Source organism: Poecile atricapillus, chromosome Z, assembly GCF_030490865.1.
Source record: "Poecile atricapillus isolate bPoeAtr1 chromosome Z, bPoeAtr1.hap1, whole genome shotgun sequence".
NCBI lineage: Eukaryota > Metazoa > Chordata > Aves > Passeriformes > Paridae > Poecile > Poecile atricapillus.
The window spans coordinates 145095454-145381733 of record NC_081289.1 but is presented as its reverse complement, the minus strand read 5'-3'; the positions used below and the strand labels follow the sequence as shown (position 1 = coordinate 145381733).

Genomic DNA, 286280 nt, shown 5'->3' with positions numbered 1-286280 from the left:
GGAGCCAGCACACCCTTATATTTAGCTGCAGGCAAAGTCTTAAAGTTGTAGTGCATTTATTTTCCATCAAGCACATCCATGTACAAGATAAAAAACTCCCCAAACTCCTGCTATTTTCTCCATTATGTCTTTCATGGGGCACACTGGGATTGTTATCACTGTTTTATTTTTATTTTCTGAACTCAGGAGCCTTGGGATGGATCAGAGATTTCAACAAGCTCAGCTGAAGTTACCTCAAGCTCAAGTAAGTGCAGTTTCCCACAACCCTGGGAAAATAAATTACCAATTTTTTTTTTTTTCCTTTCAGTGGAAAAAGGTAGTTACCAGGCATAAATCAGACCTCATATTTAGAAAAGGCTCCACGGGCTGAGTGCTGGTCTCAAGGGCTATGAATCCATCCCACCTCTACCTGCCCCAGCAGAGCAAGCCTGGGTGGCAGCCAAGGTCAAAGCCCATCTGCAGAGGGCAAAATTTGCCGGGACATCCAACACAAACAGACACAGGAGAAGAAGGGAAAAAAACCGGGATCTGCTCTCAAGCCCTCCCGAGGCCGCATCCAGCCCGAGCCACCCCAGCGCCTCCCGCTTGGCCTCGCAGCTCCCTTTCATGCCCTGCCAGCCCCCCGGGCGCTCCGGCAGATGCCGTGCGTGGAGCTGCAGCCTCCCCTGCCAAAGCTGGGGGACGGCAGAAGGCTCGGCCAGCTCGTAGAAAAATGAGCATCTGCACTTTGCCACTCGCACAGCTGTACCGTGACAGCAGGGCCTGGAGACGGGGCTGTGGTGGGGGAAAGGGAGATGAGTCCATCACGCTACTGCAGGAGCTGCCGCTGACCTTCCAGGGAGCCTTCCTCGAGCTCCGGGGAATGAACGGAGAGGACTGAATAGGAAACTTCATCCTTCTCAGCATTTTCCTTTAAACTGTCCAGCAAAGCTAAACACAGGAGCATCTGAAAGCCCTCATGAGGAGGGCTTTCCAAGACAAGGACTTTCCAAGCAAGTGCCTACAGAGCTGCTCTGGAGAGTCTTCTGCTCATTTTCTCTTTGCTCCGTCAGAAGGGTTGTTCCCCCAGCAGTCCCCACCTCTGAGAGGAGGGCAACCCACAGCCCCTCCATGAGGATCCACAGGCTCCAAATGAGAGCCACCACCAGGTCTACCCTACCTCAGACTAAAACATGAAAGCATCCACCAGGCTCTCCCATGAAATCCTGCCTCCACTTCCAGCAGTGCTCCCTGTCACTGATGCTTCAATAGTATTGACCCCAAAGACTGTTTTTTATCATGTATTTTAAGAAAATTTGGAAAATATTCCTCCTCAGGCGCTCTGTGAGCAGGAACTACCATCCTACCCACCCTTCTCACCAGGGGACAGGAAGGTGCCCTGAATAAAGGCAAGAGGCTGTTGTGGCTTTTCCCCCAGCTGCATCAATCCCTACATGAGATGAGTAGGTAGGAGTGAAAAGCTGTTTTTCCTATCCGTCTGAAATTTCAAACTGAGAGGCCATCTGGGATCTCTTCTTCTCCTGCACTCTGTAACAGGAGCTGACATTTATCCAGTGGCAAAGAAGGAGCATCATCATGGACTTAAGGGCATCAGATCAGCCTTTGGAATTCTGCCATCCACCCCATCCTCAGGGACAAGCTGCCCAGAGAAATGGTTCACGTCCCACCCTGTAAACTCTCAAAGACAGTTTGGATGGGCATCTGAGCAACCTGATGTTGCTGAAGATGTCTCTGCCCATGACAGGGAGATTGACACTAGATGGTCTTGAAGATTCCTTCCAACCCAAACTGTTCCATGACTCTCCTCCACTCCAGAACTGTTTGCAGGTGTTCCTTAATAGAAGATCATGAAACGGTTTGGGTTGGGAGGAACCTTAAGGACGATCCAGTCCAACCCCTTGACATGGGCAGAACACTTTCCACTATCCCAAGTCACTCCAAGCCCTGTCCAAGCTGACTCTGAACACTTGCAGGGATCCAGGGGCAGCCACAGCTGCTCTGGAAAACCCCGAAAAATGAGCAGGTTCAGCTATTTCACCAAGTCACCACGTCACAGTGGCAGACAGGACATGGCCTGTTAGACAGTCACACCAGATGCAATTAGAAGTTGGTAATTAACTCATGGTGCACACAGCAGAGCAGCTTTTCTTGCTGCACAGCCCAGCTCTGGATGGACACCCTGAGGAAAAAACCTTACTCTGTCAATGTACAGGCATTTGGAGACAACCCAACAGCAGAGCTCTTGACTGAAAGGGACATTTTTTGTTTGTTTGTTGCGAACCACTGGTTGCCAGTGCAGGACCTCACACTGGGCATCTGTCCTACCATACAATTTGCATGACAGATGCTCTTTCGTCTTCCTAATTGTTTGAAACAAAGTGGGTACTGAATGAGGGCCTTTGAGGCCAGCAGGGGCTTCAAATATAGTCAGTGTCGAGCTAATTCTGCAGGGCAGTGTCTCCAGCTTCCTCCACCCCCTCAGTATTTATGTTACAGCCATCCAGATCCATTTTTGCTGACTGTGTCCTTGCCCTCCCTCTGCCCTTTGCAGAATTTCATTAATCCCGCTTTGCTGGCTCGGGGGGACAAACATTCTCTTATTTTTATTTAATTCCTCCCCTCTCTCCCCCCAGCTTCAAAACACCTTTAGGGATCTCCCCTGGGTATCCACACACAACATCCCTCAGTGTGACCAAGGAAGAGGCAACATTCTGGGGCCAAATGCTTCTGCTAGACCTTAAGGTACCAAAGGTACATTGAGCATTTGACACCTGATTGCTGAGGACCAGGAGCCCAGCCTGGGACCAGAATGGATCTCACTATCACCACCACAGTGCAAACCTCTTCTAGGGAAGACACAGCCCTTGAAGGCAGCCAGGGTTAGGAGCCAGAGCTGCCAAAACAGAGTTCAAGTCCTGCAGTCATTCTGGGGTGAGTCAGTTATCAAGGAAAGCTGGGGACAGCATCCTCCTCATCCAGCACCACCTTGCTCTGCACAGCACTGGCTTCTCCCAGCACATGAGCTTTGGGGTGATGCTGAAATGCTCCAAAGTACAAGCAAGAATGGCTGTGAGGAAGCCACCCAGGCTCCAGCTGCCTCCTCTCCCCACACAATCTACTATCAGCAGAGTTGTGCTCCACGGAGTTTGTCAAAAAGAGAACTGGAAAGAATAACATGCTCAACTCTTATTTACCTGGGTGGGAGTTCAGCACTTCATGCCATCAGTCCTCTCAGAAATTCCAGCTTAACTGCTACAATGAAAAGGAAATATTTTTCTACTCTGGGGTTATTAGATGTTGCCATAGTGGCAGGCGTGGGTGTGCACTTCGATATTAGCTAAAGGCCCAGATCTGCAAAGATGCACATAAATCACTTGGCTCCCAGGAAAACAGCAAGAACAGTCATAAAATGACCCAAGCACTGAGATCAGATCCACCCAGACAACTTCAGTGTGTGCTACCGAGGCGTAAAAGAGGAAGAAAGAAAAAGGAAAGATGTATAAAATTTTTATTTCACCTCATGATGTTCCTGCATCGAGTGTGTTTTTCTGTGCTAATGTAACACTGAATTCTCCTTGACTCCTCACAGCTGTGATGGAGGGATGTGGATTCTGGCTGGGGCTCAGCCTGGTGTCCCTGTCTCCCCTTGGGGCAACAGCAGGGTTCTGTCCACTGACTCCACCAACTGTGATGCCTTTCCCAACCCCTCCTCTCTTCTTTGCCTTTTCTCCCACCTTCCCAAATAGCTGCAAAACAAATCAGCAAGTGATGGGCAAGCAAAGAGGTGAGGCTGGCCATGGAGACCAGGGGTTTAAGCAATAGAAAGGTGGGAGGCACAAACACATCTTTTCATGGGATGGAGTGGTTGCAGAGGAGGGAAGAGGCTTTGTTGAGAGATTTGAAAGCTGCCCACCCTTCACCTTCTACCCTTGGGCTCTGTCACTGCAACCTGGTTTAGTGGAAAGTGTCCCTACCCATGGCAGGGGCATGGAACTAGGTGATCCTTAAGACCCCTTTCCAACATAAAACTATTGTAGGATTCCAGGATGGCTGGAGAAGACATTGGGAAACCACTTCAGGGAGGAAGTTCTTGACCTTCTCTGTGTCACTGCCCAACCTCCACGGCAGAGCTGTGGCTCAGTCCATGTGTCCAGCAGCACTCAGCTGACAGGGGTCTGCAGGCACACAGACAACCTCCCACCCTTCAATACTTACACACAGGCTCCATGCCAGCCACATGGCACACAGCAAGATTGTCACCAGCACACGGTATCTCATTTGGCACAAGATCCCCCCCATATAAAGCAAATGTGTTAAAAAAAAAATAAAAATTGAACCACAGCATCCCAGGCCAGCTCCCTGCTGCAGCTGCTCTGGCACCAACAGCCCTCACAATAAAAGCTTCTGAGTCTTCATTTTATATTTTTCCTAAAGTGATGCTGGCTTATCTACTCCCTCCCACCCTACAAGCACACAAGCGACACCTTACACACATCCCCTCTGATCGCCTCCATAGCTCCTCCATGTGCTTTTTATGCAGGAACAATTAAGCACTGCTCAGCTTTTCCATTAACCCAAGCAGCCCTTAGTCATGTCTAACGAACTCACAAGTTGCTGTGCTTTTTAATTTGACTCAAGACTCGCGTCTGCCCGGCTCAGACACATGCAAAAGGTCCAGTCCCTCAGTGCCTTGCAGTCAAACTCCAGTGAGGCTGCTCCCTGTCCCTGCTCTGCTGAAGCTGGATGACTACATGAGATGCCAGACAGCTCAGAATTAGGTCCAGGATTTATCCCACGAGTGTCTGGCTGCATAGAGAATGCAGGCACCCTCAGGATTAATTTGTTTAAAAGCATCCACCCATCTGCAGTTGGGTGGCAACCACGTGGCATGGCTCTGCCTTCACTGGTGTGTCTCATATCACTGCAGATGTTTCCTCACTCGGGTCATTAGCGTCTCTAGCAAGATATTTATTCTGAAGAATTCTAGGCACTTCAAATTATTCCTAGTCCTCCAACAAATATGACCCTTATGCACTTCATGGTTCAAAAATTACTGATGGGACAGAGAAAGCACCAGGTCCCAGATTTGCTTCCTTGAGAAGCCAGATGAAAAATGTTACATGCAAACATGGCTTCAATCAATTAATTGATCATGCAATCAGTGCAAACATGGAAAAATATGGTGCTAGCAGGCTTTGGGAGATTTAGAACCATAGAATCAGAGAACTGTCTGGGTTGGAAGGAACCTTAAAGGTCATCTACTTACAACCCCCATGCCACTCCTCAGTCCATTCTCTTTGTCACTTAAGACAACAAAATAATCATCAGGGGAAAAGTCAGTCAAGATCAATCAAAGCAAAGTCACCAAGCTGAGCTCCCTGAAGCATCTGGTAAGAGGCAGAAGTGCTCACCCATTATTTTACTGTCTCAGGCTACCTGCAGACTCAGGGAGGTGCAGCTACGCTTGGATTCATGGAGATAATTTTGCAGTCACAGTCGTTAGGGATTCATTTAGAGCTTGCCTTTGTAAACCAGAAAGCTTAATAAAAAAAATACATTCAAGTGTCTGCACCTACAATTTTCAGTACATCACCTGCCCAGGGCATCATCTCCACTCTAGTTTCAAAGGGAGGCATGATGATAGGAATATATGAAGCTCATAAAAGTCTTCATGAACACAAGCGACCTCATCAAGTGAGAGCAACTAAGTGACACCACTGCAAGAAAAGCTGCAATAGGAGCCTGACACCTGGCAATATCAGGCAGGAACCCCCTCCTGAGAGCTACTACCAGCCCCAAGCCAGCTCCACCCCAGCACCCTGCCCAGTATATCCCACATGGTATGAATCACCAGGCCAGAGCTTCAAAGGAGTTGTTCGATCAAGCATTGAACCCCGTGTCCATGAGGATGCTGGAGATCCATGAGATTACCCCAGTCTCATCCTCAGCCAGCAGAGCACAATCCAAGCCTTCACTGATGACCTGAGGCTGTATGGGAAACATCAGGGTATGAACTAGAATAAACTCAGGAGGAGATGGCGAAAAAGGGGTGACCAGCAGGTGTTGCACCACACAACCTGCCCAAACACATCTGGAACAAACAGATTCAAAACCATGAATCTTCTCCCCACTTCCTCTGCCTTACCCCACTCTGATCCTCCCTCCCTTGGTCTCTCTCCAGTCTGCAGCATGTGGTGACTGTAATTATGGTTCACCTCACTGCTGCACAGCCACACCACCTCCAGGTACTTAACTTCTTTTAATCTTGCTTCATGTTTGAGTCCCTACAGCCCACTCGTGATGTCTGCTACTCTTCTTCCAACACCCTCAATTCATCAATAGCCATGTCAGGCTTTGACCTCCAATTTTCTAACTGCTCAGTTAAACCACTCTGCCACTGGCCCCGCTCCTGCCTTTGTTAAAAACGAGGGGGGTGCCTCATTTGCTTTCTTATTTGATCATCACTTCACTTCTGTGGTTTGCACTCTGTTTCCCCACCTTGAAAACCCATCAACCAGCCTCATTCCAGACTGGTGCTGGGGCTGTTGTTACCTTTAATGAGAGGAAATTATGGTTAATGCCCAATTTTAATTTTTCCCCCTCCTTTAAATTTTTTTCAATAGCTTTCCCAGAAAAAGCAGCTTTGGCAGAGTGCTGCCACCTGAATGCTAATGAACACCGAAGGGATCCGACGTGTCTGCCTCCCTGCCAGACATCAAATTGATTTTCAAATTGCTTTGATGACATAAGGTGGTTTCACAGTTTGGACCTGTGTGATTACCTGAGCATTTATCTCAGTGGGCTGTTCCACTTACCTGCTTTAAAATAACCCAGGCTGCTGGATTGGACCTTTGTGATGGAGGTTATTGTCCCCCAGGCTGTGACCAGATCACGGGAACCCGGTCTGAATTTGGATAATTGGGATATGCCTGAGCCCCAGCAAATGAGTGTGGAGGCCAGTTTGCAGCTGAGTATCAAATGTTTAGCCTTCCAGTTTTGGAGGACAAAGAAGACCCCAAAGAAGGTGGCTGTCCCATCCCTGGAAGCATTCCTAAGTCCTGGTGGGATGGGGCTCTGAGCATCCTGGTTTAATGGAAGATGTCCCTGCCCATTACAAGCAGACTAAATGGACTTCACAAACCAAACCATTTTATGATTCCAAAATATAAATTTGGTTCAGTGCTAGGAAAGAATTTTGGATGGTTAATGAAATTTTAAAAATTAATTTCACTTGGGGAATTTAAACTGTTGTGCGTGGGCTGGGATAGCATCTGACCTACTGGCTGATGTTCTCTTCTGAGCCAAAAGCATGAGGATGAGGAAGGAAGGACAACCAGGGAGCTAGAGGATGTTCTGAGGAGCCAGGAGATCCCCATGGAGACATTGAAGAGCTCAGGCACACTCATCCCTCCTTCCAAAACACTCAACCTCTGAGTGGATGCAGGATGGGAAGGAGGTGCAGCTGACAGAAGGAAAACATGATATAGGGATGGCTGAGACTCTCCTCCATGAGCTAAGACCCAAGCCCAGGAGGAGAGGAACAGACCCTGCCAAAGGGAAACCTGAGCATCGCATCGCGCCAGGCGGCAGTTTTAAATCCATGGGAAAAGGCAGCAAAGCAAGGCCGTCAAAAACACAGCCCTGTCCCATTTCTAGGACAGGTGAACACCCAGGATTCCACTGAGCCTCAAACTACTGCCAGGTGAGCAGAGACCAGGTCACTGACTCTGCCCAGGCCAGAGGGATGTGAGACAAACACTGTGCCAGGTGGTATTAGGACTCAACTGAGATAAAGGCATAAACTGCTGCAGGCTGAACTCAGCCTCCAGATCAACATGGATCAGAGACTGGATTAAGGGGGAGTGAAGGGAAATACAAACCACTCACATTAACCTGTGGGTAACATCAGCAGTGACCCCAAAGGTAGTATTTCTTTTATTCCCACGCACGGCTGTGTCTCAGTGCGCACAACAGCTGGAATGCAAGAGGCTGGAGTGCAATTTATGGAGTGCTTTGTGACGACAAGGGATGAGGGGAACAGCAGGACAGTATTTATTATTACTATTTTACATTAAAAGGAGCACAGTTCATTGGTGGTTTACATTTCTGGGGCACCTTTCATCTCAAAAGATAACAGAAGCATCCTGCTAACAAGGGACGGGGGGTAGGTGAGCCAAAGCCTTACCACTTGGTCTATCCAGGCTAATAAATATATATATACATATAGATGTATGCAAAAATATATAAATATATATATATATATATGTTAGGGACTAGAGAAATTCAAATTACCACCTTTGAGTGCAGCCATTTACTGAATCACAAAAACACCACTCCCCCCAGACCTCTGAGTGAACCCTTGCTGTGCCCACATGAAGAAGTAATCAGCACTTAGCAGCATTTCTCTTCCTGCTTTGTATTGCCACACAGGCACTAACCATTTGCACTGTATAAAGAAAAAAATAAATCACAGGCACCCTAAATAGGCTCAAGGAGGGGTTTTTCTTTTTATTCAGCCAGACAAGCGTGTGCTCCTTTGGCACAGATCCTGCTGGGTTTGGAGAAGGGTAACCATGGCACAGGTTGCAAGAGCAAGCCGTGACCACCCTGAAGACACCAAGCCAGTGCACAAGCTGATGGATGGGAGATCCCAGTGTCCATGAGGGCTTCACACCTGCCTCTGTGTGTGTGTGTGTGTGTGTGTGTGTGTGTGTGTGTGTGTGTGTGTGCAAAATGCTCTTACCCAGACTTACTTGGTTTGCATGGCCAGGTTTTGATAGTTGTAGGGGTGGTTTCTGTGAGAAGCTGCCAGGAGCTTCCCCCATGTCCAGCAGAGCCAACGCCAGTCAGCTCCAGGACAGACCCCCAAGGCCAAGCCCATCAGGAAAGATGGTGATGCCTCTGTTAGAACAGATTTAACAAGAAAAAAGTTGCTGCCCAGTTTTAATTGTGGCCACAGAAGAGCAGGGTGAGAACATGTGAAGAAGGACAACTCTGCAGACACCAAGGGCAGTGGAGAAGGAGGGGCAGGAGCTGTTCCAGGTGCCAGAGCTGAGATTCCCCTGCAGCCCACAGGACAGCCCATGGAGAGGCAGCTGTGCCCTGCAGCCCATGGAGGAGCCCACACTGGAGCAGAGGGATGCCTGAGAGAGGCTGTGATCCCATGGGAAGCCTGTGGAGAGGAGAGCCCATGCTGGATCAGGGACGGACTCCAACTCCTCTGCCTGAGCAGTGGCAGGAACATGTGATGAACTGACCACAACCCTCATTCCCTGTCTCCTTGCGCCACTGGGGAAGGAGGGAGGGGTGGAGAGGAAGTGTTTTAAGGTCTGTTTTTACTTCTCATTATTGTGCTCTGATTTTGTTCTTAATCATTAGATTACTCCCAAGCTGAATCTGTTTTGCCCACAATAGTATTAGGTGGGGGATCTCTCACAGTTCTTAACTCATGGATTCTTCATTATATTTTCTCTCCACAGTCCAGCTGTGGAGGGGAGTGAGAGAGGTGCTTTGATGGGTGCCTGAAATCCAGCCAGGGTAAATCCACTACACCAGGGGATATCTGAAGAGATATTGCCAGCAGGTCAAGGGAGAGGAATCTATCCCTCTGCTCTGGTACAACCCCATCTGGGGTCCCACATGCAGCTCTGGGGTCCTCAGTCCTGGAAGATGTGGAGCTGCCTAAAGGGGCTCCAGGAGAGCTGCACAGGGACTGGGGACAAGGCCTGCAGGGACAGGACACAGGCAATGGCTTCCCACTGCCAGAGGGCAGGCCCAGCTGGGATATTGGGAAGGAATTCCTGGCTGGGAGGGTGTTGGAGCCACAGCAGAGGTTGCCCAGAGAAGCTGCGGCTGCCCCTGGATCCCTGGAAGTGTCCAAGTCCAAGCTGGATGGGGCTTGGAGAAAACAGAAAATGAATTTTGCCTTGCACCCTGTAGCTAAGAGAGCTGCAGGTTGCCTTTTCCACACACAGCTGCTTGCAGTATGAGTAACAGAAAATGTGTTTTCCCCACATATGGGCAACCATCTGAAAGCCCTGCTACACCAACCTGACGGCAGAACCAAGCAAATGTTTGGTGACATTTCCCTATTGCTGTCTCGCAGTTAAATAAGCTTTAAAAAAAAAAAAAAAAAAAAAACAACTTGCTTTGGTGCTGGTTAATTCTATTTTAACAGCATGAAAATCCTCCAGAGCTCAGCAGTGGAGACTGAAGCAAGCCAGGTAAAAGTAACAGGAGAAGACCAAATATAAACCTGAGCATCTCCCATCTCCTCCAGAGAACAGCAGTGCCTTGCTGTTAGCAATTAAAGAAACAAAAGCTATGAGGCTGCTTCCATCCCCCTGCACACAGCTCTTCCCAAACCTCGGATGTGGATGACAGCTACTGGATCCACACTGTGCAAAATATTGCTCCAGAGGTTTGCGACCTCCATCTCACCCGCCGCGGCGTTGACAGCTCCCAGTCGCCAGTGGGCACGGGAATTCTCCAGCAATTCCAGAGGGATCACTCACCCCTCCACGCATCCCAACTCTCTCTGCCTCCCCCACCACCACACACTTGCTTTTGGGCTGCATTTGGAAGCTTAGCCTGTTAATTAGGGTAAAGGAAGTCAACATGTCCAGCCCTGACCTCCTGTGTCCTCAGCTCCCCTGTTTAGTGGTGCTGCCCTTGCAAAAAGCCTGCCAGTGTTTTGGCAGGAGAGGGCTGCTCTCTGCCTCGTGGGAGCAAATGATAACAGCAAAGAATTACAGCCCCCAGACTGCCGAGGGATGGTTCAAATAGGGGAGCAAGGTGCAAAGGATTTCATGCTCCAGTCTGAAAAATCAGCAGCTTTTTCAGAGTAATTTCTGGACAATTCTGTGATTTCTTTTTTTTACCCCAATTTTATCTGTTTCCTGCCTATTGAATATCACACAGTTTCCTCCAGAACACAAAATAAAATTAGTTGAGACTCACTGCGATGGAAAACTCTTTTTTTCATACCAATTCTTCAGACCCAGGGGAACGACTACAGTGGAAAGGAGCTGAAGACAGAAACGAGCTGGGGGCTGATCCTCAAGGACCAATTAAGCCTCTGGCATCCCTCATTTTGATGATGCTCCTCCCCGGGCTCCAGCAGGCAGCATGATGCATCTCCTGCCCAAAATGCTAAGGAAAGAACACACATTACTGCCTGCAAAGAGGGTACATCAAGATCAATGGCTCACTGCAGACCCCAGCTTGAGAATGATGTCACTCCACTGCCAGACATGTGGTAACGGGCCCTACAAAGGAAAACATCTTGCTCCACCGAGATGACTGAAGAGCTTACCCTCCAAAATAAAAAGGGGCATCGACCTGAAAAAAATCACAGACTTTGCTTTTAGGAGGGTGGGAAGATGGCACAGAGAGAGAATGGGCAGTGCAGCAGCTCAGGGTTGTAAAGTCATAGAACACTTTGGGTTGGAAGGGGCCATGGGCAGGGACACCTTCCACTGTCCCAGGCTGCTCCAAGTCCTGTCCAACCTGGCCTTGGGCACTGCCAGGGATGGGGAATCCACCACCTCGCTGTGTGTGGTGGGCTCAGCTGTGGTGCCAACTCCCCAGGGTGTGTCATCACCTCCTCCAGCCTTGGAATGATGCCTCAGCAACTCCTGCCAGTGGATTCATCAGGGCCTCACCTGCTTTACTGTGGAGTCCAGGATGGCCAGTGAGGGTTGGGATGCTGCCCTGGGCATCATGGGTAGCCCTACAGCCCTGCCATGAAATGCTGAATTTGGGATCACCACATGAAATGGGCTGTTTTACATATTCCTGCACAAGTTTTCCATCAGTGGTTTTCACAAATTCCAAACCAGGGAGTTCTAGGAGCTGGAAGAGGTAAGTAATTTTTTATTATTTTTTTAATCTAATGACATGTCCTACTTGTATTAAAAGTAGGAGGTAAATGTCTTGAGTCCATGAGAAACAGATCTAGGGGGAAGTGAAAGAAGTTTGGCAACACAGGAAAAAAAAAGAAAAGCTTGACACCCCTCCACATTTTGTTTGAATCAAAACTAAATGTCTTAGTCCACTACTACCAAGTCTTGTTTAATCTTTCCTCCTTCTAACTGTTAACTGTAATTCTCAAACAAAAAAGTTGAAAAGCTTCATTGAGAAGCTGTCAAAAAGAAAATGTTTTGGCATTTCCAAAATGACACATTTCATTGTGACATTTCACTTGAAATGCCTGGACATTAAAAATAAATTAGCTCCCCCTGGGGATTTTCAACATACCCAGTTGCCAAATTCAATTTAAGCTTATGAATAGTCCAGGCTTTCTGAAATCCAACTTTTGAATTCACGGAATCCCAGAATGGTTTAGATTGGTATAAGTTTTAAAGCTCATCCGATCACATCCCCTGCTACAAGCAGGGACATCTTCTGCTGTCCCAGGTTGCTTCAAGCCCTGTCCAGCCAGGCCTTGGGGACTTCCAGGGATCCAGGGGCAGCCCCAGCTGCTCTGGGAAACCTGTGCCAGGGCCTCAGCACATTCACATTATAAAATTTCTTCCTAATATCCAATCTAAATCTACTTTAATTAACTTACACTGGAAGTTCAGTTCAGTTTTGGTCCAGACAGTGATGCTGATACCCAAAACTTGATCTCCAGCCAACATCTCAAGCCTAGAAATATTTACACCTTGTGAAAATATTGTACATTAAAAGAATGAGTTAGCCTATGACCCAACAACAGCCTCTCAAATTATTTTAACATGTGTTTTGCTCCTAATATACTGCTGTCATTCACGAGGATTAATGGTTGTTATTAATCACCTCATTTGAAGGCACGGGAGAAAACCATCTCCCCGTGCACAAGCCAGAGTGAACATTATTTATCTGCTATCACCAACACATAATAAAAACAATTTCTGAGTAGATCTCACCTCTCATACACAGATGACCATGTCACGCCTTGAGTGATTTGCAAGGCTTTGGAGGCATGACAAAAAGACAGCCAGCAATGACAACCAAGGGTATCACCTCACAGCCCCTCCTCAGGTGAGTAATACTCATGCAGATAAGCACATCCATCGGCCTGAGGCCTTGGTGAAGACGTCTGGAGACAGAGTGCTCACACCCCTTCTGGTTTTCCAAGAGGCTGCTGGTGGGACTCAGCAGAAGGCCCAGAGAAGCTGCAAAGTTCACCAGGAACCTGGGCTGTCCATCCTGGTGGCGTTGTCCTACAACTCTGTTTTTAGAAGATGTCACACAGTATCACAAAATGGTTTGGGTTGGAAATATCACTTTGTTCCAATCCCAACCACTGTGGGAATGATATCCAGTAGGTCAGGTTGCTCCAGGCCTCATCCAGCTGGCCTTGAACACCCCCAGGGATCCAGGAGCAGCCACAGCTTCTCTGGGAAACCTGTGCCAGGGCCTCCCCACCCTCACAGCCAGCAATTCCTTCCCAGTACCTATTCTAAATGTCTCTTCTTTTAGTTTAAAACTAAAACCATTCCTCCTGGTCACACTCAGTGATTCTAATCCAGCTTGGATAGACAATGGCTAAGGGAAACTTGCACCACTAGGCTTAAACCCATCACCATGCTGGTGTGACCTCACTGGGTGACTGAGGGACCAAAGCCAGACTAGGCCAGGAGAACCTGTCCCCAGCCACCACCAGCAAGGCACCAACTTTTTCCAACAGCAAGAAATCTGAACACAGGATCATCATCTTATCCCCACTTTGCTGTGGAGGCTCCGGGGGGGGGATGCCTTCCCTGTTCCTACTTTTCAACACTGCAGTTCACTCATACTGAAAGCACTCAGCACCAAAGACAGATCTGAGAACAGGACAGACAACAAACTTCCACTCCCCTGGATGCCTATAATATCAGGTCTAAACCAAAATATCCTTGCACTCTCCTGAGCAGGGCTACGGTGGGTCTGAAATGCCGACTGCTCCAGCACAAGCTTCACGTTGGACTGCACACTTAAGAAAAACTTAACATGTTTATACACCTTGCTTGCACAGCACGGTGCTTGTAGGCTAGAGGCTTGAGTTCCTTCTTCTGATTCACTCCTTGAGTGAGTCAAACTATTTATTTGAACTCAAATCCACATGAGGTACAGAACAGCTCAGGCTTCGGCTCAGTGCCAGCTTCACTCCCATTGTCCACCATATAAAAGCAGGTATCCTGGCATGGACACAGGAGGTATGAAATACAGAAGATGACAAAACATAGCTTTTGTAAGACACCTGCAGAAAAAAGAACTAATGCAATAGGGGGAAAAAAATAAAAAAAAGGAAAAAAGAAAATAAAGAGAAAGATCTATATTTTGCTTTTCTCTCCTGTTGTCCTTTCTCTGGATCCCTTTACCTCTTGCTTTTTTTGAGGTTATGGACAGAAGAACCAGCCTCTTTGCATTCAGTCTTTTCTCCATTCCCCACACACTGCTGTATTTAATCCATGCCCTGAAGCTCAGCCAATATCCCTTATTAAATGAAGTTGGCTCTTCATCTGCTGAACTACAAAAAAAATTAAAAAGCAATCTTATGAGAAATACAGGGCTTCTGGGAATCCTAAAATGATTTGTGTTGGAAAGGACATTAAAGCTCACCCAGTCCCACCCCCTGCCATGGGCAGGGACACCTTCCACTATCCCAGGCTGCTCCAAGCCCTGTCCAGCCTGGCCTTGGACACTGCAGGGATCCAGGGCCAGCCCCAGCTGCTCTGGGCACCCTGTGCCAGGGCCTGCCCACCCTCCCAGCCAGCAATTCCTTCCCAATGTCCCATCCAACCCTGCCCTCTGTTAGTTTAATATTCCTAAAGAGGCTGCTCCTTTTCTCTGGACTCCTAAACTAAAAACCTATTGGTATAAAGTCAGATCTGTGCTTTTCATCAGCTTGAATCCTCCAGCTGAAAACCAAGCACATGAAGGAAATCCTCTTGAGTACGCCAGGCATGTTAGTACTGCAATGCAGTGAGGTGGCATATCCAAGGCTTGATGCACAGGCACTCTTCCAGGCAAGATGCACTAAAGGTTCTTTGACTCTTTTCTGCAAGAAGCCCTGGCCTTGTTGACTGGCACAGCAGATAATTTCGGTAACTATTTTGCTCATGTAGAAGTTCTCTGTCATTCCAGGTGAGTGGAGTATCCCCTGCATCCTACTGCAGGAGGGGATTTCTCCCCCCAGTCCCACATCCAGAGAAACCCCATGCATGAGCAGCGGCTCACCTAAAGGAGTAAAGGCAAGAAGAGCTCCAAGCTCTGGGAAAGGGGGTCCTGGATACACCTGGATACTTAAGACACAACACAAACGCACTTTCTCACAAGCAGTATCTGATCAGCTCTGCTCAAGATCACATCCAAGGTGCAACAGCCCCCAGAGTCCAGTAGAGTATAAATGGTTTCTAACAGAATATTTGGCTGTTACATCAGTATGAATCCCCTCAGCAGCTAAATTGTGGGAGGCTCATGAAATCTCTCTCTTTTCCCCACTGTAGCAATGAAAGGTCTTCGGCAGTTTCCATCCAAACAACTGTCCTTTGTGAATAACAGGACCATTCATGGAGTATAATTTTATGACCTCATTCAAGCAATTTTAGCCAAATTGTGCTTCCTTTCTTGAAGAGCTGCCTTTGGTGAGGAGAGATTGTTTGCAACCACAGAAGCAACAAAAATACACATTCTTTACTTCCACAACCTGGTCATTTTTTATTTTTTTTTTTTGTCGTTTATTTCCAAAATACCTGCTGTCTGTCAGAATGATGGTTCTCCTCTGACAGAGCCTATAACCATCACTCAAAGATCATGGCATCTCACAAGAGTTCAGTGTAAAATGGGAGGAAAAACTCCCTGGGTGCATAACTGAAGTTTTCATTTGAGGATAGGGGGTGGATTAACTGAAAGAAAATTAAATCAGCTCTAAGGTCTCAGCTCTCTGCTGGTACGAGAAGGTGCAAATTCCATAACAGAGCCAAAGCCACCTCCACACGCATCTCTCTGAAAGCAGCAGGATTATCACCGCAGGAAATAACATCACAGAATGGTTTGGGTTGGAGAGGACCTAAAAGCTCGTCCAATACCACCCCCTGCCATGGGCAGGGACACCTTCCACTGTCCCAGGCTGGTCCAAACCCCGTCCAGCCTGGCCTTGGCCACTTCCAGGGATCCAGGAACAGCCACAGCTTCTCTGGGAAACCCATGTCAATGTCTAAGTGCACATTAGGATGTAGGGAAGAGTGCTTTAAAAACTAGGCTTACAAGGGACAAAATAGACTTTAAAATCAAGGTGGGACAAATCTAGGGTGATTTGATAGGAAAATGAAGAAATAGTTATCCTGGATCTATGCCCTGTTGCTTCCCCAGTGTTCTACCACATCTGCATCCCTCTGCCTGTGTCCTCTCACACGGTGAACTCTTCAGGGTGCTGACAGGATCCTGCATTCTCAGCCTGGAATCCCACCTACTGCCAGGACCTATCTACAGAGAAGAGGGTGCCCCCCCCCGTCTTCTATCTCCTTTCCATCCCCAAATTTATCACCAGGTTTTGCTTTACACCAAGCTCTGTATCCCAAATCATTCCATGCCATCTCACTCCACTAACCCCAAACACTATCACATAAAGCATAAAAAAGAAGGGAGAAATAGAGATGGGGAGATGGAGAAAGAGACCCCCTCCAGCACGTATCTGTGAATCTGTGAACCATTCATGTGCCTGTAGAGCAGCAGAAAGGAACCCACTAGCTGAAGAAGGGACAGCAAAATGACAGCCTGAGAGATTTTTAAGAACAAAAAAGAGGAAAACCATGGCCACGATACAAGCAACCACTTTCCAAGCTACTGAAGACAGAATAAAACACAAGAACAGCTTCTTGTCAGGCCTCTGCCTGCAGCAGGCCAGCAACAGACTTGAACAAAACCCTGGTTGCATTCCAGGTCTGATGCATTTAGGGAAGATGCATGCTGTCCCAAAAAGACCCTGCCACCCCAGGCACAGCACACACTGTCACAGACACCCTTTGGCTCTCACAGTTACTAAATTTACTAGAAAGACTAAGCAAAACTGCACTTCCCAGCAATAAAACCCTTCTCTGATGGCATCACTGGAGACCCCACTCATGCATTAATTCAGAGGCTGCCCATTACCTATTAATTAGAGGACACTATTATGCAATAATGACAATTAATTAAACCTTCACTTATTAATCTAATACAGTCTCTTCCTTGCTGTTCTCAAATACACCCCAGGCAAGCAGCTACAATTTTTTAACTATAGAAGTGACAGGCTATGGGCTGACACTTCTTTAAAGAATGTCTTTAATATCAAAATAAAGTAAAACTGCCTCGTCTCCTGAGTACAACTGCAATAATGAGAAGTTGAACTCAATCTCTCCCAGCCTGCTGGGTTGAGAGAGATCGGATGTTTCCTTCTCAAAAGCCTCATCCTTCTCCTAGAAGACTGCTTCTCCCCACTGAGCATATCTCGGCATACACAGTTCTAGCTTGATGTTTCTCTGGCTTTCACCCAAATCAACTTTATGGAAAACACAGAGCTCCTGGGAATCACAGAATCAGAATTTCAGATTGGACAAGATCTTTAAAGGTCATCTAGTCCAACATCCCTGCCATGGGCAGGGACATCTTCAACTACATCAGGCTCAGAGTCCTGTCTGAACTGGTCTTGATTTTCAGGGATGGGGCATCCACCACTTCTCTAGACAGTATCAGGAGGCACCACGGCATCCCTCTTCTTCCTCCTCCAACAGCCACATCTTTGCACTGCCTAACAGCAAGCTGTGTTGCAGGGAGAAGGTACCTCCTGAACCACAGCCTCCTCCTGAGATGCACCACCTGGGACTGCCACGCGTCTTGCCGTGCTTGTGTGTGTGCTCTGCACCACGGACCTGCAACGTGACCCGGAGACAACGCTCGAGAGCCACTCTTACTGTCACCCTGGCAAATCACCCTCTGGCTCGCATTTTACCCCTTGCATTTCCTTTTCCTACCAGGCAGGGCCCTCGTTTTTCCCTGGTTGTGTGTGCAGAGCCAGGGCACGGCAGGCAGGGCTGGGAGTGCTCTTCCTCATCGATGTCATCGTCCGCCAGCGCGAGGGACGGGGGTGCCTGGTTTTGCAGCTCCTGAAGTGACTCAGAACAGCCTAGGAATTACACTTGGAACAAATGATTAAAAACCCTCGCTTACTCCTCCATCACCATGCAGGATCAACGCACTCAGCAGCACCGATCAGAGCTGCGCCCTTCTAAATGAGAGCAAAATGAGGAGAACCAAGAACTGGTACTCCTTCAGACTGTTCCCTGGGTATGTGGAGGTGGGAATAAGGGCTTGGAAAACCCTTGGAAGGGAATCACCAGCACGCATTTCATCATTCTGTGAACCCCAGCACAGAGTCGCCTCCTTCAAAAAGCCCATCTCCAAGATGCCAGCCTCCTCCTAGCCAGTAACTACAGCCAGTAGCTCTTTGGAAAAACCATTTTGAAATGGAGGTGCCCAGACCCTCAATCATATGTTGTATCTATCTCAAACATTAAAATAAGCAGCTCGGATTTTCATGGTAGGGAGGGAATCCTGGTGGGAAGAAGGAAACAGGATTTCAGAGGAGGAAACACAGAGCAGAGGAAGGGTTTGAAGGGGAAGGGAGGAGGCCCCTTGACTAGAAGCAAAAAACTACAGCAAAATAAACTTGCTCAGATGGTCTCCTGAGGATTTATAGCCTGAAATTCCAGCCACCTCCACCCACAGACAAGCAAAGAGCTGGAGCAGCAGAGACCTGAAAGATCCACCCTCGGCAGTCTGTGATCATGGGCATCAGCTGGCTTTACAAATCACAATCACAAGGAGTATCTTGGCCAATTTCCCTCTATTTTTTCTGAAAAGCTCCATGCTGTCGCAGCCCCATATTTCCAAGTGCTTCATAAACCACCCAGAGCCTGGAAGAAAAGTATTGTCTCTGCCTTCCCCAGTTGGAAAAAAGAGCTCAGGATTTCAATTAGCATGTAAGGATGCTCAAGCCTATGTGCTCATGGGCTTCACAGCTGAGGACCAGGTAAACAAGAGATTCCAGCCCTTAATTAGGTACCCACCAAAATCTATTTCATGTAACTCAGCCTAGAGTGGCTTGGTCAAGGCTGTGCATGGAGCCTGAGCAGAAATTAATTGTGAAGAACCCAAAGAGGATTTAAAAGGGAGAATAAAAGTACTCTTCTTCCCAGATCTGAATTATTTTTCATTAACCCAAGCCTGTTTTGTCCTGAAGCACCAACCCACCCATGGAGCAGCTGGACCTCAAGCCTTGCCCTTTGCTCATCAGCAGAAATGAGCCCCAGCACAACATTCCACTCCAGCCTGGCAGAATGGGCAGAGCTGTGTGCTCCTGCCTTGGCTGCCAATTCCACTCCCCAAGTCCTCTCTTTCTGGAGCCATTCCCACATCCCACCAGCTACACTGCACACAGTGATGATACCACATCCCAGTGGGATCGCAGAATCCCAAAAGAACTCAGGTTGGCAAAGAGCTCACAGACCATCTAGTCCAACCTGTGCCTGACCCCCACCTTGTCACCCACCCAGAGCACAGTGCCACATCCAGCCCTTCCCTGGACACCTCCAGGGATGGGGACTCCAAACCTCCCTGCACAGCCCCTTCCAATGCCCGACCACTCTTTTCATGAAAATGGACACTCCTTGGCTATGTTTAGGTTAACTGGATGACCAGCAGTCTAAGGCTTCCCATCTCCTTTTCACTGCCCAAAAACTCCTTCATTTATATCTTTCCTTCCTGGTGATTGTCCTACCCATGCCAATCCATTGCAGCCCTCTATAAAGTTTTCTAAGATCAAAGTAACAAACTTTGGGGCTCCTCGTATTTGAAAAGGGAAAAATCCAAGACATTTGTTATTTTGAATTTGGCATTTTGTGCAAGTTTTATGAGGCAACCACCTAGAAATCTGTATAGTTGGTTACATCAGGATCATTTCACAGCAGACCTTAACATCCTCCACTCCTTAAGGACAGAGACATCAGAAGAACCACAGCAACTGGCTTTGGGCATTGCCTCAATGTTGTATCCTTACAATTCCCTCACCATATTACAGAGAGGTCCACAGACCTTGCCAGGAGGGCATATTATCATTCTAGGCCAGCTACTACTTCTTCACTTGCAACATCAAAAGCAATCCCTGCCCTGGAAAAGGAGAGAGATGCTCCACAAGCAAGGCAGTGAAAACACAAAACCTGGAGTGACCTGCTGCCAAAGGTAGTGGCCAAAGGAGGGAAACACCCCAGTGTCCCCCCAGGGAACCCTCACCTCCTGGGATTAATTACAGCCCTCAACATCAGCTTTTTGCCATTTGTCCTCACCTTACTTCCTCCCACAAGCTGACCTGCCTGTAGTTACCTGTTCTGCAGCAAGTATGGAGATCAGCAGCATTCCCAGCTGCAACTGAGAGCTGACTGATGCTCTGATGCCAGGATCCAGGATAAATCATTGACAGGTTAGAGTTGGAAGGGGCAGTTAAAGGTGATTTAATTCAACCCCCTGATAATGAACAGGGACATCTTCAACTAGACCTTGTTGCTCAGAGCCCCACTCAATCTAGCCTTGAATGCTTCCAGGGATGGAGCATGCATTACCTTTCTGGGCAACCTGTGCCAGTGCTTCACCGGCCTTATTGTAAAAACCTTCACCATTTTGTCTACTTTAAACAGATTCCCTTTTAGTTTAAAACTGTTATCTCTTGTCCTGTTGCAACAGGCCCTGCTAAGGATGCTGTCCCCATCTTTCACGTAGACCCTTCAGGCACTGGAAGGGGCTCTAAGGCCTTCCTGGAGAGGGGCTGAACACTCCCAGCTCTCCCAGCCTTTTCCCATGGCAGAGATGCTCCACCTTATCCCAGTCCCCTGCAAACCAAGGTGATCTCAGCAAGCTGCAGCATGTGTCAGAGGGACACATCACAGTCCCACACCACACGTGACTGTGGCAGTGTTGGCAGTGGCCCAACATGAATACAGGAGTGTGTGCAGTGGTGCTTGTGTGTGCCTTTGTGATTGTGAGAGCACAGACTGTGCAGCCATCTCCTCCCAGACTCACACCTCCCCATCTCCAACACCCAGCACAGCCCTGCCAGGATGTAAATCCACACCAACTCCTTCATTGCTCAGCCCCGTCCTTCTGCCTTCCCACTTGGGCACCCCAGAATGGGAAACAGCCTTGAAATAATGACTATAATTACAGTATGGTAGGTTTTAAAAGGAGCAGAGAAAGACAGCCCTCCTCTTCATGATATTCCCAGCATAACATGTCAAAACAAATCACCCAAGGGAAATCTGTGCAGCTGGAAGTAAATATTTTGATGTGCTCATGATAAAGCCTCTTGATACTTACTCGGTACTTACTTTGTCCTCTGCTAAAAAACTGGGCTGCTCCCCATGCTTGCACCTCTACCCAGGCATGCACCCTCATCTACTGCACACCAGAGACCCCACAAAATCCACCTGTGCCTAGGAGTGTTTATGACTGTCCACTGAAAGAGGGCTATGTTCCTTTTCTGTTTCATTTAAAATAAAATAAAAAATTAGAGAGTGGACAGGCAGCTAGGAATTTCTGAGGTTTGACAGCCCATAATCAGAGATGGACTTGCCTGAAATAGAAGGAAACAAGAAAGAAACAAGCCCCTGAACTGCTCCCCGTTCATTTTTAGCAAGCAAACCAGGTGAGCACAGCAACTGCTATTTACCCTCTGAGTCACGGGAAACAGCACCCAGAACAGATGCTTTGCCAAAGCTTTGCAACAACAACCAAAAAAAGAAAAAAAAAAAATTAAAAAAATATTAAAAAAAATTATACAAACTATTTGAGGCAAGTCTCAGGGCTTGCAAATTCCCTGTGAAGTCCAGGCTTGGGATAACGAAGAGCTCCAGGACTGAGGTCAGGCTGCTGCGGAGCACCTGCACTTAGCAATGCATCATTGACCAAATCCTGCTCGGGGCATCAAAGCCCCACAGACGTCACAGGCTGCACAGTCTGGCCCAGTAACCTGTAATTTCCCTGTAATCAGAAGCAACAGGGTGAGAGTTTTAGTGGCCATGCATAATGCATGTCCTCTGGCACGGCTAGGGGAGCGTGAGAGGAGCACGACAGCTGGCAGCACCAGCCACAGTGCTGGAGAACTGGACACCCCAAAACCCACAGAACAGCTCCAAGAGCCCTGTAACACCCCAAAGGCTCACCCCTCTCTCTGCTCCCAGCTTTTTCCCCATATTCCCCATGCAGCAGTCACACGCAGATGGTTTCATTGTGGCTGGTACCTACCTCCTTGTGGGCATCTGCTGCTTCTCAGCCTGGATGAGGGCTGAGCACATCAAACACATCACCCCCTCTCCCACAGAGTATGGAAAAAGCCAGTTGAATAGTTTATCAGCTGTAAGCAGGGCTCACTTTTCCAGGTATGACACGCCCTACACTCAAAAATCTGTGGTAGTTTCACAACACCCTATGGAACTGCTCCCTTGCAGCCTGCTGCTGGTTTCCTTCCCATTCCCCTTACCAATCCACCATCAACCTCATCATCATCAGCCCAGACACCTTCCTGCCATCCAGCCTCCAGTACACACCCCCAGATATCAAGATCCAGCCCTCACGCCAGCTGTGACCTCCCCATCCTTATCCCCACATGAAAGGAAGGTGCTTTTACTCTCCTTTTCCCTTTATTTTCCCTCATGTATTCTTCCCCAGCCCTCCAATCCCTCATTCCCTCTTGGTCCTTCCCTAAAACTCACAGTAAGTTTTAGACATCCCTGGAAAACCCTGAGAACACCTTACATGAAGTTTTACAAAATCCCAAAACACTCTTCTCCCTAAAACTCTAATAAACTCACTCCACCAAGGGCAGCCATGCCCTTTAGCTCATGTGGCTTTCCAGAAAGAGACTTCCCCACCTGGATACCCACAGGTGGGTTTCATTCCAGGGCCAAGGTTCTACCAGGTCCTTCCCCATGTGGAGTCACACTGGCACAGAAGCTGAACTGGGAGCACATACCAGGGACTCCCTTCTCTATTTTATATCAGAAAGGCACAGGACTGAGCCCAGAAATTGTCCAGGGCCACCTGTCTGGAACAGCTACAATGCCCCACTTGGCCACACCATGGTGAGGCAGAAGCTGCTTCAAAAGGTTCCTGTAAACCAAGGATGCTCGCTCTGGCAGCTGCAAGCAGCAGGAACCTTCTGCTGGAAAATGGCAGCCAATAAAACACTACAGAAATGGGGGTTAGGTCCTGCTGCAGCCAAAAGATCTGGGTTTGTCTGGCAGAAGGGTTCTCCCCAGTCACAGAATTATCAGCCCTTCATTTACCACCAGGATGTAACCTTTAAATACATCTCCTTTGAGTGATCAGTGCTGAGCACACCCCGTGCCATCACTGTTGGAAGAGGACCAAGTGAAATCACAACAGACTTACTAAAAAACCGTGTGAACAGAGCACCTGAAGATCACTGAATGCTTCCCAGCCTGACCTCAAGCCAAGAGCAGCGGTGGGAGCAAGGAAAGAATCAAGATTTGAGGTTGCTGAAGCAGAGCAGACCAGACAGTCAACATCAAGTGATGTTTGCTACTGCAAATCTGCCAGCAAAGAGAGGGGAAGCCCAACTGATAAACACCTCGGGCTGTGAGACTCAGCACATGTGGGGAAGGTCAGCACACAGCGAGTGGGGGAGGAGGGCAGATGATACAAACTGGGACCTACTGGAAAATGTCTGCAAGAACTGGTTTCCTATGGAAAACAGGGTCTCTAACAACCTCAAAGTCCTCTTTGAAAAACACAGCTCTAAGTGCTGCTCAGGAGATCTGTTTTCAAAAATTTCACTCAAAGTCGAGGTTTGCTGTTGGCAAGGAAGACTGATGTATCTCTGCCCTTGCTCAGGCTGCATCTCTCTGCTCAGATGGAACACAAGAGCCTTTACACACCACCAGCCATATCTTGCTCTTTGCCTTTCTCTGTTCTGAACTTGTGCTACCTGGCAGGTATCACACACTTCTTCAACCCCTCTCCCCCCTACCCAAGCTGCAGCAAGGGGTGCAAGACCCTGGAATGATCTTGGTCAGACTCTGTGACATTGCCTGTGTGGTTTGTATAAATAAACTGATGGGAACTCAAGGAGTAGAAGGGGATTCCAGAGGGGAAAAAGTCCAGTGACAGATCTACAGCTTGAGTAATCTTTACCAGGCTCTGCCACTGTCACCAGCCAAGGACATTCTCCTGGGATATGGGGCCACCACGAGCTCTTCCCTTGCATGTTCCTCCCCATTCCCAGGAGCAGAGAGTTTTACAGACATACCTCTGGCTCCCCAGAAAAGAAATGAGTTTTGGGAAGTGCAGCACACCTCCAAAAGACCCGTGTCCTTCACCCAACTCCATGTCTTGACATGCCAGCACCCAACATGCACAAAATACAACCTCAAGTTAAAAAAATGCACTATTACTTAAACCCTCCATCCCCTCCCCACACACTGAGCGGATCACAGGCATCACTCTCCAGGGCATATCTGGTACTGCGTTATAGGGGTTAAACTTTATGGCCTCAAAACCAACATTTTAAACCCAAAAGAGGAGGTGAAGGGACGTGACAATGTGCCATGCCCCAAGCTGTGTGCTCCTACACTCAGGGAAATCTCACCTGAATTCTTACATAAACCCACCCAACCCCACAGGTGCAACAAGGAAATCAAAACCAAGACTGAGAAAGTGAAAATAAAACCTCAGAAAACAAAAATTAAACCTAAGAAAATTAAAATGCAAACTACCTCCTGCAATATGACGGCTCCCTGGATCAGTTGCTGTACGTCCTCGGGAGTTTTTGGGGAGGACACCTCCACATCAGCAAACAACCAACAGTACCGAAACGACTGCACCCCATCTTCTGCCTGCAAAAGCTCCAGCTGGTGGGATTTATTTTTTTCCCTACAGCAGTTCGACTCAGAGGTCTGGCCAGACTCACAGCTCTCAAATTCATTTAATAAATCATCTCCTAACCCCGCCCAGAAGCAAAAGGCAAATCTCTGTCTCCCAGGCACCTCCTGATTGGACTAACGTGCCTCTTGCTAATGACCCTGAGAGGAATAGCACGGCTCGAGTGACGTGTTTATGAAGATAAATATTTTAACTTCACAGTTTAGCGCTGTAAACTCATTCCAGTCGGAGAGTCTCTTTAAGTTGGTTCCAGGAGAAAATGCCTCGATAATTAAATTTTTATATATTTTTTTTTTAATTCTTTTTTTGTTGTTGCTAGAGCTATGAAGTATTAATTGCAGTGAAATACGTGGTGTGTCTTTCAGGTGCAATTAGTAGCTGCTGGTGGATGGAAAAAAACCTGGCTGGTGAAGCCCAGGGAAAGGATGGGAGTGATTTCTCCCCTCAGCAGAGGGAATGCAGTGCTCTGCCCTATCTAATCTCACTATAGCAACGGGAAGACCTTGGCAACCCCGATCTTTACAGTTATTAAGATGGGAGCGGGAAGAGTCGGGAGCACAGTGCTGAGGGATGCTCGGCCAAGAGCCCGGCTGCCAAGGAAATAAAGCATCCTGTCTCGCTCGGGGGGATGCAGGGTCTGCCAAGCTCCCAGGGTGGGGCCGTAGCCCAAGGCTGGCTCCCCAAAACTTTTTTGCGGTGGCTTTTTATGCCAGAGAGGAGACACGCATCTCCTCATCACACCCTGGAGAAGGATCTCCAATTCCTGCTGCTTGGACCTGCTAGAGGAAGGCACAGAGATGCTCCAAGGTGGAGCCCCTCTGCTCTGAAGCCAGGCTGAGAGAGCTGGGGATGTTCACCTGGAGAAGAGAGCCCCTTTTGCTCTCTTAGAGCACCTGCCAGTAGCAGAAAGATGTTTCTAAGAGAGACAGGAGGGAACTTTTTAGCAGGGCCTATCGCAATGACGACTTTAAATCACCAGAGAAGGTAGGTTTCAACTAGGTTAGAAGGATGGAATTTTTACACTGAGGATGGTGAGATCCTGGCAGAGGTTGCCCAGAGAAGTTGTGGCTGTTCCATCCCTGGAAGTGTTCAAGGTCAGGCTGGGTGGGGCTCTCAGCAACTTGGTCTTTTTCAAGACACCTCTCCCCACTACAGGGGGTTGGAGAAGATGATCTTCCAACCCTAACTATTCAATTATTCCCTAATTTCCCCAAGGATCCAAGAAGATATTGCTCTTAGGACCAGCGGCCAAGTCTGCATGCAGCTGCTGTCCCTCAGCCCCACCAGGACATCCTAAACAGGATGGGGACAAGGAGGCTCCCCCATAAGTGCCACCAAGCCTGGGGCTGCCAGCAACCTGCCCCACTGCCATCTCCAGAGATTGCTCACTCTCGGCTCCCACCAGGATGATTCACACTCAAATGCAAAGGCACCAAGTGCTCAGATAAGTTTATTGCAAAATAGCACATCCTGGTGACTGCCTGGCCCAGAGCCACTTCAGTTCCAGGCTCCCAGACAGCGGGGACAGCCCCGGGGCTAACCTGGAGGCCACCAGCTCCTGCCCACAGCTTGGTCCCACCTGGACAGAGCAGAGAGCTGTGGGCTTCTCCCCTGTCAAAAAGGGATATTCCACTAAAACATTACTAATCTTGTGCCCCCCCTAAAAGGGAGGAACATCTAGCTAGATCTGAAATGCCAGACCCTACAGCTCAGTGAGCAGCCCTGAGGATCTCCCACCCATTCTGCTGCACCAACTCACTTGTGACAGACACTCACCAGAACAGGCGACTGACTCAGGGAGGGCTGCCTGGGGACCCTCCAAGGCTCAACTGCTTCTACTACCATTCACACTGCCAGTAAAATAACACTAATAGTCCATTACAAACTTCCAAGGCAGGGTGAGTCAGTCTTTTTGGTGGCAAAAGTTGTGTTTGTCTCCAGCACTGCTCTTCTTGGCACCTCAAAGTCCTGGGATCACGTTCCTCCCACAGCTTCCTCCACTGTCAATTTCCACACAGATTCCACTGTTTCCTTCCTTCCAGCAGCCTGATTAGCCCAAATTTTCTTCACCAGGCTCTAAAGAACTGTCCCACAACCCAACCCTAGCAAAGGTGCATGTCCCCAGCAGCTGGGACAGCCCTTGGTGCTCCATGCTACCTCTCCCCAGCCAGAGTACTGGAACTTTCCTAACCACCAAAGTCCCCAGCTGACTTCCAGACACATTCCTCATGATCCCAGTGTTAACTCCTCCAGGGTTTTACCAGCATTACAACATAAAGCAGGCAACTGGGCCAACTCCAGAGAGAACTACATGCTGCTGGTCATGTTTTCCAAGGAAAAGAAAGAGAGGGAGCCCCCAGTTCACTCTGTTGGCTGAAAAACATCAGGGCAGGCCATGTTAAAATATCATTATGAATGGAGAAACAGCAGGAAAGAAACCCACTAGATTAGAAAAAGCAATTTGCTCCCATTCAAGAAGGTGTAGAAAACCTTGATTTATGATTCCCACCCCTCAGCCAGCTCTTCAGATGGTGAATATTGACCAAATTCCATGGACCTCTGCTAAGACCCGTATGTCCAACCCCTTAGGGTTGGACATACTCCAACAGGACACTTCTGAGTGTACAAAGGAAGTTTTGCTTGCTTTTATTTTTTACTTTTGACTGGGCTGGAAAGAACCTCAGTCAAAACACACAGTATCCTTGGTGCGCATTAAAACCAAAAGCTCTCAGAGATAAATGTCAAGATTTTAATAATTTGACTTTATCTGGCCAAAACCAGCATGCTGCCACCCTCCCTGTGTCCCCTCCATCCAGGCAGGCCATGTCCCAGCAGTGGGAACACTGCTGGGTGGAGCAGTGGTGGTAAATCAAGAGACAGTGTGTCATCCCAGGGGCCCATTCCAGCCCCAGACACCCGCCAGCACCAGGGACCAGCAGGCTCTTTATCTTGTCACCGGTGACTAAGAGCATCCCTGGCATCCCAGAAAAATACAGGTGACGGGAAATGGCCCTTTTCCAAGGAAGGACGGATCCTTTATTACATCCTGTTTATCTCCCACATTACTGAAGGGAAAGCCATGAAGCATGCGATCCTTTCAGGTTCTCTGAATCCACTTAGATTTTATCTCTGGAGCTGGAGCTTTCCAGGAATGAAATAGCTGCAAGACACAATGTGGATGAAACGAAATCAAATAGAGAGTCTCCAACATGAAAGGCAAACTAAAAGGATGACGGCACTAGTTAGACGGAAGGAGAAATAAGGAGGAAAGGAAATTAAAAGCAATTAAAGGGAATTAATTAGAAGGTATGATGGAGCTATGGAAGAGGAAAAACAGCTATGCAGAGTTCACTAAATACCCCCAAACTTTTAATTGTCACACTTGGAACTGCAAGCCCTGCAGGTTCAAAACCCCCCTGGCAGTTTCCAAATGAAAAAAATTCCCATGGCTTAAACAAATTACTTCTTTGCCTCTAAGTCTGAATGGCAGACAAGATTCTGAGCTTCTACTCCAAACCATGAAGGCAGAAGTGCATCCTGCTCTCCCCTTCAGTCCACTGACCCAGGTGGACAGCCCACTCCATCACCTGATACCAGAAGTTGGGGCTTCAAGTAGAATGTTGATGTTGCAGTCCCCAGATTTGGGCTGAATCCTTTGCATCCACCCAGTGTTCCTGGTAGGATTTTCACAGGGCCCTGGGGGTTTTCAGGCCACTGTCTGTGCTTGAAGTCGCCAGGATGAGACTTGCTGCTGGGTTAGTCCTGGGGGAGACGGCTGGCACCTGGAGCATCTCATCTCATCAAAATGCACTGTCTGCATTTCCACTAAAACCTAACAGTCCTTTCCACAGGACCACAGCATGGTTTGGGTTGGAAGGCACCTTACACAACACCTCAACCATCAGCAGAGACACCTCCCACTATCCCAGGTAGCCCCAAGCCCTGTTCAACCTGGCCTGGAACCCTTCCAGGGATGGGGCAGCCACAGCATCTCTGGGCAACCTGTGCCAGGGCCTCACCACCAAAAGAAGAATTTCTTCTCAATATTTCATCTAACCCTGCCCTCTGGCAGTTAAAAACCTGATCATCCCCAGTTCTGAGCCAGAATGAGGTTCTAAATCAAAACACTACCATGCAAAGGCCTGCAGAGAGCAGGAGGCCCCTGTTTCTCCAGGCCTTCCCTTTGCCAGACACCTTGGTTTTAACCCTGAGAAGTGAGGAAGTTCCCTCCAGAGATCAAAAAGTCCCTTATTAAGGGAATAGTGGTGATGGCTGGGAGGAGCAACAAGAGGTCATAAAAAAAAGCAGGCAGACACTGTTTGTCTTGGCCTCCTGGACATGTGTTATTTTCCTGGGATACAAGCTCCAGCCCCATGCTGAAGGCAAGGATGCATGAAACAGAGACGGGGCTGCCTTGCCAACGTGGAGTTTGTTTCGGAAGAAACTCACCCGGCATTTCCGTGCAGGAAGGAGACAGCGGGGCTGCACAGCCAGGGCTGCTGGATGGTGCCTGGAAAGCACCAGCCAGATCCTTCAGGCTTGGGGTGCATGCACAGGGTCCAGGCAGCACCCCAAAAAAACCCACATGGGCTGAAAGTTGAAAGCTCCCTGTGGTCTTTCCATGCTCTCCATCCACCCATCCATGCTCGATTCCATCAGCTACAATGCAGATCATGAACAGGTCTATAGGGACTGTGCCAAAGGCTCTGTCCCCATCCCCTGCACCAGCCCTGACACCCCCTCTGCTTCAGCCACCCCTCCACTTCGGTCTTCAGAGACCCACAAAGCCCTGGCTGTGCTTAACTGAGTGACCTCACACTGATTTACACAACAATAACCCTGTTTCCTAACATACTAGCTTCAGGCAGCTCCCTCCAGTGACAGAACCACACTACTCCAAGGAAAGGGAGAACTCCATTATCAGTTACCCACTACAATTTAGAATTAAAAAAAAAAATCTTCTTTATATTAAAGGCACAGCTAATGTGACACAAAAATCAACTCATTTTTAACACAAGCCTAGGGAGGAATTTTTTTTCTTTTTTGTTTTTTCTTGAACTGTTTTTGCTTGGACTGCTTCATGCTTTGAAGTTAATTATAACTATCTAGCTTTATACATCACTTGCTCAGAAAGTTACAAGCCTCCCATATCTCCCTGATTTATTTGGGACCAGGGTTTGAAAGTCACAGCTGTCACCAGCCCAGCTTCCATTAGGGAGATTAATCTTCCCCAAGATGTGTCTTTGGGAAGGTCTGAATCACAGGGCTGGATCCTGCTCTTGGTTACTTGGCATTACAAGAATTGCAAGAAAGGGAGGAAAAACAAAGCTAGGCTGGACTGGCGAGCATCAAACCTCCTGCTGTGGGACTGGACAAGGACACTTGGGACTTTTGAGCAGAATATTTATGCCCTACACAGTAAAACAGAGCCCTGCCCCAGTGCTGGATCTGCCAGGCACTGGGGCAAGTTAGTAAAACTAATAGCAATAAGCAAATTGTGCTTGGGAAAGTCAACAGAGCATCAAACAGTGGCCCTGCCTACATGATGGATGGAAAAGTTTTAGCTGCTGGTCCCCAGTGATGCTCATGGAGACCCTCTGCTGCTCTGGGGTGTGCCACGGATGACAGTCCTCACTCCTAAATTAGGGAACCTCCTATTCCACAGTGCCAAATTAACTCAAATGAACTCAAAAGAAGCAGTGAGGGAACAGCCCATCCCACGGCAAACACCAGGCACTGCTGGGACAAACAGCGTGAGAACAACCCCCTGCAAACAGCCTGCACCTTCTTCCCCCCACCCCTCCCAGCTCATTATCCATCCACAGGCACAAAATAAAAGCTTTGGGCTTTTAGTTAGAAGAGCATCAAATCAGGGTCTTGCCATCCACATTGAGAATACAGGCAGCAACTACAAGGAAGAAATTAGTTTAAGCCACCAGATCTCAGGCCAATTCAAAGCAAACCCTGAAGAGTCACCAGATCATTCTTACATACTCCTACACACACACTAAAGGGACAAGAGGAACTGCCTGGCAGGGGAGGAACTGGAACAGCTTCAAGTGAAGAGCTGCACTCCCAGGGGAGTTGGTACGAAGAGGTAACAGTGTGCAATGCCTCCTTCCTGGCTCTGCTGCCTGCAACATGCAGGGAAACACAAATCCAGAGCAGGTTTTGTGCTGGAGCAAAATCTGCTGAAAGGTTTTCTCGGTGCATCTCAAAGGTAGAGGGCTTTCAGCAGTTGCTAAGCTGAAAATCCAGGAGGGAATCGTGTGTGGTGAGGTTCTGCTGCAGATTAGTGCAAGGGGAGCACTAATGGTTCCAGCACTGGCCTGGAACCAGTGGTGATGGGCTGGTGGTCTTCAACCAGATGCCTGCCACAGCAACAAGGTTTTGAGGAGCTTGACATTTAATTTGGGTTGGGTTTTCTGCCTGCCAAGTAAGGCTGCTTTGTGAATTAGCCCATTTCTTGCATGGACCCAGGACAGGAGCTCAAGAGATACAACTCAGCTGCACCTCCAGCAAACATCACTCTTCACCACAGAAGGCATAGGAAGATGCTCACCTTTAATTTGGGGAACCTGCAAAGGATCAACACCACTTTTTCCTTATGAAAGCAGCAGAATCCAGCTTACAAATTAAAAGGCTGCAGCCTGTAAGCAATTAGCATACACTCCCACTGCATAAGGCTATCATTGCCAAAATAACTGTAAACCTCTTCTTTAAAGCACAGTCTTACAGAATTTTTCTGCCCTGGGCTCCACTGAGCTTGCAGGGCCCTGTATTTGTTCCTCAGCCGAGACAGTTGCAAGTTGAGCGCTGAATGGCGGTGTTGCTGCTACAGGGATTGTGCAGCTAAATAATTCAGTAACCAATTACTGTTTAACAATATCCCTCCCCATCATCCCAGCGTCGATCCATCATCCCAGGCCAAGAGAGCCTAGCAGAAAGGAGGCAGCGAGAAGCCTCCTTGTGAGGTAAACACATTGACTCGTGTGTAATATACAACTTATTGATCAGAAGACAAGGTATACAGCACATTTTATTGCATGCTAAATGAGGGCTGTAATGAATTGCTGCTTGCCTCCAGGTCATTTGTTTGATTGCCACCTAAGCAAACTGGTGAGGGCAAAAGGTCCTGCCTCTGGATGGGTCCTCGGTGAAATGAGCTGCTGATCAAGAGAAACAAGAGAAAGCAGGACAGCCTAACACTGCTTCTGGGCATGAGGAACAGCAAAGCTGGTCTTGTCCCTCATCCCCAAAATGTACAAGACACGACTGTAGCTGATGCTTGCACCAAGAGCATCGGGGCCACTGCACCCAACCAGGCCTTCAGCAAGGGCACCCAGTGCTCCCAGCCCAGGGTCACCCTGCTCAGGACTGGTCCCCCCCAGCCTGTCGCTGTGCCTGGGCTGTGATCTGAAAACACAGCTGACTTCTCATTTAAAGAGTCAGGGATACAGAGCACACATGGCCAGCTGCCCCCCTGGCTGTAAGACAAGGGCTGAACCTGTTCTTCACGCTGGGCATCGCCAGAGCTCACCCAGCTTTTCTCCACCACCGCGGCTCTGCACAGAAACACGCCTGGTTTTTAAAGATATCCCTCCTGACTGCTTGGTTCCTCCTTTGTGTAGCTTTAAAGCTTTCTTCTGCGCAGCTATAAAAGGGTGTGAGAAAACTTGGAAAGGAAGCCCTGGGTGGTACAGACAACTGGAACAAGGAGCAATCTGTGCCCGGGGCAGGGGAGGGGGTGGCAGAGCCCACACGGTGCCAGGCTGAATGGCTGCCGGGGAGGAAATGACACACCACACTATCCTGCCTTTGTCCAGGGGCGAGACCAAAACGCTCCAGAGGAAAAAGAAAAACCAAAAAGGGATTATTCTGCCTTGTGTTCTCCCTCCCCTCGCCTCCCTGCCACCCCCAGGCAGGCTACAGGTGACTGCCTCCACATCCTCGCTCCAGTGGACCGTGGGGCATCGTGATCTGAGCAGCATCTGGTTTGCTTTAGCATCGGGCTTATACTTTCATGCTCCTCAGGTTTCTCCCTGCTTTTTAATTAGGAATCACGACCACGAGGCCACCCGTTGCTGGGTCTGGCTGGGCAGCAGAGCCCAGGTGCAGGAACATCCTGCTCTGCTGCTCCCACCACGAGCTGCCAGGGAAATGCCATGGGCAGGGGGGGACAGGCAGTGTTCCCCAGCCCTGCCTGTGTGCAAGGTGACGCCCAGCACACAGCAGCCAAGCTGCCCACACTGGTGGCCTCCCCAAACCCCGTCTCCCAAAGGGCTGTGACTCCAGCAGCATCCTGGCTGCATTCTCCGGAAAAATGAAGACTTAAAAAACCTTCTGGCCTCATTTTTCCAAGGTTAAGCTCAAAAATTGGGTGTTTTCCAACCCTTTCACTCTCACCTCTCCTGCATGAGTGGTCACTCCTTCACAACAGCTGTGGGATTTCCCCAGTGTCCATCACTGGGATAATCCTGTCCCCAGGGGCTTGTTTCCTCCTTACACACAAATGAGGCTTGTCCTAGGCTCAGATCCTTCACCTACAGCTCATGAACCATCTCCCAAATGCCCAAACAACTTCTGAAGCTTCACCCCACTGTATCACATGTTTTTTTTCAATTTCTTCTCTTTTTCTCAGTGTTCTGGTATCCCACCTATTGTGTCTTCCCTTGTAAGAGGACGAGAACTGACGCTTAATATTCAGCCAAAACTCTGTCTGTATCACCTCCCACTCCTCACTTCAAGCATAATGAAAACAAGCAAGGCACAAGTCCATCTTCATATAAATTAAGAAGTCCACCCTCAAAGGAACCAAAATCTCTATTGCACATACCCATACTGATGGTGCATCTCATTTAAAAACAAAAACCCCAGAGAAACCAAACTAAACAACTGTCCATGGACACAAGTTCTCCTGTATCATATGAGCACTTTAAAAGGTCAATACTGGGAAGAAATTCCTCCCTTTGAGGGTGGGGAGGCCCTGGAACAGGGTGCCCAGAGCAGCTGGGGCTGGCCCTGGATCCCTGCAGTGTCCAAGGCCAGGCTGGACAGGGCTTGGAGCAGCCTGGGACACTGGAAGGTGTCCCTGCCCATGGGGTTCCCTCTGCCTTCAGCTGGTACAAATCATCAGAGCAGCCCTTCAGCCCAGCTCTCACTCTTACAGACACCAGGACTTCTCTGTCTACATGAGCTATAAAATCTTCTGTCCATTCCACAGCTGGCTGGGGCCCTCAGTGCTAGAAGCTGTAAACAACAAAAAAACCTCAAAATTATCAATTGCAGCAGACATATCCAGGCCATATTTTTCTTCCTCTGCGTGCCAGAGCTTTTTCCCCTTTAAGGAAAACCCAGTGCTTCCCTTTTTATTCCTCTTTCAACTAACGATTTGCAAACTTTAAAGTCAAAACAAAAAACAACAAACCAGCTCTTCACCCCCATCATTAGCTTAGTATCAGGTGGAGGACAGTGGGCCTTGCAAAGCTGGACAGTGAGTTAAAACAGTCTGGCTTTTTTTCCTCTTGCATTCAGTTTTGTAGGGTTAACATGCAACCCCACCACAGCAAAGAGGAGGACGGGCAGGGAGCAAGCACATGGCTTGGGGATTTCGGTGCCTTGTCAGGTCTGAGTGAGCCTGGGTGAGCCTCAGTGAGCTACAGCCCATTTGCAAACAAAAACTAGAGGCAGAAGAGGGTCAGAAATGGTGCAGGCAACTCAGCTGGTATCACACCAGCCAGCACAAGGTCACCTTGCTGAGTACTCCTCGGTGAGGGACATCCTAAGACTGAAGATCTTCCACTTCTACATGGATCCAGTCTTGAACAAGAAAGGCTGCAAAGCTCCCTCTTGGGGCTCTGCAGTGCTCAGTCTGGGCTGAGGAGGATTCTCTTTTCCTCTTGCCCTCCATGAAGACTCATCTCGAGCACCTCCAGCTCTGAGGAGGAGCAAAACCTGACCACTGTCCCTCCAGAAAACAGCATCCAGTGGCAGCACCAGCACAGCCCCTTGCCAAGCCCAACCATGCAGCCACCACCTATAACAATCTCCTCATCAGCACCTGTCCCTCATCCATTGGGAAAAGCTGCCCCACGCAGATACATGACCTTGTTACATTCTTAATTAATAACTATTGATAACCTATAGGTGTGGCCGGCCAGCCTGCAACAGAGCCTCCCTTTGTTCATCTGATGAAGGACCTGACCTGGACAGGGTAGGTCAGTGAGCTCTGCCTCAGGGGAGGGAAGGAGGGAGGGGGAGAGCCCATGGGAAGATGGGAAGAGGATTAGTCTGAGGAAGACCCACAGCATAAGGTGAGAGTGATGGAGACACTTGAGATGGGGGAGCAGGAGAGGACAACCCCGAGCACGAAGCACCGCAAACAGAAGGAAGATTCACCCCTCTGGGTCATCTCAATCACCTGGGTGTCCCCAGGACATGAGACACCAGACACTCCTTAGTCAGCCCAGCCACCCCAGGCACCACCAGCCCCGGGGCCAGTGCGCTGTGGGGAGCCCTGGGGAAGCACTGAAAGGAGCCGCCAGCCTCAGGGTGCGCTGTCTGAATGTTTGCATATTGGAAACCACATAAAAACACCCCCTAATACCAATAAAAGTAGCGTAAGAGATGCAAACACACAACTGCAAATACACCAAGGGTGCACACCCCATGCTGAACCCACCAGGGTGGCTACCAAAGCCCCCAAAGATGTTCCCATCCCCAGGAGCTCGTGGTGGAGCATCGGATGAGGCAGAGGGTGAGAGGAAAAGGTGTTCAGCAGTATTCAGTGTGGCAGAAGAATGGTTTGTGGGTTGGGGTTTGGTTTTATTTTTTTTTTTTAAACCACACCTGCACATCATCCACCCATTTGTGCCCCTCCAGAATCATCCACACACTCACCACTTGCAAGCTGCTTCCCAACAAGGACCAACTTTGTTAAGAAAAAGTACAGGGCCTGAGGCAAAATTAGCTTTTTTGTCTCCCAAACGGGCAATTATCTCTTGCACAACTATGCAAGACTAAAACACAGGAGAGGCAATATTAAGCTTTACTAAAATGGTGCCTTTAAAGTACAAATTGTTGCAACATGTGAAAATAACATGGAGGAACTGCAGTTGTGGAAAATTTGGAGTACTTTTTATTTTATCATTTTCAGGCATACCAGCCTCCCAATTGAGGTGACCCAAAAAAAAAAACCCACTACTTTCAGCTGTGCTAGACACAGCACCCCATTTTTAGACTATTTTTTAGAGAAGGTAAAATGATCTGCTTCTCTGTTCCTCCTGAAGATCCACAGATACCTTCCTTTCAATATTTAAAGGGAGCTTATAAAAAAGATGGAAAGAGACTTTTTACATGGACATGTAGTGATAGGAGAAGGGAGAAGCATTTTAAACTCAGAGTTTTAAATTTAGATTAAATGTTACAAAGAAATCCTTCCCTGTGAGGGTGGAGAGGCCCTGGCACAGATTTCCCAGAGAAAACTGTGGCTGCCCATTCCCTGGAAGTGTCAAAGGCCAGGCTGGACAAGGCTTGGAGCAACCTGGGATAGTGGAAAGTGTCCTGGATGAGCTTTAAGAATCCTCCCAACCCAAACCATTCTATAAAAGACATTTAAAAAGTCATCAAAACATAACACAGACTGTGCTGCAGGAGTCTGTACATACATGTACAGACAAATCTGCTTAAATGGGATACTCGAGTTGCATCAGCATCACAAAAAGTTAACATTCTTTTTCATATTTTAAAGAGGAACCCTAAAATGGGTCATTTCTAACCTGGAACCATTAATTTACATGTCAATGTTTGTTTAGTGAAGCCTGTCCATCCTGGGTCACTTAAATCTTAAAACCTGAACACAGGAAATTAATGCATCGCAGTATTAATTACATGTTGTGAAAGGACTCATTTTACAACCTAATAGTTTGAAACAGTTAAAAGAAACCCTGCTGCTTGTGTTCTGCTTACAATTCACACCGCAACCCTGCGCTTCTGATTAGGCTGACCAGGAAGCGTTCATCTTCTTGTGGGGAAAACAAACAACTGCATATCAGACATTAATTCAATTAATCCAGGGCACCAGCCAGCACCAGCTTTGCACCAATCATACAAGAACAGAATAAATACCCTGACCTGGAAAGGCCCACAAGGACCATCAAAGCCCAACTCCTGGCCCTGCACAGGACAGCCCAAATAATCACAATGCCTGCTGCCTTTGGGCTGGGGAGAAGATCAAGGTCCTTAGTACGGAATTCCGGCCCCAAAAAGAAACCCTAAAGTGGAAACACCCAAGGAAGAGGACAATTCACAAAGAACAGGCTGACCAGTAACAGCACTGGCCACAAATCCCTGCTGAGCAGCCTCAGTGACTACCAGCAGTCATGCCTCTCCTCTCTCCTGTTTAATTCATAATCAAGATGCTCAAAAGCAACAGTGAATACCCCAGATACGTTCTCTCACATCTCCTGGACCTCAGCCTCGAGCTCCCTGCTGAGCTGGCAGAGGTCACCATGCTCCTGCCCACCCTTTTCTCAGCTTCACTTTGATCGCACGCTCACCACAGAGCAAGGCAACCTAAAAACAAAGGCCCCAGAGGGATCCATATTTCAAACTTGCCAGTGGCTTCTGACTCGTGCCCCTGTGCCAAGGCACAACAGGCTCTACAGAAGGACTCATCTCCGTGGCAGTCATGGAGTTCATCTCCTGCCAGTTAGCTTGAGGTCCCTACATTTGCTAATGCTGATTTGGTTACTGCCATCAGACTTGATCAAGCATGCAAATCTTCAGGTCTCAAGCTAGACAAAGCCTGGAGAAAGGAGAAGGCTGGAGCAAACAAATATGTAAAAACAGGATTTATTTATTGAAATGGAAAAAAGAAAGGGGGACAAGAAGTAAATTTTTCTCCTCCTTCCCTCCCAACCTCCTCCTCTGATATATGTTCTTAAACGTGATGCAATGAGAGGGCTCCCACAGCACTGGAAAGGTTCCTACCCCCAGGAACAGAGTCTAAGGGATCCCACAGGGCAAAGGCCACCTTGTAGACTGGTGTTGTCCTTGTAGACTGATGTTGTACACAGTGGACAGAAGGTCTGCAAAAAGGAGCAACAGCAGGTTGAGAGGCTCCACTTTTCTCAGCTTGTCATTAATTCATAAGACTACTTAGGGCTTGACTGGCAGGTCAAGGGAGAAAAACTCTGCCCTTTCTACTCTGCTCAGTAACACCCCACCTGCAGAGCTGTCCCCAGCCCTGGGCAACAACAGCACAAGGACGTGGAGCTGCTGGAGCCAGCCCAGAGGAGGCCACGCAGCTGCTGCCAGGGCTGGAGCCCCTCTGCTCTGGAGCCAGCCTGGGAGAGCTGGGGCTGCTCCCCTGCACAAGAGAAGGCTCCAGGGAGAGCTGAGAGCCCCTGGCAGGGCCTAAAGGGGCTCCAGGAGAGCTGCCCAGGGACTGGGGACAAGGCCTGCAGGGACAGCAGCCAGGCAATGGCTTCCCAGTGCCAGAGGGCAGGCCCAGCTGGGATATTGGGAAGGAATTGCTGGCTGGGAGGGTGGGCAGGCCCTGGCACAGGGTGCCCAGAGCAGCTGGGGCTGCCCCTGGAAGCGTCCAAGGCCAGGCTGGACAGGGTTTAGAACAACCTAGGATAGTGGAAGGTGTCCCTGCCCACAGCAAGGGGTGGAACTGGATGAGTTTTAAGGTCCCTTCCAGCCCAAACCATTCTATAACTTTGTAGAGCATCATGTACCCCACAACCCAAAGGAGCCCATGTCTCTTGGCTGGCAAAGGCAACACTTTTCAGATAAGCCATAGAGCTGCTGATTTTACCCGCTGAAAGACATAAATAAAAGATCCACATTATGTTCATAGGGGTGTCCGATAGTTTCCCGTAGGGTTCATGCAATTTGTGGACCCGAATTTTCCCTGCAGCTACAAGCTGAAGAAGTAATATTGCATTTAGGGTCCTGAACCATGGTGCAGCTTTGTTATTAAACAGCTGACACTACCCTGAAGCCTGGGAGCAGCGTTTTATGTGCATGTGAGAGTTTACAGAGCATTTGTGTGTCGTTTCTGATGAATGGCACTGCATAAATGTTAGATCTTCAACCCATTGCTCTCGCAAATACTATTTCTTCTCTTATTTATTTGTATTGCTGTAATTCATTCAGGTGCCAACCATGACTGAGGCCATGCCATCAATATGCAGCCTGACAACAGCAGCAAGAGACAACAGCTGCTCTACAGATCACACAGGAGAACAGGAAGCATCTTGACTGGTGTCGGTGGGGAATGGTTGTAATGCCAGGGAACATCCTCAAATCCCAAGGAAAACCCCAGCAAAGCAAACCGAACTCTGATGCACAGAGCACCCATGCAAGTGCTAAACTAGAAGAGGCACAGAAGCCCCACCTGTGGCATAACATGGGGTCTCAGACAGAGAGCAGAGGTCTCTTGCAGATGGAGGTGTGTGTGCCACAAAAACACCTAAACCACGAGGAACTACAGGCCAGCAGCTCAGCCCTATCCAAAGCTGGTCCCAGATCAAAGAACCACAGAATTGTTAAGGCTGGAAAAGCTCTCTAAAATTGAGTCTTACCATTCCCCCAGCACTGGCAAGCCCAACATTAACCCATTGTCTCCAGGTGCCATATCCACATGGCTTCTAAATCCCTCCAGGGACTGGGACTCCACCACCACCCTGGGCAGACTCTGTCAACATTTGCCAACACCTTCTGTGAAGAAATTTTCACCGACATCAAATCTAAACTTCCCTGGTGCAACTTGAGGCCATTTCATCTTGTCCCTGTGGTTTGTCTTAGCTGTGACAGCCTCCCTAGCTGCCCTGGAGACCTGCTTTCCTAAAGGAGCAATAAACATATGCCCCAGTGCTGGTTTGTATGGACCAGCAGGGTGAGATGCTATCAGCCCACAGCTCTCCTCTGCTGCAAAAGCACCCCGAGGCAGCATGCAAGCCCTGCTGCTGGGAAGCAGTGCAGTGGCTGGATTTGCAATACCCCAGCTCTGCTCTGGCAAGGTGTGGCCCTGCACTCTCCCTGGCGAAGTCAATACAATGTCCAGAAGCAGGCTGATGTGGTCAGCACCCCTGGGGATGTGGGCTAGTTCATGCCAGCCACTGTGCCACCTTCTGTGCCCATGCCAGATGTTCATCCCATGTAGCACCTGCACGTGGACATCCACCAAGCTGCTGCCACCCTGAGCCACATCCGACAGCGTCACCAGGGTGGGCAGGACCTCCAAGACATGAAGGTCTGCCAATATCCCAGTCGTGCTCCCTAGGAATTGTACTAGCCTGCAACAACAGCAGAGCTGTCTCCTAGCTGTTCTTGCCACCCAGACAGGCAGTGCCATGCCACCCTTTTAATTCTTTCTTCTGAGCCCTGCTCTTGGAGCAACTCCCTTTGGTCCTGGAGAACTGCTGGAGGGGGAGCCAGCAGCCTGACAAGGACCACCGCACCCCAAACACCTGCTCCTCAAAAAAAACCCCATGCAAAGCCATTTCAACCAACCAAGTTAGGTTAAATAAGCAAGGCACCTCTCAGTAACAGTAGTGGAGAACTACTGTCTCGCTAAATAAATGAAACAGATTAATGAGAAGAGTGACGGCTGTGTCTTTGAGCTGGTTATGGTGAGATAAAAGGCAAAGCAAGATCCAGATCCCTTTTCATAGGAGTGCTATAAAATGAGTAGCACAGACTCAGGAGAGCTGAAAATACAGGGCAGGACACACTCTTCCCTCCAAACACATCTGACACTTCCTTCTCTGCCCTTTTTTTTCTCTCCCATACCTCTCTGGAAAAGCCAAACTCCATTCATTACAGAACCAAACTATTTCCTTTTTTATTCTAGTATTTCCTTATTTTTTTAATAGGCGACCATCTGGGAGTGGGGGAGTAGAAAGGAAGCCCTGAAGCTTTTCAGACACAATAAATAAATTATATAAAAAAAAAAAAAGTATGATTAAAACCAAAAAGCATAAACAAACAAGCCATGTTACCCAGAATAATGACTTCAGGGAAAAGCGCCAAAAAAATTGTATAAGCTTCTGGAGCGTGGCAAGAGAAGAGAACAGAAAGTCCTCACTGCTGAGGAGAATGTGCCACTGCAATGGGACAGAGGCTGAGACTACAGGGATACCATGGGCAAGCCAGGAAGGAGAAAGGTTTCACATATTTATCTTCAGGCACCTGATTTTGGTAACTGCAAAGCCCCAGTCTAGGCACTCTCAGGCCTTTCCAATACACTGTAATTGCATCTGCTCCTCTCTGGTGAGACCCCCACCTGGAGTCAAGCTTGGGAATCCTCCACACATGAAGGACGTGGAGCTGCTGCCAGGGCTGGAGCCCCTCTGCTCTGGAGCCAGCCTGGGAGAGCTGGGGCTGCTCCCCTGCACAAGAGAAGGCTCCAGGGAGAGCTGAGAGCCCCTGGCAGGGCCTAAAGGGGCTCCAGGAGAGCTGCCCAGGGACTGGGGACAAGGCCTGCAGGGACAGCAGCCAGGCAATGGCTTCCCAGTGCCAGAGGGCAGGCCCAGCTGGGATATTGGGAAGGAATTGCTGGCTGGGAGGGTGGGCAGGCCCTGGCACAGGGTGCCCAGAGCAGCTGGGGCTGGCCCTGGATCCCTGCAGTGTCCAAGGCCAGGCTGGACAGGGCGTGGAGCAGCCCAGTCTAGTTAAAGATGACCGTGCTCATGAGGTTCCCTTGGGCCCACTTCTCGAGCTTGTCCAGGTCCCTCTGGATGGCATCCCATCACTCAGGCATGTCAACCACGCTCAGCTCAGTGTCATCTGCAAATACAAACCCCTCCGAGCTCTTCTTCTTCTTCATCATTTTCGGCAGCATGCCATATTCTGCAGGGATGACAAACTGGGGACGCACATGGTGGATGGCATCACCCGAAACAAATCTGATTTCTTTCTGAGAAATGGGCAGCACAGAGGGATATACCCATTGCTCCTGTCCTAGCAGGGAAGCATTTTGCGGGGAGGATACTTTGCACTTAGGGGTCTCCAGGCTGATGCAGTGCATTGAAAGTAACAGGGTGCCACATAAAAGCTGTGGTGAGAAGCAGAGGGACAGTGCGCAGCACTGAGACAGGGCTAGCAGAAAATGGGCCAGCACAGGCAGCCATGCTCCTGAGATACTGACACTGCAGCAGAGAAGATAAATGACTGGCCCAAGGCCACACAGCCAGGCTCTGTCCCCTCTACATGACTTTCAATCCCTGCTCCAGCACAGGATTGCTGAGGGATCCTTCAACAAAATGTTATATTGTCTTTGCAATAATGAGATTTATTTTACACCTGAACACACTCACACATATAAATGTACCTTTTTTCTGCCTCTTTCTCTTGCCTCTACTCAGATGCACCCAAGCACATCTCAAAATCTCTCTGAATAACCAGCAAAAGTAAAAACTTTGCATTTCCCTGCTAAAGGAGAACTCATAGGGGTTAACTTGACTCCAGGAGCTGGGGCTTCACAATGAAGCAGGATGCTGCCAGCAGTCCCACCTGGCAAATCAGTGCCTGTATTTACAATTGCATGCCCAGAGACTCTGCAAATATTTCCTAGAAGCTATAAACCCCATCCCAACAATTGCAATGGGAGCGAGGATAAATTAGCTGAAGCCTGTCACTTGGTGAAGTCACGCTGGAGGAGATCTATCCAGGTAATCCATCTTTCTGCTGTGTTATACAATGACACAGTAATGGCCAGCCCAGAGGGATTTCCTTCAGGAAAACTCAACTGTTACTAAAATGGTAAGTTAATACCAAGCAAGAACTCAGGCGTCATTAGACCGAAGGATAGACATGACAGGGAATAAAATATTACAATCCCCATTCTAATATTTTTATTTACAAGAGCATGCATAAATAGACCTATCTGTAGGCTGCAAAGAGAGGAGGCTGGGATTAAAGGAGAGAAGAAAAAAAGACCTGCACACATCGATTCCATCTTTGCCATTTTTCCTAATAAATAGCCTGGCACGGCTGTGCTGATGGGTAGCTGGGGTGGAGGAGGGCACGTTGCCCAGCTCTCACAGGGACACAGGACACAAATCTGAGCTCAGGCTCTGCCCTTTTGTGTTGATTAAAAAAAAAAAAAAAAAACCCTAAGAAGAAAGGAAGAAAGCAAGAAAAGTTATGTGGCTAATAAAGGGCTCTATTGTGCCATCAATTTTTTAAGCTTTAATGATTTCGGGAGGAAGTTCAGCTCAGCAATCAATAGCACAATATGGGCAGGAGGGCTCGGAGGAAATTCAGCGCCGGAGCTGCGGCGAGGGCTGGCAGAAAGGGGGGCTCAGAGGAAGGAGGTTCCCCTCCTTTGGGGGACAGGGGGGCTCCCAGGACCCCATAGAGGCTGGGGACCCTGTCCCTATCCTGTTCAGCCCGTTTGGTATGAGCTCCATGTCCTGCTGCACAGTGCCTGCAGCGAGGGGACAGCAGGGACATTTGGGGATACCAGGGCTGCTGCCACAGCAAGGGAGGTGGAAAAGCACCCACACCAGCTGGGATGCTCACCCCACACCTGAAGGGACTGAGCACATCCCAGGGATGCTCACAGCACAGCAGGGACAGCCCAGGGACCATCACCCCACACTGAGCATATCCCAGAAATTATCACCCCACACTCCCCACACCGGGACTGAGCACATCCCAAGGATGATCACCCCACACTGAGCACATACCAGAAATTCTCACCCCACACCATGCCCCACAATCCCCACACCCAGGCTGTGCCCATCCCAGGGACAGTCTCCTCCAGGCCCATCTGTCCCTAAGCCCGGGGCACACAAACATCCTTCCCCCACACCCCCCTGCTCCGGGCAGACCCGCTCCTGCCCGCAGCGCCAGACGTACCGCATCGCCGAGGCTCGGTGCTGCCGCCGGGATGCGGGGCTGTCCGGGGGATGATCCTGCACCAGGCAAACCTAAGAGACACGGTGACACAGCGTGAGGCTCTCGAGCATCAGCGGGGACAGCGCCTCGCCCCAGGTGCCACCCTGGACAGGAGCCACAGCCACCTCCCAGTTCTCACGGGTACGGGCAGCAGCTGGGTAAAAACCGGGCTAAAAACCCACAGAGGGCTTCCCAGCAATGTGGGGATCCCGAGCCGTCGGGTCCCTGTCCCGCTGAGAGGTGCACAGGAGAAAGGATGGGATGAGGTAGGACGGGACGGGACGGGACGGGACGGGACGGGACGGGACGGGATCACCCCGCACATCCTGCCTTTCACTGCAAGGAAAAGCCGATTCTGTAAGTTGATCCCAAACGTCAGGGAGCGCTTCGCGGAGCGGGACCGCATCGGCTGCACCGCGAGCCCCCGCAAGCAGCAGGAACTCTGGCTGGGCGAAAGCAGGAACTTTCGTGGGCGAAAGTTTTGCCACGATCCAGGGGATAACAATAAAAATTACAAGTAGTAATTAATCAGAAGAAAAAAAAAATTAATAACAATTAATCAATAAAAATGAACGACCGCTCGAGAAGAAGAACGCGGGAATATCCGACCTGGGAGCCAGGAGAGCCGGTGACAGCAGTGCTGCCTCTGCGTGATGCTGCCGCAGCTCGGGGACCCAGCAGGAGGACCGGGCACGGTCCTCGGGCACCGGGAGGGACGGAGGGAGGGACGGGAGGGGAGGGGAGATGAAGGAGGGGGGGCTGCCGCCGCCGCCTCCCCCCGCAGGAGGGTCCTGGCTGGGCTGGGGATGGAGGGACCCCTCGGTCCACCCCCGTCGGTGAAGGCAGCAGTTCTCACCCGGGAATTCCGGTAGGGAGGAAACAGAGCCTTATTTCAAAATAGCACACGAAACAGAAAAAAACTAAATAAATCACAACTTACCGTCTAAAGCGCATCAGCAGGGAGGGATCCGCGGGCAGCGCAGCGGGGGGAGCATCGCCCCCGCCGTGGGACGGGACGGGACGGGGCGGGGCGGGGCAGCTCCGCGCACCTCGGAGGGGCAGCGGCGGGGAATAGCCACGGACACAGCACCGCGACGGGGACCGCGGCACCGCCCGCGCCGTCCGGCGGCGCTGGCCCGCGGCTGCGGGCGGCTCGGCGGCGGTGGCGAGCGAAGGGCCCGGATGTCGCTGGCCCCGCGCCGGGGGGGCCCACACGGGACCGGGGGGGGGGGGGGGGCGCGGGGGGGGCCCTGCCCGCCCCGTCGGGGCGCCGGGCGCTGCCACGTGGGACCGCCGGGGGGGGGCGCCCCACCCTTCTCTCTCTCTCGTTCTCTCGCTCTCTCACCACCCCCCCCCCGCACCCCCCCCCGCCGGGCTTGACAGGTCCACGCGACCAAACAAACCGCGGCGGACGGGCGGGCGGCGCGGCCAATGGGAGCGCGCGGTTGAGAGGCTCGGCCAATGGGAGCGCGTGGGGGGCGGGACCGCCTGAGGGGAGCGCGGCGGAGGCACCGCCCCGGGGTCAGAGCGCCGCCCGCTGCCCCCGGGGTGCGGGGTTGGGGAGGTGTGTGGCGCGGGGGAATCGCAGACACGGGGAATGGCCTGGGTGGAAATGGGGCTGAGAGATCATCCAGTCCCACCTCCTGCCGTGGGCAGGGACGCCTTCCACTATAGACCAGTTTGCTCCAAGCTCAAACCGTTCTGGTCCTGGACACTTCAGGGATGGAGCAGCCACAGTTTCTTTGGGAAACCTGTGCCAGGGCCTCACCACCAGCGTCCTCAAGTCCTTCTCCCAGAGCTGCTCTTCATCCCACGCCTGGATTGATCCCGGGGGGGTGTCATCTTGCTTCAAGCGCAGCTTCTGCTCTTGGTCTTGTTAAACCTCAGAGGTTCCCATGGCCCCGCTTCTCATGCCCCACCCTGTTTGATGATCCCAGATGGATAAACCCTAGCATGGGGATAAAAAAAGCCAATACATGGAGCAGAGCGGTACTCCAGCATAGTCATCCTGCTGCGAGACCCCCAGCGCCTGCCGTGGGCAAGAGCTTAGTGAAGTGGAGCACAGCTGATGGTATTGCTCAGCAGCTCTGGATCCTCTGCATCCTCTTCCTAATTGCCTCCCCCTGCCTGCATTCTCCAGTGAGAAAAAAAAGCTTCTTGACAAGTTTGGTTTCCACGTTACTGTGGATCACAAGCTTGAGGTGCCACCAGGTGCCCTTGTGTGTTGTTAGACAGCCGTCCCTCTAGCCACCCTGACAAAACCTGTGGATGTTCCCTTATCACTCCTCAGCCTTTCAAGGATTGGGTGAGGGAAGAAAATATGATTTTCAGGGAAAATAGACAAAGAATGCACCTAAATCCAGGAAATCCACAAAATCTGGATATCAAGAAGCCTCCCTTATATGTCTAATGATCTTGGTCCCAAAACTGGTATTCTAAAAGACACCTTTTTTTTTTTTTTTTTTTTTTTTTAATGGTTTTCTTTGGCAGGGTGTTCTGGAAATTTGGGATTTTGACTTCCTTTTTCTTTTTTTTTCTTTTTTTTTTTTTAAGTCAGACCTAGCCAACAATCACAATTTGTTTTTATTTCATCTGCTATCCTACCCTGTCATCAGGCTCCTGTGCTTTCCCACTGGGTCCCTGAGTGCAGTCAGCACGATGCTGAGTCACGGAAGAACATTGTCAGCTTAAACTCTGAGCGGTTGAGGCTTCCCCCTCAATATCAGCTACTCAGGGAGAGCCTCCCTGTGTGCATTTAGAACATTTCCAGCATATTTGCACCCTATTTTTTAGTATTCTCATCAAATGTTTCCAGTGAAACACCATTTCAGGATTCCTTTAGGGTTTGTTGTTCTGCAATCCATCTGTTTCAGGTGGAGGAGCCTGGTGCAGCAATCCAGCCTGGGATCTCTGCTCTAATACCCAATAAAACCATTGCTAACAGCTGATCCAGCCTGGAATCTGATTCTGAGTGCCTTAATTAGTCAAAAGTCCCCAGTTTCAGTCAAAACCCGTCACTAGTAGTGTGTTTTAAGATTTAAAGGGAAGGTTTAAATTAGGAACAGTAGGAGCAGCTGCTGTGAGTTTGCTGGTACAGGAATGTGTGTTCCTAACAAAAAGCAGAGGCAGGATTTGGGATCTTTTTCATCCAGAGGAAGGATGACATCCAGCTACAAAGTTCTCCATAAGGGGAAAAGGGGATTTTCTGCCCCCTCTCTGCCTCCTAGGAAACACTCCTAAGCTTCATCTCATTCTCTAGTTCCAGACCTAGCACCTGATTATTTTTAAAACAACAAGCTTGTGTAAAACACACTGACAGGAACAACGTGATGCTGCTGCCTGATCTCCCCTCTACATCTCCTGCCTTCAAAAACACACCGAGGTAGAATCAAGCGTCCGAACCCACTGCAGCCAAAAGCACCTTGGAGAGAGTGAGTGACACAAGACTGACGCATACTAAGGATTCCCTCATGCCTTTGTCTGGCAAACACTCACCAGTACAGCAGGCAAGAGGCTGGGAGGGATGGGAGCTTTGGATGGAGGTGTCACAAGGCAGAAAGTGATGTTTGTGTCTGCTTGGGGTTGTTTTCTCCTCCTGCCCGGCCACAGGCAAACTTGAGATGGAATGAAACCAGGGAAGATCTCAGCATGAGATTGGAAATGGATGAAATGTAATTTTTCCTGCTCCAATTTGCATTTAGTGGTTTTTCAGGGTCCTGAGTGCATTAATTGGTATTAATTACTTTGACCAACTTCACCTCCACCCATGCACGCACCACTCATTATTCCAGATGCTCTGATTAGGCTCTGGGCACCCTCCTGAGCTGTGTTGTAGTTCTTCCTGGAGTTCTGTGTCTTGGGTGAGCATCATACCCATGTTAACAGCTTGTTTGCAGTCCTGCTCCCGCTGTTTCCAAGTGGATCCTGGATCCAGTACATGCCCTCGCTTTGCCTGGGGTGCTTAGTAGATCCTTTTTAGTAGAACCTGGCCTTGACATTCCTCTCCAGATCCAGTGGCACTGCATCCCTACCTGAGCTGCGGTCATCCTTGGCTCTTGACTCACCTTAGCATGGCAGGAAGGATCACTGAACCTGCATGTTCTGTAGCACCTGGGAACCAAAAGCACACTGTTCCAACACCACATTCCCTTCCTAGCTCTCCAAGGCATACCTGGCTGTCTTGTGTCTGTAGGACTGGGCTTGTAGGGTTAGGAAGATGTGGACACCTCTCTTTTACTGCCATGTTTGTTCCACTTGTACTTAAGGAGGTCTGTGGTCAAGTACTCTCAGGAATTTCCCAACAGATTTCTGATGTGTCAAGTTTTTCCCCTCCTGAGAGCAGTAACTCAGCTCTGTTAGAAATGGCTCAACTCCGGCACCCGCTTGTAATGTAATTGAGTGTGGAAATTGGCAGGAGAGGTAGGGAGCTACCTCATCTTCATGCACATAATCAATAGCAAATCATTACTTAAAAAGTAAAGTGGTTGATGGTGTTTCTGTAGGGCAAGACATGCCCTGCATTTTCAGTCTTTGATTCATACTGCTTAGCATGCCATGAGATGGGGCTCGGTGAGTGACTCACAATGTAAAAGCTCTCCAGTTAGCTCCTGGTGCTCCCTCTCAGCAAGTGCGTCATGGTTGCTTCAGCATGTCTGTGTCTGTTCTCCATCCCAGATCCCAAAGCCTTCAAGGCCCTTTTAGGGATTTCCCTAAGTCCAGACGCTGGAGGGGTGGCACCGAAGCACACATGGGGCTCTTGCCAGGATCAAGGCACTCTCACTCTGGACGAGGTCCAGCCTGCATGAAGCAGAGCATCCTACAGCTCACTCCACCTGCAGACACTTGTATGGCTGAGGGAGCTGGGAAAGGGGCTCAGCCTGGAGAAAAGGAGGCTCAGGGGGCCCTTGTGGCTCTGCACAAGTCCCTGGCAGGAGGGGACAGCCGGGGGGGTCGGGCTGTGCTGCCAGGGAACAGGGACAGGAGGAGAGGGAATGGCCTCAAGTTGCATCAGGGGAAGTTTAGATTGAATATTAGGGAAAATTTCTTCACTGAAAAGGCTGTCCAACGCTGGCACAGCTGCCCAGAGCAGTGATGGAGTCCCCGTCCCTGGAGGGATTTAAAAGCTGTGTGGATTTAGGGACATGGGCACTTGGGAACATGGGTCAGTGGTGACCTTGGATGTGCTGGGGGAATGGTTGGACTCAATGGTCTGAATGATTCTGTAATTCTCTGACAGGAAACCCATGGCTTGGGGAGCAGAAGCTGTGACAACCTACTCCATCTTGCAGGAGAAAGGAACCTTGCCCCTGACTTCCACCACAGATGTGTGAGGGTCAGGCCGTTCCTCTTTGAAGAAGGTGGCATGCTGGAAGTGTGTTCTCTGTATTAGTATTGTCACATCCACTGCAGATGCACCTTGGTGTTTCTGAATTATCAGCCTCCCTAAACACAAGCTTCCCATTTGGGTGCTCCTGCTCCAATGAGGATTCAGCCAAGGAATCCAATGATTTTTCTCTTACCATTGCAAGTTGTTTGCTGTACTTCAATAACCTGATTTTGGTCTGGAGCTGCCCCTTCAACAAGTGACAAACTTGGTAGTATTCTTTATTTATACACTGAGGATGCAGGGAGTGTTCCTTCACTGTTCCTTCCTGTTCTCCTCTTGCATTGACAGCAATCTGTCTCTGCTTTGGTTCCTTAGAGCTACACTGGGGTTTCTGTAAATTTAGATGGGTCCTTTGACAAGATGTGGGAGTTGGGAGACCCAGGAACTGGCTGCTTTGGCTGACTGGAAGACAACACAGAGGAAGCACAGCAACTTACATGGGGCTTGCAAGATCTCCAGCCAACAGTGGCCTAAGCTACCCTCTTTGGGTTTGCAGCGAGACAGAAGTGCTGGCACATTGACCATATTACAGAATCACAGGGTAGTTTGTGTTGGGAGAGACCTTAAAGCTCATGTCCCATGGGCAGGGCATCTTGCACTATCCCAGGCTGCTCCAAGCCCTGTCCAGCCTGGCCTTGGACACTTCCAGGGATCCAGGGGCAGTCACAGCTTCTCTGGGCACCCTGTGCCAGGGTCTCACCAGCCTCACAGTCAGGAATTCCTTCTGAATACCTAATTTAAACCTCTGGTCTTTAAGGCCATTAATCCTCCTGAGGACGCTGCTCGTTTTCTCTGGACCCCTTAAGCAAAAGCAGTGACAGAATTCCAGCTGAGCTGCAGAGGAGCTTGAAGGGTTACGGAGAGCTGTGCGGTGACAGGCGGTCCTGGGCAAGGCTGAGCACGTCCTGTGGAGGCCAGCCAGCAGGGCTGACCTGATGTAACTGGGAGCTGGCACTGGATGCTTAACTTCAAATGGCCCAGGGACTGAACAGATGGCTCCTCTTTATTTGCATGCTACTTGGATTTGTGAGTCAAACAGAAGAATAACTTAATTTTTGACATTTGCTTCTCCTCAGAGCCCGGCACAATTTATGTTATACTGGCATTTGCGTGAAGGATGTTGCTTTAGGCACTAAACCCATCCTGGCTTTAACCCTAAAAGGAGCCAAATAGGCAGGAATCGTATTCCTCCCCAGCTCTTTTGTAGGCTCTGCCAAGGGATATCACACTTACACAGTGACCAAAGAATCAGGAGAAAACAGTCATTTGGGGCTTGTGGAAGGAAGGGGCAGGGTTGGAGTTAAACTCGACTGGAAAATATCTCATTTGTAGGCCTGAAATGAGAGACTGTTTGTGGATGAGGTTTACCTCCTATTAAAAATACCCTTCAAGGCCTGTGCAGTTAGTCTTGAGCACACGGGATAAATTTAGTAGAGTCTTGTTCCTGCTGACATAAACTTAAGTGAAAATAATATATATAGCCAGGGCACAACATCTGCAAGCCAATTAAAAACCTGGCTGATCGCACCCTAGATGACAGTTGCCATGACTAGTGTGTCTGCGTGCCACCCCTTTGAGAGGGAAAAAACAGATCCTACTTGGCTGCACAGCATCTCTATACATTTTCCAATGCCCACGACAGCTAATGGTGATTATTTGATAGCTGGAGCCCCAGCAGTGTGTCCTCCTCGCCCTAACGCCTGTGCCTGCTGTCCCCAGTAATCCTGTGTGGTCACGTATGTGATATTCATGGGTTTGACTGTAGGTCAGTTATAAAAAAGTCACAGCATAAGAGAATAAAGCTCATTTTCTAGCTTGATTGTAAAGACACGAGAGCCTGTGAAAGGATATGTGTGCTTTGACCAATGAAAATACACATTTTTCAAAAGGTATATTTTAAATACTTAGTACAAAGAGATGGTCTTTGTTTTCCAGCAGGCAAAGTGCAGTTCTTCTTCACCTGTAATTTTAAGTGAAATATCAAGTGGTGTTTTTGTGGATGGGAGATAAAGCAGGCAGAGCAGGGAGACCCATGCCCTTGAATTCTGGGGCTACAATACATTTTCCAGACAGTTTTCAGCATCTCTTGCATTCACTGTGATCCCCCTCTTGTGGTTAGTCCAGTCCCTGCAAAATTTCCATGTCCATGCCTGTCCAGGGTCAGTGGCTTTGTGTCTCCCAGCCAGTGCAACTGAAATATGGTGGCTTCATGGTCAGCTTCCCCTAGCTGAGCTGCTGTGACCATCCTGCTGTGTTCTGGAAGACACCCTCAGTTGTGAAACAAAGAGCATAGTCCCAAACCTCTCCTGTAGACGGTTGCCCTAGCAGCCTCAGTTGCCAACCTGTTGAGAAGCTGCTGGCCTTGTGTAAGCTCTTGAGATGCTCCTGTTGGGAAGTGAAACATGTTTTAAAACATATACATGCAAGTCCAGCAGACACATTTTCCTCTGCCACAGGGGTAGGCCATGAGCACATACAGGAAGGATTTAATAGCCCAGCTCAAGAGCCTTAATGTGTTGTATTACAATAACGTGGTTCCATCTGATGGCATATTTCACATTCGGCCTGAGCGCTCAGTGCATAAAAGATGCCCAGAGCACACAGAGATTGCAGTGTTGCTTGGATGCAAATAAATATCCTGTATCATCTCCTCTACATCCCATGTGAAGCATGGATTGGATTTTAGATTGGATATTGGGGAAAATTTCTTCACTGGAAGGGTGGCAAGGCATTGTCACAGATTGTCCAGGGCAGTAGTGGAGTCCTCATCCCTGCAGGGATTTCAGAGCCCTGTAGATTTGGCACTTGACAGTGCTGGGGGAGCGGTTGGACTGGACAAAAGGTCTTTGCCTCTCTAAATGATTCTGTGATCCTGTGAAAAAACTCCATTTCAGTTCTGACCCTACTGAGTTGTTCAGCTTGAAAATGAGACTGACCCCAGCATTCATGCAGAAGTACTCGGGCTAAGGACCATGGCATGGAGTTCTGATTCCCCTGAGTTAGCCCATCATCTCTCTTGTGTCATCAGGGAGGCCAGGATCGATGTGCATTGAATTCTGCTTCTGGCTATGAAGTGGCTTTTCAAGACCTGTTCTTCCCCTGTCCTTTGGTGTTGCAAGGAGCTGGGACAGATTCTCTCTGCTGTGTGTCCGCTTTAGGCTCCATCCTTGTCTTCAGATCCAATCTACAGACATCCAACAAGACCTCTTCAAATCCCCTCGTAACTTTCCATCTCCTGGGTTGGTTTTTGTTTTTTGTTTTTTTTTTGTTTCAGAAGCAAGATGCCCCGTGTTGAAATAGCCTGACATTTCATGTGGGCCCTTTGTGAGACATGACACAAGTGTATCGTGATTCTTTGTCATTTTCTCCATCGCGGTCACCGTGTGAGACTCTCCACAGCCCCAGGCCTGCACCAGACCCACACACAGCTGAAAAACAGCTCATAGCCTGAGGGCTGCTGTGATTAGGAGCAGCGGGGCTGTGCTGCGTGGGGAGAATAAGGAACTGCACTCCCTCTCGTGGCTGTGCTCTCCCCTACCTTTTCCTGGAGCAGAAGACCCTAAAACTTAACTTACAGAGCCAGTGCAATATCCCCAGCATATCCAAAGGTATCAGCACAACACAGCCCAGCACTCAAGGCACTGGTAATTCAGCTAAAAGTTTTGTCAAACTATTAATTGTTGGGGAAAAAAAAAATCCATGCCAGATGTCTGCCTTAGGCTGAAGTTCTCTGGAAAGTCTCAGCCAAAGTATTATGTCCATTTCCAAGAATGAGGGGAAAGCACAGTGTTTTGCCCAGTTTTGAAAAGGATTAATTCTATGAAATTGTAATAACAGAGAAAAGCCTCCATCTATTGAAGAAAGAACATGAAATTTGGCCCCACTGTCAAAAAAGTGCCATTTGCTACTTCCAGGAAAGTTTGTTTAATTTTGAATTAGTTATAAGCTCTGAAAATCATGGTTTGCATGTGCTCAACAGATCCGGTCACAGATTAACAACTCTGTTCTCTGAGGACTGTCTGCAGCAGGAATGCTCCAACTCAGGCCTGAAAAGGCTGGAGTATGGAATGGCTGCTTCCAGCACTGGAAATAAGAACTGGGGAAGTCAGGAAAGCTAGGGAGAACAAAAGGTTCGGAAGTGAATGTTGTGATGGGGTCAGAAACAAGTAGGTGCTGTTGGAGGGCTCTTTATGAGAAGGGTAACACAAGCTGGCCTAGAAAAAAATAATAATGAAAAAGCTCCTGTGAGAGTTAGACCAGGCACCCTCTCCCTGCTCCTCCAGAAATGCTTCCCTTGGTGGCAGAGAAAGGAAGAACTGATTCCAGCAGGTCAAGGAAGGTGATTCTGCCCCTGTGCCCCTGTGCTCAGGTGAGACCCCACCTGCAGAGCTGCCCCAGCCCTGGGCAACAACAGCACAAGGACGTGGAGCTGCTGGAGCCAGCCCAGAGGAGGCCACGCAGCTGCTGCCAGGGCTGGAGCCCCTCTGCTCTGGAGCCAGCCTGGGAGAGCTGGGGCTGCTCCCCTGCACAAGAGAAGGCTCCAGGGAGAGCTGAGAGCCCCTGGCAGGGCCTAAAGGGGCTCCAGGAGAGCTGCCCAGGGACTGGGGACAAGGCCTGCAGGGACAGCAGCCAGGCAATGGCTTCCCAGTGCCAGAGGGCAGGCCCAGCTGGGATATTGGGAAGGAATTGCTGGCTGGGAGGGTGGGCAGGCCCTGGCACAGGGTGCCCAGAGCAGCTGGGGCTGGCCCTGGAAGCGTCCAAGGCCAGGCTGGACAGGGCTTGGAGAGCCATGGGATAATGGAAGGTGTCCCTGCCATGGCAGAGGGTCAAACAAGGTGAGCTTTAACCCTTCCCAGCCAAAGGATTTCATTACTCTAAGATCCTATTCCCCCAACATTGGATCACCTCCTGAGCTGAGCAACCTTCCCATGGAGGGAGATTCTCTTCTCAGGACTTGGTTGCCGCACCATCATCCCAAAGGCAATTTCTGAGGGAAAGCGGGAGTGCCTCAGGAGCATGTCTAGGGTACTTTCAGTTGATATGTGATGGAGATGTACTGAGTGATCCAGCGTGTCCATGGGAGCATTTTCCATAGAGCATCACAGCATTGCAGAGACTTGGGGCAAACTGACTGGAGCTCTGGGCTGCTCCTTCCGGCACCCTGCCTCTGACATCTAAAGCTTGCGCTGGGTGTCTGGACACAGCCCTGCAGCGTGCCCCGTGGACTGAAGATAGCATCTGACTCCCTTGTCCTGGCAAGAAGACTGTCTTGCTTTATAGCACTGCTATCCAGATGCCAAAAACACACTTTTGCCATCCAGTGGAGGGAAGGTTGCTAAGATTGAAGGCGTTGACACAACCTGCCTTTGGGGGAAATGGCAGAGAGCAGCATCCCTAGTTCAAGAGGCTGTCTGAGTTTAGCAATAGTCTCTTGTTCCCAGGCTCTGGGCCAGGATAAATGGGCTGCAGTGTACTTTGGGAAGGATGGTTTTGCCTCCAGGAAAAAAAGAGCTTAGCACAGCTCTGCTGGGAGTCCCTCTTAAGCTCATCCACACAAAGGGTTGGGTGCCAATTCCTCAGATGGGCTTGTTACTGGCCCTCCCTGACTGTAGCATAAGCTGCCATTAGCAGGTACAATGAGAAGAGGATTGAGAAGCCAGAGGGGCCATGGGTTTAATATGCTTTTATTAGTTAGCCTGAGTCGATGGAATGGCCTCTCCACAATGGGAAGGAGAGGAAGGCAGAGATTAGGATGACTCCTGTCTCTGTGCTCCGAGATTTGCGTACGCGAGCACATGTTCCCCACTGTGCCAAATATTTTAATGCCTCATGCGGTATCTGGGAACAATCAGAGAACAAAGAGCACCAGCCCTACTCCCTGCCCTGCCCCTGCTGCCCTGGATGCAGCCCTGCCCCTGGGTCTGGGAGGTGGATGAGGCAGGAGCTAGGCGAGGCCTGATCTAGTTGAGAGGTCCTGGGGGCTTCTCCATGGGCTCCATCCAACTGCTTTTCCCTGGAAACCTTCAGGTTTCAGGATTGTTTGCCCTATAAGGGAATTGGAAAAGGCACATCACCTGGAGTCTCATTGACCCACATGGTTACCATCCTCACTGGAGAGAAGCGTGACTGTAACTCAGATCTTTGTCTAAAGATCTCAGTAACTTTGCCTAAAAAAGGGTCTTTTCTGTTAACTGAGATGTTTGAGGCCTTCTCTGGCCTTGCCTTCAGCCATCACTCCATGACAAGTCTCCTCTGAGCCCTATGTCATGCTCACCAGTCTCTGTCTCAGTACCTAAAGCATCTCCTATGGCATTGGAGACCAACCTTTAGGTACCTGAAGCGAGCCCTTGGTGTTCATGCACCTCTTGGTGTTCATGCAAGTCTGGTTGTCCTGGGATGGGCCATTTCTGCTGCCCAGCTCAACAGTAACTTTCTCAGGTGTTCTGTTCAGCCAGGTTTGCTGGATGGATGGACCATAGGGGAGTGGAGGGGATGTTCAGTCACCCCTTCCCAGAGGGGCTCCACCAGTCTCCAGGAGAGATGTCTCCAAAATCTATGTCAGGGAGCAGAACAAGCTTTATTTCCCCACCCTGGACTTCAACCTTCCATGCACACAGAAACAAAATCCTCATTTCCTACTTGAGATACAGTAGGACGGAGACTAAAGATGATGTTTTTTAATGTTTTTTACCTAGAGCAGATTTTTTTATTTAAATTACATACACCTTTAAAAATAAAGGGTAACAGCTTCTTGAAAGTCCTAGGCTTATTACACTCTACTAAATTTCCTTAATTACTGAATTTGCAAATGTTACCGCAGCAGTGGAGTAGTCACAGTCAAGGTGAAGCCCTGGCTTATTGAGGAACTGCTGCACCTTTTGACTGAGGCCAGCTTTTCCACAGATGCAGGGAGGCTGTTTTATTTCATTTCCATTTGCTTGCCTAGCTCAGCTCAGTGGCTTCTTCACCCAAGGCTCTGATGAGAATTGGCCACTGAAACAAACAACAAAGTGGGCTTTAAATAAAAAACATAGTATGTATTAATCCTCCAGGGATAAAAAAATGAGGTGTGAAAATCCACTGGTCCTAAAAATCTTGTTCGTGGTCTCTTCATACATTTGTCAATTGGGTCATGGACAACAAGACTTTCTTCATTTAAGTTGGTTTTAAAACAAACTGGTGCTTCCTTTTCCATTTATCTGACACATTTAGGTTTCATCCCTGAAAGCTCTGGCTGGGAGCAGCCCACTTTTGTGCTGTTTGACTCTCTCATCCTCCAAAACAGGGTGGTCCCCTAAAAACTGCTTGCTGGGACATGGATCTCATGGGTCCATGAGAATAAGTTTGAATAAACTCATTAATTACCCATTTGTCCACTGTATTAAATTCCACTAAATTATGTAATTTGTGACAAATGGGTAAATACATGTGCAACTTCCATTGTTCCATAATGCAAAACATTTATGTTTTAAAATCCTGAAAAATGGGTATTCATTATTCATTATTATATGGTGACCTAAATATGTGTTTCTGTCCCAGAGTCATCACAAAACAGAGCTGGGGGGGACCTCAACTCATTCATTCCTTATACCCCAGACAAACTTTGATGTGATTTTTTGCCCATTCTTCTTATTTGTTGTTACTCATCTCTGGTGATGGATATTCCATGATCTCCACTTTGATGGCATACCACCTACTATTCAAAATGTACTAAAATATAAATAGATGGAAATCAGCACATTTTAATAGTTACTAGTAAATATCCTAGAAAAAAATTCTCATAGCAAAACAAGATTTAAAATAATGTTTTCTAACATGACTGCATTTGAAAATTTACTTAATTTGATTGAAACTGTTCTTGGCATCAGACTTCACTCCCCCCCTCCCCCCTCAAGCCCCTTCACTCTTTATTTTTCACCTGGATCAGTTCAGTGATCTGCCTAGGACAATTGAAAAGCACAGGGTGATGTAGTGAGCAGCCAGGGTAGGGAGAGAAGCAATTCTTTAAGCTGGCAGTGCTGAAAGGGAGATAGTTCTTGCTTTGAACCATCCTGCTGCAGGTTCAACGCGCCTGCTTTGCTCACCTTCCCCTTAACCCAGCAGGTTGCCTGTCTTCACCAGCAAGTTAAAGCAGACAAGAGCTGCCAGGGATGAGCTCAGGGTCTCCTGTTCTTGAAAAATCACAGCAAAGCATTTTGCTTTTCAAACACTTGTCTTACCCAACAGGAATAATTTGCGAAGGAATCTTGACTCTACTTGTCGTTCAGTTCATTATCTTCATGATCCCGTCCCTAAAAACACTTAATGGTTAATAAACCTTAAGGAAATACAATCTTACAGGCAAATATTTTGGCTGAGCATCTGCTTCAATACTGGGAAGGGCTGGTCTTTTGTATCTTTAATTACCTTTTTGACCTTTTCAGAATACAGAGTTTTGCATTAGCCATAGGACAGCTGCGCAGAATCGGTGACACTGAACCCCTGGCTACGTGTCCCCACAGATGCTCTTGCTCCACAGCTATTTTAATGCTAACCTTTCTGCAGGTTCTGTTATTCATCCCTGAAAGGCTCTTTAAAAACCCCAAGGAAGTGTCCTGGCATTTCCAATATGTCCATAGGGAGGCCCAGCGGCAGTTTGGAAGAAATCTGAGTTTTGTGATGCCAGCTCTCCAGCCTGTGTCAAGACATGAGTGCAGAGCCTCATTTGCATAGATGCAAGTGCTTGAGAGGAGAGCTCAGCTTTGTGCTCCATGTTTGTAGGAGACCCCCAGTCCCAAGTTAGGTGATCTTTGTGGTCAAAGCTGGACTGCACCACAGGGGGAACAGTTTTAGATATCAGCCTAATGCCATTTTCATCTGAGCTTGAGAATTCACAGCAAACACAGTGGGTAAATGTAATCCTGAGTGCAGGTCTGGATGTGTACTTAGCTGATCAAATCATCATGGCCTGAGTGGCCTGACCATCTTAGATGTCTGGGAGAAGATGAGGAGACCACGGGCATGATGAAACTATGGGGATGATGAGACCACGGGGAGCAAAGAGGTGCACTTGTCCTCCAAGGACTCTGTGCTGCACCATCTCCTGCAGATAAATGCACAAACTCACTCTTTCTTGCAAAACAGTTCCATGGGGAAGCTGCACTTTTTTACTCATGAACCCATGGGTCAGCACACCAATCTGGAAGTGCCTGAGGAGACCTTCAAGACCCCTTCCCAGCTTTGAGGAGATGAGCCACCTGGCAAGTTATTCTGGAGTGGGGCTTGCTCAGCTTCTTTCTCTGTTTTGTATAAAATAATTAACTGGCGGGGAGAAAGAGACAGAGAGAGCATGTGAGTTTGCAGCTCATTGCCTAGGCATTAATCTAGAAGGAGAAGACCAAGTCCCTGCTCTTAGGACTGTTTAAGTTAAAAGAGAAAACTGCCACAGCTCCACAGACTCTGCCCAAGGACCTTCTTTGTACACAAGGGAAACCAGAAGTTAAACCAAGACTAATGAGGAGCAATGACTGTGGAATTTCTGCATCAACAGTGGCCTCCTTCATGTCACTGCCCAGGGAGCAATGAAGCCTGAAGAACACGTATCTCAGGTGCAGACCTCCAGCCCATAAGTCTTTCCATGGACTGAATGTCATCAACACGGCCAAGCATTTTGAAAGTACTTGCTACCTCGACATCTAAGTACAAGCAATAAAGCTAAAAGGAAAATACTCGTTTCCATTAGTAAGTTCCCAGCAGATTATCCCCACAAGGCAGGAAAGCAAGGAAGCAGGGAGTTTCCTGGGACAGCACCTCCACAGCCACACGGGTTCAGGCAGGGAGTCTTCAGTGGTGGCTGCCTTTCCCTGTCACTCTTTGGCTGCACTGTCTCTGGCAGGCTTGGCATTGTCTCCATTCTCTTGAACAGCAGCCTCAGGTCCAGAGGTCTGGCTGGTGGTGATGAGGCAAAGTGTGGGTGCAGCTCTGTCCTGCAGGAAGCAGGAGCTCAGGGGTTCCTGCCATTTCTGAATGGCAAAGCCGATGTCCAGGGAGTAGAAGGCATTTCACCAGCCCAGCTTGGCTGCAACACTAAATTAATTTTCCTCCTAGTTATCAATATCTGTTAAAGGCAGATGGGAATGGAGAGGGGATACCCTTGTTCCTGCCCAGTCCCGAGCTTTTAGAGTGAAAGGCCCTGGAGGAAAGGTTTGCCCTTACTGTAGACATGATTTAGCTGGAGCTGCCTCCTGCCTTCCATCAATGATATGTCACTGCAATGCGAGCCCTTAGATAGTGGTGTGTTTATAGAGCCTTTGTTCTCGTGTTCAGTGAATTGATCTCCATCTGAGAAAGTATCACTCACTGTCAGAATTAAAAAACAGCCCATGAAAAAGAAAAGGAGCAGCCTGACTTCAAAGGGCTGTGGCTCTTTTCTTGTGGCCTCTCCTAACCTACACACAGCTGAAAAACTTGTTTGACCCAATTCATTTCAGGCCTCCTTCCTCCCCTCCAACAGACAAAGACGCGCAAACAATAAGCTCATTCAGGTGCAGAAGAGGGAGGGAAACCCAGAGACCCAGGCGAGGCTCCTGCTGCACACACCCTGTTCCCACAGATAAGCACAAAGCTGGAGGAGTGACAGGTTATCTTGGGCAGATCCAGCTACATGCAAGGTCTCCTTGAAGTCAGTGGTGTGTGTCTGTCGAGAGATGATATCTTTTATTAGGCCAACTAGTTGAGTCAGAAAAACTAGACAAGCTCTCAGGGGCCCAAAACCTTCTTCAGGCCAGAGAAACATCTGGGTCACCTGAAGCCAGGAGGTGCATGAGATGTTGTAGGATAGGAGGTGGGTAGAGGGTAAGTACCTTTAGTGGATTGGCTTGACATAAAGAGAGACCTCATAATGACCTCCCAGTGCCTAACGGGACTCAGGGAGAGCTGGAGAGGGACTTTGGACAAGGGCCTGGAGGGTCAGGACAAAGGGGAGTGGCTTCCCACTACAAGAGGGCAGTGCTAGATGGGATATTGGAAATTGAGATGCTGGGAAGGGATTCCTGGCTATGAGGGTGGAGAAGCCCTGGCACAGGGGCTGTCAGAGCACCTGTGGCTGTCCCTTCCCTGGAAGTGTTCCAGGTCAGTTGGACAGGGCTTGGAGCAACCCGGTCTAGTGGAGGGTGTCCCTGCCCATGGCAGGGGGTCAGAACTACACAGGTGATGTTTAAGACCCTTCCAACACAACCCATTCTGTGATTCTGTGACGTTTAAGTGATTTTTCTGGGGGGTTAGTTTTTTTTTAATGGGTACCAATTTAGCTTCTGACTCACTACATGACATCTCATCTCTGACTGGTGTGTGGCCAAGGGTGGGACTGCAGCAGCAAACCCTCCCATTAGTTTAGACTGCCATGAAAAGGTCCTTCAAGGGTAGTACCAGGCATTAACAGGGTGTCTGGCCTGGCAGCTGTGACCCTGGAGTTTCCAACACTTGATAACATGCTCAGGAGAGTTATCTCTGCAGCAGAGGTACCAAACCACTCCCAAGCAGGGCTGACTGCAGTGGACAGCCCTTTCTTCCAGCAGGAACACAACCTCATACAGAGAAGATCTCTGGATGGTTTTCCCCTCTTTCTATTTTTAAATGTGCTCCAAGCTAAAATCTTCATTTTTCTCTTCAGTGATGCATGTGCCTGCATTTCCTCGAGCTGATATTCATCCCTTTCTCCCTTGTCTTTTCCAGGAAAAATGTCTTAACATTTGCAAAAAGTAACTATTGTTTTTGCACTTCAGACATGTGAATGTGTCACTACAGCAATTATCTCTAAAACCTAACTAAACAGGCCTAATCCTGCTTAATAGGAACTTTGTCGCCTCTGAACACTTTCCTCTTCATTAATGAGTCACTGCAAAGCAAATTATCACCAGTGTCACTGTCTCAGTGCTGCTTCACTGCAGCTGGATATTGCATTGTCGCAGTGCAAACACAGCTAAGCCAGAGATCTGCCCTGCATGGGGCAGAAGCTCTGCAAGTTCTTTGTTAGATGTTGATGGTAAGATGAAAGAAGACCAAGTACAACCAGCCACTGGGTAGCAGCAACCTAGTGAGCATGGGTTTCCAATTGCCAGGTTCCTGAGAGGGCTTGGTGGCTGGTCCAAAACAGCCAGGAACAGGCTAATAGCCTGTGAAGGAGTCTGAGTTTGGAGATTATACTGCTGGGAAGAGGGACAAGGGACAAAAACAGCATGGACACTGAACACCTTGAACTTTGAGGTGCTTCCTCAAGGCTGTAAAATCTGCCTTGCCCCTGAATTCCATCACTTGGTGATCAACACCAAAGAGATGCTCCACATTACATGTTACACACAGCATGAGTGAACACAGCAGATACAGCTCCAACCAGCCTGGTCCAGCAATCCCCAGTAAATAACCATGCACAAAAAGCTATTTGTGGACCTACTTCCTACAGCCTAGAAATTAGTTTATCTCAGTCATGGGCCTTATTTATGGAGGAGTCCTCCAAGCTTTTCCATAAGCAATCATGCCTACAGGTAGAGTTCTTTGCAGGCATCAGTGAAGCTCTGCAAGGGGACAGCACCCTGAGTGATTTTAAGCTTGCACATTGAGACCAGGTTGGAGAGGTCTTGAAGCAACATGGTCTAATGGAAAACGTTGCTGTTTGTTGCAGGAGGGTTGGACTAGTTGGTACTTAAAGGTCTCCTCCTACCCAAAACATTTGATAATTACATGAGCCCTGAGAAGCAAAAGGATTGACCACTGAGTTCACAATCACCAGCAGAGCTGTGGTTTCCGTGTCTATGCTCTACACCTATATCCCTTTTGTTAGTGATCACTCATTAATAAGTTGAAATACTTGGCACTTCCTGTGGGCTTAGATCACATGTGAGGAGAGTTACTCAGCTGTGGTAGGATGTCATTAAGCTTCTCCAATTAGCTATGCTGGTGCTCTCAGCTTCCTTATTTTCATAGAGTCGTAGAATCCTGGAATGGTTGGGGTCAGAATGGACCTTTACAGGTCATCTAGTCCAACCCACCTGCCATGAGCAGGGACGCCTTCCACTGGACCAGGTTGCTAAGGGTATATCTGTCTGTCATTCCTGTGTGTTCCTGTTTACATGGCGATTGCACTAGAAAGGGTTGCAGAACTAGGTGAGAGGAGCTATTCTCTCTTCTGATGGCATTTCCCAGGACAAGGTTTAGGAAGGTGATACACAGATTTATCTGTCCTGCCTAGGAGGTGGTGACAGTCCTTGTGTCTGTCACCTGAAGGTTTCCCTTGAGCCCCTATAGTCTGAAGTGTTATAACTCGTAACTATTATCAGGCACTTCCAGAATAGCCAGGGTGGGAAGACTTTCCCCTGCAAGTTTCCTGCTTGCTGCTCCCAGCTCTCATGCTCCTGAAAGAGAAATAATCTCCTGCTAAGGTATTTCACTCTAGTGGCAAAAATATTTGGGAAGTGCAAAAAAGAGGCTCATCCTGCCATTCATCTCCACAAGGCTCCAAAACCTTGAGCCACATGGACATCTCTGAAAGGTGTCTTTGAGCCAGTCCCAGCAGTATGGTGCATTAGACTCCCTCAAAACCAGCACACACATTCCTGGGCAGCCTCTGGGATGGGCAGTTTATCATTTGTCCCTCTGTGAGCCTTTACCCAAGGTCCAGATGATGACTCCTGGATCCCCATGCCCAGCCCAATCCCATGCCTGCTGCTCTGCTGTAGCCTTGCAATTCCTAAGCTATCTATCACGGCACATTTATTCTGACACCCCGTGAGTGCACAGGTTAGTGCTGCTCTGCCAGGCTCAGCACAGGCTTCTAAATATATTAGTGAAGGGGAAAGATCTGGGATGGCTTCCAATTTTAACCAAGGTCACATTGGCGAGTGCTGGTGTGCAGTGTGAGGATATTATCCTCAGCATCTTTCATCGAGCTGTATTCCAGCTGCTTGCAGCATTCCTCTGCTGTGACAGAAGGAAATGGGAAAGCATAGCAAGAGTGAAAAAAGCCTGGGAGATAACTAAAATTTTGCTGCAGGTGTGTTGTGTTCTTCAGGATCTTTGCACCTCTGGTTATTTCTCTACCAAGAAACCCCAAACACAAACCGTGTTGCTTACCTGCCTCGAACGGTGGACTCAGGCATAATGTTTTTCAAAGAGCTCAGAGCTTTGGGCTCTTGGATTCATCCTAGCAGACAATTTTCCCATTAGGAGACAGCCAAATGCTCCAGGGAAACATACATTGCTGGAAATGGCACCTGCATTCCAGATTTACCCAAGTCTCTTGATGATGCATCCTATGAAGAACTCTCTTCCTAGCCACAAGAAAGGGCTGGGAAAGTTTAGGCAAGGCCAAGGACTGGAGGTGAGACACATCACAGAAAAAGGTTTGAAATCCCCCCTCTGGCAGCAGTGACTCTGCGACTCTCTCCATGGGAAACGGATGAGATCTGGACTTCTAATTGCAGCCCTGGACTGGAGGAGGAGACCCAGGAGGAGCAGAAAGAGTGAGGAATAAAGAAGAGGTGCATAATTTGAGAGAGCAAGGAATGAGGCTGGAGGCTCCAGCTGAGGACACTGCTCGGCAGAGGCCAGATTATGGGCCCGGCAAAAACAGCATGAGAAGGTTTTCTTGGTGGCTTTTGGTGAGACTCAGGAGCCCCTTAAGGCTGGGGCAGCTTCCCCATTCCTGCAGGTGGGCAGTGAAGAGCCCTGTGCTCCCCTGAAAGTGAAGGGCAAAGACTGGGGCAAAAAGAGACAGGTTGCCACAAATTACCTGTCCATCTTTTCTAGCTCAGTGACCAAGAGCTGTGCTGGGGTCTCACTTAACCCTGACAAATGTGGGGTTGGAAGGATGCTGGGAACATCCTGGTGGTGTGTTTTCCTATGATCATTCATCCATGGTGAGGTAGAAAATAGGGCAGGGGTTAAATTTATTTTCTTAAAGAAACTCAATCTGCCTAACTCCCCCTCTAAACCTATTAGATACATTTCAAGATGGTGAAGGGCTAGTAATCCCAAAGGTGCCCTTAGATGCCTTAGATGCAAATAAAGCACCAGGTAGAAATGAAAGACCTTTTCTGTGTCTCAGCAAGGAGAAGGCTGTCATGGGAGGTTCCTGAAACACGGATAAGGCAGAGCAGAGCCATGGCCGCAGGACGAGCATCGGGCAGGCTGTGGAGGATCCAGCTGTGCCACAGTAATCTGGTTCTCTGAGGCCACACTTAGCTACTAATGTGGTTTGTCAGGAGAGAGGGCGATGTTTTATCTACTTGCCTCTATTTTTAGCTGCCTTGGGTCAGCAAAACGACTCAGACAGCAGTGCTGGGGGACCTGCATCTCCCAATCCAATTGTCCAGCTCTGAGCCATACCCTACGCAGATAGCAACCTGAAATCAGTAATTCCTCCTTTCTGCCCAGCTCATCCTGCTCCCACCAACCAGTCTTTACCTCCTCCTGATGGTCCCAGCTGGAGGCTGTGCTACACTGCCCCAGCCTGACAGTGTAAAGATCTCCAGACCTGGTGCTCGAGGTCTGCTTGTGGCACAACGTGGCACAATCGTGGCACAATAATAGCCTTGTGTGTCAGCTGAGTGCCTGAGGGATGGAGGGGCACAGCCCTGATGGGCTCTGCATCTTGCTCCTGCCCCCTGCATTCAGAGACCCAGGCAGAGGAGCACACTGCTCTGTGAAACCCACAGGCTTTCCTCCATCACATGAATAACTGAATTGTTATTAACATGCCACATTAGCTGCTGGGAGGGGTTGCAGAAGCTTTCTGTGGATTTGTCCCCAAGTTAGATTGTACCTGAAATGACTGCATGGCCTTCGGAGCAGCAGAAGTTCAGGGTGAGTGCCTAAACACTGCTCCAGTAGTGCTCTGGGTTTCCAGTGCTGGCTGTAGGACAAGGGCAGTGGCAGGGATGTTGGTCTGCAGTTATCCTTCCATTCCATTCCTGAACAGAGGTTGAAAAATCAGTGTCACACAGTGCAGCCAGAGCAGGGTTGCTTGGACTCTCCGAACTGAAGCATAGTTTTGGTCTAGAAATCATCTAGCAGTGTCTTGCAAAACTTCCAGGATTTCATGAGCTGGACTGGAACAGAAATGCCACAGGCAATGCTGCCAACCCTGAGCATTCAAATACCATGAGTCAGCCCCCCCCCTCCTCCCTGACTCTTCCAAGTCTCTTTTCCTTTAAGGGTTGTTTTTTTTTTCAACAGTGAGGTTAAACTTGGTTCCTATTTTCCAGGTTTCTCTCTCCTTTTCTCCCCCGCCTTTTGGGGAGGCTAGAAACTTAACTGTTTTGGGAGTGAGGAGGCTGTTTCTATAATGAAGAGGAAATGCAATGCTCTAAGCCCCTGGAGCAGGGCCCTGAGTAACGTTGTTATGTGGCTTTATGATAAATTTGGGAGATTTGGCAGCGCTTCAGTCTGGCTCCTTGTTTAATTGCCTGCAGATCCTGCCTTGTCATTAACACAAGAGGTCAAGGTACTGGCAGGAGTTCTGTGATTTGTGGAGGCATACTTAGCTTATAAAAACACCTCTGTCTTTGCCTCCCAGCGAGCCTTCCTTGTTCATCCAGCTGTTACTGTTGTTCTCCCCCTCTCCTGAGCTCCTTCAGCAGACTCTTCCTTGCCTTTGTGAGGCGCCTGATGCAATGCCTGTGCTCAAGCAAACTTTTGGCCAGCTACACACCCGCTGCAGCAGCATCTGGGCATCCGAAATGCTCATTAAACTTGGTATATTTTAATAATTGTGGTCCAGGAAATGTCTTCTTCCTCTAAGGGAATGAAGCAGAGTGGTTGGCAAGAGAGCCGAGCCCAAGGAGCATCCAGCAAGATCTTTGAATAAAGAAGGAGCATCTACCAGGATGCAGCACACGTGCAGCAAGCAGCACACAAGTCTACTGAATGATAGAGATATTTAGGTTGGAAAAGACCTTTAAAAGCATTGAGTTCAGCCATTCCCCCACTGCCAAAACCACCACTAAACCATGTTCCTGAGTGCCACTTCTACATGTGTCTGGTCTTTCTCAGTTCTCCTGAAGATCAGGGTTTGAGGAGGCTGAGAATTCCCTCAAAACCAGGGGTTGCTCATTATGAATTTCTCTAAGCCCTGCATGACTCCTTGTGTCCACAAATACTTAACTACCTTCTGACACAAGGAGATGTTACTCCAAAGGGACAGGACTTGGCTAAGCAGCATCCAGCATTATTCTTTTTTTTATTACTAGATTATTGAAGGGCTGACTTGCATGGGCTTTGTAGGGTATCCTAGTACTTAAAGGGAGGTGATAAAAAATATGGAGAGAGATTTTTTTACATGGGAAGATAGTGATAGGCAAGTGGGAAAGGTTTTTAAATGAAGGATGTGATATTTAGATTAGCGATTAGGAGGCAATTCTTGTCTGTGAGGTTGGTGAGGCCCTGGCACAGATTTCCCAGAGCAGCTGTGGCTGCCCCTGGATCCCTGGCAGTGTCCAGGTTGGATGGGGCTTGGAGCAACCTGGGATAGTGGAAGGTGTCCCTGCCCATGGCAGGAGGTGGAGTGGGATGAGCTTTAAGGTCCTTTTCAACACAAACCATTCGGTGATTCTGTAAAACTCCATGTCCTGCTCTGCACTGAAAGCGGTCACTGAGTCTCTCAGCAGCCAGTCGCTCTGACATTTCCAGCAGCGCTGCAATCCCGGCTGTCACAGCTTGCCAGATCTCAAGGAGGTGCAGAGCCCAGGATGCTGGAGCACATTCCTGAAAGGATAGCTTGTTGGGCTGGGGCTGGGGTTTTTTGGTGCTGGGCAGAGGGATGGGTTGAGGGATGGATGGATGGATAAATGGATAAATGGATGGATGGATGGATGCTGTGCACAGTCTCTGGCACCCCTGTGTGGCCACCTGCACAACCACAGCCCAGGAAACCGCCTCAGCCTTCCCCGGGCAGCAGCTCCCTGGTGAGAAAAGACCAGGAACAATTTCTGAGTGGTCTAGAGGGGATTTTAAATCCTTGCTGTCAAGGCAGCAAGGCCCTGTGAAGAAGGGGAGCCCTGTTATCCTTCGTGGGGAGACAGGAGTTCCCTATGGACTCGGACAACAGAAGCCAAGAGAATAACAGAATTATTGAATCCCAGAATGGTTTGGGTTGGAAGAGACCTTTAAGCTCATCCAGTCCCACCTCCTGTCATGGCAGGGACACCTTCCAGTGTCCCAGGCTGCTCCAAGCCCTGTCCAGGCTTTGGACACTGCAGGGATCCAGGGCCAGCCCCAGCTGCTCTGGGCACCCTGTGCCAGGGCCTGCCCACCCTCCCAGGGAACAATTTCTCCCCAAAGAAGAAATGAGGAAGGGTTCTTAACCAGGCTTCAGGGTTTCAGTGTTCACCTGGGTGCTGTGTTCCTACAGCTGGGGCAGGGAGCAGGAAAATAAGCATTTTGTTACTTTGCTTAACTGCCATCAGTGGAGATATAAACTGTATCTGCACAGAGAACTTTACAGTGATAGCTGTAGCTGGACTAAAACAGCAGAAAGCTGCCGTGTACAGCTGTGGATGGCATAGCAGCAATGCTGTCAGCTGGGTTTAACCCTTCTGTCCATCCTCCCAAATTACTTCCTTGGTAAAATATCTGAGAAACCGAAATTAAGGAAAGATATAGCTGCAGTGCTGCAAGCTGGCTGTCCACAGCCAGGCCAGCACCAGGGAGCACAGCCAGGGTTTAGACCCCTCCGTTATCCAAAATCAGGAGATCCCTGAGGCCTCCCAATCCCTTTCCAGTTCTCCCCACCCCCAGACCCCAGCAGGAGCCTGCTCCCACTGTGCCTGGCTTGGAGGGAGTGTGCTCCAGCCTCCTTCCCCTCTCATTGTCTTGGTTCTAGAAGACAGGTGTCTGCTAGGGAGAGCAGGAGCCTCCCTTGGGATGAAAGAATGTAGACCCCCTCCCTCCGAATTATTATAATTTTGAAATCAAGGGGGCTTTCAGGCAGAGATCTGGGGATAGGAATAACAGTTCTTTACTAGTATAACCAGGTCAACAAACAAACAATAACTACAGCAATAACAAGAAAACAGAACCAGGGACCCCGGGACAGCTTTCTCGGCTGAGACGGGATGGAGGAGAGGCTTGGTTTTCACAAACCCCTCGGGCAGTCAGTCCCGGTGCTCCTGCAGGGCTCTGAGGAAAGTCAGCTGGAACAGCAGGGATGAGCTGAGATCCTGGGCTGGTGGATGAGGTGGATCAGCAGCTCCACGGCGATGCCTGGCAGGACAGCGGGTGCGAGGCCACCAACCAAGAGGGGAGAAGGAGAAGAAGCAGCTCCGCGACCCAGCGCACGAACGTCCTTCTTCCCCGAAGCCGAGGAAAAAGCCAGCTAAAAACTGTCCCCACCCTCCTTTTTCTGCCCCCTTCCCCCCCACCCTGGGCCCGGCCACTCTTTGTCCTTTGTGAGCACCCCTAAGTACCGGTAGTTAGGTTTCCCAGCACATAATGGGTAAAAATTCCCACCTAACCCTCAACACTCATTCATCTGGCCTCCACCTTACCCTGCTGCTTAACACAGTCCCCGTGTTACATTTGCTCACCAAGATACTTCCTATCGTAGTTTCCATTCCCAGAGAACTCATGAAAGGTGGATTTTCCCCAACCCCATTTCCTACCCCTCCTTGTGCCTCTTGGGGGTGGCAGAGAAGCACTTGGAGGGGTCGCAAAGGTGTCAGAGTTGGGAGCAGGAAGCTGATTTCTAGCCTCTTGACAAGTGCTGACCAGAGCCAAGGGCAAGCCCTGAAGACATTGGTCACACTCAGGGACACAGTGAGGGTGTGGCACGTCCAGCTGTGCCGTGTGTGGGCAGCAGGTGAAGGGCAGCCACGCTCAGGGAGGTGATGAGCAAGAGCTAGAAGAGCATGGACAGACTCTTCTCCAAATGGTGGAGAGCATAAATAAGAACTCCTGAACACAGAACAAGACAACACAGAACAGGGCCTTGGTGCATATGCATTTGGAGAAAAAGATGTCTCTGCAGACTCAGTGTCACTCCAGTGCCACCAAATGCCACGCTCTGCATGGCACCAGCGCCACTGAGAGGGTGCTATGGCCACTGAGAGGTTACTACAGCCACCAAGGGGCTGCCTTGGCCATCGAGGGGGAGCTGTGGCCATTAAGGGGGCATCTGGGCCAAGCAGAGCAGCCTGTGCACCACCCACTCCATCAGCACCCATCAGACCACCAGCTTTGTCAGCAGGGCCACGTGCAAGATCCTAGTTTAAAATCCAAGGTTCTCTGGCTTTGGGTTGCTGGGTGGATGCCCAGGAACACAGAAGAGAGCCCTGGCACAGAGCAGGGCTGGGACCTGGCCGGTAGCTCCACACAGACATAGCCCTGGAGTATTTCCTGTGTGTGGAAGAACCTCCTAGTGCCCCACCAGACCTTGGCTTTGTGTCAGGACTTGAAAGTTAGTTGTCATTGTTTGAAATAAGCTGCAGCCCCAATTACATCTCACAGCACTTTCCGCCAGTGCAAATGGTGTTCAGGGAAGTGGAACAGGTTTTGAGCTATTCCCACAAAGTCTGAGAGCAAAGAACACACAGTGACATACAGGTATGGAGACAGCCCCCGGAGAACAAAATACTCATTACTTCCAGGGGAAGAATAAGATAGGATGTTAAGGAGCAAGTTAAAACGAATTTTGAAGTATCTTCTTGTGAAGAAGCAGCTATGGAACTTGCTGCTCCAGAGTGTCTCTGCCTTCTCCTCTCCAACCTGGCTTCAGAAAGGCCCTAAGCTGCGTTCCTGGAGAAAGGGCTGGCCAGAGGAAAATGCAGTGGGAGCTGCATCCAATGCACATTCATGGCTGCTGGAAGCTTGGTCACTTCTTCATGTGCTGTTCCAGGCATTTTCCCAAGCAGTCCCCAGCCTCAAAGAATTAGGAGGTGACCCTGTCCTCATGGTGGAGGCAGAGGCTGCTGTTCCACCCTGAGCTCTGCAGCTTTTTGCAGCCAGGCTGACACCTGGTCTGCAATGGATCTGACCACAGTGAACTCTGGAGAGATCTTACAGGGATGCCTTCACCCTCAGGGTGCCTTGGGCAGGGGAAACAACCCCTAAACCGCTCTCAGGAGCTCAGGACTCTGGCTGGGTGCTGAAATCTCACTGGTGAACATCTGTGGACTGATGGGAGCTGCCTCAGCATCTGGAATGTCCAGATTCATCCAGCCTGCCAGTTGTGGCAGCTGGAAATGGAGCAGGTGCAGTGGGATTTTCTGGTGCATTTTGCCTGCTGCCCATTCCCTTTCCCAAACTTTTCCCCCAAAACAGGAGTGCTACCTGTTAAAGCTCCAAGCAAGAAATCTTATCCCCAGGGATGGCTGGAAACGCACAAACCGTGTTCCCATTCCCACCACCCTCAATGACATTTCCACTCTCCTCCCTTTATCAACAATCTGGATGAGGGGATGGAGGCCACCCTCAGTCAGTTTGTAGGTGACACAATTTGGGTGGGAGTCTTAATGTGCTGGAGGACAGGAGGGCTCTGCAGAAGGACCTGGACAGGCTGGATCCATGGGATGAGGCCAGTGGGATGAGGGCCAACAAGGCCAACGTGCTGGGTCCTGCCCTTCGGTCACCAATCCCAGGGAATGCTCCAGGCTGGAGCAGAGAGGCTGGAAAGCTGGGAAAGGCTGTGGGGTGCTGGTGACAGTGGAAATGAGCCCAGGGGTGGCCAGGTGGGCAAGAGGCCAGTGGCCCCTGGGCTGTGGCAGCCAGGTGTGACACAGCCCCAGGGCAGGGCCCGTCCCCTGTGCCAGCCTGGGACAGCTCTGGGCCCCTCAGCACAGGAGAGACACCGAGGGGCTGGAGCGTGTCCAGGGCAGGGAACGGAGCTGGGGAAGGGGCTGGAGCCCCAGGAGCGGCTGAGGGAGCTGGGAAAGGGGCTCAGCCTGGAGAAAAGGAGGCTCAGGGGGCCCTTGTGGCTCTGCACAAGTCCCTGGCAGGAGGGGACAGCCGGGGGGGTCGGGCTGTGCTGCCAGGGAACAGGGACAGGAGGAGAGGGAACGGCCTCAGGCTGGGCCAGGGCAGGGACTGACAAAATTCCTCCATGGAAAGGGCTGTCCAGGCCTGGCCCAGCTCCCAGGGCAGTGGTGGAGTCCCCACCCTTGGAGGGATTTGAAAGCCATGTGGATGTGGCACTTGGGGACATGGGTCAGTGGTGGCCTGGGCAGAGCTGGGAGAATGGTTGAACTCACTGGTCTTGGAAGGCTTTTCCAGCCTAAATGATTCCACGATTCTACAATCTTCCCATGGGATATTCCATAACGCTGTGAGGTCCCATAGGCATCATCCCTCTGCTGTAGGGAAGGTTTGGGAGATGTAGGCAGGGGTTTTGGGGTTCAGGAAGAGGTTTGGAGTTTCAGGCAGAGATTTGGGGGGCATGCAGGGGTTTGGCTATTCAGGCAGAGGTTTGGGGACAGGCTGAGGTTTGGGGGTTCAGGCAGGGGTTTGGAGGTTCAGGCGGGGATTTGGGGGTTCAGGCAGGGGTTTGGGGGTTCAGGCAGGGATTTGGAGGTTCAGGCCGGGGTTTGGGGGTTCAGGCAGGGATTTGGGGGTTCAGGCAGGGGTTTGGGGGTTCAGGCAGGGATTTGGGGGTTCAGGCAGGGGTTTGGGGGTTCAGGCAGGGATTTGGAGGTTCAGGCAGGGGTTTGGGGGTTCAGGCAGGGATTTGGGGGTTCAGGCAGGGGTTTGTGGGTTCAGGCAGGGATTTGGGGGTTCAGGCAGGGGTTTGTGGGTTCAGGCAGGGGTTTGGGGGTTCAGGCAGGGGTTTGGGGGTTCAGGCAGGGATTTGGGGGTTCAGGCAGGGGTTTGGGGGTTCAGGCAGGGATTTGGGGGTTCAGGCAGGGGTTTGGGGGTTCAGGCAGGGATTTGGGGGTTCAGGCAGGGATTTGGGGGCTCAGGCAGGGGTTGTGGGATCGGACGGAGGCGCTGCCTGCGGACTCCGGCAGCCGCCACCAGAGGGAGCCACAGCGTCACCGGCCTGCGCTACCGGGAGGGGCGGGACCGGGATGGGGGAACAGGGACGGGAATACCGGGATGGGAATATTGGGATGGGAATATTGGGATGGGAATATTGGGATGGGAATATTGGGATGGGAATGCTGGGATGGGAATATTGGGATGGGAATATTGGGATGGGAATATTGGGATGGGAATATTGGGATGGGAATATTGGGATGGGAATATTGGGATGGGAATATTGGGATGGGAATGCTGGGATGGGAATATTGGGATGGGAATATTGGGATGGGAATATTGGGATGGGAATATTGGGATGGGAATATTGGGATGGGAATGCTGGGATGGGAATATTGGGATGGGAATATTGGGATGGGAATATTGGGATGGGAATATTGGGATGGGAATATTGGGATGGGAATGCTGGGATGGGAATATTGGGATGGGAATACCGGGATGGGAATATTGGGATGGGAATATTGGGATGGGAATATTGGGATGGGAATGCTGGGATGGGAATATTGGGATGGGAATATTGGGATGGGAATATTGGGATGGGAATACAGGGATGGGAATGCTGGGATGGGAATACCGGGATGGGAATATTGGGATGGGAATATTGGGATGGGAATACCGGGATGGGAATATTGGGATGGGAATGCTGGGATGGGAATATTGGGATGGGAATATTGGGATGGGAATATTGGGATGGGAATGCTGGGATGGGAATATTGGGATGGGAATATTGGGATGGGAATATTGGGATGGGAATATTGGGATGGGAATGCTGGGATGGGAATATTGGGATGGGAATATTGGGATGGGAATGCTGGGATGGGAATATTGGGATGGGAATATTGGGATGGGAATATTTGGATGGGAATGCTGGGATGGGAATATTGGGATGGGAATATTGGGATGGGAATATTGGGATGGGAATACCGGGATGGGAATATTGGGATGGGAATATTGGGATGGGAATATTGGGATGGGAATACCGGGATGGGAATATTGGGATGGGAATATTGGGATGGGAATATTGGGATGGGAATGCTGGGATGGGAATATTGGGATGGGAATATTGGGATGGGAATATTGGGATGGGAATGCTGGGATGGGAATATTGGGATGGGAATATTGGGATGGGAATATTGGGATGGGAATGCTGGGATGGGAATATTGGGATGGGAATATTGGGATGGGAATATTGGGATGGGAATGCTGGGATGGGAATATTGGGATGGGAATATTGGGATGGGAATGCTGGGATGGGAATACAGGGATGGGAATATTGGGATGGGAATATTTGGATGGGAATATTGGGATGGGAATATTGGGATGGGAATACCGGGATGGGAATATTGGGATGGGAATACCGGGATGGGAATATTGGGATGGGAATACCGGGATGGGAATATTGGGATGGGAATATTTGGATGGGAATATTGGGATGGGAATGCTGGGATGGGAATATTGGGATGGGAATATTGGGATGGGAATGCTGGGATGGGAATGCTGGGATGGGAATATTGGGATGGGAATATTGGGATGGGAATATTGGGATGGGAATGCTGGGATGGGAATATTGGGATGGGAATATTGGGATGGGAATGCTGGGATGGGAATACAGGGATGGGAATATTGGGATGGGAATATTGGGATGGGAATATTGGGATGGGAATACCGGGATGGGAATATTGGGATGGGAATATTGGGATGGGAATGCTGGGATGGGAATACAGGGATGGGGGAACAGGGACAGGAATACCGGGATGGGAGTACAGGGATGGGAATATTGGGATGGGAATGCTGGGATGGGAATACAGGGATGGGGGAACAGGGATGTGAATATTGGGATGGCAAAACAGGGACAGGAATACCGGAATGGGAATACTGGGATGGGGGAACAGGGATGGGGGAACAGGGATGGGAATACTGGGATGGGAATATTGGGAAGGGGATGCAGGGACAGGAATACTGGGATGGGAGTACTGGGATAGGAATACTGGGATTGGGATACTGAGATGGATGTTTTGCAATGGGGGAACAGGGATGGAGTATAGGGATGGGAAAAAAGGATGGGGGTATTGGAATGGGGATACTGGGATGTGGGAAATGGGAAGGGGTACAAGGATGGGGGAACTGGGATGAAGGTACAGGGATGGGAGAACTTGGATGGGGGAACTGGGACAGGGGAACAGTTAATTAATTAATTAATGGGATTAGGAACTGCAGTGGGAGTACTGGAATGATGGTATTGGGATGAGGATACTGGGATAAAGGTACTGGGATGAGGGAACCAGGATGGGAATACTGGGATGGGGACACTGGAATAGTGGTATTGTGTTAGTGGGACTGGTATGAGGTGAGTGCCAGCACAAAGGAGAACCAGGATGGAGAAAAATACTGGGATGCAAGCACACCAGGATGCAGGAACACTGGGATGTGGTCTGGAATGGAGGTACTGGAATGGATGCACCAGGATGAGACTTCTGGGATGGGGTGAACACCAGGATGAAGGAGCACCAAGAGTGGGGAAGGTATCCTGGAATGCACTGGGCTGCAGGAACAGTAGGACAGGGGGGATTACAGAGCACCAGGATGTGGAGCATCAGGATGGGGAGGCTGCTGGGATGCAGGAAAATGTGGATGGGGAAGCACTAAGCTGGAAAAGCACCAGGCACAAGCCGACTTGCAATCCATCTGTTGCAGATGGAATAGCTGGTACAGGACAGGGATGGGCTGTGTGGGGTGTGCTGTGGTGTCAGAGACCCAGTGATGACCAATTGATGCCAAGCTGCCTCTGCCAGGTACCAAAGGTACCAAAGGCTCTGCTCAGAGGGCAGCAAATACCAAATACACTGATTTAACAGCTTTTTCCTGTCCCTCTTGTCCTGCCTCTCCACCCATGAGGGAGGCAGTTCTCCTCTGCCCACCCATGCACAGAGCACTTGCCACAGCTGGAGTAGGTTTGCCAGGAGAACCTGAGGATCAAGGCTGTCCTGGATGGGCTATTTGTAGGGGGTATGCTGAGAGTAAAGTCTAATTTTTAGGGAGCAATTATCTGTCTTGGCCCCTCCCAGGGAGTACAGCACCACAGGCCCTTGGGGAGGAAGTTGTTTGCTTCCAGCTCTGTTGTTTAATAGGTAATAGGTAAAATCCTCTCTTGGAGCTGTTGAGCTACAGTGAGAACAGGAACTCACAGAGTTGTTTGCGTTGGAAAAGAGCTTCAAAGATCACCTAGTTCAACCAACCCCCTGCCATGGGCAGGGACACCTTCCAGTGTCCCAGGCTGCTCCAAGCCCTGTCCAGCCTGGCCTTGGACACTGCAGGGATCCAGGGCCAGCCCCAGCTGCTCTGGGCACCCTGTGCCAGGGCCTGCCCACCCTCCCAGCCAGCAATTCCTTCCCAATATCCCAGCTGGGCCTGCCCTCTGGCACTGGGAAGCCATTGCCTGGCTGCTGTCCCTGCAGGCCTTGTCCCCAGTCCCTGGGCAGCTCTCCTGGAGCCCCTTTAGGCCCTGCCAGGGGCTCTCAGCTCTCCCTGGAGCCTTCTCTTGTGCAGGGGAGCAGCCCCAGCTCTCCCAGGCTGGCTCCAGAGCAGAGGGGCTCCAGCCTTGAGGCTGAGTGGTTTGTGCCTGGGATCTGCCTGTTCTGAATTCCTGAAGGACATACTCATTCAAGATCATTCAAAGACCATTCAGTTCAATGCTGTAGTTAATGGCAACCACTTCTGATGGCGTTGGTTTGCTTGCAGGTTTTTTCTCTTCTATCTAGAATGTGCGTCAAATGTGATCTCATAGATATGCCAATTCTACCTTTAATGGCATTTTTAATCCCATCTTCTCATGGGCAGACTCATGGAGAAACAGGATTTTTCACTTAAAATGAAACATGCTTTTTGCCACTCCATTCCCTACTCAGTTTTAACACTGACTCTTGTTTATTTCTATTTTTCTCCTTCCTATCTTTCTCCCACCTCGCTCATAGGCAGGGTAATCTTTAAACCTGGTGCTTTGGGCTTGATGTGACTGTAAAGCACTTGGAACCAACAGTGCAATAGTGCTTTTGTTAACACAGCCAGGGGGTCGGGGCTTTTGGGATGTGAAAGGATTCAGCTGACTGGGAGTATCTCAAATCCTAAAGCTTGATGAGGTCAAAGGGGCAGGGAGCTCCCTGGCAGGCAAACAACAGAGGCGGCTCACAGGCATCCGATCCCTTCCTGGCTCTCTGCAGGGAGAGGCTCCTTCCTGCCAAGGCAGAAGTTTGCTCCTCTCCACCAACCTCTGTGCTCAAAGCTGAGGTTGGGCAGCTCCCAAGGAGGGTTCCTGCCCCACCCAAGGCTGTGCTGGGCAGGTTGGAGTTGGGATGTTCAGCAGAGACCTCTTCCCTCCCTCCTTTCAGGGAGGCCACCTGGTAGAGATGGGGGGAAAAACAGGGGTGCTGCAAGAGGTGAGGTTGGAGAGGGAAAATGAACCTCAGTGTGGATTGAGTGTGCCTTTCCAAGGTTTCCTTGCTTTCTGCTGTGCCCAGACATCTGGTTTGGGCTTACAGATTTTGATTTTGGTTTAGAAACTGAGGTATTTTAGAGCTCTCTCTAAGATCTCCCCCTCCAGTGGAGGTGCTGGAGGTCCTGTGTCATCTATGTGCCCAGGCAGAGGCATTAGGGTGTCTCAGAGGGCGTAAAACATCGCTGTTTGGGCAACTAAGCAGAGCCCTTTCTATTTGTGATGTTGGTGCCATTTTGGGTACAAACCAGCATCCCCAGGACTCACATCAGAACAGCAAATGCTATTCTGAGGCACAGGAGTGTTTGGGTTTTTGCTTAACCAAAGAGCAAGTCAATAAAGGGGCGTTCCACCAGACTTAAGTCTGACTAGGAGGAAAAGGTTTGTACACAAGACAGACCAAAAAACACTTCTTTTTTTTTTAATTTGTTGGGGGGGTTTTTTTGGTTTTTTTTACAAAAGGAGATTTCTCCCCCATCTTCCCAAATCCATAGGAAAAATATCCTTCTGCATGAAAAATGTCCATTCTGCATGTAACTGCTGCCAGACAGAAGGTGGGATGGGAATAATGGCAACAACATCTGCAATGGAAAAGTGGTCCAGGAAGGAAAACCGTACTGGGATATGGCAGCAATATGGTTACTGAATGGCTGGAGATGCTGAGGGTTATGGTCTTTAAGAATTAGAGAATCCCAGAATGGTCTGTGTTGGAAGGGACCCTAAAGTTCACCTTGACCTACCCTTGCCAAGGACAGGGGCACCTTCCACTACACCAGGTTGTTCCAGGCCCCATCCAACCTGGCCTTGCAGGGGAACGGTCCAATGGTCAAAGAAAAGTTAATAAATTGTGTGTTTCAGCAGCATTTGTGGAGAAATGTGAAAACTCCAGGTTAGTTTTCTGAACACACAGGTGAACACACCAGGAGTTGTGTTCCTGCTGGGTGTCTCAGGTCTGGTGTTGAACAGCAATAAACTCTGTGAGCAGACACGTCCAAGGCTGGAACGTGCTGCAAGTGAGGGGAACAAGACCTGCTCCTCTGAATGCTTTTTAAGGACCTGGCTCAGGTGTCTCTGCCAGCAGAGGGTCAGATGTGGGAAAAGGACTGGCAGAGGGGGCTGCTGGTGTATCAGGGTCACTGTACTGAGAACCTATTCTCACCAAGATCACAAGAACTCCTGTAACTTACTCTCTGTGTGCCAAACTATGGCACAAATCCCTTGGAAAGCCAAGAAAATATCAGCTGCTACAGCTGATGGCTCAGAGGCAGAAATGCAGCTCTGTTTGACTATGCTTTATGTAAACTTTGCTGCCACATTTCACCTGCCGTGAACTGCAGCAGGAGCCCAGGGCAGTTTTGAAGGGTGATGCCTGCTTTGTTCAAAGCTGGAGCTGCCCTTGGATGGGGTGTGGGATGTGGTGCTGCTGGGGCAGGAGAGGCAGCCAGTTCCTTTCTCTTGTCTCAAACAGGTGTTAAGATGTTAAGGGCATAGGGAAGGATGGGACTGTGGGTCTCAAGGACACATGCTTGACACAAAGTCCAGTGGCAGCAGGGAAGAGCTCCTCAGTCTGGTGCTTGCTGGAAGTGTTGTTCTCCCAGTGACAAAAAGAGCTTCTGCTGCTCTGAGGCTTTTTGTATTCTCATTATTATAGGGAGTATAATAGATTCTCAGAGAATCAGAGAGTCTCAGAATGGGTTGGGTTGGAATGGACATCAAAGTCCATCCAGTCCCACCCCTGCCATGGGCAGGGACACCTTCCAGTGTCCCAGGCTGCTCCAAGCCCTGTCCAGCCTGGCCTTGGACACTGCAGGGATCCAGGGCCAGCCCCAGCTGCTCTGGGCACCCTGTGCCAGGGCCTGCCCACCCTCACAGCCAAGATTTCCTTCCTGTATATTTTCCCTTCTATTATGTGGATCCTTCCTATATTTCTTCCTCGTATATTCCCATATATTATGTGGATGTGGTGTACCAGCACCTCTGCCATGACCTCTGACCCCACAGGAATCAGGCAGCAAAAGGCAAAGACACAGAGAAATTATAATTTAATGCTGAAAATGGTAAACAGAAACCTCCTTATATATTTTGGAAGTATCTTAGCTGCTTGTGGCCATTATATGCTACCTGGTCTTTGGGCTTGCCAGCACTGTGAGGGGTCACAGAATTCATCTCTGCAGAGATCCCAAGGATCACATGGTCCAAACTCTCTTTGCAAAAGAGACATTCATTCATACAAATGGATTAAAATCTATTAAAACTCAAAACTCTTGTCTGTCCAGACAGAATCCCTGGGTTGGGCAGGGTTTGGAGCAACCTGGTCTAATGAAAGGTGTCCTGCCCATGGCAGGGGGTTGGACTAGAGGAACTTTAAGATCCTTTCTTAACCCTAACCATTCTGGGATTCTGTCTCTTTTTTTGATGGATTTTTTTTTTCTTTTTCATTTTTCATGTGTGTTTTCTCCCCAGTCCCTTCAGTGGGACAGTGCCCTCGCAGGGTGGTCACAGCCCTGCCACAGACTGGGCTGCCACGAGGTTTGGCGCTTCTCTTTGCATCCAAGCACACCCAAATAATTTATCCAGGGTTTCCGGGGTGATGTTTGCAGGTGGATCTTTCCCAAGATGAGCAGGAACAGGCTTGCTGAGCCAAGGCCAGGAGGGATGGTGTCCTCTGATGTCTTCTCTCCTGCTGCCCACAGAGCCCCACCCTGTAATCCCCAGACAATGCCCACCGATTCACTAAAGCCCCAGCACACGTTTTAGAAGCCTCTATTAAATGCACCCAAAATAAAGGGAGAAACAACTTGATTAAAGACTCCAGATGATGAGGAATCCACCACAGCCCCAGGTCCCACACCCTTAATTTCCTTTGCTCTTAAATGCTTGCAACTGAATTTGTCCATCTTTCATGTCCTGCCATGCATACCTGCATTTCTTGATAATTTCTTGTTAAATTAAAATTGCTGTGTCCTGGAAAGAACAAATAGAAGAAGATTTATTCAGGCTGGTTTTGTAACAAAGTTCATTCCTTTCTGAAACCTAATCCCTCTTAAGGGAACACACCTTACTTGGGAGAGGGGACCAGGCTTTTTTGCTCTTTAAAACTGTAGAAAATAATTTCCCATCACCACGCCTTGAAAACATCATGGATTTTCTCAGCTCCAGGCCCTGGATGAATGATGGAACGAAGAGCAACTACTATTGCTCTAACTGTCTGCACTTCAGCCCCTGTGAACAAAGCCCAGCTGGGGAATACGGGATTATTATACAGAAATTAAACATTATCTGCTGGAAACTATATTATCTGGAATCCAAAAGCAGGCCTTTCATGAAAAGCAGTTTCTCTCTACGGAGTGCACTTAATTGTGCTGCTAGTACTTTTTAATTAGTATAATTTGGAAATTGAGTTAAATTAGACATTTTATTTCAGCAGCAGAAGAAGGGGCACTGGAATATCTGCTGACTGAAGGGCTGTGCCTGTTCATTCTTGGTCTAGCTCCAAAGACCTGCTAATAATTATTCATAGGAGCCAAGTTAAGCAGAGATGAACTCAGCATCTTCCCAGGTTTTACTGTCACTTCTGAAAGAAGTGAAATTTCCCCACTCAGTGCAGGGAGGAAACCACCTCCCTGTGTCCTTTCCCTGGGGAAATCCAGGTTTTTTTTTTCCTCAAGTCCTGCTACACTGGAAAACCAGGGTGGTGTGGAGTCATCTCTTCCAGGGGGTCCCTAGCTGGGGTACAGCACAGTCATACTATAGTGACATATTAGAAAAGCAAGATTATTTGCCAGAGAAAGCTCTGGGGAAAAAAAGCCTGCCTCTTTTTTTCTTTTTTTTTTCCTTTTCTTTTTTTTTTTTTTAAATAGTATTTGAAAGAATTTTTAGGGAAAATAATGGAAAATCTGAGAGCCATTAGCAAACCTGGGTACAGTGCTGGGGACAAACATTTTAGCAGGGTCTGTTGCAACAGGATGAGGGGTAAAGGTTTTAAACTAAAGGAGGATGGATTTAGATTAGATACAGAGATGTTTTTTACTAAGAGGGTGGTCAGGCCCTGGCACAGGTTGCCCAGAGAGCTGGCAGATGTCCCATCTCTAGAAACCTCCAAGGCTAGCCCCCCCAGCCCCTGTGCCCTGGGCTCTGCACTCTAGCTCATGGGGGTGAAAAGTGTGAGTCAGAGTGAGGTGAAAAGACTGCTTGTTATTTCTGCCATTTCTGGTGTCATACACTGAGTATTTTGGAGCAAACAAATAGAAGTTTTGCTTTCAAGCAATGTCTGTGCTAAGGAGACATTGAGAGGATAACTTGTGTTGGGCAGGTCAGCTGGTACCTTCACATTGTTGGTTATTTGGGCAGCTGCAAATTTCCATCTGATATGTGCCTGTGTGTAGACACGAGGGTATCAGAATGTCTCTATTTTGTCCCAGCATGGTTAATATAAACCTGCCCTGCTCTGATTCCCAGAGGCCAGAGCATGATAAAATACCTGCCATGTGCCTGACGTGCCTGTGGTTTGATATTGTTATCTCTCTTTTTTTCTCCTATCAAAAACATGAGCATGTCAAACCCTTTTTTTAATAACAGCTTTTGCAGCAAATAGGGAATGAAAACATTTCCCTTTCCTCTCCAGTCACCTTACTGGGAAGGCAACAGGGTCAAAACTGGGGTGCCAGCCCTCAGCAGCTGCTGAGGAAAGGAGGGCAGGACTCCAGCAGGGTGTATTTTTACCAAAACTGTGTGATAAGAAGTAAAGCCTGCATGAAGATAAGCTCACTTATTTTATTGGCAGACAAAGGATAAGTCCTGGGCTCCTGTCATTGCTCAGCCTGAGCTGCTGGCATGTGGAAACCACAAGTTTATGTGGTTAAGGACTATCATTTCACAGTGTGGAGATGCCCAGTAGGGAAAAGAGGATGAGAGACTTGGGTGCTCTGAGGCATCACATCTCACTGGTGAAAGGAGGGGTGTGAATCCTTCCCCTTGGAGGAGCAGAGTCTGAGTAACTCTAATGGTTTCTCCATTGCACATAATATATAAACTACGGTTAGCTGACAAAAATGCACATTTTCCAAGCTCCCCCATGGCTGATGGGTGCTGGAGTGCTGTTTGCTGCCAATCCTCCTTCCTTTTTGGTGGCTCTGTTGGTAGGGGGAGAGAGGATGTGGCCGGACAGAGAGGATCTCCATATCAGCAGGTGAGTCAGGGCCAGGGAAGGCATCATTAGAAGGTGCATGAGAGATAACAGAGGGTGCAGGCAGGTGACCACAGAGGATGTGGGCTCCCAGGAGCAGGAGGAGCTGGAACCTGAGCTGCTGCCATCAGCAGGTGTGTGGTGAAGGCCTCCTCAATGGGCTCTTCCCCACCGGGTTCTGGATTAACCCAAGACCAGGCAAGGGAGCTGCCACAACCCTGAAGGAGATGAGACACAAGGCTGTAGTGTTACAGTGTGAGACACTTCTCATTTTCCCAAAGAAGATTCTCTCCCAGCACACATCCTAAGGACCAGAAGCAGATGTTCAAAGAGTCCTTGCTGACTTGGGGCTGCTGTTATCCCTACAAACACGGTGTTGATTTACACCGGGTGAAAGCTGATTCACAAGGCGCTTTACCAGCAGGGTAAGCAGAGCTGTACCCATTTCAGAGCAGGAAAACAAGCTGAAAACAGAAGGCTTTCATCTGCCATCACCAGTAGCCCAGGACATCCAAGCCCAAGACCATTGAGCCATCCTGCCTTCCCCCACTCTCCAGCCAAGGGTTGAGGGATCATCCCCACGCCAGTCCCAGCCCCACTGCTGTTGCAGTCCCAGCCCCACGGCAGTCCCAGCCCCGGCTCTGGCAGAGCCAGGTCAGACAGTGCAGCCATCCCAGCTCTCTGTGGTGCCCAGCCTGCCCTTCTCAGCCCTGTTCATGATGAAAAATGCACCCAGGACCAGAGTGTTTGCCCAAAGCTTGGCTTTCTTGCTACTACATCATTCCAGGTAGACTTTTGAGACTACAGTTTGCTTAAAACCAAACAAAACTGACTGTATAGAGTATGACACTGAGCGATGAAATGGCCAAAACAGAGACCAAAGAATTATGGGGTGGTTTGGGTTGGAAGTGAACTGTAAAGCTCATTCAGTGCCACCCCCTGCTATGGGCAGGGACAGCTTCCACCATCCCAGGCTGCTCCAAGCCCTGTCCAACCTGCCCTGGAACACCTCTAGGGATGGGGCAGCCACAGCTGCTCTGGAAAACCTGTGCCAGGGCATCCCCACCCTCACTATAAAAAACTTCTTTATATATAATCTAGATCCACACATTTTTAGTTTAAAGCCTACACCCCTTGTCCTGTCACTATAGGCCTTACTAAAAAAATCTGCCTTCACCTTTCTTCTAAGCCTCCTTTATTGAAAGATTGCAATAATTTCTCCCTGGAAAATCACATCAGAAAAATGTTTTGCTGTTGTCCTTCATTCAGTATTCTGGATTTTACACATCCCTCATCCAATGAAATTCCCCTGCTTCTTCTCCCACCCCAACTATTAGCAATTCCTTCCTGCTGCACCCCTCTAAGCAGCATCACAATCCTTTGATGCAATTAATATCCACAGTAAGGGATTATGGAAAAAAAATCCCATTTGCAGCCAGAGGAAGAGAGAGATTTCTGGGTTACTGTAATATTCCGTGGCCAGCCATGCCTCTGCAAAACATGCTTGTCAATCTTTAATTTGAACTCCAGCAAAACTGGAGTTATTAATGTCCCTGTCAGAGATGTTTTCTGTCACCCTGTGGAGTTATCTGACAGAATCCATCTTGCCTGGTGTGGAAGGACATCCTTCATCACCATCCCAAGCCACTGCACTGCTTCTGCCAGCTCTCTGCTCAGCCTCAGCAGCCTGACCTTCGCAAATCCTCGGGGCTAGAATCATGGTGATCCTTTAAATTGGTAATTTGTTCTTACCTGGATAATCATACTTTGTATTTCTAAGGCCTCTTTAATCCAAAGACGTAGCTGTGAATTAAATTGGTGGAGGAAAGTAATTAATTATGTCCAGGTAGTCTCATTATTCAACTGAATTATGTGAAATATGGGAAATTAAGGCTATTATTTTAAGCTACATGGGAGGTCAAGGAGAAAAATCCAGCTGTTCTGAGTTGCATCTTCTCACCTGTCGTATGGAAAGCAGCATCAGAGCAGGATTTCAATCCTTCTGGAGCAAATCAGTGCTCACAAACCCAGCTCTCCAGGAGCCCAGGCCATTCCCATTTCAGACCTCCTCCAAATACCAGTGAATTTAGCCTTGACTTGCAAACAGCCTTGGCACCCATGGCTGTGCTGAATAAAAATGCTCTTCTAAAAATAACTGGGAAGTGGGGGAAGGAGCCTGTCCCCACACTCAGCATTTCAACACCAGTTTCCCCTCCCACCACAACCAAGCATTGCTTTACCCGTGGGTACCCTGCTCTGAAACATGGTTTATATATATATATATGCACATATATATATATATATGTATATATATATATATGTACAAGAGAGAGTATTGACATCTTAGTGCTGTCTCTTTTGTCATGAACACCCTGTCTGGCCACATTCACACCCCATCCCCTCTGTTTCTCTCTAGGTTTTCAGCCAGGCTGTCTCACACCACGAGGGAGCAGGGACTGCTGGAACTCCTCATCTGATGCCCCTGGACCCCAGGCGTTGACTCATCTCCCTTGGGAAGAGGGGACAGATGCTTGGGAAGGAAGGCAGAGCCACTCACTCAGTCTCTGTCAGGATGGGAATAAAGACCTTGTCTGTCTCCAGTCCTTTGCTCCTACAGTGGGCCTATTATTTGTGTTTTTAAAGAACATCTATTTGCTTTCAATTCAACTGCAGCCTGACCATAATAAGGATCAGTCTAATTCTGGCAGGAAGACTGTTGACCAACTATTTTAAGTGTTTATTTTCCTGTAGAAGTCTCTGAGGGTGCATCTGAGCACTTAACAGCCACGGTCACTTCTTAGAAACCCACTGGAGTCATCACTGTGCCTCCATCCTGGCAGACACCTCCATCATCCCACCTATGCTGGAAGGACTTGGGGAAGAAAAAAGGAATTCTCATCTTTAGTTTAATTGTTCAGTACCTGTCTGTATGTAAAACTGAGAATTCCATGGAGGGAATGTATGATTTGAGCAGAACACAGCACACTGAATTTTGCCTTCAGCTACTCTCTCCAAGGCCAAGATTTGCTCTGAGCTAGAGAGGGAGCACCAAGCTACCAGCACACTCCAGCTACAAGCAAGAATATATTTGTAAATACTGTAAATATTTGTAAATATTCTGTATTCCCCCTCTGAATCAGCAGATTCCCACCATTGCTAAGGCATTTTAAAGGCTATTGCCAGGCCAAGACTAGAGTTTGGCACAGCATTTTTTGAGTTACAGCTTGTGCTCTCAAATATCTTCATGTCCCCGGCTGCTCTTTCCGCCTCTTGCTATTTTCCTGGGACAAAAGTCTTGAGGCTGGAGCGCTTCCCACTGGCAGAAACCCAACAGCTTCCACTGAATTAGGTAGGAGAGAGCTTAGGAAGAGCTCCTAAGATCTTCCCAGAGATGCTCAGTGCTTCCCCAGCAGCAGCCCTGGGAGGATGCTGAGGCCGGATATGTGTCCCAGCACCTTGTGAACTTTGTGCTCGGCAGCATAAGGAGCCAGACAGCCTGCCTGAATTCCCTCTGCTAAGGCAATGCAGGGACTCCCCTGACACCTCACTACCTCCCTAAATACATGCTTTTAATAAAGAGCCAATTTAATTTCCCAAACACTGAGTCATCTCGTGTTATTACCTGGCATATGGTACCCAGAACAGCAGCCACAGCATCTTTTCCTTGAAAGAAGGATGTTTCTGTTCCCTCCTCCATCCCCAGCTTTTACAACTCCTCTCCTCCTTTTCCTTTTAAGCAGAAATCCTCTCCTTTCCCCACTTCCCTCCTTTCTGAGCTGTGATGGGATTAAACCAGAAGCAGGGGCGAAAGGAGGAGGTTGGGATGTGCAGCTCAGAGGAGCTGAGGGGAGCAGGGTTGCTCTTGCATGGGGACAAGATCGGCAGCTCCACTTTGCTCTTTGGACCTGGAGCTGTGCCAGCTCCTGGAGAAAAGTCCCCAGTCACCGGAAAGCTGCCCTTTCTTCCTGCTGGGACACGTGGATAATGAACGCCATGAGCAGCGTGGCCAGGGAGCTCCAAACCCACGCGAGGGTGGGAGCGCTGCAGAGAGGCGGCAGACACGGCACCTTCTCCGGAGTCTGGCACCCACCCATCTGTGGGTTCACCTCCAGTCACCCTGCTGTCACCCTGCTGTCACCCTGTCCACCTCCCTCCCACAGCCCCTGGGAAAACGAGCCCAGCTCCCCCTCGCACTCCCACAGATACTGTGCTCTGCAGGATGGGTCATTTCCCAAAAATCTCAGGCTGGAAGTCATGTGCCCTGATCCAGGATCCATCTGAGTTCCTGATCCAGAGTCCTCAGTCCTGCCACCTTTCAGCTTTCAGCAAGGATTGAGGCGGGTGCTTGGTGGCATTTTGTGACATTTTGTGATGTCTCTAAGCTAAGGATGCCTTGAGCATTTTGGGGCAGGAGTGGGGTGCATGGAGACGTCCCAACACGTGCAGCCAGGATCTGCTGTTCCCACCCAGGAGCTGGATTGACACATGCCAGCGTGTTCACATGTTAATATTATGGGCTGGTGTTCTCCACAGAGAGCGATTTGCCTTAAATAACTATCTGAGATTAATTGTTTTCAGGTTAAAGCTGACACTGGAATTAAAAAAAATTATCATTAACACAAGAATGGGTCCCACCTTTTTTCTGCCCCCCAACTTGCTCCCATAAGGCAGAAGCATCCCTGTGAAATCCTGGGTCTGGGGATTCTTGGTTTAGGGGCTTGAAGGCTGGAGGGGATGTGGAGAGGCTGTGTGAGTAGATGATCTGGGAAAAAGGGATGTGGGCAGAGCCGTTGTCTGCCCTGGTGAGCTCCGCAGCTCAGCCGTCACTGGAGAGATGCTATTGGCACTTGGATTAATAATTAAACCATAGTATGATCATAGATAAAAATATTAAAATCTAGGCAGTCCACCTTTTCTTAAAATACAACAAAATAAAAGGAATCTGGAGCTAAATTAACAATGTGCTCTCCCAATTACAGCCACCCTCCGGTGAATATCAGGTTGTCATGACAACCTGCCCAGCAAACGATAAGGCCCAAAATAAAGCACAGCAGGGAGAGAGATCTTTGGAATCCGATTTTGCTGTCAAAGTAGAATTAAGGTTTCTTCAGAGGCCAGCAATTCTGGTGAATTTATGGCTGCAGTCCTTCTGTTGATGTTCATTAACGTGATCCATTTATCCGGATGAGTGTGACGGTAGAACCAGAGAGGGAGCAACAAAGAATCCATGGTTAGAAATAAAGTTAACCTCTTGAATACAACCCAAACCCCAAGAAAAAGGGGGATGATTGTTGGGTGGGTGTTTTTGTGAGCCTGGTGTGGTAAGTAGAAAGTGGTTTAAATTGCTTGTAGGAAATTCTCTGGTGCTTTGAGCACCGGAGCTGAAGGGATCCAGTAGGCTTGAGAGCGATTTAAAAGGTGCTTAAATTCTGGTTTTTATGTTTATTGTCTTAGAATTTTGTGTGTTTATATAGAAACACTTGATTTATCTGCCATGCACAGGGGCCTTGGTAAACTTGAGAACTGGGCCTATGCAAACCTCATGAAATTCAACATGGCCAAACGCAAGGTTCTTCATATGAGTGATAGTTATCCCAGGCACAAACACAGACTGGAGAATGGATTGAGAGCAGCCCTGGGAGAAAGGAAAAGGTGCTGGTGGGCAAGAGCTGGACCTGCCCCAGCCCTGAACCCCCCTTGCCCTGGGCTGATCCCCCAGCGTGGGCAGCAGGGGAGGGGGGATTCTGCCCCTGTGCCCCTGTGCTCAGGTGAGACCCCACCTGCAGAGCTGCCCCAGCCCTGGGCAACAACAGCACAAGGACGTGGAGCTGCTGGAGCCAGCCCAGAGGAGGCCACGCAGCTGCTGCCAGGGCTGGAGCCCCTCTGCTCTGGAGCCAGCCTGGGAGAGCTGGGGCTGCTCCCCTGCACAAGAGAAGGCTCCAGGGAGAGCTGAGAGCCCCTGGCAGGGCCTAAAGGGGCTCCAGGAGAGCTGCCCAGGGACTGGGGACAAGGCCTGCAGGGACAGCAGCCAGGCAATGGCTTCCCAGTGCCAGAGGGCAGGCCCAGCTGGGATATTGGGAAGGAATTGCTGGCTGGGAGGGTGGGCAGGCCCTGGCACAGGGTGCCCAGAGCAGCTGGGGCTGGCCCTGGATCCCTGCAGTGTCCAAGGCCAGGCTGGACAGGGCTTGGAGCAGCCTGGGACAGGGGAAGGTGTCCCTGCCATGGCAGGGGTGGCACTGGATGAGCTTAAGGTCCTTCCCGCCCAAAGTATTCTGTGATTCTGTGAAACACTTGCAGTCACCCTCTCTTCGGTTTAACGTCCCCTCCTTAAAGCCCAGCTGGGTGCTGCTTTGTCGTGAGGAGACGGTTGCGGCTCTTAACTGAATCTGAATGGATGCAGGTGAGGACATGCGAATCAGTGTTTGCCCCTGGCGCTGTGTGTTGGGTGGGTTAACACCACCCCAAAGGCTGCTCTGGGCCCCGGGTGGTCTCTCACCTGCCCTGGAGGGTTGGGTGGCTGGGGACCCCAGGGTTTGGGCGTCTGGGGCTCCCTGTCAGATTCCCGGACTGCAGGACCCGGGGGCCCCCTGTCACATCCCGGGACTCTGGGATCCGGAGGTCCCCGTGAGGCCCCCGAATGGGTGGGATGCGGGGGATCTCTGTGAGACCCCGGGGTGCGGGACCAGCAGATCCGCAGCAGATCCGCAGCAGATCCCCGCGGGGTGCGGGATGCGGGGGGTCCCTGTCAGATCCCGGGCTTGCGGGGTGCGGGAGGTTCCCGTCAGAGGCCCGGGGGTGCGGCACTCGGGCAGTCGCTGTGGGATCCCCGCCGTGCGGCCCCCCCGCAGCGGGCAGGCCGCAGCCCCGGACTACATCTCCCGTCAGGGCCGGCGCGGGCCGCGGGCGGGGCGCGGCGCGTCACTGCCCGCCGCCCCGGCCCGTCCCTCCGCCGAGCCGGAGCCGGAGCCGGAGCGTCCTCCCGGGCGGCGCCCCCGGAGCCCCCCGCGCCCCCAGCGCCCCGCGCCGCGCCCATGACCCCCTCAGCGGGGCACTGACCGCGCCCGGCCCCGCACGGTAAGCGCGGCCTGAGGGGGACGTGACACAGCACCGGCCGGGGGGGGGGGGAGCGGAGGGGGGCAGCGGGGGGAGCGCATCCCGGCTTTTGTCTCCCTTGGAAAGACGTGAACCCCGCGAAGGGGGTGGTGCCGCCGATGGAGACGGTTTCTGGGCAGGTCTCGGTGCTGGCGGTGTCGCGGCGGCCTCGCCCCGGGGGGGTCCCCCCCGCTCGGTGACAGCCCGTGCGTGGCCGTGGGGCCCCCCCCCCGGGATGCGGCGCTCCCCGCGGAGAGCTCCGCGGCTGGGTTCGGGTGTGCTCCCGGCCTCTGGAAGCTTCCCGGCCGCTCCGTTTGGCTGGAGAAGGGCAGGGCAGCCCCCCAGCCCCGCCCGCGGCGAGCCCCCCGTGGGCAGGAACACAGGGACCGCATCGCGTCCCCGCCGCAGGAGCCGCGGCCATCGCCGTCCCCGTCGCGGCAGAGCCGGCGGCGGAGCCCGCACAGCAGCACCGCCGGCACAAAGGTGCCAGCCGAGCATCCCCGGGGGCCGCGGCCCCGGAGGGATGCCCGCGGCGGGGTGGTCCCGGCCGGGAGCAGCGCCCACCCCGCGGGAGGTGCGGCCCCCGGGATGGATTCGGGTGTAGCCAGCCAGGGCTCGCCAGAAACCCGGTTTTGTTGTCGTTTTGTGGTTATCGTTTTCCTGCAGAGTCACTCTGGCTGCACGTGGTCTCGGGGGCCGTGGTGGGTGACAGTAGGGGACAACAGATGCTGTGGCAGCGGAGCAGCCGGCAGCCGTGGGATGTTTTTTGCCGCAGCTGCCCCCAGCAATGTTGAATGCTGGAGGCACAGTTGTTGGGTGCCATTGGCCTCCCCGTGCCTCGAAACTCAGTCCTTGGAGTTGTTTTTCCACAGAATGAGACTAAGGTTCACCTTCTGGGGCCATTCCCTGGGTCAGGCTTCTCTGGAAAGGGTGACGTTCCCATCAGTGAGATCCCACAGTGGATGAAGCAGCAATGCCATTTGTTTGGAAAGCAGCAGGTGCTGTTTCTCAGTGCCCCAGAGTCTGGGTGCTTCTCTCAAATGGGCCATTTCCATGTGCTCATGGGTGCCACAGTCATTCCTTCTCCAGTAATCTATGCTGCTCTTCCTCCACCGCTCAGGCAGGTATGGAATGAAGCTTGTTAATAGAAAAGAGACTTGTTAATAGAAATTGAAGAGATGGGGTAAGCAGAAGATAGACTCAGCTTCCAGGTTGTTTTTTTCAATGCAAAGATGCCAAAATAAGACCAGATCATTTAATAGTCTCCCTTCTCTACAAAACCTAGGAAGGCTTTTTTGATGGTGGACCATCCTCTGAGCATCCAGATTCTGGCAGGGGGTAGAGAAGGAAACCTCCCACTCTGCTTATGATTTATGTGACCCTGACAAGCAAATATTCACACTTTGTCTCCAGTGAGTGGTAAAAGCCATTTTGTCGTGTCCACCAACATTATTTTTCCCTGTGTGGATCATAAAGACTTTGCTCTGCCATCACAGAACCCAAGGTGCAAGAGTAAAACTGTGTGCTGCATTTTATCCCCTGAAGCCTTGGGTAAGATTTGTAGGCTGTGGTTGCCCTGCACTGAGTGTGTTATCTTTGGCACAGACAAGCAGTGGCTGTTTTGGGAAGCTCAGGCTGTGCATTTTTTTTCTTATCATTTATAAGATCTCGGGTTGCTTTTAAAGCAGAGGAGCAGCAGTTGGATGCTGCTGCAGGTGAAGGTGATGCAGGGAAGCGACCTGTCTCAGGTGAGCTGGGGGCTGAAGTCCAGCACCAAGCTGGATGGAAGACTGGAGACTATTTGTGGATATGAACTGAGCATCAGTTGTGCCTTTGTGATGTTGTTTGGGAGAGGACTGAGGTACCTGAGGGGCTTGTCTGGGTTTGGCACGTTTTTTCCCATAGCTGAGTCAGCCTGATCCACAAAAGGGATGGGAATGGTCTGTGGAGGCCTCCTGAGAGCCATGAAAAATAGAATGCAAAACATGGGAGCATACTTGATGGATGTTAGCCCTGGATCCAAACTGTGGAAGGGAAGATGGTGAGGTGCTGGGCTTTATCTCCAGAAGTCTCTTCGTCAGTACTTGATCTTAGGTGAGAATAATACTCTTTGTTGCTCTCTAGCGTATCCTCATGTGGGGGTGAATTGCATGGTTGAGTTCACTCTGCTCTGATCTCCTGGTGAGGACAAATTTTGTGGTTGACTCTCCCCTTCTTTCTCATTTTGTGTGTCTCTCTCCTGTTTCTCCTTGCAACCATCCTTGCTGCTGCTTGGTCTTTTCCCAGCAGCAAGAGTGTGAAATTGTGGTAGTTGTCACGGGTTGAGATTTTGCCCGCAGGTCTCTGCAAAGCAGCAAGAAAACCCTCCTGGACCTAATTTAATTTCATGTTCTTGCTGCTCAGTTGAGTCTTTGGGGTCCTGTCTGTTTGTGGGGAGTGTAGCTAAAAGTGGAGCAAGACCCTGTGTTTTCTATGAAGGCTGGGGGCAGCTTTTTCTGGAGCTCTTTGGAACACATTTAACATCCTTCCTTTCTGTTTTGAAGTAGTAATTAAATACCATTAATGATTTCTCTGTTCTTCAGTTTGGCTGAAGTGTTAAGACATTTGTGTTACACCAGTGTTAAATTTCAGAGTTTGCTGCTCTGTTTGGGGTAGCATCAGGTTGGGGAAAGGACAATAGAAGACTGGAAGCATTGAGGCTTCTGGTTTAGTAATCTTCATAAATGCCTTGGGATGTTGTTGTGAAACTCCTCAGAGAAGGGGCAGTTCTGCCACTTGAGGATAATTAGCAGATTACTGTGTCATCTGAAATGAAGGGCTACTGTAGCCAACCAATCATCTTCTGTTTGTTTGAGACCCTGGTTATTTTATTTTTTTTTAATTTATATACATTTTTGTGCATATACATACATACATATATACATATGTGTATATATATATATTCACTATATATATGTATATATATATATTCACTATAACATAGATGCCTTGCTGGTGATCCTAAGACAAGTGTGTTTCCTGCTCAGTTCAGACCGAAATAGGAACAGCATTGGGTGTTCTTAAAACTTTTGTAGATTGAGATTTCCCTGCTAAAATGAGTGGTTTTGTTCCTTTCACATCTGCCTTGATGTGAGTTGTGTCATGAGCTGTGCCATGGTCAGTCTTGGCTTGCTGGATTTTGCATTGTCATTGTCAGTCTTCTGCATTGTGGAGGTACCTCAACAGTGGCCAGGAATGGGTGGTGGTGTCTCTGTCATGAATGGATTGCAGAAAATTTTTAATGGAAAATTAGTAGATTTGAGATTTTGCTGCTTTGAGTTAGCTCTTGGAGAGTCCTCTCAGGCAGTCTATGGGCCACTGAGATTTTAGGCACCCCAGGTTGTCTGGGAGTAGTCTTGTGCTCACTCCAGAAAGGCCACGGCTCCTGTCCTGCAGAGACAACCCTCAACCTCCCTGTCCCCGAGGCATGTAGCAGTTGTGATCCAGGAGATGAAGAACTTGGTTTCTGAGGTGGTGGGAGAACCTGTGGTGACAGAACCAAACTTCTGCCTCTGCTGTCTGTGCAGGACCAAATCCTGCCACACCTGTCAGCCAGGAACCTGCTGCAGGTGTATTTCATAACGTGCAGACGCTTATCGAGGGCGTCTCCTCTGTGGCAGCTGGCTCAGCTTGATCTCCTTCCCCAGCATGGTTGCATCCATGCAGGGGATGGTGGTAGAAAACATCTGCATTTCCACCAGGACGGGAAAGGATTTTGGTGGGATAACATGGATGTGGTGGGGCTGTCCCTGGGATGGAGAGCAGGGATGTGTGGTGTCCCCCATCCCCTGGTGTCACATCATGCCTGGGCAACCTGAGGATGCACGTGGTTGCCCACAAGCTTCTTATTTCTCACCAGTTTGAATGCGTGTACTCGGTTTGTGTGGCCAGGTTTTAGTAATGGTGGAGCTGCTGGGTGGTTTCTGTGAGAAGCTGCCAGGAGCTTCCCTCATGTCCAGCAGAGCCAACGCCAGCCAGCTCCAGGACAGACCCCCCAAGGCCAAGCCCATCAGGAATGATGGTGATGGAATAACAGATTTAAGAAGAAAATAAAATGGTTGCCAGTCACCAGCAGTTGTAACTGAGTCCTGAGAACAGCAGGGTGAAAAGATGGGAGAGGAACAACTCTGCAGACACCAGGCTCAGGCCAGGAGGAGGGGCAGGAGCTGCTCCAGGTGCCAGAGCTGAGATTCCCCTGCAGCCCATGGAGGGCACAGGGATGCAGAGATGCACCTGCAGCCCCTGGAGGAGCCCACACTGGAGCAGAGGGATGCCCAAGGGAGGCTGTGATCCCGTGGGAAGCCCATGCTGGAATAGGGTCCCGGCAGGGTTATGCTGATCTGTGGAGACAGGACCCCATGCTGGAGCAGGTGTCCTGGCAGGACTTGTGACCCGGCGGAGGGACCCATGCTGGAGCGGCCTGTCTTTGAAGGACTGCACCCCATGGAGGAGTGATACACATTGTAGCAGTTAGTGGAGAATTGTTGCCGGTGTGATGGACTCTCACTGGAGAGGTTCATGGAGAATTGTCTCCTGTGGGAGGGACTCCACACTGGAGTGGGGGGACGACTCTGACTTCTCTCCCTGAGCAGTGGCAGGAACATCTTGTTCTGAGCTGAAACTCAAGTCTCTTTTGCCCACAATGGTATTTGGTGAGGGATCTCTCACAGTCCTTAACTCATGACCTTTTTGCTCTATTTTCTCTTCCCAGTCCAGCTGTGGAGGGGAGTGAGAGAGCTGCTTTAGTGATTGCCTGGATTCCAGCCAGGGTCAACCCACTGCAATTGGCCTTAATAGAAAAAAAAACCAAAAAGCAACCAACTTCTCCCTCCCTCTGGAGCAGGCTCAGCTCTCTGGGACTGGTTTGTACAGGCTCTTCCACCCTGGAGAGGCTTCACCACCCATGAAACCTGCCCTGCACCAGAGCAGAAGCAACTGGGAGACACACACAGCTGCCACCAGCTTGTTTGCGAAGGCACCTGCAATGGGGAGCCATTAGCAGGGTTCATGATTAATGCTGAAAAATGCTTTTGGACTCATGAAATATTGGAGGAGCTGTGTTGCTTGGACCTTGGCAGAAGCTGGTATTCACAATCAAGCTGTAGCCAGTTGTGTTGGGTGGCTGCTGGCTTGGGACATGAGTATTTGGGTTGGCATGGGAGGGGTGGCTTGGGAGGCTGTGGCACAGGAGGGTGTCACACTGCAGCAGCCAAGGTCCCTGACATCAGCTATGCCATGCCACATGTTGGGGACCACACCCCCAAATTAGTGTTGTGAGGGTCTGCTGCGAGGTCAAGCAGTGATAGGGCAAGGGGCTTTAAGATGAAAGATGGGCGGATTTGGGTTGAGTGTTAGGAGAAAATCGTTCCCTGTGAGGGTGGTGAGACTCTGACATGGGTTGCCCAGAGAAGCTATGGCTGCTCCTGGATCCAAGACCCAGCTGAATGGGACTTGGGTAGTGGAAGGTGTCCTTGCCCATGGCAGGTGGTGTAACCCTATGGTCTTTCAGCTTTCTTCCAACCCAAACCATTCTGGGGTTCTGTGTTTCTATGGAATAAGCAGTTGCAACCCCGAGTGTTTCACATAATGTGATTAAATTCACAGGCCTGTCTGTGCTACCGCAGCACTTCTGTTATAGCCCTTTCTGAACAACAGAAATGCACTGCAGATGTTTCAGAGGTCTTGGTTGTCACCAGCTTTGAGCACCCCTATTGCAAAGCCAAAGCTTTATGAGCAACGTGGAGCTGGTTTTGGGTGGAGCAGCCTTGGGTGAGATTGGGGCTGGAACAGCTTTGTAGAGCTGGGCTCACCTGTGGCTGTGAGCTGTTCTTTCTCACATGTGGTCCATGGGAATGTCATTTTGGGGCCACCGGCTTCTGCAGGTGGCTTGAAGGATATCTGAGTCTGGAGAAACACTCCTTAGTGTTTGTTAGTCAGGGATCTCGCAGGAGTTAACCTGGAGTGAATTTTGAAGGATTTTTTCGTCCTGCATAGAAGTGTATGCTCCAGTCACTGGCAGGAGTATGGTGTAGCCTAGGTCCAGCCAGCCAGCCCAAAGCAGTAGTCTGCAAATCATGGAATCAGAATCATAAAGGTTGGAAAGTCATTAAGAGCACCAAATCAAATCATCAATGCAGTACCACCACCATGTTCACTACTAAACCTTGTCCTCAAGTGCCACATCCACATGCTTTTTGAACACTCCCTGGGCAGCCTGTACCAGTGCCTGACAACCCTTTCAGTAGAGAACTTTTTCCCAATACCCAATCTCAACTTCCCCTGTTGCAACTTGATCCTGTTTCCTCTCATCATGTCACCTGTTACCCGGAAAAAGAGTCTGACCCCCACCTTGCTGTACCCCCCTGTCAGGGATTTGTAGAGAGTGAGAATGTCCCTTCTGAGCCTTCTTTTCTCCAGGCTAAAATGCTGGTTTGCTTTTGGGTGCTGCATTTCCCTGTATTACCTATCCAGAAGCAAATCCCCTGGGGTTGGAGGACTCCTGGGCGCCGTGTCCAGCTGCAGTGAAGACAGGGAGCATTTTAATAACATGTCATCAAAAATACCATGTTGTGTGTCTGGGCAAGAGAAGAAAAGGAAGCAGGAAGGGTTGTGGTTGTGCTGTGATTGTCAGCTGGAGGTTAATAACCATGTTTTATGTTTAAGAAGGTGTTTGCTTTGCACAGTGTGAGGAGGGAGGAGTGTATGCCTGAACCCACGGGAATTGTATTCCCTTAAATCAGGACATATCGTTGATCCAAGGAATGTCTCTTCCCAGCCAGACGATCACCTTGGAGGCATCTTTGATTGTATTTTTCCTTGGCCCAGGAGGCTGGGCTGGTGATCGTGAAACGTGCAGCAGTAATTTTTGCAGCAGGAGGTTTTACAGGAGGATGTGAAGGCTCAGGGGGTGCTTTGGGAAATGATTTCTGTATTTTTCTTGCCACGTGCATGTTTCATCCTTGGGAGTGAATAGGTGAGCCAGGTGAAGTTTCCAGGGTCCTGGCTGTGATGTCTGCAGAGGCCTCCAAAGGAAGAGGAGGTCAGGGGTGTGATGAAGGGCTGTGCTGAGGCAGTGGATGATTTTTTCTTCCAGCTTTTCCCACTTTTGAAATCGGCAGTTTCTCACACCCTGACAGCAACTCTGCAATGAAACACATACTTCTGGAAAGCTCTTGCGGTGGATGCTGAGTTTTCCATCTCTTCCCTTCACCCCTGCTCTGCCCATCCCCGTGACAGCCAGGCACAGGCAGATGAGTGTATTTCCTGCCTTTGCAGGTGCTTGGAGCACCATCAGTCATGGACAGGACATCACAGCTGTGATGGATCACAGCTCCACAACTGTGGAGTGCTTGGTTGTCAGCAGAGCTGCAGCATCCTTCCCTGCCAGGATGCTTTTAGTGCCAAGATTCACCTCAGGGCACTGGTCCTCCCCTGCTTCTGCATTTTGGAGCATCTGCAGAGCACACGTTGTTTTTCTCAAAATTGATTCTGAGAAAAAGCACTTGCTTCACTTTTTTTTTTGATAGATATATTTTTGTCACATAAGGTGAAAGATTCATTTATCGACTGCAGTCACTTTGAAGCTTCTCCCCTGTTTTTCTGCTTGCTTTTTTTTTTTTTTTTCTCCAATGAACAGAAATGAGGCTTATGCACTCAGACTGACTGTCACTTGCTATTCCTCCAGAACCCTTTTTAACCCAGGGACTAATACCAGCCAAATTTGACACAGGAGGGCACATCTTGAGGATAAGAACTTACAGGCTGTAAGAAAGAGGGTGGAAAAGGAAATGTAAATTCCTTCTTGTCTGCAAGGAGAGGCTGCATCAGTTGTGAGCTTAAATAATATCTGTCTGGGTGCAAGCAGGTCTGTTAATTCTGAAGTAAATTACCTTAGTAATTTGCTATAATTTATATAAGGAAATAGCCCAAATAGTTTTGAACACAGGGAAGGAGGAGCTGGCTGTAGGGATGCTGCCAGGGTGGGTGTGTTGGGATGATTCTAGATAAGTTTTAAAGATCCCTCTCCCTCTCCCTCTCCCTCTCCCTCTCCCTCTCCCTCTCCCTCTCCCTCTCCCTCTCCCTCTCCCTCTCCCTCTCCCTCTCCCTCTCCCTCTCCCTCTCCCTCTCCCTCTCCCTCTCCCTCTCCCTCTCCCTCTCCCTCTCCCTCTCCCTCTCCCTCTCCCTCTCCCTCTCCCTCTCCCTCTCCTCTCCTCCCCAGATTTTTTGCTTGTGCATGACCACTGAGCTTGCAGAAAATAGCTGGTGGCTGACTTCTCTCCAGTCTCCTGCCTGCACCAGTATCCTACAGTTCAGAAGGGTTTTCCAGCCTTGATCTTAGCCTTGCCACGTGTCTGCTGGGATGGATAATCAGGTATTATACTATGACTGCTCCTGACAGTGATGTTCCATGTGTTGTCACCTACAAGCTCAGAGAGTCCTTGCATGCTGAGGCGTGGGTAAATTCTGTCCCCAAATGCTTGCTTGGACACTTCCCAGGCTCAGCACAGTTTCCCATCAGGACTGAGGTCACGGCTGGCAGCATCACCTGGAGAAGATGAGGCAGCATTGCAGTGGCTTTTCAGCATCAGCCATGGTCCATGAACTTGCTGTGGAGCTGAAGCTGCTGTTAAAAGTGATTACGGAGCCTCCAGTTCCCAGAGGAGCCAGGGATGATGCTCTGCCTCTCTCCTGTTCCCGTTACAGCTGCAGCAGGACGCTGTCTTTTCTGTCCCTTTCCCTGCTGCTGTCACTATGTGCACTTTGATTTTTTTAATTTTTTTTTTTTTTACACAGGGATTCTCTTCCTTTTTGTCAGCTCGAAGAATGATTTTTCTTACGCTCTTCTCTATTTAGAGCTGTGGGGGAGGAAGTGACTCAGCCTTTCCCCCCACTCTGATTTGCACAGTCATCCCTTGAGCACCTCCAGTTACGCTCACTTCATTCAGCAGGAACATTCCCACCTTCTTGCTGCACGTTCTGGCAGGGAAGGGCACAGTGGGGGAGGAATGAACCCTCAGCAGGACCTTTCCCTGTGCCAGGAGGAGAGTGAAGCAGCGAGCAGGCCGTGCTGCCAGACCTTTGGCAGCTCCAGGTCTCCTGTCTGCTCCTTGTCCATATGGACATCTGTGGAGGAAGGGCTGGCCAAATGAAATTTCAAGGGCTGGCTTGGTCATACTGTAAAAAAAGATGGAATATGATGTCATGGGCTCCCCCAGGAGGGGAGGTGTCTCGGGTTGTGCTGCTGGCACTGCTGGAGGATGCGCTGCTCGCCTGGGTGATGGTGGAAGAGGTGGTTGTGGGTGATGGATAGTGACACCAGCTCCGTGCAGGACCGCTGCCAGCTTGCCTTTCATGGCAGGGCTGAAACGGCTGCTAAATTCCAGGGAGGACACACTGCCTGCTCTGCTCTCCACTGGGTTTTCAGGCAGTTCTGCTCAGCAAAGAAGCCAATAAATCATCTGCCACTCCAAGTGATACCAGGCATTTCGTGTCCCATATTCTGTATAAAAAACAAATGCATTAATTTTGGGTTAATTATTCTCCTACCCTGGAAGCCAGCATAGCTCTTCGTCTCTCTAAAAGGGAGATGGGTAGATAAAAAGAAGATGAAACTCCCAAGCCCCCTAGAATCTTTCCTTTCTGGTCCCAAATCAGATACTCAAACCCTAAAATCAATTTTGGTCTGCTGGAAGGAATTCCAACATGCATCCCTTATTGCTTTGCTTTATAACGCAAGGAAGCTTGGCAGACAAAATGAATATTTGCATGATGGTGAGGGGAGTGCTAGGAAGCACGAAGTTGGTCATCACCTAGAAATACTCCAGTAACCTCTTTTGGAGGTTTAGATTTAAATCTCTTTGATTTAGACTTGCTTGTGTTCATCTTTTTTCTTGTCTTTTAAGAAATCCAGCCATATAATGAACCTGTCCTTACAGCATCCTACACTCCGCTTAGGCCATGTTAGCTGCCTTCTGAACGTCTCTGTCTATTGATTAAAGCATTAGGAGGAATGTCAGCTTGGAAGAAGTGGGTTTGATTAGCTAATTATTTTAACAAAAAAAGAGGTGAACTTGGATTAAAAGTACAGAGGAGATTGTAGTCACTGTTTTTTAACATGCTGGAAGGGAGGTCAGAGCACATAACCAAATGAGAGCGTTGGTCAGGACGCTGATGAGGGGAGTTTGGAGGCTGAAGGTCAACATTGTGATGTCATCTTCTGCATGACCTAGGAGCATGGAAAATTATTTGTCTGTATTTAATGGGGGCTCCTGGTTTTTGGCTAGTGAACTGTAGTAAGTGTAGGAACTTCATGGTTTCATGAAGCAGACAGAAAAGAGTTGAGTCTGTAGGATGTTACTCTTGTGTGAAGGCTGGGTTTAACTTAGATCAATCAGTCAGTGGAGTAATTACATCCTGAAGTACTTCATGGATTCAGAGAACAGTACAATCCTGGAATGGTTTAGGTGGGAAGGACCTTAATATCATCCAGTTTGATATTCTGCCGTTTGTGGGGACACTTTCCCAGGTTGCTCCCAGCCCTGTCCAGCCTGGCCTTGGACACTGCAGGGATCCAGGGCCAGCCCCAGCTGCTCTGGGCACCCTGTGCCAGGGCCTGCCCACCCTCCCAGCCAGCAATTCCTTCCCAATATCCCAGCTGGGCCTGCCCTCTGGCACTGGGAAGCCATTGCCTGGCTGCTGTCCCTGCAGGCCTTGTCCCCAGTCCCTGGGCAGCTCTCCTGGAGCCCCTTTAGGCCCTGCCAGGGGCTCTCAGCTCTCCCTGGAGCCTTCTCTTGTGCAGGGGAGCAGCCCCAGCTCTCCCAGGCTGGCTCCAGAGCAGAGGGGCTCCAGCCCTGGCAGCAGCTGCGTGGCCTCCTCTGGGCTGGCTCCAGCAGCTCCACATCCTTGTGCTGTTGTTGCCCAGGGCTGGGGCAGCTCTGCAGGTGGGGTCTCACCTGAGCACAGGGGCAGAGGTTGGATATTCCTCAGCTGGCAGGTGGGAAAAGCTTGCTGTTATCAACACAGCTGTGTGGACTCCAAGCAAGAGGCTTCACAAAACCATCATGTTCTGTTTGTTGTTGTTTGGGTTGTTCCGAGGATCTGTTGCGGGTTATAGGGGCAGGTGGGAATATTGATTAGGTGTTCAGAAAGAAGCAGCTTAGTAAACAGTGTGGAGGCTCCAGTGAGGGAGTGTCTGCCTCCTCTGTTAAGAGAAGCAAATGTCCTTTGGAAGGTGGTGGTTTGATTCAAATCAGTGCTGGGAGGGAGACCCAAAAGCTCAAGCAATAGGTGACTGTTTTCTGTGTTCTGGGCTGGCGGTGATAGATGTGATAGATGGCCAAATCAGAGACAGGCAGATGATGACACAGGTGGGGAGGAAGAGCCAAGAGCAGGTCAGGGCAGTGAGCACATCCTCCTCTTTGGTCTGCCCTTCCTGTTTGCTTGATCTGGGGTCAAACATCTGGATGTGATCTGAGCCCAGCCCACACTCTGGGGCTGCAGCTGTGGCTCTTTCAAGTCCTTGAGCCCCGAGGCTGCCAGCATGGGCAGAGCTGGTGGCAAAGCATCCAGGAAGGAGGAGATGTGTAATAAAAAGCTTCTGTCTCCCTTTATACAGGAAAAAGTGCATGCATACCCTGTTCAGCACTCGCTGCATGGGACCATCCTCTGCCTCCCAGATCAGGAAGCTTTGCTCAATGGGATTGTCATGTACTTGAATTTCATGTCAGCCTGCTTCCTCTCCTAAAGTTCAGCCTGACCCCTTGCTGTGTTAAGAAGTTTCTTGTGGTTTTGATTAAGCTTGAAGTACGTCTTTCTTGCTGGAAGTCTGGGCTCAGGGAAGGTGTCCCTTGGTAAAATCCTGGAGTTATTCTGGATCGAAGTAAGCTCTGGAGGTCCTCTGGTCTAGCCCTCTGCTCAGTGCAAAGCCAGCTTCTACATCAGACGTGCTCAGGGCCTCCTCCAGCTGAGTCCTGCTGCTGTTTCCAAGCTGCACACCCAGATCTCACACTCAAGTTACATGCTGGCTGCTGAACCACGACTCAAAGCAAAGGAATTTTCCAGTATCCCATCGGAGTTTCCCCAGCTTCACCTACCAATCCCCAGACCTGGAGCTGAGCAGCTGCAGCTGTTTGCTGCTGGAGGAGGTTGTCTGCTCCTGGTGTTTCCCGTGCCCCTGGCGTTCTGCTGATGGGTTTCTCAGCTGCTGGGGGATGTCACCACTCCCCAGAAAAGTGGCAGCGCATGTGTGCCTGTGTTTGCTGGGGAGGCTTATCGCCAACTGACCTAATTATTGTAATCTTGCTCTTCCCCAGATAGGGCAGGTTTCCTTGGCTCTCAGGAGGCTTCATGGGTTTTTCCAAGCTGTTCTTTGATTTATTGTCTGTCTCTTAATAATATTACTCTTTTGCTCAGGCTAAGTGAAGCCCGAGAAGAAGGGCTGTAGCCAAGGAGAGTGTAATACTTGTGAACTGCCTTTCCTGCTCCAATGGCCATCCTGCTGGGTTTGGTGCCAGACTTTCCAGGCAGGCCCCCTGCAGGGATTTCTTCACAGCCCATGCTCTTCATCACAGCTCCCTCCTCTTCCCCCTGCCCTGATTGTACACGTGCATCCTCTTACCGCAGAAATCCTCTGGCTGCCAGAGTTAACAGGTGAAAACGGTGGAGTGCCACTTTCTGCCCAGCTCTTGCATGCAGAGTTGTCCTATTGTCTGTACCTTTTTTTCTTTAGTTTCCCATCCCATCCCATCCTATTTGTTACCTATCCCATTTTTTTGTTGCCTATCCCATTTTTTTTCTTTTCTATCACTTCTTTTATGTTGCCTATCCCATTTTTATGTCCTTATCCCCCATCTCATTTGTATTATTCTTCCTGATCCTTTTTGTTTGTTGTTTGGTTTTCATTTTGTTTTGGTTTTTTTATGCCTATAATGATGTTTTATTCTCTATCCTGTTTTTTACTTCCTTTTGCTCTCCCTGCTATGGTTTCTCCCTTCTTTACCTGCCCCTTTTCCTGTTCATAATATGTTTTTTTGGCTACAGGTATAGGCCAGGTGCATTTTAGAGGTGCCAAATTCTCTTTTTTTCCCAAGACAGGGATTTGCAGCATGTCAACAGGGTTTAACATGTACTTCAACATCAAAAAAACAAAGCCTAGGACAGAAAAAAAAAAATTAAATCCAGCCCAGCAACTAAACATTGCAACCTGGGTTGCAATTGCAACCATTCAAACACTTAATTTTCGTCCTGAAAGCCGTAGCTGGGATTTATGCCTGTGCTGCCTAAGAGCCCCACAGCCCTGGTCGGGCAGAATAACCCACGTAACACGGTGCCTCCTTAGAGGAGCAGGGCTTACTGCTAAGCTTCCCGGTTAAACCACCTGATGGGATCAGCAGAGGTTAGCAGCACCGCAGGGGCTCGGTGGCAGAGGGCTTGGAAAACAACAAGTCAGCAGCACTGCCCTGAAAACCTGTTTTGTTTGGGTTTTTTTGTCCCATGGCCCTGTGTGAGATCCTGTTGTACCTGAAAGGGAGTGGGAGAGGATGGATCGGGCATCACGCGAGGCTTTATCTGCATCGGGGTTTCTGCAGCCCTGGGTGTTATCTTGTGCAGTGCCTGATAGTCTCTGGAGAGTAAATATTTTCTCCTGCAGCAGAGCAGCCCGTGGAGGAGCTGGGAACAAGCCAAAGTGTAGGCATTTCTGGGAGGTTACAACCTGAAAGGGCTGGCACTGGGCTGGTGCCTGGTGTTCCACCTTGCCAGCAGCCAGTGCCCCTTTTTTGGGGTGGACTGTGGGTTCGCATTTTCCTTATTTCCCTCTTCTTTAGAAAAAAGGGTATACATGAACTTTCCCGAGGTTTTTAACTTTCTAACTTTCGAGTGAATTACAGTAACACTTTAAATTGCATCTTCTTTCCTGAAGCGCTGCTGCATCCTTTGGGTGGGTACCTCAAATTATCCTCAGATTCTCAGTGAATACTCTTCAACACCAGGCTGTAAAACAAACAGTTAATGCTAACTCCATTTTTTTCCTTAATTAGCCTGTTGAAAAATCATAGTGCGAAGGATAGTTGTGGGGGATAAGAGTGCTTTTAGCTGGATACAATGAGAATAGATATTTTTATTTTGTTGAAACAGGAAACAAAATAATGTCAAGTTCCATTTAAATCCAAAATGAAATCTGGCTTAAATCATTTTACACTATAATGGAGAGTTGTGGAAATTCAGTGTACATCACCACAAAATAAAAGAAAAAATCCTTTGTTTAAAAATACAAAACTCTAAAAAAATTTGAACCATTTTTTCAGTATTTTCTGCTCAGTGGTTTGGCTGCAATGACTTGACCAAAACTATTTAAAATTCATCAAGCCAAGTCTGGGCTGCTGGAAAACAAGTAATTTTAAAAATTATTATTGTTGCTATGTGATAGGTTCAGACTTTTGCTTCTTCAAGGGTGAATTCTGTTCTTCTGGAAACTGTGAGAGAGGAGAAATATGAACCCTGTCCCACACTGTTGGAGACGACACGTGTGGCTTGAGTGCCAGGTGTCACCTTCAGTTCCTGGTGCTGGAAAGCCTTTGGATTTTTATGTCCTAGGAATGCTCACCAGCAGCAGGGTGTTCCCATGGACCAGGGTCCTCAAGAAGCACTGGCACAAAGTTTCCCAGAGCAGCTGTGGCTGTTCCATCCCTGGCAGCGTCCAAGGCCAGGCCGGATGGGGCTTGGAGCAGCCTGGGACAGTGGGAGGTGTCCCTGCCCATGGCAGGGGGTGGCACTGGGTGGCTTTGAAAGTCGTACCCAGCCCCAACCACTCCATGGTTCTATGAAAGCTCTAAAAGGGATGGGAAGAACCTGCCCCAAGCCCTAGAGTTGTGTGTTTATCTTGGCATTCTTTGTATCATCCTCTGAAGCCTCCAAGTCCTGCACTACTTTAGCACTAGGAATGAGGTTTATTTTCTTTATCATTCATACTGTATAATTTATGGCAGAAGAGCCTTTTCCAGTCCAGTGTTAAATTCTACTGCTGAATTGGGGGGGTCATAAAGACCCCTCAGATGGACATCCCTACCCTGTGATGGCACCCAAGAGCTAGGAATTGTGGTGATCTACCTTCAAGACCCTTTGATGTGAGACACCATCTGGGTGAATATCTCTAAGCAGTCTCTTGATTTATCCAATTCTCCCTTATCTCTTTTATTTCTTTTTATTCCTTTTTTTTTTTTCTCTGCAAAGTAATATAGTTTGGGCTCTCTATTTATTCTCTGAAGTCAAAGGTACATGAATAGCAGGTGTCCTGCTGCGATGTTTCTGCTGAAGCTGCTGATGTTGCTCCCCTGTGCTGCACCTGCAGCCCTTCCCCCATGGTCCCATTGCACTGCTGCATCCTTTGGATGGATACCCCAAGTTATCCTCAGTTACTGTGAACTGCTCTCAACAAATAATTATTGCTAACTCTAGCTTTTTTTCTTAATTAGCCTGTAGCGAAATAATGGTGCCAAGGATAGTTGTGGGGTATAAGAGTATTTTTAGCTGGGTTCAGTGAGAACAGATATTTTGTTGATAAAGGAAACAAAATAATGTTAAGTCCCATTTCAATCCCAAATTAAATGTCTTGAATTATTTTGCATTATAATGGAGAGCTGTGGAAATTTAGTGTACCATGAAAGAAAAGAACAGGGTTTGTGTTTCACAAGAGAGGGAAGTGAGGCAGGATGGAGGAGCTGGTGACACCCCAGTCACACATGTAGTGCATGGCACATCTGGGTCCATGGTGGGTGCAACAGCTGGACACGAAGAGCAGCTCAAGGGTATTTTGGGACAAATTTTACATTCTTGTCCCCAGTAAACCAGCAGCAGCACTGAGACTCAACAAGGCATTATTACAGTGCATGAAGGGAGCCTACGGGAAAGATGGAGAGAGGCAGTTGGAGTGACAGGATGCAGAGGGATGGCTTCAAAGTGACAGAGAGTAGATTCAGATTAGATATTATGAAAAAGGTAGGTGGTGAGGTCCTGACACAGGTTGTGCAGGGAGTTTGTGTCTGGCCTGGAAGTGTCCAAGGCCAGGCTGGATGAGGTTTGGAGCAACTTGGGATAATGAAAGGTGTCCCTGCTCATGGGTGGGGGTGGGACTGGAAAATCCCTTCCAACCCAAAGCATTCTGTGATTCTGTGGTCCGAGACCTGGGGTTAGCAGAAGGGAGTCTAAGGGCACTGACAGCAGGATAGATTAGAACACAGAGTTGTGAATCCCAGCGCTGTCCTGATCAGGGCCAGTCCCAACTGTCCTTGCTGCTGGTGAGGGTAAATAGACACTCCCCAAGCTCATGCTCATTTCAAAACAGTTTACTTATCATGTCCTGAAAGTGCCTGTCTCTCTGTTTGCTTTGTAATAACAAACACCTCCCTGTCCTGCTCCTGCTTTCCAGGGCTCAGCCAGGTCCCCTGGGTGATGAATGTAGCTGTGCACATGCTTGCAGCATCTTTACACCCTCAGGGTCAGCTGGCTGCTCTTCTCAGCCCTGCTGCTGGCTTCTTGTCATCCCTCACTCACTGCATTTTAGGGGAGAATAACTATAGGTGGAGTGGGGCCACCTGGGAAGGGAATTTTTGGAGATCTGTGGCAGCATTGCTGGTGCAGAGCATACAACAGAGTGATAGTCTGGGAGTGATTGCAAAAAAATGCACTTCAAGCCTCAAAAAGGAGGCTGATGGCTGGCCAGTAGTTCCCAAAAAATTCCTGTCTGGGGAGGTGCTTGCTATTTTTGGACTGGTTCCCTAAGGCAGGCGTTTTCCTGGGGAATTGATTCAAGCTGCCTCATCAGCTGCTGGAAGGAGCTAAAAGCTGGGAATGGATTTGAGAGGAGGGTTAGGCTCATGGGCTTGGTTTATGCAGCTTGTACAAAGGAAAGCTTGGAGGATCTGTTTTCCTCCTGTCCTAGGCTGGGTGTTCCGGCTTCTGTGACTTTTGTCAGTGTGGTGGGTTCACAGGGAGCCCACCTCTGCCACACAGCAGCATCCCTGGGCTTGGTGAGACCTTTGGTGGTGGCTGTGGTGCCTGTGCTGTATGGTGTTCCTTCCTGGGACAGCTGCTGGGAGCTCAGTGCAAAACCTGGGTCCGTCTGGGTATCAAATTTGTTTTCCTAAATGCAGTGGGCAATCATGTGGGAGAACATGGCACAAGATCTTTGTAGGCTGAAAAGTGGATTTAGGGACTTCAAAGGCATCTAGGAAGAAACTCATTTATGGAGAAACGCTCTCCTGTGAGGGTGATGAGGCCCTGGCACAGGGTGCCCAGAGTAACTGTAGCTGCCCATCCTGGGAAGTGTCCACAGCCAGGTTGGATGGGGCTTGGAGCAACCTGGGATAGTGGAAGGTGTCCCTGCCCATGGCAGGGGGTGGAATGAGGTGAGGTTTAAGGTCCCTTCCAAGCCAAACCATTCCATGATCCTGTGATCTTCTCAAGTTGTGAGAACTACCTTAGATGAAGCTTTTTGCCCACAGCAGTCACAGGGATTTCAGTTGAGTTCAGATGGTCCCTCTGATTGAAGTGGGAGTCATTTTTCCATAATGCAATACTTTGCTGGATGAAAGCTGAGTGTCTTGAACACATCCAGTCCATGTCTCCAGGAGCAGTTGCTAAGGAGTGTGCTCTCTCCAACCCCAGGTGAAGGTAAAGCTTTGGTGACTGGCTCAGTCTGGGGTCAAAAATTAGAGAATCAAATGCCATTGCTGGGATGTTTGTCAGGCTGTCCCTTTCTCTGCCAAGCAGAGGTTTCCAAAAATTGGAAAGAGCATGTGGGATACTGGCCACCTGTGTCATGGTGAACCTCCTTCTGTGGTGTAGAACACTGACCCCACAGGATTCCCTTTCCCAATGTGCTTCTCCAGGCCTTTTGTTTGGTTTCCTGACTTCTTCTTCTTCTTCTTCTTCTTCTTCTTCTTCTTATTATTATTATTATTATTATTATTATTATTATTATTATTATTATTATTACTACTACTACAACAACCAGAAGCAGTGTAAGGAAGCATGTGCTTTTCCTTCTGCATTTACAGAATTGCAGAAGGAACTGTACTTTCACCAAGTCCTGTTCTTTTCCATTAGAATATTTAAAGTATCTCATCTCATGGCTGCTGTCTGTATGAGAACTGATAAAGTCAGTGACTGATGGTCCTGGGGTGTCTGTGATGTAGAACCCAATCTGCTGCTTATTTTATAATTTAAACATTAGTATGGAGTAGTGGGGGTCCAGAGGCAGGTTTGGAAAATTTTATTTGTTTGTGGGTGTAGTTGAGTAGGGTTTTTTTTTTGTTGTTTTTTTTTTTTTTTTAACTGAAGGTAATTAAAGATTCAGAAAATCTCTGAATATATTCATTTGTGCATGGAGTTCTTCAGTTGAGCTTAACTAGCTCAGAGAGGACTTGATAAGTTATTTTCCACTTTCCTCTGCAGTGTGGCACAGGTTTACTTGATGATTTCTCTTTCCAATTCCAGCTGAGCAACTGTGTTAGGCAGAATGCACAGAGATCCCTGTGAGCAAGCCAGCCCTGGGTCAGAGGGGATTGTCTCTCCTTCAGATCTTCCTCATGTAACCCCATCCCAAACAGCAGTATACCCAAGGCTGGGAAGGATTGTTTCCCCTTTTTTTAGCAGCAGGAACCCACAGAAGATTTGCTTTCGATGGTGCAGAAGGTGGCTGATGTAGCAAAAAGCATCTTACTTCCTCATTCTTATCTCATCTTCCAGAAATGTTGAATTTGAGATGCACCAGAGACTCTCCTGTCCCTATCCTTGTTGCACAGAAGAGCTTCATTTCCAAAACAGGGGAAAGCTGTGATGAAAGGAAGTTGTTGGTGGGGGTGGAGGTGAGAATCCTTGAGGATGGGATCCTCATGAGGTTTAACAAGGCCAAGTGCTGGAGCTGCAGCTGGGTCAGGGCAGCCCCCGGGATCAATCCAGGCTGGGGATGAGCAGAGGGAGCAGCCCTGGGAGAAGGACCTGGGGGTGCTGGGGGGGAGAGCTGGACCTGCCCCAGCCCTGAGCCCCCTGCCCTGGGCTGATCCCCCAGCGTGGGCAGCAGGGGAGGGGGGATTCTGCCCCTGTGTCCCTGTGCTCAGGTGAGACCCCACCTGCAGAGCTGCCCCAGCCCTGGGCAACAACAGCACAAGGACGTGGAGCTGCTGGAGCCAGCCCAGAGGAGGCCACGCAGCTGCTGCCAGGGCTGGAGCCCCTCTGCTCTGGAGCCAGCCTGGGAGAGCTGGGGCTGCTCCCCTGCACAAGAGAAGGCTCCAGGGAGAGCTGAGAGCCCCTGGCAGGGCCTAAAGGGGCTCCAGGAGAGCTGCCCAGGGACTGGGGACAAGGCCTGCAGGGACAGCAGCCAGGCAATGGCTTCCCAGTGCCAGAGGGCAGGCCCAGCTGGGATATTGGGAAGGAATTGCTGGCTGGGAGGGTGGGCAGGCCCTGGCACAGGGTGCCCAGAGCAGCTGGGGCTGGCCCTGGATCCCTGCAGTGTCCAAGGCCAGGTTGGATGGGGCTTGGAACAACCTCATTAAGTGGGAGGTGTCATTGTCCGTGGCAAGGGGCTGGACTGGATGACCTTTTAAGTTTTGTTCCAACCCAGACTGTTCTTTGATCCTATGATTCCCAGGAGAAGAGGACCAGCTGGCTCCTCCTAGCATAAAATCCATCCAGGAGTGGCAGCTCCAGCATTTTGGCTGGTGGCCAAGGTGTGTTCTCTGGATGCTGCTACAAGCTGGTGTACAGGCACAGAAATGTTTTTTGCCAGTGAACCACGGGCATGATTTAATAGGGATTAAGCAGCCTCCATGCCTGACCGGAGTGTGCTGCTCCTGCACAGTCCCTCCCATCGGCAGCCACCAGCAGGATGGATTACTTCAGCATGTTGATATCTCAACTTAGAGTTGCATGTGTCTTTCAGGATTACAGAGCTTTTCACAGCCCAAGTGCCCATTATAGTGTCTGGATGCCTGGAAAGAAAAGATTTTGTCACGATAATGGTTTCCCTTCGGTTATTTACAAAGGACAATGCGCAGCGGCTGGCACGGGTGTGCAAGCGACTGTGTATGGATGAGCTCGTGGTTGTGATGCTTTTATTTCGGATGTGGGCTGTGCTCTCTGCCTGCAGCCCACCCTGGCTGCTGCTTTGATGGGATCATGGCTCATCCCTTGGGGTGCCAGAAGAGCTGAGGAAAAAAACAGGTGTTGGTTGCCTGAGGATTGTAACCTGACAGGTGAATCACAGAGGGACACACGCAGGTGCATGGTGCAATGTGCAAGCTCATCTGGCAGGAGAACATCCTTGGTTCATGTCTTCCAGCACGATCCCTGCAGCCATCACTCCTGCCCAGCTGCCAGAGTGATGCTGTGTGCTCTACAGGGAGAAACAGAGCAGCTCTAAAGAGGAGAGCATTTGTGAAATGCTGTTTCTTCAGATATTCATAATAATTGTTCGATATCTTTACCTGGCAACATTTTCCTTGTGAAGGTGAAAAATAGCCAAGGGTAAGATGTAACGTGGGCTCTCATTCCATTAGCATATAGTAGGAGCAGGGGAATGTGGAAATCGATTATATCTGCCTTAAGTCACAGTTTGTAGCATGAACCAATGTAAAATAGATCATAAAACTCAGGCTGTTCACAGTTCAGGGATTGGTGGTTGAGGCCTTTTATGGCCTGTTTCAGATTTTATATCTATAAATGCTGGTGCATTTGCATGTATTGAATTTGTATCAAAATCTGTGAGCATTCCTTGCTGCTGCAGGCAGAGTGATTCTGCAGCATTCTCCTTGCCCTGACGTCCCCTGCAGTGGAGCATCCCACCACAGGGTGAGCCCAGAAACCCACCTCCATTCACCTGATGTTCAGACAGCAGTTTTCTTAGTTGTATGCTGTTTTTTCTTTTTCTTTTTTGATAATACCTATCACAAGCCAAAGGTAATGTCTTCCCCCAGGCAAGGAAGCCCATCTGGTGAAAAACCACTCCAAACTCATGCACAGATTTGACACACTAAAAGACTTTATGTTTCTAAAGATGATTTCGTGTTTAGAGAAGTTTCTTGTTTAAAGAGAAGAAAAGAAGACAAATTCACTTTCCAACCACAAGGAGTTTCTTACTACAGGGAAGCAAGCTACGTAGTAAATTATTGTCTGGGTAAGAATGAGGGATTCCTGGCTTTCTGGTTACTCCTCTCCCTTCCTTGTTGGATCAAGCTGGCTGGTTTGGGTTGGATTATGCAGCACTTGTCTGTCCCTCTCTTTTTTCCCCCATTTATTTCTGTGTTTGCTTTGATGGCTCTGTTCCAATGCACGGTGGTGTTTGCCTGCTGTGTTCTGTGCCAGGCTCATGAATGGCACTGCAGTGTGGCAGCTGGTGAGCTCCTGTCCTGTCACTGGGGCTTTTCTGCATCACCAGGTACCAGAAACCAGACCTGAGACTGGAGGGATGATGAAATACATTAAGTGCTCAGCCAGCTGTAGATGCATCAGTATCTGAAAAGCCCAAGGCTGGCTCCAGCAGTGAACACTCATGTGGTTTTCAAAGGTGTTTACATTTTAATTAGAAAGGAGTCAGATCCAGGGTGTAATAATTTACATTTCTATGCTTGATGTTTTGACGTCTGGGAAGGTAGTGGTTTTAGAGCAGCAAATCCAAGAAAGACATATGATGCTTTGTGGAGATGCAGCAGTACCTGGATACAGGGAGTCATGGTTCATCTCTGTTGCTTTTATTTTCCATAGTAACTGTTCCTGCAGGCGATTGGGTACGAGAGCTGCCTGCCAGCAATAAAGATAAACTGCTCATCTTGTTCTCTGAGATGCTCTCACCGCTTGAGAAAGACACATTGCTAATTACTTGTTGTTGGAAATTGGCTAGATGAGGAGAGGGAAAACATTGCTGCAGAAGGGGCTCATTAAAAGGAGATGCTGGGAATGGAGCCTCACTGATGGCCAGGAGTTCCAGCCCCAAACACAGACAGTCAAAGGTCCTTGTGGCTTTGCTGCTGTCAGAGCGTGAGCTGGTGGGTGGTTGTGTGCAGAGTCGAGACACACAGGGGGTTTCACCTGACCCAGAAGTGCTGATAAGAAGCAGATAAGAAGCAGGGAGGGCTGTCCTGCACTATCTGCTCTTCTCTGGTCTATGTGGTCAAAGAATCTCTTGTCTGGGGCTGCTGGGGCTTCCTCCTTCTGTATGAGCAGCTGCAGCAGCTTTGGAAGCCTGGCTTGGAATCTCAGTGAGCAGGAAATGTGAGGGAGGTGATGATGGAGGGTTTGACCATGAGCTGTTCCTCCCTGCCCAGGCCCAGAAGAGGGTGTCATCTCACCCTGGATTTCCATCTCCACCTGCACAAGGTGATGTCCAATATCGCTGTGGGGGGCAGAGATGGGAGAACAATGGGAGTGGGTTTTGGAGCCTGCACAAGAGACATGAAAGTTGTTGTTGGTTGCTCATGAGAGAGAATGTGATGTCTGGGACTAGGCTGGGACCTTTTCCTTCTGTCTCCCTGGGGGGATCAGTCTGGTTTGGTTTTACCACCATCCTGTTCAGGCACAGAAAAATCTGGGCTGCTGAGCTTTTCCTCAGTTCATGTCCCAGGTGTCTCAGAGCAGAAGGGACCTGCTGGATCACAGTTTGTTATAAACACCCAAGGGAGAACTAACACAAGAGGGATGCTGGATATCCTATCACAGAACATTCTGGAAGCAGCTGGCTGCATTGGTATGTGAAGAATTTGCGCTGCAGCTGCCTTTTATAGGAAGCATCTCTTGTTCCTAGAAAACTCTGGGATGATAAATCCCATGTGGCAAGACAAAGGCTTTCAGGGATCTGTCAGGATAGCTCTGTAGCCTGTCACAGCCTGTCTGCAGCAGCTGGCCTGTGATGGTATTTCTGAGAAATAAATATTCTATGCATAAAGGATGCTCTGCATTCCTCCTGACTTCACTTTGGAGTCATGGAGGAATGGAGGATTGGCCTAGGATTTTATCATTGTTTAACTGAAGGATAAGTAAGGAAGAGACATTAAGTGCTGTAAGTCAAGTCAGTCAAGCCCAAACCTGTGACCGTGTTGTTAGAAAGGTGGGCTGGGCGCTTGTCCTTTATTGGGCTTTGGTGGTGGTTACGCCTTTCAATAACTGAATTTCAGTTCAGGTGAGAAGAAGCCAAATGCATTAAGTAGTTCTGCCTGAACTCTGTATTTTAGAGATCTTTCCTTATCTAGGCATTGGCATTGGGTATTAGCTCCCAGCTGTGTAGTTGTCAGGAAAATCTGCTTCCAACTTTTCACCAACATGGTTGTGTGTGACAGTGTAGTGCTCCTGTTTCTCTTGCCTTTGGAAGCCACAGCCTTCAAAGAAACTCATCATGTGTGCAAACGCATTCTAAGCTCTTAGCATCCATCCAGCGGACGCAAATGAAAGAGAAAAGCAATCTCTTTGTTTTCTTTCCTTTGCTGGTGCTCAAATCACATTGGACCTTGCATAGGAGCAAGGTGTGCTGTTGTTGTCCTGATAGCAGGTCAGGATGTGGATTTGTCTGGATGAGTTGGGGCAAGAACTGGCTTGCTCTTGGGTTACCCCAGCCCCCTACAGCTCTAGTCTGGTGCAGAGGGGCTGGAAAGCTGGGAAGAGCCCTGGGCGTGCTGGTGCTGAGGCACCTCCAGTGCTGGGACAGCTCTGGGCCCCTCAGCACAGGAGAGACACCGAGGGGCTGGAGCGTGTCCAGGGCAGGGAACGGAGCTGGGGAAGGGGCTGGAGCCCCAGGAGCGGCTGAGGGAGCTGGGAAAGGGGCTCAGCCTGGAGAAAAGGAGGCTCAGGGGGCCCTTGTGGCTCTGCACAAGTCCCTGGCAGGAGGGGACAGCCGGGGGGGTCGGGCTGTGCTGCCAGGGAACAGGGACAGGAGGAGAGGGAACGACCTCAGGCGAAGTTGAGGTTGGATATTGGGAAAATTCCTCCATGGAGAGGACTGTCCAGCCCTGGCACAGCTGCCCAGGGCAGTGGTGGAGTCCCCATACACCTGGAGGGATTGAAAAGCCATGTGGATGTGGCACTGAGGGACATGGGTCAGTGGTGGCCTTGGCAGTGCTGGGGGAATGGTAGGACTTGATGGTCTTGGAGGACTTTCCAATCTAAACAATTCCATGATTCAATGATTCTGTAAGAATTGTTTTAAGAAGATCTCTTTATGGGTAGCAGTTTTGGTGTAATGTTGCTGTGCCAGAATATTTTTGCCCAGAAGCTTGTTTTGGGTGCTGGAGTCCCTTGGCATGGCTGTGACACAGGTGGGTCTCATCCCAGGGGATGATCTGTGTGAAGTTGCCCTGCTGTACTATCTTGGCACTGCCAGGCTGCTGCAGTCCAGATTTTGATGAGCTTTTGGTGTGGGAATGGCTGGAGCCTCCTCCCTGAGGGAGGACATGATGTGGGGTACTCTCACCCAGCCTCCAGTGAGCTGATGGAAGTGCATCACTGTCCTGCACGTCCCTGGTCTTCTCATCACGGACTCACTGCTTCTTAAATCATTTTGGTTGCAAATTCCACTCTGTTGCCTCTCAATCCAAAGTGAGTTCTTTCTCCATTACTGTTCTTCACCTATCAAACTCACCACTTGTTTCCTTCCACAAGTTCAACAAGCCTGGAGCACCTTTGGGAGAAAGGAAATGAGCCTACAAGTGTCATAAAATAATGCTTGTTCATATTATTTGCTGATGAAGGGTAAAACTGTATAATTGCCCGAAAAAATTGTATTATCTTGCTAGAGCAAGAACCCCATTTAGATCGCCCTTAATAACAGCTATTAATAATAATTATGCATTACAGTAATGCTGATAATTACTAAGTTATAATAAGCAGTCTGCACATCTATTGACTTTTTCTGCTTATGATTCCTTCTTTAGTGGTCACAGTAATGAGCACAACATGGCCTTTGTAAAATCATAGGATTCTACAGTGATTTAAGTTGGAAGGCACCTTCAAGGTCCTCAAGTTCTACCCCCTTGTCATGGGCAGGGACATCTTCCACTGCACCAGGTTGCTCCAAGTCTCATCCAACCTGGCCTTGAACACTTTCAGAGATAGGAAAGATTTGGAAGGTAATTTTCAGACCCCTCAAAACTTACAAACTTTGTGCTTTGACATAGTAGAGGGGAGGGAAGGGGGAAATGGAAAGAAAAAAGCAAATTTGAGATTGATCTCTGTTTGTAATGATTAAGTAATGTATCTGGGGTCTGGGTATCCTTTGTAGTAGGCGCTGAACCAACACAAAGCCAAGGGATCACTGCTTCATGAGGAGCTCTCACCAGCATTTGTTTGCTCAGTGTGGGAAGATAGTAAATGCTTTGATGCTCAAGTGTGGGTTTGGGTTTTTCTTTGAAACCTTTTTTTGTATGTGTTTTGAGGGCAAGGTGCGGTGAGAAACCAGCTCCAGGCTCAGATCACCAAGCAGAGCAGAGTTTTCTTCCTCTTGAGAGATGGTTTCCTTTAGAAAGAGGTGAAGGTACCACAAGATGAATTTGTTTTACAGTTTTCCACTAGAGATCCACAAATACCTCAGATATGTGGTTTGTATTTGTTTACTGGACCTGGTGACTTCTGACAAACATGTTTCCTATCAGTTTACCATCTCTCCTATTGCTACTTGACAAAATGCTGGTTGTGTACTTGGTGAGCACCCCAAAAGTGAGGCATGTGGTAGTTCTTCCTCTATTTTATGTTTTATCATGGATATTCGATGGGGAGCATCCCCAGGGCAGTGCCCTAGGCTTGATTTCCTCCAGTGCCAGCCTCAAAAAACCCTGAAATAGGCAAAAAGCACTTAGGGCTTGTGTCATGTGTGGCTCAGTGAGATGGAGGATCACCTCTGTCCCTGCTCACTCCTTCCTGAGTGATACCACCTGTATCATTTGTCCCGTGTCTCATGCCATCACACCCCTCCAGGACTCCTCAGAGCCTCCAATTCTCCCAACTCAAGTTTCTTTAACACTTCCTGTTTGATAATTTGTGCTTTCCATTTGGTAATTGGCACTAATTAGTGAAAAGGGGAGAAGCATGCCCTCCTCCAGGGCTCCACACTCTCTGGGGCTTCTTCTTTTTAATTTTTTTGACTTTCTTCTTTCTTCTTTGTCCTTTTTAATATGGAATATGATTTTTGTTCAGGAGCTAATGTGTGATATTGGTCTACGTAATGAACCTTTTTGACAGTCTGTGCACATTTGGGAATAATTCCTTGAGCAGATGAAATCCTTAGGCCAGAACTGCTCATTCTTGGCAGTTTCCAAATGAAGCCACAATTGTTCAGAAGTGACAGAGAAGAAAATAGTTCAGGGCTGGAAACTACATGAGCTGGGAACAGATATTTTTTCCCCCCCTTCCCTTCTGGATGGCATGTGACTCACTCCGAATTTGCTTAGCAATTATATACTTGTCTCAAAGCAGACTGTAAATACCCATTCCTGGTGAAGGAGAGGGTGAGGGATGAAGTTGTTGTGTCCTGCTGTGTGCTGGCAGCTCCCATGTCTTCTCCTTCCCAGCTGCAGGGAGGGAGGAGTAGAGATTTACCATAAGACACTGGTCCAAGTCCCAGTTCTTTTCAAACATAAAGTTATAAAATATCCTGAGCTGATCAGAGCCCAGCCCCAGGCTCTGCACAACAGTCCCAGCCTGGGCACCCCTGGCAGCGCTGTCCAAAGGCTCCTGGAGCTCTGGCAGCCTCGGGAATGTCACCATTCCCTGGGGAGCCTGGGCAGTGCCAGCACCCTCTGGGGAAGAACCTTGCCCTGAGATCCCACCTGAACCTCCCTGGCACAGCTCAAGAAGCTGGTGGTTTCCTTTCTTTACGGTGTTACTGGCATTGAGCCCTGGAGAAGTAGGAAGGAGAAGAGAATTATAAATCCCCTACGTCTTCTGTAGAGGCAATTTTCTGCAGCAAGAGGTTTTTTAAGTGAATTCTGTTGTGATCTCTGTTTCACCTCCTCACTGGACTGTGTATGGTCGCACCATTAGCTCAGCATTATTTACTGCCACTGCCCTAGAGAAACTTTTCAGTTATCATCCTTCTCTTCACCCTTGTCCATTACCCCCAGCTTCTCACCCATATCCAGCACAACTAGTGCTTTGCATTTATTAAATGAAGCATTTTAGTGTGAGATTTTTTTTTTCTTGTGCGTACGTCTGGAGGTTTTCAGTAGTTTGGGTTTTAAGCAGGAGGCCAGGAAATATGTCTGTTGTCCTTAAATGCAGGAATATTACAGAAATGGAAGATTTTTTGCATGCCTGGAAGCCCTAAATGCAACCACCTAGGATTCTTATAAATGGTATTGGAAATGCAGATGTACAGCAAAAAATATCCTGCCCATGGTAACAGATAGGCTTCGTCTGCTGGGTTTTTAAATCTTTTTTTATAATCACTGGGAAACAATTCCTTGATGTCTTTTTTGTCCCACTTCCTCAGGCCCCCTGTGTTCCTGGTGTGTCCCCTGAAGGGATGGAGAGCTCCTCAGTGGCATCAGCCTCCTCGGAGGCAGGGAGCAGCCGCTCCCAGGAGATCGAGGAGCTGGAGCGCTTCATCGACAGCTACGTCCTGGAGTACCAGGTCCAGGGGCTGCTCACAGACAAGACAGAAGGTGACGGCGAGAGCGAGAAGACTCAGTCCCACGTCTCACAGGTGGGTGAAAGGCTCACTGAAGGGTGGGAGAGGGACTGGGGGCACACTAGTGCCCTGTAGGCTGGGTTGGGGATGTATGTTCTCAGCTGAAGTAGCTTTTTCAGGGTTTGGGTGGTGAGGCAGGACGTGGTAAAATGCTGGGTTTGGGGCAGCTCGTTTGTTCGGGGATGTATTTGAGGTCTCCAGCCTGCTGGTAGCAATCTCCTGATGCTGGGTTTGGTTTTTTATGGTCTCAAGGTGTATCACTGAAAGTATTCCAGGCCAGGTTGGATGGGGCTTGGAGCAACCTGGGACAGTGGAAGGTGTCCCTGCCATGGCAGGGAGTGGGATGAGATGGGGTTTAAGGTCCCTTCCAACCCAAACCATTTCATGATTCTGTATATGAAGGATCTCACCATCTGGTATCAGCAGTGTTTGATCTGATCTGTCTGAGCTCTGCAAGTTTGCTGGAGCTGACGGTCTGACCCAGAGCTCTAGACCTGTTTTATATCACCTCCATGTAAAGAAATTACCAAAGGAACCTTTTTAAGAATGGATTTTGGTGAAGAGGTCTTTTACAATTTGAGTATCAAAGCCCTCAGAAGTGGGAGAAAATATATTTAAAAATCTAGTGATCCAAAGTGCAGTTTTTTAACCCAAGGCCAGAAGATGTCTGTGTTTAAAGTGACGCTTTAAAGCTTTAAAGCTGGAGGGGCTTCAGGTCAAACAGACAAGTCCTGATTATTAATGTGTCAAGTTCAAAAGTAGTATTGAATTAGAAATAAATTAGTAGACAAAGTTTTACAACCTCTTCTAGCCTGTCCACTGCTCTGCCAATAAGCCCAAGCTCCCTCTGCATTCTAAGGACGAAATTTCTAATTCTCATGGCAGCCCGTGTATGTTTTTTGCATTAATGTCCTCTATTGCAACAACCAAATCCATCTTCCAGTTGTGGAAATGGCATTTTAGCTTCCTGGCCTGCTCTGGAAAAAAGGAGCTGCTGGGTTTTTAATGCCAGTTCCGAGAGTGTTCTCTTTCAAGATGGCTGGGTTTTATTTTAAAAGAAAAATTTGTAATAATGAAAGATCTGAACATTAAACCTTTTAATTAAACCACTTTTAGAGGCACCTCAAGTGAAGCAGCTAAATTAAGTTGTACCCCAGACCATTGATGGAGAAATTTAATTCGGATTTATTGTGAAACTCCATCAAAATGCAGCATTTTGAATTCCTAGGGCTGTTTATTGGATAAAAAGCGAGGATGGGCTTTTACTCTGGGTCACTTGCCTTTATCAAGCCATATCTTAATGGATGTACTAAGAAGGAATTTGCTCTTGTCTCAAAAAGGCTTTTTTCATTTTTCCGCCTCTAAGAAAGAATCAGGAATTTTTATTTCTGATTTTCTCTTCCTGTTCAGTTCTTAGCAAAGCAAGGAATAAACAGGCACATATCCTGCAGCTGACTGGAGTAACCCCAGTGGAAGCCAGCCTGGTGGAAGGTGTCACGTTCCCTCTTAATGAGAGCTAGTGGGAGAAAGATGGATTTAGGGGAAGGACACTTGGCTGAGACCAAGGAAATTGTTTTTAACTGCAGGGCTCTGCCAGCAACTAAATCTTTAATGTTGGGCAAGTTCCTTAATCTCTCTGCAGCTTGTTTCCTTATGGCTGTGACATTTTCCCTGCCTGAGAGTGGATAAATCCATTCACCCGTGTATGTGAGTTGCTGGGATGACGCCACATCCCTGGACAGGTGCACTCCTTGCTGGGGGAAGGAAGCATCCTCCACACTACTCCCATGGAAGCTAAATCCATCACCACTTCAGAGAATCCCAAAATGTGGATGTTCTCATGATGAGGATGTCCCCAGCCTTGCTCCCACCAGGACAAAAGAGGAGAATCAGAGGGAAAAAGGCAATTTTATTTTGCTGTGGAGATAATGAGTGAGCTTGTACCATGAGAGAGCTTTCTAGGCTCTTGAGTGTGGTTGCACTCCAAATTGTTAAAGAAGATAGGCATATATCTGGTAGAAGTCTCTCAAGAGTGATGGCATCATGAACCTGTCCAGGGAGGTCAGCAGAAGTGGCAGGAGAGTGCTGAGCAGCTCTTTAAAGAGGGAGACTGAAATCCTCACATCTATGAGCTAGAACAGGCTTTCTGATGAGGGCAGGGATCGTGGACAGTTTCAGTGAAGACTTTTATTTTGTGGCCTCATCTGTACCTGTCACGGAACTCTCAGGTGGTTGTTTCTATGGAAATTATTTTTCATTTTCTTGGCACATCATCCTTGGTGATGGTACCAAGCACTGAGTATCTCTGGAGCAGCCAGGTGCTTCCAGCATGGAAAACCTCAGAAGTGGGGCTGGTCAGCCTCCTCCACTTTGTTGAAGGAGTTACAAAATGACTTTAGAATTGAGTAGCATCTTTCATATTTGTCTAGTGAAAATTTCTGCTACTTTTTTTTTTTCCACCAGTATGATGCAGCCCTACAATTCTTTAGGGGGAAAAAAACAAACCAACAAATGACACCAAATTCAATTATTTGGATGGAGGCACCTTGCTGCCCATGCCTGAGGCAAGCTGGCCTAAGAATCTGCTGATCCCCTATGGCCACGTATGGCAGTGACCAAACCTACAGCTTCCATGCTCATTTTCTGTTTTGTTTAGAATGGAAACACGGATTGCCCCTGCTCAGGGCATGTATCTGTCCCTGAAGCAAACAAGAGCTCAGAAATGAAGAAATTTTCCAACTTTGCATGGAAGAATTCTGCAGAAATGAGGGATAAACTCAAATCACCCCAGTGTGCATCACACACTTGGGATTCCAGACACTGTCTGAGTCAGCAAGGAGGTATTAGGGCTGGATTTTATTGCAAAGCACAATATCAAGTGCCTTCCTACAGTTGTTCCTGCATCTTCCCTCTACCCACTGTCAGCGGGTGGAGCATTTCCAAGCCAAAGCCTTTGGGATCATCCTCAAAAAGGAGGGAGTGCTGCACATGTACAGCGATGCCCGCGGCCGGACGATGTTTTCTGTGTGCTGTGGACTGACACAGCAGTTTTGCCCAGCCCAGCTATTATTTTACACAATCCCTTTTTTTATCCCTTTTGCAGTGGACGGCGGATTGTAGCGAGCAGCTTGATGGCAGCTGTTCCCCATCCCGAGGGAAGGGCTCGTCGTCTCACGAACATAACCAGGTAGGGTTTGTGTTTAGTTCCTCCTCCCCAGACCTTTGCCTTTATTTCTTGCACTGCCTCGCCTGGGAGGTGCTGCCAGCTTTCCCTCTCCCGTGGAAGGGGGCACATGTCCCTCTGCTTGGCATCTGAAAGCTCATTCCTGCCCAAACCATGGGAGGTGGGCAGCATTCTGATATGCAGATGGATGCTTTCACCAGGAGCTTAAAGGGGAAAAAACAAGAGGAGTCAGATTTATTCCGGAAGCCTTTCTTATTGCCACCTGTGGGGGGAAGCTGAGAGGAGCATCAGAGCTGACTTGGAAGCATGGGATGTAGCTGATAGGAGGGATCTTTGTGTAACTGGGCTTCTCTGTTGTGTGCTGCAGCACAAGGATGGTGTTGCAGGGAAAAGCATTAAACAGCCGAGAGGGTGAGCTGGCAGAAGAAGCAAAATTGCACGTGCTGAGAGTCTGTGTTGGTCATACAGTGACAGGAGCCAGGTGTGAGTCAGTTTTGGTGCTTGGATGTGGTGTCAACATGAGTGAGGAGTGTTTACCAAGCACTGCTGGAGGTGGCTGTCCCTCCTCATGTGAGTACCCCCATAGAAGAGGGTTGGGTAGGGTGGAGGCTTGTGTTTGATCCTTGTCATCTGGTTGATGAGCTGCTGTGTCACCATGAGATCAGCTCTGTGAGAGCAGCACTTTCCTGAGGAGATACGAAACTGAGGGAAGGGGAAACAGCATTTCTAGTTGCTGTGGCTGATGGATGTCCCACCCAGAGAAGTGGCTTCAAGTTGGTGACTTTCATGCTCTTGCTCTGCTTATATCCTCCAGACTCAGTCTTGTGTGTGGGGTCCATGAGGAGGAATTTGGGACCACCTTACAGGGGTGTACAAGAGGCTGTGCCAGGGCACAGCCCTGAGGAGGGCATATTGTAGCTCTCATTCTGAGCACATCTTCCTCCCACATAGAGCCATGCTGGAATTTTTTGGCTGAGGGATGGGGGCTCAGGAATCCCTTCCCTGCCATGGCCCTGGGGTGCTGGTACCAACACCTGCACCCAACAAAGGCAGGCTGTTGTTGTGTAGGAGGGTGTGTGCTGAACAGAGACACTGAAGGTGCCAGACGGAATTGTGGATTTAATTTATTATAGCTTTGATCCGCTTCAAAATATTCAGCAGCAAAACCTCATCCAGGCTTCCTCCCAGCACTGCAGACAGCTGCTGGATGTTCAGCTGGGAGGCTGGCCATTTCCATTGGGCTTCCTTGGGTGGATCAGGGGTTTTCCCTGCGGAAGAAGGTCCCTGGCTCTTCACCCAAGGGTTCTGCTGATGTGTCAGTGGCTGGTGGGGACCACAGGAGGATGCAGGAGCCACACATGGGTGTTACTTTCCTGATATCCCCCATCTGCCTGGTGCCATGCACTCTTTTGTTTCGGCTTACATGGGGTTTTTTTTTGTTTTCCTGCTGTTTTTTTGTTGGCTTTTTTTTCTGTGGGAGTTAAATGTATTTGATCTCCTCCTACACAGAGCTCGTTTCCTACACACAAACACCATTCGCTGATGCCCAAGCTGCTTACCCTGTGTTTGGGCTCTCTCCCAGCCTGCAGCAGAGCTAGTAATTATCTCTCTCCATGTTTGGCTTCCTTTAACTGTGAGTAACAAATTTTCCTTGGCACCAAAGAGGAGCTGCAAGCTATTGTTCCTCTGTCCAGGCAAGCATTTATCTCACTGTCACTGCTATATGAGTGAAATGCTGCTGCTGAGGATCAAGTGCAGTTTATTAACATTTCTGGCTGTTTTCACTATACTCTTTCAATATTAAAAAAACCGAAATCATTAGTAAGATGTTTTTCTTGAATTAAAATTATCAATCACTTTTCAGACCTGCTAAGGAAGAAGCCAGCTAATTATTTCCCAGTAGAAGAAAGGGGTTAGGTTTTGGGGGTGGTTTTTTTTTGTTCTGTTCAAGGTTTGTCTGGTTTCAATTTTTTGGTTTTGTTTTGGGGTTTTTTGGGGTTTTGTTGTTGTTGCTGTTTGGTTTTTTAATGGGTTTTTTTGTTGCAGTTTTTTATGTATTTGAAGGATTTGGGCAGAAAATGGAATTCCTAGTTTTCCTATTGTGTTTCCAGCTGAGATTTCTGCATTGCCAGTTTTAGTTGAAAAATACTTGGATGTGAGATTTCTGCTGGCTTCAGCTAATGTGGAAATGTGGGTTATGTATCAGTGACCGTGGTATGCCTCACGTGGTTCTAACCTGGCCATCAGAAAGGGCATTTATATGGAAATCTAGGTTAGTCCTGGAAATATATTCAGCATGTGGTTCATTTTCTGTGAAAACAGAGTAGTCCAGGCTTGATTTTTCAGAAGTAATTGGCTTCCTAAAGGTTATAGGGAAGCCTAGAGATGTGACTTTCCCATGCCTGAAAATCCCCCTATGCACCCCTAAGTACTTGATGCCGTTGAAATTCTGGGCTGTACAATCCAGCAAGGTTAAGAGTAATAAAATAATTTATTTTTTTCTTGTTTGTGTGTGTGTTATGCATTTATATATAATATGTCTGTATATAAGCATCTACTGATTGTTGTACAAGTATGTGGCTGAGAGCAGTTTCTGAATAAAATACAATATAAGGGTAAAAATGAAGTGTCTTGATGCAACCTGCAGTCCAGGATATTCCTAAATTGCTGGTTTCTGATGCTGTTGGGTGTCTCTGGAATAGAGCACCCCAGACTTGCCCTGCTCTTGCACTGCTTGGTGAGACATGTATTAGCAGCTGTGTGAGACTTAGATGGATGTCAGTTCCCATAGGCTGGCAGATGGGCATTCCATACAAAGCAGTGGCTTAAAAACAGAAAAAAAAATCCCCCTGAAATATCCTGGTCTGCCCAGTTCTGTGGGCAGGTGGCTGTGAGAAGGTGGTCTGCTCATGGGGGAATCTCCTGAGATACATTTTGTGAACTCACGTGCTGGGGAAATCCTGGTCTCACAATTGCATTCAGCTCATCTGTAATTCTTGTTTCCTACTGGGACCTCTCTGTTTGCTGCATGGTGTGGCCATGTTCCACTAAACCCCCAGGAAGTTTGCCAGGTCTCACCACGTGTGAGCCTCTGGGCCAAAGACCAGGTACTCAAAATATTATTTGAGCACCTCATTGCCTCTATAAATGAAGAAGTTTTAGATAATGGAATAATTTTTAATGCTTTTATGTTTGGATTTTTTTTCTTCCCCAAAAAGAGCCAGTGGGAAGTTTTTATATAATACTTTATTTGCATTCCCCTTGTGAGGCTGTGGCAAGTAGGAAGCTCTTTGATATATTTCTGAGAGCAATTCATTAAGTAAAAGAATTCTGGTATGGTGCATATTGAGGAAGCCAGCAGAGCTCTTGGTACATGAAAGACCTGGCAGGAACTACATCCCAGGCTCCCCTTATGTAAAGGGAATTAACAAAAACCAGAACAGCTCTGCGGGTTTGTGCCATTTCTTCAGGCAGTGGGAGAGGGAGAGCTGAAAATCTTCCCTGGCCAAGTCCCTCCCTTCCCCCATGGTGGCTGGCTGTCACCCATCATCACCAAGCATAAACCTGTGTTGTTGGCAGGAAACAGCACTTGCTTTCATTCCACTGCTTGTGTCCATGCCCAGCCAGGTGCAGCAGGAACTTGGTACAGGGTTTGGGTTCTCAGCGGCTTCTGCAGTTGATGGTCATGTTGCCAATCCACTGAGCTGTGAAGGAGCAGGCAGGGTGTGTAGATCACACCCGATGATCCCACACCTTGCTTGCAGCACTCTTGTCCTGTCCTCCCTGAGGAGCTGGTGGTGAAGGAGATGATTTTGTTTGCCGTCCTGTTAAACCAGCAGAAGCAGCAGCAGGTGGTGGCAGGGTGGGGTGGTGGGTCTGCACTCTTGGGCCTTGGCTGGAGATCATACTGCCTGGAGTAAAGAGCATCCCTAACTGTGCCAACATAAGAGCTCTGACAAGGGCCTGGAGGGACAAGGGGGAATGGCTTCCCATGGGAAGGACGGAGTTAGATGGGGTATTAGGGAGGAATTCTTGACTGTGAGGGTGGGCAGGCCCTGAAACAGGTTGCCCAAAGAAGCTGTGGCTACCCCATCCCTGGAAGTGTTCCAGGCCGGGTTGCTTGGAGCAACCTCATCTAGAGGAAGGTGTCCCTGCCCATGGCAGGAGATGGAATGAGATGAGCTTTAGGATCTTGTCATTCCATGTCCATGTCTTGTAGTCATGGCTGGAAAAGCTGCCATGTTGCCAGAGCAAGGGCAATAGGAGGTGTGGGGTGATGTGTGAAGGCTGTCTCTTGGGTAACAGCAGATTTCAATGCACAGAGGAACTCAGTTTTAATGGAGAGTGGAAAAATCAAATTATCTGTGCAGATTTCTTTTGCAGTTCCAGAGAATTTTTATTTTTTTTTGGCGGGTGTCAGTGCTGCTTGGCTTCCTGAGATCAACCACCAGGAGATCCTCCCAGGTGGATGCAGCAGAAGCAGGTGGGAAGGGATCGTGGTCTTGGAAAGGGGCCATGTCACTGGGTCCAGATAACTGAAGTTAGCAGTGAAATTGTCCTGCTGGTTTAAGTCCAGTGACATCAGCAGGCAGCGTGTAATGCCCCAAACTCTTGCCTAACCACATGGGGCTAGAGAGACAGTGGATTGGCAGGATCTCTTGATTAAATTTGTAATTAATTTTCCTTGTGCTGGTAGATAGCCTGTGCCTAACTTGAGTTGCCCATCCTTGGGTCCAGATCCGAAAGAAAACAAGAGAGATGACTCTGGAAGGACTTTTAGAAATTATAGAATGTAAAGGGTGTGGAATGGACATTAAAAATCACTCACTTGCCATAGGCAGGGACTCCTTCCACTAGAACAGGTTGCTCAAGGCCTTATGTGCTATGAGCACTGCCAAGGTTGGGGCATCCACAACATCCCTGGGCATCCCGGGCCAGTGTCTCACCACCCTCACAGGAAAAACATTCTTCCTAGTCTAGATTTCCAGTCTAGATTTCCCCTCTTTCAATTTGTACCCATTACTCCCTGTCCTGTCACTACAGTTCTTGATGCAGAGTACCTCTCCAGCTTCCCTTTAGGCTCCCTTCAGATTCTGGAAGGTGCTGTGATGTCTCCACACAACCTTCTCTTCCCCAGGCTGAACAACCTCAACTTTCTCAGCCTGTCTTCACAGGTGAGGTGCTCTAGTCCTTTTATCAACCTCATGGCCTCCTCTGGACTTGCTCCAACAGTTCCATGTTTGGGGAATATGTTTGGGGTTCTCCGTCTCATTGGCCTGCTCGCTCATGTCGTATCCCAGGGCCAGTTTCTACACTGGATTTGGCTGAGGTTATCCACCATGCTGAGGATCTGTTGGGGCAGGTGGGTACTGGCTGATGCTGCAGACACTGTTTTTGTGTTTCCAAAAGAGAAAGCAAAAGCAAGAGACAGACACTGGCTTGGCCAGTGAGTGCATGTTGGTGTGTGCCTGCTGATGGAGGAAGAAAGTAGAACTTCAGGTGGGGTGACCTGCTCATGACCAAGAGGCAGCTCTGAGAAAACCAATCACTTTTCTGCCTGTGATTGCTGGGTGACGCTCCCTCGTTTAAGTGGATGCAACCCTGCTTAATTATGGCTGGAGAGGACTGCTGAGAAAGAAACCAAGTCCTTTAGCTAATGTATAGGTGTAACTTTCTCTGGGACTTCTGTTTGGGCTTGGTCTTATGAAGCAGCAGTGCCTCTTGTGAAGCAGACACCTGACCATGATCCCTTCCCACCTGCTTGTGCTGCATCCACCAGGGAGGATCTCCTGCTGGTTGATCTCAGGAAGTCAAGCCTGTGTGTCAGGAGGTCTGGGAAGGGAGATGCTTCACTGCTCTGCTGCCTGCTTTGGAGAAGTGTTGCTGCTTACTGAGGGTGGGGGGAGATGTCTTCTGGGCCTGGTGTCACCAGTGACTCACATGAGAGGGCATTTTGTCACTCATTTTCCATTTGGGTAGAGAAGACCAGGTGGTGCCTGTCTGCCCATTGTAGAGCTTCCCACACTTTTATTTTTGTGAGACTTGATTTACCTTTGAAGTCTCCATCTTTCTAGGTTTGGATGAACAGGTCAGTCAGTGCCGAAGCTCTGGGCAGGGAAGGGATGACATGGGCCATTTCCTCTGAGGCAGGGACAGGACCTTGCTGATGGGTTTCCATAGCATGTCTGGAGTTCTTAGGGCCATTCTGGGAGCCTTCAGTATTCCCCTCCTCTTCATCCTTGTGTGTAAATGTGCTATCTATCCAGCACATCCTTGGCTAGCATGGCTCTTCCAGTATTGTCCAAAAAATGCAGCCACACAGGCTTGATCCTTTCCCACATAGTCCAGAAAGATCTTGTAAGCTCAACCTCCCACCTCCAAGTCCGTCAGGTCCTTCAGTCCTGTACTATCACACAAGTATAGATAAAACCTTACTTACCCTGGTGGAAGAGGAGCTCAGATTGATGTTTGGTGTCCCTTCTGCAGATTGGAAAGGGCTGGGGAAGGTGGACATAGACCTAGGAAGGGAAGAAACACCCAAAGGGGTTGGGGTTTCTGCATGACATTTTTATAGCAGTTTCTGATGTTTTTACAGCTTTATGTAATACTTTGAGAAGAAAGAGGCTAGTAAGTTTACCCCACTAAGATATTTAGAGTAATCTTATGGTTGGTTTCGTGTTGAATTTTTTTTAAAGGTGTATTTTGAGTTATTAAAATAATTAAACCTTTGGTTTTCCTTGTTAAAATTGGAGTGGGTTTTCTGGACTAGGTCTAGGGAGATACTTGGAGTGTAGTGGAAAAATTCTGCAGAGCGGGAAGATTAAGTAGCAGAACAAATTATGTGTGTAAAAATTTCCACAGCAGAAAAACCTCAAAAAGGACCTTTTACACAATAGCTGTTTTCTGTTCTGACGAGGAATAAGATCAAAGTTGAGGAACCATTTGAAGGACACCCCACAAGTTGATCTAGGGATCTCCTGGGTGCAGATGTGAGACTCTTGTTATGCTGGGAATATCTGAGAGATTTCTTGGGGCCTAAGAACTCAAGACAGCTTCCTGTTGTTTTTCCTCTTCCTCACCCATGAATGCTGTACATTGAATACTGAAATTTCTACATACGATTGAACATGAATCCTATCCAGAATCCACTGATATCTTCAGGACACTTAAAACTTGTGCTGCTGCCAGGGTTGATCTACGTCTCTACCAGCACATCCCACTTCACCCATACTTATCTTCACTGAGAGCAACCATGTAGGTGATCACTGTGTTTCCATTTATGGCTTCGCACTGGGGAAACTTATCTTCTTTTTCTGCAAATAGGATTTTCAAACTTGCATTGAAGAAGCAGAAAATATTAACTCTTGAGCTGGCGAAGGCAGCAGGATTAATTAGTTCATGCCTGAAAGAGCTCATTGCAAAGGTGAAAATTGCAATGTGAGTGAAACATATGATTACTGCTAATTAAAATGCAAATGTGAGATTTGACAGCTAGTTTCCGAAGGAGGGCTGCTGGCAATGGTAATGTGCATGAGCCTGGCTGTTCCTGAGAAGGTGCAGAGCTTGGCCAGAAGGATTGGCATGGGTTTCAGCAGCTTTTGGGAAGCAGTCTCTGAAGGGATGGCATTTCCCCTCCCAGCCCCAAAGTGTGGCTCAGAGGTCCCATCTCCTGCTGGTGAGTGTAGACCACAAATGGTAGGTGGAGGAGCCCAAATAAGATCTGTGAGCAAGAGTTGAAGGACTGTTTGGGGAACTGGGAGAGATCGGAAGAGCCTTGGTTTCTTGAGGGGACAGCAGAGTAACAGTGCCAGAAGGAGGCAAGGGGTAGAGAGCTTCATGCCATTAAAGCTGTTTCTTCAGTGTTTGTCAGCTTTGGCAGTCAATTCTGTTCCTGCAGCACGGTGGGTTTGTTTAGCAGGAGCTGTGTGTGGAGCATACACAGGTGGTGGTGCAGGATGGAGGAAGGGCAATGCCACATTTCACCAGTGCCAAGGCATGGCTTTCTGCTGGACTCCAGCTGCCTCTGGAGTCTGGGAATGGGGTTTTATGGGCTTTGCTATGATGCTGGTGAAGGGGTTTTGCTGCTTAGGTGGTCTTTTAAGGAGCAATCATTACCTGCAGACTCTCACCCACTCCTTGAGCATCACCCATGAGGCTGATGTGAACAGAAGGTCTGCAGAGAGTCCATTTTAGCATGAAGCAGCTTTATTGCAGGACACAAAGCCACCAGAAATGTCTGGGATTGTTTCTGGGGGTCATATTTTCATTCCAGAGATTTCAATCCTCCTCAGTAGGGTACCAGTAAAAAGTTGTTTATATATGGTGTTTAGTCAGAAGTTTGAGGAAAATACTGAGCTTGGCTGTGCTGGTGAGTTTGAATGTGAGTGTATTTAAGCCATACTCAGTTTGGACCATTTGCATCTTCAGCAGACATTTCAATAGTTTTTACTGTAGCAATTTTATTTTAAAAACTATTTGGTTTTCAGTGTTAGTATCAGTGCTTGATAAATGTAAGGAAGGTAAACAGGGAGAAAGCCCCAGGCCATGAGTTAGAGCCAGGAGACAAACTGGTTTATTAAAATCACCTGTGATTGTGATCTAACTGGTTTGTGCTGTATCCAGTGGCTTTTCTTGGTGGACATTGATGCATGGTGATACCTACAATAGTCTTGTTTCTTGGGACATTTTTATTGTGGCCAGCTGCATTTCTAGAGTTTGCAACATCTTGGATTGTCTGCAGCAAACCACAGCTAAAAGATGAGTCTACTGAATATAAGTGAACAGTTTTTATTTTCAGTGTGGCTTTCGAAATAAAGGGTGCATGTGCTAACCTGGTCCTACTGTAGCATTTGGCACAGAAGTTTTGTATGTGTGTGTGAACAAGATGTTCAGTGTGTAGGATACAATTAATCCTTGAAACATCAAGCAGTGGAGGTGCATTTCACAACCACCTTTTCAGTTGGTGCCCATGTCAAAGGAGGTATTTCTCACTCCTTGGGATGCCTACAAGGTTGGCTCTTCCCCAGCACTTCCTAAAGTGGCCAGCCTGACATCCACCATGATTTTTCTTCCCTTCATGCCAACTGAACAACTTCTTTTGTGCCATTTGGTATTTCTCAGCCATCGGGAGATTGAGTCAGGGTGTGATAAGAGGGGAAGAAGGTGCATTAACTGTCAGTGGAAATAAACACAACCTTTCCAATTTCATTTATTTATAACTTGAAAACCAGATAATCACCTCTTTTGAAGTCAATACCACTATGTATTTGAACTTGCTTAAAACTTACTAGGTTGTAGGGTGGAGAATGTCCAGCTAGAGCGATGCAGAAACCAGCACTGGAGTGTTTTACTTCCAGTTCCTTGTGTTGGGTGAATTCTTCCATATTTCATGTGCATCAAGGTCCATGCTGGACCACTGGGTAGCATCACCTTGGGCAGTTCAAGCTCTGCTGTGCAGTTGTGTTCCTGCCTCATCCAGGTCAGGTGGCAGTGGTGGAGCTGGGTCGTGCTCTGTGCCCTGAAATTAGTGACCAGTGCACTTGGCTGTTGTGTTCAAAAGCAGTTTGAGTGGTGGTTCGTTTTGGCTTTAAAGGCTGAGGTGGCCCTGCCCTTGCCTCAGCCCATGGGAGTGTCTGCAGTAGCCCCATGAGAACATGAGACATGGGAAACCCTCCTGAAGTTGTCAGCTCTCACACCAGTCCTAAAACATAGGCTTCCCTTTGTATTTTCCAGATTTTTAGCATACGTGGAAGAATTGAATAATCTGCACTTTGTGATGTCATGGGTTTTTAATCATTTTAGGTCACTTCAAAAGCCTTTCACAGGCCTCTGAGCAAAGCTTTTGGAGCAATTACCTTGACAATATCCACCTTTCTCCCCAAGGACCTTGTGGGGTGTTTGGGTAGAGCTGGTCAGGTGAGTTATTCTGGTTTTCAGATGAGTCATTATGCCTTGAAGGCTGAACAAGAAACCTGCAGTTTGCTTAACAGCACAACAAGTGAGAGAATAAAAGGGAACATCAGGCACAGCTCCTTAAGAGACAAAAATAGTTATTTGTGTAATGTGTCTTGTGGTGAACTACAAGAGTCCTCAGCCATGTGAATAACTGGACTCCAACAGTGGCCTCAGCAGTGGGAGAACCAACTGAGAAGTTTATTTGGGCCTGGGAGGAGAATTAAGGGAATGGATTGGAATGGAATGGAATGGAATAGAATGGAATGGAATGGAATGGAATGGAATGGAATGGAATGGAATGGAATGGAATGGAATGGAATGGAATGGAATGGAATGGAATGGAATGTTTCAGTTGGAAGGTACCAAGCATCATCCAGTCCAACTGCCTGCTCCATTCAGGGCTGACCAAAAGTTAAAGCATGTTATTAAGGACATTGTCCAAATACTTTCAGCAGCTTTAGAGGATGTGGGGTTGATGAATATGCATAATTAATCCTCATGAAGATAGAGAAGGGGTAAGTTTCCCCACACATGCACTAGAGAACTAGGGCCAAATCTTATCTTCCTCAGATCCTCCCACAGTGTCATCCCTTTGCAACATGTAAATGGAGCATGTTAAAGCACTCAGAGGAAGCCCCACAATCAGGATGCTGGTCATGGGCATGATTTTGTAGGTGCAGGCACAAGTGGCCTGAGAGCTGGAGCTCTCCTGTTTCACCAGGCCAGTGGTTATGGAGTGTGTGGGACAGAGTTGCCCTTGATTAAAGCAACATGTTTGTGGTTTTCAGGAAGAGTGGGATCACAGCAGCAGTGGGAGCACAGGATCCCAGCTGGGATTGGGCTCCAGGCAGGGCTCTGAATCCAGGTCTGGCAGCCAGAGGAGAAGCAGCCAGTTCAGGCAATCATCCAAGGTGTATCTGGTAGTGACATGCTGAAATTGTGTCCTGTGCTTGCTGTTACTTGGAGGTATCCCCCTCACGACATGTTTGTGGTGTGTGTCACACGTAGATGTGGGTGTGTGTCAGCTGTGAAGGACACTTCAAAGATCTGTTTAATTCACTCGTGATGGGTGACCCACTGGTGTGTGCTGAGTGCCTTAGCATTGGGAAAGAAGTCCCTAGTCAGCCGGTTAAGTGCAAAGGAAATCAGGGTTTTTTTCTTTATTCCAAGTCTTGGAGTATTTCAGTTTTGGGAAATCAAAAGATGTCTGTAATTATTTCCTGGCAGGTCTTCATTAGAAGTTGAAAGATGTGTGGACAGCACATAGATGGTGTCAGATGGTGACCTTGAGTCCAGCTGCTTTCTGTGTGAGCTGTCTGCAGGGCTAGATGGGGAGCTACCTTCCTACCCTGCTAAAGACTGTAAAAGAATCCACTTTTATATGGGTTTAGGTCCATGCTTGAACTCAGACTAGGGATCATTCCTGTTAGGTTCAGTGAGCCTCTGTCCTCCTGTCTTCTCTTGGAGTCGCTCTCCTTTATGCACACATGAGCACCAGTTGTGCCAGAAGTGGATGGCAGACTCTGAGGTTTGGAACCAGTGTCCAAAGTCCTGGTCCATTCATCCATTTCATCCTCCTGAAGATCTTGAGGAAATATCTTTTCCTTCTGAGCCACGCTGTGGTGGGAAAGGATCCACAGAATCAGGTTGTATCTAGAAAGTGATGGTCCTTTCTGGTGGGAATGAGACTCGACATATCCTTTCCTCTTTGAGCAGGGGTAGTACTGTCTTCCTCAAAAATTCTATATTTTTATCTGTATTTTTCATCCAAAAACTTGCAGTTTTCAACAAGGAAGCCCTGAATTGGAGCCTTTTCAGACAGTTCAGTATCTATCTCATCTTTTTTTATTTTCTACCAAAGTGCAGCCAAGGGTTGTAGGCAGCTGAGAAGGAGGAAATGTGGGGGAAGCTCCTCAAGATAAGAACTGAAAAATGCTTAAGTAATACATGGTGCAGGATAATCCCTGAATTTATACCAGGGACCCAGGTGGCTACTTGGTGTTGTTCTGTGTGCAGTGATGATTTAACCTAGTTGCAGTTGTGCAGCAAAGGGCATGATTTCATATTTGTTTTCTGGAGGATGGTAATGAGGAGCGGCAAGAGGTGGGACGCTGAGCTGGGTTTTGGAAAGCTGCTTGCATGCATGCAAATGCTGACTTTGTGGGGAATTTGCTGAAGCTGCATGTATGGTAAACAGCCAGAGTCCACGTGGGCCTGTCTCTGTTTGTGTGGACAGCTCCAGGGGCTGGGCAGCAATGGATGGAGGTCATTTGTGCTCACAGGGGCAGGAGGACAGAGGTTGTGGACATGCATTTAAACCACACTGTGTGCAGGATCTGCTTTACTGGATGTCTCGTCCCTCAGAGTACTGGTGTTACTCTTGAAAGCGTCTCTCTCAATTATCATTCTGAGTGAATTAATTAATTTTCAGCAGTACTAACTCCTTCTCAGTGAAAAAGAGTATCTAAAGATGAGGGTTGGGTCACTGTGAGTTTCATGTTAAAATTGCTGATGGTTCTAATTGCAGTCCTGGGGGGACTGACAGCAAGTCACTGCTTTTCTTAAATACATGCAAATTTTAATCTTCTTTTTTTTTTTTTTTTTTTTGTACCTGGATTTGAGAATTGGCTTTTTGAAGTCTTATTATTAAGTTTCGGCACTGTGCTGAGAGCATTTTAGTAAGCTCCCTGCAGTACAGGGCTGCAAGGCTGCAAGGCTGATCCCTGTCCTGTGAGCTGACACAGAGACTGGTTCTAAAGACAGGTCATAGAAGACCAAAACAGTGTCTTGAAATGGCCACAGTGACTCAACGACTTAATGACAAGGTGCGTTGTCACTGGGCCCTGGCGCCGCCTTTGTGGAGTCTGGCTGATGCTTGGAATGTCTCCAAGAGGTTATGGGCACATCTTCCAGGAGGACCAGGTTTGGGTGAGAGTGTCCAGCTGCTGCCTTGGACCTGCCTGACCTCCTCACCACCTGAAATAATTTGTCTGCAGGAAGAGGTTTCTCTTCCTTGTGTGACAGCTGTGATAACCTGTACATGTATACTTCCGTTATACTACTTCTGGATGCTTGTAAGGGTTTAAAAAACTAATTCCTCTCCTTGGTGGGAGAAAATCGTGCTTGCATTTGCCTAAAATAAAAGCTCCTCTTCTGTAACTTATTATGAGAGTTATTATGTATTTCTGGTAGTTTGTTTCTGAGCAGAGACATGTCAACTCTGCAGATCCCCAGGGGTTAAAATCATAATCCATAAACCCCTTGGAGAAGACTAAAAAGGGAGCAATGTGTCTGTGTTTGGAGTTTCTGGTGTCTAAATTGGTTGTGCTGGAAATGACTGCAAAGTGTAAACCATCTGTTCACTGAGGACGTGTGTCCCTGACATTGGTTAGGAAAGTGTTGCTCACTTTGTGAGCAGATTGAGCTCTGGGACTTCATTAAGAAATGGTCACATATTTTATGAGTTTCTAATGTCTTGGTTAATATTAATAATACTTGAAAATGACAGAAGTTACATGGTGGGGAATTGATTAATTCCACCTTCTCTAGCATGTGTTTTGCAAGAGTGGGATCATTTGGACTGAGATGCTTAAATAATCTGAATATGTGCAAGGTTATGAGTAATCTGAATAAGAAATGTTGAGGGAAAATTGGTTAATATGGGATTCCCTTTGTGAAATGCATTCAATCCATCCAGACTGAGTCAAGTCTAATTTCTTGAATGGTCTTGAATGGCGAAATCCAACCTGATTTACTTCGGCTGTAAAGGGCAGAGAGGGCAGCCCTCTTGGTGCAGGAAGGACATGTGAGGGCTGATGACTGTAAAAGGGCTTTGAATAACATAGGTGAGGTTTTTTTGCTTTAGATGCTCATGCTTTGGGTTGTCCATTTTGACAAAAGCAGCTGCACAGGAAAGTTCAAGGTGTTTCGCAGTTGGCTGGAGGTTTCTTATAATGCCCGTGGGGAAAGGCCCTGGGGGTGCTGGTGCCAGTGGCTGGGCAGGAGGTGGGCAAGAGGCCAGTGGCCCCTGGGCTGTGGCAGCCAGGTGTGACACAGCCCCAGGGCAGGGCCCGTCCCCTGTGCCAGCCTGGGACAGCTCTGGGCCCCTCAGCACAGGAGAGACACCGAGGGGCTGGAGCGTGTCCAGGGCAGGGAACGGAGCTGGGGAAGGGGCTGGAGCCCCAGGAGCGGCTGAGGGAGCTGGGAAAGGGGCTCAGCCTGGAGAAAAGGAGGCTCAGGGGGCCCTTGTGGCTCTGCACAAGTCCCTGGCAGGAGGGGACAGCCGGGGGGGTCGGGCTGTGCTGCCAGGGAACAGGGACAGGAGGAGAGGGAACGGCCTCAGGCTGGGCCAGGGCAGGGACAGGTTGGACATCAGGAGGAATTTTGTCACAGGAAAGATTGCTAAGCATTGGAACAGGCTGTCCAGGGTGTTGGAGTCCCCACCCCTAGAAGTGTTCAGGGAATTCCTGAATGTGGCACTCAGTGCTCTGGGCTGGGTGACAAAGGGGGTTCGGGCACACGTTGGGGTCAGTCTTAGAGGTCTTTCCCAACCTAAATGATTCTGTGATTTTGTGAATCTCAGCCTGCCCCCTGGACCTTGGTGCATTGTGGTTATGGACATGGGGCAGGAGGACAGGGCTGGAGTCAGAGCTGAGCTTGTGCATTGTCTGCTCCATGTTGTGCACAGCTCTGTGTCCTCAAGGCTGAAACTGCCACTCCTTGCCTTCATGGTGCACTTTTGCAGCAGGTGAGGGGTCTCTGCATTGCATGGATTCACACAGGAACACAGGATCCCTTTTGCAGAGCCAAGACACCTCTGTGGCTGGTGGGAGAGGCTGTGCCCTGGTCAGGACAGCTCCATGTGCCTCCCAGCAAGTAACCATCTTTCCATCTCTCCTAGAATGGCAACAAGGAGAGCAACCTTGACATGCTGGGCACAGACATCTGGGCTGCCAACACCTTTGACTCCTTCAGGTAAGCTGGTTTTAAAATGTTTTAAGAGAAAGATGGACTGTGCCTTGTCTTAGCCCTTGCCAGTGTGTCCACCCTGTTGGTACCCAGACACCAGAGAGTACCCTGGTAGTACTGACATCACTGCTCCTCCCCATCCCCATTTTAGCCTGTGGCACCAAGCAGAATCTTTTCAAAGCATCTTGTGTGCTTTGGAGGGGCCAGTGCCTGGGTTTGCAGTCCAAACACCTGAAACCAGTACCAGTACAATTACTTGTAGTCACCCCAGAGCTGCACAGGCAAGACCTGAGTCAGCTCTGAGCTGCTGCTCTGCGATTTTACTCTCCCATTAGTTGGAGGGACCATCGTGTGTTGACTTCCTAGCTGCTGGGAAGAACTCTGCCCAGTCTGCTGTCTCAGTGTGGGGAAAGCAGTGAAATATCCTTTCTGTCCAGTTTTATGCATAATCTGCAGGTGTTGAGTCACTGGAGCAGACAGGTCGTGCAGGACCAGAGAGAACATCATTTCATGGACCTGTTGCGATACCCTCTTGGTAGAGAGAGTGAAAAGACACCTTGCAGGGTGTCTTCTGTATCAAAATTAGAGGCTTAGATCAAGCCACAAGAGCTCAGCATACCTGAAAAACAAGAAAAAATGAAAAGAGATGCATCAGTGTGAGGACTGGAGGCTCACATCCACATGCTCTGCAGCAGGGAGTGGGGAGTGGTGCTCCCAGAAATGCCAGCTTTCCTTGTCTGCAGGCTCTGATGTGCCCTCTGCTCTACAGCTCAGTGCTGTTTAATTAGTGGTGGACTTCCTTTCTCTGTTTTTCCCTGTTTTTCTCTCCTAGTGGTGCAACGTGGGACTTGCAGCCTGAAAAACTAGATTTCACCCAGTTTCACAGAAAGCTGCGAAACACCTCCAAACACCCATTGCCTCACATAGACAGAGAAGGGTGAGTGCTGTCTCTGCAATACTGTGCTCTCCAGGAAGGTCTCTAACTTCTCTCTTGCTCTAGGAACTCTGGCTTGGTGGCACACCTCGCATAGAGGATAGGGAAGAAGCACTGGACTGTTTACAGAATTTGAGAAGACTATGATCAGTCTGTCTGGCTCCTCTATCATCCAGTTCTGGGCTGGAGTGGAGTTGTTCCCTGTATTTTTGCATTGCCTGATAGATCTCAGTGTTTAAATAACTCTGGTTCCAAGTCTCCTAGATCCCGGTGTTCTAAATTTAAACATCTCTGGATATTGGAGGAAAGATCCTGGCTTAGTGCTGACCTGGTTACAGTTCCTGTGAATGACAGTGTTCTTCCCAGCAAGAGTTCAGGGAAGGAGAGAGCATCAATGTGTTTCATAAAGCTGTGAAAACATTCAACAGCTCCTTTTTGGTTGTGACAGCCTCCACAGGCTTCCCTGGTATTTCTGGATTCCTTAGTGGTTGTTGGTTGGTCAAACCAAATAAACCTGTGCTGGCACCAAGTGGCTCACAAGTGTTGCTTAGATGGGTGTCACCATTTCCCTGCAGGTTCTCTGCAGATGAAGAAGCAATCACTCCCTGACAGAAGGGTGCAGCCAGGTGAGGGTCAGGCTCTTCTCCCCTGTTACAAATGAGAGGGTAAGAGGTAAAGGCCTCATGTTGCAGCAGGGGAGGTGTAGATTGGATGTTAGCAACAGTTTCTTTACTCAAAGGGCTGTCCAGCCCTTCCACAGCTGCTCACAGGAGTCAGCTGGCTGGAGTCCCCATCCCTGGAGAGATTTAAAAACCATGTGGCTGTGGCACTCAGGGACATGGGTCAGTGGTTGCCTTGGCAGGGCCAGGGGAATGCTTGGATTTGGTGATCTTAGAGGTCTTTTCGAACAATAACAATTCCATGATTCTACATGTCGGGTTTTCCTCACACTATCACAGAACATAGAGGAAGGGAAAATTTAGAACAGGTCTGCAAGATGAGGTTGCAGCTGATGTTCCATCACTGCCATGTTGTTTCTAGGGATGGAAGTCTTCTCTTGGAGACATTTTTCTGCTGATAATTTGATTTTGCCAAAGTACTGGCCAGTGCCATATCCCTGGTCTGCACACCTTGTTTAGAAGACAGGTTTAGAATTGTTGTTAGAACAATTGATGGGAAGCAATTAGAAACATCCAGCCAGGCCAGAAATCCCATGCCAGCCCAGGGTCAATATCTGCAGGTTCCTGCAACATACAGGGACAGGAAGACTCAGACAACCTTTTTTTTTTCTGCTCTATAAGTAAGGTATACTGCAGGTTTATACAGAGCATTTTTCAGATGTAACACTAAATTTCTAAGTCACTAAGTCTCTTAGTCAAGTTCAATCCCATTTTCTCAAATGAGTTTGAAAAATGAGATGAAGGTGCCCTCTGTAAAATAAGATACAATGTGCTTCCTCTGTAAAAGAAGATATAATATGCTCCATGGTTGAAGGCATTTATCAGGTGATCCTGTCAGTGACACCTGCTGTGTGCAGGGAGGATGGAACAGGGTTGGTGGTGTGGTTTTCCTCTGGTTCCTGCTGCATTGTGAATGCCCACATTGCAAACAGGTAGAGGAGGCACTGTGGAGGTGAGATATTTAATCACTCCTAAATATTACAGCTGTAAAAGTGGAGTAAGAATTAGTGTATCTGCAGAAAAGTTAAGCAGATGCTATCAGCACAAAACAGTGTATGTCCCAAAAGGCACTCCATGTAAGTAACCTGGCTAGAACAGAGGAAGCACAAAGAAAAGCAAAATTGTCTTATTTTTTAGCTTCTAAAGCTGACTGTGTTGTGCATTCATCAGCTCTCCGTGCTGAATCTGTGCTGAGATTCAGCTTGCTGAGCCTCCATGACTCTCCACCTGCTAGCTAGGCATTTTCCCCTCTTGCTTGAATGGGAAGTTCTTTTTAACAATCTGGCTATGCAGTGAAAAAAATAATAGGGAAAAAGAAAGGAGTGTGATGTTCAATGTTTTCATGTGTTTACAACAGTAAAGAAAAACATTTTATTCCTGATCAGTTGCCCAAGGCTGGCCATGTAGCTGCATCCAGTTGTGTGACCTCAAGTGACTTTTGGTTGGGTGAAGCATTTTCCTCCAGGCGAATGCTGTTTGGTGGCATGCTGAATAATCAAAAGTGGAGCAGTTAAGAAAAAGTGAGGAACTGTACCATGTTTCTGACCTGAATATATCTGCCTTTAATTTCCAGTGCTAGATCTTGCTTTGCTTGTACTCTTCCAGATCAAACATCCTTTTGCAGCTGGTGTTTTCATTCCAGGTATCTCCCAAGCACATGTATCACTTGAGTTTTTCAGGTACTCTAAGGAATTTCTCTACCACCTCTTTGAAATGTGGCTGCTGGTGCTGCCCGTGGTCCTGTAGCTGCGGCTCAGCTATGCTGTCTCTAGAGGAAAGCTGCCTTCATCCCCCTAATCCCTGCCTCCTCTTCATCCCCTGCCTTTTAGTCACAGTTCAGCATCAGAAATTCAGCCTGGGATGGTCCCCACCCTTTTCAGATGACCTCTTCCTACACTACACTTGTGTTCTGCACCTGCAGCTGGCGTTATTTGTCCCCAGATGTGTGACATGATTTTTCTCATGTGTATAAATGCATGCATATAACTATTTTTTCAGATGTTTCTGTGTTTCTGTATGTGTATGCACATTATATTTTTACCTTGGTAAGTCAAAGTCAGGATTTCATCTATGATGCAAAGTCAGTTGTTGAGCACTTCTAATTTCCAATAAATACAGAATCACAGAATGGTTTGAGTTGGAAGGGCTCTTCAAGATCACCTAGTCCACCCCCCTGCCATGGGCAGACACCTTTTACTAAACCAGGGTGCTCAAGTTGATTAAGGTTAATTAAATTGCTTCCCTTCAGCTTGCTGGTTTTTGAGTCTGGTACTTCAGCACATGCCATTCTTCTAAATTTTTCCTCCCATTTTTTCTATTTCCAAGATCTGTTTTTCTCTGACTTTTAGGCACTGATTACCTGGGTCTGCTTCTACCAAAGTCTCTGCTGTATCTTATTTAACAATACCTTGCTTCTAACTGAAAAAAAACATTTTATCATTCTTGCATAATAAAAAAAGATCATCTCTGTTGTTTATGAACAAAGAAGGATGATACTTACTGACCTTTTTTTTATTTTTCTGTATCATCTCAAACTCTTTGCATCCAGCTAGTAATTATCTTTGGATTGTTTTTTTCCTTTCTTGTTTCAAGAAAGTCGGTGAGCTGACAATTCTGTGTATGGTGTGTGAATGCTTGACTTCTCATCCCAATTTCTTTGTCTTTCAAATTGTCTGTTTATATTTATATCGATTGCTGCTTCCTGTCTGAGGTGTGTGTTTGCTGATTTTCAACACCTTTCTCAGCAGGGGAGCTGGAGCTCCCTTGGAGACCAGCAAATGAGCAATGCTTCAAAGGAAACGTTTTTCATTACTCCTTTTGTGCTCTCATTTCTGCTGTCCAGGTGGGCTGTGCTTTCAGTTTTACTTGGTCTGGAAATGGAGTAACCCTGGGCTCAGGACTGCCTTCGGTTTTCTCACTGCTGTTACTACTAAAAGTGTTTGCAAGCTGTGGCAGATGGTGCAGGTGGAGATGACTGAGCAGAGCATTTAATTTTGTATTAACAGCTTTACGCCTACGTGGGAGTGTTTGGAGGCACAGCACACTTGCTCCAGAGAGAGCCTCTTTGTTTCCATGAGAGGCCTTTGCCGTAACAACTGATATTCCCCTTGTGCCTTAATAGAAAATTAACTGTGTCTCCAGCGAGTTTTCACATGCTTTTGTTTTGTTTTCCTCTTGTCACAGGCTTGGAAAGGGGAAATATGAGGATGGTGACAGCATCAACTTGAACGACATAGAGAAAGTCCTTCCAGTGTGGCAGGTAGGTGATGAGGACATCTGCCCCTGCCACCGTAGGGACCAGCAGCAGTGCCTTCCCTGCCTTGTGTTCCATTAGGAAACCCCCCTCAGGAGTGGGAAAGCTGCTGGGCTGTGGTCTTTTGGAGGCTGGGAGGGAGATTTGTGCCTGTGGTTTCAGGTGTTAGTGCTGGGCAAGGGCAGGTACCACTCAGACTTTGTTGGGAGGTGATACTCTGAGGGCAGTGTATACCTATATATGTATATATGTGGATGTACAGAGGGCTCGTGTGTTGAAGAAAAGGAGATTCTGAAAAGCATCAACCCATCCTGACAGCTGCAAAATGAATTGCTGTCAGGAAGCCAGCAATGCCTGTGTGCTGACACAGGTATTGCTCCTTTGGGGTGGTGCCCATACATATATGCAGTGGTAATCCACGTGTGTGTTTTCTCCAGCCTGTTCTTTCACCAGATCTCTCTATACAGTTTTGGCAGTTCTGGTTAAATGACCTCTGATGCGTGGATATTGGGAGATAGCAGGATGAGACCCCACAGTTCAGAAGTCAGGTTGAATAAGTCAATTTGTCAGTATCATAGAGTTTTCCATTTTACAGAGCCCTAGTCATCGAAGGAGCTGAGTGCCCTGAGATAGGCAAGTTTCTGAGGATGCCCAGTGTGTTTTGGCTGAAACCTCTTTGCCTCCAGAGGCAAGGATGGGAACATCCCATGTGCTGTGGTAGTGTTACCCTTTTCAGTGCTGAGCCAAGAGCTCTCAGGGCTTCTTGCTCACACATCATGTGAGGAAAAGCTTTGCTTGTCCTGCAGGCCATGTGACAATCTGCCTTGCTGTTTCTTTTGAGTGAGCTATTTGGCACTGAGTACATGAAGGAGTGGAGAAGGGCAGCTGACTTTGGCAGGGAGGAACACTGCCTGCAGCTGCTTCCTGCTCAGCCTCTTCCATGTTTGGTATGTCTGGACTTTAGGTCACAGGGTAAAAACATCAGGTTCAGCTGATGCAAAGCTCATTAATTCTGCAAAATAATGTTAGTTTCCCTGGGGAAAAATTGGAAATGAACAATCAAACTGTCTTTGGTGCTAGGAGTTGATTACCTTCAAGAGGGTTTTAATCAACAGCTGTTAAATAAGCCAGGTCCTCCTGGTCTGGTTATCATTTCATTGTGTCCTAAGAGTGCATTGAATACAATTAATTAATTCCAATGTATACGTTAATATCTGGCTTAATAGTTAGTGTGACATCTCTAAGCTGGAAGACCTAGTGGGAATGCTGGATTTGATGTTTTGTTTGTGCCTTGGGGCAGGCTCGTGCAAGTGCTGCATTAATTTGCAGACGTGCTTACCTTGGCATGTACAGCCAGTCATATGTGTCTGTGGGTGCTAGGACCCAGGTGGCTTTGGGTGAGGGTTTATCTTGTTCAGCATGGACAAGTGAAATACTTGCAGACAGCTGGTTTAATCCTGACATATCATTGTTAACTGGATTTGAATGCAACTGTGCAATGCTGACAGTGATTTTACTGCTCTTTATCCCTTGTTTTAAGTGGCTCTGTGGAGCAGTGAGGGGGGGTGGCATAAGAGAAGATACTCCCTTGTGTGAGCCTGTGGAAGGAAAATCCCTCACCCCATGGGGCTGGCCCACACTGTTATTGCATGTGTTGCATCCTGAAGAGGAGGCTTCTCAGGTTGGTGAAATATAAACTCCTGTTCTGTCTGTGTTTGAGAGCTCATGGGTTGCTTACAGCAGGCATGCACAGATGGAGGGGCAAATCTGATCATCCTCTAGCCCCACTGTGCTGGTCTGAGAATCCTCCAGTGTGACTGAACCAGTCCAGGCGTCCTCCAGCACAACTGGGGTGGTCCAAACATCCTCCAGCAGGACTCAGATGGAAATGTTTCGCTGCTGGGTGTGCTTCAGCAGCCATGGAAAGGTTAAAAGCACCACATTTGAGAGAGGTAGGGAGTCTTGCTTGCAGGCTACTTGGAGATTTGTGTGCCTTTGGTGTTAAGGTGTGATAGACATAGGACATGAATCTAGAATTAATCTCCAGTGTACATCCAGGTCTGTATGGATATCTACGGAGAGATGCAGAGATGTCCCTAATTAAGCAGAATATTCTGGTTTTCTGGGGGTTGAGCAGACTGCTCTGGATATCTGTGTGTTAATATCCCTATACATGAGTTTTTCTGCTGGAATCTTTCAATGGTATTTTAACAAAATATTGAAAGGAAAATCTATGACTATTTGGCAATTGAAGGGTGGGAAAATAAACAAAACAAAATAAGCCCAAACGACCTTTCCCCAGATTCTCTTCTTTTGTTTGGAATTTGTGCATCCCAGTCCTTGGGGATGCTCTCACTGCACGGCGTGCTCTGCCATCTCGTGGACATGCACAGGCTTCACAACTCCTTCACCGTAGTTTGAAGCCTTCTCTTGCCCCATCCTTTCAAAATCCATCTGAGGTGGTTTTTTTTTACTGATGAATAGGTTTTTATTTTTGAAAGCTTCATAGCTAGGAGCTCGTGAGGTCATTGCCTTGGCTCACCTCATCAGCCATAACCTCTTCATCTCTCCTTACTCATAAGAGTGTGCAGTAGGATTTGGGCACTGATTCACCAAAGTGCTGCCAAAAGTGACTCTTCTGAAGGTAAGTGTTCTCCATTCATAAGATCTGCTTTTTACTGTGCACCAGGGAGCATCTGCTGTGTATGGAGGCACAGCTCAGGTGCAGAAAGAGGCTTTATCATCCTCTCCATTTTCATGTCAGCTGTTTTGTTAGAGGAGACCACATAACCACCTTGGTGTCATGAAGATGTCACAGGGAGGGCAGAGTCAGTGCCTTTTGCTTTTGCTCCCTTTGGCAAACATATCCAAGTCTTTCAGGCTTGGATGTGTCACATCCAAGTATTCTGGTCCCGGATTTAGTCTATAGAGTCCTTGGCAAGCAAGCCCTTGGCAAAATCTGCACTTCCCAGAGAAAATAACCCAAGCGGTCATGTTCTGCAAGATCACAGGATCATGGAATGGCTTGGGTTGGAAGAGACCTTAAAGCTCATCCCCTTCCAACCCCCCTGCCAAGGGCAGGGACACCTTCCACTATCCCAGGTTGTTCCAAGCCCAGTCCAGCCTGCCCTTGGACACTTCCCAAGAATGGGGCAGACACAGTTTCTCTGGGCAAGGTCCGCCCCGCTCCTTCCTGTGGAACTGCTGTAACTCACAAAGGATGCAGGAGGCTGCATGTCACAGTGGTGTGCTGTGAATGCTTCTAGACACAAGCAGAGAATTTTGAGATGTGTCCCAGGTGGTTTCTGGACTTGTGTATTGCAGAGTTTGACTTTCAGTTTGCTGGACTGGTGCCTTTGGGATGGGCTTGCCCTCCTTGGAATGCTGGGAATGTGCCTTCACTGCCCAGCTGCTCCTTGTCTTGTGTTTTAGAAGGTAGAAATGTGGCACTTCTGAAAGGCATATTTGGCTCTATTGTTGTAATGAGATAAACTTGGAAGATGGCATTGATAAAGTTTGGTTTGGCATCTTGCTGCCTTCCGCTCATCTCCTTCCATTTCCTTACTGATTCTTGACCCTTTTTGTCATGTGCTTGCAGTTACAATAAACTGCTTGTTTCTCTTCTGCCTGCGGTCGTCATCCAGCTTCCTTGTTGGAAGAGAAACAAGAGAGAAGCTCCCTTGGAAGGAGAAAGGCAGACTCTCTAAGTTGTTCACATTCCTCTTAGCACCACTGTGTTCCTGGTTTTGTCCAAACAGGATTAGAAGCACCAGGATTCCTGATCCGGTTTGTAGTTCAGCCTATAGGTACTTAGGCAAATGGATTCATTATTTAAACTCTTTCCTTTTTACGCATGGCTGTGTTTGAAAGCAGAGGCAACCAAGCTGCAGATTCTTTTTTCAGCTTTGATGTTACACTGCTTTTCTCCTGGTGCTGGAATTGAGTATTTTCAAGTCAGACCTGACAGTTCAGTGTGGAGATGGTGTGAGTATGACCTGTGCATGAGCTGGTCACTTGGGGTTCCTGCCCCAGGTGAGGCATGGACACACTGGGACACAGTTTGTTGCACCTCAGTGTAGAGTTCTAGGAGAGGCTGGATGATTCCCATCTGAGGATACCCATGTCCCTTCACTGTCAGCTCTGTAGGGTGCAGAACATCCAGTTCCCATATGGATTGGGTCAGATATGGAAGGTTCCTGAAGAGAGATGAGGTAACCCAGGTGTCCAGGGGGAGAGGATAGATCATGGGCGAGCAAACCTTCTGTTGTCACTCTGCAGGTGAGGAGGGGAGATTATTTTCCAGCTGGTGTGAGGGCTTGTTCCTGAACCCTGCAGATCCCTGATCCTTCCAGAGTGGTGGTAGTGGGAGAACATGTCTCTTTGGAGCTCACAGGCAGGTCTTTGGTGATGTGGTGTTATTTACTATCACCATATGGAGTTGTCACCTCACCACCTCCTCTCTTGCCTGCTCTTTCTATACTTCTAGGCTGGGCAGTTCTCATTTTATCCAGCACATTAAGCAACCCAGATTTCTCCTTCTTCACAGCCTTGGCTGTGAAATGTGTCCCTCTTCTAGCAGGCTGTCCTGTGCTGGTGGATCTGGGGTGCGCTGATCCCTCTGCCTGGCATACCCTCACACTGGGAGGGTCCTGGTCGATGTGGTGTGTGCCCCTTGTGTTCTGTGTCCCTGCTGTCACTCACAGGGTCTAACCCTGATGTCCTTTATGCGTCCACCACTTATGGAAAGGTCAGGGTGCCTCCCTAGGAGCCCCAAAAAGAGGGGATTACTTCTCCCTGTCCCCACTTCCTGCTGGATTCTGCCCAGAGTGTGTGGGCACAGCAGTGCCTTCAGAAGAGGGTTTCTTGTCTGACAAACCCATATCCCAAAGGTCTTTCCAATACAGTAACAGCTAAAACCACTGTGGAAAGTCCCTGTCAAAGAGCCAAGACTTACTTGAGTATAGGTCACAACGTATTGGTAGTCAAAGCTCTGCTTCTGTGCAAAAAGCTTTTGGTTTGCTGTGGCTTCCGGTGAGACACGAGCTTTCTGTGGCACTTTCTTTGTTGCATTTAACCCAACTGACAGTGGCCATCACCTGAGGCAAAGAGGGCAAACTGCTCTTGTCACCTGTAGCCCCTCCAGCATCACTCCCCTGCCAGACTTCAGGCCACCATTGCCAAGGAAGGCAGATGAGGTCATGGAGATCTCCAGAGCACTGGAGAGGTCTGGACCAGGACTGTGCAGGTCATCACCTCACAGGTTCCTGCAGGCCTGGGCTCTGGTGGCAGAGCACAGTCCCTATGATCTGTGAAGGTTATAAACCCTGAGGGTTTTATCGAATGTGCAGGAAAGGCAAGATCTTCTCATGGGTTTTTCAGATTATGATGGTCTTTCGTACCACAGAATCAGAAATTTTGAAGTTGGAAAAAACCCATGAGATCATTGAGTCAAACCATTTCCCCAGCACTGCCAAGGCCACCACTAACCCATGTTCTCAAGTGCCACATCCACATGGCATTAAAATCCCTCTAGGGATGGGAATTCCACTACTGCCCTGGGCAGCCTGTGCCAGGGTCTGACAGCTTTTCCATTAAGAAATGTTTCCTAATATCCAATTTCCTAATACCATATGATAGCCTTGTTCAGCACATAAATGAAACACTGGAGAAATGGCCAGGAACTTTGATGTTTCCATTATTATTTTATTGTTATCATTATTATTTTTATCATTATCATTATTATCATTACCACTATTACAAATATTATTGTCGTTATCATTGTCATTATTATGGTTATTGTTGTTGCTGTCGCTATCATTATTATTATCATTATTATGGCTCAGAGTGGGTTGCTGGTTGTGGAAAATGAGATGGGCTCTCCCTTCTCAGGGCTGGTGTTACTCTTCTGGCTGTCAGGCAAACGTTGCAGTGCTGACTCATAATTCCTGGGGGTGTCTTCCCAACCTGGCGGGCACAGAGATCCTGTTTTGTAGTGGCTCCTGGTGCTGCTGCTGGTCAGCTGCTCAGAGTTAGGGCCAGGCTGCTGTGCTTGCCAGGGTAGGAGGCACCGGGATGTTCTCACACGCCAGTTGGATTGGCTGGTTAAGGGTTTGGGTTTGGGATGAGCAGGGAGGGAAGGCGGAAGGGACAAGGGTGGTTTATGCTGCAGCTCTGAAGTTTGGCGGTGTTTGGTGGCCGAGGGGACAGGGGAGCCTTGCAGCACTAGAGGGCACTGCGGCCTCGCTGCAAGGCCCTGGAACACTGCTCTGGGATGAGGACATGAGGCTTTTCCAAAGGCTTTTTCCAGGCAGAAACCCCTCTCTGCAGTGTCTCTCACCCTTCTGCACCAGGCCACACTGCTCTCCATGCAGATGCGTCCACCTCGGGCTCAGAGTGCATTTCCAACGTGGGGAAACCTGCAGGTGTTTCTCCATAACTAGAGATGAATTTGGGTGTGAGCTGCATTTTGGCTTTGAGCAGAATTAAGTTAAAACTGAAGGTGTCTGTGAGCCCCTCAGTTACCAAAGCCCTGATGGGGGACTGGTTCTTAGGGGTTAGATATGTCCCATCTCACGACTCCCTGTCAATCCCGCCTTTGCCCACACAATCCTCAACTCCGTGTATCTCCCACAGGATGCTCTAGCAGGACTCTGGCGCGATGCTCCTCACACAGGTGCAGTTCCAGGTGTGCTGAGGGGTTCTCCCTTTCTCTTCAGGTGCTGCTGCCCTGTCAAGGGTAGGATGTTCTCCTGAACATCCATATTTCCACCTGTCTCTGTCCCCCACCTACCGTGTTGTACCCAGCCCCACGCTGGCCTCAGGAGGAAGGGAGATGGGCACCATGGATTGCCCACTGCTGGACCCTTAGACCTCAGTTTGCCAGCCACTGGTTTGTACCACAAAATTAGATAAATAATGGGATGTGAGTGGTTTTGCAGCTTTTCATCAGGCTGAGATGATGGAGGGGTGGACACAAAGAGATGTTGGGACTAGGCTGCGCTTATCAATAGGAAGTGATGGGTTTTGGGTTCATGACCAGGGACCACAAAGAAATAGGAGTATGGGAGAGCTGTTCCTGGGAGGATGAAGAAGAAAGAATGCTCTGTTTTACTTTTAAGGAGTCCACAAGTAGTTTTAGTCCTGTGAACTGCAGTTTTCTGGGGAATTAACTGGTTTGGGCAAGGGGAGTTTTGCAGGGGTATAACTAACAGCTCAATAGGCATTTCAGGCTCAGAAATGTCACTGTATTATGCTCTGGCTTAAACACACCAGGGAGCTCCTTGGATTTTTCCCAGCTTTAAAGCTGGCTTCCCTTTCAAAAAGGTTTGCTTTTATGCAGCAATATAATATCCAAAGCAAACCTGTTTTTGTTTTTCCCAGTCATTTCTATAGACTCCAAAACACACCCCTTAAATCCTGCCTGAATTTTAACTTCTCAATAATGTTACATTTTCTTCTCCCTTGTTTTCTCAGGGGATTCATTAGAAAACTGAGAGGTTTTTGCTGCACGCCCTTGAATTTGCTGAATATTTTCCTGCAACTTCCATGGAAGTAATGTGGAGGAATGATTAAATTTTTAAAATGTTATTAAAAGTAGCCAAGAAAAAAAGAAATCCAGATTTCTAAAGATCCCAAGTAGAAACTCAATGTTGCTTTGGTTGTTTCCACTATTTCCACATCCTAATCCCCTTCCCTGCTCTCTGTAAAAGAGATGAATTTTTAATAAAATGAAGGGAAGGAAGGAATTTTCTCTCAAAAAAAAAAAAGTAGGCATACCACAGGACCAGAGAAGGGAGACGTGCATACATCCCCGTTGTCGGAGGGACCTGGAAAGCCTAGAAACACCTCGCTCTCTAAAAATCCTGCTAATGGGGGATGTCTTCGTCTCTGGTCCGACAAAATAAGAGGTTAATGTTTCCTGTCACATTTATAAATTTCTTCTTAACCAGAAGATGTTCCCCCACCCTTTTCTGCTGCCTTTCCTCTGATGTTGTGGGAATAGAAAGCAATACAATAAATGAGACCAGAAGTTCTTAAAATGCGAATTTCCTGCCCGGAGGCAGCAGGTAAGTGAATCCCATTCAGCTTGGGGAGATGTATATATAGCTATGGGTGTAAATATAGGTATTTAGTGGCAGGGTGTTTATTGCAATGTAGGGTGGTTTGGTCAAAGATTGTCATTTAAGTGGGAAATTTATTGCTGCACACGACGCCTGGATGTCTCTTCCATGGGGAAAATAAAGACTGTTTATGAAGGAATTAAATGATGTCCTCCCTCTGGTAGCAGACCAAGCTGTAAAACCCAGAGGTCCTTTTAGTCCTACATTTGTATTTTTTGTCTTTTTATGATTTTAAAAGTGCTTTTGATAGTTGGTTTTTTGCAACATCATGAAATGGTTTGGGTTGGAAGGGATCTCAAAGATTGTATTGTTCCAACTCCTCTGCCATGGGCAGGGACAACTTCCACTAGACCAGTTTGGTCAGAGACCCAACCAGCTTGGCCTTGGGACACTTCCAGGGATACTCCATTGACTTCTCTGCTGGCTCAGGAAATGGCTCAAATATACACATGCTGGCATGGTCAGTGAAAGAAAACTCTGTGGCCTCCCCAAAATGCCTTTGCTGGATGGTGGACTTGAATTATTTCATTTTGGCTAAAAGGAATAGCGAGCAGAATGTGGTCTCCACACCTTTGGCCACACAACGCTGTCCCTGTGTCCACGTATCCTAAAGGGTTATTCCTCTTGATCCTTCTGTTCCTCGTGTTGTGGAGAAACTCCTCATTGTTGGCTTGCTTTCTTTTTCATTCTTTTTTCTTTTTTTTTTTTTTTTAATAATTCTTGTAATGTTTGAGCAGAGAAACCACTGGAGAATGATAAAGCTTCATTTCTTCCTGCTTTTGTGACCCACTTCATTATTTCATTTCTCATTGTATATTCTTCTGAGGCGCCCTGTCCAAACGGAAAGAAAATATGTGTGGTTATAGGAGCTGTTTGTTTCCCTTTGGCTGAGAAAAATAAGACCCCTTATTATGCTGGGCAAAATAAGCAGGTATGACAGAAGATATGGATTGCTTCTGCTGCTTAGTTCTAGGGAAGGGACTGCTGATACTTTCTCCATCATGTATCTGTGAGCAATGTTATTTCTGAAAGCTGGTGGGCTGTGTGTACCTTCAGCTGGCCAGCCTTCCTCTTGGTGCTCTGCACAAATGAAATATAAAAGTAAATATTCCTTAAGTTTAAGTTGCTGCACATTTTCTAGACGAGAATGAGAAGATTTGGGTCAATAGTTATATGAACATGGTTTGGAGGAGCAGCAGGAGAGATGAGACACCCTGTCTCCTTGTTCCGTGATTGTTCCATAATAATCCAGACCAAAGGCAGTTATTAAGATTCAAGTGTGAAACACAGATTTGCCCATGTATTCAAAAGAATTCCAAAAAAAATCATGAGCTCAGGACGATCTCCAGGTTTCCAGCCTGAGGACGTCATCCCAGTGCTGCTGCTGGACCCCCTTGGGCACACCACAGAATAACAACAGTGGCTGCTCTGCTCCAGCCATTGGGCCTGTGGTTAGTGAACATTTGGTTTTCCAAAGTTTTCTTCTTGTTTGGGTTGATCCCATCCCTCTTGCCCATGGAGCTTGTTCAGCCCTGCATCTAGGATCTCAAAACTGCTTGCTAGGAGGCTGTTGTAGGGGAGAATCAGTCTGTCTTCCCATGAAACCACAACACAACAAGAGGAAACAGCCTCAAGTTGCATGAAGGGAGGTTTAATTGGATATTAGGCAAAACCTTCTTCATGGAAAGGGTTGTTAAACATGGAAATGGGTTGACCAGTGCAGTGGTGCAGTCCCCATCCCAGGAGGGATTTAAAGGCCATGTGAATGTGGCACTTGGGGACATGGGTCAGTGGTGGCCTGGACAACGCTGGGGGAATTGTTGGACTTGATGGTTGGCCTGGTCTTTTCCTGCCTACATGATTCTGTAATTGTATGAGTCTGTCTCTGGTGTAGGCTGTGCTGGGAGGCACCAGGGACGAAGAAGCTTCAGGATTGCCTGTGGTTGTAACAATCAACTCAACCTGAAGGTTCTGGAGAACCTGGGGACTAGGCAGACGGCTTGTCTCCTAGGTGCAACCAACATGCTAAAAAATCATCTCCTTGCATGCAGATTTTGATCTGGAAGCTTGGTGGTGTGTTTTAATACCTGGATTGTTGTGATAAGGCTTCAACTTGTGCATTATTTTGCTGTCAGAGCAAAGCCAGCCCCGTGTGCCTCAAGGCTTTGGGAGGCGGTGCAGTCCCTGCGCTCCCTGAGCCAGCAGTGTCCCGGCACAACAGGTCACCACCCCAATAAGCACAAAGGCAAGGCTCACACTGAAATGGTATTTCAGCCAGAAAGAGTAAAGCAGGTAAAAAAGTACCCTGACCATCAGTATATGAGCGGCCACCTTCATGTTGTGATATCACAATATCGGTTTTCTATTTTATTTTTTTTATGGCTGGCTTAACAATTAAAAGGCTACACTGCGCTTTGGTTTTTCCAGTCTGCTGCATCGTGTGACCCCGGTGACTCCGAGCTAAGCCTCGTTATATAATGGTGGGGTGTTTTTTTGGAAAACCTCCATTTAATCCTTTCAGAGCAGAATTTGCTGTTTTTGTTTTCTTTCATATCATCGTCTTGTTTCCCCCCTCCGCCTACCCCTTCCCCGGCGGCGCACGCTGGAGGCGTCAGTCTGGGAGCAGGGTCCTTTCTTCCCTTCTATTTTTTTTTTCCCTTTTTTTTTTTTTTTTTTTTTTAAATCTGGAGAGAAAGGAAAAAAAAAAAGGTTTATTTTCGTTTGCTTGGGTTACAGCGCCTTTCCCCACCGTCGGGGGGAAGGACTACGTGATGTGCAGCAGGTATTTTGTGAATGGAGCACAACCCTGTGACTCCCCGTCGCTTGACCGAAGGGGGAGGCAGGGGAAGGAGAAAGAAAAAAAAAAATAATAAAAACCACCACCCAGTGACTCCATCTGACTCGTTTTGGCTGGAAAACTTTTTCAGCGCTGTGGTTCTTAAGCCAGGAGGAAGCTTTCTTCTGGCCCAAGAACAATAAAGGGGTCAGCAGCCTGATCCTCCCTCCTACACCCTCTTCCTTCCATTGTGAGGGGTCTGTGCAAATATCCCAGGCTGCTTCTGCTGGGGCCTGAGGGACCTGAGCCGCACATGTGACATTAAAGAGAGACTCCGCGAACTCAGTAATCCTGCGAAAAGGAAAAAAAAGAAGAAAGAGAAAACAAAATGAAGTCTCAGAGGAGCTCTATTTCTGGTGTAGTGTTACGCCTGTAGAAGTTACCAATGGGTGTTTCTCATGGTGGGGGGAAATCCGTCCCCTTACCCTGCCTAGGTCCTCCTTCACAATGCCACAGCAGCGTCTTCCCCACTTGCTCAACAAGTGGCCAAATGCACACCCAGGGAAGGTGAACCCTCATGTCCCACCAGCCCTACACCTCCTCCATTTCTTGGCTTGTCCAAGAGGGGGAATTTCTGCTGCTCCTGTAGTTGAGGTGCAAAGCCTGTGTGCTGCAGGTGTGCAGTCTCCAGCAGGGATGGGGTTGAAGGAGGCCCAGCTGCTTTACGTGTTATTCTTGTTCCAAGGATTCACCACCACCTGGCAGCACTTGGTTTTTCAAGCCAGCACTTTTAATGACTCACTCCTCAGATATATATCACAAACCATGAAGGTATGAGCCAGCAGTCCCTAGGGTAAAAGATCTTCAGGAGGTGCTGCGGGGCCACAGCAATGTGCCCACCAGTCCTGTCTGTCATGAAAGCCACCTGCATCTCTCTGGGAAGGAGGTCGTACACTGGTCAGAGGGCTGCTGTGGTTTCTGTGATATTTCTCATTAATCTGGAGCAGTCAGAAAACTTGCAGCCCACATTAGGTTCTGCCACCATGAGTGGTGATTCTCTTTCCAGGTTGTATCTGCCAGGCTAGATGGTATCTCCTCCCAAAGGAGAAGGTGGGACCTGTGGCCTTCTAAGAGAAGTCAATTTCAATGCAGGAAGCCACATCATACATGGAAAACCTGATGCATTTGCCAGAGGGAGAGAATATCATGCTCATCAAGTTGTAGGAACCCACCTTTTGTTTGTTTGGGTTTTTTTGACACAATTAACCATCTAACAGCATGTGTGACCTCTCCTGGCCGTATCCCGGCTCGCTGGCCCTTGGCACTGCGCGGCCACGTGGATGGCGGTGGAGATCTCGCCGTAAGGCAGTTCCTGCCGTTATTATCTCCTCGCCGTGTTGATAACACTTTGCTGGCGATGGCCAGGATTTCCTCGCACTACAGAGCTTTCCTGAGGATCAGCTCTGCGAGCGGTGGAGGAAGCAGCCACCGCGAGATTGCTCCTGGCTGCTGAGAACGCGGTGGCCGACTTCAAACGTACGTGCGACCTGACATGATCCGAGGAGCGCCACGCCGGCTCCCCTTTCCCCTCGCCCGCCTTGTCAGGGCGGGTGGGTGGAAACTCCTCTTCTCCTGCAAGTGCTCCAAGAGCTGAAGCGAGACTAAATATGGTTATAAAAGCCCATCAAAGCTGGGGGAGAGTTGTCCCATGTCTTGCCTGGAAATCTGAGGGAATGGTGAGGACAGTCATGGCCAGGGTGGAATTCAGGGTCTCACCCCCACCCTTCTTGAGGTGCCCAGTGCTGGGACTACAGACGCTACACACTTTTCTTTAGTTGAAAGGAAGACCACTCGTAGTTCCGTTTTTCAGTGCTTAGGCAAACAGATTTGTTATTCAAACTGTTTTCTTTTTTTAAAAATGCCCATGTTTGAAAGTAAAAGCAAGAAAGTTGGAGGTTCTTCTTTCAGCCTTTTCTCCTGGTGCTGGAGCAGCTCTCTGATCCCTGCACACAGGGTCTGGCTCCAGGATTTTGGTGGTGCTTCCAGGTATAAGTGATAATTACATTGGCTTTGTTGACCCTGGTGGAGGGCAGGTGAAGTGTGACAGAATTCCAAGATAGAACTTCTTTGCCTATATTCCAGAGAGACAGCGCCCAGTTGTCCATGGCCAGCGAGGCCACAAAATTAGAGTAGCTCCAAGGGTTGCAAGTGTAACTAAGGCTGGGAACCTGCTAAATTAGAGGTGGAGTTCTGGGATTACTTGACCATCCTGACATTCCTGTCTGAAGGAAAAGAAAACTGCCTTGTTTGGCTTCTATTTGCTGCATCTTTTCCTGCCGTGATTTGCATACCAGGCAGAACATGAATTTGTTCTGCAAGTCCTCAACTTCTGAGAGTTGTTGGTTCAGGAAGGGCAAGGCTGTAGTGTGGCAGCTGGTGGCTGTGCTCTTCTGGGAGACCTAAGGTAATTTTCCTGACATTAGATTGGATTAAAAGACAAGGTGTTCTCACAGCATAGAAGTCTTTCTGCATTTGAAAACCAATGATTTAGTGGGCACCTAGAGTGATCTGCAGTTAGGTTGGAGGAATCCAGGCATCTTTCACAGGCATCTTGCTTATCCAAAGGCACTTGGTTATTTGGTGCCTTTACTATGTTTAGCACAGGTAAATTAGAAGTTAAAGCCCTGGTGGGAAGGACTGACTGTTCAGGAGCAGAGAGTAATGCAGCAGAGCATGGTTAGAAAGGAATTTATAACAGGACGGGCAAGGGATGAGAGTGGGACTTAATGATGGTCCTTTAGTCCATTGTCAAGTCCAGGCAAATTGGTGCTCCTTGATGAGAAATCCACAGGAAATCTCCATCTTCTCTGTCCAGGTTTCTAACCTTCTGCTTTTCTCTTCTGTTGAAGACTTGGCTGTGACACCTGTTTGGAGTGACTGCCTGGGTTTTTTTTTCCCTCTGCCAGACCTGCCCACCTACCCACAGCCACCAAGGTCCTACCATGAGTAGATGCAATTGAAACAAAGTTTAAAAGCTCATATGAATGGAAGCTGAAAGGTGAAACACACCCCAGTCCTGCAAGTGACCTCCAGCCCTTTGGAAGCTATTTGTCATCTTGAAAGATTCCCCATTGGGTGCTGCAGTTTGCTCTGGGGTGGTTTCATGGATTTTGTGTTGCCACATCTCTCTTCTTCCCCTGTGTGGTCACCAAATAGCTTTTCAGATCTTAGCTTGTGCAGAAAGACATGTCCAGGGGACAGATTCAGGGAGTATCCTGCCCTGGAAGGTGAGGGCTGAGGTGGCTGGGAGTTTCTGCTGGAGCTTTAAGGAGTCTCCCTGTGCTGGGAGCTGTGTACAGTAGGAACAGTCATCAGGCTCATCTTACGTGCGCCTCGTCTCACTGGTTAGGATCGCTTCCCCCGTGGAAACCATCAAGAATTTCCGTTATTTCCTTTCCTGAGGCTTTGTTTGGGTGGGGATTTCTGGAAGGTATTTCACAGGCAGGTATAATTAAAGAAAGACATGCTTGCCTGGAGGCTTGACAAGGTTTCTTTAAAGCCAGGCCTTTAGTGTGGTGGCAAAACAGAAACCGTTTGTTTCCCGGTCCAATTGAGGGGAGGTTGGGAAAAAGGGGGAGCTAATCAGCTGGGAATCATCCCAGTTAAATGCTGCACACCAGGGTTAAAGCCCTTATCCAGCAAATCCTTGAAATATGTGCTTAATTTTAAGTCCCTCTGACTTCAATCTGTTTACTCTTGTGCTTAAGTTTAAGCATGTGCCTAAGTGCTTGGCTGGCTGCACGCCAAGGCAAATAGTAGACTTAGGAGCAGACTCACATAAAGTAAGTGCTTTGCTGGACTGAAGTTCCATGGGACAACGGGTGGTGTGCAGGTCTGGGATGCTGGAAGGGGACAGTGCTGTGTATCCCAGCTCCATCAAGTTATCCTGTGTTGGGTACCACAGACCTGAGGCTGTGCTCCCCTTGCAGGGGACATCCAAACAGTGTGGCCTCTAAACAGGTACCTGAATTTCAGCATCTGTTTCTCTGTTCTGAAGGCATCAACCTCACCTGTAGCCTTCTGTATATCACAGAAAAACACAGTCTTGGAAAAGCATATAATTTATTTCCTTTCCCTTGAGAGAAAGGAGCATGTTAATGGAGGAAAATATTCTTGATTTTGTCATCAAAGAAGGAAGGAGAGCAGATTCTATGACCTGACTAATAAATCTTTGTAGGAATTTGTGTGGCTGCATTAACACAACAAAAAGGACTCCTGTATTAGCACAAGCTTTTATAATGGCTTTATCTTCTTCTTTCCTGTTCCAAGCTAATTCCTGAAAGCCTTCTTCTAATCCCCCATTTTGCTCATCCAGCCTGGACTTCTTAGAATGGCAACGGGGGTTTTTTTCTTCAGTTTTAATCTACAAATGACAGCTCTTAAAGCTAATAACTGTAGCTGTGGCACGCACAAAAATGAAAAACGGCCATCAAGAAAACAAGATGTGTGTTTTTTGAAAACACCACTACCAGGGGTTAAGGGAAATTTGCAGCTGGAACAAATACAGCACTCGTCTAACTTCCTCAATAACTCTGCCGAGGGAGCGGGCAGTTGCCAGACTGAGGAAGCGTGGTTAGCCATCGAGTCTTTGAGTGCAGCTCCGTTTCCCCCTCAAACCCATGGAATTTATATTAACCTTCAGCTTTTCTTAGCTGGTGGGAATTTTTTTTTTTTTTTTAATTTGCTTGGGTAAGAGCCTCACTTTTGTTACTTTGGTTCACAGGAGGAGTGGAGGAGATGGTTCTGCTCCTCACGCTGCGCTTTTGCTGGCAGAAGGCCAGCGATGTTAAATGAATAATTTTTGGCAGTGATAAGGAGAGAAAGGTTGAGGCTGCCAAGTACAGAGTCACAGATGTCTGAAGGCTTGGTTTTGGGAAGGGCAGGCTTGAGAGATCCTAGCTCACTGGGTTGTCTCCAGTCCCATCAGAGATGGAGGCAGGAGGAAGTACCCCATGTGCCTTTAGCATCTTGTACATGGGTGTAAATGGAGCAGGCGGAGAGCAGTATCACAGAATCATGGGATGTCTTGGGTTGGAAGGAACTTTAGACACCATGTCATCCTACCCCCTGGCATGGGCACCTTCCACTAGCCCAGGTTGCTCCAAACCCCATCCAACCTGGCCTGGAACACTTCCAGGGATGGGGCAGCCACAGCTTCTCCAGACAACCTGTACCAGGGCCTTTCCACCCTCACAAAGAAAGAAATCCTTCCTAATATCTTGCTTAAATACACCCTTCTTCGGCTGTGTTTGAATTTCAGTTAGGATCTCTAAAACCACTTTCAGTGAGATACTTGTCTACCTAAATTAAGGCCACAGGAGATCTCCCTAGGTGAGCATGGAGTGTAGCTTGGGAGATCTTATATTGCGTTGTAGGGCTCCTGTAGGGTCCCTCTGTGATTTCAGAGACGCTTTGGAGGCAGAGAATCTGTAGGATGCTTGTGGCTGTGGTGCTGATGGTGGTGGGCTGAAGTCCTGGGAAGAGAAGGGAGCTGGCTGAATGGACATGGGGGATGTGCTGGTTGCCAAAATTACCATCTCTGTGGTGGCAAGCAGTTTGATGTCTCCTTCTTAGTAATCACTAAGTGCATCTGCAGTTTTCCTGTCATCCCATTCTGCTCATTGCCCATTCCAATCTTGGGGGCCACTATCTCAGACCCTTTCCAGCTTCTGGAGCTGAACCCATCACAGGCCCAATTCTGCCAGCTACAGTGGCATCAAGGAGATTAGAAAGCAGCTGAAAAAACTTTAGTGAGGAGGGGCAACATGACCCAAGACATCCCAGTAAGCAATGTCTTTGATGTTGGTCACTTGACATATGAAAACATAACCAGGAGTTGTGTCACTTCTTCAGTTCTGGTGCTGATTCTTACGGAATCATAGAATGGTTTAGGTTGGAAAAGACCTCTCTAAGATCATCAAGCCATACCATTCCCCCAGCACTGCCAAGGCCACCACCGACCCATGTCCCCAAGTGCCACATCCACACAGCTTTTAAACCCCTCCAAAGGTGAGGAGTCCACCACTGCCCTGGGCAAACTGCTTCATTGTTTAGCAACCTTTTCTGTGCTGAAATTTTCTCATAATAGTATCATTTTCTCATAATAATATCGAAACTCAACCTAATGTTTTCTGTCCCCACTTGGATCTGATGAAACACCTGAAGGTGCATCCTTGTGACCAGTATGAAATTAATTAAAGAGCCTTCACCCAGCGCCTGGTAGCCATCACAAAAGCAGCTGTAAGTTATGCTTTCTCTGGCAGGAAAGCAGATGTAGGAATGGTGCCACAGTCTTTGGAGATGTCATGTTGGAGATTTAGGCTTTCCAAGACTCAGGAAAACAGATATGACCGTCCTGCTCCCTGTCGTCTGTCAGCTTTGGATAGAAAGCAGTTTTTGAGGATTCTTTGCTTGGTGGAAGTGCCAGATCCATTTCCAGTGTCACATTTGGACACTGCTGTAAAGCAGCTACAAACATGCCTTTCTTATCTCCATTTTACAAAGTAGCCTGTGGTTAACGGGGGTTTGCAGAAGGTTAGTGGAAAGCCACCAGTGTAATTAAGATGTGATGGGTTATTATTGATACTCTGTGGCAAGTGCATCATGTTTTCTGAGCTTTTCCCTGCCTTAAAGCCCATTACAGCAGGAGGAATCCTAGATCCTCAATGTGTAACTGCAAGATCCTGGGCGGGATCAGACAGATTTTCAAGGAGCTGTTTCTTCTCCCTGGGTACAAACTGCCAGTAAACTGGCAAGGAGCAAGTCAGACCCTTGTGTTGCATAGCCCACACTCCCATGAAGGACTGGGACTTTTCAAAGGGAAGAGGAGGGCTTTTGTAGGATTAAATTGGCATGTACACATTGAGATGTTTTCCAAGTGAGGGTGACCGAGACATGGGATCTTCACATGATCTCTCTGGGCTGAACTAGACTAAGCAGCAGCTTCAGAGAGTGGAAGAGACATCTCTTGGTGGCACAGTCATGAGGAAAAGGCATTGGCTCTTAAGCCAACTGCAGATAGAATATCTGTTGTGTGAGAATGTTTCCAGCGCACCACAAGGGACTTGGGAAAGGAAAGGACCATGCTTCACCCATGAGGGTCTGTCAGAAATGTCCACTGGAGGGACTGCCACTACCATGATCATATTCAAGTTGATGCCAAAATTCCCTTTTACTTTGATAATGCAGCATATGGATCACAGGGATATGGATCATGTTAAAACAAAAAAAAAAAAAACCTTGTTGAATTATAAACTATTGCTTGCAGTCTTATGGTGTTGAAAAACTTCATGCACTTGGAAGGGGTCCAGCAGGAAGTGCCACAGACTGAAAAGGTTCTCCTACTGCCTCTGGTTCTACCCATAGTGAAAGAAAATAGAAGCCACCTGCTGTGTGTAAGACTGTGAAGTTGTCACTTTGTAAATAAGAGGTTTCATAACTGTTGCTCTGTCCCAAATCCCAGGAGTTTACAAGATCTTGAAGCTCCTTCCGGCTGAAGTCCTGGTCTGTCCAAAAGAAGATGAGTGGAAGCCTGGTTCTGGGGGATTGCATAGATGGACATGGAAAACATACCTTATTTTAATAGTAATGGTGAAATAGAAATATTCTTGGATGTAGCCCTTATCACCTGGGAGCAAAACTGAGGGTCAGGCACACCTGGCCAGAGGAGGCTGTACCAACACTGGGGATAACACAGAAAGGTTCTTGCTTAGAGGTTCCTAAACTCCCTGAGGCCTATCAGATGTGTTTATAGGTCACCTTAAGAATTTATCCCAGTTCTGCCTGCATGTCTCCTCCTTGTGTCACCATCCACCACAATGGAACAGTGGGGAGGTGTTGAGGGACCTCCTGCCATCCCACCTCACTTCATCTCAGCTGGAGAGACGTGGTCAAACAGCATGCTGAGCTGCACAAATAGGGGTGGTGGGCTTTGAAGAGCACAAGGGACAGGAAAAAACAGACTGGGGCACATAGAAAATACAGAGGAAATGTATATTTTAAAGAAAAGAGAGGTCCCAGAGGCACTGAAATAGCTCAAATTATAAATATTCCGATAACAACCTCAAAACACTCTTAAGGCCCAGGTAAAGCCATTCCTCCTTGACCCCCAAGCTGGTGCAAGCTAAGGAAGATGTAAGAAAAGCTTTTCAGAGCTTTGCAGCCCTTTCTCAGGATGAGCTTGGGCTACCTGGACAGACTGCAAACCAAACAGCATCTGTGGTGCCTCCCAGTCACAAGTGATGTGGGCAGTATTTATTCCCAATATTGGCTGAAAAAGTCTCCTTTTTCCAGGGAAAAGCAAACCCAGGTCATCAATGTGATTTATTTTAGTGATTCTTTAAATAATCTGCATGTAAGAACTCCAAGCAATGGTGTGGTTATAACTATACTTACTGGATAAATGTATTTATTTATGGATGGGATGCTTTACTGCTGACAGCACAGTTTGTTTTTAAGCCTGACCAGGGTAGAGGAAATACATACAAATAAACAATAAACCTAAACAACACTAAAATAACATCAGTTAAAACAATTAGAGTTACTTCCACTCGCAAAGTATTGTTCCCATTTTGCTACAACATGGGAAAAAGCTCCATTTCCTAAGTCAGCTTGTAACTGATTTGGGATTTGCGGATTCTGGTAACAAAAGGGGATTTCTTTTGTCTGTTATTTATACTCTTCCTATGGCACCGTGTGTCCGTGTCGGCGTGTCTGGAGCACCCTGTCTCAGTGCAGCAATGTCTCCAGCCTGTCCCATCTCCGTGCCTCAGCTGGGCCTGCCTGGGCTTCTCCTCCTGCCTGTCCTGCTTGTGCTGCTGTGAACTTATTTGCAGAGGCAGTTCCTCCTAGGAGACTTTGTCCTGGTTTTTAAAGTTTTATTATCTCTGAATTATGTATAATTCAGGAGCTCAGGGGCCAAGAGTTAAAAATAGACCCCGGAAAACGCGCTGTCAGTAATCAGCAGAAGGCGTCAAGGAAGGTTCAGGCCATGTTTTAATTGGGATGCTTTGCCTAATTATTCTAATGCTTTAATTGCATTTGCATCCTTCACCCCGCACAGGGAATTTCATGCCGGGTTGTGCTGCCATTCTCTGTGTGTTTTGTGCCATCCCAGAGCTGGCAGCAGAGGGCTGAGGTGGCACAGCTTAGCTGCCACCAAGTATTTTGTGCCACCGAGTATTTTCAACGTTGTCTTGCCTCTAGCTGTGTGTCTGCTCTCTGTCAGGAGCCAATAACAAACACCAAGGAGAGGTGATGGGAAAATAAGTGTCTGAATGACACTTCATTGAGTCTAGGACTGCATGTGTAGAGTCTGTGATTCACCCATCATTCTGTGAGAAGTGTACACCAGAGCATTCACACTCAGCAAGTGGGAATCCAGGACTTTGTGTCCTTGGGGCCAACAGGGGAGGGCAAAGCCCTGCAGGGAATACTGCAGGTGTTTTTAGTGATAACTCAAGAGTGATGTTTAGCCGTGACTGTCCTGGTCACAGTCACAGCCATCCCACCCTTTTCTTTGGAAAAAGTCTCCTCCACGGTGCTCATCAGTGAGGCACGTGCGCTGCAGCCACACCAACCTTTGCTGACAATCTGTGGTTTATGTTGTACACCCCAAAGATGCATTTAACCAGGAAATCCTCCAAACTGCAAGGAATTACTTAGAATCATGGAATTATTTAGAATCATAGAACCATATAACAACCTGGGCTGGAGGGGACCCACAAGGATCATTGAAGTCCAGCTCCTGGCCCTGCACAGGACATGTCTAAGAATCCCACCCTGTGCATGACAATGTTATCCAAATGTTCCTGGAGCCTTCTCTGGGGCATGTTGCACTATGCCATGACTGATCAGGCCAGCACATCCTACTGTCAACGTCCCACAGAGCATCTCTTCTCCACGACAGAACTTCTTAGATCCATGGTGGCAAAACCCAGAAAGTTGTGCTCCTTTTCCAGCTCCTGGATGGCTGGAAATTAATTTCCTTGTCAGTCCTGTAGTTGAATTTAGCCCTGGCTCTAATTATGGAGGTTGAAGAAGGTGTCCTTGGAGGCTGCCAGGACCCACATGCACTGTGTTGTGGGTGAGGAAGGATGGTAGAGTCACAGCCATCAGGTACTGCAAGGGTTTACTTGCCTTTTACCTTGTGTAGGGAGGATTTTGCAAAATTGTTCCTTAGATATTGGACACCAATTATTCAACACCAATATGCTTATTCAGAGGCAGCTGTTATTGTAAGCACCTTACAGGAAATATGAATAGCTTGCAATTTAAAGGAACAGATTTATCACTTACATTTTAACAGAGAGGAAATAATTTCTGTGTGGCTTCCTGGCAGTGTTTGGTGTCCTTCCACGGCCTCCAAACCAGGTCAAGGCTTTGGTTTGTGCCTCAGCTCTCTCCTTCCAAGATGTAAAAAATTCCCCTTGTGGCTGACAGACCAGAGCCGTGGGAATTCCTGGAAGAGAAAGAGGCAAGTGGCCCCTGAGGACAGAGCCCTGCTGAAAATGCTGACAGGACTTACGGATATTCATGTACGTGGCAGCACAATGTATCACTGAGTCATGGAATCACGGAAGGATTTGCATTGGAAGGGACCTCAAAGCTCATCTCATTCCAACTCCTGCCATGGGCTGGGATACCTTCCATTAGAGTCACCTCCAGCAGAAATGCCAGCCTTGGGAGGATAGAGGTGATGGGGGTGCTGCTTGTGGCACTTCTGCCATGTTTTTCATGTGCAAGGGGCTGGGATGGTTGTACTGAACACACACTGACACATTCAACCCCATAGGCACCATGATTATGGAACTGGCACAATAGAAGTTAAATATATTTGCAGTTCTGTGCAGTCCTGGACTTCCCTGCCTTGGACAGTCCATCCTGAAGGCAGATGAAAGCCTTGTTGCGGGGTGTTGGAATTCACTGGGTGGGTTTCTGGAACCACAACATATTTATCTTTTTACGCTCCCTCCAGCCTTTGTATTTCTGTTGTTCCCTTTGCACAGGCAGATGGGGCGTCCTCAGTGATTCCAGCCCCACCTCACCCTTCCCACTCCCCCAGAAAATAAATCCCACCCTGAACTTTGAGTGCAATAAAACTGAGTGAAACTCCCAGCTCCTACCTCAGGCCTAATAACCTGTTTGTTCTGTTCAGGCCTTCTGCAACCATTTGTTTAAGATAAGCAAGGGCGGATGTTTCTTGAGGGCACAAAAGGCTCTCAAGATAAAGCTCCTGCAGGACTGATTCTGTGCTGTGGCTGGATCATTTCCTTCTCTCATCACCTGAGCATTGTTTTTTTCCATCAGTCCAGTGCTTCTCTCAGCCTTCTGTTCACAGTCAGGGTTTCAGTGTTGCTGTTTCCTATTCAGGTGTCTTCAGCTGCCTGATGATCACAGGCTGGCGGTGTTTCTGCTGTATGGGAAAACGTCTGTGGAAGAGGCTGAGCAAGTTGTTATGAGTGAAGGCAGTTGCTCTGTGGGTTGAGGTTTCACATCTGAAAGTCAGGCTGTAAAACCACACAGATGAAGCAATGAAGCCAATCCCCTAGAAGCCCCTCGAATCTTTGTGAAATACCTACGAGGTGTTTGAGGTGGTTTGGAGGCAACAGCTGCATTTGGGAATACAGCAGTGGAGGAGAAGGAGGAGGAGGAGGGAGGGTGCAGGATGGTCCCAGACAGGACTATCCCTTTTGTAAAGCTGTTGTTTTCAGGTGCCAGAGAAGTTGCTGTGATTTGCTGCCTCAGGGTGGTCACAGAAGAATCAGTGGCAGGAAAATGCCCTGCCTCATTCCTGCTTATCAAATCGTGACTTGGGAGTGTTCATGGAGGAGAAGCTGGACCTGCCCCAGCCCTGAACCCCCCTTGCCCTGGGTTGATCCCCCAGCGTGGGCAGCAGGGGAGGGGGGATTCTGCCCCTGTGCCCCTGTGCTCAGGTGAGACCCCACCTGCAGAGCTGCCCCAGCCCTGGGCAACAACAGCACAAGGACGTGGAGCTGCTGGAGCCAGCCCAGAGGAGGCCACGCAGCTGCTGCCAGGGCTGGAGCCCCTCTGCTCTGGAGCCAGCCTGGGAGAGCTGGGGCTGCTCCCCTGCACAAGAGAAGGCTCCAGGGAGAGCTGAGAGCCCCTGGCAGGGCCTAAAGGGGCTCCAGGAGAGCTGCCCAGGGACTGGGGACAAGGCCTGCAGGGACAGCAGCCAGGCAATGGCTTCCCAGTGCCAGAGGGCAGGCCCAGCTGGGATATTGGGAAGGAATTGCTGGCTGGGAGGGTGGGCAGGCCCTGGCACAGGGTGCCCAGAGCAGCTGGGGCTGGCCCTGGATCCCTGGCAGAGTGATGGAACTAGATGGTATTTAAGGTCCCTTCCAACCCAAATCTTTCTAAGATTCTACTAATTTACTATCCCCAGTAAAACAGACAAAGCTGGTGTCCTCCTCCAACTTCTTCAGATGATCCTGCTGCAACGGGGGCATGAGAAAAATGATGACAAAGTATTTTTTGTAGCAGGGTAGTACTAAACCAAATCATTTCCCTCCTCTGTTCCTTCCCCTTTTCCTTGTGTACTTCCCAAGACAGTATCCCTCAGGTTACTGAGCTAGGGTATGGGGTGGGATCAACAGAGGGATGTTGATGAAGAGAGGCAGATATCGGTGGGGAAAGAGGTAGAGGCTCTTGGATTGCTGCAGAATGCCAGCAAGATCTTGAAAGCTTTTTATTTGTTCTTTCATTAAGCTTTGATGTAAATGTGTCTGGGGAGCAGCTATTTGGATTCCCATGGGCAGGTGGGCAGGGATGAAGCTTGACAGACACTTTCCTTAGAAAGATAAAGCACAAAATGAGTGCATGTGTCTTCAAATGTGCTGCCTGTGGCCTCTGTTTGCAGCAATTCCAGTGGATGACAGATTTCCCTAGCTGGCCATATGACAGTCACCTGAGCTTGACAGACATCACCTTGTCCAAGAGTTGTTTTCCTCAAAAAATCTAAAAATGTGTATGCACGTCACAACACAGCTGATCTCTTGGGGACTGGCCCAGAGGGCAGACCATTCCTGAACAGCCCTTCTTTTCCAGAGCTTTTGGCCCTTCTTGTTAGAGCACGCATGTTTATGATTTAAATTGGAACATCTGTGCATTAGAAGTCCCATGGGCATCTCAGGTTCTGCTCCAAGCTTCCCACCATGCAAACCACAGAGTGTTTAGCTCCAAAACTGAAAATTAGCCCTATTAGCAATCCTTCCTGTGACCATGGGCTCCTTGTGCTTTGCTTTTCCCAAACCCGTCACTTTCAGAACCAGCAGCACTGAAGTACTGGTTTGTTACCGTCTTCAGCCACCTGTGAATAAATATCAAGATAAAAATGTGGGAAAGAGACCAAATGTGATCTTGCTGTCCACTGAGGAGTTGCAAACCTGCCTATGAAAACCATGAGCACACCTGAGTTGTGTTGTTTGATTGAGTTTGATGGTGCTTCTGGCCAAAGCAGGAGAAAAACCCATCCCCCTTGCAGACCCGCTGCAGAGCAGAGGGTGGTCTTCTGCCTTGAACGACATTTTCCTTTGGCTCTGTTCAGGGATTTTGACTTCAGAAGGAGTGTGTCTGCTGAAAGATGGAAGAGCTGCATTTCAGATCCATGTTGTCCTCAGTGAGCTGAAGGCACTTCCACGGCTGTCCTGCATGACAAATGATGGACAGCAGCCTCAAGACAAGAGCTATGTTATCAAAGCTCTCACCATACCCTTGGGATTCTATCCCCACCCACCCATCACCTTTGGTCTTCTCCAGCCACTCCGCCCTACTTGCAATTTGCTGATATTTCCTTTTACATCAGCATGCTGCACAGAAAAAAAAAAAAAAAAAAAAAGTCAACTTTTCTCCCTTCCAAATTTAGCTTTGTTTAGGCACCAAAATAGACAAGAGTAGGGATTGGTGACTGTTTTTTTCCAAAACATTGTCTCACAACGAGGACTGAGGAAGGGAACTGCTCAGCTGGAGAAAGAAGATGTTTGATTTTTGTAAATGGGGACACAAAGTTCTCTGTTCAAGCACAGGCAGTGTCCAGGAGTGCTCCCTGGATTAGGAACTTATTCCAATGTAATTAATTAATCTCTCATCCCATTGATGTCAGCTGCTGGTGGGTAGAGGTCTAAGGAAGCGCAGGGGTTCTGTGCAAGGAGAACATGCAGGAATGCGCCACTTTATATATGGTTTTTAGTTGGAAAGAGGAGAAAGGCAGCTCCTGAGACTTTAATGAGGTCTTCACTTGAGGAAATTGGTCCTTGTGTGGAGCGCAGATAGTTTCATTTTTCCAAGGTAATTGTATTTACACATGTGTCTGCAATGCAGCTTAAATTCTTAAAGACACTCCAAGCCTGCTGTGGTAGTACAACATTTAGAAACAGCCTTGCTAATTATTGAACTATTTTTAGCCTCATTTCCTAAACTAGCTCTAATGGGATTGGACAATGTGTCTCCTCCTTCTCCTCCTTTTCTCATTCAGTTTGGTATCTGTTGGCCAGTTTCAAGTAGTTTTTCAAAGGAGTAGAGATCTCAGAGATACCAAGCTCCTCCTGTGCATTCAGTGAACATAAATGATTGGGAAAGTGAGTGTTGAGGAACACTCAAACCACAGCCCTCAGCAGTGAAGCAGTTTCAGTATGAGCACCCTGGTCTGGTGGTAGGTCCCTGCCTGTGGCAGGTGGGTTGGAACTGGATGGTCTTTAAGGTTCCTTCCAACCTGAACTGTTCTGGGATTCTGTGATTCTAAGCTATTACAGAATAATGGAATTCGAGAATATTCTGAGTTAGAAGCCACCTACAAGGACCATCCAGTCCAGCTCCTGGCCCTGCACAGACACCCCAACAATCCCAGCCTGGGCAGCCCTGGCAGCGCTGTCCAAAGGCTCCTGGAGCTCTGGCAGCCTCGGGAATGTCACCATTCCCTGGGGAGCCTGGGCAGTGCCAGCACCCTCTGGAGGGAAAACCTTTCCCTGATGTCCAACCTGAACCTCCCTGGCTCAGCTCCAGCCGCTCCCTGGGTGCTGTCCCTGTCACAGGGAGCAGGGATCAGAGCTGTGCCTTGGGAGGAGCTGCAGACCCCAGTGAGGTCTGGCCTCAGTCTCTTCTTCTTGAGGCTGAACAAGTGCAGTGACCTCAGCCACTTTCTCATGTGGCTCCTCCAGACCCCTCACCATCATTGTAGCTCTCCTTTGGACCTTTTCTAATAAGCTGTATGTTTTGGCTGGGTGAGTTCCTTATGGCTTGAAGTCTGGAGGAGCGAAGCTCTCCAAATGGGAAGGCTCCAGCTGCCATGGGATCTGTAGGGTTGCTGCAGCAGCAGTTTCTCCAGGCTTTTTGCAGTGGTCAGGATGGATGGTCACAAAAAACCCTGTCTGTCCTCAATTTGGTGGTGTCTTCTCTGGCCTAAATTCATCATCATCCCCAGGAACCTTTCTCCTCCATCACATCTTCTACTGGAGAAACTCAAAATACTATTATCTCAGTAACTGCTACTGAAATAAACTGTCTAAATTTCCAAAGGCTCTTCACACAGAGAGGGACTTTTTTCTGAAGTCAGTGTGTTATGTTGTCATGCCAGTGTCACAGAGCTGCTGCTGGATGAGGCATATCCCCACCCAGCCCTTGCCCTTGCCCAGGCTGCTCCCTCATGGCCCCTCACACATGGTGATTCCCAGCAGCGGCTGGAGCTCCAGGCTGAGATAGATGGTGATGGAAATAAAAGGACCAACTTTTACAGGGCTTTTATTGCCAGCTGGGGAAGGACAATACTGCATAAATAAAATTCATTATGGTTATGACAGCTTTGTGGTCCCTGGAAAATAAATAATACTTTGCACTTATGTAGGGCCTTTCATCTAGGAACCTCTAAGCTCTGTGTGAGCATTAACAAAGCTTCATCATGCCCATAGTAGGATGGTAAATACAGCAGCCCCCTTATCAGATGAACAGACCATGTTAGAGTCAGCACCTTCAGTGGAAAGAGGGCTCTGGGAAGGCAGCAGCTGGAGTTACACACAGCTCTGCCACTGCCTTGTCTTGGAATCATAGAATCCTGGATTGGTTTGAGTTGGAAGGGACTTTAAGGTCATCTCATTACAACCCCCCTGGCATGGGCAGGGACATCTTCCACTGTCCTAGGTTGCTCCAAGCTCTGTCCTACCTGGCCTTGGACATTTCCAGGGATGGGGCAGCCACAGCTTCTCAGGGCACCCTGTGCCAGGGCCTGACCACCCTCATAGTAAAGACTTCCTAATTAGTAGTAAAAAATTTCTTCCTAATATCTCATCTAAATCTACCCTTCTTCGTTTTGGGCTTGGGCACATGATTTACAACCCTTGTCAGCTCAGTTGTTTCCTGTAAGGTGGATCCCACCTGTCCTTGCTGCAGGGGTGCCATGGGCTGGCTCATTCATGGTGGGCAGGCACAGTGAGGTGCTCCTCATGTGGTTGTTCCTTCCTGGTGGAGGGCACAGCCCCATCTGACCTACCAACTGTGCTTCCTGTTGGTTTCCACGACTACCCTCAAAATGATGCTGAGCATCCTTCACAGACATTTTTTCAGCTGTGTTTTGGATAAATACAAAAAGGAAGCAGCCCAGGGAAACTGGATAGCTTAGGTGCACCAGTGTGTCATGTGTGAAGTGGGTGAATTCCTTGTCAGTTGTGTGTATGGGATTTATACATACGTGATCCAGTTTTTAGCCCTGTGTGCTTTCTCCCATACAGAAATTGCAGATTTCTGCAATTTCTTCATTCCCTGCTCCTTGCAGCAGCCCTGAGAGGGTACAACACATCTGTGGATTTTCAGACCTGCTCTTATAGGGTCTGGAACGTTGCGAGGATGTCTGGGGGGAAGCTGTTTCTTTTACCATGCTCACATGCTGGGTGTACATCTCTGTCTCACTCTCACCCCTTCCTTGCTGATGCCTCCTGGAGCTGATGGCTGCTTTTCTCTTTGTTTTACAGGGTTACCATCCGTTGCCTCATGAAGCTGAAATCGCACACACCAAAAAACTGTTCAGAAGGAGGAGAAACGACCGGAGGTAGGTGAAGCCTCTTCAGTGCCTTGTTTGTTTGTTTTTTTAATCTTCTCTTCTTTGTTGCACATTTTCCTCAACTGCTTCATGGTGAGTCTTTGGACAGTGCTGCTGTTCAGTAGTGTTAATGTATAAACTCTTATTTCAGCACTAACATCCTGAAAATATCTTGGGATGTGTCCTGTATTGATCCAGGAGTACCTTAAGGACCTTCTTTTCCCCTTGTAGTTATTCCTGCAAAGCCAGATCATCCAACTTATACTCAAAGAGACAGCTGGCAAGCTATTGTCTGTAACAGCTCAAGTCCTTGGGATTTGCTTCCTCTTTTTCTATTGAAAAGCAAAATTTGCTGAGTTTCAGGGTTACGTGGAAAGTGGGTACGGTTTGGTTAAGAGGGGGTCACAGCCAGCCTTGGGTGTCTGTGGGAAGGAGGGGATGTGCTGTGCACACAGCCAAATTCCTGTGGCATTGCTGATTTCAATCCATTGAGTTAATCAACTCAATTGGATATTTAATTGTGTAAAATGCATGTTCAATTATATGAGGGCATCTAAAGTCCTTGATGGGAATCGTGACTATGGTTAAATGTGAAAAGAAGTGAGGAATAAGGGAGTTAATTGTACATGCAGCTTTATTTCTCCTGACTTGTTCTGCTCCAGCTGAGACAAAACACCCAGGGCAATAAAGCAGCTCTAATACCATGATTTTGAAAGATGATTGAACAGGAGAAAAAGTGGCCAGTGTTTTCTCCTGGAATAAACTGTAGTCTATGCCTGAGCTGTCACAGAGGGCATTTTTGATGAAGTCCTGAAGACACCTTGGAGTGTATCCTCAAATCACTTCTTGTCTCATGAACAGCTATGATATAGCTAACTCTGTGTGGTTTGGTTTTCCTAAACTTCACTGAAGGTCCAAAAAAGAACTAAAAATAGTTTTCTCAGGCAACCTAGAAACATTCTTCTGTGGGCAGGATGATTTGTCCACAGCAAACTCTTGTTTCCTCTCTTTTTGGGGATCCGTCCTTTATAGCTGTACACAATTCAAAAGCCAGCCTAGTCTTGTGGTTTGGGTGAGTAGGAAAAGGTCTTAATTCAGCTGGGTTGCAGCCCTGTGATCACCAAAACATGGTTATAACCAGGTCTGCTGTGTTGCAAGACTGAGCTAGGTGGGCTTAACTGGAGCACTGGGGCTCCTCTGAGGAACCACAGTGGACTTTAGGGAGTTCTGCTCCCATCTCTGGTGTTCCTCTGCCATACAAAGGGTGCTTGATGCTTTGGGAGAGGAAACCCTTGGGACTGAGACGTCTTCTGCCTGAAGCCCCATGCCCAAGGCTGTGATGAGCCATGGAGCTGTGTGTTGGGTCTTCCCCCTCATCTAAAAAAACTTGCCAGTTGGAAGAATGGGAGGGAACACACCAGATGTGCATTTCTGTTTCTTTCTTTCTTTCTGGTCCCTTCAGATAAGCCATCAGCAGGCAGAAGCATTCAGCCCCCCAGGGTATCCCTGCCTCCTGCACAGATGGCAAGGAGAGATAGCAAAACAAACTGCCTTGGGCTGGGGTTGGAAGATCAAGGGGTGAGATACAGCCCTGGCCAAGTAGCACTGGGATAATGTCCTGGGAGAAGAGAAAAAAAGCCTTAAAATTCAATTGATCCGGCATCATTCCAGGGGAGACCTGGGGTCATTTCAGCCCTAAGCAGTCACAAATGAAATAAAATGGAAAGAGCAGAAGGTATGCACTTCAGCCCAATTCCTCCACATTGCTGTCAAAGCTTAGCCAGAACACCACATTTATTTCAGTTTCAAGAAGCTAAGAATCCAGAGTAGAAGGAGCTGGAGTGAAAAGGCAGTTTTTAAAGTAATTTTTTAAAAGGAAAAGGCATGGTTCCCATCCCCTTCCTTCACCTTGAAACCTCATCAGCCTCCCTCTCCCCATGCCACTTGTTTTGCTGCTGGAGGTTTTCAACACCCCCTTGTATCTGTGGTGCATTTGGGACTAGGAGGGGAGGTTTAGTCCTTTCAGTGTCACTTGAGTTGCTCCAAGAGAGCACTTGCTCCTTAAAATTGATTTCTAGCAGTGAGTTAGCTCTCAGAATGTTTATTTTGTGTGGAAAGCCTGACAGAAGTATGGAGAGAAAAGGGCAGGAATAGAGGTGGGGAAAAAAGGGAATAGGAAAAAAACCCAGATGGTATCAGAACACAGACTACAAAGCTGTTTACAGTTTATTGCAGTGCTATTATCTTAATGTCCCAGCCATTATTCTGGGGCAGAAAAGCTCCATTCCGGAGCTGGTGGAGCCACGCAGGTGACATAAAAATTCCTCAGGGTGAGGTTTTATGTTAGGCAAAACAGTCAGGAGTAATGGGCTTTTTGTTTAAAAACCTCATCTGGATATGGGGGGATCAAAATTGCAGGAGTGTGGATGGGGCATCAGGGGTAGTAAGGCTTGGGAGAAGCCTAGCAGGGCCATTTGGTGATACATGGCTTGGGAAGGGGCTGGGAAGCAGCTCTGGATGCCTGGACCCAAGGGAAGAGGGTCAGGTTTCCTGGAAAGGGATTGTTAGCAGCCAAGGATGGGAGTAGGGCTGGCATGCAGCGGGTTTGTAGGGAGAGAAGAGGTTGTCTTGCTAAGCTGGTTAAAAGCAGGTGTGGCCCCAAAGTCCTGGGCACATCTGGTCTTCATGGGGCAGCTTTTCCTCTGCTCCTGAAGCTGATGGGTCCTGAAGCAGCACCCTGAGCCCCACAAGTAATGCCTCTATGGGGTGCACGGGTTCTTCCTGCCCAGCAGTTGCCTCATCCAAGGCTGACAAATCCCCAGTGACCATGGTGGGCATCTCCTGCCAGGTGCAGGAGTCATCCTCACAAGGCCATCCAGCTTGGGTCAAGGTGTCAACCCCAGTTTGACCTCTGCTTGATGCACAGGTCCAGCTGGCCTTGCCTGGTGGTAGGTGACCTTTGGCTTGGCTGGAGCTTTTATATAACACAGCCGTTACAAAAAAAAGCACACTGGTACCCAGAAATCTGCCTTTTTCCTTTTCCAGCTGGTCTTACAAATGGTAGTGATTGCCTCCCAGAGTGTGTGTGGGCGTCTCTGGCCTCCCTGACAGTGACATTCAGATGGGGACATGTATTGGGCTAGTGAAGCACCTTTTGTTTCACATGCAGAACGACAACGCTGATGTCCGGCCCTGCTATAAATAGTGCTTGTCCCTGCTTCCTTCCTGTCACCTTTCCTCGGGAAATGTTGTCCCTGTGTTGTGGAGGAGCACAGCTCACCTACCCTGAGGTCTCTGCCACACACCTTCCACTCTCTTCAGTAGAAGCTACACCAGGGGAGTGACCCACAGCTCTCTCCTGGCATATGTGTTGTGTTTTTATGTTCATCATGTCTTTTCCATTTTTGTGGATGCCTTATCCTTCAAAGTGTTCAAGGCCACACTGGATGAGGCTCTGAATAACCTGGCCTAGTGGAAGATATCCCTGCTTCTGGAGCTGAATGGTCTTCAAGGTTCCTTCCAAGCTAAATCATTTTGGGATCCTATGATTTCCCATGGATGCATTCATTTGTTGCATAAGATAGGTATGAAGAGCGAATTACATGTCATTAAAAAAACTGAGCACATTTTTCATAACAGCAGTCAACATCAGAGCCACACCTGCTGGAGGATTTGGTTGCACAGGGTGCTGTAAAAGCCTACAGGACATGGTGAGGTCCTTCCAGCAAAGAGCCTATGATCTGAGCAGAAGAGGTATCAACCTCCCCACCTCCCCTGGCAGAAATCCTGCAGCCAGTGTCTTCTCGGTTGGCTTAGAGTCAGGAGGTGTGACTGCCACCTCCTGATGAGGATGGTAGAGGGCATCACTGCTTGCTGGGATGATGGAAAGAGAGCAGGCAGGTGTTTTCATACCATATCCAAAGGCACCAAAGGCCACTTAGTTTGACCTCCCAAAAGTAACCACCTCTAGGGAAGGAGGAAGTTTTCCTGGGTGGTGGCAGGACCTCTCCTGCAAGAAAAAAAATACTGTGGGATATGAGGCACAAAAGACCCATTTCTCAAGTTCTCTCCTCAGTCCTTTCCCAACCCAGTGCCTCTCTGCTCCAGTGCCTCTCTGCTAGCAGAGCACAAGCTCTGCTGGGATGTGATCTCCTTGGGCAGGTGGGCTCTGAGTTTGGCCCCTAGTTTTTAAAGAAATTCCGAAACTCCCATTTTTTTAAGCACTGCAAATTGACTTTGTCTTGCACAGGGTTCCTCCAACTTTTGTGGCCTCCTGGTGTGATGTGTTTGGGATAGAGTCCAGCAAAGAATCCTTTGGCCTGGAGATGCATGGAAATACATGGACAGAGGCTTGCCCCAGCCTTGCAGGAACAACAAAAAGCACTGCCAGTTCAGATATGATTTACAGGGAATATATGGAATTGCAATGGGTTAAGACAGGTGGGGTTGTACCTACTTCTTGGTCTTCTGGTTAACATTACTGGAATGGTTCTGTGCTACTTGAGGAAGGGGACAGTTTTCCTGAGGAAAACCAAGAAAGGGTTGCTGGGGAAGTCTTAAAAAGTTTGCGCCATTGAAATAAATTTGATCCAACATCTTGATGGAATCAAAAGACTAATCAGGCTGAATACCCTACCAAAAGCAAATCTTCGGGTGTGCACAGATGCTGGCTAATACCTCATGGCTCTTTTGGTGGTCCTTGTCTGTGGGCAAGAACAGGAAAGAATGTCAGAGAGAAGAACAGCCCCATGTCCTGGAGAGGATGGAGTAAAAGCCCAAGAGTTAATCAATACCGCTGCGCAAATGGCCCCTAAATTCCTCTTTTCAGTAGAAAAAGTGGGAATCTCTTGTGCTTCTTCTGTGCAGCTGATGTGTCTTCAGGCTTTGAGGTGACCAAAGCCATGAGGGGCTGCCCTGCCTGTCCCAGCCAGGATCTTTGGGGAACACAGCCAGCCCCAGGTGAAGGACCATCACCTTTAGCTGTGACTGCACACTGTGTCATCTCCTCCTTCTCCTGTTGGATGAGATTTAAAGAGGGGTGTTTCTGCACCTGGAAAGTCCATCCTACATAAAGCCCCTGTGTGGGGAGCTGCAGCAGAAGGCTGCACAGGTCCTCCTGGCTTATACATGGAGCCAAGAGGCTCAGCAGCCTTCCCCATCTCCTTAAGCATGCCCCAAATACTTAAAAGATTTTAAGAACAGAATTACAGAAATGCCCCCAAGTTTTCTCTAGCATTGTCTGACTTTATTTACTTCCTAGCATTAACTTGGCTTTGCACTTAAATGATCAGGAAAAAACAGTCTGGATCATTTTTTTGTGTGTGTGTGTGTGTTTTCTGGACTTAATTAGATTCAGAGCTGGGGGAGGCAGAAATATCCTCCTTCCCTGGAGAGCCCCATGTGGCTGTCAGGGACAGTTTCCTCTTCCTGAAGCAGGAGGGTTGTGTAAGCACCACTGACCCTCCTGCTGACGCCCACGCCACACACTGGGTTATCTGGGGTGAGTGCACAGAGTGGGCATCCCTGTCCCAACTCCCCAGTCAGAGCCTACACTGCTGAGAAACCTCCTGGGGCTCATCCCAGCCCAGCCGTGTGGCCCTGGCCTGGGTCTTTCAAGGAGGTGGTTCTGCCTAGGGACAGCCCAAAGGATGGTCACGGTGGGCTCAGGGCCAGGCAGGGAGCGTCCCATATCCGCTGGCGGCTCCACTGAGGAGCGTAGGCAAGCTGTGATATATTTCTTTTCCCATTATATTTAATTTTACAGACCCTCGGGGACACTCAACCACCTACAGTGATTAGTTCGACTGATTAAGCTGCTTTTCCTCTTGTGACAAACTCCTTTTGTGAAGGGTTTTCAATAGCCACGCTGCTCGGGACATTGTTCCTGTACAATTTCCTTTCAAAACACCATAAAGGGCACTCTACCGCTTCACCCTGTCATAAAACACCACAGGAATCAGCTTGGCCCAGCTTGCTCCTTCAAGGGCAAGATCTCCTCATTCAGGGACAAGATACAGGGTCAGGTGGGAGTTGCAGGACCATGTGGTGCCAGAGTGAGATGGAGCCATGAGCAAGGGGGATTTAAGATGAGATAAGATGGAAAGGAAAAGTTTTCTGCCTTTTTTTTTTCCTTCTGTTTGTTAGTAAGAGGAACCAGAGTCACCCAGGGAAGATGAAGGATAAATAAACTTGAGAGCACAGAGAAGGAAATGCTGTTTCACACATGTCAGCTGGTTCAGCCTTGCCTGGCAGAGGCTGGAGGTGGATGCAGATGCTCTCAAGGTACCCAGAGGTAAAAGGTGCAGGGGTAGAAGGGCAGTTCCTGCTGGAGAAACACACTGCTGTGAGCAGCAAGTGGATAAGACTTTGCATTTAATTAGGACTGGAAGTCAGAGGAAGGTCTGATTGACACCAAGGGAGTTACCAACAGAGGGAACTGGAGGGAGTTGCAGCAGCAAAAGTCATTCCTCCCTGTGTTTGTGGTTACTCCCATGCCCTCTCATGAGACAATTGGGTAGGACCTGTTGTCATTTGGATCTGGTTGGTCCAGCAGCTGCTCTCTAGGTAAGGTGATGATGGAGCAGGGCAGAGATGATGTCAGGAAGGGTCAAGCAGGAACCCTTTTGACCTGCCCAGCCATGCTGGCCAGACACAGTGGCATCACCCTGCCCACTGCCCTTCCTTCCAGGAGCTGAGGAGAAGGCTCTGCCGGGGGTCACAGCACAGGAACTCCACTCCTGGGAGAGGAGGTTGTTGAGAACAAAGCCTGCACTGGGCTCCCCATTGAAGGAGCAGTCCTCAAATGATCAAAAAGCCACCTCCTTACACCGTATGGACATGCAGCTGGTGTGACTCAGCCATGCTGCTGGGCAGCACTGCACCTTCTCATCAGGAGGGAGCACTTGGAGGTGAGGTCTGGAGATTCTTTGGTTCCATCAACACCTGCCTTTCACCATGGCTTGGTGAGCAGCACACAGCATGGCAAAGTGCAGTGGCTTTAAACTGCCAGGAGACAGGATTAGATTAGGTATTGAGAAGCAATTCTTGACTGTGAGGATGGTGAGGCCCTGGCACAGGGTGCCCAGAGAAGCTGTGGCTGCCCCTGGATTCCTGGAAATGTCCAAGGCCGGATGTGACAGGGCTTAGAACAACCTGGGACAGTGGAAGATGTCCCTGCCCATGGCAGGGATGGCACTGGATGGTCTTTAAGGTCCCTTCCAACAGAAGCCATTTTAGGATTCTGTGATATCCATGTGCAGTAATCTGAGCTCTGGTGCCTACAGGGCATAGATGATTCAACAGTTCTGCAGAAGCCATCTGAAGTTCAACCAATTTTATATCTAGCATCTGTCCTGGGCCAGCTTACCTAAGAGTGAGTCACCTGCCCCAGCACCATCCCCAGAGCTGGACACATAGGGTCCTCCCATCATCCTAATGGTCCATGTGAAACACCAGGAGCAGTGAGGTGGAGCAGTTGGTATTTAGCATTCACTGGGGAATTTGTTTTGCCTGTCACCTATGTCTGAAGCTGTGTGGGGCTGAGTAGAGGTTTTCCACCCAGCTGCTCTCGTTTCTGGCATTGTGAGCAGCACTGAGGCCTTACATGCTTGGGGGTGTCAGTGTAAATATTCCCAGCCATGCTTCACCCTCAAGGGCGATGCCATCCTCACAGCTCCTTTCCTGATGCTGGCAGCAGCCAAAAGGATTCTGCATTTTATGTATGTACAAGGGTAAAGGACTTCTGTAAAAGCCAGAGAGCTCTGTGGGCTCAGCACTAATGACAAGAGAAAGATAAACCTTTGTGAGTTCAACAGGACAAGGTCCTCATGGGCAGGACATCAGGGGATGCGTGTCCACTGCTATTCTTTATATCTTCTCCTTCCTCCTTGTGTGCCTAGCTAAAGATCCATGCAGAAGGGTTAAAAGATACTCATCTAAGCAAATTTAATTTTTTCCTTTCCTTTCATTGCTTCTCTTTTCCTAGTGCCAGGAGGCAGTGGCAGGAGCAAGCCAGGTGCATTTCCCAGCCGCAGGGTTGTCACCTCTCTATTGAGAGTGGCTTTGCCATTACATAAAAACTCTAAAACACAAGACCTTTTATTCCCTTTTTTTCTTCACAGTCTTGGTGACTGAAGTGACCCCTGTCCTGCTGACTAAATTTAACCCAAATAGCCAAGCCACCAGCAGACTTTATGGCATCAGGAGGCTTTTGCAGATTGTTTTTATCCATCTCTGCCACTGATTGAAAGGCTTTATATACCACCAGCAAAGCTCTTTACTGTTATGAAACCTCAATAGAAATGTATGGCCTGTGGATAGGCTCAGGGTCTTATGATGTTGCTTCACCAAAAGCAAAATAATTGCTTCAGAAAAAAAAAAAAAAAACCCAGACCTTCAGGTTGTGGCTGCGGTGGAGGCTGTGGTGCAGGTGATTTTTATGAAAACTCAGTATTTTCTAGGTATCTTTTTACTGTGTGGTACCAGGGGCTGGTCTGGAGGTCAGTGAGTTGTTGTCACTGATGGCTCTTCACAAATGTTCCAGGCCAGGCTTGGAGCAGCCTGCTCTGGTGGGAAGTGTCCCTGCCCTTGTCAGTGGTGGAAGAATGTGATTTTGAAAGTCCCCTCCAACCCAAACCAATGTGTGATTCTGTAATTTTTGTGAGCATTCTGGAATGGGAACAGGAGCTCATGGTGGATCTACAACTGAGCAGAAAGTTAGGAGAGCAGCCACTCTTTAAGTCCAAGGCTTTGGGGGAACACGGGTGACCTCATTCAGTGCTCACGTTTATCAGAGACTGCTGGGCTTCACCTCCATGATCACAGGTGCTATTTCAGGTGCCCTGGGTTGTCTCAGACTCCATACAAGGAGCTGTCAGACACCAGACCTTACGATACCAGCACCAAAATGGCTGAAAGCCAAACAAGATGCTGTAAGGCATCTCCAGTGTCACTGCCATCTGGATCCCACTACCTGTGTCCATAAGTACATCGACCATATCTGAACTGGAGGCCCAGCTTCCCATTATGCTCAGAGGGGATGTATTCAATGAAGTTTGGAGGATGCTTCACACCTGCATTAGAAAAGTTAGCCTGTTCATCTTATAGGGAACAGATTTCCTTGCTTTATTTTGCCTTCCCATATTGACCAGAACCAAGGAAGACAAGAAAAACAAAGAAATGTGGGTGAAGTTGAGCCAAAACACCTCACACTGGAGGGAATGCTGGGACAAGGATTTGTTTTTGATCTCTCTTCAGCAAGAACAGACACTTCAGACTGGGCATCCCAGTCTCAGTTGGGATTAAGACTTTCATTAGAAGGGCATGTAGTGGTAGGACAAAGAGGAATGAGTTCACACTGGCAGAGGGCAGGGTTGGATAGGCTATTGGGAAGGAATTGTTCCCAGTGAGCTCCTGGCTGCCAGAGAAGCTGTGCTGCCCCTGCCCAGGAAGTGTCCAAGGCCAGGTTGGATGGGCCTTGGAGCACACTGGGGTAGTGGAAGGTGTCCCTGCACATGGCAGGGGGTAGAACAGAAGGATCTGTAAAGTCCCTCCCAACCCAAACCCTAAGTTACATGGTGAGTTAGGTACCTGAAGCCTTGTTCTTTTTCTTTTCTCTTTTGAAACCAAATATAACTCAACACATCAATCACAAAGCATACAGTGAATTAAAGAGAGATGGGTGAGATAGGACAGAGGCAATGGTGACACTTCCTAGGTCTACCAGCCAAACTGGCTTGGTGCTGCTGACGAGCAAGATACAACACCAGCTGCTGGTCACTCAGCAGCCTGTGTGAGTTGTGGAGGAGCCTTTTCTTGCCCTTGTTTTTTTCACAAACAGGTGTCAGCAGAACTGATATTATCACAGGTGGAAGAGTTTAGCCCTGAGCCCCTTAAAGGCTGCAACCCCTAGCTCATTGTCAAATCAATTACCAATTTACACCTTCTTCCAGAACTTCTCTTCAGGCAGAGAGCTGTTGGGTGGATGTCCAGGTGAATCATATGATATGTCCTAAGGTAGAAACAGGCTTAACTGGAGGAGTCTGAGGAGACTCCTGGAGTGCTTATCAGGAAGTGCATGACTGAGGTGCTTTTTGCACATTGCAGGCAAAAAATGAGATGACCCAAGCCTTTGGAGTTGCATGGGATTTCAGGAAATTGGTTGATGAGCTGTACCTTAGCTGTGTTGTGGATGTTTATGTGTTCCCTTCGATTTGGTCCTAAGTGTAAAGAGAAAATAAATGTACATTCTGAGGTGTGTTATGGAGACATGAAATCATGGAGGGATTGGTAACTGTCCCTAAAGCAGTGTGATTTGTAGTCCTATGTAAAGGACTTACTTTAAAGCTATTTTTCTAACTTGTGTTTGAAGGACATTACTAATTAATTTTATGTATAGATCTGCCCCTCTGCATTAATTATTACCTAATTCTGTGTTCTCAAGCATCAGCTTCTGCTGTTTCATTTCTTACAAAAAAATGGGTTTCCCTTTTGCTTTTTTCCTTAATCTTGCACTGAGTGTTTAAAGAAACACATAACCAAGCTGTCCTAGCATTTTGTCTAGCAAGACTTTTTTTCTCAATGGATCTTCACCACAAGAAATCTCCATGCTTATTCCAGCAAACATCCCATTGGCAAGTCAAGAGGTTGGGATGCATCCTCTTTGGGCCAGGTAGTTCTCATACTGGAAAGATTTAAGAGAATCACAGCCATCAGTTGGAATGTGACATACAAGGTATTTGTTTGAAAATTCTTTATAGACAACCCATATTCCTGCAGTTTTCATGCTGTCTTGAAGGGGTTGCACTATTTCCAGAGCCAATCCATTCATGGCCAGTGTTAAAGCTCCTCTCACAAATAAAAATAGTCACAAGAGCAGCTCTCACCTCGGGTTTGAAGATTGCAAGCTGTATTGGGTGAAGGCAAAGGTGAACATGTTTTACGGCTGGCATGAATGTGTTGGTTTTAAGGCTGTGAAATTTGGAAGAGCCTTACAAACCCATTCCCAGAGGTCAGCAGGACAAAGCTCTCCTGCTGAGTGAGTGAATAGAAATGAGTTCATAATTACAGAGTATAGTAGCTTTTTCACCGTTTTAATTGAGGTTTTTCAGAAAGGAAGAGAACTTAAAACAATACAGAAATGTCTTTTGTTCTTTCAGGGCCATTTGCTGAGGGCTTTGCAGTGAGAGGAGAGGATGTTTATTAAAAACAACAATATCAAGACATTATTTTAGGGCCAAAGGGCCATTCCTAGCTGGAACAAAATTAAATGCTTGAGGTGGACTGGGCACTCACTGAAAATTAGCACTGAGCGAAATGATTTACAGCACATTGCTGAACTTCTGTTAGAACAGAAGAAAGAGAGAGGAGGGGACGAATTGAAGAAGTTGAATCACTCCTTTCCTTCTCTGTAGGATTTCCAAATCAAATTAATTAGGTTTAACAGCACATGGGTCTGAACTCTTGAAGCAGCATCTGGAAGTCAGGGGTTTATCCTCATCCTTATGCTCCTGTCTTCTCCATGCCCTCCTGGGAGCTGATGAGACTTACTGGAGGGGACTTCAGGGGTGCAGAGGGAACACCCCAAACCCAATGGGGTTGTCACAGCCATCCATGCCGGGCAAACTGTGGGGGAGTTGAGCCAGCATAGTGGTGGCTGTGGAAAACTGCCTCTTGTCCAAGAGAAGCAAATGCAGGACGATATTTTTATTTTTTTTTTCTTTTTAAGGACAAAAGTGAGTCTGCTGGTGTACTTGTCTGCAATGGAAAATAGCAGTTCCAGTATCTAGATAAATCACAGTGCTTAGAATGTAATGATGCAAGAAACTCTTCAAAGCAGCTTAAGCATAGATGTTAAAATAATAGGTGCAGTTCTGCCCAATATTTAGAAACTTTGAACCAGTGATGAAGGACAGGTCATGTTTTCAGGAACAACTGCAATAAGGGTGCATCTTCAAAAGGAATCATAGAATGGTTTGGGTTGGAAGGAGCCTTGAAAATCGCCTCATCCCAACCCCCTGCTGGGTGTGTGCAGGGGCACCTTCCACTATCCCAGGTTGCTCCAAGCCCAGTCCAACCTGGCCTTGGACACTTCCAGGACTGGGGAAGACACAGCTTGTCTGGGCAACCTGTGTCAGGGCCTCACCATCCTCACAGTCAATAATTTCTTCCTAATACCTAATTTAAATATCTTCTCCTTTAGTTTGAAACCATTCCTCCATGTCGTAATCATAGAATATGTTCAAATGGAAGGATCCCATAAGGGTCATCAAGTCCAACTCCCTGCTTCTCACAGTACAGTCTGAAACTAAACCACACGACTAAGAAAGCTGTGCCAGCTGAAGCTGAGCCTCCTCAAGAACAAGATGAAGGGGTCCTTATTGCAGTGCTGCTGCTTCATGACGAGACTTCTCAAGGACTTAAGTGTCCATAGTTGTGGCAGTCCCAGCAGTGGGTGCTGGCCCTGCCTGCCTGGCAGGGCCCTGGACAAGGGTTTGGCAGAGTGCACTTCAGAGAGATCATAATTTTGGTTTGATTTTCTGCAACATCACTGGAGTTATTACACTAAATTAGTTCTCCGGGCTGCAGGTCCCCAGAGGACGATACCAGCCCGGCAGTTTGTTCCTAGCAGGGCTCAGCTGCGTGATTGCGTTACCACAGCCTAATGAATTACTGCGCACACACGGGGTGGATGTAATTGTCCACGTGTGCCACTGGCTGTGCCTGCCACCCGTTCCCAGCTGGGACATCACTCCCCTTATCTTGTGGTTGCCATGCCATCCTGCATCAGCAGAGTTTCTAACTTGCAGTTAGATTGCTGTTGGTGTGCTGGAGCTGGACAGAAGGACCATAAGAGCGAGAGGAGAGGTGTGATGGGTCACACAAGGCCACCTCGCTCGATGACCAGCAGTGGACAGCAGGAAGAGGGTGAGAGAAACTGTGTATGCATGCAATGCTGCTTCCCAGCAGTGCTCTCCCCTTCTTAGTGGTTGGACTAGATGATCTTAAGGTTTCTTTCTCCTCTAAGTACTGAGCAGCTGCAGTAGAGTCTCTACAGAGCCTTCCCCAGGTTGAACAACCCCAACTCTCTCAGCCTTTCCTCATAGGAGAGATGCTTCAGAACTCTCTGAGCAATTTTTGGTCCTTCTCCTGGGGTGCCTTGGTCATCTTCAAAAAATCCTAGAGTGTTTTGGTTTGGGAGGGACTTTAAAGATCATCCTGTTCCACCTCCTGTCATGGGCAGGGACAACTTCCACTGTCCCAGGCTGCTCCAAGCCCTGTCCAGCCTGGCCTTGGGCACTTCCAGGGATCCAGGGACAGCCCCAGATGCTCTGGGCACCCTGTGCTAGCACCTCATCACCCTAGAATTTCTTCCTAACATCTAATCTAAATCTCCCCTTTTTAAGTTTAACACCATTCCCCCTTGCCCTATCCCTACCTGCCTGTGTAAAAAGTCATTCTCTCTTGTTCTTATAAGCACTCTTTAAGAACTGAAAGGCAGCAGTGAGGTCTCCCTGGAGCATCTTTTCTCCAGGTGAATGAACATCCCCAGCTTCCCCAACCTGTCTCCATAACAGAGGGGCTCCAGCCCTCAGAGCATCTCCAGGGCCTCTTTGGGACACAGTCCAGGAGATCCATGTCTTTGGCATTGCTTGTATTGGTGTTGCTTTGGTAGCTGATGGTGTGATTTATTTATTTTTACCCAACATGTGAGGAAAGCCTTCACTGTGTGTGCAGGTGTAGGGTGCCGTTGGGTCAGTGGGATGTAGGATGGGTCACAGGGAAAGAATTCAAGAGCCATCCCCAGGGCAGAGAGCCAGAGAGATGGACAGCAAAATACCTCATCAGAGTTACACCAACCTCAGTCTGCCTTTTGGCAGAGGATTGCTCTCAGCATGTCCCCTTCAGCTGTGAGGAAGCAGAGGTGGGAAGAGTCTGCAGCTGGACCTTCCCCTACTGCAGACCTTGCAGTGAACCTGTGGCCACCAGATCCCCTGTGGCCACCAGATCCTCCTGTGGGTGCGCCCTGCCACCCATGAGCCTGCCCTGCAGGGCTTCTCTCTGTGTCACACAGTGCAAAACACGGCTGACTACGTGATGCTATTTCAGCCAGCCAGAATTGAGGGAAGGAAATATAGCAGCAGGTTCCTCTGCACTAGGAAACCGATCTGTTATTGAAATGGCTTTCTCTTTGGTGGAGTGTTTCCGGCACGGCTCCTCGGCGCTGGAAATGGCTTTATCCATCTACACCTTGTTTTCCAGCATGAGTTCATGGAGGTGTTGTCAGCAGTTGGTTGCTGGAGTGAATATGAAGTGAAATAACCTGTTTCTTTCTCTTGCTTTCCATCCTCAGATATAAATGTGCCACTGCTTTGGAGGGAGTACCCAGGCTTCCTGCTGCCAAATTGCTCCCCAAAGTATCTGGCAGCTGATCTCAAGGATAAGGGCAAGCACAGGTTGATACTTTTAATGGGTATAAATAAAAGGCTTTGTGGCACCAGCTGTCTCATACAGTGTCATTCAGTGAAACCTGGCCCATTTGAAGAAGCCCAGCAGCACTTCAGTGGTATGGTTGCATGGTTTGGGTGGTGACTTCCAGTTTTTGGCCACGACAGGTAGCCACCCTCTCAGCAAAAGAGCATCTTCCACCCCCTCCCCCTGCAAGCCCAAGCTGGGGTCATTGGCCCCAGGGACCTGAGAGGGAGCAACGGGCTGAAGCTCTGCAGGGCCTCCTGGCATGGTTAGTGTGTAAAGAAGTTGCCAGCTTAAGTTGTTTGGGCTCTTGTTGCAAAAACAATATTTCTGTCTGACCCCAGTTAGCAACTGATGTTTGCAAAATAAAGAAGTCAAGGCACTGGAAATACTTTCCATTCCGGCTCTTGTCTCAGCCCAAAATATTAGTATTAAAAATATTGCATCTATTATATGCAGCTAATATCTCTGCTGGCACATAAATCACCCAGGGATTTTTCATCTCCATATTAAAAAAAAAAAAAAAAAGAAAAAAAAAGTTAACTGTGCTCTATTTCTGGGTATTTGTTAACTGTTTTGTTTCCATTTATTGCTACCACAGCCACAGCAGTCTGTCTCCAAGGGACCATCTGTGGGAAAGAGAGTCCCTAGATTGATTCAGAAGGTGTCGGGGTCATTGACAGGCATGAAGGCGCTGAGTCTCTGCTCTTTCACTGATAATGTCTTTATTTAGCGTGACAGCCTCCAGGGCACGAGTGGACAACAGGCTTCTTTCTTTCATTTAAACAAACATTGCTCCAGCCATTCCCAGCATTGTGCAGATGCTATGTATCTTCCTGATTTCCTGATTAAAGCCGGGGGTGCAGGTCCCCAAGCAGCAAGGGCCAGCAGCTACGTGACATCAGAGCTGCAGAAGGTGGCCCAGATTTGTGCCTCCCCCCAGGCAGTGTGTTCCCATCCAAACTGACAAGTGAAAATTCCTCCAAGATAAATTAAATTTTGGGAGTGAATCAGACCCTGGCACAGCTTAGCAATTCTGTGGGAGTGTTAGGGGTAGCATGAGAGAGGAGGCAGGAGTAGGGTCAAGAGCAGAGGGCTGCTTTTCTTGAAGGTGATCTGCTCATTGCAGAGGGCATTGGCTAAATGACCTGTGAAAGGCCCCTTCCAACTCAAACCATCCATAATTCTATGAACTCTTCTTTTGGCAGTGGGACAGAGTTAAGTAAACATTCAGGAAGCAGCTTAGGATTGTCACTGGGTTGCAATAAATCAATTTCCAGATCAGTCTTGGCTCCCAGATCTCCACCTTAAATGCTATAGGATGCTGCATCTTGTTTAGAGAATTTAATGTGTTTGATAAAGGATTCTGGCACACCTAAGTCCAAGGCATCTCTCCAGCTTGGGTTGATGTTTTACTGCATCCCTGTGTCGGAAGTAATTGCTTGCCATTGACTTTGGGTCATCTCATATGTCTGGACAGCTGTCAGGAGATCCTGTCAAATCTTGCCTTAGCTCCTACAGCAAAGACATTTATTTTTTCACTAGAAAGCACTGGTATAAATAGAATATGGGGAAGAAAAACTCTAGGATGTCTCCTTGCTGCAGGTCAAAGAGGCACAGGGGTCTAAAGGAAGACAGCTGAACACAAAGGCAGCAGGTGGGGGCTCATTGTACTATTTAGGATGTGTCTTGGGGGACAGGACCACAGAGGGATGGTGGTGGGCTGTGTCTGTGCATCTTGGCATGGGTTTAAAGTTTATATCTCTTGGAGGATTATCAGATCTCGGGTTAACTGATCAGCCTGGGTGTATTTTTAAAGGAGGCAGCCTGGAGTCTGCAGTATAAGTTCTTTTATTGCAATGTAGTAAAAGTTGATTCCATATTCATTCAAGCCACATTCTTACCAGTAGTTCAGGATCCGTTTGTGTTTGGGAAACATTGTGTACTGTGGTCTTGTCTTAATTTAAACTGTTTTGTCTAAACTAGACTCAGTTCCTTGTCATTGTGTTTTCCGATGGTTTTTATGTAATTTTTCCAATCTTGTTTACAGTACGCTGAGAATCCAACAACGTAATTCCAAGTAATGTAGGTTACGAAGAGAACCATTTCCAAGCAATTTCTATGTGAAATCACAGCAGTGATTTCTACACCAGTCTGGGCAGCCAGCCTTGAAGTCCAGGAGGTGCCTTTGTAGCTGGTTGCCCGCTCTGTGCAACAAGGGCCTCTATCTCGACATCCCTCATGATTTGTGGGAGATCCAGCAAAGCCTTAAAAGAGCTGTTTCGGAGCTATCTCACATGCCATCTGTACTTGGGATGTCTTTCCCAAGCTGGTGTTGCAAAACAGCTCCTTAAATTCCTCCTGAAGATTCATTTCCATGAAGCTTAGAAGAAAATAGCTGACTCAGGCAGCCTGTGCAGCCAAGCATTGCAGAGTGTGAGGGCTGGCCCTGGGCTTCAGCAGTCGTGAGGCTGCCAGTGCTTTTCACTGCTTCTGAGTCCATCCCAAGGGGTGTTGTGCCATGTCCCCTCAGCCCAGCAGTGCTGTCTCTGCTCCTGCAGCACAGTCTGCAGACTGGTGGTCCTGTGAATGAGAAGCTGGTCGTTCATCCATTTGCTTGTGAGCCAGTGGGAATTTTGGATGTAAAGACACAGTATCACACTAATACTTAGTGTGATAGTTGGGCTTCAGAGGGACCTCTAATGCTCAGCCAGTCCCATCCCCTGCCATGGTTAGGGATATCTTCCAGTAGACCATGGTTGCTCAGAGCCCTGTCCAACCTGGCCCTGAGTGTTTCCAGGGGTAGGGTCTCCACCACCTCTCTGAACAACCTGTACTGGTGTTTTACAGCCATCATTGTGAAAATCAGTGCTACCATGTTGGTTTATAGTGAGTCTGATTATGCTTTGAGGACCAAACGAAATCATCTCTAGCAAACAAAGGCAGATGTGGTGTCCAGGTCCAAAGGAAGGGTTGTCTGCAGTGATTGTACCTCAGGACCAAGGTACAAAGAGCGTTGTGCCCATGTAGACAACTCACATGAGGATTTCATAATGCTTTTCCCAGCAGCCAGAGACTCTGAGCCTCATCACAAACATCTCTCCCCTCACAGTGTTGTTTTGGTTGGCTGTGCTTGTCTTCTGGCGTTCATTGTATGTTTGTAAAGATGCATGCATGTAAGACTTAAAGCATGCACTTCATCTCAGCTGTTCAAAGATGGTTTTAAGTCTTGGTCTTAAATCTTGATCACCACTTTGACAGGTGGACTTTCTACACTTCCAAGATGCCATGTCTGTCTAGATGATGTGGGCTCCGTCTAGCAGTTGGGGTGGTCTCTACCCCTGGTGACAGAATGGCATGAAAGAAGTGTGAATAATTTCATTTTTGTTTTCAGGAGTGAACATGACATCTTGTTCCCTTCTCATCTAAGAAAAATGCAAACAAAAATGAAACTGTAGCCAAGTGAAACCAGTTTGAGAGAGAAAGCCAAAGGGAAAACACAACACAAATCCTGTGTTCTTCATCCTTGGAGTTGGTGGTTATTGCTTTCTGTGGGGTTTTGAGGTTTTTGATTAAATTGTGTGGAACTGTCAGGTTTATTTGAGTGTTTCCCATTCTCAGCCATAGCAAGGACAGAAAATGGCTGGATAGAAAGGATATCATAGAAAGGATAGAAAATGCTGTGATGCTCCCTGCATCAAAGCAATGCTGAGTTATCATTAACCATTCACATGAAACATCAGAGTGCCTTTGATGGAGGTAGGCTTGCTGCAGAATACTTCTGGGAAAAGTCAGGCCTCCAGAATAGAAATTCAAATATTTTTCCTCATTATATTAATAAAAATATTCCCCAGACCTCTTGGGACTGGTTTTAGGTTCTATAAAATCCCACCAAGTCCTAACCAGGATAATTTGGTCCCTCCAAATTGGACCACAACATCTCTTGAGTGCTCAAAGCCAGTGATGATGAGTTCTTCTGACCACAGCAGTACTGCCATGCCCAAACTCCTCCAGCAGTGCCTGCTTCGGGGTACCAGTCCAGTTGTCTGTGGTCTGGCTGGAATGTGCTTAGTTCAGAAAGACTGGGTCTGGAGACATGATTTTGTTCAGGGGATGTTTCAGAGAATTTTGCTGCCCTTTCTCTCTTCAGGCTGAGTTTCCTGGGCAGATAGCTAAGTACAGCCAGGAATAACCTACATGTTAAATTGAGAATTTTACTCTTTCAGTGGTGACTCTAAGAGGGTTACTTCTTAATTTCCCTCCTTCAATGGAAAATTGTGTTGAGATTTTCAGAAGGAAGGTGAGAGAGGTGGCCTGACATCCCACAGAGTGAGCCCCACCATTTGCAGGGGCAGCTGCTGAGTTCCTTGGGGATGCTCTGCTCTCCCAGCCTTGAGGAGTGTCATGGATAGGAGGGATCTGGGGTCATCATGGGAATGGAAGGTCCCACAGAGTCCATTCCTGCAGCAGATCCTAGAAGTGTTCCAGGCCAGGCAGAATGGGGCTTGGCGCACCCAGATGTAGTGGGAGGTGTCCTTGCCCATGGCAGGGAGGTGAAACTGAATGATCTTTAAAGCTCTTTCCAAAATGAGCCATTCTATGATTCTGTGATCTTAATCCACCCCTTGAAACAACAGTTGCTAATTAGTTGCAGGCGTGTGAATTGCAAAGCTGATCATGAGATACTTCCAAGATTTAGCATTATGTTGTATTCTCACACAGAGATGAAGATGAGACCCTGACCAAGCAGTCAGAAGAGTGCAGAGAAACTTACTATCAAATGCAGTGAGGAATGTGTTCATTCAAGCACTAGAAGGATGCAAGGGATGGAGAAGATTTGACCATGGCACCACTCTTCATTCTCAACCTCTTTCCTGAGTGTCTGCAAGTCCATATTAGTTGTTAATTACTGGGTGGCCCTGGCTATCCCCACCAGGTATTCTGCTCTGCACAAAAGCAGGACTAAATCAGAATCTGTGCTCTGCAAGGAGCTTTTGGTGTCCTGGAGGCTTTGTGCCATGGGGAACTCGGCTGAGATTGAGGGCAAGTTCTCCAGAGGCAGGAACCAGCATGTGCAGAGACCTGGTCCCTCAGTCCCAGGATGGGACTTCAGTCTGTTTGGCCATACAAGGCGCCCTGCATTGTGGGGTAAATGTCTTAAGTGCCACTGGAAATGTATAGAATCTCAGAGTTGCTGAGGTAGGAAAAGACCTCTTAGAGCATCGAGTCCAACCATTCCCCCAACCCTGCCAATGCCATCACTGACCCATGTCCCCAGATGCCACATCTGCACAGCTTTTAAATCTCTCCAGGGATGGGGACTCCACCACTGCCCTGGGCAGTTGTGCCAGGGCATGACATCACTTTCAGTTAAGGAATTTTCCCAATATCCAATCTAAACCTCACCTGGCTCAGCTTGAGGCCATTTCCTCTTGCTCTGTCCCTTGTTCCCTGGGAAAAGAGTCCAACATCCACTTGGCTGCATCCTCCTGTCAGAGCCAGGAGGTCCCTCCTGAGACTCCTTTTCTCCAGGCTGAGCCACCTGAGTTCCCTCAGCTGCCTCTCATGGGACTAGTGCTCTAATGTAACTCCTCACCTCTCAGTGTTTATAGGAATTGCTTACCCAGATCTCTGTGCAACCACCAGGAGAATGCAGCCCTGCATTGTCTTCCAGCTCCTCACATGCCAGACAAATGGTGGGGGCTCTCAAAAGACTCTTCTCACTCATGGAGATATGGGCGAGGCTGACAGGACAGAGCAACTGTGTTTTAGACCACAGCTGTCCACGTGTCTGGAGTTACTTTCCCCAGACTTGTGCCTTCCTGCTCCTTTCCTTGGGAGCAAACGATGTAGTGAAAACTTGCAGGAATAATGTATTTCTGAGCACGTAGGCTGGTAATCACCAAGACAGCTGAAGCCTTAGATTTGTTTGCGTAGGCTTCTCCAACGGAGCAGACATTTGTCAGATCTAAATTCTGTTGAAAGGTATCTCATTTAGTTAATTAAATAAAAAAAAAAAAAAAAAAAAAAATGGGTGGAGAAACAATAGCAGAAGCAATACCATCCTATTTCCAGCTTGGCAACCCTGACTGTCTCCCCTTGGTTTTTAGTACTTTTGCAATTTCTTTGTGAACTCTCAATGTCTCTTTAATTTCCATGTTGTCCAATGGCCAAATCCCACTGAAGTCAGGGGGAGTTTTGAACTGAACTGGAATTTGGCCTTTGAAGTGAAAATAGTTATTTAATGTTAAATGGAGTCAAGAGATAAGAAACCATTGTACTGTCCAGATGATTTTTCTTGTAGCTGAATTATGGTTCCCTGCAAGGCACTGAATCCTTATGGCTAAGAATGAGCAGAGGGGGATGGAGGAAGGATTTCCCAGTAACTGCAGCATTTTTCTGGGGTAAATTCTTGCTTTACTTGGAGATGTCGTTGTGTGAGTCAAGCTTCAGCTGTTCCTCCCTTCAGCATCTCAGACCTAAAAGCCTGTGTTGGGAGGCACATTTGGGTGCTTGCCTGGCCTGGTTCCCTGGGCTTGGCACATCACCCCAAGGCACCAGCTGGGGACATGACCTTAACCTGCCATCTGAGTACCTACAGTGCTGCCCTCGAACAAGCACCAGGTTGTTTCCAACAGCCCACAGTGGGAGTGTGGTGGGACACCCAGGTCCCCATTTTGTCCTTTCCTGGGGTTTTTCTGTGTCCCCAGCACCTTGGTCACACCTGAGAGCAAGCATGGGTTGTCCCAACCTACCAGGCTTTGAGATGCAGTGCAGTCAAGAGAGTTTTAAGATCTGAGCCCCATTCTCCCTGCTTTGGCTCTTCTTCCCTGCGGATCCTATTTCTTCTTGGCTTTTCTTCTTTGCTGGGGTGTTGGGAAGATAAAAGCACACAACGAGTCTTTGCCTGAATGCTGGATGATTGTCTAGATCCTTGACTGCTGCCAAGTCACAGACATTCTCCTTGTTTGCCATTCTCCTTCCTTTGCCTTTTATTTCTTGCAATTTTTTTCCCAAAACTTTTTTTACTCTGGTGTTTTCCACCCTTTGGCCAGTGACTGCAGAGCTTTGATCACTCTGCCTCTTGCCGTGGGGACATCACCTTTTAGCTGTCCTGTGGAAGGGCAAGGCTGCCTGTTCTCCCCCATCCTATTGCAACAGCCCCAAAACGAGCAATCTTGCACATTCCACCTAACTAGATGTTTTTTTTTAATTTTAAACCTTTTTAATTTTAAACCTCTTTTAATTTTAAACCTTTTTTTTACATTCATAACCCTTAACCACTAAGGGTTTGGTTTATAATATCATCATGTCTTTAGGAAAAAAATTGTCCCTGCATGCATTACTTGCAGGAATTTATGGCCAAGTTTGGTTCCCAGCTCATTTCCAGGCATTTTTTTTCTTCTGAAATTATAGCCATGTCTTTGTGCAACTTCTGTAATTTCTGTGCAATATTTACAAATTAAATAAAGTAGCAGACTGACTGGCTTATAAGCCGAGACTTGAAGTGCAACCAAACAGTTAAACTCAGATTAAACTCAGTCTGAGAGAAGAAAACTACAGAAAGCAAAACTCTTGTGCATTTGGGCCTGTGAGGGCTTTGTACCAGATAAGGTTTTTAACTAACTTTTATTTTGACATTCCCCTTTTAATAAGCATTGCTCTTTACAAAGCGGTTTATGTGATTGCATTACTGAGAGGAAACAAAGAAATGCCAGGAAAACTTGATGTGGAGAATCTGTACTCATAAAATGCTTGTAGGCTCCAGCAAACAGGAAAGCTTTTCCCATCTCCCTTTTTTTTTTTTTTTTTTTTTTTTTAATTCCCTGCCATTCAGTTTGCAAGGGAAAAAAAAACAAAACAGAAAAAAATCCCCACAAAACCAAAAAACACACACTGAATATCTCAGAAAACCAGATCTGGTGGTCTGAGAGTAAACACAGATTCCTTCCAGTGCCATGAACAAGCCTCTTCGTCCTGCATTTGTTAAACACGAGCCCTCACTTTTTATGGTTAAAAGCCAGTTGGCCTCAGAAAATAGGTTTTGACTCCTGGGGATGCCAAGGAATACAGATTCTGTGTGCAGATGGCTTTGGCAGGCAGGGCTGGAGACTGCTGACCATTGAAATGTATTTGTGAATGGCTGCTTCCTTCGTCCGAGCGCCCTTAGCTGAGCAGTGCCAGTGATGAAAATAAAACTAATTGCTGTGGGATGGGTTTAAAGTAAACACTGCTATTTATCCAGATTGAGGTGGGGGTTTGGGATAAGGGGTGAGGCTGACCAGGGGCTTTATCATGACTACAAAACCAGTAAGGAGGAAAACCACTGCAGTCACCACAGTGCTCAAACTTGTTTCCTTGTTTTTGGGGCTGAGACTGGGGAGGTGTCCTGTGTCACCCTCAAGTCCTGTGTCACTGCTCCCAGCAGCCTTGTAAAGAGCTGGGCATTAAAACATCCCATGGGCTCTCAGAGCCAAGACCAATATCAAAGAGGCAGCAGGCAGGGCATGCCAGCACACTTAGGGTGAAGCACCCAGCCCTGGTGAAGGCAGCCAGTGCCAGGACCATCTCCATCTTAGGTGCACCCTGGATGATGGCATTCCAGCTCTGCCTTCTCCACTGGGGATAGCCACACTGCAGCCTGTTTGGAAATCTGAGATGCCTGAGACTGCCAAAGCATTTCTTCTATGCAACTCTTGTTTTTTTGGGGATTTGCCATCTCAGCTACCGGTTACAGCCAGCACTCAGGGGTTTGTTCCTTCTTTCTGAGATGTTGTAGTCTCTCAAGTAAACCCTTTGGGGGCAGTTCCTCCTCTTTCTGGCTGTTGGATTTCCGTGTTACCCACTGTAACTCTGGAGCTCTGTATACATAGGCCTCTCTCTGGAGGTTGTGGTCCTGGATGCCATGCCTTCCATGCTGCCAGAGCCAAGTATGGTCTTCTTTTCATCCATGCATGTGTCCTGTCCTGGTGTAGCAGTGCTGAAGGATATGTATAAAATAAGGCCAAACAAAACCATTTGGTGTGGACAGATTACCAGTTTGCTTAGTGTCTTGCTTTTTAGTTAATTTTTTTCCACTTAGCTATTCCTGATACACTTAAAATGGTTCACTGCAAACCCATGCAGCAGTGTGCCATGTTGGCAGGCAAGAGAAGAAAGTGATGATATAGTCTGGGTGTATCAGGAGCTCTAAAATCTTCAGAAAAATAAAAAACTCCTAGTATTTCTTGCCTACCTGGCTTGCTGCCACTTTTTTTCCTGGTTAGTGTGGAAGTAACAGAGGAACATGGGAGAATTTAACCCAGAAATCTGGGAGAGCTTTTCCTGGGCGCCAAAGTCATGTTGTCCAACTGCACAAAAAATTTCAGCTGAAGTATGACTGTCACTGAAAGAAATTTAGAGGCATGAGTTCTTAGATGACAAGAAATTGCCTCCCTTTTTGTGGTCCCCTGCCAAGGGCCAAGCTGTTTGGTGGGACAAATGTGTTGGCCCAGCAGAACCACGAAGGAATGAATGAACTTTCTTTGACTCTCTTCCACTTTTTTTTTAATTCCCTGCCATCCAGTTTTCAGAATTAAAAAACAACCAAACAAACAAACGAATCAACCAAAAAACCTATTTGGTTTCCAGCTAATAGGAGTTAAAACCTATTTTCTGTGGCTTTTCAGTGACTTTCCTTGACTTTACAGGCGCCAGCAGAGACTTCCCAGCGGGAACAAGTCTCAGCAGCACACGGATCATCAGCAGGGTGGCACCAAGCATAACAGGGACCACCAGAAACTCTACCAAGGAGGTCAGGCCCCTCACTCCTCGGGCAGGACGGGCCACCACGGCTACAGCCAGAACCGGAGATGGCACCACAACCAGAAGCACTCACCCAACGACAAAGAAACGCACAGAAATGCCAAAGAGACTGAGAATTTGAGAATCGAGGACAGCTCCGTGTGCACGGCGCACGTCCCCGCGGAGGCGCCCCGGGGCCCCGAGGCCGTGGAGAAGCAGTCCCCGCAGTACGTCCCCGAGCCGGAGACCAAGCGGAGAGACAGCGTCCACGAGCGCACTGGGGACAGACCCAAGATCAATTTGCTTCAGTCTTCTAAGGACAGGCTGAGGAGGAGACTAAAAGAAAAGGTATTATTTCTTGAGTTTTTCTTTTTCTGAGAGTCTGGCTGTTGGCTGTTCTACATACAAAGGGTGGGGTGGGCTCAAGGGACCTTTCCATCAGTGCTCCCAACTTACTTTAATCCTCCATTTTCCACACCTCTCTTGAGGTGTCTTTGTGCGTCTTCAGGAGGCCTTTTATTGGAAGAATTGTGGCTCTGAGCTTGACTTGGTTGAGGTTTCTACCAGCTTGAGTTCTTCACGGACTGGGAACCCTCCCCTTTTCCATGGGGGAAGGCTGGTGCACTCATGAGCTCCCTCCTGGTCTAAAGAGCTCAGTCACTTTGACAAAAAAATCTGAAAAAGGGAATTTTTCTCTGCAACTACAGAGCTAAATCCCAAACTTTGACTCTTGAGTGCTGAATAGTTGGACTCCGCTGCTTTAAAGCTGATATCCATTTATCTCTGCAATGAATTGAAATGCCCTTATCTCCCCCCTTCCTTCCAACAACCCAACAATAACAAAAGTATTGCATGCAAGTGACGGAGGAGAAATCCTTTTTGGAAACAATATTCAGCCACAGATTTCTGAGGAATTTAGAGATGATATCTCCATTTTCCCCCGTGAAACTCAGATCTTTCTCTTGAGATTCTTTTGTCAGACTGTAAAAAGCATCCATGGGGTTATCTCTAATGAGATTTCCAAAATACAGAGCAAAAATAACCTGAACATATACAATTCCATGGGAGTGCATGTTGGAAATGTATACCTTTGAATGCATGAGCATTTACTATTTCTGGATGTGGCATGAGGGGGAGTAAGAGATTTTGTTAGTTATTTTTATGTTCTTTAAAGCGATGGGAGTATAGTAGAGACTTTCAAAGTATTCATTTTAATGCTCTTCTCAGAAATTTAGAGTCTTGTAAGAATAAAAATCTCATCAGCACCTACTCTTGGGTGGGTAATGTCCACGCAATCTGATGGGAGATTTGGACAACTCCCTGGGGGATGGGGTTTGTCAAAAAAATTGCTACAGGTCTGTATTGTACAAGATTGAGCTGGAGAGGCAGAAGAGAGCAGACCAGAGCAAGCAGAATGCATGCCTGCTGCATGCTGGGGAAAATGGAGGAAATGCGTAATAAAATGTTGAAAAGAAGCAGTAATTTCTGCAGTAATGATGGGAGGTGAAAAGTGTAACAAGCAAGAGATGGAAAAGTCAAGAGTCCTTTGAATGCTGGGATCATGTGACTTCTTTCATCTCAATTTGCATAATTAAGTATGTATTAAAAATATATTTAGATATATAATATATATTTATAATTATATATCTTACATTAAAATACATATATATATAAAATATATATTTCTGTGGGATTGTTGTCTGAAGATTTTGCAAACATCAGTGCACTTTCTAAAGAGAAGCAAAAAAATGCCCATTATCATGATGTCACAGACACCAGAAACTGGTTCAAGATGCCAAAGGCAGTCAGAGGTGATCAGACTTTGGCATTCTGGCTCAGGACCCTCAGGGACATTTTCTCCCTGAGCTGAGGGGTGGGACATTGGGATTGAGTGGTGCGGGAAATAGAGAAAGGGGGCATTTCTGGGGCAGGATGCATGCGCTTGTGCTTTCCAATGCTGAGGTTATATTGTGCCACTAAAAGATGCTTTGTCTTTTCTCTTTCTGTTTGTTCTCCCAATCCCCTTCCCCCTTTGCTGTTTGTGCAAGGACATGGGCTGATATATCTGTTTTTTCCTTGTGTAACAGACGCCTTGTCTTTCCCTTTTCACGGACCAGGACGAAGTTACGGTGGAAACCACCGACCCTGAAAAGAATAAAATGGACAAATTAATTGAAATTCTCAACAGCATGAGAAACAATAGCAGTGATGTTGACTCCAAGCTCACCACCTTCATGGAGGAGGCCCAGAACTCCACCAACTCTGAGGAGATGCTGGGGGAGATAGTCAAGACCATCTACCAGAAAGCGGTGACAGACCGCAGCTTTGCTTCCACAGCAGCCAAGCTGTGTGACAAAATGGCCCTCTTCATGGTGGAAGGAACCAAATTCCGGAGTCTGCTCCTCAACATGTTGCAGGTAATGAGATAAAGTTAGTTGTTCCAATGCCTGCAGCATCATCTCAATTGGTCTTACCATTTATTTGGAGCTGAGCTGTTACCAAATTCCTTTTGAACCCAGTTGATGGGTTCAAATTGCACCTGTTGTTTTGCCTCCACACATCTTTAATGGTACCACAGATACTGTGACACTGAGGGTGTTATCAAGGTACTCTTCATTCTCATTTCATGAACTCTACATGGAATTGTAGCATCTCACACCAGGGCCTGTCTGAGTAATGAGTCAGTTGCTTGAGGCAGCATCCCCATGGCATGGAAAGCAATGAACTGGGAGGGTCTCTCAATGTAGGCTGTTAGAGTGGAGGGGCCTTCTCATCTCAAATGGTCTAGACATCAGGATGGTCCCTGAGCAGGCTTTTGGCTGCATCACCTAGCTGAAGGATCTGATTCTGGTTTCTGATTGCAAAGAAAACTGAAATAATTGCGTATTTTCTCACTATTTCGGGTGACTAGTTTATTGGTATGTGGAGAACTGGTTGGTTGTTCTGCTCCAAAACCATCAGTGACAGCAAAGTTGCAGTGGGGAGGAAAAAGCAGTGGCTCTGATAACTGGTCCATGAGGTTAATGGTTGCACTTGATGGTCCTGGAGATCTCTTCCAGCCTGGATGACTTTATAATAATATTGGATGATGAAAAAAAGGGCTATCCTCAACTGCCCATGGTCTCCTGAGAGGAGTGTGTTTTACTGCAGTGCCACCATCAGAGAGGGCACTTGTTTTTTGGGAGGGTGTCACATGCACCTCCAATTTTCTGCCTCTGGAGACAGCGTTGAAACTACGAATTTCCATCCTTAATTTAAGGTGCATTTCCATGTGGCTTTTCCCTCACACACATATCTGTGGGACATACAGAGCTCACATTTTGTTTCTCTGCTCTCCACACTAGTCTTGCTCAGCATCACTCCAGTTTTTGACTTGCCTTCTCATTCTTCTTGCTGCTTTTGTTGGAGGTGCTCTCTTGGATGCTGTGCCTAGCTGCCTGTACCTTGAGTTGGCTTTGGGGCAGCACAGCAAGCAGGGAAATAAGGAGTAAAATAAAATAGTGAAAATCAATATCAGATAATTCTGCAGTGACTGGTCCAGCTTTGCTTCTCTCATTGTTCTGCATGCTTGTCAAACACAGCATCTCTCCCCATGCCTACTCCCCTCTGCAGAGCCCTTGGTCTGCATACACATCTGCCCATTACCTGTACCAGGCGGTGATTTTTTCCAGATGAGTATTTCCAAAGGGATTATCAATCAGAATGAGGGAAATTGCAGACAGAATCAGTCCCAGAATTAGCAGCAAGGGGCTGGAGGAGCTCTAAACCTGCTGTGCATCCCCTTCTTCCCATACCAAGTCACTCTTGCATCTTTCCCTGTCAGGCTGAGCAATCTGAGAAATCCAGAATGAAGTCCAGGAATGATGGCCAGGGAGCAGCAGGGTGTTAGCCCACAATTGATGCTGATGGCAGTCCTGGGTTACGGAGGACACTTCCAGTTTGCTTTATTTGCTTGCCCCAGTAATTCCACCCATGCGAACAGACCCAGTAAAGTGATTTATACTGCAGCATCCTGTGCAAGGGACAGAGTGGCTTCCCATTCAGCTCTTCACAGCATAAATGTAGGATAAATAATAGATCTGCTATCTCCAGAGAGACTCAAAGTGCTTCCCAGGAACGTGTAGCCAGTCACAGTGTGATGGGAGCATTGTGGAGAGCTGGGGAGGAATGAAGTGCAAAGAGGGAGCGGAGTGTGCCAGTGACCGAGTTCATGTACTGAGGCACAGAGAAGTATGCAAAAGGGATTTGTTCACCCCCAAACTGCACATCTTTTATGAATGTCTTTATGGGGCAAAAGGTGACAGATCACTACAGGTCAAAAACAAAGTGCTGTGTGAAATTAAATAATTTAACATTTCCTTTGTGATAGTAAAGGATTTTGACTTTCTCCAAGCACTGTTTCATTTTCCATACAAAACAATCAGATGCAGTCAAACTGATTCATAAATACTTTGGTGGAGCCCTAAACCAGGAATATTTTGAGGTATTCAGGTCTGATAGCCCTGGCTGTAGACAGAGCCAGGTATGAGGCAGAAAAGAGTCGTTGCAGCTGTCTTAGTGTGAAATAAGGAGGTTGATTATCAATATCAATATAGTATGTTGGAACTGATATAATATATTATCAGTATTAATAAGGCATATTGGATATTGTGTCGTGTTACAGAGTAATGTGAATATCCTATTGATGTATGATATATTAATACATTGATATAAATTATTATATATCCATATGTATACACACATAGATATAGATATACACACACGTACATATGCATATATATCCATATGTTATAATCATATTTTTGTATGATTAACGATAGGACATTACCCAGCTACAGTCCTGGCCCTTCCACCACCAGATATTTTCCATCAGGCATTTTTAGATAATTTACCATTAATTAAAAAAGAAAAATAAACCTCTAATGAAATGCTTGCTGCAGAGCAGGATTTGTGTCTCTCTAGCACCTTTCAGACTAATCTGATCCCCGGACGTAAGGAGCTCGGCTTGCTGGGCACCGGCGAGCTGGGGAATTACTGTGCCGGGGTGTGATAAATCGGGATCAGTGTGATCCCTCCCCATGCTGCTGGCGCCTGGGGCTGCACCACTAGCCCCCACATCTGCTCCTGGCAGATGCTCCTGTTTTGTAGGGGCTTGTTTGTCCCTTTCCCTCAGGACTGCGATGGCAACAGCTCACCCCCACCAGAGGACCTGAGGAATTGATGCATAAACCCATTCAGGTGCCCTGCCAGCATGGCTCTACCTATAGACAGCATCCCTTTACCTGTAGACAGCATCCTTATACCCTTCTGGACCTTAAAACAAGCAGCAAGGGTTGTTTTTTTCCTGCAAAACACAAAGTAAACTGTCTTTTTAACCTGGTTCCTCTTCTATTTTCAGCTGTTGTCAAGGTGCTTGTGCTCAAGGGTTGCATATTGTTCACAGCTTATCTTAGGGCACTTGGTTTGAGATGCCAGTGCTGCAGCATGAGGGCATTGTCACATCATCCCCCTCCCTGCCAGCAGCTCCTCTGAAGAGCTTCCCTACAGCCAACATGGTCCACTTCATCCTGTAAAATCAGGAAAACTCTGGTTTGAATTTATCCTTCACTCTATGTTTTAGTCTAGAATCTTGGCTAAGTCTTGAATTTGGGTGCTGCCTACCTCACAGGAAAAGAGATGTGGAAAGGGGAGCCATGGATTGACATCTGGTAGAGCTGCCATGTGGGAGCTTGGCACTCAGGGGATCATTTGGCATCTGGGTTGTCCAGCCCTGGCACAGGCTGCCCAAGCAAGTTGTGGAGGCACCACTCCTGAAGGGATTTAAAAGCTTTGTGGATGTGGCACCTGGGGACATGGGTGGCCCGGACAGTGCTGAGGAAATGGCTCAACTTGATGATCTTAGATGGCTTTTCCAACCTAAACAAACCTGTAGTTCTGTGGTTTGGGTTTGATTTTTCTCCTCATTAAATTTGGTTTAGTCTTTTGGTAGCTAGATTTATTTTGAGCTTTGTGAGCCCTTGAATTGGACCTAGGTGAGCTGCTCCTGGGGAGCTTGAATGGCTGGGGAAATGAAAGAACATCTTAGTGGACACATAGACAATTTCTCCATGCCTCTAGGAATACCTTCTTAATTAATACATTGAAAGTAATTCTCCTGCAAGAGAGACAATGCTTGTCATAGTTTCACTCACTGGCATTCCCAGGCTCTTTTTTTTTCATTTTTCTTTTTCCAGTGGTGGGGGGGGTGTTAAGCAATGTGCCACAAACCCTTCACATGTAACATAAGTTGGAGTACTCCTCTGCTGGAACAACCGTGCTCTTTATAGCAGAGCTGTGTCTGCATCTGAGCTATGCAGAGCCAAGTGTATTATTAGAGTGCACATCACTGGGACTGTAATTGTACACTGCTCCCCTTGGCAACCACGGCCAACAGCACATCAAACAGAAGGCTGATACCTTCTTTTAATAATAATAATAAAAAAAACCAAAAATCACGCAACGAACATCCCGACACAGAGCAGCAGCAGAGCGTGCTGGCCTGCAGCCAGAGCCAGTGCCTGGTACATCCCTGCACATGGAACTGCCTTGATGCCAGAGGAGAAGGGCTGGTTCTGCTGGATGCCCTGTGGCATACCCTAATGTATACCCCATTTCACACCCTAATGCGTACCCTAAGGCAGACTGCATTCGATACGTCACAGGATACTCTGAGCCATACCCTACTGCACACCCTAAGACATCCCAAAATTTATACCCTAATGCATACTCAGTGGTGTACCCTAGTGCATATCCGGTTGGATAGCCTGTGGCATTCTCCGGTGAGTATCTTGTGGTGGAGCCTAATGCACTTCCCATGGCATATCCTATGGTATATCCTAATGCACACCCTATTACATACCATATTGCACTTCCCATGGCATATCCTGTGGTATATCCTAATGCACACCCTATTACATACCATATTGCACTTCCCATGGCATATCCTGTGGTATATCCTAATGCACACCCTATTACATACCATATTGCACTTCCCATGGCATATCCTGTGGTATATCCTAATGCACACCCTATTACATACCATATTGCACTTCCCATGGCATATCCTGTGGTATATCCTAATGCACACCCTATTACATACCATATTGCACTTCCCATGGCATATCCTGTGGTATATCCTAATGCACACCCTATTACATACCATATTGCACTTCCCATGGCATATCCTATGGTATATCCTAATGCACACCCTATTACATACCATATTGCACTTCCCATGGCATATCCTGTGGTATATCCTAGTGCACACCCTATTACATACCATATTGCACTTCCCATGGCATATCCTGTGGTATATCCTAATGCACACCCTATTACATACCATATTGCACTTCCCATGGCATATCCTGTGGTATATCCTAATGCACACCCTATTACATACCATATTGCACTTCCCATGGCATATCCTGTGGTATATCCTAATGCACACCCTATTACATACCATATTGCACTTCCCATGGCATATCCTGTGGTATATCCTAATGCACACCCTATTACATACCATATTGCACTTCCCATGGCATATCCTGTGGTATATCCTAGTGCACACCCTATTACATACCATATTGCACTTCCCATGGCATATCCTATGGTATATCCTAATGCACACCCTATTACATACCATATTGCACTTCCCATGGCATATCCTATGGTATATCCTAATGCACACCCTATTACATACCATATTGCACTTCCCATGGCATATCCTATGGTATATCCTAATGCACACCCTATTACATACCATATTGCACTTCCCATGGCATATCCTATGGTATATCCTAATGCACACCCTATTACATACCATATTGCACTTCCCATGGCATATCCTATGGTATATCCTAGTGCACACCCTATAGTATAAGCTAAAACATTTCCTGTAGTATGTCCTAAGGCATTCCCTGACACACATCCTATTGCACACCCTAACGCCTACCCTGTTGCACACCCGAAACATACCTGATGATACACCTTACTGTATATCCTGCTGGATACCCTGGGGCATGCCCTAGTGATTACCCTGTGGTATATCCTAATGCATTCTCTGTGGCATACCCTAATGAATATCCTATTGCACACCCTAATGCCTCCCCTGTTGCACACCTAAATGCATACCCTATGGCTTGCCTTATTGCCTACCCTATTGCACACGCTGTTGCACATCCTGATACATTCCAAATGGCAAACCCAGTTGCACACCCACACAGGGTTTCTTCATCTTCTTACTGCAACCTTTTGATGCCCCAGAAATGGCCCTTCCTTGGTTCAGTGCTGTGTTTAGCTCTGCATATAGAGACTTCATAGAAACACAGAACATCCTGAGCTGGAAGAGATCCACAAGGATCCTGGACTCCAACCCCTGACCCTGCCCAGACACCCCAACAATCCCCTAAGAGCATTGTCCAAATGCTTCTGGAGCTTTGGCAGCTTTGGGACCGTGCCCCAGCACCCTCTCGGGGAAGAGCCTTTTCCTAATATCCAACCTAGCCCTCCCTGGCACAGTTCCAGCCATTCCCTGGGTCCTGTCCCTGGTCACACAGAGCGGAGATCAGTGCCTGACCCTTCTCTGCACATTACAAGTTGTAACTGCAGGGAGTCTCCCCTCAGTCTCTTCTCCAGCCTGAACAAATCAAGTGACCGCAGCCCCTCCTTGTATGGCTTCCCCTCCAGACCCTTCCCCTCTAATCCCCTGAGACGAATCATGTGGGTTTTGGCAGAGGTTCCACTGGTGTCTTAGTGGCCTTGGTTGGGTTTAAGATGATTGGTGTGATCATTTATAGAGGGGCTCAACCAGGAATGACCAAAAACTCATTGCTGTCATCCCAGGTAGGGGATGGAAGAGGAGAATTTAGGATGAAGCATTTCTTGGGATGTAGGCATTGTGGCATGAGGTGCTGGAGAACTGACTGATTCCTTCTAGTAAATGTGGGTGCAGTGTGAAGTGTTTGCCAAGATGAGCATGAGGTTTTGGGAGAAATGGGCTGAAGTTCTTCCTGTCCTGTAGCCTTTTTAGTCTGAGCAAACAACCTCCCAGTGATAATAGCCCTTTCAGCATTGTAGGGCTTCAGGTTGTAATGATAGACACCGGGTGGATACTGTGGGAACTGGCACATAGAAGTTGGTTGGATTCAATGATCTTAGAAGTCTTTCCCAGCCCTAATGGTTCTGTGATGTTTTGTGTTATTCTAAGTAATACATTAATGGTTAATGCTGAAAGGCAGATTTCATTTTTTCCTCCTCAACATGATTATTGGTGAGGAACAGTTTGTGGTTTGGCAGAAGTGAAGGCAGGAGGATCCAAGTGTGGCTGGAGAGTGTCTGACCTGTACACCATATCCAGCACTGACTGCAAAAACCCATCAGTCCTCTTTCTATGGCTGTTTTTAATATAATTTAGTTACAGATGGTCCAATCTGTGCACATAAAACAGAGTGGTACCACTTGTCTCTGAAAGGACATTGCCCAACAGACATCAGAGAGGTCACCTCACTGAGAGGTGGGGGAAAAAATGTCCAAGTGCCCCTGGAGCAGATCCTAAAGCCATACAAGTGTGTGCTCATGTGCCACAGTGGTGAGCTCAGCACCACATCCATCTCTAAGATCTGTGCGTGAGCCAACATTGCAGCCTTCGGTTTCTCCTCCAGAGGAGTTTGATGAGCTCTTTCCCCCAGTGAGGTGGAGATCCAATGGGGAAAGCCTCCTTGGCTTGGGCTGCTCTCCATGGCTATCTGTGCAGATGAGGAACATCTGGGTGGTGAACCTCAGAATGCATGCCAGCTCCTCGGGAGCCAAACACAAGCACAGAAATAGCAAATGATGCTGCCCTTGTGTAGACACCTTCATTTAGGGGCTTGCAGAAAGTTATAGAGCTTGGAAACCTTTCTTCCCTTACATTTCTGATGCTGATAAACATCAAACCATCCTTCTTTTGTAAATCACTGTGGGACTCCCCCAGCAAAAGCTTTATGTAGCTTTGAAGAGATTTATTTTCTATACGCCCAGGCAATTCAAAGGCAGTTTTAAATTCATGCACACTCATATATCCATGTAGTGCTTGAAGGGGCACGAGGAATGCAGCCCCGTAGGTGGCTCTGAGGAGCATCCCCAGCTGCTGCATCCTCCTGCTCTCAAGCACAGAGAAAAACAGTGGAAAGGGGACACATTCCCTGTTTTTTGCCCACAATTGTGTCTCTGGAAATATTCTCCAAATTTTTACAGTGTATGTATTATTTTAATTTTATTACTTATTATCCTACCATTTTTATCACTTGATTCTTGTATTTTTTTATTCAATTACTTCTTATTTTGCTGATATGTGAATACATATGCTTATTGCATATATATTAATTATGCACAAATATTTATACATATTTTCTAATGCCATATATCAGCATTATATAACAATAATTTTATTTTTTTTTTATTCTTACTGCAGTTTGGGGAGGTGATTTTTTCCCCCTTCTTTTGCAATCATCCGAGGCCAAACACGCCTCGTGCAAGTGTCAGCAGCAGGCAGGAGAGGGAGCCCGGGGAGCGGGCTGGCAGCCTGCCTGCGCCGGCAGGTGAAGGGCAAGGGCTGGGCATCAACTGGAGCTGGCCCTGCTTTTACCCCGAGCCCGGCCAAGCCGTGTCTGCCTGCCCGTAGTAACAGCGCTGGGCTTGGCCACGGGAGGAGGCTCCAGGAGCCGCTGGCACACGGCTCCCGTGCGGGGCTGGCAGTTACTGGAGAGCCCTGGATTAAATGTCCGGCTGCGTGCCTTGAGCTTGCCACTTCTCCCAAGCGGAACGGTGACTGTAGGAGCCACCCGGCTCCTCTGCAGCCTTTCCGTGGCAAGGGAACGTGGTGGGAGCCAGGGAGCACCAGACAGCACCTCCCTGGAGGGTGGTGGTGAGGTGAGGGAAGGGTTAATGGAGCCCAAGGTGTCAGGTGTTAGCAGGGTGCAGAAAAAAGGGCAGTTTTGCGCTGATAGGGAGGAGGGGATGGGGACAGGAGCTGTGCCACACAAGCACTAGAAGCTGGGAATAGTTGAGCCAGACCCTAAATTAAACAAGCAGTGGGTTTGCACTGCACATCAGTCCTCAGTCTGAGCCCAGGGGTGGATTTTGAGGATCATGTTGAGTTGCAGCAGGTGGCCACAGCGCCATTGATGTAGCAGTGGGCATCACAGAGGATGCCAAGGGGATTGTCCCCACTGCTGTGCAGGTCTCTGGGGTCTGGAGTCTGCCCAGTGCAGTCTCACTCATGGTTCTGCACAGGGAAGGTGTTTTGTTTAGACTAGCAGTGCATTGTGAAGTTGAGAGTTTGATGGGAAGCAGGACTAATTTTCTAAAAAAAAAAACTCTCTTCCAGTTTAAAGATTGCCATGTTTTATTTTAATTCAATGTTCTGGTAAGGTTTTATACCTTATACTTTGCAATGCTCAGATTTGCTGTGCAGAAATATCCATTACCTTTAATAAATAAATTTATGTGTGGTTTCTCCTGGCTTCTTTTCACCTTGATTTTAAAGCCATGGTGGGGACCAGCCCATGCTACAGCACATGATGGGATGGTACTTGGTGTCTCATTGTCTCTCCAGGCAGTGGATGCCCTGGGCATCTGTCAGTGATGGTGGGACCCAGCAGAATCTCCATCCTCTTGCTTGTGCATGCTGGTGGTGAAGAGTGTCAGGAACACCACTGGCCGAACTGCTGCTGCCTGCTGAAAGCACAACTGAGTTCAGAGCAGGGAGTTCAGGTGGTGGGACCCATGCACACCCTGTGCATGGGCTCAGGCACGGAGCAGAGGCTGTTCTGGGCTCTAGGTGGAGACTGCAGACTGCTCAGCCTGCCTGCATCCTGCCTGCCACCCTGGGACAGAGCCAGGCAGCAGCCTCCTGCTGGGGTGGGCTCTTGGCTGCCCCCAGCCATTACTGGTGGGTGAGGATCCTCGGGGTCCTGGTAGAAAAAGCAGAAGTACGTTATTTTTTAAAAGCCTCAAAATCCATTTATCCATTGGTAAAAGGTGAGGAAGGGTAGGGGGACACTTCAGTGTTGAGACCTCTCCAGATCGGGCTGAACTGGCATCAGCTCTTACTCTCTTGTTTGCTCCCGAAAGGCTCAAACCCAAGGGATGTGGCAGAATGTTCCTGTCAGCTCAGGGCCTCAGCTGGCCCAAGGCACCCTCCTCACACACCATCTGCTCCTGCCTGCTCCAGCCCAAATCCAGCTCAGGCTGCTGCACCCACCTCAGGGTGGGGATTTTGGGGTGCTGTGTGGTTGGACGATCCCTGCTCCCCATGCCCGCAGACACCCTGCTGTACCCAGCCCTGCTCTTAGCTAATTCCCTTCACCTCACCTGGGGACAGGAGCTTTGGAGGCTCATTGGGATGCATCACCCTGCCTGGGATTCATCCCACAAACCCCACACCCCCCAGTTATTCTGTCAGGGAATGAAGCATCCTGCTGACACAGGAGCACCCTGGAGCAGCAGGTGCCAGGGACATCACCTCCTGTGCAGAGACCAGGGCAGATGGATATGCCAGCATTCACCCAAAGATGGCATATGGGTAGAAGGATGTTGGAGAGGGAAACACCTCTTATTCCCCCTGGGAAAGGGGGAAAATGAGGTAATATGTGCTTTTCCCATCTCTGGCTTTACTTGGACACAGACCCACAGCATACAGAGGATGCTCTTGTGCTCACCAGCAGGAAATACCTTGTTTTAAGGTTTTCTTAGCTGAGTCATAAGTTTCTGTACCAGGTTCAGTTTCTAGACAAGTGAGCCTGACTGCTGTGGTGGCACCCAGAGGGACGGTCCTGTGGGACCTGCAGCTTGAACACCCTCAACATCCCCCAGGCATGCTTAGGCTCAGGGTTTGTTCATTGCTGGGTATTTCGGTGTGTAGCTATCTGTCAGAATCTGGATTTGGAGAATTAATGCTTCCAACAAAGTCCACATATCCTTTGCCTTTGTTCGTTTTGCACACCCTCATCTTTTCCTGCTACATATGTTTAAACAAGAAAATGCGAAATTATGGTGGGAAGTGGCTTTGGTGGTTCCTGGGAGCAGAGGAGCTACAGGACATTTGAGGGGTGATGAATGAGGCCTGGGAATTATTTCAGGTTCCTGTCCTACAGCTTGCCAGGCCTGATACTGATGAAAACACAGCATCCAAGTCTTGGTGACAGCAGTGAACAGTGTTTGGCTGGAGGATGTTGCCCCACCTTGACACATTCTTTGGTATCATCAGCAGTGATGGTTTCCCCCCATGCTCTTCCCCTTACTAAGCACCCCAGAACAGTGCTTCCTTTTTCCCTCCCAGTGATAAATTCCTCCACTTCTCTTGCTTCCTTTTTTTTAAATTACTATTGCTCTAAATATTAATTTTTTATTAATCAGAGGATAAAACAAGCATCTCTGGCAGAGCTGGGAATCCAAACTCTGTGATAAAGCCAGGCAAGGTTTGGAGTAACCTAGTCTATTGGAAGGTGTCCCTGCCCATGGCAGGGAGGTTGGAACAAGATGGTCTTTAAGGTCCCTTCCAAACCAAACCATTCTGTGATTCTGTGATAACACTTCCAGTCCAGGAGCAGCAGGAACTGAAAGTGAGGACTGCAAGAGCAAAGTGTCTACGAGCTAAGGAGACAGTTTCAGGCTGGAGAAACAAAACCTTTCCATTTCTGCTTTGTTCATAAGAGTAAGATGTGTTTCCTTGCATCTCTAATATTCCAACCCATGCTATCCAGTGGTCTTACACACAGATGCTCAAAGTCTGCCAACATGTGGCAAAATACATCATGATAATCATGGACAAATACAAAGCATGGAAGAATTGAGGACTTTTGCAGGTTGAAGTTGTTTTCTGCATCACCTTTCTGTAATCTTTGCTTTTCCAGGATGGATAGGCAGCTTTGGAGGTATTGTAACATGCTCCACACATGTATACGTCAGGAGATGAGCGAAAATTATTAATGCATCTTTCACATCCATTAAAAAAAAACCAAAAAAACCCAGCCAAATACAACATTTCTTACAGCAAAAGCTCCCTGGCTACATAGAATTTGTAAATATTAGCCTCTGAGAAAGATTTTCTGAGCTCCTTTGTGTAAATAACACTTTTTTAGCAGACTGGCACTTCACCTCTGGGTCTCAATTTTCAAGTGGTCGCTTGTGCCCCCATTCCAGAGCTGCATTTCCAGCAGGGAGATCCAGCTCTGGTACACGATGCCCATGGGGTGCCTGGTGGTGGGAGAGACGTGGTGAAAAGCAGACAGAGGAGATAAGAAGGGTGACAACCCCTTTGCTCTCCAGCGTGTTTGCTCAGCAATGCTGAGTGCTGGGCCAGAGCCACCACCTCCCTGCAGACTAAACAGTTGCAGTGTTTTCTCTCCCATGACCGAAAGAATTTAGTAAAGGGTCCCGGTATGAAACTTTACACGAACTCTGGGTGCCACGAATATCTCTGGCTGGGAGTCTGTTAACTCCTCCGGTTCCTTGATCATCCGCACGGTTCAGTCCCAGGGCAGATGAAAGGAAGACCCATCCCACGATGGATCTGGCCAGCTGCCTGCAGGGCCCCCCGTGCTCTCCCACCCACCGAGTTTTTGCACGTCCGTCTTTCTGGGGTTTTTTTTTTGCTTTCTTTTAAAGGAGAGAGTCAAGAATTCTGGCCGTAATGGAGCTCTGGAGTCCTCCAGTTCAGGAAAGACTTGGACCTGTTAGAGTGGTTCCAGGGAAGAGTTCTCTAGGGGCTGGAGCCCCTCTGCTCTGGAGCCAGCCTGGGAGAGCTGGGGCTGCTCCCCTGCACAAGAGAAGGCTCCAGGGAGAGCTGAGAGCCCCTGGCAGGGCCTAAAGGGGCTCCAGGAGAGCTGCCCAGGGACTGGGGACAAGGCCTGCAGGGACAGCAGCCAGGCAATGGCTTCCCAGTGCCAGAGGGCAGGCCCAGCTGGGATATTGGGAAGGAATTGCTGGCTGGGAGGGTGGGCAGGCCCTGGCACAGGGTGCCCAGAGCAGCTGGGGCTGGCCCTGGATCCCTGCAGTGTCCAAGGCCAGGCTGGACAGGGCTTGGAGCAGCCTGGGACAGTGGAAGCTGGCAGGTGGGTTGGGACTAGATAACCTTTAAAAGTCCTTTCCAGCCCTGATTCTATATTATCTCATGCCCACTGGACCTTTTTGGAGCCACCTGTGTGCACCAATGCCCATCTAAAAGTTGCCCACTTCCCTGTGCTACCCAACTCAGGGACTTCCACTTCAGGGCGAGGTTCTGGGGCTGGGAGAAGCCCCTAAGGCTTCATTTATTCTTTGGTCCTGGCTTGCAGAGAAGCAGAAGCCTCAGTGTCTTGCCCAGCTCAGCAGACAGGTGGTCCCAGTCCCACCTCCCACCACCGAGAAGGCACTTCCTAGGAGGGTCTTAGCATCCCACAGGAGAACATCCTGCTGCCAGCTACCAGGCACCCAGGAAAATCCCTCCATGGAGTGAACTGATGTGAGCCAGGAGAGCCTGTGCAGTAAAGCTCCTGATGTCAAACTGGATTAGCTGCCTGCCTTTCCCTGCCCGGTTTCATTCATTCACAGGCAAGCTGGCCTTTCAATAGACACAGCTTCATTTCCAGTGCAGGTGGAATTCCTCCAGCCCTGGTGCCTGGACAAAGGAGCACCTTCTTCCACAGTCAGTTTTCCTCATCTTGTATCTCTCTTTCCAAATTTGGCCTGTCCCCATAGATCCCTTGTCACCTCCACCTTATAAAGAGGACACATTACATGTGCAGAATTTAAAATACGAATGCATCCTGCTGGCAAAATCCAGCTGGTCCCCACTGCATCCTTCTGGGCTGCAAGCTGGGCATCTCCAGATGTGGCATTTGCAAGCAGGATCCATCTATCAGCCACAATTGGGGTGCCAGTCATTATCTCAGCCTGGTGTTGGGAGTGGGATGAGCATTTTCTCAGGCACAGAAATGGCCTCTGAGCAGATTTGGGATTGGTGCTAAGGCTCAGACCCTGCCATGTTGTGGAGAAGGGTTTCCAAACTGCCCTCTAAACAATCCCCACTCATGTGAAGTAGCCCAAAAATAGAATTTTGTGAGATTTCTAGAAACTGTTATGATTTTACACTGAGCTTGTGCAGCCCATGGGATGGGGGATTTATGTTTTTCCATGAGGTGGGGGTATCAGCACTGCTGTGGGATGAGCAGGCATTTGCTGTGCTTGATCCTCTCTCTTCCTACCACCTCCATGTAGCAAGGAGGGGATTGCTGGCATAGGGGTGGGATGCTCTAGGGGATTCTTTGTTTAGAAGGAGGACTCTCAGTGTCTGCAAAATTCCCAAGGTAGCCCAAGGTTTCCTGTGCACACTCAAAAAGGCAAAGGGCACATCGCTGCCTTAAGATTCCCACAGTACTGGGACATGCAGGAATAAAATTAGTATAGCAAGGAACTCCTGCACTGCTGCAGAAGAGCAAGGCTGCCGAGAGGGAGCAGCTTCCTCTGGTCATTACAGGGGCTGTCTGCAGGGCTGGGTCAAATGGGTGTCCCAGCTCCTCTGATGGCAACACAGCAAGGAAATTAATTTGTGTTTCTTATGGTCCCTTGTCTCCCTTCCAGCCCTCTCTGTGGGACTGAGAGATTGGCTTGTGATTCTCAGATAAGTGATTAATTCCCCTTGTCTGTGTGTCCTGCAGATGGCAGGTCTGTCCCTTACTCACTACAAGGTCTGGCCGAGGCTGGTAATGATGTTTTGCTGTGTCTGGGTTTGTGGTATAACAGGTCTTTAAGGTGATGATAAACCGCTATTACCCAGCTGAGCTGACACCCTGGCACGTGTTTGGGAACGCAGAAAGGTGTGAGATAGGAAGGACAGCAATAAAAATTAAGTGACCAGGAAGACAACTCTGTCACTTGGGTAGTGCTGGAGGAGGCACTGGCAAACATCCAGGACAAAATGAGGACTGCTGTTGGTTGTGTGCAGAGCAGGCTACTGAATTCACCCTCCTAGTTCTCTCAAAGCTTCCACCCAGACTGTGCTCTGAGATCTCTAACAACTGCCAGGTTAACAGCAAAACTTTTGTTTGCACATCCATCATTGCACTCCACCAGTGTGATTTCAGCCTCAGCTAAATCAATAATTAACTGCTTGCACCTCTGCAGCCCCTCAAGGACCTCACAGACATCATTGGCTGAAGCCATGAGACACCCACATTGGGTGGGTAATTGCTGCTGATCCCAGATTTGGAGCCAGACAGAGAGGTCAGGGTGAGACCAGGGGGCAGGAGGTTCAAGTGACCACTCACCTGGTCACCTCCTGGTGTTTGTAGATGTGAGAAGTATCCACAGCTTCTCCTCACTCTGGTCATCATCTGCCTCAGTTACCCAAAACTGAGAATGTAAAATTGATTATGCTTCTTGTCCTGGGAGTTTGTCTAGTCTCTGCTTTAGAAAAAAACAGTTTTCTGACCTTACTTTATCCTTCATGGCCAGATCCTTCTGAGAGGAATAAGCACTGTGTGTCTGCCTGATGGCTGCAGAATCTTTGTTGAGTTGTTCTTGCCCACCTGGAAGAATTCCATATCCCTGGAATTGTTCAAGTTAGATTGGATGGGGCTTGGAGCAACCTGGTCTAGTGGAAGGTGTCCCTGCCCATGACAGGGGGTTGTGAAGAGATGAATTATAAGGCCCCTTCCAACCCAAACATCCTGTGATTTTATGAATTGGTCAGTGACATCTAATGCAAACTACAAATCATCCAGTGGTCAGATGATGTGTAGTAGATGTCTGTGGGGTGGTGGCCACAGTCCTAGTAGCCTGGACCTTCGCCATGTGCTGCATGTCAGAGCCCTCTGTGAATAAAACCATTCACACAGCTGTGGCCATCATGAAGTCAGGTCCACGCTGAAGGTCACTGGTAAGATTTCCTGCTTTTCCCAAAATGGCCAAAACGTCCTGAGAAGATGTTCAAGTGGTGCAGATCCAGCCTGGAGGAAGCAATGTGATGACAGCCAGTGGGAGTGAAATGCCTCATGGCTGGGTGAAGCCAGGACCTCTTTGAGGCTGGGCACAAGGTGTCATCTGTAATTTAAAGGCTTTATCTGCTCTAAATGTCAATAGCTCCTTTGTTGGAGTCATAATAATTGCCATGATTCGCATGTCTCAGTCACACGCCCCAGAGCACTTTGCAGAGGAAGATGAGCAAATCATTCCCGTTTGTTGCCAGATGGGAAATCAGGGTACAGAGGTGATTGGAGCCCACACAGGGCTGGAAGTAAACCTCAGTCTCCTGTGCTGCTGTTCCTCACGTTCTGCATGGAAGCTGGAGGCTCAAAGCAGGTTTTCTGTCATCACCTTACTCTGCTCTGTCTTGTCTCCGTGCTGGCAGTAGCGTAGGGGTGGTGTGAGGGGATTTTAATGAGGTTCTGTCTTTGGGTGCAGGCAGAGAGGCCAGGAGTGGGTGGCTGGAGGAAGAGCAGAGCCCATGAAAGAGCTGATGGTACCACTTCACATCCCACCACCTCCAGCAGAGGAGCTTTTGTAGTGGTGTCAGTGAAGTGAGACTTTCCCAATGAAGGTGTGGGTGGTACACAGGAGCTCAGTGAGACCCCACAAATCCATTGGCTGAGGTGTTTGATCACTCCCTGGTGCTGTCACAGGGTTCTCCAGCACCTCCTGAGCTCATTCCAAATGCCAGTGCTCCAAACTACCCATCTCACTGGTTTGTACTCCTCAGGAAGCAAAGCTGCACACCAGAACCTCCTCCAAGCCAATACCTAAATACAGGTAGTATTTAAATTCTAAACAGGGAATAATGCAGTGATGTTAACTGTGCAAAATGTAATTTACGAAGCCCTTTCTAGGAAGGTCTGAGAAGAGAGCAGGCAGAGTGCAGGTGAGAGTTTGATGGAAATGCTGTGCTTCTCCAGGACAGCAGTAAGGGACAGAGGCTGTCCAGCCTCTACCCGCCAGTTCCCTCCTCCAACCTATTGGATTTGTCTCAGACCTTTTCAAAGAGCCATTTAGGGCTCCAGTGTTTCTCAGAACATTGCCAGTAAGATCAACTATTTAGCACAGCCTATCTCAGCTTTTTATATAGCTCTTAGCACAGATATCTAAGCATCATATATTTCTTTTTGTGCAGTATTTCTGACTCAGTATTTCCTGCCTCCTTGACAATGACTGAGTAAACAGCAGAGCTGCCAGAGGAAGAGCCCTGTGTTTACAGAGCAACAAGCCCAAATGTGCCCTTTTTTTTTCCCCATCAGAAGGTGGCGATGCTTAAATTAACCCTCATTTTTATCCCTCACTAAACTTTTGCCCTCGAACTTGCTGCTACCAGAGTCAGCCATGGGTTGGTGGGCCCAGATCTGGGGAAAAGTTATTTGGAACATGTCTTTAAAAAGTGCTGCGAACTCCCAAGGGAAGAATTTTTGGCTGCAGCTGTCTGAGCTGGAGTGAGGGCTTAGATCTGATGGCAAAGTGCTGCTTCTCATCCCACCTGACTCTGCTGCCCACTAAAAATGTTAGAGGATGGATTTGCCTCCTCTCCCACAGAGTGGCCATTCCTCATGGCTCTTCTAGCTTGGGCCTAGTCTTGGAAAGGTGTCATATCCACTGTCATGGGCCAGTGTTGCATGAACTGCATCTACACTGGGATGAGGAGTGGATGCCCCCCAGGAAAAAGACATTTTGAATTTCCCTTGCTGGCAGGAGCCTCAGCCAAGCTGACAAGAGGATCCGATGGGGGATGTCAGAGGTTTTGCTGATCCCTGGGCCATCTCTGTGATGTGTGTGAACACAGGCCACCCTGACCTACCTATGGTGAGGCCCAAGACAATGAATGTGCTTAGCCTTCAGATTTATGCCCCAAACTTGTCCTGTATGAGTGCTCTTTAGAGGTTCCATTGGCATCCCCCCACTTGCCACGTGGTTTCCCAATGAATTCTTCTCCCAAACCAGGCAGAGAAGGAAGGCCAACCCTACCTGGTATAAATACATTTTATTTTAAACTATAGGCACTTGAAGGAAGGTCATCCAGTAAACACACCCAGATTATCTACAGGCCAGAGCACCCCCAAATTAGTAATACAATTCGTGTTTAAAAATACAGCCAAACCGATGAAAGATAATTTGCTTACTGCCCTGACATCACCACCTAAGCATGGGGCAAGCCAATCCACAGGTTATTTTTATATAACTCCGTGAGGCATTTCCAGAGCAAATAAAGTTCAGTGGGCAGGGCAGTGACCCGGCTGTCTGGTTCCAGAGCTTTTCAGCCCCCTCAAGGCTCGTCATCAGTGTGTGGAGGTCTGTGGGTCAGGGCATGTCTCCATCGGATGTGCTGCAGGCACACAGGACATGAGGTTTGTTCTCTGCCCGCCAGTTCCTCACCTCTCCCATGTGCTGGCTCCGGCTCATCCGTTTGGGATGATCCATTGCACAGCCTTTGGAGCTGCTCTCAGTGTCCTCCAAGGGTTGCAGGGCTTGCTGTGATCATGGCTGACCTGCAGCAGGTGAGTCACACATGTAATTCCATTAATCTAACAGCCCAGATGAGCCTTGGTTGCAGCAGTGGTCTCCTCAAACACCCCAAGGCAAATGGGACACCTCTGCATGGGTGGCACTCAGGGCACACCATGGTACAGATCAGACCTGCAGTCTGAAGCCCAAATTTAAGGACAGAGCTCCCTGGACCACCTTCCTGGTACATGACACTGGAGTAACACCACCCTGAGGCAGGTGGGTTTCTCAGGATGCTTCAGGATGCCCCTCGCACTGCAAGCCTCGCTGTGGTGGAGGCTCCTGCCAAGCCCAACTGTGGCCTGTAGGCAAGCGTGGTCTGGAAAAATTCCTTCCACTGGCAAGATGCTCTTCCTGCTTTGTCAGAGGAATCAGTATAACTCCCCTCCTTTTACAGAATATTTTCAAAGTTTGGCCCAATCTGAGTCTGCAAATGGAGCAAAATTATGCCCACTGCGGGATCACGTTTGGGTGGAAATGTTCACGGTGCCTTCCGCATCCATCCCACATTCCATCTCCCTCTCCCATCTTTCATGGGGGTCCCTCAAAGTCTGTACAAACTTTTCTGTGACTGGAGGAGGGCAGACCATGGATCCCTTTGTTTTACAAGGATCTTGTTCAGCTGCACAGGTGGGGCAGTGTTCATTGATGTCTCCGCATCACCCACCGGGTGCCACAGGATGAAGAGGAGGGTGATGTATGGTGGAATCCTTTCCTGCCCAGCTCCCATCCCAGGCCTGATGAGTTCGCTTTGGTTTGCTGGTTGGTTTATGGAATTTCCAGGGGGTTGGTGGGTTTGATGGTTTGGTTTTTTTTTTACAGAGAATACCTTTTTTAAAAGAAAGCGTTGAAGAGGACAGTTTTCTTTCTTGCAGAGCAGGGCGTGTTTGAGGCAGGAGCAGGAAGGAGCAGGATTTCCTGCAGTGGTTTTTATTCTTTCTCAGTAATCTGGGACTGCAGAGCCCATGCAGTTATCCCAAGCTGCTAGGAATTTCACAGCATGCCCCAGGGATCCCAGAATACAGCACAGCTCCCCAGGTACATGAGTGTGGAGCTTCCAGGCCCAGGCAGGACAGGAGGTGCTGGAGGGTATCCAGACTGGGAGAGGCAGGATGGGTTAGGGGCTGGAGCTGGAGATGCTGGAGACAGTGCTAGGAGATGGGGAGGAATCAAGGAAAAGCTCCAGGGTTCAAAGGATACTTTCTGTGCACGATATGGGTGGATAGGACAGATTAGGGGCATGGGATGCTCTTGCCTGGGTTTTTAATTTCTCATTAATCAGGATATCATGTCTCTTTGACTTTTTTTTTTTTTTTTTTTTTTTTCGCATTAAAGTTCCAATGAGAACTCCAGAACAAGTAATTGGGTAACCTTGGGGTGATAACCTGAGCTTGCAAATAACTCCTCCATCACTGCCCAGGGATGGGCTGGTTAATGAAAGGATGAACTCTGCAAACTCCCCCGGAGAGTCTGGGGAGACCCAACAGGATCTGGCTGCAGGTTGACTTCGAAGACGCAGACACAGTTGGGCAACTGACTTATGGAAATGGGTGTAGAGAGGAATTAGTCATCACTGTTTGGTTAATAAGTGCCTCAGCTATTTTCCGAGTCTTTTTTCCTGCATATGCAAATACATATTTTATTTTTCCTTTTGTAATGAAACATATAAATAGCTCCTGCCTTGGATCTGCTGTGCATACAGTTGTGTCATGAAAATAATCATCGTGCTTTTGCCTGGCTTTCTTTAGCAGCTGCTTCGCTTAGCTTTGTTCTAAAAGGAAGATCTCCTGTGTGTTGTCCAGGGCAAGAGAGCAAACTTTGGTGTGGTGGCTTTTATATCTCCCCAGCTTTGCAGAGAGCAGCTGCAGGTCAGAGTATTTGCAGCAGCAAAGCCCTTTGTCTCAGGCAGTAGGAATAAACTGAGATGAAAAAGATAGAAGGTTATTTATTTAGTTGCTGTATTTCAAAGGTTGTGCAACCTGCACTGGGAGCACGTGGTGTAGAGAATGAACTTGTCTTCTTCTGTATTCCCCTGCTTAATATCTACTAAATTTTAGTACCAAGGAAAGGTCACTATGGAGACAGACAAGCAAAGTGGGACGTCATGTAAGAATCTTTGCGGCATCTCTTAGGGCCCAGGAAAACCTTCTTGACTCTGAGCATGATGTACTCCCTTGTGCCATTCTCTAGAAGGGTTTTTATTTGCTTTTCTGCGTTGTCTTGTGATCTTTGCCATGTGTTTCCGTAACATACATCCCTTTTCATACCTGCCTTTGGACAAACCCCTTCTTTCTGCCCAGCTGGAGGTCTGATGGAGGGGCAGCTATCTCCCTGTGTGCTTCCTCCTGATGCTGATCCATAAATCACGTCACTGGGATAATCCTTAGTCATAGCAACCATCAGTTCAGGCACAGGGTGACCTTTTAATGCCAAGCCCAGGCTGCCCTGATCTTCTGGTCGGGCAGGGAGCCAGTCTCTGCCATTATTTTGTGAGACGCCAGAGAGCAGCCAGACCATTAGGATGCTCCTGGCCAGACACTGGGTCTGCTGAAGATACTGGAATGAATGGGCTGGGCAGGTCAACCTGGGCCACCAAGCCCAGCATGGCCACCAGCATTTCCCCTTCATTTTATTTAATCTCTGTGTTGCTGCTTTTATTCAGTCCTGGTGGTGCTGGCTTCTTCTCAACAAAAAATCAAGCCATCCAAACCCAGCACCCCATGCTGGTGACCCCGTGTCTGTCATAGGGGACAGCAGGACACAGAGGACAGACACCATCTCTGGTGCAAGCTGTGGCAGTTATTGCAGGAGTTGGTGATATTTCTGCAGTACCTGCTTTCTGGTGGCTTTGCTGTTGAAATTGCAGCTGCTCTGTGTGTATTGAGTAATCTCCCCACTGTTACTAAAGAGTCTGTCTGTCTGTCTGTCCTCCCCCCACCCCGAGTGTCAGTTTCCTCCTGATTCCCTCTCTAGACAGCCGTTGCCTCTGCCGTGGTGGTGGGGTGTTGCTGATGCAGCCTCTTGTCTCTGTGCCTCTTGCAGAAGGATTTCTCCATGCGCGAGGAGCTGCAGCAGCGGGATGTGGAGCGCTGGCTGGGGTTCATCACCTTCCTCTGCGAGGTTTTCGGCACCATGAGGAGCAGCACCGGGGAGCCCTTCCGAGTCCTCGTCTGCCCCATCTATACCTGCCTCAGGGAGGTAAATCCTTCCCACTTTGTCCTTCCCCACGGGGGGAATAAGCTGCTGCATTGCTGTTTTCATGGCTGTGTGCAAAATTGCAAATTTTCATTGCTGCGTGGAGATGCCCATGGTCCATGGAAAGGCTGGGGCTGCCCCTGGATCCCTGGCAGTGTCCAAGGCCAGGCTGGATGGGGCTTGGACCAACCTGGGATAGTGGGAGGTGTCCCACCCTGTCCGTGGGCAGGGTGTCAGAACTAGATAGAGGATCTTTAAGGCCCTTCCAACCTAAACCATTCTGGGATTCCATCTCTGTTTTATAATTCCTAGAGGTTTGCTTTGCCAACACTTTTCACTTCAAAAGTACCCACATCTGCAGGCATGCCTGGCTCTTCCTGCATATTGCCTTTCTGCTCATTAAAGCACAATAATTAAAGCATGCACTCCTTTTGTCCAGGGGTTAGAAAGGACCAACAGTTGTAATGGCAAACCAAGCGCTGGAGTTTGCAAATCCCAGTGTTGTGAAAATCCCCATATAAGCAGCTTAAACAGTTTCTTAAAGCAGGTGAAGCCACCTGAATACATGAGGCAGACTGAGGGGAGGAAGGAGGGAGAGAAATGAAGTCCCTAACATTCTTAGACCCAACCCAGTGCAACAGAAACCCAGCCCTGTCACCAGGGCTCAGGATTTTTCACTACCTGGTCACCTGATGAGCTCATTGTCCAGCTCCCTATGGCTCAGAGTGGTGGCAGAAAACTCGGTGAGTACATACAGAAAAGACAACTCGAGTTGTTAATGTTCCATAGAGGAGGAGAGGGCTTCCCTCCACCCTGTTTTAAAGATGGTTTTGTCTCCTGCTGGTGCCTGTAGAAGGCTTTCTCAGAAAAACCCGCCTTGTTGCTCAGGGTTGGAGCTGTGAATCTCAAATTGTCAGTGGTGCTTCTGTCAGACCATAAATAACTTGCAGTAAAATAAGTTCTCCGCTAGACCTCAGGCAAAGGAAGGATAAAGAAAGTGCTGGTGATGACTTTACATGCATGGGAAGTTTCCTCTGAATGCAAACACACCATAAACATTTTGTCTGGGTGGTAGTACTGTGGGCAGAGCTCACAGATGGTGACTGGAGCAGTGAGGAGTGCAGGCCTCATGATGAGACAGACATATCCAGAGGAGGAGATGGGAGAGGGATGCTAAGAATAGCCGAACTTCCCCAAAATCTCTGCCCACGGAGGTATGTGTCACCTTCTGGGGAAGATCTTGATGTCTAGCAAAGCCCCCGTGCCCATCCGCTTCCCATCGTAATCGTGACACAGCATAGCCCTGATTCTGCCAGAATTTTTCCCTGCCCACTCCTGTCTGCCCTCATCGTGCTGTCTCTGTCCCTCCTGTCACCTTTCTGCTCTGTGGGGACATGGTGGTGATCTAGAGGTGTGCAGAAGGACGTAAATTTCATATATCAAGGATATTTTTTGCTACAGGGCAGCTCCATAAAAAGATTTACTAATTATATCAAGATGTCATGCGTAAATTTGCTCTTAAAAATACATCTCTGTTCCTTAGCAGGACAGGTCTGTCCCTGTGGTGTTGTTTGTCACAGATGACTTTACTATACAATCTTTAATAGTGGGATGATCTTTAGGTCCCTTCCAACCCAAGCCAGTCTGTGATTCTTAGACTCTTAGCTTAGCTGACATGGGTGAGCCTGACTCTTCTGGCTCCCCTGCCCCAAAATGGTTGGTCTGTGACTGCTCTCTCCCCAGTGCTCTGACCTTGATTCATGCCATCCTCCTTCCATGGCTCTGGAATGGGTTTTCATTCTGCCACCGTTTTTTGTCATTGCCAGCTAATCCTGCTGTACCCGGCCAGCCCAGGGGGAAAGGGCTACCTATTTATCAGCAGTGCCAGGCAGCAGGGCCAAAGATGGGCTGCAGACACAGCCAGGGAGGTGGTGGGGTGCTCTGTGAGACTGTGGAAAGTCCCTAACTGTGCAGAGTGCTCATCCCTTGGTGTTCCCCATGAACCTCACGGGCTAGTGTCCCAGCAGAGGAGGGGCTGTCACCATGGCCTAAAAAGTTTGGGGCTTCCACATGTCTCAGGACAGGTTCACAAGGTGCAGTAGCACTCATCATGGGTTTTTCCCCTTCTGCTGATCAGAACTCTCACCCCGAACTCCTTTCATGCTGGGTATTCCCCAGCAATCTTCCTCTGTGCTGCCCACAGACCTGCATAGCTCCCTCTACCTCCATCCACCCATCCTTTGACCATAAATCATTAGCAGAGGCAAGATAACATCTTTCCCTCTGCCTGTCCTTTCAGCTCCTCTTGCTTTTTAGTTTCTCTTTTTTTTGTTTTTTTGGGTTTTTTTTTCCTTTTTCCTTTATAGCTCTGGCAGACTCAGCCAGAGGTCAGCAATGAGTGAGCAAGAGGAAGGGGAAAATTGCCTGATGACTGAGGCAAGAATGTCTCTTCCCTTCCCTCTGCAAAGCTTCCTCTCTCCAGCTCCTTTCCCCTCCAAATTAAAGTTTACTCACACCATCATTAGCTGGGTGGGAGGGAGTGAGGGTGGCCATGAGGACATCAGTGCTGATGGGGAAGAGTTGGGGACATGGCTGGGGCATTGAGTGACAATGCCAGCTCTATTTATCGATCTGTGTAGATGGGTTGGTTTTGTGGGCTGGGGAAAAAAAAAAAAAAAATAAAAGAGAAGTTCATTTCAGGCAAGGCTGGAGTGATAAATGCTGGGGTTTGCCGGCTGATCGACCCAGCGCCCATCACTGTCCTCTGTGTCAGACACAGCAGGGGAAATTTGGGTCAGAGCTGCCACCTTGCCCAGGCTGTGTTTTGGGGAGTGGCTGTGCCCCTTGGCACAGACACAGTCCACACCAAATCCCCATCCTGGGGGGCTCTGCTGCATCCTCCTCCATCACTTGAGCTTGAGATGGGGGGAGAAGGAAGGGTCTGCAACACTGTGATAGCATCACCCAGGAGCAGAATCCCTACCAAATGAAAAGTTTAATTTCCATAACCATTCTGAGGGTTTTGGTGTGAGATTTGTGCAGGCTGAGAGTGTGTCCTTGCAGCAAGATCCGGTGAGGTCAGCACTGGGATTTTAGGCAAAGAGAAGGTTTGCCAAGGGAAGTAAAAGGTGGGTCCAGCTCTTGTTAAAACGGTTTAATGGAGCACACTGCATTTGGATGGTGCTTTGGACCAAAACACGATTTTCTGCTTGGAACAGTGCATATTTTAGGTTGGAAAAGGGCAGTGTGTTGGCCCAAAAATCAGACTGGAGACAACTGGGGAAAAGAGGAGAGCCCTTCGCGGATGAGAACAAGAGGCCTATTGCGGCCCTCAGATCTGGGAAGCCTGGGAAAAGAATAACAAAGCAGAGATGTTAAATAGAAATAAAAGTGCTTTCCTCCTATTCTTCCCTCAGAGCTTCGGGGAATCAAGGGTGAGCTGGAAGAGGGCATTGTTCCTGGGATAAAGGCTTTCCCCAGGGATGGTTATGCTGCAGCCAGAGCACTGTGGGTTTGACCCTTGCCTGCTTCCAGACCTGGCTGTTCTCACTTGGGACTAGTGGTGGCATCTTGCAGGACCTTGCACGAGCCTTTTATCTGGTGAAAACACTCTTAGCAGTATTAGGAAGTTGTCCTGTCTCTCTCCTTCCAACCTTATAGCCCTCTTGACTCTGGCCTCACTTTATTTCACAAAATGACTCTAAATTTGTCCTTGAACATCTCCTTCCAGGATGCTAAGTGAACATGCTGACATCTTTCCTGCTCCAAAGCCTCTGCCCTTATGTCCAAACACCAAGGACCATGCTGAGCCATGCTCCAACAATGCTTCATGTTACATGTCACCCAAAACTAGCTAAAACCAGGAGAATAACCAAGGCACTTTGGTTCTCGCAGCCTGGCCATACTTCTTTTCTATGGCCTTTGTCAGAGCCAGCAAAATGGAGAAAAGGGGTGGTTAAGGCTAGGGAGCAGCAAATGTCAGTCGAACCATCAGAGCCCTGCGTGCAGTGCAAGGAGGGCCCCATGGCTACTGAAGACGTGGAGATAATAAATAATGTTATTTGCCATCTATTGTTCCCTGATTGTCACCACTTTTGCCTTCCCTAGCTCTTCCCTAAGCACAGCTGGAGCTGTCTGTCCCTCATTCAGCTCTGTGCTCCCATGTCTGTGTGTGAGTCAGCAGGGTGGCCATGGGCCACCCCAGGTTGGTGCCCTCCCAGTTGCATCCCCTGGTGCTGCTGGGAAGGGGGAACGTCAGGACTGGATGCTGAGGGACCCAGCCCAATTCTAGGTGACATGTGAGGTCTGCAGGCAAGGAGGGATCACAGCCAGTGTGGCTGTTGATGGGTGCTCTTGGAAGGTTTGCCTCTTGTGGTGTCTGTCTCATCCTCAGCAGATGTTGTTGGGACACCAACCCAGGAGGTGCCCCTGGGACTGGGAGCTGCCACCTCCCTGCCAGCCCTCTGCCAGGAGCAGCCACTTCCAGCCCAGGTGGTTGGTGCCAAGTGCTGCTTTGGAGGTGTTTGTTCTTACAGTGGCATTTAGCAGCCAGGTAACCTGAGCAGTTGCCTATGGCAGCAGAGCAAGGAGGTGGAAAAACAGGCTCAAGGGGCTCAGGATCAAGGCGATGCCATGTGGCAGTAATGCCACCATGGTCCCTCGAGGCATGTCACCAGCTGGTGTCCCACATGGGCAGGCAGCACAGGGAGGGCTTGGCACCCTCTCACACCCCATAGTAATTCTATCCCACCCCTTATCCATCACTGTGCTCTTCTCCTGCACAGGGCTGGTCTTTTGTTGAAAGTGTTAAGTTTCCTCTTGACACTTTGCTTCACTCCACTGAGGTCCCTATCATTGGCAGCTCCTTGAATACATTTCAGTACATCCCAAACTTGCTGTCAACTTCCAAACTTCACGAGATTGTGCTCCTCACCTTCTCCAGGTCACGGATAAGGATGCTGAATAGGACAGGTCCTGGGATAACAACTTGGTCGTTGTTCCTAACCCTAATCCCTGGCCTTCAGGCAGAATTTAATTTAGTTGAATTGAATTGGAACCCAATGGCTACAACCTTCTGAGCCAAACCATCCAACTTGGTTTTTTACCCATCTGGTTGTCCTGGCTTGGATACAAAGGGACTGGATATGAGGGGTGACAGAGAACTGCCTCGGCACCATCCCACTCTGAGCCTCAGAGAGCGCGGTGGGGGCAGGTTCAGAGCAAACCCCAGGGAGCAGCTCATCACAGAAAGACTAATTTAACTGCAAAACTCCTTTGTACAGGACCAATTCACAGAGGTCCCTCCAGTTTGAGGGGGTTATTGCTTCTGAGGCTGGGTGTGTACCCCCTTAAGAGGGATGCGTTCCTTGGCCTGACCCAAGACGTGATTTTAGGGTCTAAATACCAACCCTGGGGACCAAGGGCAGCTCCCAGGCGCTGTGAATCAGCAGGGATCAGACCCAGCAGGCTGGCAGCAGGCAGGACAGTTGCTTCTCTGCAGGAGTTGTCTCCTACCTCCAGTCTGGTTGGCAGAGACAGTCCCATTTCAGCATCGTTTAAAATCTTGGCACGCTCCCATCGCTTCCCTGCCTTGGTACACGCTGCTAACTGAAAGCCTCGGGGTGGTGGTGCAGGGAGGATAAATACTCCCTGTCTAATTGCCTTCCCCCCACGTCTGAGTCTGCGGTGCAGCGTGTAGACGGGTATCCACTCCCCTCCCTTCTCTTAGTGCCTGTTATCTCCTGGGGCCATGCTGCGTAATTTAGCAAAATATTCTAACACGGTAATTAACGTCTGAACTTCAAGAGGGCACTGCCTTTTCACTGTCTCCTTCAGAGGAAGAAAAAGGAAAACCTTCCCGGCTGCAGTCGGATGAGCAAGGAGGGTGGTGCTCTTTGGAAAAGAAAATTGTATCTTTTAACGTGGGTTGTGTTGGGTTTTGTTAATCACTCTCACTTTTTAAAAAGCATCAGCCTTTTGAGTCAAAAGAAGGGTCTTTGACAGTATAATGAGATGCTAGGATTTTTTAATACTATTCTCCGAGTCAGAGAATGAAACAAATTTTTGCTTTATCAAATGAGCAAAGGCAGCAAGGGGATTGGATCTTGACCCCACACCACACTTTCATTCAGGAAGCTCCATGAGGCCAGATCTGAGCAGAGAAAATACGTTCTTTATGAAGAAGGGGACTTCTTTATACATCCTCACAGTCCCCTTCTGGTTCCCCTGTCTGGTTCTGCAGAAAAGATTTGGTCTCCAGTCCAGTGGGACTGGGACAAACAGGGAAGTGTTTTGTGTGGGGAAAGGATGGAGGACAAATGAGGGCTGTGGGCATGGGGGGAAAAGGATTTCAGAGCAGTGAAAAGGAGGGACTGGGGGTCAAAGACAACAGGAGGAAGGAGAAATGAGGATAACAAGTGGTGAATTGTCTTAGGAGTCTCAGAGATGTGGTTTGAAGACATGGAAGATACGAGAGGAAGGTCTGGGATTTATGGGGCATATGGATATATGTCATAGCTTGCAGAGCCATGGCAGGAGCAGAGTCTGCAAAGAGCAAGAGTGGATGCCTGTCTGTAGGACCACACAGGGCAGGGGTGGATATCCCTGTAACCTCTGTGCCTGCCATGCATAAAAATATAATTAACCATGCAAAAAATCCCACGTCCCCAGACCCCCATAGTTGTGCTGGCAAAAACACTCCTATGAATGCAGCTTGTTTGGGAAACAACAGATTTCCTTTAATCCTGGTCATTTTGACCAAAGGGCATAGTTAAGGTGGAGGAGGTCAGGTGTTATTTGGGAGCAGATGAGGACAGGCCAAACTGAGGAGGGCTGCCCAGTGCCTGGAAGCCCATCTGCCTTGTTGAGTATTTTATTTGCAGGAACATATTCTTGGAAAGCCACAGGAGTCGTTTAGCCCCAGCACTAAAGCCGTGATGTTATATCTTAAATAGGGGAGGGAAAATGCCACCCTCGTTTCTCTGGGACCCGTGGAGAAGGGAGAGGAAGCAATTTGTGGAGATAAAGAAGTGAAGTAAGATACCATCTCACAGGATGGTCCCTCCTCCTCGCGTGCCTTTGTTTTTCTCCCTCGCTCTCGTACCAGGCATTGTTAGTTCCCAAAAACCCTTTCAATGGGATGTAAACACAACTATTTGCGTCTGCCGCTGCGCGCTCGCTGCCTCTGCAGAGCCAGGAAAGCGCAGAGCCTCCGGCCAGCCAGGGTGGAGCCCGCTGCAATCAAGCACCATGGTCTCGCCACTGTTTCTTTCCATGTTTTGTGTTTCCCCGGGACCCTTGGGATGAGATCACATCCTCCTCTCCCAGGGTTATTATGTCTTCGGACAGGCAGGATGAAGCCAGTCGTCTGGGTGGCTTGAACTCCCTGTGCACCCAGACTGGGTGGCTCTGGTCGTCTGTCCTGCTCACCTTCGGATCCTGGAGGTCCACCTCCAGCCAGGGGATGTGCAACCACCACAGGCTACTGTTGGATTGCAGCGTCTGGATTGATGAGTGACCAAATTTTCTTCATCATTGTCTCAGTAATTGCCTCTTAATGGTTTCCATCTTTGCAGGAATTTCTTCTGCCCGTTCCAGATCCAGGGAGAGAGAGTGTCGTGTTTCATGGTTTCCCTTGTCTACAGTGGAAAGGAATAGGAGGAGTTTCCCACGACTTTGTACAGGGTTTTGTTCCTCTGGCCTTAATTCAATTTGCTGTTAAGTATCTCTGAGTTCCTCAGGAGCCTGACAAGGAGGATAACCAACATTTTGGTTTACTCAGTGCAATAAACAAACTAATCTCTTCTTACCATCCTCCCAGGGAGTCCTGGTTGTGTAATAGGAGAACAGAAGTCTCCTCCTGAGCTGAGAGGAGCACATCAATGTAAAAGGAGTTTGTGCCACCAAAACTCATTTAGGTTGTCCAAAGTATGTTAGAGAAAGTGTCTGCTATGGACATGGCACTGATGCAGCCACACAGGGACAAAGCAGTTCAGCACAGAGCTTCTTGCCCCCTGTGCCACTTCATCTGGGCAGCTGCTGGTGGCCTCTTCCTCATGGAGCAGCAGGAGCTACTGTCAGACATTCTCACCCAGACTGAGAGCACAACATCCCAGTCAGACAACTGGAAAGAGGGTTCTCTCCTTGAGACACATGATCTGGTGGCACCTTGTGTATCTTTTGTAGCCTTAAAGACTTCCCAGATCCCCAGAGAGGTGTGAGCAGAAGGGAATGGGGAGAGATGCACCATTGCTAGTAGGAGCAGCTGGACACAGATGGCCTCTCCCAGCTCAGCTGTGTTTTTAAATCCCAACAAATCACATTTTGGAGCATGGCAGAGCCTGTGCCTTGTGCAGAGACCAGCATAGACAGCTCCACAAGGGAAAGATTTTCCCCAAAACTTTGTGTTTGGGCAACCTCAGCATCAAATGGGTAAGCAGAAAAGATTTCACTTACGCCTGTGAACTTCTAGAAGTCTGTTTCCATGTGCTGTCTTGTTTCTTCTCCAGTGAAAGTCACTCACATCTGACCTCCCTTGCTCCCAGAGAGGGACTCAGTGCCCCTTTAGGGAGGGTGATACTGGCACAACTTGTTGGTGGGCACAGATTGAGCTCAGCTAACCTGATATTCTGGGTCAAGGAGCTGATACAGATGATGGCAGCAAATGGTAGAAATCCTGAAACTCTCCCTATGGTAGAGCATTTTGCAATCACTCATCCCCACAACTTTGTACTTAGAGTTTTCCCGAGTCCTGGCTATTTTCACCACCCTGTGCCCTGTGACAGGAGGAAAAGTGGAGCTGTACCATTACCTGTGTCTCAGAGGTGACTGTCCCCATGCAGAGCCATGCAGTCCCATGGATCTCATCTTGGGCATCTTCCTTAAAGACTTGTGACAGTAGGTCAATAAGGGGCTGCTGGAAAGGCAGAAAATTGCTATTGATATCTGTCTGCAGAGAGCCTGTGAAGCAGAATTGGCCTGTATTCCCAGAAGGACCTACCTAGCAGACTGGGGATTCCAAGAGGTTTTGGAAGCAGAAGTTCCCCAGCTGTGGTCCATTAGAGCACTAAGACTGCCTGCATAGCTGTGTTAGCATCTAAACTGCACTGTCAGATATAGGGGATGGTCACAGAACCATAGAATGCTTTGGGGTGGAAGGAACCTTTAAAGCTTATCCCATTCCACCCCCTGCCATGGGCAGGGATACCTTCCACTATCCCAGGTTGCTCCAAGTTCATCCAGCCTGGCCTGGGACACTTCCAAGGATCCAGGAGCAGCCACTGCTTCTCTGGGGAACCTGTGCCAGGATCTCCCCACCCTCATTGTAAACAAGTTCTTCCCTCTATTTAGTCTGAATCTCCCCTTTTTTAGATAAAAACTGTCACTCCTTATCCTGTCACTACAGTCCCTACTGAAAAATTAGTCCTTATCTTTCTTATAAGCTCCCTTCTAAGAGGGTCTCCACGATGATCCTGACCACAGAGCTGTGTGACAGATCCATTTGTCAGAGGACCAAATCCATGGTGGCCCTTCCCAAGGCCGTTTCTGGTTAAAAGCAGGCCTGGGAAGCACCATCTCTCACTCACTTCCAGTACAGTACATCCACTCTGCTTCAGCTCCGAGTGGCACAAATAACTGATCTTCCTCGCGGAAACGTGTCTCATTTCCCTGCGTGGACCTGCTCCACACCAGCGAGCCGTTTGCAGCATGCTGCTTCCCCTGAGGTCATGCTCCACAGTCCCTGGGAGGGGGGAATACTGGGAGGCACCTCCTCATGACCCAGGTGAGGATGAGAAGCATACCTGTGGGCAGCCTCAGGCCCGAGGCTGCCTGGGTGTCCGTGCGTGTTGCCACTGGACGCATGAACCCGAGATGCCCTTCGGGGAGCCAGGGCGAGCGGCGCGTGGGCTGCGGTCAGCCCGGCTTTCCCTGGGTCTCACCCCAGCCTCTCCGTGGCTCTGGGTGGATATTTTCCGTGTTTCTTGCGCTTTCACGCTGGAGTCATCACCAAAGCATCATAAAACACTGCATGCTAAGGGGTAGTTAGTGGCCAGCATTGCTTATGTGTCATTTTGCAAGCGATATCGTACGCAGTAATTAGCACTGTGCCTTGCAGGAGAAATATCTTTGCATCTGGAAAGGGTAATGTGTGTGTTGGGCTGCTCCCACCCCATCTCCTGGGGAGAATTGCTGAAGAACACAATTAGACCTGCGTGGTTTGGTGATAAGGGGCAGTGGGGCTGGTTCTCCTGAGCTCCTCATGGTGTGGGCACCTTTAAGAATACCAGGTAAGCACTTCAGCTTCTCAGCAGGCCAGGTGATCTCAGAAACCAGGTAATAAACCCAAATATTGGGGGTGAGTCCCATTGTCTTCACTTTTTGCTTTGCTCTTTTCCCCATACACGTGCATCCATTGCTGTTCAGGACACCCAGGCTGGCTCTGTTCGTGGTGAGGCAGAGCTGCAATTTTAGGGCTCCTTCGGTCCTTCAGCCGTGGCTGCTGGTCCCACCCCATCTGGCTTATGATGCTTATCTCTGCAAAGATGCGAAGAGAAAGTTCTGGGGCCGTGGAGGCCAGGGGAGATGGATCCCAATAGTACACCATGGAAACCAAGAGCCAACCTGCAGGGCACTGCAATCCCCACAACACACAGCACTTCCAGGAGCAGACCCTAAAACTTACTTTGGGTTGCTTGTGCAATTATCTAGCACCCAGAGCCCATCTGGGTGTGCTGGCTCTGCAGAGGACCTTGCCCAGTGCTCATCTCTTCAAGTGACATAGAAATTTGAACGAGAAGGCGCCTGTGATATCTTGCACCAGTCTGCAAGGCAACGAGTCCAGCACCAGAAACAAAAGTGAGAAGCCTTTCGCAACTGAGGCTGGGTATTAAATGACTGGCCGGGCAGATTCTGGCATGCAGCCTCCTCTCTTAGGAAATCAGGCAGACTCTTTGTCTGCTTTCCAGCAGGAACTGCTGCTTTCATTGCCCGGCTTAGCCCGATACAGGGGAAACCGGCTGGAGCAAAGGGAAGTTTTTCTCGCAGACAGCCCCAGCCTCCGGGGGATGATTACAGGTTGAACTGAGGAGCGCGTGAGTCCCTGCTCACCTGCCCTATTGTCTGCCTCATGCTTCTCTTTCAGATCCCTCATCCACGTCCACCAGCTGGTTTGAACCCTGTGGGAACCTGGTGGAGAGGGATGGGATGGTGCCCGTAGTGGGAGTGAGGCAGAGGCACACAGCAGGGAGGAGCAGCTATAAATAGTTAAATAAATAATAATTCCAATGTGGGAGTGCTAATTTAATGGGTATAGAGTGTTTACTGTAAAATATTTTAAGTAAATATGAATTAGATTGCAAAGAGTGAATGCAATTGGGTGGTCACACGAGTGCCAGGACTTTAGGGCTGTGATTTCCCTGGAGCTCTCAAAACATCTTCACTCTTTTTTTTTTTTGCAGCCCTGGTCACATCTGACTCGGGGGTCACAGAGCTTTGGGAAACCCTGTGCTGTAGCTGCTTTGAGAGCCTGGTGCTCACATGGGGCACCATCAGTGGGGTCGAAATACCCTTGGAGAAATACGTGCAAGCTGTCATTGCTGGGTGAGGACATCCATGGTGGGACCCCAGGCAGTACAGTCCTTGCAGTCAGCAAGGCTCCATGCCAGGCTCCCTGATCTCCTCCTGCTCTGTCTTGCAGGGCTCAGAAGTAGATAGTGCCTACACCCCAGAATGCTACAAATGTGATCAGCAGCACGCAGAGAAACAGTGACATCCTTCTGATCTTACAGACTTCAGTGGGTTGCACTGATGCAAGTGGCTGGCAGCCGTCTGTGGCCAGGGATTTGGACTCTGGTTCTCCAGAGCACCAGCAGCTCTCACTGCTGGGCTGTCCCCTCACGCACAGGGATGTACCTGGGCTTGGCAGGCAGGCTGTGGGCCTCCTCCACTCACATGTCTCAGGCAGAGGCTCACCTGTAGTGCTTCAAAATGGTATCTCTTGGTACCCTGATGGGGCAGTGGAGCATGTGGTACTTGGGTGGACAAGGTGGGGCACATGGTGCCTTGGATGGATGGTGGAGCACACGGTGCCTCTGGAGCAATGGAACTGATGGATCCTTGATGGATGAGGTGCAGTGCATGGTACTTGGGTGGACAAGGTGGAGCACATGGCACCTTGATGAACACCTTGGAGCACATGCATTCTCCAGGTCACATCAGATGGTGTCCATGAGGGCAGCATGAAGTTGGAGAGTGCCTGCCCAGGGCTGGGGGTTGGATGTGTTCTCTGTTTCATCATAGGTAGGTAAGACTGATCCTCATTAGCCCAGTATCTGAGCACTTGACAGGGACATGTTCATCCTCACAAGCACCTTTTGAGGTAGGGAAACATGTCCCAACCCTTGTGTGTGGGAAGCCAGGGCTGGTGAAGTTGCAGCCTTTCTATGACCACATATCCTGAGCTGGGAGCAGGATCACTGAGGGGGCCATGGCAGAGGAAGGGCTGGACTCAATACTAGCTCAACTTTCATGCTTTAGTTTTTGTGTTATGTTCTCTACTAAAGAATACCAAAAATAAGAAAGGTGTTGTTAAAAGGTATTGTCTGCTACTTTATTTGCAGCCCTGCTTCATGCCATGCTCATGAGCAAAATACCCCAGGAGGGAATATCTGGACTGTTTTATTGGCCTGTTTATATTTTTCCCTAACTGATACTTTCTTTCATTGTTGGTGTTGGGTTTAAAATAATCTCATGTTTTCTTGTGAAGAATCTGAACTGTTTGTGAGAACTGATCTCAGAGCACGTGGCTTGGGCTTAACTAACATTTTCCAAACAACCTAGCAGAAAGATAAACTTGGGGGGTGGGGGGTGAAAAAACTGTTCCATGATTTGAAAACCCTGGCTGAAGCTTTGGCTAAAAAATAGCGAAAGAGAGATAAAACCAATGGACAACATACTCATTGAGATGCTGTGAACACCATTGTCAAAGCAAGTATTCTGCTGTCTGCCGAAAACAGAAGACAGTGAAGACAAAACTCTGAGTGCAGTGATAATTCCTTGTGTTACCTCTTCTTTCCCCTGTCCATTTTCCAGCCAATGTGGAGCTGGTAAACAAGCAGACATTTATTTGTAGAGGAGAGGAAACATGGAAAAACAAGAGTGGGGAGGAGAGATGATAAGGCCAACAGTCATAATTCTGATTTTAACTAATGGATGTGACTTTGGAGTAACTGAACAGTTTTTTTATGGGCAGTTTTAATCAGTTCAACTACTTTTAAAATGTCTGCTTCTCTCTAATGAATTTCAGATAACAATGAAGCCAGTTTTCTCGTTTTTTCTCCTTTTGCTCAGTGGTTACTGCACACAGGGACTAGCTCAGGACCATCAGGGCTTGTTCATCCCAAAGTGATGGCATGGAAGTGGCTATAGCTTTGTGTTGCCAGTACCTGTAATCGTCATAAAGATAATAACAAGGAAAAATACGTATTTGTGGTCCTGTTTTGAGGGTCCTTGCTCATGGTTCCAGTGTTTGTGGGGTGAGACATGCTGAGCTCCTACACTTTGCTGTTGTCAGATGGAGCTGCTGGCCCTCATTGCACACCCTGAGTCTGAGCCAGAAGAGATGAGCATCTTCCTGCACCGTCCCATGCCATGTGCAACAACACTTTGGGTCTTTCCTGGAAGCTGCTCCTGCTTCCAAGCTCATGTTTGTAACACAGAGTTCACGGAGAGCAGAGCAGGGTCGGAGATGGTGCACCTGAGGCTTCAGAGTTTCATCGGCACCCCTGGCCCTTGCACCACTGTGTAATCAGCCTAGAAGGAGCCATATTAGTTACAGTGAATTTGACGTAACTCAGGCAGTTTTGTGGCTGTCAGAAATGTCCCCATGGGGATTGAGAGGTTCAGGGGTGGGTGGCAGAGCCCTTCCTTTCCAAAGAGCCACTCCTAAGTCTGTGCAGGTCCAGTGTTGTTGACTGACAGCTGCATTTATTCCCTGTGTGTGTGAAATGAGCATTTTCTCACTGCCTGCCATGGGATAAAAACCCAGTGTAACCTAAACAAAATTTGTTATTAAAGTTATGTGTTTTGTCTTCTCCTTCTGATTTGTGTCCTTACCTCTTGGAAGTGTCAAAATCAACCTGGACAAAGACAGAAGGAAAATCATAAGGGAAGAGGAGGAGGAAGATTATCATGCATTTCTCACTGCTTGCCTCTTCTCTCTTTTGCAGTTGTTGCAATCTCAGGATGTGAAGGAAGATGCTGTTCTTTGCTGCTCCATGGAGGTAAGGAAGCACCTCCACATCTGCCCTGATCCTCATTCCTTTGCCCCTTCTATCGATGCCATGCATGTGTCAAGCAGCTATTGGATCTTTCCAGACCCAGCAGCTGTGTGACCTTTGTGCATTTTGGAATAATCAAATGGTTTGAGTTGGAAGGGATCTTTTGAGGTCATTTAGTCCAACACCCGTCTGCAATGATCATGAGCACCTTCCAGTGTCCCAGGCTGCTCCAAGCCCTGTCCAGCCTGGCCTTGGACACTGCAGGGATCCAGGGCCAGCCCCAGCTGCTCTGGGCACCCTGTGCCAGGGCCTGCCCACCCTCCCAGCCAGCAATTCCTTCCCAATATCCCAGCTGGGCCTGCCCTCTGGCACTGGGAAGCCATTGCCTGGCTGCTGTCCCTGCAGGCCTTGTCCCCAGTCCCTGGGCAGCTCTCCTGGAGCCCCTTTAGGCCCTGCCAGGGGCTCTCAGCTCTCCCTGGAGCCTTCTCTTGTGCAGGGGAGCAGCCCCAGCTCTCCCAGGCTGGCTCCAGAGCAGAGGGGCTCCAAACCTTGGAGCAGCTCCATGGTCTCCTTTGGCCTAACCCGAGCAGGTCAATGTCTTTCCTGTTCTGAGGAGCTAGATTCACAACCCCAGGTGGGGTCTCACAAGAACAGTGTGGGTAGAAGACCACTGTGAGATAAGAGACAGCCCTTGAGACTCTGTCATTGGGCATCCATGTAAATGGTGCAGGAAGTTTGGTAGCTGGGGTCCCATCACAAAATTACATCATCCTAGTGCCTTCAGATCTCTCCATTAGGTTTTTAAGCACTGAAACAGCTGTATTGGATCAAAAGCTGCCCCATGATTTGCTGTGCTCAGTAGCAGTTTGGTAGAGAAGCAAATGACTGGACATGGCACTCAGTGCTCTGGATGACAAGGTGGTGATCAGTCACAAGTTGGACTCAATGACCTTGGAGGTCTCTTCCAACCTAATTGATTCTACAATTCTGTGAAATATAGCAGAGTTTTATTGGTTACTTTTTTTGGGAAGTAATAGCCCCATGGGGACAGATGCTTTTCTTGCAGAGAGTAGTTGAAGTAAGAAACCTGAATAGTGAAAATTCAGCAAAGCAGATGAGGAGGAGGATTTGATTTTTAAGGTAGGGACTTAAAAGTGCAGCCTCTCGTGGACTCATCACTGTCCACCCCGAACTTGGACCTTCTCTGTAGAACCACCTAGGGCTTGTGCTACTCGATGGAGGTTTTCCAAGGAGTAATTGTTTTAGAAAAAGCCCTTGGCTGTCTTCAGCAAAGCAGCATGACAGGTATAAATGCAGATCTTGGCAGGGCAGGATTTGTTATGCACACAGGAGCGTTCTGCTTATTCCAGCTAATGACTGGGAGTCACTGGGAGCTCTGAATCAGCGAGTAAATGAAGGGCCAGGTAGAAGGTAGGAATACCACATCACAGCCTGCACTTTGTTTTGACAATAGCATGATTTTTAGGTGGGATTTTTTTTTTTTTTTTTTTTTTTTTTCCAAAGCAATCCGTCGCTGCTGCCTTTGAAGTCAGTGGGAGCTGAACCATTCACTCCTCCAGCAGCCTGGTGTGGATGCTTTCGAAAACCTCGCCCTTCGTGTTCAGCTCTTGGAGCCTGCTGCTGGGTGGTTTTGGTTTTCAAAAGCCACGACGCTTTTTTTTTTTTTAACCTTGCCCACACCAGGCAGGGCAGAACCGTAGGGACGGGAGCTGTCTGTAAAAAGCCAGAGGGGTGTTTTAACATCATAGAGTGATAGAATCCTAGAGTGTCTCAGGCTAGAAGGGACCCACAAGGATCAGTAATCCGTGGTTGGCCTCTTCTTCTCCCAACAGCTGCAGAGCACCGGCCGGCTGCTGGAGGAGCAGCTGCCCGAGATGATGACGGAGCTGCTGGCGATAGCACGCGACAAGATGCTGTGTCCCTCCGAGTCCATGCTGACCAGGTCCCTGCTGCTGGAGGTCATCGAGCTGCACGCCAACAACTGGAACCCCCTGACGCCCACAATCACGCAGTACTACAACAAGACCATCCAAAAACTAACAGCTTGAGGGGCAGGGCAAGGTGGGGTGGTTAGGGACGAGGAGAAGACATGCGCCTTGAAGGGACCCGGCAAGAGCTTTTCTGATTTAAATCCCCCAGCAGACCAAACCCAGCATGCTCGAGAATTACGTTCGTGGGGTGGGGAGGGAGCAGCATGTTTCTTTTTCAGCCGCGCCGCCAAGTGCCACCCCTCCTCCCTGCCGTGGTTTTGTTTTAGGGGTTTCTTTTTCTGAACTCATTGCTCAAGCAGCAGCAGCGCATCCCGCCGGGTTATTGTTTGGCTTTCGAAAGAAGACAGAGAATTTGGAAAAGGAGGGGGAAAAAAAAAATAATCTAAGTGGGGGCTAGTATTGTTTTCACGCCGTCCTCCTGCCTTGCCCTGGCCAACTGGCAGGAGACAGCAGGCAGCATATGTCTCGGGAGGACAAAGCCAGGCACACAGTACACCAGACGCTCATAATTGATGGCTTTTGTCAAGCGGGGCTTGCGTTAGGTCCCCCCCCTCCTTCTCTTGTTTTCGACTTTCTGTGTGTTCCCCCACCTACCCACCCCCCCTTCAGAGGCAGATTGGAGAGTGGGACGACTTTCTTATTTGCACTGGGTTTTCTTTCTCTCGAGCATTGGTAATTTCTTCTTATTGTATTGTTGGACAGACAGTTGTGAGCAGCTCGGGGACGGGGAGAGCAGCGCCTTCCCTCGAGCTGGGTAACGGTTTGTGTGAAGATGCTGGAGCAGAAGGAGTGTTTTTAAAGGAGTCCTAAAGCCACTGCAAAATTTACGTAGCCACCGTCATCTTGCCAGTAACCTCCTCGGTGGATTGAGAAATGTGTCCTTTGAGCTGGGGGCTCTAAAAACAGGGGATTCTGTGGCTCTTGCTGTTCAAGTCGCCGTTATTCCTCAGCCACTATAATCATTTAACTTCTTTTTGTAATAATTCTTTTTTCCATTGAAGGAGTGCTTTATTGTTATTACTGTCATGGTTGTAATTATACATTTAAATCCAGGCCTGTTATAGTTGGGCCTAATAATGTACAGGGCACGGGAGAAATGAAGGTTTGATGTTCTTTGGAGACTGGTAAAGAGAAGACAAGCAGCGTGTAGCAAAAGAAGAGGATAAAAAGAAGAGGGAAAAATAGAAAAGCCAAAAATAGAAGTTTTGAGCCTGGCTTCTAACTAGCTGAATATGCTATCCAGCGTTCCTAGGTGTGCAGTGTGCAGGAGCAGCTCTGTCCCACGCTCGGTGTGAGTGGCACAGTGCCATCGAGGGATGGGGATGTCTTCAGAGAGGCAGAGTGTGCTCGGGGGATTGCTCCAGGCTGCTCCAGGATCCCCTCATGGCTCCGTGCTGGAGCATCCCAAGGGAGAGGACGGCTGTGGGGCACGGTGGGGACATGCCACCCAGTGGGTGAGAGACTGGTCCGGGGCAACGCCTGAATCGTGAAGAAGACGCGGTGGGCTCCTTGTTTGGTGATCTAGCAACACTTTGACTTAGGAAATTGGACTTTTTCCAGTGAAACCTAGCGAGGGTGCAGGCTGCCCCATGCTGCCTGCAGGAGCTGAGGAGGGCACGATGCCGTCAGCCCATCCTGGTTTCTTCTCACTGTTCAATTTATTCCTTTTATGATAAGAGAACTTATGCCACAAGGATGGCGCACACGGACCCTGGACCAGGCAGGCTGGGCCTGAACTCAGCAGCTCAAACCCGTTTCTCCAAGCAAAACGTTGCATTTCTGGTGGCTTGTAGAGAAGAGAGATTTCACCCCGGCCTCCTTGGATGTGCAGTATGTTCTTGGGTGCCTTATGAATGTGTTGGTCTGTCTGCGATGGGGAGGAAGCTTTTGCTGCAAAATTTAAAGGGCAGAAATTTTCAGCAGAAAATGCATTGCAGGGGTGTGAAGAGTCGTGATGCTGAAGTTCAATATTATCTGAATTTTCGTCTGGTTGTCTGCTGATCCCATTTCCATTCTGCACTTGGAGCAAGAGGAGCTGGAAACAGGAGCTTCAGTTTTCCTGACTGCATAGAATGCAGCAAAATGATTGCTAAGTTCACTAGAATTGTCTGGAAAAATTAACTTTTGCTTCACTTATTCAAGCCCAGGAGCTTCGCACAGTGACGGCGCCTTGCGTTGGGTCAGCTTCATTAGTAGCAATGTGGTTTGATAGTATTAATGAGCAGATGAACTTCATTTAGACGGCAAAGCCCATCAGTATTACGAGGCTCAGGGCTGTGCCCATTGCTCTTTGTTTTTTCTGCTCCCTGAATTCTCAAGGAGTGGAGGAGAAGGGGATATAACACCCATCACAGTGCACTCAGGCAGAGTGTCAGTCTTCTGGGAGAAGGCCTGAAAAACAGTTTTGTCTTGTTGTTTTGGGGTTATTTTTTCTTTTTTTTTTAAGAGCAGAAAAGTCCTATAGCAAGGACAGCAAAATAATGGGTTGGGGTGCCAGGGATCCTGCCAGCAGTGATCCAGACTGCCACTCTGCCCCCTGCAGCTTCTCACTTCCCACAGAATTTTTTCTTGGGATGTAGTGAAAGAAGAAAAAATAAAAGAAAAACATAGATAATTGGGGATTTTGTTTCTAAGAACTTGAATTTTCACCCATTAGTGCATCAGAAGGCATTCAGAGTCAAAGTGTAAGCCACAGTATTTCTCCTAAAGCATTTTCCTACCCCTACCTGCTGTGAGAGCTTGTTCAGTTTTCTCACTGTGGGGCAGTCCTGCAACCCCCACTGACCAGGCTTGGCCCATGACTTTCCCTTCCAACACTGGAAATGAATAACTTTTATGTGAACTCTGTCGGTTTTTAATGTCTTACCATTTATCTCTGCTATTAGCATACATTCATCCAGCCATTAACTGCTTTGATGCATCAGTCACTCTGTTGATGTCTGAGAATCAAAATGTTGACCAAAAATGGGGTTTCTTCCCCAAAAAATTTCATGCTGCCAATGGTATCTTTCTGAAGTCCATCAGTAGGAAGCCAGCGGGCACATGGCATCATTCACCAGGGTACCGTGTTGGGAAAAGAGGCACCACAAGGACATTTGATGGGCAGGATGGGGAACAGTGCTGGAGAGCACCTGGAGATCCTGGAGTGTTTTCTTCTCTCTCTCTTTTTTTTTCCACCCCCTTAATTTTTTTGGCTTACTTTACAAACGGTCGCCAAAGAGCGTAATTTTCCAATGTGTTATTTTTAGGTGCAAAGCCACCAACTACATCTCCCCAAATCAGCCAGAATCCATCTTTGCTGCTCAATAAAAGTACCTGTGTGGGGTTTTACTGTGTTGTCCCCATACAACTGCATCAGCAAAGGTGAAAATAAACCTCCTCAGGCCAAATGTGTGTGGGGCCAAACCTCAGGGTGGCGTGGAGGCGAGTGGCTGCAGCACCACCTCTGTGCCCATCTCCCTGGGATGCAATGCAGGTTTGCTGACTCCCTGCCAGGCTCCCCAGTTATTATTCACCTCATTCCTGGTAAAAATCTTTCCAAACTGATGGCTTTCACTACACAGAAAGTGACTTGTTTGGTTTCCCCGTGAGGGATTCCACTGCTGTGTATATGGAGGTGAAACAAAAATGGGGAGGGAAAAAAAAAAGGAAAAGTAAGTGATTTGCTCGGTTCCCCTCTTCCCCTGAAGGAGATTAACTAGTATCTATTCTTGGCATGATTGATGGCTTTGAAAGAAAACTTGTCAGAATAACTTATGATTTATTTTTGTGCTTATTTTTATAACACCCCTCACTTGGAGATCTCTCAAAATCTTAACTATGATTTTTTTTTTTAATTTCCCTGCTGGGTATTTTATGGCTTTACACTAATTTTGCTCTTCTTGGTGTTAGCTATTAAGCAGTCCTGGTGATATTTTCAGTATTTTTTCAGAAGAAACAATACTAAGGGTTGCAAAGTCCACTGTCAATAGCCAAGGGAGCTGTGGTGTCCTGCAGAACACAGAGTTAACACTAGGAATTATTTTTTTTTTAAATGTATTTATTTGCATTTGAAAAAGCGACATTTTTAATTTAATCATATTTGTTAAACTAAGCGCTTTAAAAAAATTTTAAAAAAATTTAAAAAAAAAAAGGAAAAAGGTTTTGGGGAGAGTAAAGACTTAGATATTCATACTTAGAGAAATCACAAACTCATCATTTTCAGCATTTCAGAGACTGTTAAAACAAGGGAGCTCATAACTCTTTGTGGCAATTCAGTCTTTGTTTATAGAACATCCAGACCCACTGTATGCTATAAAATGCATCATCTGAGTAATAAATGTTTAAAGCTTGACATTTCCCCATCTCTTTGTGGGTACGCGCTGTCGCTTCTCCTGCTCTGGGAGGGACCATCCTTTAGTTCAGGATGGAAGGAAAGGAATGTGTGGGTGGTGGGAGCAGAATATCCCTCGTGGTGGAAATGCAGCTCAGGAGGGCTCTGTGGGGCCACCTCAGTGATCCTGGTGCCAGTCACATCCTGCTGCTCCCCCTGTGGGGGCTGGTCCCTCTCCCTGTCACCTCTCACAGAGGGAGGGTGAAAGCTTTTGGGAATGGTGCAAAGGGCTCCGAGATCCATGGATGATGGATTGAGCCCGTCTCCTGATCTGCCTCCATAGCTGCCACTCCCCTGCTCCCCATCCTCTGCCCAAAGCAAATTTCCCACCTCTTCATGTCCTACCTCAGCTGGGCCTGGGGGTCTGCCAGAAGACCCCCCCCGATGTAATCACATACATTCCACCCAGTGCTACAGCAACAAGGGCTCACCAACCACTGCTACCTGTTAAAAACAGTCTGAAAATTATACTCAGATGTTTTTCACAAAATCACAGAATATTTTGAGTTGGAAGGGACCCACAAGGACCATCAAGTCCAGCTCTTCAGTGAATGGCCCATACGGGGATGAAGCCACAACCTTGCTATTACCAGCACCATGCTCTGACCAACAGAGCCCATCTCAAAAAAAAACAGGTTTACTCCAAGATCTCCTCTGAAAAACCCTTCTCAAGCCCAAGACAATTAATTTTTGGCTAACTGGAGTGCCTGCCTCTTTTTCTGGCCTGAGAGAGATAAAAAGAGAGGGAAGAAAGAGACAGGAGATGAAACAAGGAGTGAAAATACCACCAGGATCCCACAGGGAGATTCATGTCCTTCCCAGACCTCTAATTCCCACATTCCCCCTCCATTTCCCAAATGCCAGAGCATCTTCTGCCCCTCAAGTCAGGGGCTCACAGGATACAGATGTCCAGACTTCCCCAGGGGTCACCTCCTTCCAGAGCCAACATGTTTGCTCCAGAGAGCAGGGCTTTGTGGGAAACTCCCTACCCTGCCCATCATCAGTGGAGGTGCCTTGATTGCAGAGTGATGTCCTGCACACCTCAGCTTCTCCCACTGCTTTAAGCAACGATGGGCTAGAAACTGAGCCTCAGAAAGTTGAATTCAAGAACATTTAGAATTTAGAGCAGAAACTGGGAAGGAATTCTTGGCTCTGAGGGTGTTGAGGCCCTGGCACAGGGTGCCCAGAGCAGCTGGGGCTGCCCCTGGATCCCTGCAGTGTCCAAGGCCAGGTTGGACACGGCTTGGAGCAGCCTGGGACGGTGGAAGGTGTCCCTGCACGACAGGGGGTGGAACAAGGGGGTTTTTGGGTCCCTTCTAACCCAAAATCATTCTGTGATTCTATGAAATACCATACCTGACCCTGTGCCACCCTTCCAAGGATCCACCCCTAAACATCCCCATCATGAGCCCTAACCTGCAACCAGACCCTGCAGCTCTGGGGTGTGCTGGAGTTTGGCCTGTTCATAATCGGGGGTTTGAGCATCTGGACCAGCTCTGGGAAGAGTTTATCAGCACTGGAGTTGGGCTGGGAGTAGACAAGCCAAGAGCAAAGACGATCCCTGGGGCCCCTGGGACCACCAAGATGTACTAAATGAGAAAATAACCTGCAGTAACACAAGATTAGGAGCAGATGGATGGGCATCACTACAGAGCCAAAGCTTTCAAGATGCAGGAATATTTCTGTGAATTCCTCATGTCTGCCAAAATCCCAGACAGCAGCAAATAAATATTCCATGGATCAGAGTAAGATTGCGTGGCTTCCCTAAAGCATGGCAAACCTGCAAATAGCCAGGGTGCAGGATGTTCTCCTCTTCCAGCAGCTCCACATCTCTGCTGAGTGTCAAGGGGAGTTTTTTAATGCTCCTGCTGGTGGCAAAATGGGCAACAAAGATAAATAACCTTAAGATAACTGCATTGGTGCTCTGTTTGCCAGCTGAACAGAGCTGTTGAGTACCTTAAGTGACTATTGCTTGGGAAGCAAGGAAAATAGTGATACTAAAACAATAATGCACATTATAAGACTGTGGCCTCTTCCTTTTGAATCCTACACTATGATCCCAAATTACAAAGCTTGAGACTTGTGTGGCTACATAAATATGACTGCTGAGCTTAGTTTGATGTCTGTCCTGCTCCCTGGGATTTCTCTGGACTCCTAGAGAAAGATTTCTGCAAGAAATGTTACATCCTTGTGCTGTAAATTACTGATGTAAGCATTTTCAGGAATGCAGACATTGCCTGTGCCTCTTGGGAGGGTCACTGTGGTTATCCTTGTGGTACAGGTGAGTGTGGGGTCTCGAGGATGGGTGGTCGCAGAGATGGATGTTTGGCTTTGTCTGTCCAGAGTCAATGGGAAAAAAATGTGAAGTTCCTCTCAAGAGAAATGCCAAGATTTCAGAATTGCATTCAGTCCCAAATCATCCCAGTTGTTCACCCAAGTGTTTTGTTTCAATGTATATTGTGTTGCTGCAGCAATAACATTTAAACAAATTGGATTTTATTAGCTCAGACCTTTTCAATAACTTCCCACAGAGCTTTCCCATCAGAAGTTCCCACTTTTGGGAAGTGATGCCAGGAGATGGCAGTGGTCTGATGGGAGAAATCACTTTTGCCATGGTCCTGGGCTTGCTTCAGCCTCTGCTCCTCTCCTCCCAGCCCTGACAGAGGAAAACACATCAGCATTTCCATCCCCTCCTGTAATTCTTGATGTCCAAGTGACCAACACATGTGGCCTTGCAGCCAAGACTTAAAGTTAGACATCAGGAAGAATTTCTCCATGGAAAGGGTGGTCAGGCATTGCAAACAGGCTGCCCAGGGAGGAGGTGGAGTCCCCATCCCTGGGAGTGTCCAAGGAATGAGTGGACATGGCACTCCTGGATGGGTAACAAGGTGAGGATTGGTGATAGGTTAGACTCATTGATCTTGGAAGGCTTTCCCAACCTAAATGATCTGTGAATCCTGGGGTAGGATTGCACAGGCCCTGCTGGTGACCCCACAGCAGTGGTGGTGGAGCCGTGAGCAGGAACCAGGTCTTGGAACAGATCCCTGCAGCTGGTAGAATACGGGAACAGCTGTCTGAGGAAGGAAGTAAGGGTCTGCATGGGCAGGAGAGGTCATGGAATCACAGAATCACAGAGTGATTTGTGTTGGAAGGGACCTTAAAGATCATCTCATTCCATCCCCCCTGCTGTGGACAGGCCAAGACACTGAGATTCTGTGGGATCTATGAGATTCCATGGCACCTCTGCAAAGACCAAGTGATGGTCATGAAGACCATTTCCACACTTCTACAGGCAGCCTGGGTTTTATTTGGAGTGTGCTTGAAGGCACAGATGGAGCCCCCAGGCTTTCCAATCCAAGGGAGAAATCCTACCTGCTCTTGCTTCACGAAGGCACCAGGGAGGAGTTCCTTCTGGCTGTTGTCCTGTGGGTGGAGGCGGGCAACAAGCAATGCTCTTTCACCTTTAAAACTTAACAGCAGTGAGCTCTGCAGGAGCCTGAGCTTTCTTGGCACAGAATCCTGTGCTCTGGCATCAGACATGCAGGGCCAGGGTGCCGTGCACAGGTGGGTCATGAGAGCACCATGGCCAGGTGTCAGCTGGACTGAGGCCTTCCCATGTCCCATCTGTCAACCACAGCCAAATTATCTGTCACTGGCATTTTCTTTTTTTTTTTTTTTTTTTTTTTTTCCCCTGGGATAAAATCCTAAAGTAAATCCTGAACAGCATTTACTACTCCCTACCTTGATCATAGAACCATGGAATCTCAGAATGGTTTGGGTTGGAAGAAACCTTAAAGATCATCTCATTCCACCCTCTGCCATGGGCAGGGTCACCTTCCACTATCCCAGGTTGCTCCAAGCCCTGTCCACCCTGGCCTTGGACATTTTGGGGGTTAGCAATATTCAAGCTCAGAAAGCAACTTTAAACTGACTTTTTTTTTTATCATTTAAAATTTTGAGGTCCAAAAGAGGTCAGTTTTCAAAGCAAGGCTGGAAGATTAGGGTGGGAGGAAAAACTGCACCAGGGGATGGGTTATCCAAAACCTGTCTAGTGGTAATTACACATGTCGGCTGATGAAAAACTGGTTTGAGGGCAAACACCGTAAAAATATTGCTGCAGGGAGAGAAAGACGACAAAGATTGTGAAATCCAGTCGGCAGATTGTTTTACAGCAAAGGTAACTTCTCTCCCCAGGGCTGGATTTTACAACTCATGTAAGAAACCAGCCCCCAGTTAGCAGGGCTGCTCTGCTCTTCTTTTCAAGCACAAAAAATGCAGGGTATTTGTTAGAAACCATGGGTTTGTGCTGATTTCTTAGAGATAAATGCAGTCTTGTTTTTTGTGGAGGCGATGAAGTGTTTGGGGCAGGGATTGTGTTGCATGTGGTGACTGCAATTAGTCTTTACAATCATTGCATGGACACATCCTGCTGTATATATTCTTTATATAAAATTGTGTTTCCATTGGATTTTTTTTGAGCACTTGAAGGGTGCTGCAGGGGCTCACTGCTCTCCCAAGGGGTCTAAACCCAAATAACTCAGTGCTGATGCCCGAGTTCTGTTTTTCAGCTCAATTTACACTTTTTTTTCTCCATTTTCTCTCTATCCTGTGATTTGTATTTCCCTTTGCTCCCTCTGTGTTTGCAGGCAAGTTTCCAGCTCTGTGCTGTCACATTCGACCACCTCAGCTCTCTTTTCACAGCTGAAGGTGTCTGCTCCTTGGGAAAGATGTGTCGTCCTTCTGCCAGGCACCACCTGCACTCACCTTTTTGGGGACAGGTGACCATCCTGGGTCCCTGCAGTTCACATTTAGGTCCCCAGAGCCTTGTGCAAGGGCTTTCTCCCTTTGATAAACACTTTCTGCAAGCAGTATGGATACACAGAATCACAGAATGGTTTGGGTTGGAAGGGACCTTCAAGATTATCCTGTTCCACCCCCTGCCATGGGCAGGCATGGTTTCCACTATCCACTATTGTGTGCTCCAAACCCCGTCCAACCTGGACTGGAACACTTCCAGGGCTGGGGAGTCCACAACCTCCATTTTCCCTGGGGTGCACTGGATTTGCATCCCAAAATCCCACTAGGAATCACCACCACCCATGTTCCCCTGTAAATTCAAGGAGGAGGTTGCAGGGAGCCTCATCTCCTCTTGTGCTTCCCGCCCCTCCATTCACAGCCCCTTGTCTCCCAATTTCTCCCCTAATCACCCTCTTCTCCAGTTCTAATTGCTCCCCTGGTGCTGGATTTGAGTGACACTCCTAAGGGGAAGCAATGGGAAAAAAAATCAGTCCCACAAGAAGTTGTCCCTTGGAGACCTGTCCCAGCCCGGGGTGGCCCAGACACGGGCAGGGACAGCCAGCACCGTGCCATGGTCCCCATGGCCACCCCCAGGGGGATGCTCCTGTGGGGTGTCTGGGACACTTGGCTTCATGCTTCTTGTCCCACCTGCAGGTGGGCAGGAGGTTCTGGGGACATCCAGGGGGGCTGGTGAGGGTCAGGGCTGGTTTACCCCCAGGGTGCCGTGCTGGAGCCTGTTTTCTGGTGGGAATTGTCAGGACAAAATTAGAAGTAGGTTGAACTTTATCTTCTACTTGAACTGGGGCTGAACTCAGCCCTGTTTTGTTTTAGCTTTCCAAAGTTCAGTGGAGTTCACAGGGAGGGAGGCAAGTGGTGGGGCACTGGATTATTTTATTTTAAATTGGTCTTTCTGTGATTTCTCTGTAGCCTCCTCAGATTGGAAAGGCTCTTCTCCTGGTATTCCTAGTCTGAGGTGGTGGTGTGGTGCCTCAGCTGCTGCCACAAGATTTATTCTATTTCAGGCTGGATTTAATCCATTTCAGGTGTTTGTGGCTGGGGTAGTGCAGGGCTGACCAAGCCTTCCCCTAGCTCAGCCCTGGGTCTGCCCCAGACCAGCCCAGGATGAGAAGACAAAGGAGGAAACTGGGAGTGGACTTGCAGAAGGACCACAGCAGCCTGCACTGGAGATGCTTCAAGGGATTTTGGTCATGATTTGCCCCATGCCAACCACCTGGGCTTCCAGACCACCTTCCAGCACCACCAACACTTCTCCTAATCTTTATTTTTCATGTGGCCACCCCACAGTGGAGATGAGTTTGCTTGCCTGGGCGCACACTGTGGGACCCACGAGCCAGAGCTGTGCTCCCTGTCCCTGACCCTGTGGGTTGTGCAAGCTGCTGGCCCCGTGCAGAGGTGTGTGGGTGGTGCAGGCAGCACGTACAGAGCTCTGCACCTCGCTCTGGGGACACAGCAGTCCCCTCAGACAGGGGAGGTGGTGAAAGCAGCAGCACGAGGACGTGGTCATGGAGGTTTCACACTGAACCCACTGCAGAGCTGCAAAGGGACAAGTGGCACTGCATCCCTCCACGGCCAGCTGTGTTTCCCAGTGAGCTGGCTATCCCTTCCCAGGACAGACAGGAGGCTTCTACCACATGTTTTTCCACCTCCTAAATTACTCAAGAGTTTGTAGAAATGTCACCAATTTTCTAACAAAGATTTCTTCTAGATCACTGACAAATCCAGGGAATGTGTAGGGCAGACTAATTTCCAGGAATGGGACCTACTGGAGGAAAAGTCCCTCCAGGCTGGCTTCTAACTATGACACATTTGATAGCCATTCAAGGACTACTGGGAAACTTGTCATTTGTCTCTGTGAGACCTCAGACAGAGTTTCATCATCAGTTCTGACTGTTCTGTGAAATAAAAACAGCTAATATCTACCAGCAGCCCTACAACTTCCGGGGTTTATGTAGGACATATCACAGGGGTGATTTCCCCCCACCCCCACAAGGTTTTATACCTGAGTGCAAAGTGACTTTATCCCTGTTGCACCTTGTTTTCTTTCCTCCTGGCAGGGTGACCTGCCTTGTCCCATGGAGGGTGGCACAGGCGCTGTGGGTGTGCCTGAGCCACCACCACAGTCAATGAACTTTGGCACCTTAAACCGTGGAAAACCCGACGTGCCAGAGGGAGAGATAGGTGCCTGGTGTCCAAGAGATCAGATTGCCCCAGGGGATTTGCTGGGAGTCCCATGATGAGCCTGGAAGGGAGCCCAGACGGCAGGGCACCACCGTGCTTTCCACCCAGGGCACTCAGCCGGGGTCCCTGGAGGACAGCTGGTGGCCTTTGTCCCTTACTGTCACCCTTGTGTGTGCAAACCCCAACCCTGCATCACCCCAAAGTCTTGATGGGGTGAGTTGAATGCACCACGTGGGATGTGGGCCCACCAGCTCTGCAGGGGATGATGGCACATGGCAGTGGGCAGCCTGGAGTGAACCCCTCCTGTGTCTGCACCGCCAGCCCCCAGGGACCGTTCCTGTGCTTGCCCACAAGACAAATCCACCAGACTCACCCCAGGGGCAACTACCTTAGGGTGGGCATTTTTTTAGGACAAGTCTGGATCTTCAGCTGTGACTCACTTCCCTGTGCTGCTCCAGATGCAGGAGATGTTCTGTTCACTCCACACGAGCTGCAGCTTGGCCACCAGCGTTGTCCATCCTGCTCAGCCCCATGGGGTCATCCCACGTCCCCAGGGTCTCTCCCAGCTCTTTTTCAGCTCCAAGGTGTCCAATAGGATCTCAGCACAAGCTGTTTTGTGGGCAGATGAGGAATCCAGTGCTGTACAGAGGTTTTTTCATGTCACCCATCTCAGCCCTGCCATCCCTGTGAGCTATTCCTAGGAGTCCTTGCCCAAGAGCTCTGCCTCCAGGAAATGCCATTATCAGCTGCCTTCATCTGCTGCTCCACTTCGAGCTCCCCGCCTTGCTCCCGGGGCGCCCGGTCCCAATCCAATTTCTACTGGAAGGAGATAAGACAACCAAAGGAGATAAGGGCCAGCCAGCAGGCTGGTCACCCTGACTCACAGGGGACAGGTGTCAGCACAGGGGGGACACTGTCAGAGCAGCACTTGCAGCCCTGAGTCTGGTGGGTAGGTATGGCATGGGCAGCCAGAGGTCCCCAGCCTGCTGGGACAGCTGGGTGGTACCGGGACTGAAGCACTTGGGGTAGATGGAGGTGATGAATTCACCTCCTTCTGGGGTGTGCACAACCAAAACCAGGCATTCCCAACAATACACAGGGACTAAGGGAGGGCTTTGCATAACTCAGTTCTCATCCCTGTGCACGCTGCAGGGTGGGCAGTTCCTCCCTTTCCTCCCCAAAAGCACAATCTCACACCTCTTCTCCCAAGCACCCCTTGGCACCCATCTCCTCCCCATCAGTCCCAAAATTTGCCAGATTAGTGACAGAAATAGAAATGGTTCAGGACCACCCATTTATCCTCCCAGCTGGTCGGTGGCAGCTGAGTGGTGAATGCCTTTAATTAAAGCTAAATGGTTAATAGGAGGCTGAGCAAAGGTCTCCCACTCGGCTGCTGGCACAGGTGCCAATGGAAATCGTGCCGAGGGCTGAAGTGCTCGGTGTCGAAACAGCCAGACTCCACCTTGTCTCTTTGCCAGGGCACCAACATTACCACAAACTCTCACTCCCAAATTCTGCTGGCCCTGGTGCCACTGAACCTGTGCCTCTGAGGAGGGACATCCCCACGGACCCCCTTCTACCCATGGACCCCTCTTCAAAAGGGGCTCTTGTCTCCAACCTGCAGTTTTGGTAGGAAGTGGTTTTTTAAACCTGGGCTGAGTTGTATTTTGACTGTTGCCCATTTGAGAGGGGGTGGAGAAAAATGAGGAATTACCCAATAGAGAGCAGTTTCCCAAGGTTGAGAAGCAGGAGGTTGGAAGTAATAATTAATCTGTAGGGGCTTTGCTCACCTCAAACAACCTCGTCTAAGGGTCACTTCACAAAGGTGCCTGCAACTTAGAAAAGACCTGGTCCTGGCCTGAGGGAGGAAGAAAGAGAGAAAAAAGAGACAGGAGATGAAACAAGGAGTGAAAATGCCACCAGGATCCCACAGGGAGATTCATGTCCTCCCCAGACCTCTAATTCCCACATTCCCCCTCCATTTCCCAAATGCCAGAGCATCTTCTGCCCCTCAAGCCAGGGGCTCACAGGATACAGATGTCCAGACTTCCCCAGGGGTCACCTCCTTCCAGAGCCAACGTTTGCTCCAGAGAGCAGGGCTTTGTGGGAAACTCCCTACCCTGCCCATCATCAGTGGAGGTGCCTTGATTGCAGAGTGATGTCCTGCACACCTCACCTTCTCCCACTGCTTTAAGCAATGATGGGCTAGCAACTGAGCTTCAGAAAGTTGGGTTCAAGAACATTTAGAATTTAGAGCAGAAACTGGGAAGGAATTCTTGGCTCTGAGGGTGTTGAGGCCCTGGCACAGGGTGCCCAGAGCCGCTGGGGCTGCCCCTGGATCCCTGCAGTGTCCAAGGCCAGGCTGGACAGGGTTTGGGGCATCCTGGGACAGTGGAAGGTGTCCCTGTCCATGGCAGGGGTGGAATGAGAGGGTCTTTAAGGTTCTTTCCAACCCAAAACACTCTGTGTTTCTCTGATCATCACCATTGATGAAGCAGGCATCATTAAACACTCATAAAAACACAATTAAATGTTTTTCAGCATGTATTTTATTCTCAGATGGCCTGAATTAAAATATTGAATAGAGTAAATGGAGCTCTTTGACCAAAACCTCTGCAATATGTGGAGACTTTTCAAGGAGCAATAAGTGTGTATTTGTGTTGTTCTTGCATTTAAAACACCCTCAGCAGACGTGCAGTTCATGCACAAAATTCACTGCTTTTCCACACAGATCCCAGACCAGATCTTCAACTGGAAAAAACATTCCTAGCTGTACTTAGGGCTGGAGATTTTTGCTCTGCATGGGCATCTGATGTCCTCTGTCTGAAAGGGAAACCCACTGTGTACTTGTGGCTGATGCTTATCTCCCTGGTAATGCTGTTCCTGGAATTCCAAGGTCCTCCTTATCTTCAGCAGAATCAACTCTATCCTCAGAGATAATTGCAATAAATAGCACAAAATGCTCTCCCATATCAAAATGCCTTTGTGGAAAAAAGCCATCATTTCATAATGGATAAAAATGTGGTGCACTTGACCCGTTTTCATTTAATGCCTGGCAAGGCTGCTCCATGCCCAGCACAAATCTGGAGACTCCACTCTAAACTTCCACAGGATCCTGTGAGTTGGAACTGGACCAACCCAAGGTTCCAAAGCCTCAGAGGAACCCCAGATTTCTGGTGGGCGTTTACATCTCTTTGGGAACAAAATCCTCACATACATCCAAGTGATGGTTGGGAAGTTTGGAACCACTGGGATGGTCCTTGTCAAGTCCCCCAAGCTCCCTGTGGACCTGCTGAAGTCTGGTGCTGAGAATAACTCCCCTTCCCTCACATCTGCAAAGCCATGAAGAGCTGGCAGATGGCTGGATGACAGCTATTACATGCTGGAATAATGAAAAGAAAAAAAAGATATTGTAATAAACAGCACTTACCCAAACAAGTGGTGTCTAGTGAATCCTGGGTATTGACTTACTAATAAAGGTGGTAAACTACTAACAGAGGGAGTCTGGAGGATGGTGTGCAAAGTGCTTAAAAATCAAAAGATATCCCAAAAAGGAAGCTTGAAGGACGTGGTGCTGTTTAGTCTAAAGAATTAAAAAAAAAGACGAAGGGATATTGTAAATCATAAAACACGGCTGCCAGGGGAAAGGAAATAAACCCTTCATTATCACTGAAGAAAGGCTGAGAAGTCGTGGGCTTAACCTGCAGGAAGGAAGATGAAGTCTGGGTGACAGACAGATAATAAAGGCCTGGAAAAAACTGAAAAAATGCAGTAATGCTGCACTTAAGATTTTTAAGAACAGGCTGGAAAAACACCGATTGCAGGTAATTTAATGATGTCTGGATTGCCCATGGGATTAGCAGCGGGGTTATTTGATTTTAAGTGCTCTATTCCAGCACCATTTTCTACAAATTTGGTTTATTTTGCTTCCTGCACTGGGTTGTGTTTTGAAATTTCAAGACATACCTCACTTTGGCATTTTTCTCAGACCAGTCCTCCTGCAGGGAAGATGTCTTCACCCAGGAAGGACAACAAATATCCAAAGGTGGGAGCAATAAACCTGGAGCAGGGATTCCTAACAGCAAAACCCAGGGATGTAGTAGACATTGCTCCAGATATTCAAGGTCCAATGCTGGACAGGTGGGAGCTCAGTTCCTGAAATATTATCTTTCAGAAAGATGTACCAACCTTGAGGAGTTTTTTTTCTGATGAGATACTGCGTGTCCATTGATATTGTCCCTGGCATAAAGACCAGCCTAAACATGATAAATCCTTTTGAAGTTCCTCAGGCTTAAGCTCCAGCAGCAGATAAAATGATGGGAAAATGGCAATGAAGAAAAAGCAGGTAGTGCTTTGCACCCCAGAGCTTATTTACAGGGGAGGGATGTGGTGTGGAGAAACACCACGAAAAAAGCTGGGCCTGGAGAGCCTCTGTTTGGGAAGATCCCAAAAATGAGTGAGGTTTTAAGGAGGGGTTACAAGAGGAGGGTGAGCAGGGAGTGGTTAGGAGGAATTTTAATTAACATCAATGTTTGCAATGTTATTTAATAGGGTCCAAAAAAACATCTGAGAGCAATGAAAGCTGAAACCAGCACTTTCAGAGCAAACAGAGGCAAGTGTGGGGCTGGGGGAGCAGGGCTGCCTTCCTGGGGTATGACAGACACCTGAAGAGGTGGGAGATTCTGGGGAGAAAAGTGGTTTTGGGAGAATTGCAGGGTGGAGGAGAGCTGAGCATCCCTGGGGTGGGACAGGCTCCTGGGGCTGTGCACAGTAGTGCAGGGACATCCCAGTGACATTTAGGGAGGTAGAAAAGCAGCAGCATCAGAAACTGAGGTTCTTTTGTGACCCAGAAACCCCTATCTGAGGTGCTGGGTGCATTGAGGGGCTGCCACCTGGATTAAACACCTTCCAGGAGCAGCTGAGCCCTGCATTCCCAACGAAATGGGAGAGTCCAGCCTTGGTGAAGGCACTCAGGACAGCCACCCAGGCCTGTGGCACCAGGGTGGGGACAACCAGGAGACTGCAGCAGCAGTGCAGGAGGGCAGTGCCCACGGGCCACACGTCCACCACGAGCAGCTTGGCTCAGCCAGGATGGCAGCACAGGTTCAGTCCCCTCTGCAGAGGGCTCCATGGCCCAGGCCAGGATGTGCCAGCCCGGGCAAGGCCGGCAGAGGTGCGGGAGAGGCGGCTCAGCCCCGTCCCCTGCCCAAACTTGTCGATGGGGCTGTTCAGAGCGATGACATAATTACAGTTTCAATCGCAGATTAATAAGAAGTGGGTTGTTGTTTTTTTTGTTTTTTTTTTTTTTAACAAACTGTGAGGCATGCCTGAACTGGAAGGGCATTTCAGCTCCCCGCTGCCTGGGAGCTGAGGGTGCCATGCCCTCTTTGATGTCTCCTGGTGTGGAGGTGCTGCAAACACCAGCACTCGTGTCCCAGCTGCAGCTCCCCTCCCAGTGCTGTGCTCTCCTTCAGCTTTCATCTCCAGCACTCGCCTGGGCGACGGGTGTAAAAATGGAGAAGCCATCCCCAGACTTTAAATTCAATTCTACTGGTGGAGGAAAGTCAGTCCAGATGCCATCAAAGGCACAGGGTCTGATAAGTGGGAGGAAAGGGAAACTGAGGCAGAAGCAGTTTGCCCAAGGTCATGCAGAGAGTTTGTGTGATGTGTCAAGCCCAGGGGTGCACCTGGAATGCTGCAGCAGCTGGAGGAGGTGGCAGGGTGGGGCCAGCATGGGCTGTGGACCACTGTGCAACTGTGAGATGAGAGAGAGCTGACACCCATGGGCTACATACCAAAATCAAGCTTAAAGTCCAGCTTTTAAGGTTCTGGGTCAGACCCTGAGACCCTGCTTAAAGCAAAGACAGAGAAGGGTAGAAATTTCTTGCTTCAGGGAATGATGGCTATTTCTTTATTTTTATTTTTAAGGAAACTTCTACCAATTTTCACCACAACTTCTTTTCTCTGTGAGATCCCACATTTTTTCTCCTCCCCAAACACTCAGCCCCACAAAGCTTACTTGAACTAGCTGAATCCCTCACATTATTCAGGTTTGGATGTTCCAGTGCCTGATGGAGGAGCTTTTGCACACTCTTGGGCACGTCAAACCTGGGGCTGCTCCTCAGCTACTGCCATCAGGAGTCCCAGAGCCCAGCCAAGCCCTGCCAACCCAACCATTAAAAAAAAAAAAAAAAAGAATTACCCAGATCCTCAGCTGACTTAAAAGTAATGGTAACTCCTCACAACCTTTTTTTTTCTCCATTACCTATCCAGGGTCCAAGTCTTCATCCTGCACTTGTCAAAGTTCTCCTGCAGTCAGAGGACTGCAGAGTTGTGCTTTCCCCTTTCTTACACTTACACAACTCCTGCAGCTCACAAGATGTTTGTGAGACTCTTGTACCCAGTCCAGAGACACCAAACAGAGCCCTCAAGTGGGAACCTTTCATGGAACTTCCAAAAGCAGATGAGGCTTTGGGTCAGACATGAATAACCCAGACCTGCTACAGTTCCTTGTGGTTTCCTGCTCCTCATGTTGACCACCTCCACTTTCAGGTCCCTTTTAGACATTCCTCAGTTCTGTTTTGTCATTATCCTGTGCCCTTTATTCCCCCAGGTGAGGTGGTTTTACTGGAATATTCATCTCCCCTGGAAGGGGATGGCTGTATCTGAAGCTGCTGAGCACCAGATTCACTCTGGCTCCATCTCCCTGGAGTTTCCCAAGCTATGAGCAGGTCTGTATCTGAGATCGGTTTCCTCTAACAAAGCCGGTGCCTATCTAGGGATCTGCTTTCCTGCAACAAAAATATGCCCCAGGTGGGAAATTTGCCTCCTGAACTTAGTGTGACCTCCAAAAGCTGAAAGACTTTGGATTAGGAGCATTGAGCTTGACTGTGCTGAAAATCAATCCAACCCTGGAGCCTCACTGCTGCCAAGAGTGCTGATGCATCTCTGTAAAAAAAAGCCCCAAGAAAAGTTATGTTTTTAGTAAACACACTAAAACACCAGTGCTGTCCCAGTCCAGCAGTCTCTCTCAGGCTAGAGGCCTCCAGGGAATGATCCCAGTTGTGGGCTGAGGTCCCACTGTCCTTCTCTCCATGGGCTGCAGACAGAGCTGGCAGCTCCTACAACTAGGGATGCTGTTGCATGGGTGTTTTAATGCTTTGACTGCAGCCTTTTGTCCCCAGAAAACTCCCTGAAATAAAAAAAGAGCTTGAAGGGTTAAAACAGCACTGCAAGTTTTACGAGTCCGGGCTGCAGATGTTGTAGGCAGGGAGATGAAAGCAAACCCTTCTGCCCGGTTGTGGAGGCTGTAAGCCCTGACAGCCCCTCTGATGGAGGCAATTCCCTGCCTCCAGCCCCACTCCACGCTGTCTGCAGGCTGGAAGTGGTTCTGCTGGTGAGCCCACAAGCAGCACATCACTGCACGAGGCCTCTCCATCCCACTGCTCGCTCTTGATCAATTATTAAAACCAGAAAATTCTCCAACCATGAAATTCATCCCAGCTTCCCCCACAGCATGCTGGGCTGGAAGAACCAAACCGCAGGGCCTGAGCTTCCAGGGAAGGAGTAAATACCGCTTCCAGCAGGGAATTTGGGGTGCTGGACCATCTCCAGTGGTTTGGATTTGTTTGTGCCAGTGTTCCCCTGTGCCTCCTGCAGCTGCCCCAGGTGAGCAAACCTGCCCACCCACTGCTCTGCGGGACCCCACCGCCCAGCTCCCATCAGGATGTTGGTTCCCCTTCTTTCACCTTCATCAGATCTGGTTTCCACTTCTGTTCACTGGACCCCTTTTACATCATCTTCATTTTCTAGTTTCCTCCTGTCAGCCTTGGCTTACCTTGCTGATGAGAGGCAAAACTTGTTTTCTGACCCATTTTCCATTGGAGATTGGCTCTAAACTGAGCTAGCAAGTTTTGGTAGCTGTGGTGCTGGGGCCCAGTTATGTCCCTTCACTGGCTGAAGGCTGGAACCGGAGCTGTCCTGCTCCTTTCTTTGCAGCATGCCTTGTGCAAAACAGATATCTTCAGGGTTAGAATGTGTTTTTTCCTATTTTAAGCATATTCATGCTGACATTCTCATCTGGGCAGCTGCAGGGAATAACAAGAGACCCCCCTCAGCTCTCACACAACAACTCCCTGGAGGTCTTTGGTGGTCCAGCTCCAAACCCAGAGTACGGATATGCCTCAGAATAACTTACATATTTGCTACAGGGCAGAGGATATAAATACATCCATGGTAATGCCAGTCCTATGTATCGCCTCGACAGCAAAATTAGTACTTAGTTCCTTGCAATATGTGGGATTTTTTCTCCCTTTTTCCCATGCGTGTTGTAACCCTGGTAACCGACAGCACCCGCACCGACGACGTCTGACTCGCGCTGCTTTGTTCCCGTCTGGTACAAAAAAAGGCTGCAAACACTTCACCACGCTGAAAGCTAATGAAACCACCCAGATTTGACTCTCAGAGCTGATCTAAAACCCCACGGGCCTCAATCACCCTCCCTTCAGTCCTGACCCTTCTCCCATGCAAGGGATGGAGCTGAGAGCCTTGAGCACCTGCCCACAACATCGGGCACAGCCGAGCTCAGAGGGGCTCAGCACCTCTTGGCTGAAGGAGTTCAGAGTTTCCACAGCCTCCTGATGGTGCCTACAGACTGAGCTGCGTGTGGAGGGTGCAAGGGGACCTTTAAACCTCTTCCTTCAGCCTAAATATGTCATATTGCAGATGGCACTGGGCACGCACAGGCTGGGGACAGGAACACCGATGTCCCTCTGCACAGGGTGTCTTAACCACTGAAGTAGGTTTGTGCCCCTGCTCTGCATTGCTTTTCCTTGCTCACCAACCCAGTGAGCATCCCAAAAGCCCAGACACCAAAGCACCGTGCTCCAGCCCAGACAAAGCACACCCTTGTTCCCACCACAGGGTCCCCCAAGGAGGATGAGTCACAGCACAACTCGAGCTGCCTCTGCTGCAGGACAGCTGCTCATTCAGGTCTTCTCCCTCTACCCAGCTTTTGTCGTTTTTGGAAGTGGGAACTGAATTCACTCTTAGATTTCCACCACATTTTCAGACTTGATAAACCTTGTCACCAGGCTCAGGAGACATTTAGTGTCATAGAATCCTCAGGGTTGGAAAAGGCCTCCAAGGTCATCGAGTCCAGCCACTTGTGCAGCTGACAGCCAGATGTAGCATGCAAGCACTGGAACCTCTTGGCTGTCAGAAACCAGAGTGTCTGAAACATAACCCAAGAGGATGGTCAAATTCATCCCCAGGAGCACTTTGGCAGTTTATGGTGGTGATGCAGTAGCATGACAAGAGGAAGCATCCTGGGCTTTTCCACTGAAGCTGATGACAGGGACCTTGGCTGGTAAACATTGCACAGCAGCGACTTCCCCATTAACCACAACAGCCACCACAGCCTTGCAAGCATTTGGGGGTTTTATTAATTTCATCTTTAAGCCACACAAAAATTTGTACAATGAGTCGCTGGAGAGGCTGGGGGTGTTCCTCTGCCTCCTCTGTGCAAGGCTGAGCAGGGCTCCTGCCAAAGTCTGGTGACACAGTGAGGTCACAGGGGCCAGACTTCCCCAGCCATGAGCTGGCTGTTCAGCCACACTGGTTCAGAGCCAGTCCTGGCTTTGCTGTCCACCCCCCAGCACATCACCAGTCACTGCTGCTTGTTGCAAGGTCTACAAAAACGTCTGTCCCAAAAAAAGCCCTTGTGAGTCCATGCTACTGTCCAGATAAATGGCATGGGAGTAGCTCCATCTCCACCTCTTGCTCTGAATGTTTCTCACAACTGTCTGTCCCAGCCCATTTTAATCTCCTCCTGCAAACCACCAGAGGTATGCCCTCACCCTGGTATCCTCTTTCCAACATGTGCCCAACAAAACAAGTTGAATTATTACATGCCTGCAGACAAAGCAAAGAAAATGCTTGTGTGGATGTGTTTAATTAATTCAATTTTTCTCCACTTTGCCTCCACGAGGCCTTTCAGACCAGGGGATGGATAGATAGATAGATAGATAGATAGATAGATAGATAGATAGATAGATAGATAGATAGATAGATGATAGATAGATAGATAGATAGATAGATAGATAGATAGATAGATAGATAGATAGATAGATAGGAAATGGTAGTTCAGTTGTGTACCTGTCTATATCTATCTATCTGAGGTAAAATCCACTGGGGCAACATGACACCAGTGGAAGCACAACCAGCACAAGGATTTTTGGATTTGAACTGTCTGGAGCAGCCAGACCGTAACCACCACACTGCCCTGAGGGCTGCATGGGCAGAAGGACCCATTTCTCTTGTGGGCTTGCTGATGCCTTGGGGAGGGTGCTGAGCATCTCCTGACATGGGGATTGTGGCTCTGCACCACCTGCAAATGGCTTTCCTATGTGGAAAACCATCATCTGAAGAGTGTGGCATCTTACCACCTTCCCTTGCAGTACCTCAGCAGTTGACACCTAGACCATATTTCACGTGTGATTTAGGATAAAAATTGAGTTGTTAGACCCTTCTTTATTGCACTCTTCAATTACTGCTCAGCAGCGCTGGGGAAAAAAAGGGCCCCACTGTGCTGCAATTTATGTGCAAGAAATGTTGCAGTGTATCAACAGAAGATTTAGCATTTGTGGTTCTGGAGCCATGGTCCAAAGCAAAAATACCGCTGACAAGAACAGACTGATTTCAGTCATCCCAAACTTCCAGAGAAATCATTTTCTAAGAAGGAGAGGACGGAGACATGTCCTGCCATCCGCTGGGAAATCTGGACTTCAGACTGTCTCAACCACCTCATGTCTGAGCCTCTTAAGCAGATGAGATTTCTCTAAGGTGATTTCCAAGGAGAGAAGGGTGGAATCCACAGATAAGCTGTACAGAGCACAGTGATAGGTGAGGCCCCAGGGCCACCACTGCTCTGCTGGAAGATGTCCATGGAGCTGTGGTGTGCCTGAATTTAGGTGCTAGAGGCTTGAAGCAAGAAGGACATTATGCTGCTGTCCAGGAGTGACTTGTCAGCTGGACATCAGCGTCTTCCTTTTGGAAGGAGCTGGCTTTGTCCTTGTCCATAACTCCTTCACCTGTGTTTCTGCTCAGACCAGTTTTATACCAGGTCACACTTTGCTTTGTGTGGCTGCAGCTTTTCTGAGCCCTAAAGATGGAATTACAGCACTGGCAAACTCTCGACAAGGGGAAATTCTTCCTTGCTTAACCTCTGGTCTCTATTTTAACCTCCCACTCGCCCCACATCCACCAGCCCCAGAGCTGAATGAGTGAATGGGGACACATATGAACTGGTGCTCGGCATCCTTCTGTCATATTCTTTTTTTTTTTTTTTTCCCTTGTTGAATGAGGCCTAAAATTAGCTCAGCAGGAGGTGAGGGCTGAAACATTTCAGCAAAAACTGTCATAGTATTGAAAAGCCATCGTTTTGCTGATTATTTCTCAGCTTTCTTACTGTGAACAGCATTGCCTGGCCTTTTATTTTGATAGATGAATGCAAGCAAAAACCTCATAGAATGAAGTGATCTGCCAGGCTTTTCAGGTCATTCTCCAGATGATTTAATATTTGACCTGGAAAGGAGTGCCCAGCTGAAGGTCCAGCCAGTCCAGTGTGTCACAGCCATGGCCAGGGGGAGTCACATAGGGCAAGGTGTAAAGTGGAGACTGTGGAGGATATCCCAGATCCTCACTGCACCCTGCAAATGACACAAGAGCTCAACAGCTCTGCACCCATCATGGGCACATCTCCACAGAGTCTGGTTTTGCTGGATCGTTTTTCCTCTTTGCGTTTTCAAAGAACAACAAAACAGTTTAAAGCTCATCCTGTGCCACCCCTGCCATGGGCAGGGACACCTTGCACTGTCCCAGGCTGCTCCCAGCCCTGTCCAGCCTGGCCTTGGACACTGCAGGGATCCAGGGCCAGCCCCAGCTGCTCTGGGCACCCTGTGCCAGGGCCTGCCCACCCTCCCAGCCAGCAATTCCTTCCCAATATCCCAGCTGGGCCTGCCCTCTGGCACTGGGAAGCCATTGCCTGGCTGCTGTCCCTGCAGGCCTTGTCCCCAGTCCCTGGGCAGCTCTCCTGGAGCCCCTTTAGGCCCTGCCAGGGGCTCTCAGCTCTCCCTGGAGCCTTCTCTTGTGCAGGGGAGCAGCCCCAGCTCTCCCAGGCTGGCTCCAGAGCACAGGGGCTCCAGCCTTTGGGGGATATTTGTGACCTGATATATTTTGGAAAGCTGCTCTCAAGAGTTTCTTTAGGGGTACAATACTTTCATCCTTTGCTTTCAGCTTTCAGGATGAGCAACTTTCTGTTACCTGACAAGTGGAAGTCCTGGAAAACAGGAAGGTTAAATGATTTTGTCACATCTCATGGACTAATAAGCAGGGACTAAAATCAGATCTTTGTTCAAGGGACAAAGCCATCTACTCTACAATTTGGTTTCAGGGTCTTAACCACCAGGATTCACTATGTACCTCATGGAAGAAGGTGAAAACATGAAAACACCTCTGCAATGCAGAGTTCTGTGGTTGTCCATGTGGCTCACTTGGTGCCATACCTCAGGTTCAAAGGGATTATCTTATCCCTTCTGGGTTAAGACCCATCAGCCCAGCTTGGAGGTGGGAGAAGTGAAGCAAATATTCTCTATTTTTTAGTTACTCCAGAGTAAAACCCACCCAGCTGTGGCTGCCCCATCCCTGGAAGTGATTGAGGCCAGGTTGGACAGGGCTTGGAGCAACCTGGGATAATGGAAGGTGTCCCTGCCCATGGCAGAGGATTGGAACTAGTTTGAAGTCCCTTGCAAACCAAATCATCCCATGATTTTTCTGGTTTCTGTGATTCTTAGACAGTTGGCTATAACCCCAGCATGACCCTATACCTGGTCATATACCCAGATTTGGAGTGATCTTTCTGACCCCAGGTCCCTGATGCCCACAGAGGCCTGCTCACGCAGAGAGCAATGCCACAAAACTCAGGAGGAATCAGCAAAGGCTGATTTTGTGAGGCACTTGTCTGCTTCATCCTTCACCTGCCATGCCTTTGATGGTGGTCCTGGAGCTCCTGATGCATGTCATCACTGCTAGCTTGGCCCACTGCTCCACGCAGGTGTCATGTCATTACTGGGTAGCTCACATTTGATGGCTCAGAATGGAAATGAGCCAAATTGTAGCATAAATAAGATTGTTTCTAATCCTGCCCTCCCAAGCCTTAGTGCACATCAAGTGAGACAGGATGAGTACATCCATCCTGCCTCAGCTTTCTGTGCTGATTCCCACCTGAAGGATGAGGAGAGAACCTGGAAACTGGAACTCACCCACGATCAAAAGCCATTTTGGAGCTTTTCAACGTGTGTTCATGTGTTCAGTGCCATGGATCCAGCTGAAGGCACAGTCCATTTGGAGACAACCAAATGCTGTGTGTCAGTAAATCCCTCTGGGAAGGGCACATCTGTGCTGAACAGAAGGCACAGCACCAAGCTGATGCTCACAGAGACTGACCTGCTGATATGCCCACCCACCCCCTGGAGGACAGCAGAGGCTGGAGTCACATTCCTGGGGTGCACACGCTTCAGGAAGGTGGGAGCTCAAAAGCTCATCTGGACATTCTTCTTGGCCATGTTCTTCAGTCTCCAGGACTCTGGGGGTTTCCACTCAAGGACTTGCTCCTGGCACATGTGCAAGGACGTGGAGCAGGGAACACCCAGAGGCAGGTTGAGGGGGGCAAAAGGAACAGCTACTTTATTTCCAGAGGCATGGGAGATGGAAAAGGTAGGAAATAGTCGAGGAAAACCTGAAGACTAACTTCCTGCTTGCCTTTTCCTCCTCACCTGCTGGCACAGGCCATCTGTGTCCCAGCAGAGAGCACAAGCTTGGCCCAGTATTTGTAAGGCAGGGACAGGGTCAGACAGGAGCTGTGTCCCCAACACCAGGGTTCTTTCAGGCTGAACTTACGGCAAATGGGAACAACAAAAACAACCCAGCAGATTTTGGGCAGCCAGTCCCTCCAGCCTTGGGCTGACTAGGTGCATCTAAACCGGGCAGCCAGAAGCCATGGGCACCTAGCCCAAGGCTCAGGGTGATCCCACCCAGGTGTTACCCACCCCAGAGAGGCCCCACTCAGGGCTGTGGAGGATGCTTCCACCGCTGACCCCACGCAGCACACACACAGAGCAGCATCTCTCCAGTCTGCCTCATTCACACCACAAAAAAAGCCACTTGGCACAGTTTGGGATCAAGTGTACGTTTTTATTTTTTAATGGAACATAGACTCCTTTAGAAAAAGAAACATTCAGCTGGATGATAACACCCATAGAAAAAACACCAATCTTGTGTTCTCTTTTTTTTTTCTTTTTTTAAATTTGGCATTTGTTATCTGCATTTATATTAAAGCAAAGTGCATCTTTCTTACTTTTTTCTCGTTTATACACATTGCACAATACATAAATAATGATGCTTATAAAACGTCTTTATATTTACAAGTAATAATATATTTATATATAACATAAAATACATTTTTTTTTCTTTAATAAATCTCAGGGTTTTTTTAAGGAGTCCTTTCTTTTGTGTGGGTGTTTTTTCCAAAGCACTACAATGCTAAAGTTCCAAGAAGAATGCTCTCTTGTTCAATTAAACCTTTATATTTAGAAAAATAGCTTATGTTAAGGTCTAAACATGCTCATTGAGCTAAGAACAGTGTAAAAGTATCATACTTGTGTATGAATTCAAGAAGAAATGAAAGCACAACTGCATTTCCAGATAAGATGGTACCTGGATAACCTGATCTAAGCAGGTTACAACACACCGACTGTTGTGAACACTTTTTCTCTTGTTTTTCCCCCTTGTTTTTCTTTAGTTTTGTTTCAAATTTTTTTTTTTTTTTTTAGGTTTAGAATTCTGTCACTTTGCATCTCAGCTCAAATGATCAAGCACGGGCCATGCCCGAAGTCCCTCCACTGTTGTTTTCTCCCCTTACATCAATCCACAATCATAAAAAACATAGAAAAAGCAGTGGAACAATGAACACAGTGACAAGACATGAACCCAGCAACAAGAGAAACACAAAAGGTCGGTAAGAGACCTGTCTGGGAAGGTTTTGCACCATCCTTCGGCGGCAACACGGGGTTAGCACTGCTGGGGAAGGGGTCTTGGTGTCACCGTCACAGGGAAGGTGGTGCGTACAAAAATACAGTCATCTCCTTTTGTTGTCCAAGAGAAGGAGCTGTAATATAGAGCTAGTGGCTTTCAAATCCGTCGATCCCCATTGGATAATCCTTTCGGAGGCGTGAAGTAATTATCTCATGTGATCTATCCCCACTGCACCCTTCTCTCGCCCTTCTGAGAGTTATTGGTCATTCACACTTTTAAAAAATAGATATATTTATCAAAATACCCCAAAGGCAAAAAACAACAAAAAACAAACAAACAAAAAAAAATTCTTTCATAAGCTATTTCTCAAAAACGAAGAAGGGTGAACAAAACGAAACAAAACAAAAAAACAAAAAGAGTCTGCATGAAAAGCAAGCACTCAGAAGGAAGTAATAGCAGCAAAGTAGTATAGATGTCATGAGTTCACTCTGTCTCGAGTCACCGGTTGTTGAAAATAACCTCCAACCAGCAGGGGCAACTGCTGATGAACTGTCTGGTGTAGCACTGGCCCCAGCCTTTCACAAAGCTGATCTGCACGGTAAATCCGGTCCATGGCTGCTGCGTGAACTCGTGGTCGTTGGGTCTCTGCAAGGTGTACGCCTTCTCGTAGTCAAAAGCCTTGATGGAAAACCCTGGGAACACTTTGTGAACCAGCAACGTCCTGGAGTCGGGGTTGTCCAGTGTGGCCGACTTGATGAAGATGGGGTAACTGCTGCGGTTGTACACCCACACGCCGTCCACTTCCTTGGTGAGCTGGATGCCGTAGCCGATCTTGCTGCGCACCTTCTGCACCAGTTGGCTTTTGTTGTCTGAGTTGAGCTGTCCGAGGCAGAAACCATTCCCCTGAGGTAGATCATAGAAGATATCCAGGGAGGGCTCTTGGACAGAGTACAGCCGACCCACGCGTGTCTTCTCTTCCCAGTATGCCACCACACACCAGTGTGACCTATCCCCTGGCTCCTGAAGAACTTGAGAATCTGCAGAAAAAAAAGGAAAAAAAAAAGGAAAAAAGAGAGATTTATCATCAAGGGAATTAATACAAACTGGCAGGACCCTGGCTGCCCATGTCTTCACGATCCTTTCCATGCATGCATCAATGTCCACAGTGCAGCCACTCTTTCCAAAATAAACCTTTCCAGGTTTGGGGCACTCCTCTGTTGTTTCAGTGCCTAGTTCTAGCTGTATTTACCAGTCCTGAATGACATAGCCAATGACAATGACACAGCCACCCTCATCCAAACCAACACCAGGACCACCTCCAGTGCCAACAGGAGAGACGAGATGCCTGTGCAATCACACACCTGAATCCTCTGATTTTCACCTACTGAACGATGGATTTATTTCCGTGACAATCTGCTCTGCACAGACACTGAAAAAAATGAGGTGAAGCTAAGAAAACCACATAGAAAGTCACCCCATGGGAGCAAAGGGGATGAGAACTTGACTGCTCTGGTTCACGGGGCTTTTCCCTGCCTGCATGGCCTGGGTGATGGATAGCAAGGGGACACGAGATGCCACCGTAACCTACAGAAAGCACCAAAAGACAGAGGGAACCAAAAACATCTCACGTGTGCTAACAAAAATGGCCAAAAACCTTGCAAAAAAAATAGAAATTCATTCATGTAGGCCTTCTCTCAACTCCCTTTTCCATAGTTACCCCTTGCAGCATGGCAATGATGTAGGAGGAAAAAGCAAGGCAGGAGGAGGGAAAAAATGTGAGAAAGCCTTTTCCTGACAGAGGATCCCAAGCAGCCTGGCGCTGCTCGGCGGGTAATTCCTTCCAGCCTCAGTAGGCATGTTAAGACCTGGGAACTATTCATCTCTATAATAGTATTTAAAAAAAAAAAAAAAAAATCAAGCTGGGAATGCACGTTAGTGAGCACTACCAAAATAATCCCCTGAACTATGAGAGAAACTAATGGAGCTGGGATGGTGGGCGACCCAGCAACCAAGAACTCTTCCTGCAGCCCCCCCACCACAACCTTTTCCTCCCCAGGGCAACACACTGGCTACCTGCTTTCTCTATTTTTTGCTATTAATAAGCCCATTTTCCCAGTTTTGGTCTCATCTCCTTCAAGCCCTGCACTGTGCTTTTAAGAGAGAAGAAAAAAAAAAAAAAAAAAAAAACAAAAAGCCCAGCCACACACTTTTAATTTCCTCATTTCTATGCCAGCGAGGAAAATATTTCTCCAGTTGCTGGAGGCAGCTACTAAAAATGGGCCTGACTGTGTATGTCTCAAAACAGGGACCCTCATTCCCAGGTTAAAGCAGGGATGGGGGTTCTGGTCATGCTGGGGTGGTCCCTGGGACAGCATCTGTCGAGGTGCACCCCAGTTTGTCCTTCCACTCCCTTTTTTGGTGCCTCACAAGACTTTGCTGTGGGTGACTTTATGTCCTGCTGAAAACTGGGACTGAGGAGGGGCAGGGAGGGCAGTTTGGGTTAGTTCCTCCCCACTAACCCAGATGGGGTCCCCCTCCATGCAAAAGTGCATCCAGAGGGGCAAGAAACACCCCCAGGACTGGAGTTTCCACCACCTGCCTGGGAGAGAAAACAATTTGGGAGGGATGTCCCTGGATCCAGGGGAAGGATGCTCTCTAATCCGAAGGGGGACCTGTGTTGACCACCCACTACCTCCCTCCTCACTGTCAGCCTGTCCATGATGTTCAGACCCTTTTGGGTTTTGCTTTATAGCAGCTGAGGGAATTTTGGAACCATTGGACCCCTGCTGAAATTCCTATAGGATTTTTTTTTATTCCAACATAAAAAGCATCCCTTTCAGGAGGTGGCAGGGGGGAAAAAAGGACTTTTTCACCTGGTGTTTGTGCTTGCATTAGTCAAGACCATGTAACAGCCAGTTCACTGCTGCTTACAGACAGCTATTTAATTGCTAGAGCATTTAAGGAAAAGAAAAAAAGACAAACCTACCAATAATAAAAAAAGAAAAAAGAGAAAAAAAAAGAAAAAAAGAAAAATAGAAAAAAATAGAAAACTGCCTTGGCCATGAATGAACAGACCTTTATGGAGGCCTGGAAGTTCATGAATGAATCCCACTAGGTTTCTGAATGACATGGGGTGACCAGACCTCAAGGACGAATCTTAGGTAATCCGGGATGTTTGAGTTTTTTTTTAAGGAGCTGGTGCCAGCACACAGTATAAATATGCCAGAGCCTCTTCCGTTTGCGGGCTTCAGCTGTTGACTGCATGTCTAGTCAAAAATCCATGAGAATATAAGGGCTGAGCTCAGATAAACAGGCTCAGGCGTCCCTGCCAGCCACCACCAAAGCTGCTTTTTGCAGTTGCAGAGACCCCAGAGGAGCCCACTTGCTCCCACCCGCCTCCCTGGTTCTGGCATCCGCCAGGAAAAGGGGTGGGAAAAGCCAGTGGCATCACTCCGACAGGAGAGGAGGTGGCAGGAGAGAAGGAAAAAGTGACTCAAGAGATGCTTCCTACAGTGACAGACTTTTTGTTTTTTGGTTTGTTTTTTTTTTTCCCCAAAAGGCTTTTTTTGGTGGCAATAATCATGGATCTGTGCAGATGAAGCAAACAGAAGTATTATGCTCAAAAACACCCTGCTGGGTTCACCCCGTGCAACCTGGGGTCGTGGCAGGCATCCACCATCCAACTCCCATCTCCGCCTGCTGCAAGCTCACACAAAAAACCCAGATCCCAGGAAAATTCCTCAACACATCCTCGTGTGTGACAGCCCATAGATGGATGCAAACCCTTTGGGATCCCTGTTTTGAGTTAAAAGCATCATTTTTACGAGCTCCTCGGTGCAAAAACATCCCTTTCTAAATGCCTGGAAAACTCCCAGCAAACTGGGAGCGTTCCCATATCCCAGCAAACAATGATAATGTTTCATGCTATAAACATCTGCACTATTATTTCGTTATTAAGGATCCCTCCATTTGCTGCTATCACTGGGTTATTAGGATTTTCCATGGTTTCCATTACATCCTGCCTTGAAGCTCCAGCAGGCTCCCCGCCCCCGGTGCGTTGTGCAAGCTCATTGTGAAAAAAATAATAGAATAGAAATAACTGAAAATAAAGTGAATTTGCCCTCAGGAATTTTGGGGAATTAGTTGTATTGATCACTCATAGTCAGGTCTGCAGAGGACAGACATTCACATTAGCTCCTTAGAGGGGAGAAATCAAGGCAATACCCCCAAAGCCCTTGGGGTAACGATTTTTTGTAATTTTGGTGCAGATGGTTCATCACTAGTGATGCCCCAGAACAACCCTATTACACCATTTCCCATTCCCATTGGAAAACTCTTTTTTTTTTCTTTTCCCATATTTTTTTACACCTTCCTGGATTTTCCTGAGGGGATGCCTCAGTTTTGCCATTGTCCTCCATAAAAGCATCATACCAGCTAAGTCTCAACGTGCCAATCAGCACAAGAAGCTATCCACGAGGTTCCTCATCACTTGCCTTGACCTTCAAAACCATCAAGTCCTGCCTGAACTTTCTCAGTAAAAGACCACAGCAAGGATTTCTCCACACTGGGAGTGCACATGCTGTCTGTGGGCTCAGGGCATGATCCTGCTCCTGCTGAAAATGCTTCATCCATACAGAAATCCAGGAGGATAGGATACCAAAGCAAAAACCCCAAAAAACTGGCAGCTGCAGAAACAACAGTGGGCATGGGACACTGACACCACAGGAACACCCAAATTTACCAAGTCCCACCCTTGGTTCTTCCAAGCTATGGCAGAAGGACTCACATCTGCCCTTGCTTGGAAGTGGCAGGAAATTCCTGGTGTGGCTTTCCTCTCCATCACATGGTGAGTTTTAAGTTGATGAAAGCATGTCATCCATACTTTTTCTTTCCAAGCTCCAGCAGTTTTATTAGGTGTTTGGGAAGAAAAAGTTCTCCTTTTTTCAATTCACAGAGAACTAAAGAATTTTAGCAAAATTGAATTTAAAAAATAATTATAATAAACTAAAACAACACAGCTCCTGTCCTGGGGTTGTTTTAGACCTGTTGTCCTTCAGATCTCTGCCTTGTCCCAGTGCCAGGTTCATGAATGTAAAGGGGAGCTAAGCTGGGATCTTTTGGTTTTGTTCTGTTTTGTTTTTTTTTTTTTTAGCTAAAGGTTTTCCTGTAGTCAACCAGCCTTGAAAGAAAAGAGCAAGTTTAGCAAACACTGGGCTATCTGACCCACCAGGACTGCTCCCACTGACCACGTCAAGGGCTGTCAAAATTATCACCAGTATCTGTGACAACAACTCAACGCTGAAAATGGGAATAAAACGGCCATACTGATGAGGATTTTAAATGCTTGTAATTGAATATTTCGTCAATGACATCAGGTTTAGAGGCAAATTAAACTGTCCAAATGTATAAGTGTTCAGAACTATGTATGTACACTTTTTCTAATATATGTACATATACATTTATTTTTTAAAAAAAGCAGTTTTGATCCTGAGCATCATCTCATGCTCTTCCTAAAGTTCTCACCATCTCACCTCCTCCTCTCCTTCATTCTTGGGTCTGGATTTCCCATCAAACATCAACCCTGGCACAATACTCACAATGGCAGCATTTACCCTGAACTGCTAACAGAAGTCTCCTCATGATCAAAAATGGTTTGGGTTGGAGGGACCTCAAAGACCCTGTGGTTCCACCCCCTGCCATGGGCAGGGACACCTTCCAGTGTCCCAGGCTGCTCCAAGCCCTGTCCAGCCTGGCCTTGGACACTGCAGGGATCCAGGGCCAGCCCCAGCTGCTCTGGGCACCCTGTGCCAGGGCCTGCCCACCCTCCCAGCCAGCAATTCCTTCCCAATATCCCAGCTGGGCCTGCCCTCTGGCACTGGGAAGCCATTGCCTGGCTGCTGTCCCTGCAGGCCTTGTCCCCAGTCCCTGGGCAGCTCTCCTGGAGCCCCTTTAGGCCCTGCCAGGGGCTCTCAGCTCTCCCTGGAGCCTTCTCTTGTGCAGGGGAGCAGCCCCAGCTCTCCCAGGCTGGCTCCAGAGCAGAGGGGCTCCAGCCCTGGCAGCAGCTGCGTGGCCTCCTCTGGGCTGGCTCCAGCAGCTCCACGTCCTTGTGCTGTTGGGAGACTCAAAGACCTGGAGAGAGCCTGCCTGCCTTTCCAGGAGTCAGCCTTCTGCTGGAAAAAAAAGTGCCATGGGCATTGCCAAGGAGAGATGAACACATTACAATCCTTCCTCCTTTATCCACCAGCACACACACACAGAGCATTTGTGCTTAAAAAAAAATTGTCTGGACTGGTGTCAGCACAACGTGTCTGGCTGGGGCCAGGGCTGAGACCAAGCTCAGCACGTCTCACGCCCGATAATCTCCCTTGGCTGACCTTAAGTGGCATTTGTGTGTCCAGGACAGTGCTGTGACCCTTATTTCTCCTACTCTTGGAGATGTAAGGGATGGAGACACAAAACCCAGAGGTTTTTATGGGGTTTTATATGCTCCTCTGGAGGGTCCTCAGGACTTCTCCAGCTACAGTTTTGCCCCTCCTGTTACTGGCAAGTGCTGATTTTGTAGGATCTCAGGAAAAACATCCTCTGACTCCTTACTTGAGAGTGAAAGGCATCACATCAAGGTGTGGAGAACACAAAGCATAGTGTGCTCATTAAAACAAAGAGAAACAAGCACCCAAAAGGGTAATCCTTTAAAAGCCCACTTCCTTTCTAGTCCTTCAGATGATTTACAGGGTGGAAGAACAGAACAAAACAAAACAAAACAAAAAACAAAACCAACCAAACAGATAAACAAAGATAGAAGCAAAACAAAGAAAATTACCTAAAAACTAGATTTCCATGTACATTCAACAAAAGCAAAGGAAGAAAATGCCCATATTAAAGGATAAATCCACATTAAAGGATATATCCTGCTGCAGAAAAGGGGCTTTGTACCTTTAACAAAGTTTGTGGGCAGCCTGGAGACTCCACCCATAGCTATGTTTTCCCCAAAACTTTTTTATCTCCCAGCACACAAGGGCTAGACAGCTTCACCTCCACAAGGAGCCCCTGCATTTGATGGCTGGGATGGTTTCTGAAAGCCCAACTTCCAGCATGGTGCTGTGTTAAGCTCCTGTTGTTTGCAGAAGAAATAAACCCTCACCTTCTGCAGGGATGGCACCGCCCTGGGGGGCCCCTGGGGTCCCCCCACCTGCCCAGAACAAGAGCCCCCAAGAGCTGAGACAGTCCATCACGTCAACACCTACTTAGGGAGCCTTTAATCTGTGGATTATTGACATGATAGACCATAACATCTCTTTAGGAGCATTACAGCCCATCGTGTCAGTAGGTACTTAGGCAGTCCTTAATCCGTGGATTGACAGGCTAGACCATAAATTTGTGTCTATGTCTAATTAGACGGCTCTTATTACTCAGCATATACGGTAGTCATGCAGGCTAAAGAGCCTTAAGATTACTTTTTTAATTTATTAGCAAGTTGTCCAATCAATCACTCAAATGGCTCCTTGTTCCTTGCAAAATCAGTCAACCTTGCATGAAAAAAAATGTTAAGTTTCACCACAAGATTTCAATTTGCTGATGTTTACTAAGATTGAGTCTGATGAGGTCAAGCAGGATAAAATATGGCAGAAGCCATCAGGGAAAGGAGTCTCATATTTCCCCATTTTTCTTGGGCTCTGGTACAGGTTTGTATTAACAGTGACCTGAAAGTTTGGGAGGGCTTTGCTCAGTCCCCAGGTGACCCAACCAAAAACTGCCATCACCTTCCCCACAGCTGGGAATCCACCCTGTGAAATCAGGACAGAAAGGAGTTCAGGTGAGATGGGGGGTAGAGATGATTCACCCCTGAGGACATCCCCTCAAGTTCCCACCCCAGCTTGGTGGTGTGCTGAGTCAGCCTTCCCCCAACCTGGAACTCATCCCTGCCCTTTTCAAGGGTTAATTCAGCAAGAACATAGAAAAGAAAGAGAGAGAGAAAGAGAGAAAGAGAGAAAGAGGAGAAAGAGAGAAAGAGAGAAAGAGAGAGAAGAGAGAAAGAGAGAAAGAGAGAAAGAGAGAAAGAGAGAAAGAGAGAAAGAGAGAAAGAGAGAGAAAAAAAGAAAGAAAAACCCTGCAAGAATGTTGTTGCAGACCTACAGAGACTCAAGAGCAAACACCACAATGGCAGATGCCAAAGCTGGACCAGGGGTAATGTCCAAAAATATTAAAAAATATAGGGTGATCCATGTCCCCTGCATTTACAGGACGGCAGAGAAAGAACCCAAGTGAAACTGCTGAGTTCATGGAGTCCACCAAACCAGAAATTTGATTCATAAACATCCTATTAGTCACTGCTACTGTCTAATTACGGTGATTAATCAATTACCACGGCTAAAAACGACTCTAGAAGAGAAGAACCCTTTTCTTGTGACCATTCTCTTTAAAAGCCAAGCAAGGCTGGAGCTACAAGGTGGTGGGGCGGGGGGGAAAATATGCAGGCACACACCAAAAATGCCTGTCTGCCTGTCTCCAGTGGTTAGAGGAGCCAGCTGACTCCAGTTTCCTCCGTACCAGGCTTCAGGCCTCATCAGCCATGCAAATTATAGAGTACTGTGCTGTCTGAAGGCCGAATTTCGACTCAGCTCAGAGAAAAGCCTTAGAGGAAGGGTGGGGATGAAGAAGCCAGCCAAATCCATTCATAATATTTACAGTAAATGGGCCTCTTTGCTGTTGTTTAGTATACAGTCAGCCTAATTATTTTTGAAGTTTTAATTTAAAGAACCTTCTTTATCTGCCTCTCCTTCTGCACCCCTCAAAGGTGTGGGAAAACTTTTCCCTTGTTTCGAAAAAGCGGTAGGACGGGAATCCCTTCCCCAAGCTCCAACTCGACCGTTGGGTGGGACAAAGGGATGCTGCAAGGGGCAAGACCCTTCCAGTGGCCCTGCCAAAATCCATGGGTTTTTTAAGGCACCCAGGCCTTCCAAAGAGTCACAGGGACATGCAGATCCACGTGGAACCCCCTCAGAAATCCTATTTTTGCTGCCTGTGTCCTCATTGCTGTTCTCTGCTGGTGGGGACTTGCTGGGTCAGGAGGTGATGCAGGTGCTCCAGTGCCCTGCACACTCTCCAGCCTTCTCCCCTTCCTTGAGGCAACCCAAAATAATCTCACTTTTGTAATAAATCAGCCAGGAGACTTGTCTGGAAAGCACAGCCCAGCACTCATGAGGTGCTGCCCTGGGAGCCCCAAGTGACTCAGGGCTGGTACCAGCCCCAGCTCCCAGAGAGGAACAACCACCTCCATGCTTCAGCCTCAGCAGCTACCAGGACACACCTCTTCCCCACCCATACCCAACCCAGATCTCAACCAGAAACCTTCTGAGAAAGAGAAACCAGCACACAAAGGGCTCCTGACTTACTGCGATGCAAATCAGACGTGAGGATGAGCTTGCCAAGAATCTCTCTCCCGGCTTGGGCTGTGCTGGAGGCTCCTGTGGCAGCATCCTGCCCATCACCTTTCTGGGATAAATCACTCCACAGATGCCAAAGCCATCAGAGGCCACTGGGCCGTGCCAGGCACAGGGTCACAGCCCCCCTCAATACAGTCGCCCAGCTGGGGTTTAGAGGATGACCTTAAAAAGCTTTTACCATGAAAAAGAAAGATACACTGATGCAAGGCAGGGAAGGCCCTCCAGCGCCCAGGGATGCCCTGGTGAGGGCAGGGATACAGCCCCCAGGAAAGCCACAACTCTCCACTGACAACATGTAGCCATGTGGGTTACACAAAAACTTTGTTAAGACCTTAATAAAAACTGAAGCACAGCAGTCTGGGATACCCAAATGGATGCCTAATACACAGGTGTGTGTTAGGATTTTTCCCCCCTGAACTGCACTATACTCACATACACATACACAACACAGCATCACTGCTGTGCTTATTCCAACACTGAAGAAAAAACCTCCTCTCCCTGCAGCACACTGACCCAGAATTCTCCCCTAAAGACTGAAAACAGACGTAAATATATGTTTCTCCCCACACAAAAAAATTTAAAAAGCCCACTTCCCCCAGCAACTTTTCCCAGAGCAGCATCTCCGTCGCAGGGATGTAAACGCATGGAAAAAGCAGAGTAAGAACAAAAGTCCTTTTCACGTTCGTCGTGCCCCACTCCGTAACAATTATGAAAACTGTTTAGCTGGGCTGGCATTTGGAGCATTTACTGCATTCCTGCCAATAAATTCCAGTCCCGGATCCGATGGAAAAGGCTCCCTCCCTCCTCTTTCCCCTCCCTCCCTTGCCTTCATTCCTCCTGGCTTTCTTTACAACCTAATACCCTGTCGACGCGGGGCCAGGGCCTACTTAGGGGGAAAAAAAAACACCCAGCGCCAGACTGGAGACAGCAGGCAGACTGAAAAAGTTAATCATTACTTCTGTCTGCCTTCATAATCTAATCACGCCTATTCCTAAGAGCAGGCGGCGGAGCACGCCGCACATAGAATATATACATCCCCGGGTCCCCGCCCAGGGATGGACAGACGGACACACGGACAGCACCAGCCCCTGCCCGGGTAGGGGGCCATCAAGGGATGGACAGACAGGAGGGACTGGGAAGGAGTTCACAAGCCTGGCCATGCACACACACCCCTGCTCTCGCCTCTCACTTTGCTCTGGATTAATAACGCGTAGCAATTATAGAGAATATTATATTCATTAAGTAATTAACCCTCCCGGCGCTCCGGCGGAGCTGGCTCCCCCTTCTCTCAGACAGAGGCCAGCAGAAGTTTGCCCCAGGCTATAAAACGGGGCAGGTCGGCAGCACAGAGGTTAAAAAAGAGTCCCAAAACTCCTCGTGGCTCATCTCACCCCACTTCTGCTGGCAACAGCAAAGCCAAGTCCCGAGCACGGACCTGCCGTGGCCAGGGTGGCATCACCAACAGCCACCAGCATCCTCCCATGGACACAAAACTCAGAATTTGGGCTGTCACCAACAGCCACCAGCATCCTCCCATGGACACAAAACTCGGAATTTGGGCTGTCACCAACAGCCACCAGCATCCTCCCATGGGGACAAAGCCCACAGGAACTGGGCATCACTGGGATACAGCAGCATCCTCCCATGGGGACAAAACTCAGGGGATTTGGGCTGTCACCAACAGCCACCAGCATCCTCCCATGGACACAAAACTCAGGGGATTTGTGGTGTCACCAACATCCTCCCAGCAGCATCCTCCCATGGGGACAAAGCCCACGGGAACTGGGCGCCACTGGAATTCCGCAGCATCTTCCCATGGGACTGAAACCCAAGGGATTTTGGCATCACTAAGACTCAGGAGCATCCTCACACAGGGATAAATCCCAGGGAATCTGGGGCTTGGCAAGCCCGGCACCACACCAGCTTCTCCAGAAAATAACTGCAGTGCAACTCTCAGGTGAGCCAAGGCTTCATGCTCTTGACACCCAGGATACATTTTCCATGCTTGGCTGTGACAAAGAACAGTAAAACTACAGGCCTCTGCTTATGATTTATGGGTTTGTTCCTTATCGTGAGCTAAAAAGTCTCAGACTAGCTTCCAAAGAAAATGAATTCATCAGTTCAAATGCAGTGATGTAACTTCAGGCTCCCAGCTCCTTTTCCAAATAAAACTCCTGTTACTTGATTCCTGCTTGAAGAATGATTTTATGGAGTTATTGACTCTGTCCGCTCTGCCTGGGAAGGTGCTGCCGGAGCCCAGTCACGGGGTCACTGACAGCCGTCCCGCGTGGGCGAGCAGGACCTCATCCCATGGTTTAGTTTCTTGACTATTTTGCCATTTTTCCTGCTTTTCTACTCAAAACCTCACCTTGCACACCACTGTGCAGACACGCAACTCCTCCAGCATTATTTTGCATTACCCACCATGCAGGGGGCTCCTCCTCAGCAGTGACACATGGTAATCTTCATCACACATAAATTCAACCCATAGCCTTCCACCACCAAAAATCACTGGATCCACTGCCTACCTCACCACTGTGAAAGTGACAGATGTCTGAATTTCCGCCACCTCCCTAGCAGCCAGGTTTCTCCACCACATAGTCACCTCTTATTGATGAAATGCTGGTTTCTATGAAAAAAATCTCTTTAACCTGTGTTAAGTATTACATAGAATTCTATACAAATATGGAACATATTCAGTATACAATGAATATATTGAATAGATTCAACCTATGTATCTACATAAGATACGCATATGTTGAATATATCTTACATAATTATATATGTAATATAGTGAATAAATTATCTCCATACATATTCAGCCTATAGAGGCTGAGTAGATTTTGCTCAATATTTAACCATCTACTCACTTATTACATACACCTATAAGATACATATTTGCAGCTAGGGTTAAGAGCCCAAGCAGAACTGAACTGCTCCTTTAACGGCAAAAAATTTGCCTTTCCACATGCTCAGGGAAAATCACAGGAGCCAGGACTTCACCCCAAATCTGGATCACCGAACCCCAGTACCACAACAGGATCTGAGGGAGGGTGAGGAGGGACCATGGAGCCAGGCACAGGTCACACACACAGGGCAGCATCACCAAGAGCATCACCAGGACCTCCTGCAACCAGCCCCTGGTCCTCCAGCACTGCCAGCACAACCCGACCAGGGAGGCTGAAGCCAGTAAGTTTTTTATGTAGTGAGGTTAAAAGGGTAGAGAAGGGCTGAGCCAGCTCTTACAGGGTGGTTTTTTGTTGGGTTTTATTTTTTTTTTTTTTTCCCCTTGCAAGTTAAAACCAAGATAATGACACTGGGTGGGGACCAATTTGAAGGGCTGAGCAGCCAAACCAAAATTAGTCTCCTGGCCAAGAGCTTCCTAGGCCTCACAGTTTGGGGAAGGAAGCTGAGAAAAAGCATGAAAATATAAAAAAAAAAATTTCCTCGGGAAGCTGGAGCGTCGCGCTCAAGCAAAGGTGACCCTGCTAGTCAAATATTTTTCAACATAATAAAAATAAAAATCAAGTACTGGAGCAGCCTCCCTTGGAAAAGCAGGGCCTATGAGATAGTGTTTTTTCCTCTTTTTTTCTCCTTTTCTTTCTTTTCCCTCGCATGGCACTTTCTTTCCTTTCACTAATAACTATGTTTTCTTGCATTTTTTTTCTTGGCTCTTTCCTCATAAAAGACTGATGTAATTTCCTGTCTTGTCCCAATGTTTCCTGTTAATTAACAGGGTGAAAGTTATCATCATGCATTTAAATGGCAACCCAAAAGAAGGGAAGGGATTAAAAAAAACCCAAAAAAAACAGGGCAAAAATAAAAAGAAAAAAGAAATGAGAGTTTGCTGTCTGTTAGCAAACACCACATCACATCCCCAGCAGCACAAAACACCCTGGAAAAACCTTTTTGGACCTGATGACTTGAGCCCACGGGCAAAGACCCCCCGAAGGGTGGCAGCAGTCTGTGCATAGGGGATCCAAGCCCCCACCCTCCCCTGGATGGGGATGGAAAATCCCTGCAATGCTTGCCCAGAAAAGTTCTTTTCTTGCATTAAGAAGGAAAATAAAAGAAGAAGGGAAACAAGGAGATGGAAAACAGGAAGAAAAAGGAAAACAAGTAGAAGAAGAAAAAAAAGAAAAAAGTAAAGAAGGAAAATAGAAAATGAAGGAGGAGAAGGAGAAAATGAAAGAGGAGAAGAAGGAGAAAAATAAGAAAAAGCAGATGAAGGAAAACAGTAGAAAAAAGAGGGAAAACAGAAAAAGAAAATGGAAGGAAAATGGCCAAAAAAAAAAAAAAAAAGAGGAATAAAATAAAGTAAAATAACTTCTAGAGAAAGAGGCAGACAGCAACACCCAAGATGTTGCATTTATTAATAAAGGTTGAAGAACAGAGAAAAGAAAAAAAAAAAAAAAAAAAAAAAAGAGAGAACCCAGGGGCTAATCCAAAGACAGCAGGCGGAAATCCTGTGAGCTGCCGAGCTCCTTCCCTTGCCTGCCCTCAGCCCCGTGCAGGATCAGGCTCCTCCGTGCCCTCTGTTCCTCAACAGCAGCCGTGACGCAGCCGGTACCGCGGCGGCACCACGGCCACGCCGGCGGCCCCGGCACGCCGACGGCGGGCGAAAACAAAGCGATTTAGGCAAAAAGCGAGGGTGGTTAGAACAGAGACTGTGCCTCAGCGGTTAATAATATCCCAGCGCTGAAAATAAACTGGGAAGGAAGCTCCTTTGTGACAGTAGGCAGGCGGCCAGGCTGCAGCGTGGGTCATTCACGCCGGCGGGGGACGGCAGAGGGGCTGGCACCCACCCGCCGCCCAGCCTGTCACCCTGCTGGAGCACAGCTAGGGCTGGGGACAGGCTCCCTACACACAATTTTCTCCTGGGAACCCTAAAACACGCTGCACCCCATTGCAAGCCAGCAGGGAGGTTTGCAGTGTTGGCCACCGTGGCTGGAAACAGGCATCCCCCCATGCCCGTGGCAGGGAAATGCGTGTGGCTAATGTTACTGGTTCCTTTAGTGTAAGCGATACCCACTGGCAGACAGCGGGGATGGAAACGATGCAGCCCACATCCCTGCCAGCCCGGGGCTGCTCCTCTACGAGTGTTTTTGTCCCATCGAGTTTTAAATGTCCCCAGTGATCAAGTTGCCGGCGCTCACCGGGACAGCCACCGCAAAGGGAGCACAGTTTGAACTGACAACTTCCAAAATTCACCTTCCTAGCCTCATTCTTCCCCTAAAAAAGTGCCAGGTCATGGGATTAAAACACAGGTGGACCCCATCATGGTCCCCCATCACTGTTCCCACCAGCATCCCCACTATGATGGACCTGCTGGTTCTGGAGTCCACTGCATTTTGTCATCAGCTGTTCCAAGGGCACAGTTTGGTGGGGAAAATCTACTGGCATCTGGAAAAATGGGTTTAATGAAGCTGTACAGGTATGGATTGGAACTATCTAATGGGGGCAGCACCCCTGCTATCATTTCTTCTTTAAAACACGTTGTAGAAGAGTATCTAGGAAAGGTTCAAGAGGCTCTAGAGCACTTAAAAGTAATTATTAAATGGATTCTATTTGCTTTGGAAGGATTTTAACCGGCAAAATGCCCAGAGCTGGGAGGAGGATCCCGGCTGTGTCCCAGGGGGGTGCCCAGAGGGTGAGAACCCCCTTAAAAAAAAAAAGGGAAAAAAAAAAAAAATTAAAAAAAAGAGCCCTCATGGGGCTTGAAGGAACCGGAGCGGGTGGCCAAGCCAAGAGCCCGGGGTCGGTGCCAAGCACCAGCTCCCTCCTCCCAGTCGGCCACGGTCAGATGATGTGCGAGGCGAGCCGGGAGGCTCCTAGTCTGGCAGGCAGCCTGCTCTGCTCCAGAGGCTCCAGTGCTGTCATCCTGGCATTAACCCCTGATAACCTTGTCCTTTCCAGGACGGGACTGTGGTTTTTAGGTAAGCAAGGAGCAGGAGGTCATGTCTCCCAGTGAGGCTGGGAAGGAAAGGGTGCAACGCCCTGCGACGCTCAAAGCAAATTAAAAAATATTAGAACGACGTAAGCTCAAAAATAAACCAAAAATAAGTGACTTAAAGAAAAAAAAATTCCCAAGCAATTGTTTATCCCTGGGACAAATATACAATCTTAGTTCCACAGGAAGATGTCTCAATTTCGGATTATAATAGGATGCCAATTTGTAAATAAAGGCATTTCACAGGAGGTTATAAACTCCGTAGGGGAGGGAGGTGGAAGTAGAGGGGACGGGAAAACACAGGCAGGGCTCTGGCGGAGAAACAGCACAGGATCCTGTTTACATGGGCAAGGGGAGAGGGACGGGAAGCCGCTTTGGGGGGCAAATATCTCTGGATTTGGACAAGGTGCTTCTTCCCCATCAAGCAGATACCAGCAGGGATCAGAGGCATAGTGAAACATTCCCGGCCTGTCCGCAATTTTGGAATGAAATGTCAATCAGCCAAGAGGTCCCTTAAACCAGACAAGGTCCCACAGCACAGACAGCCAGAGTAGGGAATGATGCCAATGCTCTTCCAGCCTGGGGAAGTCCTTTCCCTGCTTTTTTGGTGTGGAGTTGGGAGGGAGAAACTGAGTCTGTGCCTGCCACAGAAGAGCCTTGTTGGTTTCCCAGCCTCAAGGCTTGCAGAACCTTGAATCCAGCACCCATCAAGCATCATCACTCAACATTCACTGGCTCTTGGAGACCCTGAGGTGCTTCCAGAGTTTGGACAAATCAGCAGAATTGGGCCAAAACCTGGATAACCTCTCAGGTTTGGTATTTTAGCAACAACCTCTACAACAAAGCAGTGGATTTGGCGAGGACACAGGCCAGCTCAACTTGCTCTCCCTCTCTGAGGACAAGCTCTGGACTTCTTGAGAGCTTTGCTTTGCCAGCAGATCCACCACTATTCACTTGTCCTGCTGGAGAGCCATCTCCTCACCCACCATGGGCACCACAACCTTCCACCAGCAGAGAGTCACCAGCCCCACGCCACACACGGGTCAGGACAGAGATGTCCAGGGCTGGTGGATCACATTCCACAGAGACCCAGCACCACCAAACACCACCAGCTCACTTCTACTCTTGGAGCAGTGTTTCTCCATGGGTCATCCAGGAATTTGGCTCCCACCAATCTGATGCCACCAAACCACGGGCCAGCCACCTCCAGGCTCTCCAAGCATGGCTTTGCTTGTTTGAAAGAAGTCACAACCAAACACATCTGCTGAGAACAAGCCAGCTCAAAATACAGGAAAACCACCCTCTGTCTCCTATTTACGGGAATTATTTTTACCTCCAATGGGATATTTTTGCTCTTTAACCACACTGAGGACAGAAAGGATCTGGTTAGTAATACCAGTAAGTAAAATAGTAATACCTGAGCACAGCCATGTCAGTGGGAGAAAACGTGAGCACGGAGTCCTGACCTACCCACAGGCTGACCACCGATAAAAATAAAGATGATATAAGAAAATAAATAAAGCCAAGAATACAGGAGCGAGAGCCAGTGCCTTGGGGCAAGCAAGGGGCACACCAGCCAGAGAATGGGATGTCTGGGGAAGAGAGAGCAGAGGAGGGATGAGGACACCAGCATGGTGTGAAGGACTAGCCAGGATTGAATTGCTGGGTCGCAAAGAAGAACAGAAAGAAGACAGAGGGAAGGAGGGAGCAGCTCAGAGCAGTTATCACAAGGGGGAAACACTCCCCGTACGTCCCCCAGCCACGCTCCCCCACCGCACATCCTCCGGAGCCTCTGGTATCCATCAACACAACTGCCTGCAGACCCAGTAAGAGACAGACCCCAGCAGTGGCTGATCTGAGACTCCTCTTCATCAAAGGCTCCTCGTGGGAGCTGCAAGGACATTCACTTTGAGCCCCTTCAATGCTCCCCTTGCCACCTTCCTCTCAACCCCTCCACGCATTCCCCTGCTGGAGTGGCTGTGAATCCCAGGCTAGCCCCATTCCCAAATTCTCAGTGCTGAGAGTGCTCTTCCTCACCAAATCCTACTCTTTAACACATCAGATGAGATTTACTGACCCTGCTGCTACACCAGCATCCACCAAACCTCACTAATGACCAGAGGCTGCAGTGCTGCAGAATCCCAGCACCACCAACAACCACCTGTGATGTCTTTTTCCTCACACACCCACTGCACTTTCCAAATTACAAAAATATTTTTTTTTTTCCATCCCCTTTTCTTAAGCCATCCTTTCATCAATGAGCTGCAAATCCAACACATACAGGTCTGAAGGGGATTCTCCACCCAGCATCACCCATCCCTGTCTGGGATTGTCCAATGCCCAAACACAGATAAGACCAAGCCAAAGCACTGGCCATGTACGCTGCCAATAACTCATTAAAGCCCTCTTCAAACACACTCTTCTGCTAACTAAAATATGCAGAAGGGGGTAAGAAAAAAAGGAGGAGAAAGTGAGCTTTGGAGGATTGCTCCAAAGTGCGTTTATTTTCCTTTCTTGACTGGGTCTCTCCAGTTGGGAATTTTCAGCACTGCACTTCTGCGTGCAGAAGGGAGATGCCAGTAAATCAGAGCAAATTCAAAACAAATGCTCTTTCATGTGGAGGCATTCAGGGCTTGGGTAGCTAACCATATCCCTTCAAGAGTCAACTCTCCTATCAGCTCCTCATTAAACTAAATGGCTACAATTACATTTGGGGAGGAAAAAAGAGTGGTTAATGATCGTAAAAAGGTTCTGTTTCCAGGCTTGGGGAGGGGGGGGAACCTTTGATAAGGGAGACAAACAAAAAAAAAAAATTAAATCCAGTGAAATAATAACAGTAGAATAAAGTAAGTTAAAAATGTCCTTTCAGGTGGAAATGTGCTTTCATTTGGGGAAGAAGCTCAATTAAGGAGCTAGGGGTCCCCTTCCCTCAGCCCTTTGGGAGGCACCAGGAACGAGCCATGTTATTTCCTGCAGCCAAGCCCCCACCTCCTGCCTTCCCTTCGGGAGCAGAGCTGCCAGACGAGATGTTATCAATAGGCTGAACCTTACAGAAAGCCCCCTTTTAAAAGCGAGTACTTCCTCTGCTTATTTCATGTGGTATCCTGTGGAACTGAACTCTCTCCTCCCCTCTGTTATGGGTGTATTTCAGGAGGAAAAAGGAAAAAAAAAAAAAAAAAAGAAGAAGAAAAGATCTAACAACATCCTTATTGTGTTGTTTTGATTCTTGTCTTTTTTTTTTTTTTTTTTTTAATTCCCTGAAGCAATAGGCTCCAATGGTAAAAAAAAAAAAATAAAAAAAATATTAAAAAAGCAAATCCTTCTGCCTTAAGAAAAAAAAACCCAAACAGCAACAAGTTTTCCTGTTCCCTCTCCCCCTTCGTTTGATTAATTCTCATTAGGGCCTTTGAACAAACAATATGCTCCCCTCTCAAATAACAGACAGGGTATATATTACACCCAAAGAAAAACAAACAAGGCTCACTTAAAGACATCACATCCACACCAAATGCAGTTCCTGGAGAGAGGCAGGGGCAGATGAGTGCGCGCGTGCAGCCGCCGCCGACCTAATTCTGAATTCCAGTTTCAGGGTGATGAATAAATCATAAATCAAGGAGACATCCCCACAAAGGCAAGCACCTTCAAACATCCGCCTGTACCTGCAGGTACATGGTTTCAGACACTTTAATCCTGGTAGAGACATTGAGGTGGCCAGTCTGGGGTGGGACATGAGGTGAGACATCACACCTTGGAAATGGGGTTGGGAGTTGGACTAGATGACCTTCAAAGGTCCTTTCCAACCCAAACCACTCTGTCTCTATGCAGACTCCAAGAGGGATGGGTAAAGTACCTGAACAAGCCTCCATCCTGTAACTGCAACTGGAGGCTGAAGGGGATGGCAAAACAATGGAAATCACTGAATATATCAGGAAGGGATACAAACACATCATCAACTCTCTCTGCAACATCCTCTATAAAAAAAACAGGCCACCTTTCCTCCCCAGACAGTATGAGCCTTGTACATCAGATGGGGGATGCTGGTGACCTTACCAGGAGCAAAATCTGAGCAGGGCTCTTATCCCAGAGGCAAGAGATGCCCTCACCACCAAGTCAAGGATTTGACACCAAATCCTTCTTGAAGGTGTGACTGCACCTGCTCCCATAATCCACACAACTGAATGGTCAACCAACATTGCTTAGTCTTCACCTGCCTCAGCTCTTTTGCCTCTTTCTGCCTTAGCCCAAAAATGAATGGAGCATAAGGCTGGAATTCAAAGGAAATACAGGCATTCAGGGACAAAGAACCTTGTCTGGGATTTCAACACATCCTCTGCACAAGAGGTACACGGCTGCTAGTAAATGAAACCCAACTCCCCCTCCGAGCATGCCCTTCTCAGTGATGTGCATTCCCAAAACTCCCCCAGCATCACTTCGCCTTTTGTCAGGACCCTCAGCCAACGCGACCCACGGCCAAGATCAAGAGCAACAAGAGATGTCTTACCTGAGAGCCCCCCAGGGGCTAGACAATTAGTTCCCCCTGTTTCAGTGGAGGAAGGCACAGAGTCTGGACAATCTGCTGGAGCAGAGGAAAAAAAAAAAAAAAAGAAAAAAAAAAAAGTCAGTATATAGGTGGTTCTTTGCAGGCTCCCAGCATTGCCCCAAGCAGAACACACATTCCAAAGGGCTTAGCAGGAAGCGATTACTAATTGTCCGTGCAGAGACGGTAGTTCATCAAGAAGCATCCACCCTAACTTGTTGTCTCAGTCAAGGCTGTGCTTCATCACCAGCCAGCTCTGATTATAGACTGGCAGAAATTACAGGCTGGCTGCCACCTCTCTGGACAAGTCACCGGCGAAGGAGATCAAGGTTGTTGCCGTTCTGATGTAAGCGAGCTTCCAAAAATGCTTAAATCGTGGCTTTATGCACCCAATTTAGTCAAAACCTGTAACTCTCCAAAATGGGAACCGAAAGGGAAACGTCTCATTGCTGCCCTTTTGCAGTGAACGGGCTGAGTTTGTGGTGCCCCGCTCAATTTTTGTCACCACCAGCAGCTGCTGGCAGACCTTATTGCCACCTCCTGGGCAACTGTACCTACTCCTCTGTGCACCACCAAAGGGCAGGGTAAGACTGGCTGCTCCATTAGAGGCTTCTCCCGATGCATGCAGGTGCTGGAGATCAAGGTTTGGACCTCTCTATCCTAAGCCTGCTCTTTCAGGTGACAACAGTCAGAAGCCAACACCAATCTCCTGGTCCTACAGACCAACTCCAGCTTTTTGGACACTACCATGTGGCACCACAAGCTGAAGAACAAGCCTGGGAAGACCTGTGAAGTTCATGCAAACTTCTGGTCCTCAGGAACTTTGTGTTTCACCGAATTTGGGCTCTTTATGCCCTCATTTCGCTCACATCTGTATCCCAAAGCAAGGGTCAATACCAGGAGAGCGGAGATGATTTTCTCCCTACTGATAAAGCAATTCTGCCAGATCCCACCCCTGAAATACCAGTGAATAAGAAATTCCTGTCTGCACAACCTCATTTTATCAGAGTAAAGTAAAAGCCCTAACAGGAATATACAGTTTAACAGGATATACTTAATCAAACTGAAAACAATAGAGGAGACAGGAAATAGACTTACTTGTGAAATACTGTATATGATATGCTCTCTAAATGCCTTGTCGTGCTTTCTATGCTTTAAAGAAATAGGGGTTTTACTTTTTTTAACCCATTATAGTCCAGACAGGAGACTCCCCAGCCATTTCCCTGTGCTGGCTTCAACTCCTTGAGCTACAGATGCTTTCTGAACACAGGCTGGACCACTCCTCTGCCCTGTGCTGGGCTCCCTGTCCCTGCAGCTACAGTTCCCTGAGGAGTTGCTATGGATAAGGGACATAACTGGTCCTCTCCATGCCGTCTTGCTGTAGAGATTGTATGTGACCAGGTTCTCTGTTGCCACATCAGGCAGGACAGAATCCCATCCAAACTTCAAACACATAACCTTAGCAATGGGGGGATGTGCTTCCACACTTCCTCTTCAGCTCCCTTCCCATGTCCCATCACCCAAAAGATAACTCCACTCATCCATGAATCACCCCCTGAACCCCCTTTCCAAAACCCAGAGCTGGTGCAGCTCAACTCTAGACCAACCACGAGAGTCAGGCGTGGGATGAGCCCAAAGGCAGAACCCTCGCAGGGTCTCTGCCCTGTGTGTGACTGGATTCACTACTGCACTCGCCCACAGAGCTGCCCAAGGCTCTTGCTAACAGCAGGCACTGGGACTCCTTTTACCTTCAGCAGCAGAGGGGTGGCAGGATCAAACGTTTGTCCAAGCCTGGCACGCATCAATCTCCTCCCAACACCGCCTTCCCACAGCATAGAACCATTGCGGAGACACACAATTATTCCTTGTGGCCACCAGCCCAACCTTGCAAGGTGTCAAATAGCTCCTGGGAGCTGCCAAACCTCCAGCTCCCCTGAAAGCTGACACCACAGGAGGGCTTTCGGCCCCGAAGCGACATCTCAGTGAGTTTCCTGCACTCTCATACACCGGCACCACCAAGCCCAGTCCCGCAGGAGCACAGCAGAGACACTTGCAGCCCCTTGTCACACTTCAAGCTGAGTCAAAAATCTGCCTGAATTATTTGAGGGTGCGACTATCCACCTCGCTTTCAGCACAGCTGCAAGTGGCTGCTGGACACAGTTCCAGCAGGGACATCAGGAATGCTGAGTGCCCACACACCTCCATCATCCATCCCTGCCAATGTCCCGTGTGGCAGAGAGTGAAAGTCCTCTCCCTGACAGAAGTCCTCCCCATCCCTGGAGGTGTCCAAGAGCAGGCTGCAGGTGGCTTCTGGGATTTTATGAATGAGCAAGCCAGGCTGACCCACAGCCTTCCCTCAGGTAATTCAGCCATCAAGGGCAGATCTTTCTGTTCTACGACAAGTATACAAATAGCAGATCTATTCTACCAACACAGCCTGATGTGGCATTTCATTGCCTGCAGCAGATTCCCAGCTCCTTGTCCATCCCTGCTTTCCTCCAGCCTGCCAGGCAGCCTGTCTCAGCCTCCATCACCTCCAGAAAAACCAATTTGATCCCCATCAGTTAAGGGTTTTAAACAAGATTCAAGAGAGAAATGGTTAATGATGGCACAGGTTACCGAGAGAGACCATAGATCCCCCACCACAGAAACATTCAAGGTCAGTCTGGATGGACTTGGAGCAACCTGGTCTAGTTGAAGATGCTCCTGCTCATTGCAGGAATTTAGGGTCTTTAGGGTCCTTTCCCACACAAACTGGTTTTTGATTCTCTGATCTGATGATCTCTGCCAGAACCCACACCAGTCCAGGTTTATTATCTGCCTGTCTCTCCATATGAAGCACTTATAAGACATGGCACTTAACACCTAAAAAACTTTTACCACCACTATCATGCTTGATGGAAGCATGATAGAAGATGGAAAAGCAGAAGTCTCCTGCTGGATGCACATTCCCAGCTCCACTGGCAGAGCCTGAACACAGGCACTGCTCCCACCCAAGGTCCCAGGTGAGAAGACGGCTGATGGGCATCAGCCAGGTAAAAAATCTTCACACCTTCCCACAGTACTCAACATGCAGCTGGGGAACTGCCACAGGAGATGACACTGGGGCTGGGAAGGGAAACCCTGAGTCCCCCTGCAGAGGAAATGCTGAGAAACCCTGAGCTTGCAAAACCCACCTGCCACCACAGACTTCCAGGCTCCACTGGTGCCTGTCACAGCCCCGTTAGTCAGAGCTCGGCTGCCAAGTGGATTTTTCTTTCAAAAAGGAAAAAAAAGGAGGACTTTTTGGTGAGTAACCCAGTTGTTTCTGTGTTTCCGATGGGCAGCGTTAATCACTTCCTATTGGCCGATAGGAATAACTTTTCCTTTCGAAATGGCGCATTCATGTTCTGCGGCTTTTCTGTTTACACACATTTTGCTACCTTATGTCAACACTTGCTAATGAATAAATATATCATTCGGCTAACTGAAAATGAGATCCTGGCAGAGGCAGATTGGATGTTTAAATCCTGCTAATAGATTTTATCCTAACATCTTTACAGGAAACCAAAACCAAGCATTAACCCTTCTCTCCCGCAGCTCCAAACCCCTTTGCATCCCATGCCGTGATCATCAATGAGTGCAGAGAAAAGCCATAAAGGCAAAAAAGGAACTTTTGGGGGAGCACTGCAGGGATGCAGACAAAATTATGCTAAACCCCCAAAACTTCATGATCCAGCAGACCCTCAGTCTGTTACAGAACAACTCTTCTGCATCCCGGCACATGGTCAGGATGCTGAACTTACTCCCGATGTCCCTCCTTCATTCATGAGCCCTTATCTCCTATTTTTTTCACACCAAGGCAAGATAGCTCATGCTTTGCAACCCAATTGTTTGTTAAACAGCTTTGTTTATTTCCGCAAGGCAAAAAAAGACTTGTTAGTGTTCCCAAAGAGTTTGCAGAGGGGGAGAACAACAGTCCAGCCTCGGAGGGAGCAGCTGGCAGGATGAGACCCCACTACCGCACCAAAGCAGCCTCGAGGCTGGGGTTTCTTTTAGCCCTGGGACCCTGAGGAGAGGTAATTTTACAGACACTGCTCTTTTGGCCAAAAAAATCCAACCAAACAACCTGGTACTGGTTTTCTGGAATATCTACATATCTACCTTCGCTGCCCTGCCGAGCAGTGCCTCCTCTGTCTGCCGAGACCGACCGACCGCGGACACAACCACAGAGACCACCGTGCTCCAGCCCACTCCAGAGCCACTAATCCTCAGGAAGCCAGGAGCTGCTCCTCCTGAGCTGCTCGCGTTTCCGACTCTCCCCACCTCTCCTCCTTCTCCCAGCCTCATTTATCTCACACCCGGCGAGCTCGCTGCCAACCAAGAGTTTATGCAGACAACCGCAAAAGAGCTGGTGCCAGCCTCAAATGGGCTTCTCCCCTGGCACCCTGACATTCAATTACAAGCAACAGGCATGCACAGCGGTGCAGAGAAATTTAAATTTAAAAAAGGTTAAAAAAACAACTTTTCAAACTCTTTTCCCATTTATTTTTTCAGCCTGATGAGGTAGGATTAGGCTCCTATAAAACTTAGATTTCCAATGAACCAGTCCATCTGTCAAGGTTCACTGGGATTCCCAGGCATCAGGGAGATACTGTGCTGGATCCCAACCTAAATCCCTAAAAATTCACAGAGGGGTGCAGAAGCACTGCCATTTCCAACTGGAGCCTATGGTTTTCCTGGCTGACTCAAACAGCACAGGCCTGCGCTGCACTGCAGTCCCTTCTGAAATTCCCTGCCAGAGTTTTAAAATCCTACTTTTTGCACAAGGTGGTTTAGATAAATTTTATGTTAATTCTTACAGGGATAGCAGGAGGCACAGAAGCAACAAGCAACCCAAAAGCAAAATGCATGACAAAGGCAGGAGGCTGTTTCCCCTGATAAAGCGGCTGTTTTGCCATTTTTTATCTCTTACACTTGCACTGAAAGAAGTCCACTTACCAGTTGGTTTGAGAAAATCCATTGGATATCTGGAGTAGGGTGGAGGGGGAGACTCTGGAATTAGAGAAGTACAGAGAAAATAAAGGCAGAGCCATGAGAAAGAAAAAAAAAAAAAAAAGAAAAAAGATAGGAACTTATGATAACAGTGGCATTCTTTTAGCAAAACTGTTTGTCTTAGCTCTGGGGGTTGGAGGCAGGGCAGCGAGGCGGTGATTGCCTTGATATTTAGCTGTCAGATAAACAAAAGGGGCCGTCTGGCGCCAGTCTCCCTGCTATCTGCCGCTCGGGCTGTCTGATCGGGGCCTCCTTGGCTCGGAGGAGCCGCGGCAGCGCCGGGGCCGCCCGGCCCTTAATCCCCCGGCACCGCGCGGGGACGGCGGGGAGGCAGCGCCGGGGCCCCCGGGAAGGGAGGGGGTCCCGGAGGTGGGGTCGTCGCCCCCTCCCCTAAATACAAAAGGAAATGCATAAACCACGGCAATGGAAAGTTTTTCTGCGTGTTCAGGGTTTTGTTGTTTGTTGTGGGTTAGTTTTGTTTTGGTTTTTTTGTTTTGGTTTGGTTTTTTTTTTTCCTCCAGAAGGAAAAAAAAAAGTTTTGTGGGCCGGGAGGGGAGTGGGGCTGCATCAACCTATCCCTGTATCCCCTCCATACATACATTCCCTGCATCCCCTCCAACCTCTGCAACACCTCCAGTCCCTGGATCCCTTTTAGCCCCTGCACCCTTCCCATCCCCTCTACTCGCCACATCCCTGTATCCCGTCCATCTGCTGCACACCTTCAGCCCCCTCACCGCTGCATCCCCTGCATGGATGCATGCCCTCCACCCTGAATCCCCCGCAACTTTGTGTGCCCGCCATTCCCCTACATTCCCACATCCCTCCAAGCCCCGCACACCTCTAACCCCTCCATCTCCCGCATCCCCTCCATCCCCCGCCGCCGTACCTAGCTCGCAGAGCCGGCTGAGGTGGTGCGGGTTGCAGCAGACGAGCTCGGAGTGAGCCTTGCCGTAGGATTCACAGCAACATAACCGCTTCACTTCGGAGCAGTGGCGGAGGTCGGGCCAGCGGAACACCTTGCAGAGCAGCACGGGCAGCGGGTACCAGTGCTGGCCCAGCCGCGAGTCGGCCTTGGCGGGCAGCAGCAGGCAGGGGGTCCGCGCCCCGCCGCGGGACTCCACGGCGTGCAGCAGCCCCTCCAGCTGCCGCTCCTTCAGCCGCTTCAGCACGGCGTGGGTCAGAGCCTTCAGTTCCGCCTCCGCGCCCGCCGCCGCCCGCCCGCCGCGGCTCGCCTTGCCCGGGCAGCACCCGCGCCCCCCGCCCAAGTACGCCCGGGGCTCGGCCACCGCCGCCGCCGCGCCGGGCTCGCCCGCCGCCGCCTCCTCCTCCTCCTCGCCGCCGGGCGCACGGCTCCGCCAGAGCCGCCGGACGAGCACCGAGCGTTTGGTCCTGAACATGCGGGACGAGAGGAGGGGCCCCCGGCTACAAAACGGGCATGTCGTCCGCCGAGCATGAAGGGGCCGGCAGGCGGGATGCGGCGGCGGCGGGGGGCAGCGGCGGGGGGCAGCGGAGCCGAGGCGGGCTGTGGCATGCGCCAGTCTCCGCGCTGGGGCCGCGGGTCCCGCCGCCTCCCGCGGGGGGATGCGCCGGCCGCGCCTCCGCCCGCTGCGAGAAAATTTACAGAAAAACCGAATGGAAAAGAAAAAAACCAAAACTGAGAAAAGAAAAAGGAAAAAAAAAAGAAAAGGAAAAAATAAATGCGGGGGGAAGGGAAGGGAAGGGAGAGAGTCGCCGCTCGCTCCGGCTTTGCCCAAAAAAGCGAAGAAAAACGAAAAAAATCCCCGTCTAGAGCCCGCGGCGCCCGTCGCGGAGGCAGGCGGGCGGGGGCTGCCGGAGCCGCGCCGCCGTGCGCGGGTGCGGAGCGCGGCCCGAGCCGCGGGGGAGCCTCGGCCGCCCCGGGGCCGCGGCGCCCATCAACCCGCCACGCCGGGGAGCGGGCGCGGCGGCAGGGATGCGGCGCTGGGCAGAGCCAGCAGGCAAAAACAAAAAGAGCGAGCCAAAAAGGCTTCTATTAAAAAGGGTAAAAAGAAAAAAAATAATAATAATAAAAGAAGAAAAACCCCAAAACACCAACCCTAAGGTTTGGACGTCGGTTTAAGCATCTGTCACAAAAGAGGCGAACGAGCGCATCCAGAGTGTTGTATCCCTTTTTAAAAGCCCAGGTCGTCCTGATGTGGGGGTTTCGGGGTGGGCTTTTATTTTTTTCCCCTCCTTCTTTCCAAAGGTTTAATCCACACGGAGTCTTGATCCGGCTGCTACGAAGAGAAAGAAAGGAAATAAAGGAAAAAAAAAAAAAAAAAAAAAAAAAAAAAAAAAAGAGAAAAGTGGGGCTATGTCCCTTCCTTCCTGCCTTCCCCAGCAGCCGCGCCGGGCCGAGCCGGGCCCGCCGCTCCCGGCGGAGCTTACATGGGTGCGGGGGTGCCCGCCGGCCGCCGACCCTCTCCCTGCTGCCGGCGCCTCTGCCGCGGTGCCTTTTTTTTGCTCTTCACTCCTCCTTCCTGCCTTCCTTCCCCTCCTCCTCCTCCTCCTACTTCTCCTCCTCCTTTCGTGGGCTTTTTTTTTTTTTTTTTTTTTTTTTTTCCTCCCCCTTTTCCCCCCCCCCCGCCCTCCCCTCCGCTCTCCGCAGTCAGCCGCCCTCCCCGCACCTCCGCCTTCCCCCGGCTGCGTGCGGGGGGAGCGGCGGGAGCGGAGCCGGCGCGGTGCCTGCGCCCTCCCCCGGCCCCCCCGCACCGGCGGCGGCGGCGGCTTCGCAGTGCGCAGCGGCCCGGCCCGGCCCGGCCCCGGCCCCGTCACGTGGGCGTCTAGACACCGTGTCGCTCCGGGGGAAAAAAAAAAATAAATATATCTATATATTATATTTATCTCCAACCGCCTTGCGCAAGAGGCGGCTCGGGTT

At 48.5% G+C, this 286280-nt stretch overlaps 2 protein-coding genes and 1 long non-coding RNA gene across 7 annotated transcripts; 1 reads left to right on the top strand and 2 right to left on the bottom strand.

Moving 5' to 3' along the window:
• Window positions 1-27980: 27980 nt before the first annotated feature.
• Window positions 27981-44933, bottom strand: LOC131573882 (uncharacterized). The gene is made up of 3 exons (XR_009276279.1): window positions 44807-44933; window positions 43828-43898; window positions 27981-28114 (listed from the first exon to the last, which is right to left on the bottom strand). It is a non-coding gene; the product is annotated as an uncharacterized LOC131573882 (long non-coding RNA).
• A 43927-nt stretch (window positions 44934-88860) lies between these two features.
• On the top strand, window positions 88861-236295 carry CTIF (cap binding complex dependent translation initiation factor). 2 transcript variants are annotated; one of them, XM_058828214.1, is made up of 12 exons: window positions 88861-88995; window positions 116516-116728; window positions 119817-119900; window positions 134752-134825; window positions 135652-135756; window positions 139617-139692; window positions 167619-167695; window positions 191845-192286; window positions 194056-194355; window positions 215522-215677; window positions 229900-229953; window positions 231804-236295. In XM_058828214.1, exons 2-12 carry the CDS (start codon window positions 116549-116551, stop codon window positions 232017-232019), a joined length of 1764 nt encoding a protein of 587 aa, XP_058684197.1. In that variant the 5' UTR covers window positions 88861-88995; window positions 116516-116548; the 3' UTR covers window positions 232020-236295. The 2 variants fall into 2 exon arrangements, with proteins under 2 accessions (XP_058684197.1, XP_058684196.1); XM_058828213.1 differs by having other exon boundaries at window positions 194026-194355.
• A 21878-nt stretch (window positions 236296-258173) lies between these two features.
• Window positions 258174-286049, bottom strand: SMAD7 (SMAD family member 7). 4 transcript variants are annotated; one of them, XM_058828225.1, is made up of 6 exons: window positions 285791-285925; window positions 285459-285639; window positions 284271-284989; window positions 283331-283384; window positions 278315-278389; window positions 258174-259457 (listed from the first exon to the last, which is right to left on the bottom strand). In XM_058828225.1, exons 3-6 carry the CDS (start codon window positions 284779-284781, stop codon window positions 258919-258921), a joined length of 1179 nt encoding a protein of 392 aa, XP_058684208.1. In that variant the 5' UTR covers window positions 284782-284989; window positions 285459-285639; window positions 285791-285925; the 3' UTR covers window positions 258174-258918. The 4 variants fall into 4 exon arrangements, with proteins under 4 accessions (XP_058684208.1, XP_058684207.1, XP_058684206.1 ...); XM_058828224.1 differs by lacking the exon at window positions 285791-285925 and adding an exon at window positions 286030-286049 and having other exon boundaries at window positions 284271-285639; XM_058828223.1 differs by having other exon boundaries at window positions 284271-285639.
• Window positions 286050-286280: the final 231 nt, after the last annotated feature.

Coding starts and splice junctions, on each gene's coding strand:
- CTIF (XM_058828213.1), top strand. CDS start 116,549: ATGGAGAGCTCCTCAGTGGCATCAGCCTCCTCGGAGGCAGGGAGCAGC. Junction 135,757..139,616: donor CCTCACATAGACAGAGAAGG/GTGAGTGCTGTC, acceptor CTCTTGTCACAG/GCTTGGAAAGGGGAAATATG. Junction 139,693..167,618: donor AAGTCCTTCCAGTGTGGCAG/GTAGGTGATGAG, acceptor TTTGTTTTACAG/GGTTACCATCCGTTGCCTCA.
- SMAD7 (XM_058828224.1), bottom strand. CDS start 284,781: ATGTTCAGGACCAAACGCTCGGTGCTCGTCCGGCGGCTCTGGCGGAGC. Junction 283,385..284,270: donor CAGCCGGCTCTGCGAGCTAG/GTACGGCGGCGG, acceptor CTCTAATTCCAG/AGTCTCCCCCTCCACCCTAC. Junction 278,390..283,330: donor GGATTTTCTCAAACCAACTG/GTAAGTGGACTT, acceptor CCTCTGCTCCAG/CAGATTGTCCAGACTCTGTG.